Source organism: Tympanuchus pallidicinctus, unplaced genomic scaffold (genome assembly GCF_026119805.1).
Source record: "Tympanuchus pallidicinctus isolate F22 unplaced genomic scaffold, pur_lepc_1.0 scaffold3, whole genome shotgun sequence".
Taxonomy (NCBI): Eukaryota; Metazoa; Chordata; class Aves; order Galliformes; family Phasianidae; genus Tympanuchus; species Tympanuchus pallidicinctus.
The window spans coordinates 49,867,450-50,155,807 of record NW_026294747.1 but is presented as its reverse complement, the minus strand read 5'-3'; the positions used below and the strand labels follow the sequence as shown (position 1 = coordinate 50,155,807).

At 40.1% G+C, this 288,358-nt stretch overlaps 1 protein-coding gene and 1 long non-coding RNA gene across 4 annotated transcripts; both read right to left on the bottom strand.

Moving 5' to 3' along the window:
• Positions 1 to 148,737: 148,737 nt before the first annotated feature.
• Positions 148,738 to 166,036, bottom strand: LOC128085883 (uncharacterized). 3 transcript variants are annotated; one of them, XR_008209139.1, is made up of 5 exons: positions 165,741 to 166,036; positions 165,535 to 165,648; positions 163,792 to 163,884; positions 155,036 to 155,210; positions 148,738 to 151,072 (listed from the first exon to the last, which is right to left on the bottom strand). It is a non-coding gene; the product is annotated as an uncharacterized LOC128085883 (long non-coding RNA). The 3 variants fall into 3 exon arrangements; XR_008209140.1 differs by having other exon boundaries at positions 155,036 to 155,175; XR_008209138.1 differs by lacking the exon at positions 155,036 to 155,210.
• Positions 166,037 to 174,926: 8,890 nt separating this feature from the next.
• On the bottom strand, positions 174,927 to 271,396 carry KIF26A (kinesin family member 26A). The gene is made up of 15 exons (XM_052693820.1): positions 271,119 to 271,396; positions 270,668 to 270,931; positions 240,096 to 240,596; positions 223,321 to 223,487; positions 203,535 to 203,718; positions 190,684 to 190,893; positions 188,764 to 188,857; positions 188,019 to 188,281; positions 187,587 to 187,770; positions 187,162 to 187,321; positions 185,451 to 185,613; positions 181,530 to 184,902; positions 177,934 to 178,124; positions 176,887 to 177,037; positions 174,927 to 176,393 (listed from the first exon to the last, which is right to left on the bottom strand). Exons 1-15 carry the CDS (start codon positions 271,170 to 271,172, stop codon positions 176,218 to 176,220), a joined length of 6,135 nt encoding a protein of 2,044 aa, XP_052549780.1. The 5' UTR covers positions 271,173 to 271,396; the 3' UTR covers positions 174,927 to 176,217.
• Positions 271,397 to 288,358: the final 16,962 nt, after the last annotated feature.

The window sequence follows — 288,358 nt, the reverse complement described above, 5'->3', positions numbered from 1 at the left end:
GAAATAACAATATACATGGGAAACTGAGAAGTATATGAAATGTAGTCAGTATTGCAAGATGAAAAGCAGGAAGGTGTTGTGAGTTCTACTTTGGCATAACATTGAAAATATCTTGTCAAAGTTCAGACTTAGATGCTAAAGGATGAGCTATGGGCAAAAGAGAATAAAGACAGGATGCATTCATTAATAATCAGTGTGAATGGGTTATCTGGCCATTTTTCAGATGATTTAGAGAGAATGACGACCAATACCTGCAGAGACCAAAAAACAAGCTTTCAGTGTGGCAAAGGCCAGTGCAGGAAGATTCATCTGCCAGTATGAGCTAGGCTAAAAATTAAAAGTAAACCTGTCACTGATGAAGTGCTAACGATGACCAAGGTGCAAAAATAAACATTGAATGCCTATGGAAGGCTTTGAAAGTGAGAAGAAATGTAGATTATCTTCTTAAATGTTCAGAACATGCAACAACGTTTAAGCAGTTTGTTACCCGAGGGCAGAATAAATCTCTCCAGGATGCCATTAATTGTTACTGTTATCCTGGAGCAAGTGCTTCCACATATTCACTTGATCTCAATCTCTTCTCTCGCATTATGTTACTACACTGACACCCCAGCTGTATTTGGTGCTCATTGTCATTTTCTTGCAAGTGAGCTAATGACACTACTATAAAACACCCAGCAGCTGGTGGCATAGAACAAATAACCATTATTCATCATGAATTACGAATACCATGGAAGTAATAAAGAAAACTTTCTGAAATACATGTGACAATGTTTCCAAACTCTTTTCCCATTCCCAGCTGCTAAATCATCTCTTAATGCTGCTGTGGTTCATACGTCTCATCATTGTGTGCATGTGGCACTCTGTGGCACTCAATGTTCACTAAAGTACCAGCTTGACAATACACCACCCCAAAAAACTTAAGTCTGTGTGCCATTGGATCACCACTGTGTTTAGGGTTAAGTAGAATTGGTACTAGAGAAATGGACCTAAAACTGTAGAGGCCCTAGACTGTTCCAGAGAGGAAAGTAAGAGAGCCGTTTAAGAGTGCTCTACATAAACAGGCCTACTGGGGAAACACTGGCAGGATTGGAGGCATTAGTCTTTGAAAAGGAAGAATAGGGAAATCTACAAGTACATCCACAATTGCTATGGAAGACAACAGGTGTGTTACAGGACAGTCACGTTGCACACAGTTGCAACCAATCTCTGAGACTGGGGTATCAGTAGAACTTTGGTTTGCCTGTTGAGATTTACTGTAATGTATTAAGCCCACCATTCAAAGGTAGGAATGGGGGGTTTGAAGACTGGGACAGCTCCATCTGCTTTTGCACTACCAAGAGACACAGGAAGAAGAAAATTAATCCTTGTCTCTATAAACTACTGAAAACAATGATGTGCTTAATTTCATAGCTATTAATGATATTTACGGAAAATTAAATACACCCACTTGTTTGTAGCACGCCATTAGGCCTTTGTTCCTGGTAATTTCTTCAAAGGGCCTTACGTTTGCATGCCATAAAATAAATAAATAATGGTATGGTTTGTTTCTAGACAGTGGGCTTTTCAAGATGCCTAGAGGTTTTTGTTGTTGTTGTCTTTTAAATGAAATTCTGTTTTAGAAAGATGGACAGAATTTAGAAGAAAAAGCTGTATTGGTACAGTCAGAATATAGCCTCAGTTAAGTCTTCAAAATGGAGCCTGTATGTTAGACATTGAGGCCGTTAGCCTGCAATGATTTCATGTACGTACTTGGTCTTTATGCACTGCCATTAGCCCCACTGATGTCAATGCAATTACTTTCACAGATACAGTTGTTGATATTCTATCTATGAGAGATTTCTCTCTTTGGATCACAGCCTGCAAATGTGCACAAACACTGCATCATAACCTCATTTATATATATACAATGGTAAAATGATTCATGCACTTAGATAACTCTAATGACCAAATATTTGATTCAAGAAAGCTCAGAGTGAATGGGGTCTTTCATTACTGCACATCCTTCCCCCAAAAAATCAACTTATAATTGAAGTTGAAATGAAGACTGCTATTTGATTTGGTAGAAGAAAGGGAACTGTTGGTTTTTTTGGTGTTGCTTTTTGTTTTCTTCTAGATAACCAGGCACAAAATTACCTGCTCTGGCAGTCCTCTCCAGCAGATTCAGCAAGCATCTATAGAGAAGGGATGCTACCTTTATCTGTAGAAGCAGGAGTTTCCTGAAGACAGAATGAAGTATGGGTGCCCTCCATTCCACAAGACATCAGTATGAGCTCAGAAACCTTCATAAAACAAAGCAGAGCTTGATTACTTCACAGATAACACCAGCTCCCACTGACTCTAGCATAGTTTTTATTATTATTATTGGACCACTGGGGTACCCAGAAGTCAGGGAATTTCAATACCCACACATCCTCATTGAATATTAATGCTAGAACCATAACAATAGTGGCTAATAATGATGCTTTTCTCTGCCATGTGAATTACACATCAATATTAATGAAGCCTTTGTTAACATTCAGTGTTCTTCCTTTCTGTGTCTCTGCCAGGATTTTAGACTGGTTTACACCAACAACACAGACTTAGATGTCAACCCGGAGTGGGTCCTAGACACTTCAGAAAGGACTTGCTTTTGCAAACATACATTTAAATAAAGTAGTATGGCATAGAAAAAGTTGCTTTAAGTTGGTGATTGTTCAGGTCTTTTTTCCCCCATATACAGGACAGATGTGGCTTTGTATGTTAGCATATCCTAGAAGTAGGATTCAAAAGGCTGTCTTTTTATTTCAAAATGTTATTTCAACAGCCTCTGTACACAAAATGTGACACAATAATTTGCAGTCATTTTCAGATCTCATTTTTCCCATAATCATATGTACCAAGAAAAGGCAAGGGTTGAGTGTTAAGAAGTGAAGGCAAGTAGCTTCCAGTACTGTAACAAGCCTGTGATACAGATCACTAAGCAAGCTCACCCTGATTTCTGCTCTTCTACACAGGAAATTGTCCCAGTGCTTTGAATCTTCATATGAAATTTAAATGTAATTGCCAGAAGCATTACCTTATTAATAAAAGTAGAAAAGCATCATTACTAATTATCATGAGCTTAATTTGCATTTTCTAAACATTTACATTATCTAATCTAACTATGTAACAGATGCTTGCATGATTTCAAACTCAGCTCTTTTCCAAAATGAGTATCTGACACCAGTAAATAATAAATGTTGCTTCGGAATTCTCCTGTCAGATGCAGTGTCTTACTCAAAAGGAATTTCATCAGCCACAGAAGCAGTACATTTTTAATGAACACCAAACCACTAATTTCACTAATTTCCTTTTGGTACAATTGATCCACCTTGTTGAATGCTGTACCAACTGATCCCATTTCAGTAGTAGATCCTGCAAGTTATCTGCAAGAAATTACCTCTTTGAAGAAAGGATTCAATTGATTTGCACTAATCTAATTTAGAGGAGGCTGGAATAAAATCATACTGAGCCTTAATCGCATCTGAATACAAACAGTACAAAAATGCTGCTGATAAGTAGCTGATGTAATGCTCTGACACACCAGGGGGCTGATGTGCCAATCTCTCTCCCATTGAGGAGAGCACTTTGCAATTCCCAATGGTGCCACTTGGATTAAGACTTGAAATTGCATGTTTTGCATAGAATATCTGGAACTTAATATCACAGGATGAAGAAAGGGGGGGAGGGGGGAAAGTAAAAGCAGGCTATCCTTTGCAACAGTTGTCAAGATAGGGACCAGCCTAAAGAGGTAATTCTCCTGCCATGTTGGTGGTTGGTGACCAGTGCCTGCCAGTATTTAAGACAGATTTGGACAATGCCCTCAGTAATATGCTTTAACTTTTAGTTAGCCCCATACTGGCCAGGAAGTTGGACTTGAGGATCTATGAAGGTCCCTTTCAACTGAGCTATTCGATTCTATTCCATTCTATTCCATTTCAAATAACTAACTCCCAGCTAGATCCATAATATACAGCAGAAAGCCTTTGGTGATAATGACACCTGAGAAGGAATCAAAGTTATACATCTCACAGTTTACCAAAGGAACTTTAAGTAGTGCAAGGAACCAAACAAAGGCCCAAATATGATCAAATCACAGAGTGATTCTTCTCAGAAGAATTGTACAGTTGTAAGCTTACAGGGAGAGTGCCCTGATGACATTGCTAGTAATCATCAAAATCAGACAAAACCACTAGCATTGCTTTTCCTTCCTTTAAAACAAGCCCTCCAGATTTTAGCGGACAATCAGGTGGCTGAATTTCAGCAAAACCATCATTTTGCCCTGTGCCATTAAGTTCAATGGAGGAGAGAATGAAACTAAATTTGCAGCACAGAAAAAGGGTGTTCTAAAGGTCTACACAAGGAATAACCAGACTTTTAGTCAACGAATTCCATTTATGAACCTTTATTTGCTGTGTAGATTTAGAGTAATTCAGCCCACCATCTCACCATGTCTGTAAAATGGTGATAACAATCCCACCTCCCCGGGAAGCTTGAGGTTAAACTTACTAATATTTGCAAAGCACTCTGAGGTGCTGCAATTCAGGCAGTAATATGAATGTAAAATACCACATTACGGCAGGTGTTATGCTTAAATTCATCAGCTTCACCTGAAAATACATTTTTCAAAGGCAAAATACAAGAAAATGTTCTTATTCTACACTACAGAAATAAATGCATAAATATGTAAGGAGTCATTTAAAGGAATATAATTCTAGCAAACCTGGAGAATAAGAACATGCAATGATTTCTGATCATGTTGAAAAGGAAACAAAAATAAAAGGATGAAAAGACAAATAGATACAGAGACACACAGCTAATCAAATTAAGGAAGTAGAAAGGATCCTTGGATCTAATCTCTAAACATACTAAAATGCTTAATTTGTGTGTGACTTTTTAATTATTCACTGTTCTGTAGCCTTCATAGAACACAACAAGAAGACAAAATTAAGTAGATTGGTAATATCTGTTCACTTGAAGACAGAAAGTTTGAATCCAGTAGCCACCAAAATCCTGGTTCCATCTCTAAGCATCCTTCTTCCTTCACACCTTTGCAAATAAATGTGATAACTATCCTTCAAGTTCCTCTACACTTGGATTTGCTTGTTGGTAGATTAGTGTAAATTTTCCTGAAATTTTATACTATGTTTCACATCAAATCCCTGAAATTAAGCAAAATATTAGGTTGACTTTCCATACAGAAAACAAGAAGATTTGAAACAAAATCCCCGATCACTGTAGTTCATAAACGAAAAGCTGTATCATTCATCATTACTGTCGTTGCAATTCAGCTGGTTTTCCTGAGTGAGAAAAAAAAATGGGTTCTGACAATAATGGACCAGACACCATTTTGGCACCATCAGCTGTCCAAACCCACTTCAGTTATAAGATCTTCATTAATGTCTTCCAGGAGTACTCCTGTTTAAAACCCATATTTTTTTTCTTCAGCTTGGTTTCAGTAGCTATCTGTAAGTACACACTCAGCAGACCAATTTCCTGGTCTTATTCGATATTCATGTATTTCAAATATGCTACAGGAGAGAAAAGGATTCATGGATTAAGGTGTTTACCTTATTTTCATTTTCTATTTTTCATTGCATCAAGTAGAAAGCAGAATTTCATGATAAACAATCACAAACATGGGCTAAAACAATTCCCACTTATTATTCACAGCAGAGGTAAAACAGGATTTCAAAGGCTAGAAGATGCCCTCAATTTGCATTCTGCTTCATTTGTCAGTAAATCTGTTTGCTGTTGGGAAGGCATTTGCCATTCTGTTCTATTAGTCATTCAGTTAAAGCAAGGCTTGTAATTAACACTTGTGATAATTAGGCATTGGTTTGGTTTGGTTTGGAATCAACCTCTGTGTTTTAATTAAATCTCAGGAATTAACAAAAACGGATATGGGTTTTTGTTTAGCCAAATGATTAAGCAGTATTTTCTTTATCATCTTTTGTAGAAGCCGTGCTATTTTCTATCCTAAGCAAGCAGGAATGTTTTATGGTGGGTTTAAATGAGCAGTTTACAAATAATTACTATTTCTCTATTTAACGTTAATAGGAAGCTCGTTCTAAAAACAAATCACTAATCTCACACAGAATGCTTTCCCTCAAAGGCTGCATTATCTTTGTGACAATGCTAGGTCAGCCAATAGTACCATATATTACTCATGACTTATTCTTTATTGGAAAATAGGGAAAAATATCCTCGTATTGCGTTTAACCTATCCCAGTAACCCTGTTACAGGAACAGTTTGTCCACCAGCAAATAGACAATCCAACCTGCCGTGGCAGATTCCAATTACAAGAAAAAATATATCTTAAACAAATGAAACCCTTGTGTACCTAATGGCAGAATACAATAATTACAAAGACGATTGGACCATCTGTGCATCAAATTTATGGCCTTATCATGTACAGTCAGACCTTCCTGAAGTAGCCTGTCAAAGGAGTAGAACTTAAAAGGAAACAGTTGAATATGTGACTACATTTTTAAATAGCTTCCAAAGAAACAAAGACATTGTTTTGCTGATGATGAGTCTTCAGAAGGTGAAAACTTCAGGTCAAAATAAATATGAATCTAAGATTCTGCTATTTAAGTTATTTCTTGCCAGGTTAATTTCTGGTAAGTAAGAAATGAGTGACAGTGATGTGAGGATGCACCTAGGAGGATTTTTCTGTAGAAGAACCTTGCAGGATAGCACAGAGATCCAAGCGCTGCTTCTCCTGTAGGCGGGGATGTCCTGGAGAAGCTATCATCCATAGAAGAGGGGTTGAAGAGACAGAGAAACAGAGAAAATGGCAAATACAGAGTTGTTTACTGTGATTAGGAGGGTGGACAAGCTGGAGTTTAAGAAAAGCATGAACATCCCCAGTCACTGTGCCATAGAGAAGCAGGCTACATTTGATCTAAAATAAGGAGCAAAATGGAGAACAGGGTTTTGTTTTAACAAAATAGCATGTTGTAGTCTACTTCCCAGGATTTTGTATTCATGCCGAATGTTCTTGGAAGCAAGTGAAATTAAAAGTCTTAAAATGCATTTTGATGAAGTATTCAAGGTACATCTTGCTTCTAGAATCTGGCCAAGGCTGGCAGCATTTTATAACTTAAAAAAAAAAAAAAAAAAATTAACTCTTGACAGGGCAAAAAATTAAATGCTTTAGAACATGATGCAAGAAGTGGTATACAGCAAGATCCTTTCTCAAAGATGCTGATTTCCCAAGCAGCAACTAGCTCAGAAACCTTTAAATTATAAAACTCATCTCTTACCTCCACAGAGGAAACAGCACTTTCGTACTCCAGGATTCATTACAGCCTTTCTAAATGGTATTAGGGTGGAAATAAGGGAGACTTCTTCCCTTGCCTTCCCGCAACACCAAAATATAAATAACATCTTTCTCCAGCATGCAAATCCTGTGCTAGCAGACTAGAACATTACTGTTATCATTTTGCACAGATATACTGAGGCAGTATAGGTATACAGGCAGTGAGGAGGCTTGACTGTATCTTGCAGTTGTGCAAAAAAGAAGACTTTATGCTTGCAAGTCTTAGTTCAGCTGCTACTGGCCTGCATTTGGCTGGGGCTCACAAAGAGGATATCATTCTCAGACAAACTTATCTGAAAGGGAGAAGGACAACCACTAGCAAATATATGAAAATGAACCCACTAAGAAGGGTGGAAATGCCTTACAGTTTTCTAGCTTCAGGCTGGTTAGTCTCAGTCAAAAACAAAAACAAAACAAAAGAAATAATACTGTAGAATCAGTAGAACCCAAGTCACCTGCCCTCTCCAGTACAGAAATTGAGTTCTAGGCATTTAACTTTGTGCACAGCTATTTATTATTTGTCTTTGCTGTACTCAAGGGCTCAGTGCTGAGAACAGATAGTTTTTACCAACTGTTCCTTACTACCACTGAGTTGGTCTGGATTTCTGAGGTTTCCCCCTGAATCAGCCATAGTCCTCCTCATAGATGAGGTCATTTTTTAAATATTTTTTTTTCTCCCTAAAGGAGAAGCCTATTTTATTATGTATGAGAAAATGAAGAAGCACAAAGTGCAGAAGGCAGACAGTGGCTTTTATATTAGATCAAGTTCCATGTATGAAATAAACCTCCCAGTGACTGCATCAGGAGCAGAACTGCAGCTAAGGCTCATCTCTACTTCACCATTTCTATCTCCACCTTCCTTGTTCGTTGTGACTATATACTCAGATGCCCAATACAGCTAAATCTGAAATTAAATTATTGCTCTAAAGCTGCACTGAAACACATACAAGCAGAGAGAGACAAAAGAAAAAGAACTATACATATTAGTAGAACTTTATATATGTTGTATAAGAATTCATGCATAGTATTCTCAAGGTCCTGTGCAAAAAGGCAATGAATTCAATAAGACCTTTCTGTTTGTCTTCGAAGTGTTTTTGGATGAGGTTGTAGAAGACCTCTAATACTGCCAGCTCTGCAAGTTCAGTGTAGACACAGCAAGAGAAATGAGTTTGTCTTAGCTTTCACACAACATGGAAGAGAAAACAAATGTGATCATGAAATCAGAATACAGGATAATGTCATACGCACTGTTTTTCATGCCTGTGTCTCACTGATGCATGTGAAGATTGATATCACATTATTTTGGGGGCATTTTCTAAACAATTGCACTTCTGCCTGTTTTTAGATAAGAATCTAAAATGCCAAATATAATATTTTGCCTTCCCAATTGGAAAGACACCTTTAGAAATACAAGCTAATCATGGCATTTACATGTAGAAGGCAGAAAGACTTGATATGACTGATATTTCAGAGGTGTTGGTACAGGCTGCCCAGAGAACTATAGGTGCTCCATTGGTGGAGATGCCCAAGGCTGGGTTGGATGGGGCCCTGGGCAATCTGATCTGGTGGTGAGCAACCAGCTCACGGCAGAGGGTTGGGAGTAGATGAGCATTAAGGTCCCTCCCAACTCATTCTGCTATATTTTAACAGTTTCTTTTTCAAAGTCAGCTGCAAGAGCCTTACAAAGTACGGTGATAAACATTTTGTTTTTAAGAAGCATCACACCAGAGTTATTACAGAATTTGTAAAATTTTCCCAAAATACTTTTAAAAGTGGATGTTTTCTACAGTCACAGATTTCTGATAAGGAAAGAGTAGGCATTAAAGAAAAATCAAAAATTAAAACAAGAAAAAATAGAAAAGGGATTTTTTTTTTTTTTTTTTTTTACAGAATAAAGGAGGAAATGGAGGATGGCATCATATTGGAAAGTAACAAAAGGGAAGAAAGAGAGAGGAGAAATCTCCAAATTTTTCCCAAGTAATGAATTCCAAGGGAAGAGTACCGAAAATGTACACATTAATGAATAACCAGATGTTTCCCAAAGCCAGGAAATCTCCTCTTCCCCTTGATCACTTTCAAACTCATGTGAACTCTCATTTCTCATTTCATCACACTGGATGATTAGATGCTTCATTTGTGCCTCCTGCAGGCCTTACTAAAACCAAGGAAAATCTTTGCAGTTTGGTTTTGGAGCAGTCTCCAAGGATAGCAATGCTGCTGTTATTGAAACACTTCACTTTGCTATGAGACGTGACAGCAGATTTTCCATGACAATTACCTTTCTTGTGGTCATCTCAATTTTATACAGAATAAACTGTTCCTGAGTTACTGAGCCAAAGCTCCAGATTTAAAACAGTATCTAGTATTCAGTCTGACAGTTACTTTTCTCAGTTAATGCCAGATCCTGATCAAATGACTGCTCTACCATTTCCATTTCACTCACCTAAAGACTGGCAGCCCTGCCCGTGTAAGTTCAGCATATTCCTCAGCATTTTCAGATCAGAGCCTCCATTTATTATGAGATGGCAGACTGAGGAATTAGCATGTCCCCGTCTTCTTCATGGCATTCAGCAGACAAGATGGGTCTGTAGTGTAACTTGTCACAGAACTACAAAGTCCCTTTGCACAACCTTCTGGAAGAATTAGATCCTTAGGATCATTTGACAAGTTGTGTTGCTTTTTCTTTTGTTCCTCCTGTTGTCCTCTGTGGCAGGTAGAAAATGAGCAATTAAAAGGATCTTATGTCTTCCTGTATTCAATAAAAAGAGATGTGTAAAAGCCTGTCATTGTGTCAAGCCATTTCTTCATCATTGCCTTAAAGACATGCCTTCTCATCTCTCACCCCAGCCATTAAAGGGGCAGAAACTAATTTCCTGTACAATTTCTTTGGCCAGGCCTAAGAAGCTTAAAGAGCAGTCCTGTGAATGCACTCAGAAAGAAGTTTCATAGCTTCTGCCTAGAAAGTAGTTGAAATAAATTAGAGCTCACTGAGCATTATTACAGCTTGTTGCCTATGGTATTTCCTCCCCCCAGGGTAAAGGAAATAATCTTGATTAATGGCACCCCAAAAAAATCATTTTTCTCTTTAATTCACTAATTGGTTAATCTTTCGTGACATCAAAGAAGGCTGCAGAGTTTGCAAAAAAAAAAATGGTCAATGCAAAAGCCAGATTTCCTGCGCATTTTCCATGTGTGCTTTGTTTCCTGATGTAATTTCTAACTGAAAAGGAATGAAAAATTGAAATCTCCAGTTTACATGAGGAATGGCAGTTTTGAGCTCCCTATCAGACACCTCATTTTCTCTACATTAGTCACAATCAGACAGACAAGGCTCTGTCTTGTTGAGCTACATTTAGTAGTCTGTCTGAACTGCAAATTTAGATGACATCCAAATTACACAGATTCAGCCAGTAGGCTACACTAATGCAAACTAGGAGAAAAAGAATCAAGACTATTGATTTTTTTGGTCCTTTCTCTGTCATATTCCCTTAAAGGCATTTACCAAGGCTTTTAAGATCTTCAGCAGTTTCACAAAGGAACAAATTACGTGCAAATAAGACTGCCTTAATCTATTCTTCCCTGCTTGGATTGTTCTTTCTGTACAGTCATTATGTGCTTCTTTACGCTGCTGCTGCAGTTTCCTTGATACACTTTCATGCACCATGTGGTCAATATATATGTTGAAGAGTAGCTGAGGAAAAGCACATCTCTTGCACCTGCCTACAATAATCAAAATCTTGTTTGTTAATTCCCTTCAATCCAAATACATCACACATCTCTCTGCTCTTTCTTGCAGCTGTTTCAGCAATTTGATGTCATATTCTGCAGAAAGACCTTCTGATCACATTTCCATTTGCAGACAACTTGATTTTTTGCAATGAATATTTACAGGGGGTTTGTTACAGTCTCTCAAAAGCAAAAAGCAAAGACCTCAGATTCTACAGACAAATAGAGCTGATTTCCAACATACGGAACCTTCACAACTCTGTCAAAGCCAAACACCGTGTCCCTTCTGACTCACACTAACAAATGACACGAAGACACAAGTATTTCTGCTGAACATATATGGCAACATAGTTTTGAATTTCTGAACCCCACTGAAAGCAATTAACGTACATACTGCTTTTTGCCTACCAGTCTCTGCAGCAGAGCCACAGTCAATAATCAGCCCAACGGTGCTTTACTGAGAAAGAAACTCAGAAAACACACTGCTTGGAGTAATCAATGCTGTTCTATTCAGATACAACACCTAAACAATGACCAAAGACTGAAGTTTCTAGATGATACGGAAAGTAATAAAAGGAATAACAGCTTTAGAGAGTTTAAGTGCTTCATACTTTGAACCAGCAACCTACCAAGAGAATTAGAAAGAGCTTTTTCTAGTTGATCTCACTAAGCAGCTGTATAAGCTTTTTTAGGCATAGTTAGCAAACTACAAACTCATTAGGAACTACATATGGTACTGTCACTTTCCATGAAATCTGAAGCTCACATACTTTCCTTTTAGTCTGTGCACATGCTTTCTGTCAGAGCTGAACGTATGTGCCATCCGGCAGTAATATGCCCCTTATGCATTACCATTTGGGTTTGTTTGATTCTATTTTTTAGAGGCTCCTAGGCTTCTGACATTATTTCAGCCTTCAAACTCATATGACCTCTGCTTATTTTCCCGCATCTAGGAATAAGATTTGATATATTTCCCTCTCTCTTTTTTTAATTGTTTTTTAATATGCCCACTAGGATTCCATCTTCTGTTCCCTCTTGTATGTTCTTAACTCAGAGAGAAACTGAAGTTCATTCTGGTTTTAGTGGGTGTTTTTACTCTTGCAAATCACAGGACTCAAGGAGAGCGAGTTTCTTGCAGGCAGGTAAACTGTTCAAGCACTTTCCTAGTCCTTTTTTCCCTTCAGAAAAGCAAATCTCTCTGCAAAGTGCTAAGAAAGTCTGTTATAATTTCATAGAATCATAGAATGGCCTGGGTTGAAAAGTGTCATAATGATCATCTAGTTTCAACTTCCCTGCCATGGACAGGGTCACCCACCACTAGACCAGGCTGCTCAGAGCCATATCCAACCTGGCCTTGAATAGTTTAGCATATTTTTCTCCCCCTGTAAGCACGGAGTCATTTCTACTCTTCATACTCATATTTTCCATGTCAGATTTTTTTTTTTCTTCTGATCTTTCCATACTATAATTTTACTTCTGTCCTATCATCTCTTTGCTGACCCTTGCTGGAGCAGAAGTGAAACAAAGCCTCAAAATTCCTTGATGCTTATTTCTGTTTCTTCCTTCTTTTGCTTCCATCTCTGACAATCTGTCAGCAATTCTCCGTTTTCAATGATATTGCCTTCAATAGCTCTTTCAAATCACAGTAGTAGCCTATTTAAACTAACTGTCAATCTTGCTTTCTCCTTCTTTTTAAACAAAACTTCAGGTTTATACCATTGCAATGGGCTCATGTCATCTCAGAGCCAGATAATATAAAGGTTGAGTTGAATTTGAATAAGCCTTAAAATTAATTAGAGTTACTGAAGCATGCATAGTCATCCTCCAAATATTGTTTTTCTTTCCAAAAATGTTTAGTCAGTGTATTTCCAATAAAAATGAATGTGAACAGTTGGAGAAGGCAGGTGAAGAAAACAGAGATGTTTCAATATCTAGAATTGAAAAAGATGTGGCAGCTTCAGCAAGTTTGACTGGAAGAATGAAAAAAGTATTCAGAGTAGTACAGTGTAAGAGCAGTAGCTTAATATCCATTCCTGAGTTGAAGCATAATGTTCAGAGCTACCACTTACCACCTCCATCCTGAGAACTACTTAAGAGACTTGAAGCAATGCTGCTGTGTTGAAAAGCAAATCAGCAACAGGACTTCATGCAGCACAGCATTTAGGAGATGTGCACTGCCTACAGAGAGATTACAACTAAAACTTGCTTGTCTAAGTTGTAGATAGGGGATTCCCCACCACTTGCCATGGAGAAAACAAATGCCACAAATGGAAAAACAAGGCATTTAATGAGCTGCTGTTAAGGAATATAGGGTTTCCTAGTGCACCATTCTGGGAGAGAACGGTCAGCAAATCCATTTCACTTCCAGCTTAACACAACTGCTAGCCATAAAGGGCACAGATGGCTACTGTGTGGATTTTGATTCTACCCATATCTGCATAGTGCCAAAGTCAGAGATAAGCTTCCATTTTAGTACCAGAGGGCCACAGTTTAATCCCTGCTGAATCATGAAAATATGCCTCCATTTTTCAGTTTTTATAGTAGCTCTTCAACACTTACAGAATATCTCACTTTACACTTTCAAAGCTCTTTGGGAAAAAAATGTGTATATACAGATATGGATATTCCTTAGAGAAAACTGAATGTTATCATCTACTTTTTACCAGTGGACATATCAAGACACAGTGAGGCAAAGTAATTCTCTATATGCCAGAAGTTTCAAAGAGAATATCACAGCTGAAAATACCAAGAAAGTTACTGTAAAACAACTTCAACTGTGTGTAATGTGACTTCTACCAATAAAGGAAAAAAAGAAACAAAATCTAGTTCTGGAGAACACAGTACAAGTCTTAGTTACCATTCTCTGTATGTAAAGGGAATTACCATGCCATGCTAGACTGATGTGGACAGGGAGACCAACACAAACTTGTGAGGGCTACAAAGATGATGAAAGGTCTGCAGGGGAAGAGGTGAGGAGAGGATGAGGTGCCCAAAGCAGAGAGGGCTGAGGAGGGGTCTCATGGCAGCCTGCAGCTCCTCACAGAGAGCAGAGGGGAGTTGGGACACCAGTCTCAGGCAAAGGGTGTGGATTTTTGGGTGGTGCTGTGTGGAGTCAGGTGCTAATTCAATGGCCTTTATTGGTCTTATCCAACACAGGATATTCTATGATTGGAGTATTGCATTTTACTATAGTTTAGACATTCAGATATGATAACTAAGTCCTCTAATGACACTAATGATTTAGCCACAGATTTGTACAGGAGAACACTATTTTGTGTAGGACTACAAGTCTGTGAATGGAATAAATCAGTAAAAAAAAAAATATTAAATCTGACATACTGTGTATACTGTGTTATCTTCTATGACACTAAAATAATAGTTATTCATACTTTTAAAAAATTCTCTTCATTTTCTAAGGTAAAATAAATTCTGTTGCTAAGTAAACATTCACATTTACATTTGGTGGATGAACTTTAATATTAAGAAGAGGTCACCTGAAATGCATCATCCATATTTGAATGGTTTTATAGGGCTTACTTTACACAGAAGTCCCTGGAGTAATTATTTCATATCAGAACTAGGAAAGTTTAGTATCTGTATTCAGTATGTATTTACACTTCATGCCAGTGCATTAAATAAAATTCTATCACATTCTGTCTTTGTCTCTGTATTTCCTTCTTTTCAAAGACATGCAGTACGTGACCAGATTGCAAATTCCCTCACAGTCTGAAAGGCTGTCTTGCTATTGTTAAATGATCTACAAAAAACTTGGCAAAAGCTGTGATGAAGAAATCAATAAAAAAGTTGAAATTGTTGTAGAAGAGAGTACATCTTCAACTCATTCTGTCATAAGTAAAAAGACAAAAAAAAAAGTAAAGGAAATGCATTATTACACAGCTAATGGGCACACAAACTTACATGTACATTAAAAACAAGAGAAAATAAGATTTTAATGAAAGCTTTAAAGGAAAGATCTCATCTAACTTACACCACATTGAGATTTATTTAGCACAAAAGGAGAAGAATGTGCAAACTGAAAGGCCTGAAGCAGGATTTTAAAGACCTAATCAAGAAATTTAAAACCCACATCTAAAGCCAAACCCAAAAGTTTAAGACTGACTTTGAATGCAATATGTTTAAAATCTAGATTCAGACACATGCAGATTCTATGGTCAACTCACACTTGTTACCAGAAATAGGTGAAGCTTAATACTTACAGGGGTTAGCACAAGTCTTTTTTCAAATTTTGATGTCTGAAAAACTGAAACCACACAGCAAATAATTCAGAACAAATGCAGAATGGTTAAGATACAAGAATTCCCTATCAAAACTCTGAGAAAGCATCTCCGTTTGAAAGTTTATGGACAGGAAAAATTGTCTGCTGCGAGAAACGCTGAGGTAAATATAGCATTTTCACATTTTCCAAATAGTTTCCATAGTTCTTCCAGGCATGAAGTAGTATAACAGAAGTCAGGAGTTTCTTTCTCCCTTCTTTCTGCTTCAGTTTTCTTATCAGTTTTCAGAAGCATCCACAGAGAAATAAGTTTTTAAAAAACTCTGTGTTTTTTCAGAATTCCTACCTCCTTTTTTGAAGAAAGAGAGAAAAATAGAAAAGAAAAAGAAAGAAGGAAAAAAGAAGAAATGGGAAAAAAAGACCTACTCTGCTGAAAACAACATCCTTTTCCTGTTCACACAGAGTTGCTGAGGTTTTCATGGCAGCCACACATATGCACAAATCTGCTTCAATCCCCTCAAAGCTCAGCTATTGTTTAGAAATTTGGCCACAGCATTTAGCAAAGCTATGAAAGCTGCTCTGAAACTAATGCCTCCTATTATATCATGTGGGCCCACATGGTCAGAGGTGGATGTTAATCATATGGCAGCAGAGGTTGAACCTTCCCACCAATATTCCATTACACTTTGTTGCCATTTGACAGATTGCAGCAGAGGGGCAGTCTGACAGAACGGCATCCAATATTTAAGTGCATATGAAGAAAAGGTGTGTCACTAAATTCCCCCATGTGGAAAAAAATGGCACCCACTGACATTCATCAAATCTTTATAGAAACCAAATCATGGATGTGAGCACAGAGAGGCAGTGAATGGTGCATTTCAGCAGTGACATCATCATAGCAACAGTGAAATCTTCTCTGGTGCAGATTTTTACATTTACTAACACTGTATGTACACTCTTCCTCATCACTGGTGAGAATGCATTCCTAGTATTGATGACTATGCTGAGAAATTGTTCTATAGGTGAGAACTTGCTCTATCAAATAGCGCTATTGTGCTCGTTGTATCTGCTGTTGTTGTTTTCATGGAAACAAGCAGGAGGCATTACTTGAGGAGTGTCTGTGAGGAAGGGGGGGTCAGTCAGTCTAGAAGCCCTGCAGGACCTCTTGCAGCAAAGCCATTTAGACAGGTGGGAAACGGATTGGTCCTGGACTGCCATGTCTTCTATCTCCACATTGTATAACACAATACATGCTGTACCAATGGAGGTCTAGAAAAGGGAAATGCAAACACTCCTTGACCAAAATCCCCAGTATGTGACATTTTATATGACACCAGCAGTAGAATCTATATCTCATTCCTTCTTTCCATCGACTCAAAGAGTCTCTTCTAGGGGCAGGACTCTTCAGCTCCTAATTTGGATTCATACCACAGGAAAATCCAGGTGTCAACGCATAAAACATGGACAGTTCATGCAAAACAGAACTCACCTGGACAAAGGCATTACCCTGAATTCTAGTAGCATCCACAGTAGGAGAAACAAAACATCGCAGGCTTTGGAGACTAAATTTCCTTCCCAATTTCATTTCAGCTGTTAAGTGCTTTGGAAAACGGAGTCCGTTTGCACATGGCTGGCAGGATCTGTTCCAGAAAGATGGGAAACGGGGAATAGAAAAAGTGCTGAGGGTCAGGACAGAGGTATGCAGGCAATGTTGATTTCACACAGTTCTTGCCAGTAGTGTGCCTGTTCTAAGCCAATGCCATTAATCATTCACTAAACTCACTTGAAAAAATCACAAATAAAAGTAATTAAACTGATGTCAAAGCTTTGTGTTTTTGAATCACAGTCTACAAGCTTTGACCTTCGTGTGCATATTACATACAGACCATGCCTGTTTAAATAAAGTTTTGTAGCAGACAGAACATCTGTTAGGACTACTTTATATTCATGTTTAAGATAGGATTACTCTCTGGGCTTTGTCAAATAATGAAGAAAAACAAAAGGGAAGAAAGAAATTAAAATCTTAATTCCCCTTTGATTTTGTGAAATGGTTTGAATTTGAAATAATTAGTCCAAATTCTTATAGGAAGCTCTGCAAGATCGTTGCTTGAAACCTTCCAACCTTTCAGAGATTAACAACACATCCATAGCATAAGCCCTTTTAGAAATGCTGTACTTGTACAGCTCTATGAAATTACAAGAAAAGTTACTTTTAAGTCTGTGTGCTTATGTGGTGTTAACTGGCACTGGGGGGAATGTTGTTAGATGTGGTTTGCACCAGCCTAAGGAGCTAGCACCAGCTAAAATGTTCTCTGTATATTTTTCAGCCTGCAGAAAGGATTGCTTACCAGAAGTCACTGTGTTTAGCAGTAATTCTGAGTTAGAGCCCTCCTTGTTTTCAAGTAATAACCTTCTTCTCTATCATCACTTCAGCCAGAGCCAGAACATCCCCCTCTGAAAGCTGCGCATGGCTGAAAACCCTCAGCTGAGCAATGTCTGATCTCTCAGTGGGGGTTTCAGCTCAACAAGCACTTCAAAGCTGGTAGAAAGAAACTGAGCAACAGCTGAGTCCCTGACCCTCACTCACAGCCCACCCACAGGTGATCAAAGTATGGAGTTCAGGCACTAAGGTGAATTGGAGTAGCATGTCTGCATCAGGATTTGGAGCTTGTTTTGGTGAGGAGAAGTAGTGACATTTTTCCAGGAAAGGCACAGAATATCATAAGACTAGAAAAAAGGCCTCAAAGAGAAATATATATAAGGACTGTATTCAACTGAATGGAGAGATCATAAGGGGATAAGAACCCATGGACAAGCCAGAGAGTTGGAAGGAGTGAGCCATAAGCCATATGTGAATGAAAGAGTTGGAACAGTGGTCATCCATGATGGCCAGTATGATTCCATTTCCCACCATACAGGGAACCATCTCCAAGTTGGCTCCATAGGCTAGGCAGGGTTTCCATGCCATGCTCATAGCATAGTCGCTACTGAGAAAAGGACCTGAAGAAGAATATGAAGAAGAGAATGGGAAATGGGAAACACAGGGAAAATGGGAAAAAAAAAATTTTACACCACCTGTGCATGATCCAAGTGTCTTCTGTACTGTTGAGAGGCGAGGCCAACTCCTGGGCAAGCACAGATCTACAAATCAAACATATTTTCACTTGCTTTGTTACTTGTATAGGACTCAATGCTTCTGCTGCATCTGAGTCAAAATCTTTTTCCAAGATCTCCTCTTCCTACGTAAAACCACTCAGAACATTCCCCAGTAATGACTATTACTGTAAGCATATGACAGCCAATTTGGAGGGGTCACTTCTTCAGTGGGGAATAGATGGGAGTGGGCAATTATCAACAGAGAAATACTGCACATAGATAAATATCAGCTGATAGGATGATACCAGCAGAGCTCCCGTAAGAGTTAATCAAGCCCCTTTGTCTTTCACACTGTTGCAGAAGTTCATAAAATAGTGGACAAGGGGGATGTGGTGGGTGTCAATTATTTGCAATTTCAAAGGGCTTTTGGTAGGATACCTCACTGGAGACTATCAAAGGGAACAAATAAGTAAGGGATAAAGAGCAAGTCATGTTAAGGATTAAAGTCCAGTTAAATAATAGGAAACAAAGAGTTATAACTAATAGGTTTTTCTCAGAATAAAGAGAAGTTAATAAAAGGACACCCTACAGAGCATTGCAAAAAATACTTTGGTTCAATATAGTTATTAATAAAGAAGGAGCAGGGCTGTGGGGTCACAGCATATGCCTGGGACAAGAATAACCTCAGACCTTGTCTGCTTCAGTTTTTTTTATCCCCCCGAAGCACCCTGTGAAATCAATGGGAAAGAGTGATCATGGCTCATGAAAACCAGCTCCCATTCTCAGACCTCTGTAAATAGCTGGCTATACTGGGACAGGTTGTAAATCAGTCAAAGGAGATCCTGAAAACTGCTGTTCTAATAGCAAAAAGCTTATCTTTACTTCAAAATATCTCTGGCTAGATAGTGATAAACAGAGTGTCTTGGCTGCTTGAGAAAGCATAGCTGTGATGCTATCAACCACAGCATGAACTTTACATCAACAAACATGATGCAATAATTAAGCACAATTAACGTTGATTCATCATTAAATTTAACATAAGGAAAGTTAGAGTTTGGGGAGGTTGCGCTATAATGCACAAGGAATTATTCATTTTAATCACAAAGAGTTGTTTGTTTCTCTTTTCTGATCCCAGGCAGAAATCTGGAGGGTTTTTGTAACCAGAGCCTTTGCAGTGATCCCTGTCTGGCACTTTAGGCAACTGACTTTAAAAAAAAAAAAATTTCCTTTCTTCCACATACCTAAAGCTACTTTGAAGACAGCAACCTCCCTCCTTCTACTGTTCCAAACTTCTGCCCTGGAGGGATGAGAAAACTGCAACAGCTGCTTGCCACAAATAAGTCTTCACATACACTAATTTTAGTGCAGAAAGAGCAAAGTAGCTGGGCAAGACAAGCTAGGCATGACCTCAGATGTGACGGAATAACACCAAGGAAATGTGGTTGCTTTTGCACATCAACCCCCTACACACACAGTCACAGATGGAAGAACACCGAGAGGAAGAATTCAACATACAATCGGTCTGAAAACTAATCTAAATTGGAAGCAAGGAAATACAGCAGGCTATAACCAAGATTAAAAACAGAAGAAGTGGAAAGCATTCTGATTTCATCAGCAGAAGGAAACGAAAGAATTTTAACAGGAGGATTCCCAGGAGCACTTACTGGAGCCTAAATCCTGTTTACATCAGTGATAAAAACATCAGCTCCCACCAACCATTTCTAATATCTTGCCCTTGGGATATCATTTGTAATGTGTCCTTGTTGTTTAGAAACAACACTTCCTAGAAAATACTGCCCACTTAAACCCACAAGTCTGGGTCAACAGGCAATGTAAATCATCAGTGTTTCACTACAGTTCTAATGCACAGAATCCAAAAATGGTGAAAATAAGTCACATTTTGAAAGCATTTTCTCCACCATTCTTTAATACCAGGGATAACTTTAATTAAATCAAGAGAATTATGCTTTTAAAATTTAACTGCATGATTCAGAATCATATGGATAGTAACATATTCATATGCATGCCTCTCTTGATGTTAGCACATTTTTTAAATCAGATTGCAGTATTTTTGACAGTCATTAATTTTAAATGAAAGAGAGAGAGGCTTTAACCTGGAGTGCCTAGAAATGACTGTTTATAGTTTTCTGGTTTGGGGGATTTTTTTTTTTTTTTTTTTTTTTTAATTTGAGCAGCTACAGAAAAAAAGAAAAAACAGTGAGGAGAGCTTGAATTCTGAAATGTTAGACAGGGATTATATTTTTAACTGTGCAAATAGGCTTATGAAACTTGAATGTGTCAGGATAAAACCAGTGTTCTCTTCACATAATCTTTTAACATACAGGACCAAAGGTGAGGGGTTGGAACTTGATGATCCTGGAGGTCCCTTCTAACCCAAGCCATTCTATGATTCTATGATCAACCTTAATTCACTCTTATTATCTCGATTTCCAACTAACTGTTGGAAATAAATCGAAAAACAAAAGATATTCACCAAAAAAGACAGATTTTAGGAATCAAATCATAAGATTTTCTTTCATCTCTTAGCAGAAAGTTGTGACAGCAAAGCTTCCCTCTCCACGTCTCATGCAGTATGTTGGTGCTGCTAACCTCCGCCAGTCTAATTACTAATGTTGTGCTGTTGCATTAAATGAAAATCTGGCCTTCACATTAATAATTTATTCACATTGCTTCACTAACCAAGCGACCATTATACATACACAAATCAGCAGAAGAGTCACAAGGAATTAGGAAATGTTTTCTATTGATCAAACAAAGCATCCAAGGTAGTTCCAGAAGCAATCACCAAAAATGTGGCATATTTTCCATAAGCAGTGATCTTCGCCTGTATTTGGAAAAGTTGAAAGGTTCATTCCTTCCATTCACTTAAAATATTTTAAACATGAAAGAGACTGCAAGATGTTTGCAAAGGAAAGCTCCTTCCTATGGGGGTAGGCTTCAGTAATTCCTATTTCACAAGCACTTACACTGAAACCAGAAGTTGAAACAGTATGACAAAGTAGCTGCAATAGCCCAGAAATGCAAAACTGAAATAGCTACTTGTAACAATGGAAAAATTTAGGGACTGGAGTTGAAAGGATCAAAAATTCGTAGCATCCAATATCTTAACTCCAATGCATTTAAAGCACTGAATTGTTAAGGTATTACACCAAGACACAAAATAACCTCATTATCATTTCTAACACAGATCAATACTCAACGCTGCCCTTTGAAAAATACAGTGCTTGCCAGTCTGCACATTTATTGTGATCTCTGCATTAGCTGTCTAACATTAAAGCTTTCACATAAGTACTGTCTTACCTCCCCCCCCCCCCCCCCCCCCTTCCCCCTGCATTTGATCAGCATATATCGGTATCAGATTGTAAGGGGAAAAAAAATAATGCAAATCAATACCAAACGTATTGATTATTTCTTTTCCTTTCTTCCTTGTGACATTTTGTCAGGTGGCTTCCTCTGCTCCTTGGGGCTGCCTGGTGGCATTAGATGGCTGCTCCAGTGAAGACTAATGGCACAGATTCTGTCCCAGGTGGACGCAGGGGATTGTTTGAAGTCACTGATTGGTGTGAGAGCCCTCTAGCTCCCAATCCCCAGCATGTGGTCCAAAGCACAACATATGCTTCCTGCTTGCTAGATTTGTCTCCAATAATAAAAACAGGGTTTCTTTTCAATTTTAGTCTTGTGACCAATTTATCAAGCAAAATAACATCAAGGCTTCAAAAGGCTGGGTTGGTAATCTGGTTCTGCATTGGATTAGAGATAGCACTGTGAATAGAGAATCATCAAGATAATATCTTCTGCCATACCATGAAAAATATATAATACATATATATATATATATGAATAAATGTGGGGGTTGTGTGCATCTGTGTGAATTCTGACCCATTATTAGAACTTCTGCACAGAGCAGGGAATGGCAACCTGCAGCTCTTTAAAATGAGTTTAAAAAATATAATAATGCAGGGGGAGGAGAATTGAAGTCATGGTAATGCTGAGATTCTGATATTTTTTCTTTTCATTGTAAATGCTGATAAAATACATTAGCTCCCTGGGGGCTGGGGGGATGCAATTGTTTGGTGATGTTTCATTCATGCTGCTATAGGTCTTTAAACACAGAACAGGAAGGAAAAGGGGCCCAGCTTTCTTCTTGGTTTTGTTTGTTATGTTTCTTGTTGGTTTTGTTTGTTATGTTTCTTGTTGGTTTTATGTTGTGGGGTTTTTTTAGAAGCATGAACCATGAGAATAAAACTCTACCTTCTCAATTAACACAATAGTCCAATTTAAAGAATATCACCACTGTTGGCTAAAAAGGTAACAAATAGCGCTACAAATAAATTAAACATTACTCCTGACAGCATAAGAAATGAGAAAGTAATAATGGAAATATATAACTTAATCATATTAGAATATAGCATGCAAAATATTTAACTAGGGTTTTTTTTAAGAATAACAGATTAGACTTCTAACAAAAGCCATTATTTTGCATAAGCAGTAAAGATGTACATAACTACCACAAGATGTATTCTATTCCAAGAAAGACTTTAAGTTGTCTAGAAATCCCTCTAAATACTTTGTATTTAGATGAGAGCAAAAAAGAAAAAGAAAACAATTTGCCTTTATTGATAGAATAAATCTGATTTTTTTTTTTTTTTTTTCCAGAAGAGCATGCAATTAAATATATTGCTTGAGGGGAAGTTTTAATGTTGGTTGCACATTAGGTGAGGTAATGTCAAACCAAACACATTCCGAGCTGTTCCAGGAACTTGCTGACTTCATAGGTGCTCGACTGCACAAGTGTCTCAGTCTTCCAACATAGCCACACTTGGTCGGAGTGACTGAAAGCTGAAACTGGCCTAGACATTCACTAAGCTCAATTTTAGCAAGCAAAGATACCAGACATAGCATCCACAGAGCATCAAGCTATTCAGCAGTTTATGCTGTCTTTCACCATATGATCCATCTCTGGACATCTAATTTAGTCTGCATCAAACCACCTTGAGCAATAAAACTCTACAATCCGTGTTGCTCCTACATAGAGAATTGCCCCATTCATGCCCATAGGGAATGCGCTTTCAGGGTGGCCCCATTTAGATAGACTTTGTACAAAGGGACTGGCACAGTCTTTGCTAAGAAATATTAATACAGGATCATGTTATACTTCCTATTTTTTTTTCCTCTCTTAAAAAAAATTGGAGGTTTTCCATGTTTTTCTCCTGGAGAATTTCTCTGCTGTGCAGGCAGCAAAGGCCTGCATTGTCACTCACTCACTCTTTCCAGGTAGGATGGAAGAGAGAATTGGAAAGTTAAGAGTGCAAGAACTCATAGTTTGAGACAGTTTCCTAAGTAAAGCAAAAGTCACATGCACAAAAAGTCACATTTCCTTACATCTGGTCTAAATCTCCCCTCTTTTAGTTCAAAACTATTTCCCCTTGTCCTATCACAACAGACCCTGCTGAAGAATTTGTTCTAATTTATATTGTTGAGCATGACTCGATGTGGTATGGAACATCCCTTTGGCCAATTTGTGTCACTCTCCTGGCCATGTACCTGCCCAGCACCTCATGCACAACCAGTTCCTCACTGGCAAAGAAGAACAAGAAGTATGACAGTCCTTGGCCCTGTGTGAGCACTGCTCTGCAACATTTAAATGTTTCAGCATTTTATCACTGCTATTTTCATCACAAATCCAAAACACAGCATCACAGGAGCCTCGGCAAAGAAAAGTAACTCTAACTTGCATTTAGATAGGTAGAGCAGTAATAATTTTTACCAGCAAAAGGCCAAATATGTGCCAATGGATCCCAGATGATGTCAGGACCCACCAAAACTTGCCTCTAGATATTGCTCAGATTTTCTAAGAGAAAGAGGGAAAGAGAGAGGGAGTTCAGTGCATTCAAATAGACAGAATGGCTTTGTATCCAAAGAGGAGAGCAGAGCTGACAGGGCAAGATCCAGCTCATCACAACACTAAGTTGCTCAGTCTATGATGGGGTAATGCAGACATGCAGATGGGTATGAGTGAGATGGCAACTGCAAAACACTAGATGTTTCTGAATGTAGTCCTGTATGCATCTTGCAAAGAGAAACACCATGGTTGCATTTCTGTATCATATATAAATAACTGCAGTTCATCCCAAGATGTCTTACGTTAAGGCAGTCAAAAAGTACAAATTTGCAGATGCACAATCAGATGGGAATACTACAAACTGAATACAAATATTCTGCTTTGTCTGCTTTGCTTACATTTAAAAGTAATATAGAGAAAACACTACAGTGGCTGCGTTTTGAACACACCATGTGATCTACAGCCAAGCTATTCTTTGGGAAAGGATGTTTATTGCATTCATCTCAAATGCTGGAGAGCAATATTCAGAAACAACTCAGTCTAAGCAAAGCACAACAGAGAACAGTGATCTTGTCTTTTAAGTCTCCTCAATTTATACACACATCTCACAGAATTATGCATCAGAGATGGGGTCAGAGAGAAATTTTATGGGGGCAATGTGAATTATTTGTTCATTTTGCATGAAATCTAGAGTATTGTATTAAAACCTATGGGATATAGCAACTCCACTGGAAACAATTACCACTGCATGATATGTGAATATGCATTATATTTAGTTAATATGATTATTTGCTCCTGAGCATCAGGAAGAGGAAAGAGAATGACCCCTGCATGAAGGAATTTATGGTACAACAGCTAGTTTCCATGATTCTCAGAGACATAAAATTCCCACTGAGTCTGATAACGCTCTACATACTTAGGATGCACTTAGGGCTATACCATGGTTTTATTACATGCTGTAATTCTAAGAATAAGAGTTATTTTGTGAACTCAGGTTTATCTTACTGAATATGAATAATCTGGCAGGAGTCTCTTTACCCCATGGCCTGTAACACTGTAGACTGAAGGAGCTAAGGAAAGAATGGAGGGAGTTCCAAGTTCAATCTAGTCACTCTTACATACAATTGACATTGTGATGATTCACAATAATCAATTATCTTTTGTCATGGATAGCCACCTAGGATAAATGTAAAGATGGGTAGACACTGTTTGATAAGAGAAGAAGTCTTTTTGCTGTTCCTTTTTTTTTTTCTTTTTTCAGGAAGGTGCACTTTCTTGTACACAGGATGAATATTGCTTTTGAAGAGATAATCTGCCAGTAGATATCTTCATTATTATATAGATGAAAGATAATAGAGAAAATTCCACAAATCCTTGGGCATTGGACAATGTTTCCTTTAAAGAAAATGCAATTTATCTCCAAGATTGTCCTCCCAAATAGATTTTGAAAATGAGGAAAAATGTGGTTTCATTATGCACACAGAAGCATACACCACAGCATTCATTAAGTACTAAGAAGACAAAAAACATTTTTCCATAATTTCAAAGACTAATAACATTTCCTTAATTTCTCTGAGATAATATCAGTAAAAAAAAAAAAAAAAAAAAAAAGGAATAAAAATGTTAATAAGACAACTGATGTCTCCAAAGCTTTGTTAAACACAATAGCCTAGGAAATTATAATTTATTTTAGATTTGATGAATCTGGTGAACATAAGCACACTAGGGAGAAGTTTCAGTCTTTAACTTGCTAACCACATGGCAGTATTTTGAGTTTGCCTCATCCTTTAAAGGCACAGATGCATGCTCTTCTTTATATGCAGTGAAAATATTTCCCCAAAGCTTTGTTAATCACAAGAAACACTGAAATTACTGATCTAAATAGTCTAAAGAAAGGCTGTCATTTCATAAGGGAAACAGCTTAGCAAAAGTCTTCCTTTTGGTATATATGGTCTGTTTGTTACTCCTCCAGGTCCGGGCTGCATGCCTCCAGCCATGGATTGGAGTGAGCTGGCAGCACGTAGATTTTCAGCACAACTTGGCACTGCCATCAGGGAGCCAGAAAGGTGAAGAGGAGATGCCTTTGCTCCCAGAGCTATACTAGATCATGGCCTACCTACATCACCATGCCTCTGCTTCCCGCATTGCTCTTTTGATGCCATTATAGAGAAGAACAGGTGAGCTCTTCTTATTTCCAATGTGTGGCATAAGCCAAGGAAAACAAAGTGAAACAAGTGCAAGGAGTCCTCTTCACTTCTGACATCTAGTAGAAAAAAACACTGAATGAAGCAAAAAATTTTTTTTGTTTTTTTTTTTTTTTTACTCGTGGAATCATAGAATCACAAGGTTGGAAACAACCTATAAGATCATCTAGCCCAACTGTCTTCTCATTCCTACCACAAGCACTAAACCATATCTCACAGCTCCTCATCCAGACGTCTCTTGAACACTGCCAGGGATGGCAACTCCACCACCTCCCTGGGCAGCCATTCCAGTGCCTGACCACTCTCTGAGAGAAAAAGTTCTTCCTTATGTCCAACCTAAGCCTTCTCTGGTACAACTGGCGACCATTTCCCCAGGTCCTGTTTGTTGCCTGGGAGAAGAGGCCAAACCCCTCCTCACCACAACCTCCCTTCAGGAAGTTGTAGAGTGCAGTGAGTTCTCCCCTGAGCCTCCTCTTCTCCAGACTGAACAATCCCAGCTCCCTCAGCCGCTCCTCATAAGACTTGTGCTCCAGACCCCTCACCAGTTTCGTTGCCCTTCTCTGGACACGTTCCAGGGCCTCAATGTTTTTTCTGTAGTGAGGGGCCCAAAACTGAACACAATACTTGAGATGCAGCCTCACCAGGGCTGAGTAGAGGGGAGTGATCACCTCCCTGCTCCTGCTGGCCACACCATTTCTAATGCAAGCTAGGATGCCATTGGCCCTCTTGGCCATCTGAGCACACTGTCGGCTCATGTTCAGCCGAGCATCAACCAACACCCCCAGGTCCTTCTCTTCTTCACACTCATCCAGCCACTCATCCCCAAGCCAATAACGCTGCATGGGGTTGTTGTGCCCTAAGTGCAGGACTCGGCACTTGGCCTTGTAAACCTCATCCCATTCACCTCAGCCCATCAATCCAGCCTGTCTAAATCCCTCTGAATGGCCTCCCTATCCTCAGGCAGATCGACACCACCTCCCAGCTTGGTGTCATCTGCAAACTTACTGAGGGTACGCTCCATCCCTTCATCCAGGTCATCAATAAAGGTATTAAACAAGATGGGCCCCAGTACCAACCCCTGGGGGACACCACTTGAAACGGGTCGCTAGCTGGACTTAACTCCATTCAACACGACCTGCTGGGCATGGCCCTGTTCCTTACCCAGGCCATGAGCAACCAGTTTCCCTAAAAGAAGCCTGTGAGAGATCATGTCAAAGGCTTTGCTAAAGTCTAGGTAGACTACCTCAACAGCCCTTCCCTTCTCCACCAGCCTGGTCACCCAGTCATAGAAAGAGATGATGTTGGTCAGGCACAACCTGCCTTTCATGAACTTGCGCTGGCTGGGCCTGATCCCGTGGACACCACACATGTGCCATGTGATCTCACCCAAGATGATTTTCTCCATTACTTTCCCCAGTATTGAGGTCAGGCTAACAGGCCTACAGTTCTTCCTTACGGCCCTTCTTGAAAATAGCAGTTGCATCAGCAAGCCTCCAATCCGCTGGCACTTCTCCAGTTAACCAGGAGCACAGATAGATGGCCGAGAGAGGCTCGGCAATCACCATCGCCAGCTCCCCCAGCACCCCATCTGGACTTGTGACAGTCCAGATGGAGGAGGAGCTCTCTGACTGTCTCCACCTGAATGGATGGGGGTATATTCTGAGTAGCATCCCAGACTTCCAGATTGGGGCGTAAAATGCACAGAGGATAACGGGTTGGCTATTAAAGGCAGGTGTAAAGAAGGCATTGAGGACCTCAGCCTTTTCCTTGTCCTCAGTGGCCACATTTCCTGCTGCATCAAGTATAGGATGAAAAGTATCCTTGGTACTTTTTTTGCCGTTGATATATATATAGAAGGATTTTTAATTGTCTTTTACTGCTCATTTCTACATTTCATATTCATTACTACATTTCATTACATTACTGTGATAACATATCTTGTGGTCCATATGGGGGTAGAGATATGTAAGATAACACATACTGCGGTCCATGGGGGTTGAAGCTTCATGATCCTTGAGGTTCCTTCCAACCCAGACCATTCTGTGATCTCCAAGAAGTGGAAGACATGGTAGGGGCAGCATCCATGGGAACTGTAGTTGCCAAACTCCACAGGTCTCCTAAGTTACAGACATAAACTGAGACAGAAAGAGTTATCCTTGCCCACCAGAGCAGAATCTGAAATTACCAATTGAAAGCACCAGTTTTCTAGAGCCTCTCAGTTATGTTTTCAAGAAATGTTATTTTCATAAAGTTATCAATAAAAATATAAGATCTATGAAAGGAAACAAAACAAGAAGAAAAAGCCACCCAAACACCCAGGCTGCCTTAAAGAGTGGTTACACTTCCAGCCGTTTGCTATGTTTCTAGATTCTTCTCTTTCCTATGGTAAGCGAGCTGATTTGAGAAATGGGTAATGGGAATTACAAAAAAGTGCATATTTTTAATGGATGCCACCTGTTTCCAGCTATAAGGGAGTCATATGATCTGGTGTTGGGTCTGCATCTGCATTTAGTATTTGCTGTGGCTTGCACAAAAATATCATGCCAAAGGATCATGGCACTACTATCCTGTGTTCTTCAAAACACATGGACCTTAACAAACTGGTATGAAACTATGAAATAAGTAGAGAAATCTGTTACCCTGTTGTTTCTATGCACTGTCACACAGAGAAGTAAGGCGTTGGTGAAAATTTGGACCACAACAATTCCTGTAGATCTTGGATTTCAAAGTCAAATAGAAACTAGTGCCTCTGACACTGTGTGCTTACAGGGCCATCCAGCATACATAAGCATTTAAATTCTGGTCTATAGATTTCTCTGGGTATCAACACTGGTGTTGCACGCATTTGGGAAGCCACCAAGCAGGTGGCTGTTTAATTTAATAAATATCACAATTCAGAGATAAAGTAGAAAGGTGATCAAATGAACTCCTGGAATATGCTGATGCACTGGACAGATTTAAATCAAACTCAACAAACTTTGGCAGCACTGTGTTTCATCACAAAACACTGTATCTCAACACCAATTATATATTTTTTTCCTCTGGAGATTTTTCTTTCAAAATGCATGAGCAGGCTCAGATGTCATGGCTGGAAAACACAATTTCTTTTCCTGACCCCTCTCACTACACTGCCCTCAGAACAGTACCTACAAATTCAGACTCTCACTTCCATGCACCCTTGAATTCTTTTGCACTGTCTCAAAAGGATGAGCAGAGTTGGCTGCATCACAGGCAGGCCTTTAGAGTATGAAATGAAGTCCTCTCTTTGGAGGAGAGATCCTTTTCATGCTGGCAAATGAACTCTACTTCCTGAGTAATCTCATTAGGCACCAGACTGCCTGCAAGCTTATTTCCCTTTACCAACTGCACAAGGAGAACCAAATGCCTAAAACTGGTTCAAAATTTTTCTTTAGAAGGAGAGGGAGGGCACAGAGGAGTCTGTCTGTCTGGTAATTTTCCATTGAAACAGTCATGGTGACTGTCCACTGAACATCACAATCAGATTTCTGCAAGCAGGGATGACACAAAGCTACTGTAAAGTCCAAAGAAATGTGGCTGGCACCAATCACTTCACTATCTGCAAATCAAATCTAATTTGTTGCTCCAAAAAGGAACATTTGTTTTAAGTAATGATGCAAGGATGCATCTGCAGCCATGAAAGTGTGTAATCAAGGCAAAGCCAGAGTTAGCTAATCTACCTCAAAGGAGCTGCAGTGAACCTGTGAGTCACAGGATGCAGCAGCTGTAGCTACTAAGGGTAACAAATATGAATTAACAACCAAAGATTCCAGTGCACTCATATAGTGCTAGAGTATGATCTAGAGATAATTCCAGGGGATTTTCAAAGCTAATATATAGGGGATAATGGTATAGACTGGACATGGAAGGATTTGGAAGAGACTGGGAGTCCTAGATGAAATTTTGCTGAGTCCTGATAAGAGACACAGTGCCAACATTTTACGTCAAAATTATAGAGGACAAAATCGATTTGCTGCTATGCTGAAAGAATGTGATTGATGAACACAAGTATGAAAAGTTAGAATAACACAGTGAGACCAGTGTAAGTCTTTGCAATGACTCCAGTGATACCAGGATCAGTTATCAACCATAAAGTTGCGTCCATCACAGTTATATTTATCTACATCTACAGCCTTACCTTATATTAAAAAAAATACCTATCAAAAGTACTCCAAAAATGGAGTGAAGCCAAAAGTACTAAAAAAAAAATATGATTCAGACAAATATGCCAATTAATTCCGTGTGGAGGTGATGCATTCTTTGATACATGAGAAGAAAAGTAGTGATTATTAGGAAGAGGAAAAAAAAAAATAGAAAAAAAGACTCTGAAGACCTTGAGAGCTTCCCAAAGCAGAGAGAATGAGATACAATCAAAGTGAGGTACAGACAGGAGCAGAAATCAGAATAAAGCTGAGTGGAATTTTTAATAGGATAATCATAATTACATCATTATTTTCTGGAAACCCTAGCAAAGAAAAAAAGCTCTACTGTTTCAGAAGAATTGTACAAAGAGACAGTGATTCTATCCAGATAGTTTATCATTCAATTAGACAAAATGAAGGGAGAAAAGGAATAAAACGTTATCTTCACTTTGAAAATGGGAATAGTACAGAATTTTGTTTTGTCATTTATGCCACAGGAAGTTAGCAAAGAAGCAGGGATTTAGTCTGTTACATTTCTCACTTCCCCACAGAGCATTCTTCCTTCTCACATATGTGTTCAAAATCAAAGTTCTTAAGGAAACTAAGAATTATAGGAATGGAAGACATTACAGGATAAAAGACTTGTTAGGTGTACATACTCTACATAAGCCTAGTATGATACTGATAGTATTACCATTCAGAAAACGTTTCTAATAATGTGAAGCATGAAATTTCCTGAGACCTCAAGTGTAGGAGACATGAGGTAAAGCCCCAGGACTCTGGAAAACCAAGATATCAGATCCCCAGGACATAAAAAAAAACAGGATATTGACCTCGGGATGTTGGAGACCCACAGTGCTGAAACTCAGGTGTGGGGAGCAGGGACCTGGTCCTACGTGGAGCCAGAAGTTAGATTCCACGATCCTTACAGATCCATTCCATCTTGGGGTATTCTGATTCCTTACTTCTGTTCAAGTACATTAATTCTTGTCTATTGCTATCAGACAAGACGACATCATTTCCTTCCTCCCTCCAGCAGAATGGATTTTATGTATTTGAAGACTATTAGCCTATCCCCACTAGAATTTTCTTGTGTAGACTAAACAAACACCATTCATTCAATATTTCATCACGCTGTCTAGATTGCTAATTGCTATTTACTGGATTTCTTCCAGTTTTCCTCTTCTCACTTGTAATAGAAAGCACAGTCTTCTGAGTACATCTCCAGAGCAACAATAAAATCAGTCCATTCTCCATTACAGAGCAAGAAGCTGCACAATTGATCTCTCTCTTAAAGAAAGTTAGGAAAAAAGCAGATATTTTAAGGCTGATTTTCTTGTTCAGCTTGTCCACCACTAACAAGGTCAAAGAACAGCTTGCAACAAGCTGTATGCAAAGCCAGCATTGGCAGCTTTGCTAAGAGGTGAAGCTTTGTAAAGCAGAGAGTCATTGTACCCACACAGCTATATATTCCTCCTAACACAGCTAATGGGAAGAAGGGAAACGAACAAGACACTAAATTTAAAAGAGTTCTGGGAGAAGCTGCAACATTCAAGCACATGGCTTTAACATCATTGGTAAACTCCAGTGTTTTTCATATGCTACAACACTGTGTGTTAACTATGCGTTTTTTTCTAAGAAACAAAAATCACAGTAATGGACTTGCACAGCTTTAAAGCTCTTAGCACATGTTCACCTCCTCTTAATAATGCAAGCATGAAAATATGAATATGTATGCTTTCACTGAAATTTTATTACATTTTTAAATCAGCAACAGCAGTGAAATGCACAGAGTCTGTATAACCTACATGGAGTCTGAGTATTAAAAAAGTCTGTCCTAAGTTCTGCAGGGCACAGTTCTACTGCCGCTTATTCACTGTAGAATAACAGGCCATCTGAAAAGGGACTTCTAGAGGGTATGCAATCCAAATAGAGTGCGGCCAATTTTGTTCAAGATATCATTCAGTCAACATCTGAGTCTCTCCAAGAATTCAGATTCCACAATCTCCCTCATTTATTCAAAAGTATTCCTGCTCCCTTCAAAGTGTGTTGCTAGCTAAAATATTACACAATACCCACAGTAGAATCTGACGTAGCCCTTATATAAGTACTGTCCTAGTCAGCGGCTGCACTTCTCTTGAATTAAGTAAATCCACCTTCAGGGCCAGATGATGAACTCTGGGCTCCCACATTTCAATGCACTCAGTGAATCTCTTCTGGGGAACACCAGGCTGTCAGTAGCAGCATAGCAGGCACACAAATTAAAGGTTAAAGGAAAATATACAATGTGTGATGCAGCATATGGAAAAAAGAAACAACAAATTAGTGGAACAGTCACTTCCACTGTGAGTCTAGAGACAAAATGCATGAAGAAAAAGCCATACCTAGACATAGCTAACAGCAGTGATATTGGAGGAGTACATTAATTCAAGTGTCCACAGTTCAAGCAATTTCAGAAATCAGAAACTTCACTAGAAATTTTCCTTACTAATTTTCTCTATATTCAGTGGTAGTAATCTTCATTGTTATCCCACCCAGCAATTTTCATCAGCAGAACTCAAAATATATTATAGAAGTGCATATTAGTATGAGAGTTCTATTTCAAAAATCCAGCAAGACTAATGAAAACTACCCCTGCTGATGTCTCCCAGTTTTGTTTTTTTTTTCAGTTCTGTTAACAAGCAAGAGGTCTATTCTAACTCCCAAATGATGTAAAATAGCCAGGATAAGGCTGATTCCCTTATTTAAGACATCATCAATTTGAGGCAAGGGGTGCATGAATTTAAACCGGTATTTTTATTTTTTATTTTTGTTTTGTGATGTTTTATTCACATTTTCCCACTTCTAGATGAAAGCAGATCCCTAAGTATCCCAAATATTGTCAGCATTTTTAAATGTTGGGCAAGAATGTAAAGTTGGGCAAGTGAAACATTTCTAGAAGATAGGCCTACATGAATGTATTATTAGGCTCTTAGATGGGACACTGAGGGACATAGTGGGCATGGTGGTGATGGGCTGACAGTTTGAATAGATGAACTTAGTGGTCTTTTCTAACCTAATGATTCTATGATTCAAGAGTACCATGCTTACTAGCTGGCCTAAAACAAAAAGGTGATTAGAAAATGTGATTATTAAGGTGAGTTTTTAGTTGGAAAATAAAACTGAACACTTAAAAAAAAAAAAAAAAAAAAAGGAACAGCTAAAAAAAAATGAATCAATTTGAAAATTAATCTAGAGTTGAAAAGGTCTGTTTACCACAATACATAGAAAAAGCATTTCTATTTTCCTGGCTCCTTCATTCACAGAGTATTCCATTTCTAAAGCAATACTTAGTCCTTGTCTGCTGTAAATCTTTACATGCATTGAAGTAATGGCTCACAATATAAATATAGGGCCCAAAGCCAAAATAGCTCTTGTGGGCTTAAGCAGAACTCACAGATGGCTCAGACCTCTGAATGGAACAGTAGGTAACAAAGCCAATGATGGAATAAAATACCACAGTGAAAATACTATGTTTACCCAGCAGGCATCATGTCACCTGGATTTCTCCCTTTCTTGGTGCTTTCTGCACCAAGCCATCACAGAAGGCTGTATTCATGTTGTCAACCAGTAACCAGTCCTGTGCAGGAGAAAAAAACATCCTCTAGTTCAGAGATTTTCCCAATCTACTTGAATACTGATATAAGCACCTCCTGACAATGTTTCAGCCCATAGCCAGACTGGGTCTGACTGCTTGGATACTTTAGAAGCATTCTCCCTCCATGGAAATTTCATGATATTTCAATAATTTTAATAATATGCAGATGCAGTGAAAACTTTCTATATCTACTTCCTTGACATTGAATATGAATTTTCTCTGTCCGTTTGCTTTGTTAATTGTGTTTACCTCCACAAACACTACAACCTCTGCATTTTGCAATATCATGAAAAGTAGACTGACTGCATACCATTCATCAGCTCAGTTCTGACCCTGAATAAAAGATCACAACATGCAACACTATTTGTAAAGCCGTAACTTCAATTTATGCAAGCAGGTATCCACATGGCTTATAATAATGTCCAGCCAAAGGAAGCAACATTACTTGGCCTATGTGACAAATCACTACTAACTAATGAAACAGAAGTGCTAAATCTGTCCTACCAACAGAAACATATCTCTTGTGGATCTCCAGCACAACATGTGTATAATCATCTTCTATCATCAAGTATGTTCAAGTAATGAGCAGTGTTCAAGGAAATTGCCCTCTTTTAGCTACCGTTCAGGCAGGAAAGTAAGGATCAATTTATTGCATAGATTATTCCTGATATATTATTTTTACTACCTGAATGCCATCCATTCACCATTGAATCAGGTAAGATTTTGACGTGTATACAGTCTTCTTGAAGATAGCTGGCAACTGCAGTTTGATCCCTTTATAAACAATTGTTTGTTTTTATTTTTAACAATTGTATTATTTTCCTATGGCACATTTTAAAAATACTCATCTTCTCATTTCTTCAGAGATAGAGGAATAATTCAAAGTTTCCTTCAGGCAGAACTTGGGAAGCTCTTCCAGTGAGCTGTGTCAGGAGAGGGTCAAGTTGGGTGTGAGGAAAAGGTTCTTCTCCACGAGAGGGCAGTGGGCATGAAACAAGCTCCCCAGGGCATGGCACCAAGTAGCTGGAGCTGAAGGAAAGTTTGGACAGTACCCTCAGACACAGCTTTTGATTTTTGTGTGGTCCTATGTGGAGCCAGGGGTTGTGTCTCTTCCAACTCGGGATATTGTATGATTCAGCTGTTCTGTGCACTCACATTCATCACAGAGTTTTAAAGTCCCAATCAAGCAGAGTCAAACAATGGCCCAATCCTTGGAAGAAATCTGCCTTTGGTCTACTGCACTAATAATGCATCTACACAAGATGCACCAGCCAGGATTTTGTTCTCATCGGAGAGAATTTGGAGGAGTTGCTCCCAGTTTGCTCTCTAAGCAAGATCAGAACCAGGCTTTTTCTTCTGAGATCTTTTCTTATTTAACTAAAGCTTGAATCAGGAATAAAAGCAAAAGTATACATAAGCACATGGGAAAAGAAATCCCTCAACACATACCTGCTTTTGAAAAGCAGCACAGATTTCTTCAAAGGTAAGCTCTGTATGTATCTGTACCATCATGGGGATACTACATTTTGAAGCAACTCCCATTTTCCCCTTAATTGTTCTGTCAACCTGTTTGGGATCTCATCTACCTTCCTCATTACAGCCTTCAGAGGGAGGGCTCCTACCACACTAGGAGTCAAGAGCAGATCATGTCTCTCATTTAGACCCAACACATCTTTCCACAGCCCGCTAATTGCATGGCAGCTCAGGCTCATTTGTCTTCCTGGATCGTTAAAATTCATCACCATGCTCTGTGAGCTCTCACTCCTGCCCTTGGATGGGCAGCTGTAGATTATTCAGCCAGACCAATCCCTAATGTTTTTAACTGGGAACTGACCCCAGCACCTGAGCACCTGCTGGGCTCTTAGTCTCTGTCATGTTAAAAGAGTGCACAGAAGGACCCGAGCCATCAAAAGCATCCTGCTGCATTACATTAAATATTGATAAAAAAATATGCAAATTGTTTATTGATCTTCTCCAGGAAGGGCTGAGATAATGAGAGGGGGACTGTTCGAGATGATGCTTGGGATTTTTAACTTTTTTTCTTTTAAACACATTAGACAGTGTTGTTGATAGCTGAAGTTAATGAGGTCTTTTGGTTCACTCAGTATTTTAGACCTTACAACTGGTTTGAAGATAAAAGAGATCAATGCACCTTTATTGTGCATCACTGCCAGCAAGTGCCCTGAAAAGGGCAGGAGTATTTGTACAGGTGCAGTGCCAGCACTCCTTACTAACTTTACCTGTACCACCCTGGTTAATATTATACCACTCAAAATTGTCTTATCTTTCATTGTATTTGTCTTGCAAGGCTGACATGCATCAGAAGTGGATACTCACACCGTCTCCAACTTATTAGCAGCTCAGTATATAATTAACACCCAGACACTAGTTGATTTTAATTTCCCCTTTGCTCAGAGCATTAACTGCAGTGCATATGCTTTCTACCCTTTATGTGATTGACATGCAACAGCTTTTAGCTGTCTTTCCAGTGCTTTCATCCTCATGGTGATGGTGGAAATTTCTTCACACTCAACAACCTTGGCCTTTTTTTTTTTTCCCCTTTCTACCTCTTCCTTAGATTTTTAGGTGCTTTCATATGTCTCATGGGAGTAAGCATCAAGAAACAGCAGCTGGGCCAGAGCATGGTTGTCCTCACGCCGCCTATCTATTTAAAACCGTAAATCTGTGTCACATGGCTTACCTGGAGGATACTGATTCTGTGCCTCCATCAAACCAAATTCCAGACAGAAATGATGTGGATGTGGCTGCAAGCAGCTACCCTCAGCAATTTGGTCCCCATTAAATAAATTCCTAGAGCATCAGCAGCTTGTTCAGGAAACAGCAAGAGGCAGGTCATGAGGGCTTGCAAGGCAGAGCCCTAGCTGCAGTGACTGTCTTTCCAAACTGGTACTGGTTTGAAACAGAGCTTACTTTTCCAAAGCAGCCAAAGCATAAAGCTCACCATAATTATTTAAATTTCTGTAGGGTCTGAACGACAACTCTCTAGATGAATTTTGGTACTGTGGTAGAAGCTGCACAAAATCATACTGAGCTGCAGACTTTGCCTCTACAGATCTGATCTGAATATGAAAGAGTGATTGGAAGGAAATGAAGGCTCTATGGTTTCTCCTGTGCCCCATAACCCAAAAACATACCACCTCGATGGTTCTCAGAAGACAGAAAGGAATAGGGCTACACTTCCTTCCTCTTTTCTTTCCCTTTAATAACATGCACCTGACAACACAGAAGAAGAATAAGAAAGCAAAGAAGAGCACAGAGAAGTAGGATGATTTGCTGCAAATCAAAGCTGTTAAGTGGCAAGACTGCAAGCACAACCCAAATCTGATGGAACTATGTCTGCTGCTATGGCTCCAGTGCAGTGTCCCGGTGGGCTATTGTGCAGGCACACGCAATATGGGATGCAAACTTAATGTGCTCTACTAAAGGCAAGCCTATTTTTTCAACACTGCTAGTTTGTTTTGCTACATAAATGGTTTCCCTTAGGAATGCATTTTCAACACAAGCAAAGAACAGTAAATGAAGGTGGACAAACACTGTCAGAAAATAAGAGAGGATGACACCTGGGGACAGCACACCCAAGTGGCATGTCCAGATAAAACCCTGGATGTGTCATACTCAAGTTCAGGCATCCACTCTGTAAAATTCAGAGTAACTGGGAATTAACTTGTCTGCAGCTTGGTCCAGGGTCCTGATCCTGTATCTACAATGTACTCACCGCACCTGCCACATGCAAATGCCTCAAAACCAACTCTCCTGACCATCTCATACAATGTGAAAGCAAATACTTCAACACCATCATATTTATAATCTTCTATAATCAAATCTCTTCAGAGATTTGAATATAGAAAACCTTGACAATAAAATCTGAAGTATTCAATCTCTAATAACAATTACATCCCAGCATGGTTAGGAAAATGTGTAGGAGCAACTACTAAATATATCCTAATTCATACACTGAATATATTCTGAAATTTTGTATCATTCAATATCAGCTAAGAATATGTTGGAAAAGATTTTACTTGAGCTCTGTTTTCTCAAGGGTAGCTACTCCTGTGAAAGCTGGAAAAAGTTGATTTTCCAGAGCAAATTAAAAAAAAAATAGAAATAAACAATTATTCAAAATTGGATGGAAGAACAAAATAATTGATGGACTACCCTGTGCACAATTTCTAGATTGATGCCATACTATGGTGCACATCAGACCTGAATTATTAATTGCTCAAAGATTCCCATTCTCTGAATGATAGACTCCCTGAGTGCTTCACTGAATGTACACTCTGTACATGTAAAACGAGCAAAAGCATTACTGTATTCCCAGATAAACATAAGCATTTTTAGGTCTGACAGCATTTTTGTTGCCCCCACCAACAGAAAGAACCAGCTGATTTAGAATTGCTAATCAGCAAGAAAAACATTTTATCCCTTTCTCTTTCACACCAGAGTATTTAGTTATGAATTTATGCAAACAAAAATTTCAGAGCTCTCACTGCTCCAACAGTCTTTTGCCTGAGGTGCTTTCAAGCCCGTAACTGCAGAACAGAGGGAGTGGAGTAGAGCCCCAACATTTGAGACAATCAGCTCTGAATGCATGTTACAGCCTGTTCAGTTGTAGGGCCCTAATCATTTTCTGTGTTTCAAACAAGAGTCACTTGCTTGCACACTGCTTTTCTTAATAACTAACTAACTAAATAAATAAATATTGAAATAAATGAAAATATATGAAAAAATAACAAAAGGAAAATGCAAGTAAGAGACAATAGAAGGAAGCTGCTATATCTGACCAAGGAAATATTTTTTCTCTGTTGCCCCTATCAGAACTGAAACACAAGGAACCTCTTAGTCACACTTCTGTAGGCTGAGAATAAAACCACTGAAGTCCTGATATCTTCCTCTGTGAATGACAACAGAACAGGCCTAAGGCATCTTTGTGTTTCTTTACCATAGTAAATCTATTTGCAGTTCAAAACCTCAATTCACATTTAAACAAAGGCCACTGTAAAGATTTCTGTGATGCAAACAGACCTCAAGGTAGGAGCAAATTGTATTTACATCTACTGAATGACCCAGTTGAACAGTGAGATTGTCATAAAGTGGCCTTCACATCAATAGAAATCAGGTCTTAAGTTCTGAAAGAAGAAAGCAGTGACCACATGAATGCATAGCAATTATCAATTTTTAAAACAGACTTTTAAAAAAGAAAAGTCTTCCAGGTTACAGTGTAGCTTTACAGGAGGTTTAATTTATTTGCTAGTCATACACCATGCAACAGGATGCACAAGAGCATACCAACTACACTTGCACATCTTTCTGGACAGAAGTGACTCCATTTAAAAGACAATTTCATCCCAATTTGGAACAAAATCTCAAAAATAACCAAGATCCAAATGTACCATGCAGATGGGAATGTCTCCCCAGTTGCCCAGGTACCATTGACACTGGTAGTGGTGGGAGAACTTTGTTGGCTGTGTTACAACCACCAACTCAACAGGCTGTGGGTTGTTTGCATGGTTAGCAACCATTCTCTCTGGGAGCTCTGCGCCAGTGCAAGTGGTCTCAATCACTGTGAAACTCTTCTCTGAGACGGTCTCTCAGGGATGCCAGTTCAAAATGAGGGAACACAACTCATAGCAAGCTGCATATAAAGCTGCTGAGATCTATGAGCTTCAGAGATTCCCAGAGCTTTGATAGTATTTTAACTGGAAACAAGACAACCTGAAAAGATGCTGGAAGCTGCACAGGAACTACAAGATCAGTAGACAGCAGTCTAGGCTTCCAGGATCCCAAACCTTTTAGGTCTCAGAGACAGACATGAGCTGGACAGACTCCTCAGCACTCACTGGGCAGGTAAGCTCAAAGAAAAGATAAAAGTTACTGAAACTCTTCCTGTGCTCTTCCATCTCCATAGATTATTTTGGATTTAAGCAGCAGGAATTTTCTGGGGGGGAAGGATTTTCTTGGGAAACATCCAGCTGAGCCCAGTTTCCAATTCCCTCAAGAAACAGAATTATCTCCAGCAAACACAGAGCATTAGATACAACTAAAAGAGAAAGAGAAAGCTATTGGAATTCCTTTCACAGGATTCCCACACTGCTAAAGAATTAGTGAGAAAACAAACCATATCTGACAGATATTAATCACAGCACTTAATACACACACACCAGGTGTGCTGGAGATGAGACAGCAGAAGAATTGAGATAGAATAAAATTAATTGTTTTAAAGTGTTTTTCACACAAGAAAACCCTGTAGCATGTATGCCTCTTTTTTCTCCTTTTTTTTCCTTCTTTATTTTTTTTTTGGGGGGGGGAGGGAGCAGGGAGTTATAAGCTGTTTTTTCATCAATGCATTTAAAATTAATATTCTTAAGTCAGTCATTCAGAAAGAAAAATAATGGCACCTTCAGAAATGACAAAACGCTGCTCAAAGAAGAGCAGCAGCACCACACCTGCAATCCACTTTGAAAAATTACCTAAAGCCCTCAATTAAAGTTCCTGAGAGCAGAGCAGAACATAACCACTATCATCTTTAATAGCAGACAACATTTCCATATCCAGCATTTTCTCATCATCCCAGCAACCGAAAAGGAGTATTGCTTGTCAGGATGAACCCATGTCTGCACACTCCCCAACAGCACTTGGTTTTCCAGCACTCCAGTTTAAACAACTTAGCATAAATTAAAAAAAAAAGAAGTTACTGTGTAATCATTCTCCCCCCTGAACAGACCTTTCCTGACTCCTTGGCTGAGCACCAGTCCATCTGTTTGTTTTTGTATTTGCAGGTAAGCATGGCAACAGCCAGAGTGAGGTCACTGAAGAAATGTTCAGGTTAACACAATCATTTCATCCCTTTGAAACGCAGCATGTCTTGCCAGCAAGGCCTCACAATAGAGAGGCAAGATGTTTGCTTAAGAGCAAGAGACCTTGCTCTTCATTTCTGCTTGTTTTGTATTAACATATCTCCGCAAATTTCTCTGTTTGAATGAAATTTCTAAAGATAAATAGAGACCCAGCAATGCCAAGACCCAATAAAATCTATACCACCTTAGTGGTGACTGAAGAGGTACATCCAAGAGGAGGAGAGCTCTGCCACCTTCCCCAGCACCACTGCTCCAGATCAGCATCAGATCTCATCTACATCCCTGAATACATCATCCACAGTCATAAAGATGGAGTTGACCCCATAATGCCTTGGTCTCCAACAGGACTAGCAGCAAGGGAAATCAATGAGCTCTTTGCAGAACAGAGGAACTGATTCAGCTGTGATCTCCCAGAGCTCTTGGAACTAACATTTATAAGCAAATACAACTTTCATCAGAACTAATAGCAGAAGGACTTGGTGACTACGCAGTAAAATGATGGGTTCTACTGTTCCTACTTGGATTTCTGTTCTCAGAGATAAACACACACATACATACACATGTAGCACTGCACTGGCTGCTTCGGCACTCACAACACTGAAAGTCACATAGATAGCCTTCACTGTACTTTCCAGAAGAAACACGAGATTTATTGGCTAGAAAAGTGAAGCATACCCTCTTAATACTGCAAGGACCTAACTGGATATCCAGTGAACATTTTTTCATTATCTTTAATAAACTTTAATGACCCTGATCCATAGAATTACTACTTCATTAAATCAATAACAGAGTTACAAGTTATTTTGCAATAGGGCTGGTAATGTTGTTGACTCAAGATACAAATCTACTACTAACCACTTTCTTTTTTCTCTCGCCCACTTCTCGTGCTACTTTTGTGTTTGTTTTCAACAGATCATTTTTGAGCCTAAACTCTGGAATTCAACAAGTGAAAATGCTGACTAGAATCAAAAACAGATTTTAAAGATAAACATTTTTTCTGTTTAACACAAAGTAAGTGAGCTTTTGCTTGAAAGAAGAATCACATTAAAGGTCAAATCCTGACACAAACACCCCTTTCATTATAACCACTGATAAAGCCACCTGTGATTTACCTGTGCCATCTAGATTTAGATCTAATGATCAAGCTGATATCCATGCAAGAGAAGAATATCGGGATTTGTACTGGAAATTCAAGGTGACACTCTGACCTTAGCTCAAGCTGTGGTGCCTTTTGAAAGGGAGGAAAGGAGCAGCTTTCTTCTCAACAACATGAGTTCAGACAGAAGTGTCAACTCTTGTTTTTCCATCCTTCTTTTCAAGGTTTTAGTAAATACTGCTGAAACGTGGTCTGAGGTGGATAAATATTTTAAAAGGGGCAGTTCCTTGCTTTAGGCAGAGTGCAATCAAAATTGTTCAGTTTCAGAGGGACAGTACTTTTATGCATGCAAAGACTTGGTTTGTAAGAAGTCGTTGCTTTTCAAGGAAAGAAAAAGAAAAAAGCCAGCATGTATTTCCTGTTGGTTTATCTCCAGTGATCCTTAAAATAACAGAAAGTGTATTTTTCAAATGCTCAATTTCCACCAGAAACTAAGCTTGCCAGAATGGAAAACAAAGCATTAGTTCCTGATCTTGCAAAATCTGGAGATCTTGAATATATGTTTTATTCTGATATTGCCATAAGTTGCTTAAATGCATAATGCTCATGAGATTGTTTGTCTGATTTTAATGCAGGTAATGTACTCTGAGCTCAGTGATCCAAGAGAAAATTTCCCAGCAGGCCACACTTGACAAGCAGGTGTCACTCAATCATGCACGTTTTCACCTCCCTGAGAGGACAGATGGTCCCAGCCTACTTAGCAATTCCATCCTCTGTTGGCAGCCCCCTCTCCAATGCAGTGCCATAATAAAGATGCTCTGAGATTTGTGTTAATCTGTGGTCTTTGGGGTAAACTGTAAACAAAGTGTGTAGAGTTATCGTTTCTCATTATGAGCTGGACCTCTTACCTTCTCCTCTGCCTATAGCACATAGATGTCTTTAATAGCCTATACCCCTGGACTCAGCTTTCATGGAGATTAGTTCCTATCATTTTAAGCACCACAGAATTACTTTGTCTGCAGAGACTTGACCTAATCTGTTTGAGGCTTTTACTATAAAGGCAGTAAGACTGCCTTTTTTTCATCAAATTAGGAGAACAATAGCTTAAATTGGCAATAGCTCCTGTTGCTGAATTTTAGGCACATGCATATATTTTACTTGCTGATTTCCTGCTCTGAGATAGGAGAGGTAGTGTTATTTCTCTCGTCACCATTCAGCAACAAGAATAGCAATGACTGGGAGAGGAGGGAATAAAAAACCCATACATCTGAACACCATGTTGAGGGGGGTTATATGTAGATTATTTTTTCTACTGCTGTGAAACATTTCTACTGCATCCAATTCCCCCTGTGTAAAATGAAGATTATCTTTTTCTCACAGTCTGACAAATGCAGGAGGGAAAAAAAGCAGACGGAGGGAGTGTATACAAGAGTTCTCAGAGTCAAGACTGTGCCTCCTATAATTTGTGCCATTAGGGAATTTTCCAGGACTTTCTACATACAGAAAGGAGAAAAAAGGTCAAAGGTTCAGAGTCCTCATAACACTTCTAAAAACAAAGCCAGAGCTGCTTCCAGGACCACCATGTGCCACAGAATAAGGATGGAAGGATATTACATCATTAAAATGAATTATCCAAATGCATGTCTCTATCACAATTTTAAGCCCCTTAATCTCACCTTTTAGTTGTTATGGAAATTTTATGAAAAATAAGAAGCATTGTAACGTTGGCTTTAGAGTGTGCCAGACACCTAAAGGGTGGTCTAAAAACGGCTTACAGTGCCTTTAATGTGCCAAGAATTCAGTAAGAGTGGTTGAATGGAGAGAACTCAATTGATACAAGTGAGAATTTTGTCCACAGTTTAATTCTGATAAATAGCAGGAAGCCACTAATTTTTGAAGCCAGTAGTAAGAATTAAACAAGAGTTAAATCTGTGTCATTTCAGAAAATCTTATGCTTTCCATTCTTAATCACAAATCTCGCAGACTTGGAAATGATTTTGGTGAAGGCAACAATACACACCAAACGGGAGTTCGGAAGAGTTAGCTGACTCACAATGGTGCTGATTTGATAACAGGGTAGATGCATCATAGGTCTCCAGTAAATGTTTTCTTGCTTTCTTAGCGTCTACATAAGCAGAACATTATTCCTCAAGAAGTAATGAAGGCTTGCAGACCTCATGAAAGCTAATCCTCACTGATCAACCAGACAAGAGTGCTGGAAATGATCCCAAGCTATTAGAAGACTATCAAGCAAGAGAGAGGTGGAATTAAAAATAAAAATAAAAATCTGATTACAAATCCTGTATTAAAACCTAAATCAGCCCTGTGGACAGTAAGACATTGTACACTCCGGTGCCTATCTTCTGAATTGAAAATTGAAAATCAGTGGACAGCTTCTCCAACATAGTGTAATATTTTATTAGTACAGTGACTGAGCCAACGTATGCTTCTCCTTTATTGCCTAGTTGTTATCTGTATTACAGTGGTGCCCAGATGGTTCAGCCAATGTTGAAGATCCAAGAGGCTCAGTAACACCCCAAGCAGCACATGACGGTACATTGACACGAGCTCATCTGGCAGTCACAGTCCAGCTATGCCCAACAGGTAGGCCCCAATCCTGATCAGGTCCCCAAAATATCCTGCTTTCTCTGACTTGTTTATTATTGATAGCTCACTGATAGCTGAAGAACGGCACAATCAGAGCTGGATCAACCTCAGATGGTGAGAAGAGGAGGAGAAATGGCAACAGCCTTTCTTTTCATGACTGACTGTAGAGATAAGCCCTGAGATGGAAGATTCTTTTTCAGTTTTGCTGTTGGCATCCTACACAGCAGACTACTGACAAGTCCCTTCGCTTTCTCCCTCACAATTGGGAATGATGGAAACTCATTATGGACAGATTCCCTGGGATGCTCTGTGGAAGTAAAGGAAGAAGAAATAACACTGCAGAGCAGAGGGATGACTAGAGTGCTAGAGTAGTATCAAGTCTCTTGCCTCTCATCTCAGTGCCCTGTAGTCGTAAAACTGAATTCACAGAGCTGGTGCTGGGTTCCTTCCAGCACCCATCAAGCTCTACCCACACAGCTCAGCCATCTCTGGCTGTTAGGAGCTACAAGATTTTCATAAACAACTTGAGCACGTGTTCCTTTCTTATTTTCCCTTCCAAGATATAGAGACTTGCTCACTTACTGCCTTACAATTCCAAGTCCGCAGAACATCCCTGTACTTTACAAACTCAAGCCACATGAATAGCTTATGAGAAACCATGTGAATTTTCTCCTTCCATCATTAGGAGAGCTCACAGGAAATGAGACGCAAAGGACTCATAAGGTTATGCAACTTGAAATTGCAGCCAAATGTACATTTCATCAAAAAGAGGAAATAATTATATGATTATTTCCTGTAAACTCAAACCACTGTGAAGTGAAATGCAAACACAAGAGTAGCTACATAAGGCCGCACAAAACATATGCCTAGACATACCCTGTTTTCAGCAGTAGGCATGAGTAGATGCCCAGGTAAGAATAAAAGCAAAGGCCAGTAAATGTGACATTTCTTAAGATTTTCCTCCTTTCAACTGTTTTATTAAGGGATTCTGCAACTGGAAAAAGAGGACAGAGGATGAACAGAATGCAGCATTTAAATCTGAAAACCAAAGGGTTCATCCTTAGTGAAGGACGTAGCAAAAATTACGTTCAGATTAATTGAAAGGATAGTCAGAGTTTAAATTAGCAAAAGAACTATCAACTCACAGTCTGCTCTAAGAATTATTTTTTCTCTTTTTCTTAAGTTATTCAGCACTAACAACAAAATCTGGTGATAATTTTAAAACATTACAAGATATATTTGAGTGGAAGGATTATGTCTTTATGTCTAGCAATGCTCACAAATATGGAGCACTACAAGTGAGAAGGAATAATGCACTTCAGAAGAAAAATAAATGAACCATATTAGCAATAACAGGCAATACAGGCAATACAGGCAATACTACATCTTCAGTAATAAGTGTGCACCCTCTGCCTCTGAATTAGAAGCTCCGTGCATGGCTATTTGCTAACATGCTCACACAAACATATTCTACTTGTGCAAAACCACTTTCCATCATTACAAGAAGAAAAGCAAATATATCTATGATCCATTGCACAGAACAGTGCTTTCTGTCCTATCCATACACCTTAAAGTCTCAGGTACCTATCAGAGAACTTACGTCCTTTACCAGCTATCATTCCTTTTTCCATTCTGACCAGTGCCTGATTCACTAAAGCATCTATTGATAGCAAAAACCAACTGTCTCTGATCTTATTTTGGCACAAGCAGAAGGAAGAAGCAGCGCATACAGTAACATGTTACTCAGTTGCATATGCTGTCTCCAGCTTGCACATAACCTTCTTCCCCATCCCAAATCTCTCCTCAGATCACATAATGACAGAAAGGAGCCAGGTTGCTATCTAACACAGCTGGATTCAATGACCACCACAGAAGTGAGACTCAAACATATGACCTCTGCTCATTCACACAAAAAGAAACATTTGAATGCCTTAGCATGCTAGTGATGAAGTACCCCTTTATGCCTCTGAAAGCAGTCATCTGAGGATCATAATCTGGTCTGTGAAATGAAGCACAATGAAACTAATGAATTTAAGAGAAAGAATCCTAACAAGACTTTATTATCTTTAGGACTAGACTAGGAGAACACAAATAGGAAAGAGAACAGGTGTCCTGCTGCTTAAGGGCTGTAAGGGAAAAGACAACCAACATCAGAAAAGCAATAGACAAGCAGGATTTTTGTACACTGCTAAAGCTCCCAGGGACAAGCTGACCAGTTATTGCTAACAGATAGGATCAAGGTGAATAAGGGAAGCTTTGAGGCATGAACTGAATAGCTGATACAGAAATCTGCTATACTGGAGGGAGATACGAGACTTGGCTGTAGAATGGGTTTGTGAAGTTGTGGGCATCTGAGATGTTTTATCCAGGAAAGCACAAGGGAATGCACTTTGCATGAAAGTCTTTATAAATGGAGAGCCTCACAAAGACCAGTCTCTGGCTGTTACAGACACTAGTAGGGCCTCCAACCCCCAACAGTGCCGGAAAGGTGAATCTGTAATTACACAGACCGAAAAACAGCCCTACATCCAAAATATGCCCTTTCAAAGAAAAGAATGAAACAACTCTGGAACAGGTTTTTTTTGTGTTTGTTTGTTTTTCTGGAATTAATTACAATATAATGTATTAAATATCTGGTTTTTGTCAACAGCACAGTCAGCTGATCACAACGAGATGGTTTGGGGTAGAGCAGAACCAGGGCAGCACCCTCAACATGAACCATCTGGTAAGGCACCACAAACAGCAGGAACTGAGCCTGAGTATTGCTTTGCCTTTTGTCAGGTTGCAGATAAGTGAATTTCTAGGCAGCCCTGTAGTTCCCAGAAGCTGTGGGATCTTTCCCTCTGCACTACCCAGATCTTCATGCTATAAAACCACTAAGCACTCTCCCTCCAATATGAGAGAGCCCTGAGATAGACAAAGTATTTATTGAATCCAAGATAACCCTTGCAACATCCTTCAAAGATTTAAAACTGAAGGAGTGCTGGAAATTCACCTCTAAGGCAAAAAAAAAACATACCTAAAGTTGCAAGATATCATGTATTAGTTGCCCTTGGGCTGGAACTTTCCAAGTGATAGATCTATCTCCTGCTGTGAAGCACATGGAAAGGGCAGGATCCTTCACACAAGCAATTCCAGTGGCAGCTTCTTCCTCGGAGACCTCATCACACTCACCACCGTGACCCAGAATATCACAGCACTCTCAGCTAGCACTAAGCTTATTGATCAAATTCCTTATAAACCTGTGAACAAACATTCTGTACAACAGAACAGACTGATGGCTTTTTGTCCTTATTCTTACAACAAGAACTGACTTCTCACAAGTGATTTTTTTTCCAGTTAGAAGGTATGCTATTCAAGTTTTGTTGTTTTGTTTTTGTTTTTTTTTTTTGCAACTTTTTTCCACAAACTCTCATTTAGATGTTACTGAGAGAAATCATGTTATCTTTTTTTTTATTATTATTATTCCTATATTTGTTCTTCCCTCAGTACAGGTTTTCTGTGCAAGCGTATTATAATGGGAAAATCAAAAAAACACCACAACCTAACAGGAAGAAAAATAAGGCTGTCTTTTTTTTTTTTTCCTCCAAACTACAATGGAATATAACAGCCAAAATGAGCAAAATCGTTGAAAGTATTGATAAAACTAATTTAAAACATTTTCCTTCAGCTAACCCTGAGAACTTAGGAAGTTGTCTCAGATTTAAGATCATTTGGGATTCAGTTAAATACAGTAATTGGTTGTAAGCCCAGCCCATCTATGCTAAAAGCATTGCTGGAAATTCCTCATGTATTTGAAAGGAAAAGCTGAAAGTCAGAGAAAGAATAATTTAGTAGATAGCTCAAAGGTATCATTAGTAGCAACAGTATGATGTTAAGAAGAGGGAAATTTAGGTTAAGCAGCAGGAGGGGAGGCTGAGCTCAGCCATGGGTGTGATGAGCAGTGGGAGCTGTGCTGCCAAGGCATGACCCTGGGCATGGCACTGCCAGGGAGATCTCCCCATGCTCAGCACTTCCCTCCTCTTTCTCTACGGGTAATTTCCTGCCAGCATTAAATTACAGGATCGCCCACAATGGTTTTAAAACATTATCATGCAGAAGATGTGTTGTCCTGCTACACTGGAAATCCATAAATTTGGCAAGAGATTCTACAAAACAATTTCCCTCTTGCTGCTGCCCCTCCATCACAATCACACCCCCCACCCCACACTGACAGGGCCCTGTGAATTTCACAGACGTCTTCTACCTCCAGCCCATGGAGCTGAGGGGATTCATAGAATCACAGAATGGCCTCGGTAGAAAAGGACCACAATGATCATCTAGTTTCAACCCCCTGCTACATTTAGGGTTGCCAACCAGCAGACCAGGCTGCCCAGAGCCACATCCAGCCTGGCCTTGAATGCTTTCAGGGATGGGGCATCCACAACCTCCTTGGGCAACCTGTTTTAGTCTGTCATCAGTGGTTTTCAAGCTTACCTACCAGACTTTGCTCCTCCTCATCCAGAACAGGAGATTTTGAACTCTCCTAATTCTGTTAGCTTAATATATTTTAAGACTTAATCACTTCAACATCAGTGACAAAGGAGGGAAAAATAAAGGGAGAGGAGAAAAATCTTAATTATCTTTCCTGCTTTAAAATTTTTGTACTTTTTTTTTTTAACACATAAAAAAGTTTTTCCATGTTGGGTCGTTTTACTATTATTATTAATTTTTTTTGAAAAAAAAATTTAAACACATCAACCTGACATCCAAAGGACCTGCTACAAGCAGAGAAGGATTTAAGTACTGCATAATCTTTCCCAGAGACTTTTTCAAACAAAGATGCTGTGGTTTTATTTGGTTTCTATTTAAGTCTCTTGAGAGGGCTCTCTTGAAATCCAGGCATGAAAAATACATTCACAGTTCAGACACAAAGATTTTAGAAAAGAGAAATGCAGTAAGACAGCATTTCATTTGCAAGTCTTATAGAGTTTAGCAGTGTCTATCGCTTTTCACTCAGCAAATATTCTGAAACCAGTGCTCCATGAAAAAAAAAAAAAAAATAATAATTCCTTTAAATTGAAGTATTTTGTAATATTTCTGCAAATTATATATTTCTATAAAATATATAATATTTATGTAATATATATAATATTTATATATTGAAATATATAATTATTTAAAATCATACACGCATACAAACAGCTTTGGCACGTCTGCAAGTGTGGGGACATAGGATGCATGTACATGTATCTGTGCATGACAAATGCACAGACACAAACCATTTGACAACACATACTGTAATGTATGTCACTTATTCTAAATACAATGTATATAATTCCAGATATAACATTGAGAAAATGAGCAGCTGAAAATGACCTGAGAGCTATGAATACATACTGGGGAAAAGTAGGGGAAAAAAAAGAAAACAGTTAAAATTTATTAAAAAAAAGCTTAGAGCTGACTTGTTATACTTGAGGAAGAGACAGACTTTAGTCATAAAAAGTTTTTCTAGTATTTAGTCATATTGTTCAGGTTCTAAGAAATAAAGTAATATTGAATAGAAATGACTGGGCTTTGTTTGCATATTTTGGTGAGCTTTTCCATAATAATAAACGCAGCTCAGACTCTTTTAAGCCAAGTAATTGTGTCTGGGAGTTCTGTTTTAAACATGCTCTGGGGCATCTCATTGTTCCCACTGAGTGTAAAATAGATTGTTTCTATGCTTAAGGAACTACAGTGTGTGGGATTAAATAATGCACTTAATGAACAGGCTAAAATGACTGCATTCTTGCTATTTCAAAGGGATTCCAGGAAAGAAAACCACCCAGGCTCAGTGAAAACAGAATCTTACTGCCTCATATTTTATTAATATACATTCTGTAGTGCACCCTACTTAAAACTGCACTTAAGGAGTGTCTAGCTATGAGATTACACAGCACTGATTTCCTCAGAATAAATCTGAGTATCTCATCTTTCAATTTACTTCTCCTTCCAACATACCCAAGACCAGTCCTGGCCAAATGAGCACTTGAGGTATGAGAGTCATGTGCTAGCAAACTGTGAAAAAAAACAAAGAAAATTGAACCCTTTTCTCTAAATCCTAGACTATTAACCTAATCACCCAATTAAGGCTACCAAAATGACAGACTCGTATATCAAACTTGATCATGGCCTTTGGCATAACAAACAAAACTCAAATCTTTCCAAAGTCCCAGATACGTGGCACCTTCCACAGTCCCATGAACAAAGACTTATTGCCTTCCATAGCTCTGACTGGGGTCACAAGCCTAGTGTTTTGCATTTTATTGGTTGCCACCAATATTCTTTGCTGAAGAGATGCATGTCATCTGAAGGTGGGAGGCAATGTGACAGAGATGCACACAGCCTGTGCTTCCCCCAAGACCAAGCGAATCATAGTAAAAGCTCTTTGCCCAGCACTGAACTATCACACAACACCATCTAATGAACATATTGTTTTGTGAAGGTATTACACATTAGTTGATTCCCACAAGCCATTTATTTAGGATACCCTATTAAACTGCACTAATAGATGAACCAGTGCTAAGATATCAGTGAAGTGATGACCAAGCTTGTTCTATAAAACCCAAAACGATACACACACAGTTCCTGACAATCCCAATTCACAATCCCTTCTGAACTTTGCTTCCCCTTGGCATTTGATATATCACATATGAAAGCAGAATTAATTTCTATATCATGATTATTTCAAACACATTCCTACTTCCTCATACCATCATCTTCCAATGTTCCTTCAACAAATCTTTCCACACAGCAATAATTTAGGGGAACTCTTCTCTTCGCATTTGGTGAAGTAACAACTTTATTTTAAAACAAAGGAATCAAAGTTCTTTCCCTGCCTTGCTTGACTCAGGTGGAAAAGGACCTGAGTTAGCAGCTGTAGCACCACAAGGTTAAAGAAAGTATTTGCCCCAGCTCAGGCATGTTTCTCGATAGTTCTGTATGCTTCTTGTTATAGATAAAGAATAAGGTCAGCTCTTCTATCTCCTTTTGTCACTCTGTGGCATGAAGTACTGTTTTCTCAAGTTTTATTTTTTTTATGACTGGGTATGCATCACATGCTTTGCATAACCCCTCATGCATGTCCCACTGACATTTGCCACGTTTCACAGATGGATAGGAAGTGGCAAATACACACACGTGCACGCTTTAAATGCAGGTGCTTAATACTGTCTTTGCTGCCAAGCTAGCCAAAAGCCTACAAACCCTTAATATTTTTTGGAAAGAAAAGTGGTGTCTATGAAAAAAGAGAAGCTGCAAAAAATAAAATAAAATAAAATAAAAATCTACCACTGGCATTTCTCTTCCTTCTAAAGCATATGGAAGGCTCAAGCCAAAGACACTTAGGCTTTATGCCTTCCTCTGACTTTTACTCTCTACTGAGATACAGATAGTGTAATAGTGTAATCTAATGATCTCAATTCTAAAGATTAATGTGTTTCAGAATTTAATGAAAACTGTAGATATTTGATCTTTATGTTTTCTCAGTATGCACAGAGAAGCAAAAGTTTTATTTATGAAACTCAGAGTATTGCTGCATGAAAAATATTTGTGCACTTTATTCCATATTTGCAGATAGTCTCAGTAATTTGTCTTTGATGGCTCAAACTATTGTAATTAGCAAAATCAGACAGTGAGATGGAGCCAACAGGAATGAAACATTATCTACCGCTGCCAAAGCTTGCATCATCTTGCTGAACTGATTCTATAAAATACCTAAAAAGTTGACTGGAATCATAACCTGTGCACTTCCTTCCATTTCAGCTATCAAAGTTCATTGTGGATATTGTTCTGCTGCTCTAATTTTCTTTCACTCTCTTTCTTTATTTTTCTTTTTTTTTTTTTTCTTTTTTTCTCTCTATTTTCCCAAGAGTATCCTCTTGGAATTCTTATATACCCCTTGCTGCAATACATTCTGCATGGCCACTGACCAATAATACATGGCAATGATAGAATGAACAGTTGAAAAAAAGTCTTCTTCCACAATCCCAATACCAACATGTCTCCTGAACTGCTCGGTCCAGGAGAAAAAGTGAGTGTGAAGAGTCATACATTACTGTCCATACTTAAATCCAGCCCTGACCCTTTGTAATCCTACATGAAATTTAAGTTAACAGGGAAGATCTGACTTCATGAAAGTCTACCTAGAATTAAATAAATAAAGAGAACACTACTTAAAACTCAGCAGACTGGTAAGCACATGCTACACCTATTGCTCTCTTGCTTCCACATCATCCTTCCCCACGCAGCTTATGCCAACACATGACAGCTGGCCCAAGACCTGGCTTAAATGGCTCTATTACAACTGAGAGCCATCGACCCCAGAGAAATTCATTGATAGTTCCTCACAGCCAGGTGCCAAACTCTTTGTGCTTCCTGAGTCAAAGAATTAAAATCACATGTGCTCACACAAAGCCACTGAGAGTCACAACTCTATATCTGGGAACATCACTGTTTTTATTTTGGTTTTGTTTTGTGTTTGTTTCTTTCTTCCTACATTAACATATCAGAAATCAGGGCAGAAGAATATGATTCAGTAAACACCATTACAACCAAATATATTAATTTTCTAAAGATGTTGTGGATCCTGACACCTTTAGCTCTTGACTTCACATACCACTTCAACAATAAACGGTGACTTACAGTGAAAGAAAACACCAGCCTTAATGGCTTCAGAAAGTATATGTAGCTGCAACGCACTATCACACTGACTGAATCTTGTCTTCTTTGACCACCATGTTATCTGTCACTCTAAAGTTACTGTGGATGTATTGCACCAGCTTATCTGCTCCCCTTAAGCTCAGGGATTTATGGACTACAAAGTCTATTTGTAAAATCTACAGTAATGTGAGTGTGAATTCCTCACAATAAATTTTGCTTTCAAAACCTTGGATTTTCCTGGTACTGATTTGTCATATCCTGGACACCTTCTGTGAATCGGAGTCTCATAATACATGTCCAGAAATGGGAAGATGACAAATATGAAGTACCTGGCTAGTAAGATTCACAATGTCATACAATTGGCGCTCTGAAGATTTTCATTTGCTCTACGAAGATGCTGGATTATCACAGCCATGGATCTTTCCAGCAGAAAGACACAGTGCACATATTATTGCATCAGTTGGCATAGAAATAGGCAAATAACAGAAGAGACTCAGTGCTTGGTATCTGATTTTTGTGTTTGATCAAATGTCAACTTTCTTTAGAGATCTAACAGATTTTGTCTGGGTGGCAGAAATGGGTGTATCCATTGATCCTCCTAAACACCCCCAGTAAATATACGTTACTGTACTTACTTCAGGATTTCTCTAACCAATACGGCTGTTAGGTGTTCTGGCATCACAGAAGAAGAGCGTGTAGGTGCCCCCTGGTGAGAAGATAGAGCAGGAAGTAAATGCTGTTTAAGGGTGACAGAGAAGCACTAGAGAAACAGAAGACAATTACCTGTAGGAGCTGGTCTTACATAGTTATTACAACAGATAGATATTTGAACTCTTTCATGAATATTTGAACTGAAGCAGATGAAGGTGTCTGTGAAGTATTCTGCCTAGAAAATGGATGTAAACTTCAGTCCTTTCTGCAGAATGTTTAATCAACTTTTTGCACATGTGGCAGAGGCAGATTACCAAAGGAGTGCAGTCAATACCACACATCCTGTCCTTTGTCAGGGATACCTTCCACCTCTACTACTGTTTTGCCTGTGAAAAAAAGCCTCCCAATGTCTATCAGGAAAAAATACTGCCTTGTTTCTCAACTCCTGCCACTCCTCCAACACGTACTGCCAAAGCTGTACGCGCTATTTTTCAGTCAACCAAGTGAATGATAAGCCACAGGCAGGTGGTAGCAATGGAAAACAGTTCTCTCTTCCTGAAGCAATGAATGAAAAATGAATCAATCTGGTTGCAAGTTTGACTGAAAACTACACTGCTTCAGATCTGTTTCTTTCTTACTCTGCTAGCGACTGTCCTTTCCCCAACGGCACCTCATCAGCACCAGCTTATTGCTAGCACAGAGGGGTCTGAACTCTCTTTTTTTCCATGCCAGAGGCATTATAAAAGAACACAGCAAGAGAGAAGGATAGCATAATAAAACAAGTGAGAGAGAGTTCATTAGCTGGGGTGCCAGCTTTGAACTGCAGCCTTTTAACAAGGCAAACTCCAGGCTTGGTCATCTTCCGTCATTACCTCAGACCAGGAACCAAGCAAGCCTCTGCATGCGTTCGTATGCATATGGCAGAGCGGCATGGGAAACCTTTAATAATTAAGTTCAAGTTCATTCCTGTTTACTCCTGAATATACCCTTTAAGCACATTATTTTTGGCAAAGTTGCCAACCCCCAACGCCTGTTGTTGCCCTGGCAGTTGGGCAGACATTGGGCTCTTGGCTCTCCCAGGCTCCCTGCCAGCTGCTTCAGGTCTCCCACAGCTGCAGCCATTCTCTGCTCTTCCCACTTTCAGTCATCCCACCCGCAACTGCTGCCACCACAGATGAGTGCACATTATTATTAATGCATTATTAAATTTTCCTTCACATTTAGAGCCTTGTCGAAGGTACTCACACTGTGGTGATAAGCACTATAGGAATGGTTATAAATAATAAATACTATCCTTCTCATGTCTCTCCCAGTTTCCCAACCCAGTAGGTATTTGCTGCAAGGCAAATGCAGATCAACTCCACTTCTATTTTTTTTTTTTTTTTAACTGATTAAAAATACCAGGATGGGGAGTTGCCACAAGGTAAGCAAAAAGCCCCTTCTACTGTAAAATGCAGCCCAGGAGATTTGAGCAGCTTCTGTTCCCACCAGGGTACCTTTCTTTAAAAGAAAAGCCCTAACTCTAATTTGCCTGCCATATTTCTGCTCCTTGTGGGACTCCAGGAACTGGGTAAAAGAGTGGAAGGGGAGAGAAAAGGTCCAGATTCTCTTGGTATTTGCTCTTTGCAGTGCAACAGCACAATGTAATTTTTAATTGGGGAACACAATCTTCAGCATTTGCCTGTCACCCAGCAACGTTCAGACACCCATTAGTTCCAAATCAGAGCCCAAAGGAGCAGAAAGCCAGTGCAATTTCAAATGTAGCTTATCCTACCTCTTTAATGTTTGCTATACTTTTTTTGTTTTTTCCCCTTTTCTTTAGCTCCTGCAAATTAAGTCTTTGAATACTGTTAACATTCCTGTGCACCTACAGTTCTTGATTTCTAAGCCACTGAAAGATCTAGGGAACCTTCGTTATTACCTAAATATCTGTAGGAAACTCTGGAAAAGAAATGGCTTCAGAGGAATACTGAGAGGTTTTAAAAGTAGTAATGGAAATGCCTTGGTAGTTTTGGTCCCAAGGGTACCCAAACCAAAATCTATACTAATGTTCTGAACCAGGATACCTTCTTAATCTCATCATATCTGTATAATGAAAAAAGTTAATATTTTTACTTAATATTTTTGCATCAGCACCTTCAAAAATTGCTTAACATTCTGGTTCCCCGTTGTTATTATTTTCTGAAAAATGGGCTAAGTTTTATAACATTATCATAACAAATGAATCTATCTCAGCAGCAGTTGTTTGCACTACTCAGTTGTATCACAACACGTAAAGAAAATGTCCCACCCTGATAGGTTAATAATCAGTGTATATTAAATCACCACTCAGAGTTTATCCTCATGTGAAACTGGGTTTTGAACTCAGATGGCTACAAAACTTTTGGTCATTTTAAAGTAGAAGAAAAATTAGTTTCTGTCTGCCTGCAGAAAACTCCTTTGATGCACCCTGAAGAACATATAATGCAAAGCACACGGATTTCACACTGAACCAAAGCATCCAAAATATTTAGCACATATATTCACCTTGATGCCACTTACATCTTCAGTCACCCACAGCAGTACTGCGTACAGTTATTAGTAATCATTCTTATTTAAGGTTGTAGATCTCATACTCAAACCCTCATTACCAAGTTTAATTATCATGGGAACTCTTCAACCACATTCTTGACTATTTTTACTTCCCCAGTGTCTCCAACTAATAAATAGAGCTTTAAGAATAAAAAAAAATTCAAATGTGGAACAGTTGTCACTCAACACTTCCAAGACCTAATTCTTCTCTATACTACTTACTATCAGATAGCTACCTCCAAAAAGGTAACGTTCTAACTCATCAGAGGGAAAAAACACAATGTAGTAGCAGCTGAGCTCAATGAAATAACAATGGCAAGATCCCTTCCCTAAACTGGAGATGGCAATCAGTCTACTCCAATATTTACTTTGTTATCTACCAATCACAACAAACAATAATTAGATTATCATGAGGTCAGCTTTTTTCTGGAGAGGTCATGCAACAGTTTAAGATGTCTCGGGTGATGTGTTGATGAGACAGTCAACATCTCCCAGTATTTTCCTTCCAGACAAGAGGCATTTTCCACTGCAGCTTTTTTTGAAAGATTTTCACCTTCTCTAATTACAACACAGTCATTACACAACGTACAAACCTGTGCAACACAGAGCCAGGAGTTGTACAAAGCAATGGTAGAAAGGATCAAACATTTTGCATGCTCATCTGAGTGTGTGAAGGAGGAATTGCGAATGTATTCTTCAACCCAAAAGGGGAATGATAAAATTATCGGAGCTTTCCTTACACCTACACCTTCCTCAGGATTAAAGAGGATTAGGTAAGTCCTTCCATTAAGGTTTTCACCAGCTCACACATGTCAGAAAGCCTCAGAAATCATAAAAGCTGTAAATAGCGATGCTTCCAGTGATATACTTTTGGGAGGCAAGCTTGTCTGAGATAAATATTGCTTAGAATACAATTTATTTCTGCCCTTATCAAGGAAAAATTTTGTATCCTGAGGATTCCCCCATAAATTAGCCAAGCCCCACTGCTACACCCACTGCTTCCCTACAGCAACACAAAGAATATGGTAACACTCATTAGAGTGCACCACCAGGGAAAAGTCTAATTGCTGGATTTACATTTTGTAGGCAACGTGTATTTATACTAATAATTCTATTTTGTGCTGCTTTACTAGTCAGAGAAGAAAAGAGCATATTGTATTAAGATCCAGCCCCCAAGCACTGAAATAACACTAACAGATCTAGAGAGACAGGCTTTCATATAATTGGCATCTACCCACAGAATACAGTTGATGATGAAGCATATTTCCAGCAGTTCACAAGAAGGGCATGCGATTCCCTAAGGATTTTCAACCTTTAATATTCGCCTATCTTTGGGACCATCTACTCATCTCATCATTACAGCAGTGCTCGTTACTTCACTGATTGATGTAGGACTGGAAAAATAAGCACTTTAACCTTGCCCATTTGGATCTTGAGCATTATTACCCTCAGTGGTCAACTCTAGGTTCCCACAGATCCCACAGAATATACATCCTATGTGCCATTTATGGACAGTATCCAAGAAAATAATTTTTTAAAGGAATAAAAAAACTGCAAAACTGGTCATCCAATCAGAAACAATACCATAATCTGGCACATCCAAATATTATTTAAAAGCTATATATTTTTCTTTCATTTAACAAACCTTCCACTGTTGGTCACTTTCACATTTAGAAAAATAAAAACCTTTTTTCACAGTATTCCACTGCATCTTTTTCCAGCTCTAGTTGACATTAGGAAGAGCTAAGTTGCTGTCAAACCTTTTTTTCCACCCCTTGTAATGAGTTTGTCACAACATTTTGCACCTTGCAAAATGGCTTAGATCTCATTCAAGATTTCCAAAAGTTTTTATTTTATCTGAAGAAATTCATTCAACCAGTCTGATTTTTTTTTTCCCTCTAATACTATAAAAGTAGGAGTCCTAGAGCCATCGAACTGATGAAGGATAAGAGAGCTTAAAACCAGCATAAACTTTTCTAAAGATCAAAGTTGTCAGATGCAGGGGTTTGGCTTGGGACTCTCATGACAACAACTAATAGAAAAAAGTTAAAAGCAAACAAAGAAAGAAATACTTTTCTTACTCATAATAGCTTAAGTATACATAAAATGTAATTAAAGGCTTCTCCTGAAAGGAACCAGAAGCCATGGTTTTTATATCTCCCATTGTAGCTTCCTCATCTGATTGAGCAAGCTCAGGAAAGCTACTTTACATTGTAGTCTTTTTAAATTATGGTTGTTTCCCATTATTTCATGTAGTTACTTTACCAGAGTGCTGCACATCCTGCAGCACCTAGCATTACCTAGAAATTCCCACAAATTGATACTGTACTATCCTATTCCTCTTATTCAAATACTTTTCCTCACCTTCATTTTATGCAACGTGACAAACAGAAACCATCTCTTTGCATGGTTTTAATTTGTGAGTTAATCTGTTTCAGAAACAGTTTCTGCATGGGAGAACTTGAGCATGAAAACTGGTGAGCTTTCCACACACTGCAGTAGCAACACAGCACTGTAAGAAGAGCAGTTTGACCTGACAGACATTGATCAGATTTCTCAAAAGCAGGAAATCAAGTCTTAAGTATCCTCCCAACTCATGCTCACCCTTCTGCAAGCAAAGATGCACTCATATTAAACAAGAAACTGTGCTGTGCCAGGGTGAGACTACATCAGAGCCAGATCATGGCACAGTGACTACTGCAGACTGCCTGTGCAAGCCAAATTCCACTCTAACAGCTTGACAAATCTCTGGGATAAGTTAGGGGCAGATAATGCAGCCACACTGACCTCTGCACAAGCAAACTTTGGGTTCTTACAAGAGATGGAACTTTACCTCCTCCTGAAAGCTGCAGATACCATATTAAGCCATAGCCCACAGTGGCACAACTGCCTGTGAAACAGGTATGCACACCCAAGACAAGGATACACGAATTACAGACATCACTGGAGGAAAAGAGCCACTGCTGAGCAAATGCACTTTGCTGTCAGAGGTTGCATGACATTCCCATTAGGTATGAGATGGAAAGACTGTGGCATATGTACTAATTAGAAGTTTGACTACAAAAATATCATTTGGAAAAAGAAGATCCTTCATTAGATAGTGATCAGAAAAATGCTTTGACACAAGGAAATCAAAATTAATCCATTTGCTAGAAACCCCTATTTTTATTTATTTATTTTTTTTGACATTTAAATATTCTTTAAAACAGTCATTCTGGCACAGAAAAAAGAAGAAGCACAGAAGTGCAATGCTTTCTTTCTGGTTTATACTGGAGCAATGACTGCTAACTGCATCTACCCTAGTACTCTGCTCCTTATGTCACATAACATATAACTGTCATTGGACATAACATACTGTAAAATAATCCCAGCAGCCTGAGCAGACACCAGAAATATTTTTGGGGATGGGCTGGGGGAGGAGCAGAAGTTTTGTATCTTCATTTGATTTGAAGGCAGTCAGTTGTACATAGACTAATTTCTTTATCTGTAAAATAACTTATTTCATGGAGACTCTCTGATGTTAATTATCTCAGGCACCCTGCATCTATCAGAGATTACTATCTGGTGTTTTAAATGAGAAAGCTCAGTAGTTCATTGTAGGCTGCTGTACACAGCAAAATAAGTGTGGTAACAACTCTGCTTGACCTTCTGAAGAGAGGATAATGCCAACATGCCACCACATCCACCCTTAATTCTACCCTGGCTGTCCCAGACACCAAACCCAATGCAAGGGCTGTTTGCAGCGCAGTAGCATATTCTCACTACTAGGAAGTCTTGGGAAGGCAAAGAAGTTGCTACACTAAATTAAATCCTTCGTAATTTTGTGTATGACTCCTGATGATGCCCCATGTTCAAGGTCTTGTTCCACAGTCATGAGTTCACACCATGTCCTCTGCCCAGGACATAATCTCAGGTAAAGATGCATGGCTGTCATGTAATCTAGCCCAACGTGTTTTCATGGCAGGAAGAATGAAGGCCGTAGGGATTAAGAAAACAGTATATTGAGAAGTCTGTCCAAATCCTGGGCTTTCTGTTAACACCGGGCTCCAGGAAAGGGAAGACCTGATGCACTCAGTGGCTGACCTGCATCCTAAAGAAGTGCCGTCTCCCATCTACGCATGTGTAGTTGTAAATCCTTGGCTTCTTTCTCTGACTGGCCACTGACTTAACTTGGAAGGCAGTCTATTGCTCTCAACTCTCATTAGCTTATACCAGAGCATCCCTATTTGGGCTGCACACTTTTTTCATACATTAAAATTTAAATGAATTATGTTTCTTAACAAGAACAAATTTCACCCAACTAAAGGAAATAAAAACAACTCCTTTCCAAAAGTTTCCTGACCATCTCTCATTCCATTAAAAATAATTAAGAGCAGAAGCTCATCAGTGAAAATATCTCATTTGTGTTTGTCCATAAGGAGCCTTGAATAGCTAGTCAGTATAAATACTGCATATAAATAACAGTACAAAGAGAGGTTTTTTCTTTTTTTCTTTTTTTTTTTTTTTTATTTTTGGGGAGAAAAACCAACCATCTGTGTTCCAAATGTGTTGCTTTTCAATGATCCACAAGCTGCTTCTATGGTTTTAAATTATTTCAATTCCCTCTTCTTTTGAATTCTTGCCTTCACCATATTACAGTGCCTCATCCTGCTGAGTGCTGTGTTAAATAACTGGCTGCTCTGATAGATAAGCATTGTAGAGGTCTGGAAATGATAACCTACACAAGATGGCAGTTTAGTTTTCACCACCACAGTGCAAGACTGAAGGAAGAAAGCAAGGAAAAGTTCACATTGCCTCTGTGATTTTACCTGAATTGCAATTTTATGTATTTTTTGGTAATAGAAAAAATGCTTTAATTTCTGTCTGTAAACATCACAAATGCAGTTTCTCATCTCTCTTGAGTTAGTTCTAAAATACCTTGCATTTAGGTATTTCAGTGCTTTAAATGGAAAAAAAAACAACATGCATGTATATTAAAAAAATAATAATCATCTATATTGCTTATACAGAAAGCATTGTTTTGACTGAGAGCAGATTGTTCAGTCCTATCCTCACTTTGAGATTGGGCAGATATCACTCTGTGCCCATTTTCACAATTTAATGATCTTTATGTACACACAGATGCATATACACAGATAAACACATGGCATTTTTGTAAATTTAGCTCTTTTAATTGCTTTGATGTACAAATCTATACTTACTAGTTAGCCGAACACACATTTATGATTAAGAACATTGTGGATTCAGCAGCTATTTATTAAAGGTAGAAATGTAAACGAAAAAGGATTCACATAAATATCTGCAAATGCTATTCATCATTCTCTTTGTCTTCAGGAACACAGCCACATGCCAAGTCTTTTGTATATTAAATGACCAAACACACACAATAAAATCAAATAGCAGTTCCATTCAGCCTGTGCTTTCCACAAGCCATTAGACGTGCTATGTTGAAAGGAGTGACTTCGTGCACACTCAGCTTTTTCAAAGAAACATCTGTGATTTAATGACCAGATCTAAGCCATACAGAGTCTGAACTCCGGGAAACTTTGCAGTCTGACTGCCATACACCCAGGAAGCTCCTGCTATAAAGGAGTCTATAAAAGATGCCATTCACACCATCGGTCATCAGGGCCCTGGTGCATAACAAACCTAAAAGCTTTTTCTGAGATTTATTCTAGAGAATTTCAAGTAAACTCTTCCAAGTATGGGAGTAACTGAGACTGTTGAAAACACAAGGAAACACTTCGTCCAAGGCAACTCTTCTTGAGAGCAAATATTGCCCTTTTGAAGAAAGCAGCAGGAAACGGATGTGTGCAGGGACCAACTTCTCTGTCTATTGTACTTCCATAGTTCCCATTACAGCAGCACTTTAGAACCTCATTGTTTAAATGTATTTCTCCACAAGATGCCCTTAGGAGGGACAGAAACACTACCATCATTTAGGACAATAAATTCCTTCACAACAAGAAACACAGCATAAAATGATCTGAATTACATCAGAGTAGGAAAATACAGACAACCCTTCTGGCTTTAAAAGTTTTGCTTTTGTGTTTCTTACTAACATCTGAAATTTACGCTAAATATTTGCTGGTGTTTAAGAACATTCACATTTAATTCCAGAATGTAAGAACACAGAATCTCAAGTATTAGAAGACACGCCAAAAAGGTTTTGTTATTTTTTTTTTCTTCTCCCCACACCACATCTCCTTCCCAAAGCTCTTCTCTCCAAGTTATCTTCTCTTTCCCACACAGTGTACACAGATATCTTAGAACCCAAAACTTTTTGCCCCAATCACAGTGACAGCTGTTACTTTCTTGGTTGTACCCATTCAACTTCCTGCAAGGTAACATGCTGGGCAGACTGCTAAATCCACTGTCTGGTACTGCTGTCCAATATTGAACCATAAATGGCAGTATGCACTTCTTCTGAGAGATTTGATGTTGCTGCCAGCTTAGGCAACCAAAGGCAAAAATTTTGGTCTCATGGACACACTTAAGGTCATAAAACCTATTCCCACTTTCAGTTCATAGTTAATTCTTCAAGAAGTCCTTGGTACCAAGTCACAGTTGATCTCTTTTCCAACTAATCTGTATGTTGATTGAATGATCTCCGCAGATAATAAATCCTTTTCAGGAAATCAAAATGATTTTAATGGTGAATGATAGTTCAGGAACTATCCTGAAATATTCCCCTTCTGTGATGAGGAAAGAAACCTCCAGACTTCACTACATAAAAAAGTTACAGTACTAATTTTACAGCAACAGCTGTACCTAGTTTTTAAAGAGCAGGCAGATGTCTTTGTCTTTCAGTATCCTTCAGGGACATTGCTTGTGTTGCAACAATTTTTAAAAAATGTGGTTAATGGAGAGCATATAAGGATTATTCATTTTCACTATCATTTTCAAAAGGAAAATGATTTTTTCCTTCCCCTAACTGAATCACAAAGTTCAACTCTTGATTTCATTGCTGGTACTACTTGAACTGTGATTCAGCTGTCTTCAAAATGAGAAGTAGCTTCAGGGAGAAGGTCCCTGTTTCAACATAACATTCTCTCAAGAATTAGTAGAAATGACAGGCAGATGGTAGCAGAAATAAAAGTCTTGTATTTGTTTCCTTGCTGCGATCTGGGTATGCTCCTTTCATAGGATTTGTCTTGTTCATTATTCATTTTTTATTGAAACAAACATTTCAGAAATCAATTTGCTCTCCAGAAGGGACCCTCAATCACCATAAAATCAAATGCAAACCACAATATTTCCCTAAATGACAGAGGATTTAACTCTTTAATCTTCCAAGTTCAACAGGGAAGAATTTGACCATGACTGCAAGCCATTTCAATTCACTTGACATGTGCCAGAGCTACGTTGTTTCATCCAGAGTCAAACTGAAAATGCCAAGACAGGAAAGCCTATGATTTCATCATAAAACATACAAGTCAGACCAACCTTCAAAACACCAGACATGTTTCATACTACCTTCCTCCCTAGATCTCACCTCGTATCATTCCTCACTCTTTGTTTTACCTGACATCAGCAGAGAGGCATTTCTTTGAAAAGATGGGAAACAAGAAAGCTTTAACACTTCCGTCTGGCTCCATCCAGTACCTGTTAGCATGATGGCCAGGGATTTCTGTACATCTGATCACCCCTGCCTCCACCAGAACCTTCTTCATGCACCCACTCTTCCCCACATAAATCCCCTACTCATTCTCCTGGTTCAAGAGTGCAACACAAGACAAACAGGCACAGCTTGCATTCTAACAACACCTAACTCCGATAGGGCAATCAATTTTTATTTTATTTTTGTGTTAGCCTTCCCTCAAAAATCAGATGCAACAGGACTTCGAGTTTGTTGAAACAGCCCATCTTACAGACCAGCCTACACAGATAGCTATTGCATACCAGAGTCTCAGGCTGCAGAAAAAGCAATATATAGCAGAAACTTGTTAAGTCCTTACAGTAAAAAATACCGATGTATAAAGATGATCCAAAGAATATTTTACTGTTTAACTCATCTTGTCATAAAACCTCAGTAGGACCTGACTCATAAAACAGAAATTTCTCAGATTCGCCAGGCACTCAAGATCATTTTAAAAGCCCTGCTACACAGGATATCCATTTCAGCACAGGAGAGCTTTTTGTTTTTATCTTTTTTTATTAAAGAAGATAAGGCAGGGAGTAAAGACAGAGTAGTGGGACCTGTGTGAAAGAATGTCAGCTCTGCAAAGAGAAGGCTCTTAGTAGTCTTTCCTGCCTGGGATTGATGTTGACATAATAAAATAAATAACAGCTACTGCATGTTCATAGCTGTGTTAAAATTTTAGCTACCATAAATAATCTCAGCTCTGTGTCTGTCCCTCTGATTTTATGAGAGAAGCTCTTTTATTCCAGAATCTATGAACTGCAGTGATCACATCATCCCAGGCAGCTGGTCAGAGAATTGTGTTCCTCAGACTATGCACCAGCAAGAAAAAAAGTGAAATACTTTCAAATGAAAGATAGAAGAACCACTGTAACACTGAAAAGCTATGATGTTTCACAGAGACCATTTAAGGTTTCTATGACATATTTAGTATGAAAATGTTTTATATATTATTGTTTACATTTTAGAAGTTGTGCAACATTGTGTATAGAGAAATGAAGTGAAGCATTACCACTGGGAAGAAAAGCTTTCGAATTACTCAAAGTAACAAGAGATATTTTTTCTCCCGTCCCTTCCTGATCTCCTGTGAAAATGTTGATTGACTCTTTATCCTTTTCAGTTTTCACTCCTACTCATCATAAATCACCATTTCAAAGAGCATTTCAAACTGAAATCCCATTTCACAGTCATCTGTAGTAATGATCATTTCTCTGAATTGAAAAATGTAATTCAGAGTTTTGGAGTATAATCTCTAGTTGCAAGGTCCATCAACCAATAACAGCCTTCTTGGTTTTCCTGCTGGACACTCAACAGAGTCCTCAAACCAGAAGAAACCATATGAATCACTATGTAAATAAGCAAGACTAAATAATTTTAACAATCTTTGTTTTAAAACCATAGTTATATCTTGCTTCCCCTCTACTCCACCATCTATCCATTCACTTTTTTCTTCCCCCTTCAACACCTTTCTTGACTTTTTTTCCTCTCTCTGGCTCTTCTTTGCTAACACCATAAATCACACTAACCCCCACACAGCTTTGACTTTTGTGACCATGTATTTGTTGACTATACCTGCTTATATGGAGTATAATTTCATACTCCAAGAGATGAGTGTTTTCAGAAAGCCTGTTTCAACCCAAAAAGAAAAAGGTAGCTAGTGCTGGGAAGGATATTTCTGAAAAACAGTTAGTGCTTCTAAAAAGATAAAGGATAAAAGGATAGCTTGAAGGATAAGATGCATAGAGCTGCTTAAATCTGTTAAATGTTTAGTGTGAGACTCTGATGATTAATCTATACACAGATGGCAGAATCTGACCCAAAGGAAGAGCTTCCATGGACTAACTAATTTTCCATGATGATACCTCTAGATTCCACTGTGATTCACAGGATCTCTGAGAAACTTGTGTCCACATCTTTGTCCACCCAAAACATGAACTTCTCCATATTTCTGGATACCTACAACTCACTAGAGGTGAAGATATGTTCACAGAGTTGCTAGAGCTACCAACAGGTCTGAATGGGACCATTTATTACCATATCCAGTGTAAAGCAAAGGAGCCTTAATCAATTACAAATGTTATCAAATGATTATGTTTGTTATTGGCTCCAGCTCCTTCCTGGACCCCTATATAATGCTGTCCACACCACCACAGGACTCAGGTCCTGTTTGGAGGAGCTCACAGCCAGCAGAGTACAGGTGGTCTCTGCCATTCTGTTCAGAAAAATGATGGGTAGAGATATCAAATTTGGGATTTTCAAAGAAGTCCACGCAGACTTCTTTCACTGGCTGCCTTTGAAAATCAAAGATTAAATGTCTAGCTTGAAGACACATGTGAATTATACGGCAAAGCTGGATCTTAATTTCCAGATTTTGTGTATTCTTCCTCTCTAAGAAAAGGAGACGAGACTCATGCCTGCAGCATTTTCCTCAAGAGAAAAAATAAATAAAGAATGAAAATGCAGCCTTCATAGTCTGCTTGTTCTACTCTTACTGGATTTTCCCTTAAAGAAGCCAAAACTTAACATTTGTCCTTTTCTGGCCACACTACCAACTACTCACGCTGTAAGTTTCACAAGTTGTTTTCTTTACACAGTTTTTCAAGCTTCCTTTCTCTCTTTGTTTTCTATATCAACAACATATACTGAACAGAAAAAGAGTTTTAACCGCTTTACTTTCATGCATTGATCTCATGCTAATTTTCTGAATGCTTCTGGGATACGTCCACCCCATGCTGTCCACCCCAAGTCCCAGGAGTTGGAGCACAGCCTGTACCAGATCTTTCCCCTGCCATCCCCTATTCAAGTAACCTTGTATCCTGCCTGCTTCACCACCTTCTTTGAAGGCCAGTAACAAAAACATCCTAACAGTGTTATATCATCTACTTAACCTTTGGAGCTGTTTAAGCTTCTCTGAAAACAGGGACTCTCTGATTTATACTCTAATGCCTTCCAGTCTAAACTAATGTAATTCTTCCTAAAATGCCCAAGTTTAAATTATAGGTTTTGCAGAATGCTGCTGCAAAACCTCTCATTCAGCTTTCCTCAAATTCACAGATGTTTTTTCCCCATGTTGGACTCACTAAATTGTCTTTGCATTGAGTCTGTTTTAAAATTGCCTTTGTAACTTCAATTTTCCTGACAAATATGAACTTCAGGAAAAGAAATCTCCTGTTTTTGCTTCACGCTTTCAAATGTTTTGTCAAACAAGCCTGCTTATCCCAAGATAACACTGGGAAATAAATAAATGTATATATTTGTCTCACTTGAATCTTGCTTGACATTTTTTTTTAATCATATTCTGTATTCATGGAAGCAACTATTTGGGTACATGGGAAAGTTAGCAACCTGGCTTGGACATGCTATTGAAAACATCAGAGAAGAAAATGGACATTCCCAGATCAATATCTGTGATAAGATTGATCAGTGTGAGATGCATGGTTCTTGTTAAGGCTATGCTGGTAATCTTTTGGTTTCTTTACTACAGTTATGATTGCAAGCAATATTGAAATCCTTTGGCACTGGACATTTTCATGTGAACTGAGGCCAAGAGATCAATTTAGAGAAACCACAGAAGAGTCAGCAACCATTGGTAATAACTTTCAAACTCTCCCCACCCTGGATTCAAAGGCCTAGATGTAAAAGCTAAAAAGTCTCATTACACTCTGAATCTGTCACCAGGCACAATCCAGTTTCCTGTGATAGCTTGTACTCAACTCTCCATTTCACTGACATTTTAAAGCATTTTTCAATTCACCACAAAAAGTCTGTGAAGTACCTGCCGAAGGAGTTGCACCATCAGATGCCTTAGATTTCAGATTATGGAATTTCAGATATAGTCAGAAAAGTGATCTGGAGCTTTTCACAATTTAAAGAAATCCCTTTTGAAGGGTTCAGCTGTGTTGCATACTTAAAAATAGTGAAGGTATCCAATTCTGTGTCAAACTGAATGAGACACAGGAACATAACTGGAGAAGAGGTTGCAAAAAAAAAAAAATTCTGACTATAAACTGATGAGCTGATTACCGTGGCCCATTTCTGCAGCATGCTCCAGGTAAGTGGCCAACTAAACCTCTCTGACCTCAATAGGCACAGCAGGCTACATACAGAGTTGATTGCGGAGCCAGAGCCCACAGAATGACATCACATCAGTAAAAACGAAGCATCCTATCAAGCAGATTTTTAAAAAAAAATCCTATCAAAAGACAAGGAAAGAAAGAATTACCAGACAAAGTTATCATGCATTCTGTCCCCGCACACTTTGTGCTTTTAGCAGTAGCTTTACCTAACAAAAAACTTTGATAGAACAAAGAGTCAAAAGAGCATTAGATCCATCCCTGTAGAATTAATTAGTTGTAGAGAGTTTTGTCCCTATAAAAATTCAAATCAATTGGGTCTGTTAGTCCATACACAGACCCCGGATGTAATTAGTGTGATAATCAATATATCAGTAGGAAACAGCTACTTAAGTGCACCCAATGCAGTTGTAGATTTAGGACAAGTGAAAGGGGTGTACTCAACAACAGCAGGGAAGAGTATAAATGCAAATGAAGATCATAAAAAAGAATGAGTGGTTATTTCTGTGCAAGCTGCTCAAAATTCATCTAGGTTTTGTTGTTGTTAGAAATAGAGAAAAGAATAGGCTCCTGTGAATTATCCACATTTAGTTAACAAATGTCAATATGCAGCATAGATCTTCATTTGTTTTCTCACTTGAAGACTTTTTAAAACATGCTGCTAGTTTTCTTCTCTCCACTTACGCACAATAAAAAAGTTGTAATAAAACACACACCTGTCACACTCAGATTTTTCGTGTAAAAAAGTGCTCCCTAATGTGTACACAGTATACCAGCTGTGCTAGCAGCCTTGGCACATGGCTGAAATGCTCAGAGGCATGCATGGCTGAAGATAGCTTAAGTCAAATCATAGAATTTTTGAGTTGGAAGGCACCCTTTAAGGCCATCCAATCCAGCTCCCCTGCAATGAACACTAACACCCTCAGCTCCATCAGGTGCTCAGAGCCCCATCCAGCCTGACTTCAGCTGTCTGCAGGTACAAGGCCACCAGAGGTACCACTACTCTTGGGCAATCTGTGCCAGTGATTCTATCCTTATCCTGGTTTCAAAAAAAATCAAACTCGAAACCAACACGGCAGAAGATCTCTCCAGGATTTATGTTGCAGATCTGTTTTCTTTTTTCCTCTGCTTCAGCATTTAAAGACAAGGCAGATAGTTGGGATTTCTTTTATGCAACCAGAAACATGTTTCCAGGATCACTTTAGGTAGATACATTTCCTCAAGAAAGGTAAATAAATCAGCTAATGAATAAAATGTATGTGCACACTGTACAGAATTCAGGTCCTGTTTTCCTTCTGTGAATGAATTGTGGAACACATGTATTTGAGAAGTCACAATGAAATGCACTCCCCCCATCCTTTAAATATAGGAATCGCATGAAAATAATGAACTGAAAATCACATTATGTGCTGAGTATTATTCGTTAGGTCATGATACTCCCTTTAAGGACAAAGGCGTCTGATTCCGGAGGATTTCTCCACCACCAAAAACACAGTGGGAAGAAGGACTCAGGGCTCTTCCACTGAGAAAGATGTTGAGGTGGCAGAAATAAATATGGCTTTTATTAAAATTCAGACATTGTCCCATTTATGATTCATATTCCCCTGAGCCATGTATGAAGAAAAGAACCGGAAAGATATAACTGAAGCAGGAAATAACTGGTTGGGATCAGACTGTCTATTTCTCAGTGGAAAAGTGCAAAAGTACATTGTTCTTAACTCACTGGCCAGAAATTGTTTCCGTATACTTGGTCATTAGTCAGATGTTGAGGAATTTTTACACAAAATACCCATCCTAGTGCTCTGGATCAACCATAACCCATCAGACCTTGAGTTTCAATCTCACCCCAGCAGGAATTTCAACGTTATTTTTTTCACAATAGTCACCATCACTTTAAAGTGGTTTGGAGTAAACCGTTCATTGTTAGAACCTGCAGTGAAATTTCCAGGAACAGTTACACAAGTCAGAGTCTGCCTCAACAAAACCTTTAAGCACTTGATGAATTTTTGCTCTCTGGGCAAATTCTACTCTTAAAATTAAATTCGTGCAACTAAGTTACCCGATTCATCCACAGATTGTGGCATAATGAAGCTCAGACCAGAGGCTAGCTCAAGCAATCTGCAACCCAACAGCAAAATTTTCAAGGCCCTTGCAAAGCCCAAGTGCCTCAAACATCCACCTTTTAACAGTGTTGTTATCAGCACAAAAGGGAAGGCCAGAGACACAAAGCATACCTGCCATTGTTTAGTGCATTCTATGTGTTCATATCTGTATTTTCCAAAATTTAAGAAAGGTCTTCCCTAGCAATCCAAAGTTGTTACACACAGCCTCTTCAAAGAGAATGCATACATTCTTTCAAGGTATTCTTTATCCCGCAGTTACCGGTAAAGATTTATCACCTCATGTGGAGTTGAGTTATCCTTATTCCTGGAAATAGATACATCCACTAAAGAGAAACAGACGGTATGTATTCACGTATTTCAAAACCCAGGATTTAACCTCTGAAAAAAAGATATCAAAATGCCACCGAAGCATGGACTTGCATTCAGCACTTTCACATTTGGTTCACAAATACCCAATTAGGTTTATATCTGAACCCACAGTATCTCAAATTTATAATTAATCATGTGTCAAAGATACAAGGGCAATAGAGCACCACGTTATTTTGAGCAGTGATAAAAAAAAAAAAAAAAAGATGTTGAGGTCTGGAGAGACTTTTTTTAAGCTCTGAGCTGCAATACCAGGCTCTTCTATAGCGAAGAGTTATTGAAGAGCAAAACAACACCTCCATAGCTGGCTCAGCAGCCTGCTTAGCTCAGAATGAAAACAGAAAGGATACACAATATGTAGCGTAAACTGGATTTTTATTAATGATGACTATTCTTTAAAATGTAAGTGGTTAGGAATCAACTGACATTTCTTATCAAATTACGATTCTAAGATGGATTATTTAAAAGTTCAAATATCTTTTGAAAAATATTTTTTTTCCCCATTTGTTAATTGCAAGTGACTAATGACCTCTCTTTGTTTGCCTGGGAATGTGACAGCCTGGAGTAAATTTTAACAATGTTAATTAACACCTCCATATAAAGGAACAAATGTTTATAACCACTAAGGGTGCAGACGCCCTAACAAACCAAACTAAAACTCTTTTGTCCTAATTGGGGATATAATTGGAATGAATCCCCCAGGAATTTTGCTGTTCCTTCAAAATAAAACCCTATTACTGGTTGATCCACAAACAAAGATACTTTCCTAGAGCTCCCCATAACCCTAATCCATACAGTTTGGTCCCTGGCGGGTACACAGGTGCTCATAGAAAGAGAAGGTCCCCATCTTTTTAAAGCTTTAATTGATAAGACCCAGACAGACTGCAAACAAACACAGCAACATGGTAGGAAAATGACCTCTTCCTCACTTTTCCAGTGGGAGAAAAGATAAGGTTACAGCTACCCTTTGAGGCAAATAAGGTTAATTTCAGAAAATGGGATCTGTCTGAAGGTTGAAATGATACTCGGTATCAGCAGCCACATACTGCTATAATTTGGGACCACATTCTACTCACTATGTATTCTCATAAATAGATCCACTATACAAAGGACAGTTGCCAGGATTTATTCCCCGATGTTATCTCTACTATTTCCCATGTTTCCAGAAACGCAGTCACCTTTTCGCTTGCAGCATCAGGGAAGCCTAATACAGAACTCAGTTTTATACTGCTCAAACATGGGTGTAATCCTACTGAAAAAAAAAATAATTAGCAAGAGACACAGCAAGGAGAGGGAAAAGTATATCATAAGAAAGAATAGAATCTAGTGCTCAACATCCACAGCCATATTTGGCATAAAAATTGCACCAAAACCCAATTCTTTGCAAAACAAAACCTCTCAAAACCAGTCCTTACAAGGAACACACATCTAATGCTTTTGGTGCACAAAGCAATCACCTCTCAGCCCAGTTTGTCTTATATTGTGGCCACATGTAGTATGGCATAGGAAGAGGCTACAATCCATCTTGTTACCACCTGCAGCCCTCACTTTCATTTGCTTTCCATACATGGAGATAAAAAAAGACACAAAGCTTTGAGCCAAAAGTTCTGCCAGCAATTGGAAGTCTGCAGTCTAGCCACAGCCCAAATTAAAATAGTGTTGCAGTCTCATTCTGGAAACAGAAGAGCATCCCTCCAGAATCTGATGGGATGAGGCCTACCAAGTTGTTGAGGCAGCAGTGCAACTACGCTGTGGTTCAGATTAGGATTTTTCCATGAGATTGAAACCGATCCTTAAAACACTCTGGCAATGACAACAGTCACCACAAATAGGACATAAGCAAGCCTTGTTAAAACTCAAAAATAATTCCCTGACCACACACATTGGCAGACAGGAACAGACAGACAAAAGGTGTCTTAATTACTTCATTGTTTTATGGTGCTTTCAAGACACAAAACACAATTTGCTTTACAATGCACCATTAAATATGCACCCTCCGAGGACTTCAAATTGTTTGAATAATATAATCATCAGTGTTAACGTTTTCTTTTATTGTTTTGACAGTCTCAATTCTGCTACTGCCTTATTTGAGCACTTTCCCACTAAAAAATCAATGAGCATTTCTCATTCTTTCTCCTTCCCAAAATGAGATATATAATTTAGAGAGACAACAAAGTACTTTTAAATCCTGAATTTTTACTAATGATTTTTTTAAAATCTTAAATCAGAAGGACGAGAAAGGAAAAACAGCAAGAGAAATGGCTAGAGGGAGGCAGTTTCCGTTCAGGTATCTCATATAGCTTACATCATGCAGGCATATATTAGAATCCCACATTTGACACAGCGTTTTCAATGGAAATAACAGAAATCAGGGCAATCTTAAATTTCTCAGGCAGTTTGCTCTTAACTGCTAGAACAGCTGTATGAGCAAATCCTCCTGTGATTGAGCTCACTAGGATATACTTCATGTCATATCCTCGACTGGTGTAGCACAGATGCACCACTAGCATTTTTCTGCTGGTATCCATGAAATCACCCACGCAAACACCTACTGAGCAGCAAAATTTTCCTATCAATTTAGACTCTCCGTTCCTTAGCCACTCTTTACTTTCTCCTAGGTCAATTCATGTGAGGAATAACTTTGAAAGAGATACCAGCACTTGCAAATGCAACATTCCCCTCTTTTTTCCTTCTGTGCATTCAGTTACTACATACTCAGCATCAACGTTGTGTGCAACATAGAGTGAAAAATGAGGTCTTGCTTCAGGTTTCCCTCAGTCCTAAGCAATATCTGAAATCATTAAGAATAAGGGCTCTCATAGTATTTTTTTATAATGTGTATACAATTTTGCTGTACTAGCCCTGTCTAAGATAGGCTTCTTAAGCCAATGAGCCTTCAAAGCAGTGGGGGAAAAAGCACAACTGTATGGTATGCAAGAGAAATGGGAAGTTCAGACAAGTCATCCACATTTGACACAAAGAGTTCAGGCTTTCAGCTCTTCATTCTCAGACTCAAACACCAGCACAAAATCTATGCAATATTCTAGGGGAAGAGGAACATAAGGTAACATAAGGAACATAAGATAACCTCTGTAGTAAAAATAAATTTTAAAAATAATTAAAAAAAAAAAAAACAACAAGCAAAACAGCCAAATCATACCTAGAATTTATACTCATATGGGTCCTGCTCTGAAAGTGATGCCTCCTATTTTATTGTGTTGACCCATGATGTCAGCAGCAGGTGTTGGTATGGCAGTAGAGCCTGAACCTTCCAGGCCACATTTGCCGTGCAGACTTCTACGTGCACGGAATGCAGGCTCTTGTTCATCGCTGGCAAAAAAAGTATATCTAGAAGAGGGGACTAAGTTGAAAAGTAGTGTTTTGCAGCTCAAAATTTTCTCTATCAAACGATATTATTGTTGTATTTGAAACCGCCGTAGTTTCCATGAAAACAATTACTTTCAGAGTGATCCACTTATGAAAAGAGTGAAGGAAGAATCAGGCCCACAGTTCACAGCAGAGCTAAGCACAGGATCAAAGTCTCTTAATTCACAGCCATGTACCTGATCCATGAGCATGGCCTCCTCTCCACTGCACTCCTCTGCCACTCTTTCACATATGGGGCTCTGAACAGTTAAACCAGAGACTAGTAAAGTGGCACTAACTTGTAGTTGGATGACTTATTGAACGGAGGATATTAGCAATATCACATCAGTCACAGATGAAAAACTGCACGCGTGGATGAACACTGTATAATCCATCCACTGTTTTAGAGACCTAGCATTGCCCAGAGAATAACACAAAATCCATGTAACATCCCCATGTGGAATTTTACATTCAGATGTCTGAACCAACTAGATGTGGGAAATGATGGCCAGACAGCCAGCTCCCCAGGGAGCACACCTCTGGGGAGGATCCTCTGCCTTGTTGATTCGTACTAGAACCCCAAGTATCCTGCACTTGCAAAACAGGTTACAACAGCCCTCGTTTGCAGTGACACTTCTACACATTGCTGGCACACAAGACTAAGTTCTCACCTTGAGGGAAATCATGTCCTTTCAGGATATTCAAGCAACAGACACATTGGATTCAGCCATGGATTTCAGGGCTGACAAAGCTAAGCACAAGCTGCTCCCCTCCCTCCTCAAGGATTAACACATGCAGTCTAATTTTTCCTATATGATTACTTTCCTCAGCTCACACTGTTGCCTTTTTATTAAATTTTCTGTAGCCCAAAACTACACCTTGGTCTGAGGTACAGAATGCTCTCACAATGAGATCTACTCCAAAATACTACCTCCATACTCATGTTTGCTACCATGTAATTGCTCCTCATCAATACTGTCAGCCCACTTTTCACAAAGAGCAGAGACTGATCCCAACTCATGTTACTACTTCTGTTGTCATTTTTATTATTCAACAAAAATTTTCCATCTCATTCGTGCTGTCTAACGCCTTGGTTTCTGGAGCCACATAGGACTGCAGAAAAAGGAAAGTAAAATAATCTTTTAAAAAGACTTTCAGTCCTATCCTTTTTATCTTTCCTATAGTTAAGCTGTGTGTGTTCTGTTCACACATGAACAGAATTCCTAAATGCAAACATTGTCAATAAGATATGATTTGGACTTTTTTTTTAATGGTGCAAAGAGCTGACAATTCCCAACTTAGGTCGTGTCTGAAGGCCTGATTTGTCCTAACAGTTCACCATCTTTTAACACTAAAAACAGTCAAACAAGTTAACTTCCTTTAAAATTAATTTGTTTCTAATTATCAGAAAAATAAATCTCCTATACAACTCCCTAATAAATGTAAATAAATGCTGAAGCACTGCAGAGGATAAGGATAATGTGAAGGAGTTTGCTTTTTTTTTTTTTGTAGCAGCAATAGTTATACACTGTTCAATTCAAAGGCAAGTTTTACATATTTATCTTTAGCTTACAGGTATGTTTCAGATAGGATTAGAAATCCATTATGTGAAACATAAATGGAGAATATTTAACAGAATACAAAATAAGAGTTTGAGATAAAATTTTAGTTAATGAATTCTGGATGAGTTCTTTTTTGCATCTATTGCAAAGGCAAATAAAGATTCCACAGCACAGAAATTAATGCGCTCAAAAATTTCTCCATATGCTTTTTCAATTCTCTCATCAAGATAACTTCTGACTATTAAAAAATACTGAGATGAAAAGGATAGGTGAAACAGAGAAACAAAGAAAAGACGACCAAGACTGGTTACCTCAGCCCCGGTTATATTACAACACAATCATTGCTTTATTGACTTCCCAGTAAAATTCACTTAACTAGTTTTCTGGTTTTTATAGCTAAATAAATGGCTTAATCCATTGCAGAAGAAAAACCTTATGCTGATGAGTTTATGTTAAAGATGTCATAACCCCTTGGGTGTTGCTCACTAACCGCTCGTTCACGACTTCTCCCCCTTGAGACCACAGTACAGACATCAAAGACACAGCTGGATAGACTGTATAGATTGGATCCTACGCAAAAATTATCATAAACACTAAGAAGCCACAAAGAATGTGGAAAGAATGATCATTTCGATCCAACAAGTTATTAAAATTCTTTCAGTCCATCTGCTTATTGAGGTATGTGACATTAACCAGCAACTGCATTATCACTCTCAGTTCAAAAACTGCTTGTAAGGGAGTGATTTCACAACATCCATTCCATAACAAGAGGTCAGACTCAGAGCTGTCTTGGTTCCCATGAAACTTCTGTATCCTAAATGCGATTTCATGACATGTACGCTCACCACATTATCACAGCAACTGAGTAAATCTGGTCTTTCACAGATCTGGCAGATGCTGGAAAAAGGTCCGTTTATTATTCACCTCACCACATTAACCACTGATGGACTACTTACTGCTCACAGATTTCATTAGAGCCCCTAGGGAATTTCCCAAACCTAGGCAAAAAGAGAAAAACACTTTTTATAAATATTCTTGCAATAAGAAATATACCCATTTTTCCTGGTTTCCAGTCAGCTCTAACAGCAATTCTCTTGAATCAAAAGCAGAGCAATCTGCAGTGATAACAATACACTTAATGACTCTTTTAAATGTTAATAGCACGTATAATAAAACAACTTTTCAGTGAGTTTATCAGGAACTAGGCACTCCTTTTCTAGGAAAATTACTTTAAGTTCCTGGCATGTCTAGTACAGAATTCTCGTCTTTTTCAGAAAACAATTAATGGAAAGATAAAAGATCTGCTATTTTCTATCACTATTAGTGCTATCTCCTGGCAACCTGCAATAACAAGTTAAAAGTTATTTTTTCAAAACTACTTAGTGAAAAAGTGAAAATCCTTTTAGTTCCACATATAAGAACACTGATAACTTTGACTAGACTAAAACCAGATTTGCTTTTTCTTGAGTGGCATCCCCCTATTTTTATTTATCCTAAATAAATAAGGAATATGACCCAAATCATGTCTTTTCCAGTGTACAGAAACCAGAACATGGCAGTCATCTTGGACTCCACTGTATGTAAATGACAGCTCCTTCTCTGCACTCACACTGTGTTTCACATTAAATAAGGTACCATTAGCAAAGTGATTTTCAACTTTGGTTCTATGGGCCTTCAGGAACTAGGCTGTGGGATATTTCTAAGAGGTCTTGTGAAAGGTGCCCTGAGAAAGTTCTATCTTATGATAGTTATTAATCAATGGGAAAACACTACATCTTCCCTGGGAAAAAAAAAAAAAAAAAAAAAAAAGTTGGATAAGCACAAACAGCAGTACTTGCTTAAAAATCAACAAAAGGAAGCATAGCAAAACCCAGCAATTCACAGAGATGTTTGGATTATTTGCTACAGCCTACAGTTTTCCACATAGAGGAAAATAAGTGACAACGACCTGATGATATAAACTCAAGAAGCTATCCAAAGTAATAGATAATTAGGGGGAAAGGGCACTTTCACCTTTTATGGCACAAAGGTGAACAGTCAGGCTGGAATGGATCCCCTGTCTCTGCGTACATAACCAACAAAATAAAAGTCAATCAGGAACACTATGATAGCTATTACATAACATTGTGTTTTAAGTCCATGCAAATAAAATCTCTGCCATCAAAACAGAAGGGACTTTTGCACCTATTATACCATGCAGAATAAAAGGACTTGGAGAGCTGTATATTACTGTTTATTAAAAAAAATAAAATTAAAAATCTCCATCTCTCCACTCACCGAAAAAAAGAAAAAAAAAAGACCCACTGGAAGGCCACAAGTGCTACTGTGTCCAGTTGTTTCCAAGCAAAGAAGCTGATATACGCTGACTGGCTAAAGAATTACTTCATTTTTAAGTTCCAAAAGGTACATCAATATGCTTGTGAAACTGCTAAGAAAAAAAAATACACAAATGTTCCAAACAGATTAAATTGTTAATTTCAAGCTGGTACCTCCACCTTTCTTAAATAAAGACACCACCCTATTTTGCTGGTCTTTGCCTCTAACATCCAATATTACTTATCTCATCCAAGGAGGAAGGAACCGTGAGGAAAGGGTGTATCGCTGGATTGCTCAACAGGATCGCCACCTCTCCCATTTCCCCTTCAGTCAGTGCCTGCTCTTTTCCCTTCACATACTTGGAAAGAGGAATGCCCTGTTTTCAGACCACTGCCGCTTCCAAAGATCATTCAGAAAGAAGCATGGACCCAAAGTCCTTAAGAGACCTAATAAGGCAGCTGAGTTGTTTGTCATTCCTATCTTTTTCTTGAAAAGAAAGACCTATGAAACTTCTTTGATAAAAGCAAAGATATTTTCTAATTTGTGAACTTAAGTAATATTTAGATTATGGTTTGGGATCTCAAACAACATTTTCAAGTGAGTCTACCATTCACCAATAAAATTCTCTGCCCTGAAGCTTTTTTTTTTTCCCCTTGCAAGATTGAGGTAGGAGCCATCAGCCAAAATGGATCTGTGGGTTAGAAAACTATTTGTTGAAGGAGCCTGAGAAGAATTTTAAAGTTCTTCTTGACATATAGTAGTGAAAAAATGATAGGACATTATAGTGACAGAGATTACTTGGTAACATTTTCAAAAGCATCTGATTCTTACAAGTTTCCTATTTCACTTTGACACTAAGATTCCAGTTTCATTTTTGACTAAGACTTTTAAATAGCTTAGGGCTTTTAAATTCCCTTTCAGGTAGTAGTGCTGTAATTGACTATTTTTTCTCAATTCTGTTACTGTGGCTATACAGTGTCATAGTTGTATTGGTTTGGGGAATTTGGGCCAACTGTTTCAGAAACTGGAGCCAACAGTTATACTTCCTAAATCCATATGTGACTACCTGAGTAAGTGCTTTGCTTTTCAAAAGCCAGAAGCACCAGAACAGTGACCATTCATTTCCAAAGCAGCTGAGACATGCCCAGTGCTTTGGCATTTCAACCATTCCAAAGCTGTAAACAAAACCTGTAAAATTTGGCCTATGGGTGGCTATCTATCACACCAAGTTCAACTGATAGGTACATTAAATTCATTTTCTCCCTTGTTCTGTGATTGAATTGGGGGGTGGGGAAGAAGAGGACAGAGAGGGAGAGTTTAAGATTGTTGAAATGTATAAATTATAATTTTTTTAATGCCATTCACGATAAAGAACCTTATGTGCAAAAGATGTTGATGCTGCAGAGAGCAGAAGTGAGCTGTGCTGCCAGGAGACATCTGTTTATATCTGAGGGTCAGGACACCAGAGACTTCTTCACTGCAGAGAGAAGGAAGTTAATATCAGACAAGCATGCAAGCTGCCTGCCATGTGCCAAATACAAATCCACCTTCTCTTCTCCTCTACTCTCAATGCTTGTTTCCTATGTGACATTCTCCTTTACCCAGCCAGCAGCTACAGTAATGGTTTTCTCCAGTAATAGCCTTCCTTTATCTCCACACCTTCTTAGCAGATCCCAAGCAGGTGCAGAAGAAGAAGACTGGATTATCCAGGAAAATAGCTACTGAAACTGAAAACAGAGGAAGCACAGCATTTGCTGCAAGGCTAATAGAGGACAGAAAACATGTATACCTGCCCCACATCTCAGCACTTTGCCCAGGAGGTATTGCTGAAAACAGCCAAGTTCTACGTTGCTGGAAACTGCAGTTCATTAGTTGTATGATGCTTGGTGTGATATACACCAAGAACAAAGCAGACAGCTGAACCCAGCCTTCTAGACAGGACTCAAAGATGCTTCTCAATTTCTGTCCTAAGCCACGATATTTAGACTGCTGCAGCTACAATTTACCTGATACATAACCAGAAATTAACAATACTTTAATCAAGCCATAAGACCATGCTCCAAATACAAGACTTTGTACTCTGATACAATGATAAAGCAATATTTGAACCTTTCCCTCTGTATTAGAGGCTTCTGTTGTATTTCACATAGCTTTTCTCACTACTGAACATTATATTGGGCTGTCAGACGGTCTCAGATTTCTCTTCGTAACCGAGTGTCTTAGTAACCCTGATCCAACATGAATAGCCCCATTAATTCCAGTGGGAATATCTATAAGCTGTAAATGAAAAGTATTTTTCTGAGCTGGAGCTTAAACACCCAGCTTATAAAGCTGCTTAATGTATACTACTACTAGCTATCACTAGCATCATTAACTTCTCTCTTTCTCAAACCAGCTTTCTAACAGCGGAGGTACTTCTTTTTAAGACCTTGATTTCTACTTTTACCAAAAGTAATTGGAATGAAATTGCCCCACTATACAGTATTTCCACTTTACAGCTTACACAGTATATTTCAGTCAAGCTTCTTATTAGATTTTTACACTCAGACACTTCACATACCCCTGCAGGTGTACGTCAACCCATTCTCCGTCAACCTGTATAAAGCATCCAAATGATCTTTAGATTATTGATATCCTTCTTTAGATCATTGGAGTATTCAAAACAATCCATCTTACTTTCTGGCAAGCCAGGTGTTATTCTGGATCTTCATACTTTTACTGTTTGCCTCCAGGTATTATTATTATTTATTTTTTTTTTAAGTAATTCAAATACAGCTTTTCTAAGGGGAAATAATGACTAAGCCTAGTCTTCCTTGTCTGAAGAACTTCAACGACAATTTTTAGTCTACAAGACTGTTTCTGTATGAGACAGATTTTGGATGCCCTGAGTCTAAATTGAAAAGGCTAAATGATGTTGATTTAATACTTTTCTGCACAAATCATAGTACCCACATGTACTTACTTTGAGCTTTTTAGTAATAGCACTTGTTTCTTTCCTAAAGTCTATAATTTGGAAGCTCTCTCTGATTGGGGTTTCTGTCTGTGATAAATTTTATCAAGTTCACTGTTTGTTATCAGCTCTAGAATCTATAGAGGTTGTGACCCATTACAGTCTATGATTCCTATGCATACTTTTATGATGATCTCATGAGATTACAGCAATTTATTATTTATGAAACTCCCAGCCATTTCCCTTTAGCAACTGCAGACTCTACAATCTCATGCACCAGAAAGCTTGCTGGAGGTACAATCTCTCTACTCTTGCACTTACAATCCATTTTTGGGATTTTTTTGGCTCATTGTGAGAAAAAAAATAATTTCTCTGTATCCTTGAGGTCCTATATAGGCTTGCTACTTTAAGTCAAAGACAGCTTTTTAATTTATAATTCCTGAGATGAAGTACTAACATTTGAAAACAAAGGACTGCTAGCTGCCTCTCTAATTAAATCTATACATTTTTGTTTAAGACTTAAGATTTCTTCTGTTTATCTGTTATTTAGTTCTGATGAATTGCGTTGAATCTGCGTTGGCTGCACTGATGATGCAAATCAAGTACATAGACATCAAACTTCCCTTCTTTCCCAAATCCCACCTACTCAGTGAGGAAACGAGTTTTCCACACGTGGATGATTGCCAAGAAACAATAGCATGGAAACCTTACAGGACTGATATGCAATTTTTATGTATTGGGATTCTAAAATCTGGAAATAACCCTAACATATTAATCTAAGTCTCCATCAAAAAATATATTTTCTTATGCAATTAAAAAAAAAACAACCACTAACTGCCTTTTCATTTCAAACAAAAGCAATAGAAATTTCTGTATCACTCCCACCCATTCACAAACTCCTATCTTTTGCATTATTTCAGTTCAACATAAAATGCAAAGTAAAGGACCATTCCCAGTGCTGTGGTCACAAGGCACACACTCTATCAATCAAACAGGACAAAGATACAGACATGGTGGCATTATCTAGAGTCGCTTAGGTACAATAATGACTTGACTACCACATATGGAATTACAGCTTCTGCATCTAAAGACTGTAAACCACCACCAGACTACTTTGGTACCAGATGCAAGTGTTGCCCTGTTGGAGCTGATCCCTGAAGTAGCAGCTCCCCATCCCTGAGCTGAAAAAACATCACCCATTTCCAACCAGGATTTTTTCTCTCTCTACGCCTACTCACATAATGATTTCCATAACAGCCCTTATTAATCTCTGGCAAAAACACATTGTTTAAGGCACAAACCCATTTTGTCATTCTCATTATTCACAGTTCCTCAGCAGCCTATCAGAATTTTTTTTGAACGAGAAAGTTTTCAAAGTTCAGATTACTTTTGGATGACAATTCCTCCTTTGCCTTACATTCATACACATGACAAAATGTGGCTCAATCTGCAGGTGGGAAGCTGCTACACAACGCAACATTATAAATGACAGCAGCCAAGAACATCCCAAAAGCCACCAAAAAAAAAAAAAAAGAGACCAAGTGATAGGCCCCAATGCTCATTCCTCTCTGTACAATGCCTCATTTCCAAGTCATCTATCTTCATGCCAGCTCAAGCAAGAGGCATCATCTGCATCCAGGTGGATTTGCAGCCCTCAGTATGCTTGAGCAACCCTTTGAGTGCTGTGTAGACCTCAGTGGCTTGCAAAATCACAGGCAGGTGATAGGCAAACGCCACCCCAGAGCTGACACCTGTGTGGCGAAGGCTTGTGAAATGCCTGACACTTTGGGGGGCTATGACTTATTTTCCTTTCAACTCCTCAATCAACCTGACAGGAGCTTTCTTTGAGCTTGCAGTGTTGGCAGTGCCAATAAATTCCCCTCGCACTGGGAGGTTTCAGGCTCTGTTTCTGCTCTCTCAGCTGCTGCCTTTGTGGCATCACTCCACACCAGGGCAATTACTGAGGCTGTGTGGGACACATTAAGTTCCTCATCAAGGAGCATGTGGACATAGTGCTGCTGCAGCCACTTCTGCACATTCTCCATAAAAGAATATGCTCTGAGGCCTCAAGATCCTATCATTCCTACCCTGTTATTAGTTCAGACATTTTCCAGAGGTGAATTTCATGTTGTTTTAGGACACCTTTCTCACCAGTGTGCCTTATGTTCTGTTAGAGAAAAAGCAGACCTGAGAAATGTCAAAAGTAAATCTTTTCACCAGTACTTCTCCCTTTCCTTGCAGTATTTTCACTGGATATTAATGAGCCAGGGTATGAATCCACTTGAGCAAGTGGTATTATGCAGTAGACACAAAATGCACATCTTCAGCATACAGAAATTTTATCAGGCTGAGGTCAGGGAGACTTGAATTTTAGGGTTTCAAGGAAGCATCATGTTTTCCTGAATAAAAAGGATCAATTCACCTTATTCCAATCGGGAATGAGGAGAACAGCTCTTTGCTGAGTTCTCTAATGCTCATATTTACTCCTGCAGCTGGTCTGGGTTATACCTCTACCTGGAGTCTCCGTCATGATTATTTTGCATTAACACACCGGTCAGCAGTGACATGCTTCATGCAGAGGCTGCAGGCTGTTTGTTTTAAACAGTAAGAGCATGCTTTCTTCTATTTTCACTTCCCTATTTTCTTCTATTTTCTTCCCCGAGAATAACCAGATTTAGCTGTCACTGCCAGTTCCCACCAGCAGCTCAGGTGCTCTCATCAGCTCTGCCTGTCTGCTCTGAAACCACAGACTGCCACAGGCATCTTCCACAGACGCTGCTTTTCTCTACAGTCGATGCACACTGCCCCCAGGATTTGTTTTCTTCTAAACTCACTTCAGAAAAAGAGAAATATCTTTTGCTGTCATAACAAGACATGCTGGTACATCAGCATTTCTGGGTTAAAATAGAGAAGGGAAAAAAAGAAGAATGAACAGTGACATTTAAAACACTGGTAGGAAAAGCAAATATCTACTTCATCATTTACTTATTTGCTTGATGGGCCTGATTCCCCTACCAAAGGGAAAGTCTCATTTGATCATTATTATTTATTTTTTCTTTCTGACCCCTCGTTGAGATTTTCCTCGTATTTAGTTCCTAATGCGTCTAATTGGAAGTCACCGTCTCATAACATGCTGTCTGCCTGCCTATTAATAATAAAACTCACTTTCTAAAAATACAATAGGCAGCGTGGGAGAAAAAAATTCTGCATTTCAGCCCAGGGCAAGGAAGCAGTTTTATGCACTCAAAAAAAAAATTGAAAGCTTCATGGAGTTATAGATAGCTCTACTTCAAATTCATTACCTGTAACATAAGTGTCTGTACATCTATATGACATAAAAACAAGTGCAAGGCCTCACCCCTATTATCAGCCTAAACTCCACAAAGACCTGAAGAACTGTGCCCTCCCTGCAGCAGATGAAAGTCAGTCCCATATGTGATATATACATCCAGTCTTCTGTGAGACAACAGCATGCAACAATCATTCAGAAAGGAGCCTGACAATAATATCTAAGAGATGCAGCAGCAGTGAATCAATTGCTTTGTATTGGGTTTTAGAATCCTACAGCTTCTAATTGTTATGATAACCTCTTCCTCCATCCCAATTAGAAAACTTTAGGCTTCCAAGGACATGAGGCTTCCCCATGGCACTTGAATCTCTGTGGAAAGAACTACATGACTTCAAGTACAATACATCATCTGCAGAGAGGAGGATGCTCATTCATCCTTTCTCCCCTTCATCATGTGAAAAGACAGAAAAGACGGGGAGCATCAATTCAAGAAGTTCCAGGCTCACCAGGTTTGTGTGGATTTTTGAAACTTGTGCTGTCTCCAAAAAGATGTGCTTTCCCCTCACCACCTGTGCAGCTCTGACAGCAGGAACTTCTTAGCTCTTGGTAGGGCAGCTATCCCTTTGCAGACATTAATTTCACACTTGCATGAAGGGGAGGAGCATTGGTGTTTCTCTCACTGCTCATTCACGTCAGTCAGGTAAATCCCGCTCCAAGTCAAACATTCCTCTTCAAACATTAGCTAAGCACTCACTGACAGAGCCTCTCTCTGTTTAAAAGCAGAGCATTTTTCATTTGTTTAGATGTGATCAAACTGAGTCCTGAAATTACACACCAGAATTTGCTTGTTTGCTTAATTTGCTGAAACACCACTTGGTTATTTAAATTCTGCATGATAAACTTTCTCTCCATGTTGTAAACTCTTTGCTAACACAGACTGACAAGAACCACCAGAGGCAGCCAAATTCTGAGAAAGCAAGAAGAGCTTGTGGGTTGTTAAACATTCACCCACACATTTGCTGTCTTCCAGCTAAAAGAGTTCCAAGCTAGGATCCCCAGCCCATGGGCGGATCCACCTTCCCACGAGGAAGGAGAGCAGCTCCATGGCATGTGGCTCCAGGCACGTAGCTGGCACAACCATCAGGAAGAGCCAGGGACCTTTCAAAGTGCCCCTGCTCTTATTTTGGGGAAGTTAAAGTGAAACCTACAGATATTTACACTAACAGCACACAGTTGGTTTTCCAGGGTCAGCACCCATCTTCCTGATGACATCTAAACAGTACAATTCTAGTTTTGTTTGCTCAACACTTTTCAGTCATTTGACAGACTTTTTTGAGAAGTGCTGTGGGCAAAAATATTTTCATTCTAAAATAGATATATTTAGAGACACTGGGGAAGCATGAAAAGGGCATTGCAGGACCACTGAAGTCAGTAGGAGTTTCTGTTGACGTCAGTGAGGTTTTGGATCAGATTCTAATTTATTGGATAGATTATTTGTTGACAAGTCTTCATTCATCTTTAGCAGGAACAGACCATGACACAAATAATAATCTGGGCAGAGAAAATGTATTTGTATGAAAGCATTAAACCAAGTTCAGACTGAATAAATTGGATCAGCAGGGTGAAATGCAACACATCCGCAGACAGAGATACATATGGCTTTTCATATAGGATGGACTGAACAGAGGCCCACATGAAAAGATGTGATTTTAGCATTTCCTCTCAAGTAACGTTACAGACTGGGGGAAAAATGAGGGGAAAAAAAAAAAAAGTATGCTATCAACACTAACATGGAGTGATTCAGCTATAGTTTCCACTTGGGCCAGTGCTCTGATAGGACTTCTTTCACTGTGTCCCTGAACTCAAGGTGATCTGTGAGACATGCATAGCCACTTGAAGCACAACAGTCAGCAGGGTAACCTCCAGCAAGGTGGCTGCCAGAGACTAAAGACAACTGTCTGTCCATCTGGAAGGTTACAGCAATCCCTTTCTCTAGGAGTAATATTTTACTCCTGGCTCAGCTGTTTGATTTCCAGTGGAATGACACCTCCAGTCACCTGAAAACACTCAAACACAAACTAGCAGTAATGAACATCAGAATCTGACTCTTTGACAGCACGCCACATAATGTAACTTATCTTGGTGTACTCTGCACAAGCTTGTGGAATACTGTTACATCTCTATGGAAAGTGCACAGGTACCTGTACATGTTATATGCTGAGTTGTAAGGGTTGTAAATGGGAAACAGCAGCTTTGAAGAAAACTTTAAGTGAGACCTGTTTGTTGCTAGTAGCTGAAGTCAGAACTCCCTTTCCACTTTTAATATATAGTTAAGATATTATTGACTTAAAGACCATGTGCAGAAATGTGTTACATACACCAAGCACTTTGGTTTTCAATAATTTAGTGGGTGCCAACCTAATCTAAGCACAAGGCCCTTTGTCACTGTCCCCACCACACAAGGAACTTTTTTTTATTTCAATGTGTAGCTGCAGTTTGTTTCCTTCTTCCCATGGGACATAAAAGCAAGCTCAGCATTTGAATCCTTATAAAATCCTTCTCAGCCACGAAGGCACAGAAGAGGACTTTTTTTTTCTGGAAATAAGAAAGAAAGGGAGCATTGGTCAAATTCTGTCTTTCCCAACAATTCTTGTTACTTTTTATTTGTTGAGAATGACAATTTACTGCTTCTAGAATTGTTATGAACTCTGGAAATTCAGTGACACACCTTTGTTTCATTTGCATTTCCATGTCAGACACCATTCTGTCAGACTGCTTCTCTGCTGTCACACCTGTCAGAATACTACAACATGTAACAGAATATTGGTGGGAAAGTTCAGCCTCTACCACCAATGATGTCATGGGACAACATCATAAAATAGGAGGCATTATTTTCGGAGCATCCCTCATATTAAATCAGAAATAATTCTTGCCATTCTTAAAGAGAGATTTTAAAGTACACAATAAAATTAAAAATAATTCTAAGATGGGCACAACTTCTAAAACCAAAAGCCAATCAACCCTAGTAAACCCCAGCATACAATTCAGTAGGTAGAGCTTCTCACCTGCCAGCCAGACTCTCACTAAGCTCCTCTCATGTGAAAATCAAGACCATGAATTGTATCAGAGTTCATCTGCTCTTGGGAATATAGACTAATAACATATGAGGGTTATTGCCAATGAGTCTATGGATTTAGCTTTTATCCACACTACTTCAAACTAAAACAAGTGCCTGAAGACAGATCGCATTCAAACCACTATGCCATGTTATTTACAGAATTATCTGCTGTTCTCCCTGTAATAATCAACTGTGTCTCCAGCAGCTACAAGTTCACAGGGCTGTTTCTCATTTCCCAATCAATTCTAGCTTTTATGGTAACATTTCAGCTGACTCTAAACACTTGTGGATGAAATCAAAGCATGTGGCTTGCAGGATATCAGTCATACCTGTAGGTGATCTGTAAGAAGATAAAAATGATCCAGGAATGTAGGCTTTGTTATGTCAGTGCCTATGTAAATTCAAATCCATGCAGTTTGCACAGGTGAAGCCTTTCCACAGCACACCTGGGCAGCATCTCTTCCCAGGCCAGTTTTTAAGTATGACCACAATACAACTGGAAACAGAACAACACTGACAGTGTGTGAATTGACTCGCCATGGCCATACAGTGTTCCCCCAGTGAGAGAAAAGATCTCTTCCTGCACTTCCCCATGCCTAGACAGAGAAGGGGCAGAGGTGTATTTATCCTGCTCACTTCATGCAGTGAAATGCTCACTTCATACCCTCTTCAGCCACTGCTCAGCACAAAACAAGATTTACCTGGAAGGGAAGAGCTCATGGGTTCTAATCTAGACATCTGAAAGGCAATTGTCTCTTTAAGAGATGTGAGTCAATTCCTATAGCAATCCACGTCAGTCTGAAATTAAGCTCAAGGCCTTGACTTCTTGCCCACTTATTCCTCATTCATCCGGCAACTTGGTCCAGAATCTGCTTGGAGTACAGATTCACAAACGTATGTCATGTTCATATGCTCACCATCCCTCAGGTGGAACAGGGAAGGTGCTGGTGCTTGCCCCCATCCTACCCAGACTGAGTCAAAATGTGGTTGAGGTAGTTCAGGATTTAGACTCAGCCTGTGCTGCTTTGTGCAGAAGCTACTCCAATGATTCCCCAGAAAAACTGGAAAAAGAAAATAGAGTTGAGATATACATATATATATATATACTGACACTGGAACAGGTTGCCCAGTGAGGCTGTGGATATCCCCACCCTGCAAGCATTCAAGGCCAGTCTGGCTTTGAGCAGCCAGATCTTGCCTATAGCAAGGGATTGGAACTAGATGGTCTTAAAGGTCCCTTCCAAATCAAACAGTTCTATTATTCAATGATTTTTGTCCTTCTTCCCCTCTAGGAATTTCTTTATCAGGAATCAGGAGCAGTGGGAGTCAATCCAGTGGTTGTTTTCCTTATAATTAAAATTTCACAATACATCCTAGCATTAATTCATCTAATTCAGTGTTAAGTACAGCACTTTTGGTATTAGCTGGAATACAGACAGCAATGACATCACTTTCCCTTGCTGATAAATTTTTTCAAACACAAGAGTATGTTTGTCTAGATAATATTTCATTGCCACACTGACAGCACTAACATTATATATTTTATAGATAATGAATCTATGAAGAAAAACTTAGTGTGACTGAATTGCTTTCTCTTCATGTAGCATGTGTGCATGCAAGTCAGGCATATACACTTTCTCTGGCTCAAACAAGAAAAACTTTCATTAAGTGACATGTGTCAGGGCCTCACAAGGTATTCAAGTAATAGACAAAATCTGTTCAGATGTGCTGAACTCAATTATTATTTTCTACAGCAAGCGTTACCCCACCTCACAGTGATTTATTCAAAATACCCATTAATTCACAGGTAAGAGCTGCAAGTGCAATGAAAACTGAAAACCCAAAGTCTCACCAATGCTAATAAAGCCAAAGTGAAAGGAGGCAAACCCTGCATTACCAGTATGGCCAGCCACCACTGAGGAGCTAAAATGGTTGAAGTAACAACAGTTTGATTCACATGCTATACCTCCCTGCTGATGAGCGTGTGACACGAAAGCATTTGCCCCAACAGATGCTCAAGGAAATGCAGCTAAAACGTGGTACAGAGGTTTGGCTAATGGATGGGTACATTGTGATTCACCAGTATGAAGGAGGTTTTCCACAGACACAGTTCCAATCACAATGCTGGACCTCAGGCCATGGCTCTTTTCAGCAATGTGGATGACTCCCACTCATAACACAGGGATTCCTTTCTGACATAACCACGTTAGCATTGCTCCTCTCCATTACAAAGCTCGGACACAAATTCCATTAGCATACTCAAGTTGTCCCCTTGTTGTTGTTACCTCAATATTCAGTGACAAAACCAGGAGCCCTCAACTCATTCAGACAGAATTGGGTTGCAGTTTTTCTACCATAACATCACTACAACCAAGGCAAATGTAGCTGTGTTATACACACATAATGGATTACAGAACCCATTCCTATAAAGATATGAGAGAAGTCTTGGGAAAGGTTTGCTAATACACCAGCAACTTTGCTGATCTGAAGTTCCTTTAGAGCCTCCAACTTTGGATCATTCATTGTCACTCCTCCTTTTCCCACTGCTGCTTATTGCTATTTCTGTTTTTCCCTTTTCTTTAGTACCAACTATCACCTCTAGCAAAGGACATATGCTACCACCTAATTGAGCATGAAAAGGATAGAAGTGGAAATGTTTCAAGTTTTGCTCAGCTTCACAGCTAAACACGGACAGGACACCAGCAGAATCTCAGATCCTCACTTCACGTATCAGTCAGGTTCTTGTCTCTCTCAGATAAGAATGAGAGGTGGGAGACAGGAGAGAAAATCTGTCCTGCACTTTGTTTCTCTTCACCCATAGTGTGTTATTGTTTGACAATCACAAGACAGAGTAACACTGGACACCGAAAGTAAAATTCTTGTCAGGCAGTCTCAAGCCAGGAGAACAGTCAGGGTCTGATTTCATGAATGATGCTCACCAGCAAAAAGCAGCAGGAAGAGCATAAATTTGCAAGTAGTCAGGGCGGCAGATTTGGATGCATTATGTTCCTAGTATAAGAAGTAACAGAGCATAAAGACAGCAGCACAGATAGGTATGTGTAGGCACAGCAACAGGGAGCTTCATTTTCTTCTGGGGCTAACTCTGAGCTCCATGCAAGGAAAAGTGATATTTTGTGTTTGGGCTACATGTTTTAATGCATGGGTATTGAACCACAAAATGACCTGATTTAATGGGGAATTAAATCAATACAAGCTTTTGCATTTAAACTTAAGTTTGCTATTACCTGCAGATCCATTATTTACTCAGACAGGGAGAACAGCAGTGGCAACCCTTCAAAGCCACGACATCAAGGCATTTAGTTTTAAGAGGCTGAGAAGCAATGAAAAAAACAGGGAATCTCTTCTCAGGTGAAATTAAATGCTCAGCTCCCTTCTCCATCATATAAAAAGCGCTGTATTAAAAGAAGGAAGAAGAGTTACCCTTCTTTTGTTGGCAATGGGATAACTGTAAAAATTACACATACACAGCTGCTCACTCCCAGCTCTGCAGTCTGATTTACCTTTTGGAATCAGTGATCTTCCCGAAAAAAAATAAATATCAAGATAGTAAGCTCTGAGTTTAGAATTCAGTGTCTTTTTTTCTTCATTTTTGCATAGAAGATACGGTTCAGGGTTTTTGTAGCTTTTGAGCCATACAGTTACCATACTTTGAACTTTCCTCATTTTAGCAAAATATACTGATTAGAACTTCACTTCTGAGAATAAATATCACAATTCGCAAAGGAAACAAAGGTTCAGAGCTCACAGCCCATGCAAAAGGCAACAAGATAAAACATATTCCAAACATTCCCTAGGCCACGGTGTCTGCACTACTCCTTTGAGAGATTCACAGTCTTCACTGAAGATACAGATCTACATACTCCACAGTGCCTAAGTGTGTTCTATTCTGTTTTCAGTAGACAATCAGCCCGTATCCAATGTTGTGCTGAGCACAACACAGCAGGCATCCCTTCTATACATCCAACAGAGACTTTCCATATGTGATTAATATGACCCAACTATGTCTTCACAGCTATGACAAGGTTCTCCTAAGCAATTTTTCTTGCTTGAATGAGTTCAGAGTTACAAACTGTCCTTTCCACTTGAAAATCTCTATCTACAGGAGCTGAGTGATTTTTCAAATGTGAAACAAAACTAATTTAGGAAATGACCAGATTTCTAGAGGAACTGTCAGAAGGTGACAAGAACATGCGATGCAGACAGAAGCGCAATCATCACACTGCAGAGAGGAAAACTCTCTGGATCCCATCAAGCAACTACTATATCCATCAGATCTTACCAGTCAACTGTAAAACAGGCTGACTGCTACCAATTTAATTACAACCCTCGTTGCTAATAGCATCATTTTCAGCTGAAAATTATTTCGCAATCATTTTATCACCAGAAAGCATAGCACGCGAGCCCCCCTCGTCTTGCTAATGAGAAGGCACTGAGTCACTACGTGTATGACAACACCAGAATTTGTTTCTTTTGTAAATGAGATGGTTTCTACCTCCCAGGTGATTCGTCTTCCCAAACAAAGAATCTGACACACATTCAGTTGCAGGGGGGTTGTATATATTACTATTAATGTTATGAAAATAACCGTGCATCGGAGCCTGATAAGTTTAGCTGAAAATAGTCAATAAATTATTTAGTTCACAAAATGTCATTATGTGTGGGGTTTACTTAATTGAATAGAATAATTTATGGTAAAACCTAGAAAAAAGATCAATGCAGATGGCTTGCAAGAATGATTGAGTTTCAGTGAAGGCAATTTGATTTTTATCCCTCATTATAATAATGTTAAAGGGAAAGCATCAACTTTGGTAAAAATCAATATTTGATGAGTGCCTAGGCCATGAATTTTAACTAGAGGTAGAACTGAGGTAGGAATAGGTGTAAATAATTAATAACATCCATATCCTGAGCAAATAACTGTTTTGTTTTGGAACAAATGCCCATTATCCAGAGATCCTTCTGTTCTCAGAAAAGATAATTTAGTAATGAGTGTTTGGTACTTAAAATTCTATTTTAAAAATTGCCTGGCACAAGCCTTAAAAGACTCTTACAATATATTTAATAAAAGGTTTCTACAGGCAACAGAAGGCCAAAAAATATAAACATATCAATTTACTTAGTGAAGTAACACATTTCTCATTTTTCTGTTTCTCTTCACACTACAAGAATATTGCCAACTTCTTCTTGAAGAGCTCTGATGGTTAAAGATGCATAAGATGTTCAATAAGTCCATATTTCTTAAGAAAATAAAATCATACACAGTCTTCCACATGGACCTACAGCTGTCAGAGCTGTGCTTCAAAAACAGCCTGCAAAATCTGTCTGAAGAGCTACCTAGCCATGAAACAGTAGATGCACAATGAGACCTACGGTTTTCAAATGAAAAGTATTATTGAGTTGGCAGTAATATAGTGTATACCTGATTTTTGCTGGGTAAACTGTTTTCCCCTTCACAGTGAAACCAGTACATAACTTTAAGCACTGACTTTTCTAATAAACACCTTCTGCATTGCTCACAGTGTGCCTGCAGTAGTCAGAGCCACTCAAGTGATACCAAAAGCAACCTACAACTCTACACTGATGAAATAAGGAAGAAAACCATGTCACAAACCAGTAGCTATTAGAATAGAGACCTCTTTTGCATGGAGGCAGAAACACCTGGTTCAAACCAACCTGAATTCCCCTGTGAGTCATTTTACTGAGTTACACAGAAGTTCTTTTACAAAGAAAAAAGAAACCACTACAGTAGGGAACCCTGCTTGACAGATCTCTACATGCATTCAGGTGTAATTTCATGGGTCACACGCCACTGGTATTCAATTAGAGCGACTGTACCAGCATTGGATCCAGGGCTAGAAGCTGTCACAAAGAAAACTGATGGCCTTCAATAGCTTTCCTGAAATGTAACAAAATTTGCTTAACCTAAGATTCAACTGATTTTTTTTCATTAAGTCTTTGATTCAAGCTGAAAAGAGGATGCAGTTTTCAGGATGTCCTATTAACATCAATTTGCGTAACTGATTACAGAACAAAAAGACACAGAAGCATAATAAAACATGGAAACCTCTACAGAAATGAGGTCAGGAGGCACAGTGCTGCCTTCACTCCCGACATTGCACTGCTATGCAATGTACTTTGGAAATGTTTACTGTACACTTGTTAAAGTTTCCTCTTATCACAGAGAAACATCCCATATGTGGGCTTGAAGGGAAGCATTCCTCACAGCAGGGATTATAGGTTAGAATAATAAAGTAACTTCCTGCAAGGCTTCTGAATCTTCTGTTCCACCGTCTGAGGCTTGTAGTTATCATTTACTTTTAACATGCGATCCCTTTTAACGTTCATTTCTCATCTCAAACTTCCTTTCCATTTTTAGCAAGGTCCAATATGGGATTAACACAGGTATCCAACATTTAGAAGCACGTTAAGCACAGTTCTTGCTATGCAGACAATATGACAGACAATAACTATAATTCCTATATTATCCCTTCCACTGATTTTCTTTGTTTATTGTCAGCATCCTCCTGGCTATGAGTCTTGCCACTCCATTTGAAGCAGCTCTTTCTTGTGCTGTAAGCAAAGCTGGTTGAGGAAAGGTGCAAACTCCAGGGAATGCAATTCTATCAGCCAGAGCATACAGAGATTACACTCAGAGGCACACCATGGAAATCAACTCACACCTCTGTTATTCATCATACAGTTACATGAAAAAGTGACAAAATTAAAAGTGATGACAAAACAGAAGATAAAATTCATCCCTGAATTTAAACTTCTACTGCCTGGATCAAAACCAAGTTCCATAAAGATATATTCATTTATTCTTAGAGGGACTGAACAGGACAGTTTTAGAAAGGATACAGTACAAATACAGTTAATCTTCAGCCAGATTTAGCTCAAGAACTCAGTTATAGAAAAATCACTTTGGACACCACTAACTTTACCTAATCTAAAGCTGGTAACACCGTCTTAACAGAACAGAGTAATCCTGAGTATGTGAAGGGAAAGATTACATTTTGGAACTTCAATCATCCTTGTTTTTAATGCTTATTTCAGAAAGAGCAAATAAGCACAGCAAGCTCAGAAGTCTCATGCCTCCCTTCTTTCTGCAGCCTGCCCCAAGGTGCATCCTCTGCAGAGTCCTGTCAAGCTTCTGCACTGGATCTTTTCTTCCACAGCTCTGAGTCTGTGGGGAAGCATGAATACAGACGTGCCATGACTCACACAGCACTTCTACTTTGTTTTCTTGCCAACAGCATTCAGGAAATCAGTTGCACAGAATGACCTGCAGAAGCCTATCTTGGAAGCTTCTTTGCTCCTTCATGATATTACACTCTTTTGCTCTCAAGGGCAGTAACACCAATTGCTATCCTATGGAGACAAGCAGAAAATAAGTGTCTCATGAGTAGTTTTCCTCCTATTCCCAAACTTGTTCAGGCTTTCAACAGCAAAAATGACAGAAAGAAGCCCTGCACAAGAGGAACCCCACAGCAGATCAACCCCACAGTCACATACCACTTCATTTCTGAGCAGCACAAGTGGAAAGAACACCCGAGTTCAAAAAATCCAATTCAGTCTTAATATTTAGATTGTCTGGAATAGCCAATGATTTTGTCTCTTGCTGGAAATGTCTCCAGTACATGCTTTTGACTTCTTTTTTCCCCTGTATTGACTACAGAGGGAAGTTTAACATATAAATTTCTCCTGGACAACATCTGTCTTTTACAAATACATCACAAATCCCAGTCATAGCACTTCTGCTTGTATAGTTTTAAAAATAGGTCTAAAAAACCCCTTTTTCTCAGCCTGTTCTCCTACACATTTTTAAAGTGCTTTGAATCAGTGTGCCATAACTAATCAAGTTAGCATGACATTTGGAGGCCAGTCTGAAATGGGGTTATGAATTCTGGTCAGCCTAAGTCTGCAAACTTCACTCTCAGAAGGATTTAACTGCCATGATTCTAATAATCTTATTAACAACTCATGATGAATTCATGCATGTTAATCCAGAAGTATGTTGCAGTAAGTCCAAGTAAAAAATTCTGAGCATATGATACAAACTGAGGATGTTATTCTAGTGCTTATTATCATTGCTGGCCATGGTTTATGTCATATGACATGAAAAATACATAATGAACAGCTTAAAAAAATTCAAATACCTAAAAAATTCAAACCCCTCAGGCTGAGGAATCAGTTTATTGCACAAATAAAACTTAAGTCACTACTGTTTCTCTAGTAAGCATCAAATTTTAATCAGTACACTATTTTTCAGATTTTCGTATCTAAGTTTTCATACATTTCTTGGTAAGAAATATTCTGAAGAAATGGCCTAACCTCACTTTTTTTTTAATTATTTTTTTAAATTGCTTTGTTCTTCTTATTGCTGATACAAGGGCACAATATTTTTTTTTTCCCTTCTCCCTTTTATCAAATATATATACTGTCCCTTAGAAGTAACCTGGAAAACAGCAAGGGCATACCCTGAGAAATAATCTAAAATAAATCACAAACCTTCATCAGCCTCGTAAGAGTAATGCCACGCTTTACCTCAAGCAATGCCACATGCAAAAGTGGACATCTGACTGACAACCATATTAATTTTTAATGCCAGTATTTGCAGTTTTAGCCCTCACACAAGACATTTTGATTATAATATATTGTCCAGTAAAGGCACTTGTCACTCAAAAGGACAGAAAAACATACACGAAGAAAAGATGGAGTAGGTGTACAGAAAATGCAGAGAAGTGAAAGGCATGTCGCCACAATTCACCTCCCAGAATGGATCACCACAGAAGCCAAGCTGTGGAGCACAGTTGGCCAGGCACATGCAGCACCATTCACAGCTACCATACAACAATGCCTACTTGTTCAAATAAAAAGCAAAGACACAAGAGCAGAATTATGCAGTATTTCAGTGGTGAAAAGAGTACCCAGCCCTTCCTTTTTTTTTTTTTTTTTTTTTTTTTTTAAAGCCCTGTGTTTCATTTTCATTTAATGACAATTTAAACAAGCAACAGTGTCCTATGAAGTACACTGAATGCAGTGTAGGCTTCATTTCATATTGCATAGTCCTCATGGACGAAATGCGCACATACACTCTATTCATGTGTTTGTCAATTTTATGCTTGAAGATAACTTTATAGAATCCCAGATCTTAATATGCTACTGTGATTTAGCTTCTGGTTTTCTCAGGATAGAAAACCTTACCAGGCCATGTGTTGCAAGGTCAAGAAACACTTAAGTATGCTAGCGTGGGAAGCAATAATGCTCTCAGCTCATTTCCTCCAAGTATTAATTAATAGAGGGATTCTTGCTGTTGTTTCTGCCAGAGTAGTTGCATTACGTTGTACCATAGACTAAAGAACTGCAGCTCTACTCACTACACTCAGATTGCTTTCAATGATCCACTTAATGCATTTTTATACTTGCTTTTAGAATAATTCTCCCTAATCTGACCTGTTTTGCTGCAGCAGTGCTTTTGTGTTGAAAGGCATTTTCCAAAATAGTATTTATCAAAACCCAAACAAATGATAGAACAATCTAATCAAAACACTGAAATGACTGCCTGATTGTATTTTAAAAATCATAACCTAATTAGAACTGAATTGATTTTTCCGTTAGCATGAAATTAAAACTAATTTCCCCGCACAATATTTACTCTAATATTCCCCAGATGCAAATATAGCCTCATAAAGCATTTCATAAAATAGGTTTTCTAATCGTTTCCTGATTTTTTTCATTACATCATCAATTGTACTTATCCTTCTAAACCATCATTCATCTTGTCTATCCAGTAAATATATAATGAAGGGAGAGCTGATGAAACATCACTGAAACTCTTTAACTGTTTGGATACTCTGGGTAGATAAAGAGGTATTTCTTAGAGGATCTAGTCTTTAATTTCCTTTCCTTCCCAAACCTGCCTCTGAGATGACTTCTCCTAAATTAATGTTACACTCGGGCTGACAGATTGCAAAAGGTGGCAGACGCTCCCTGTTCAATTTCTCCTAAAGAAATGGGTTAGAAAAGTATATTTGTCACCAAAATAAATTCTTCTGCCATCTTTCAACATATTCACAGTTTTCTCATTCAGTGTCATGTCTACTGCCCTAGGCTCTTCCTTCTTCTTTTCTACAGAAAAAGCTCCTGAATTCCTGCACTGTATGTCAATTTGTACGTTGGGAAATTGAATGGTGAGACACTACCTCACTCAAGCAGAGACACAATCAGATTTATAGGACCATAATCTCATTTGCTACGATCACTGCCATAATGAGGAATGCATGTTTCTATCCAACAAGGCCTATTCTTAATGTAATATACTCTTGACCTTGAACATCCAATAGGGCTACTTAACCAATGGCCAGTTCTCAGGAGTCTTCCATCTTTAACATCAAAATAATGAACAAAACATGCCATATAAATATAAAAGAAAAAATAGAGTAGTCACCTCAGAACTTTTTTTTTTTTTTTTTTTTTTTTTTTTAAGTTTGCATATTTATGTACAGAATCACATTTCGCAAATAGAAAGTTGATTCACAAGCAACTCCAATTCAATACCATCACTGGGGAAAAAAAATAAGAATAATCATGGAATGGCATGGGTTAGAAAGGGATCCTAAAAGATCATCTAGTTCCATCCCCCATCAGCAGCAAGTCCTGGGCCCCTGAGAAAGGCATGTCTATTTGGCACAATACAAGTAATAAATGGCAACAGGGGCTTGGAAAGTTTGATTTCAGTTCACACCTCTGCCACAGACCTCAGGGAAATCATTTCTTTTCTCTTTGATTCAGCTCCCTGAATGTAAAATGAGGTTAATGATATTTTTATCATATCCTTTGTCTCATTCATCTACTCAGAATTCAAGCTTTCTGGAGTGCATTATTCTACAGTAGCCGCTGTAACAAGGACAAATCTCTATTATGGTGTCTGCTCTCTTTCGTCACCCTTATAAATATGATAAATCATCTACAATTAATCATCAAGGCTAAAAAAATTATCCCCTCCTGAAATTGTGATAACAAAATGTTTCCAGCAATATCCCTGTAATTTATCAAAAAAAAAAAAAAAAAAAAAAAAACCACACAAGTCAGGACTTTGCTGGTAGAAGCAAGCATAAGTGAACTGATCCAAGATAAAACCTCCCTCTGCAAAATATGGATCATTGCAAGTTCTCATTCTGACTCTGCAATTGTTCTCTACACTTTCTTGAAGGAATTGATAAGAGATTATGACTTGCTATGAAATTAATCTCCCAGAAGTATATTATTTTCTCCTTTGAAGAGGGCTTTGTGGGCTATAAATTCAAGGAGTTTTAAAGAGGGAAAAAAAAAAATTTGAATGCCTTAACACAATTGTAAGCATAGAACAGACAAATTTATTTTAAAATTATGACCGTACAATGAACAATTTAGAATACATGGGATATCTTCCATTTAAGTGACTGCTGTATTGAGGAAATCTCCCTATTGAGCCAACCTATGGGGTGCAAACAAATTCACTGAGCAAGGCTCTTGTCCTGTCTTTCTTTAAATGGGAGTATCTTGGTGCCTACGTTTCTTTTACCACAATAGTAGATGCTATTACCTAACCTCAGTCTGTTTTAAAAGAGAAGTCTGCAAAACTAACAAGTGTGCAATTCTGGTCACCTGCTTTGAGAACATATTTCACTGCAAAGCATTCAGCTAGCAAACAGCTACACTTTTTGTTTTGCACACATTTTGTCATGTTGATGGCCCTGCTTGGCAGGCCATTAACCAAAGCCTTACTTACAATTTTCGCATTTATAGAACTGAGCACATAAGCTTATGTATATTTTCCAGGTTTTGCCTTTAATAGCAACTTACAACCCAGCACTGCACCAAATTCTCTTTGAGAATTGGCTGAGTCTCTTACAAGTCCATGCACAAAGCACTTCCAGTAAAAGTGGTCGAGGGAAAGAGATCAGTTCTAAATATATGCTGTAATCAACACAAATAACATTGCCATCTTGGATAACTGCACCACAATTTGAACACACTTTGTCTATATTACCAGCTTAACACACTCTGTCTAACATGTTTAATCCATTATACTGTGTTTACTCATAGTGATTATCATAAAGATATTATTTCACAAAAAATACCTTTAGAAGGAACACTGAAAAACAAGCATTTGAAATTCACCTGCGATTAGAAATCATAGGCTAAAAACAACACAGAAGTTACAACCAAAGCTTGCATTCAACAGATGAACATATGTAAAAAGGAGCAAGGCCAGTTCTGGCACAAAGTCTATGGAGTGCTAGGGCTGTTCCAAAAGAAGGAAAAGTCTGCAATTCCCCAAAGGCAAGAAGTAGAGTGTGCAATTCATGGAAACTGTTCAGATGTAGACTTGTGTGTGTGTGGGCATGCATATATACATGTATGTATATATCTTCTCTCCAAAGAGAAAACAGGCTCTTTGTTAATGCTGACCCACAATACAAAGCTGGATATGAACTCGCATCCATGAGCCTTTTTAAAAAAAAAAAAAAAAAAAAGAAAAATACACTTTGCATGAAAACTTTGTTAGACAGCAAGCTTTGCTCTCTTCAGTAAAACTATGAAAATGATGATAAACATGCTGTAGTCGTACAGAAATGGCAGCGATTTTGAAATGTTTATTATATACCAGATGTCATGTGAAGGATTTGGGTTTCCAAGTGACATGAGAGGCTTAGGAACAGCGTGAATTCGAGGACAGCATATTGTGTGTCTGTCTCTCTCTCTGTCATGGTAATGATAAGAAAGGGCAGGAATGCAGTGGCACTTGCTCCTCTCCAAATAGAATCACCGCACTCAAATTCCTAAATAACAGCCTCAAATCACTTGTTGGGGTGAACAGAAATGGTAATCCTTGGCTGGCCTAAATTAGCTCCAGACCACCCCACACAGGAAACCTGTCAACGAGAAAGCTGACGGCTCCAGACGGCGGCAAGGCTGTATCATCTTACATATTCATTGGTCGAGGTAGCACTCAATAAACCAAGCAACAAGCAGGCAGGCCAGCAGCATGCTAGAGACCATCATTTGGAAGTGGTGAAGAACACAGAGCAGAGGTTGCATGAGGTGAAGGACTTTCAGAGCAGGACAAGCAGTACAAAATTAGGAAATTAAGGAGCCCGGTAAGCAGGAGAAGACTTAAATCTAGAGCTTCATTTCCCCTCTCCCCCCCACCAAGCAATCCAGATGAATTGTTTAGTTTGCACAAGCTAAGGATGATATAAAATAAGTGAGCACCCACTGCTTAAGGTCTCCCTCTTGGAAAATGACTAAGATTGAAGACTCCCTACCTATTTTCTCTCAGAAAAATTGAAAATTAATTGCTTGAATTCATGTACCAGTTTATTCAAGTCCTCTCTTCTCCAGTCATACAATTTGCATTGACTGACAGATACTTTTAGGATGCTAACATAAAGAGCTGGACTAATACTCTATGTCAGGGTATATTTTAATTGGTAAAAAGCAATCATCTTCATTGCAGCAGGGTCATTTCCTGAATGTCAGAAATCAAATTAACACAAAAGGATTATGTCCCTATCAAAAAAGTTGTGTATCCACAACCCATGAGACATCAGGCAGAGAATAAAATCTATCAAGATTGAAGGGCAAATTCAAAGTGCTCCTGCTCAGTCTTAAATTAGGGAAATTGGGGAAAAAAAGGCTGGAATTAAAAGCTGTATGACTGAAGCTGTAACATTATACACGATGTTCACAGCTCCTTCTGCACTACATGACCTAAGCATTTGACAGTAATCTTAATTAGCCATAGCTAAGGCTGTTGACAGTAGAGGCAAAGTCAAGCAACTCAGGGCGGTCTCCAGGTGAGCTGCCTGCCCCTCAATATCAATTAGTCATCCATTTATATTAAAACATGCACAATTTTATTATGTTGTAAAAAGGCAAATGAAATATGAAGCCTTGGGGTGTTGCTGCTCATTGCCTTCAAAAGCAGAAAGGCCTCTACAAAAGCCATGTGTACCTGTTCTCTAGGTGCCCTGTGACTAGTTAATTAAGTGTAATGAATATTTACATTCTAAGCATTGCAAAGTGTATTCTATGACTTTCCATTCAACAGTGCACTAATAGACCTGAGTCTGCATAAGCAAAAAGCATAACGCCTCTGTTTCTGGATGATGAATAATGATTGCATGGCACAGACCTGTCTGCAAAGTGGTGCAGTTTGTGCCTGTCAGCATCCTGCCTTCATCACCATCCTTCACAGCTTACCCGCAACAAAGTCACATCTAACACTCTGCTCTAGAGCACAACATTTCAATAAAAAACAAAGTTGTGCAACTAAGCTTTATCAAAATCTACTCCCTAGCTCTCAGTAAAGAGGTGTGCAGAACTTTGGAGTCAGAAATCAAGTACTCCATTCCCAGCAGTTACTCTCTTTAAAACGTCCACAGCTAAACATTACAGAAAGTGTCCTGGATCTTGAGGGTTAAAACACTAGATGTTCTGTTACCCATAAATATCCAATCAGTTGAGAGCCTGGTTATCACTTTATGAATAATGGATTGTTGTTCAGCACAAGAACTTAAAGGAGAAGAAAAAACGGAAAAACAAATGGAACGTTTCAAGGTGATTTTAAACCATCTGTTTTCTTCCCTGTTTGTCCCCAAGATTTTATATAGCATGAACTTGACTTATTAGTCCTGAAGAAACATTCATAAAGACAAAACAAAGTTATTCCTTTTAAAAATATTGGATCTGTGCATATTTATTCTTCATTCTTCTTGCAGCTGAAGCAACTTAGATAAGTTTGTCCTAAGTTTGAGCTACAGAACTACCCAGTTTTCTGAATTTAAAAAATAATTTAGTCTTCTTAAAAGCTGTTTCTGCTTACCTCTAAAGTACTGTTGATTCCATGATATTTAATCTTGTATCAACTATTAAGTATATACACTCTTTGTTTCAGTGCTCAGTCAGCTCCTTTTTAAAGTTCTCTCTACCCATCAAACATTTTTCTGACCATCTACCAGATTAACTTCATATTATGCCATGCTACTGAAGATAGTCAGCACTGCCAGGAGACAGGATTGTTGAACAAATTACAGGAGATGATTATGGATTACACCCAGGTATGGCATTGTTTAAAAAAATAACAGTAATAAATAATCCTAAAGCAACACAGTGTAATTTCTGACCACTTTCAAAACATCATCTTTATCAAAATTCTGCCCACAAAGTGTGAAATCAATATATGGATGTTGCTGTAAAATTAATGAGCTACTCAATAGGCTGTTTGGAGATTTTCATTTTGAATCATTTCTGATTTTTCCTTTCTTAAATTGCACACATACATTGGTTGACAAATGTATCACAACACAAGAAAATGTCCACAGGAGGATTTGTCCCCTGTAATTATCTCCATCAGGCATATATTCTTTCTCTGAACAGATAGACATCAAAATTAAGTACTTTAGCTTAATTTGGTTGCCATTGTAAGCTCAAATGGGATACAAAGTGAAATCAATATTAGTGAAATAGATCAGACTAGAATTAGAAGGTAATATAATTAGGTTCACTTTGCTATACCTTGTAATTCTTATCTGCAGTACCCTACCAAATAGAATATGAATATCTATTTTCTGAAACACTAAGAGGTTTTTATGCTGTATTGTCCTTATTTATTCTGGTTTGAGAGAATACTTCAGAAAGACCCATCTACCCAGTTCCTTGTGTCTTAGGTTTGGCACATCTCATGGAGAGATCTGTATTTCATACATACAAGCAAAATTTGCTTCTTAAGAAACAGCATTAAAAATTGTTTCAACAGTGCAACGCAGAGAAAACAGTGCTCTATCCTTAGGAAGCATGCTTTTCATCTCTGAGCACAAAGTGCTTGACTGCGACAACCCCAGAGCCCAGTAACAAAGGACATGGGAAGCCTCTGCTTCTCAAACTTCAACGCAGCCCAAAACTTGCTGCATCAGCCAAAATACTTTGCCATGCCTCACTGAGATGGGGGCTGCCATGCAGATTGGTATATTTATAGAACTCCCAGGAGGCTGAACCAAAAGTTGTCTCCAATTAAGAAAGGTTCTTCTGAGCAATCAAATGCAAACCATGGGCTCCTTCCAATGTCTATAATGCAAATATCTTCCCAAAAGAATGGGGAATTTGTTCTGCAAAGGTGAAGGCATATTACATCTCTACAGGAATCTCAGTAGAAAAGCCTATCACCCTTACAGAACATCAGACAATGAATCCACATCATTCTCACAGTCATAAAAGTCACAGAATCAATAAAGTTGGAAAAAACCTTTAAGATCACCCAGCCCAACACCAACCCACCCTAACCATGTCCAAAGACGTTCTTCAGTTTCACATCTCCACATTTCTTGAACACCTCCTGGGATGGTAAATCCAATGCGTTTTCTGTCTGAAAAATTTTTCCTTATAGCCATCCTGAAAACAAGTTTTGCCACAGGTTCCACCAGTACCAACGACAGAGTTGGAAGTGGCTCTGTCAAGAGTGCATTTTATCTTTGAGGAGCCTTGTTCTGGCAACAAGCAGGTTAAGGAAGGAAGTATTCCTGCTTCTCAGCAAACACTTTCCCACTTCTGAAATTAATGATTAAGCCACGAAGTTTTAAGTTAGAATTCCCCTTCCTGGATTCACAATCACTTTTCTCAAATCCTGGGATTTTATTCTGCCATTGCTATGATAGGTTGAGAGGGCTGAAGGTCTGGAGAAGAGAAGGCTCCAGGGAGATAGCAGCCTTTCAGTATCTAAAGGGGGACTGTAAGAAAGTAGAGGACAGACTCTTTAGCAGGGTCTATTGTAACAGAACAAGTGAAAACGGTTTCAAACTAGAAGAGGGACAAATACAGACTGGATATAAGAAAATAGTTGTTTACAGTGAGGCCCTGGCACAGGTTACCCAGAGAGGTGGTGGATGCTCCATTCCTGGAGACACACAAGGTCAAGCTAGACAGGGCTCTGCACACCTGATGGAACTGTAGACTAAATGACCTTTTTAAGGGTCCCTTCCAACAAAAGCAATTCTATTATTCTAGTGGCAGAACACCTCATACTTCAGATTTTTTTTTATCCTTATCACTAAGAGAAGGAGAAAGGGAATAAGTTATCTTCTGTCTTTTTCACTTCAAGGCTACCTTTAATGATTTTATCCCTTTGGACTAAAACTTGTGAGCTGAGAACTTGATTTAACATCAAAGCATAGGGCAAGTTGTATAAGAACCAGGAAAAATTATACATATCCAGCGTGCAGCTCTGGAGGAACTTCCTCCTGAAGCTATTTCAGTCCAACTGCTCTCCCAGTGCCTGTCTTGTGGGGGGGGAGCACAACAAAGCATGGTTTTACTGAGGGAAACATGTCACATGCCACAGCTTACATGCTCCCAACATTCCCATCTGCCCCACTGCCTATAGCAAGGATCAGCAAACACACAACCAAAACAACATTGGGATGTCTATGCTATATGCACTACTCATGGGATTCCCCAGGGCCTCAGAAATAAAGAGGAATGCAATAAAGCACTCTCAAAGAAAGGGGAAAGGAAGCACGGTTGACAGAAGGCACAAAGCCACTGTGAAACAACTTAGAAGCAGCTCTTGAAAAGCCAGCATTTGCAGTTAATAACGCAGAAAAACTTAAACCCATAAAGATCTGGTAGCAAATGACAAAACTTGTTTTCCCTAACTCAGTCCTTGAGGAGCATGAAAGAATGACCTTTTTCAATGAAGTAGTGCAATGCCAGAGCAATAACCAGAAATGCAATACAGGGACATTGGTGCTACCACACTGACACCGAAGGACAAATGAACTGGGAGGACAGGGCAAATTAGTATCTGAAAATAAGAAAAGAGAAATCACTTGTAATCCTATTTTAATCTCATTAAGGATTGCTTGCTCATTCTTTTCATTCTACTACCCGCTTTCAAAGGTAACATAAGCCAGAAATCAAAATTATAATTGTGATAAATCAATGAGATATTCTGACATTCCCATCTGATTAAAAGGATGCCACAGATTTCAATGTATGTCAAAAATCTCATTTATGAAGAGATATATCAAGCTATAAGGAAAAATTATATAATTTACTTAAAAAGTAGTAGATCTTAAGTAAATCATACAAAATATAGTGCATGTTATTGATGCTATCTCATATTTTAATTACTGGTAAACATGCTTTGATGCAGGAAATGACAGGTGTGACATACATCCTATCTGACCTAGACAGATGTATATCACATATCAACTCCTTAATTTTGATCTAGTGCAGGTTTATTCCTTGAAATGCAGCAAGATGTTACAGTAAGAAGCTCACAAACACAGAAAAATGCTGAATGGTGACAGATGTGAGAGGGAACTTTAACATGAAATAAAGTTAAAAATGGAAGTTCCTACAATCATCCAAACCTATTCAACCTGTAGTCTATTCACATGCAATCAAAAATCATTGTCTAGACCTTTTGCAAGTCTTGGGATACTGTACAAATCCCATACTATTCTGCTAAATATTGTTTTTTCTTTTTCTTCTTTTCTAGATAGCTGCTGGGGTTTTTTTCTTATCAACACAACTGTACATTGTGCAGGCTGCACTGCCTGGCCATCCCTACAGTACTGCATCTAGCAAACATCTTCCACATGAACAGACTCTGGTAGAAATTATTAGACTTCAGTAAAATTCATTAAATGAATTGAGAGTTTTTAACATTTTAACATTTTTTAACATTTTCAGCTGGAAGACAGACATTAGAAATGTAGTATTTTCAGTTGCACATTGGTACCCACAGAAGTCCCATCCTACTCAAAAAACAGTCATTAAAGGTGCCAAACTACCAACAAAAGAATAAGCTTACTAATGAAAGTACCAAGTTAAACATACCATCTAATATTTATATATTTATGTTAACAAGAAAAGGATGAAATATAAACACAAAAAGCTAGCATTTGCAAGAGCAGCCTCATGCAGTGAGGAACAATAACTAAACCACTGTTGCCTTTTTTTTATTCTTATAAATTAAAAATATTTCATGTCATGAGATAAGAAGAAAGGCAGATCTAAAGGCTCAGAAGAAATGATCATGTTTTTTATTCCTTCGCTTTTTTCCATTTCTGTTTGATGGGAGTGACAAATCTGGACACTCAAGAAGCTATCCCAAGTAAAGTTTTTCACAAAAAAACCAAAACATTTTATATTGCTTTCAAAAGAAAATAAAGACCATCAAGCATGTATACCTCAGGTTGTTCCCGCAGACCCATCCTCAACTTTTTCCTATCTGTAGTCAGAAGACTACTCCACTGAGGAAAAGCACAATTGTTTCCATACTATAATCTTTCTTCTTCATTTCACATTTATAAAAGGTCTTATCTCCCTTTGCTAAACTAGCTAATGGTCTTCATGGCATTGTAATGAACGTTGCAGTGAACTCAACCATAATTCCTTTATCTAGCAATTGACTGTCTAATCAAGAAATGCCATTAGGTTAGTTTGGTAAAAGCTATATTTGATAAACCAATTTTACATTTTTATCCCATTTCTTATTTATCTTAATGTACTTAAATATTGATTCTCAGCATATAGCATTACCTGCCAGCATTTCTTCAATATACATATCAGATTTGGCTTCGATAGAAATCCTTCCTGCCAAAATTCCAATTTATAATCTTTCTCTGAGGAAGGAGGCTGAGGTGGAACATGAGTCCCCACACTTAATGAACTCTGCAACTGCGTTCAATACAGATGCAGCTTTCTCTTTATTGGGCACTTGTCTTCATGCCCATGGCCAGTATTGTCATGTTTTATGAAATAAAGACGTCAAGTATACTTCTAATTCTAGGGGCCTCTTCAAAACTTTTTTTCCTACCATTCCCATAGCATCGATGTGTTTTGCCTTTTCTAATTGTTTCACTTTTTTAGATGATTCCTAGATTTATCTTCACAGAATCACAGAACAGCCAGGGTTGGAAGGGACCTCAAGGATCATGAATCTCTAACCCCCCTGCTACATGCCGGGCCACCAATATCCATATTCAGTACAAGAATATCCATATTCAGTACAAGACCAGGCTGCCCAGTGCCCCATCCAATGGCCTTGAACACCTCCATGGATGGACGGGGCATCCACAACCTCTCTGGGCAGCCTGTTCCAGCACCTCACCACTCTCTCTGTAAAGAATTTCCCTGACATCCAACCTAATTCTTCCCTCCCTCAACACCATTTTCCCTTGTCCTGTTGTTATCTACAATGTTAAGCTTTTCATCCATCTTGTTGAAATAACTCTCTACCTCAACATACGAGCATCTGATTCGCAGAGGACATGAGCTTTTCCAGAAACATAGATAGCTTCCTTTTTCATTACCCAGCTTTCTTGAAGACTAGATTTTGTGCTTCTCTAATGTTAAGGAACCCAAGTGTAAAGTTGTGAGATGTCTATATAGCAGATGACTTCTAAACTCCTTTCAGAACCATTTGACTTATCACAGGATTTTTGTTGTTGCTTTCTTTAAGAGCACAATGCCTTAGCATCCTTTTTTTTTTTTCCCACATATTTTCATCTAAAAAAAAAAAGCAAATTAATCAATTTATATCTCTTGCTAGTTATTTTTAAATAAGATTGCCTTACACAGAAGTTTGTTGTGCAGTCCTTCTACATTTCAGGCCCAAAGAACTACTCTGGTTTCATAGCCCTGATGTTACATAGGAGAATACTGAGCACCTCAAAAGTAAAGCTGCTTTTTTATAATTGTCCGTTTAGACAGATGTAACTAACTTTAAATCCTTCTCCTTGTTTTTTTTTTTTTTTTTTCTTATGACAGTAGTGAAGATAAGTATTAATCATGTATGCAGAAGCCTCAGTTAAAAATCAGAGCCCCATTGAGTGAAGTCTTGTGCAAACACGAAGACAGACAAATGAAGGAATTGTGGTACTTCAGAAGTCTGTGTGGGGTCCTCATTTCATTTCACCTGGATCAGGCTTTTTATGATTACACCCATTCCTAACTTTGATGCAAGAAACCATTGCATGATAAAAACCAGAATGTGCAAAATGCAAAAAGAGTGCCCATTGTAGTTTCATGAGCCCCAAAATGAATTATGCCTTATTTTTTATTCATATCTTCCTCATGGTTGACTGATTTTTTTTAAAGCTGAATTTAAGGTAACAATCCAAGACCCCTATCACTTCCATTTTTACCAATAGAAGCTTACTTTTATCTAACTTTCCCCTCCAATGAGTTGGTTCAAGCTGCTATCTGCCCCACATTGCACATACATGACCCGGTCAAGAGGCAAACACTGTGCACTTCCCAAATGGTCAGCTGGATACAAGCAGTCAGTGAATGGATAGAGTAAAGTACTTACCATCTCAGTCTGTGGCAGGGCACACTGATGTTTCTGTTTGAAGCTAACTATTGCACCTGATTTTCATAAAAATTCAGTATCCTGCAAGTTCCTATTTCCCTCTTGAAATTACCCAAAAGGTTCAAACGCATATGGGAGAATGGAGGAAATATGTACCAAAATTTGGAGTTTCAGGCATTTTATCTCTGTGTTTAAAATAGGTAAAATTTGGTTTACTTGTGTTCAGCAGCCAAAAGGAAATAGTTTGAGCAATACTGAGTCATTGGAGCTGTGCAGACTTACTGTAGCTCACGTTCTGGTCTGCTTTGTATATAAACTCTCTAGTACTTTTGAGAAAATAATAGCAAAAACAATTAACAGTATTTGTAATATTTATACATCACAACATTGCCATCTCACATTAACAGCTTGCATTAAAGTCACTAAAAAGCACCCTTGCAGGAAGCTTAAAAAAATCAAAATTAAATTTTAAGCTAAACTAAGATTCCAGTACCCAAAGAGAGGATTGACTTTTTTTTTTTTAATTCTCATGCATAGCACATAAGGTGAGAGTCAGCACCATTTTTCATACAAGTCTCACAAAAATTAAGTGTAAATAAGACATATTTCTGAGTGTATAATGTGCACATTAAAAATACTGTCTAAAGATATCAGCTGTACAGAGCATGAATAATACACTGACAAGCTCGTGAAAGACTGATGTTCTTTGAGCTCATCACTGCATACTTGAACAAGGTATGAATATTTTATATTCATGCTAACTGTCATACTGCAAGTTGAGCTGCTTGTACTAGAAAGGCGTACATGTAGCACTACTATTCATGTTTACATTTATACTGCAAACGTCAGCAAAACGTTTCTTTCTTGTAAGCACCTCTTCCCACTCCCTCAGTCTTGAATTCAGAAAAAATTATTCTGAAGGACTGCACAGTAGCAAGTTAAAAAACGTGGCTTTTCAGTTTTTAATTTACACAGAAGGCAAAGAGGAACTTATAATTCTGTACTCATGGTATGCAGCAAATATAGTATGGCAGGCCACTACTGACTGCTACAGAAAGCTCCATTGGGTACAGTTCTGGGGGGTGGGGAGGATGGAAACTGGAGGTTAAATAACATACCCATCCATACCCTGAGGAGCCCATCAGAATCTGCAGAAACTAATATGCAACATGGAAACAACCTCCATCCAGTGCAGTTCTCTTGCCTTCTATCTCAAATGATCACAGCATTATTTGATACAAACATCTACTAGAGCTGACCCACCAGGATTGCTGATGTTCTTTACTTAGCAACTCTATCACCTGCATTCACAAAGAAGAAAAGAGCAGTAGTACCTCCTCCTGACAAAAGTCATTATGCATTTACTTGGACAATCAGACCATTTTTACATGAACCTACACTAAATCACTGCAGCTATCTTTTTGGCTTTGTCAGTGTCAGTGATACACCCATCGCCAGTTCTTCACCACCATTCTGTGCTTTGCAGGACTCTGTGTGGCCACACATTTTGAGCATTTGTTTTTCAAGTGGCATTCTTGTGCGCTGTGACTTCATTATGAACAATCTCAAGCTGCAATTCTTTCAGTCCTGAGCAATTGTACAGTTTGTATTACATTTTTATACCAGGTTTTCAACTCCTACTTTCAGGCTATAATTTGCTTTCTGTTGACACGTACATAGAAATCACCTCCCAGACTTTTGACATAATCATCCCTTAGAGTTTCAGAGACCACACTGAAGATCCAGGAATCTTATTTGAATCTCTTTCATAAGGACTGGCTTTTTAAAGCCAGACTACTACAGGGAAAAGATATCTTTTTAAATGGTTCAGAAGAGGTCATGTCATCAGATAAAGGAGGAACTACCAAAGCCTGGTAACAGTAAGGCTTACAGAGAAATACAAAAAGCTAAATTTAGTCCCTGCATTGATGGCAGATTAAGAACTTTCTTATCTGTACATTCATATACATTCTTATACACACTGGCATCTACTACTTAACATCAGAGCTTGGATTTATCATACTCCACTTATTGCAGAAAAAAAGAGCTGTTCTTTTATGCTTCAAATATATTTCTATACATCCTGTACAGAACTCAAACTATTTCAAACATATAGAGAGGCTCAAACTACATCAGACTCTGCTGTGCGTAATCATGTTTCAAAGGCTTTACAAATTGAAAACAGTAAAAGTTATTTGATTTTTGTATAAAAATGTTTTCTAAATAATTGACCTCTTTTTCTTTTCCTAATCACACTACACAACATCTTCACAAGACATTCTCACCATATCGCTTATATGCTAAAATCAGCAAAGTTAAACTTGAAGAAATTGCATAGCAGTCCATTTTCTCCTCTCTCCCTCTTTTTCCCTCTTTTGATTGTGTTAATTTGTAAAGCACCAGGAGATGATAAATTCATATCAAGATTACTAAACCAATCACAATATCTAGGAAGCCCAGTGATTTCTGCTGCCTCCTGTGGCCTCTGCAGTCATTAAAAGGGTGGACAGTCTAACCTAATCATGCTGCAAGTTGTTACATCTTTATTTATGCAAGAAGCACCTCCAGTTTCTGGAAGTTATTGCCATGCAGCTGAATGTAATCTAGTCTCCTCAAGATAAGATTAACACTGGCACTACTTCTGTGGGATCAATCATAACTGCCCAATTTGGAATATTTGGAATATCACAGTCTGCCAAAAGTCACAAGATCTTCAAGTTCCACCAAAAGAGCTGGGCATACATTCAAAAGAATCTCTCTAGATTAAAAGATTCCAATGCACTTTTTGAATGTCAATGTATCTAAGCTATCTTTAAAAACAGTAATCAGAAGATGTCACACACACACTGGCCTGCAGATCTGGATTGCTCCCCAGAGTCTATAAGAATAAGCATTTAGTACAAATGCAAAGAGAAAACTATGAGCCTAGTACAATGCACTGTCTGCACATTAAGAGGACAAGCCTAGCACCAAGCAGCCCACTGACTTCCACAACAAGTGGGTCAGATCACTTCCTATCCATTCTTTTCTGCATAGTCCCTTAGGAGTCAATAAGCTGCTCTATTTTCTGGGTAACAGAATAAATACTGTCTGCACACACAAGCCAACTCATAACAAGCCATGAGTCTATAAGCCTTTTCTAGAAAGCCACTAAAAAAGGGAGAGTGGGAAGAAAGGGGGGGAGAGCCTTTGCCTGGTACCAATTACTTCTCAAAATCACAATAATATACCACAAACATTATATGGAGCTCCTTTGGCTCCATTCTTTGCTGGTGCTTTTCAATCTCCTCTACAGAAAGATATTCAACAAGTGAGGTATTTCTGTGACCTACAGCAAGCCTGCACACAACTGTTTTTACTATATACTGCTCTGCTTTGCTCCCTGGCACTGCTCTTCGGTGGCTGTTACAGCCCATAAAGCCATCTGGTAGGAAAGCTCAGTCATAAAATTATTAATGCCTGTAGCCTAAAACCAACCTTAAGTAAATAAACAGTACCAGAAGGCCCAGCACAGAATTCTGGGATGTTAAACACACAGGAAATGCACAGAACTATAAATCTTAATAATAGTTTTCCGTGCAATTATATATTTGCTGCGTGAAACATGCAGAAAGTCTAGACAGAAGTTGCTTCTAAAATAACAGCACTGCAGATTTGCCTTAAAGTTGAACCCCACATGAAAAGATTTGCAATATTGTAGTAAATCTTTTCGACATTTAAAGCTTCTGCAATTTTGCAATTATATAAGAAAGTTCCTAACTAAGAAGCTCACAACACACAAAATTCTCAAAGCTTAAAGCACAGAACAAAGGAAGAATTGCCCAAGTCAGAAATATTCAAGTTCTTTAGAGGAGAGGGTAAATATGCGTTTTGGATATGTCGTATTCCAATCATAAAGAAAACAATAAGAAATTCAATATAACTACATAATTACCACTGTAATGGCTTGAGTAAAAATCACGCAGGACTCCCCACCTTGATGTAAAAATGGAGCTTCTTCCCCTTCCTGGTGAGCTCTTCTAGCACAGGGGGTGTCCAGAAGGACTGGCACCCGGCTGAGTAGCTCTCACACATGCTAGGGGCTCACCCTGCTCAGCTCCCCCAGCCCTCCAAAAGCCAAGGCCTTATTTCTGCATGGCACAGAAGAACTGCTTGTCACTTCTAGTCTGATAGCCACAGATATCAACATTTGCTGGAGATGTTAGCTTCTAAACGTCTGCCAGAAGGAGAGAAGCTGTTGTGCTTCTCTCAGCATTAAACATCTCTTTTAAAAAAGGCCTGATGTGAAACTCATTAACTGGCCTTCTTCAAGGTCTTTGACATGGTCTCACAACACACACTTAATTCCAAATTGGAAAGACATGGATTTGAAGGCTGGACTGTTCAGCAAAGAGCTGCCTGAATAGTCATAGTCGAAAGTTTGAGGTCAATGGCTGTGTGTGTAAAGGAAGCCAGTGATGAGTGGCATTCCTCAGGCTATTCTAGGGATCAGTGCTCCTCAATATCTTTATTAATGACCTGGATAATGAGATTGAGTGCACCCTCAGCAAATTTGCAGATGACACTAAGCTGAGCGGTACAGTTGAAACAACAGAAGAATGCCATCCAAAGGGACCTGGACAAACTTGAGAAGTGGGCCTCAGTGAGATTCAGCAAAGCCAAACATAATGTGTTGCACTTGGGTCAGGGCAATCCCAGATACACGTAGAGATTGGGAGAACAGCTCATTGAAAGCAGCCTTGCAAAGAATTACTTGAGGGTTCTGGCAGACGAAAAACTCAACATGAGCCAGCAGCATATACTCTATAGCATATAGCATCCCAGAAGGCCAATAGTATCCTGGGCTGCATAAAAAAAAAAAAAAAGAGTGGACAACATTTTGAGGGAGGGGACGGACAGACGGACCGTCTCCCACTCAGCCTTTCACAAGGCCTTATCTGAAGTACTGTGTCTCATTCTGCAGCCCCCAGCACAAGAAAGACAGAGCTGTTGGATCAGGACCAGAGGAGGGCCAAATGTCTGCTGGCCAGGCACATGAAGGAGTATCTGATTTACAAATGACAGCCTGGCAAAGGAGACCAAAATCTGGCTAGAGACAGACCGCACCAGAGTATCAGAACCAGTGCATACCACTCAGTCATACAGAAAGTGAAGCTTCTCTAAAAAAGTGTACCCACTTTAAGCCTTAGTCCCACGGCATCCCCCCCTTCAGGAGTTCTCTGCAACATACAGTAGTGTTGTTCAGTTTAACTGGCATGATACCAACTTTGAAGACACTTTAAAAGAAATCTTTGGACATGTCTCTTATTATGCAAAAAAAAAAAAAGTATTGAACAAATGTATTACTTAAGCAGAGAATAATTCCTAACTTCCGGAAGCTCCTGCTAAGCTTTAAAGCCACAGTAATCCATCAGGAACAAGGCAAGAAGTTGCTTTGTTTTACTATCTTCAAAAAAGGTTTTTTTTAAAAAACTTCCACTGTGATTTTAGCACAGCAATGAAAACAGGAAGCTTCCCCCCCAAAGATTTTTGGCTTTTTTTTCCTGCAGTTTAAAATTATAGTGTCATCTCCATTTCACATCAATCAGTTTGTACCCACAACCTGTGGAGCTTTCACTTTTTAAATCAAAGCTTTCTTAACCATAGAGCAAGGGTCTTTAGAACACAGGGTTGGAGACACAGGGGTCTTTATTTACAATATGATGCATGTCTGGGTTTTCTCTTAAACTAACAAACTGGGTTGTGACTTTTACTGTGAACCACATTTTGATATATCGCATAAGGAAACAAGCATCTTTGATTTGTCTTTCAGAATCAAGATTTTGAATATCCTGGAAACATACCTCTCTCCTCTTCCTAGTTCTCATTTCCTTTTTCCAAATGAAAATATATCAAGAAATAACAGGCGAAAAAGAAAACACATCAGCGCCATAATTCAGTATCACTTACTCAGAAACTGGGGAAATTTCAATAACTAAAATGTGACTCTGTAGAATAACGCAACCATTCAGCAGCACAGAGGACACCAAACACAAGCTGGGCAGAACAGACCAAGAACTGAGGGCAGGAGTGGAGTTAGATTGATAGGAGCTTGCTGGGGATCAGAAAATGGGATGCAAAAAGCAAGGACTTATGACAAACTGCCACATCTATCCTGAAGAGTAGCAATTCATCCCCTCCCAGATCTTCAAAGCAAAGTCTGAGATTCAAGGAGTGCATCTACAGGATTACTAAAGAGAGCTGCAAGACTGACAGAGGGGAAGACAAAAGTCAAGTGTTCCAAACAAAGGTGTGCACGCAGGTTAGGAATAAAGGTACCAAACAGAGCTTCAAAGATGAGAAAATTAAGGGAAAAATCCAGACTGGACCAAGTTATATGGGAAGTTTCATCTGAAAAATGAAATTTGAAATGAACATAATAAGCAACACACCCACAAAGAATGGGGCTGCAGCTCAATTTTCAGACTAAGACTTCCACAGTCTGAGTATTGTTTCTAGCTCAAATGAAAGTTTACATTGCAACTTTTGATAATGGTTTTCATTTCACCATCCCCAAGTAAATTGTGGCTATTTAGAAATATAGATTTTGGGGAAAGGAGAAGAGTGGCAGTACTGGTGGAAATGGTTTATTTGCTGGGTTCTTACAGGCAAACTGATCAGCTTTGCATGGATCACAAAGTAATTTTGCTGTCATAGTATATTGCTAATAGAAGAAAAACTAAGAAAACCACATACATCATTCAGTGATATCCTTTGATACCTCACCTCACATCGTAGTTGTAAACAGGATATCTTAATATAATTTTCTACTTTAATGGCTAGGGAATTATCATAACAATCTTTTTTGAAACAGACATGCACCAATCATTCTCATCTACCACGTCATCTACTGTTTTTATCTCCAATCAGTGTTGCAGACAGAGCTGTATTTTTACGTATCAACAACTAATTTCAGCAGTTTTGAGCTCCTCTACACCCAACCCAGCTGACCACCAAGGTTTTTTCCTATTAATTCATATCAAAACCGTGCATCCTCCCAGGAAAACATTTCCTAGTCTTCTGCTGTGCAACAGGTTTCCTTCAAGAGTAGGGGGACTCAATAGATCTGTATTTTCTAAATTACATATGTCGAAAGATATTCTAGGCACTCTATAATTAGCCAGCAAGGAAAAGCATTTCTGATTCATTAGGTCAACTTTAATGGTTTCCTCATTAAAAGTTTTTGCTGTTAAGCTGACAGAAGCTAGAATTTAATAGTAGCTTCCAGCATCTTCTTTATTAGCCGATCTCTATTGAATCAGTCTTTATCACCTGAAGAGATATTTTAAATGGAAATTCCTCGGCCCAGAGCAACCTAGATTGACCAAAGGCCTAGAGATTGCTCTGTCCCTGCTTTAATAAACTGACTGTGTATATTGCTGCAAAGGTCAGTCCTCATTAGTCAGCAGTGGCCATGCAAGATTTAACACATTATATTCCAGTACTAATTTGTCACTTGTTGATACCATCATATCCTTGTTGATATTAGAGCTATTATATAACATGGAATTTATAAATACACATCTCTGAAGAGCTTTCACAAGAAAAACAGTTCATCTTGTAAGTCATATAATCCTCTGGTCTTCTGACAAACAAACTGCCCTAATTTAGCAAAATATAAAATTAACTTCCTTTACTGCCTCCCTCTGTATACAAATCAGGTCAACAAAAGCAACAGCTCATCTTCTACACCCAGTGTTAGAGTGCTTTCATAGGCAACACATTGAAGCTTAGATTCCCTGCTGTGGAATTTCAGACAAACCAAACCACATTACATACCATTATCATTGGGTGTGCAGGGGGGAAAAGGTGCTTTCTTTAAGATCAAAAGTATCTATCTTCTATTTCTCATTAATGTCCCAACTAACATACAATGAATTTAAAGGGACAAGCTCAACCAGCTATAGACAGGATTAAGCTTGTGCAATTTGGTTGTTTCAAAACATACAAATTGCAAATGCAGTAAGAATTGGCTCACCAAATCCAATCAAGACTACTCTATTTAACAACTAACCTCCTCAGCAAAGTTACTTGATTTTTGAATGGCTCCTTAACAGGTGCCTTGCTTTGAGCTTGCAAGTCACTTCACACTAAATCCTGTTCAAACTTATACTTACCCTAGGGAAATTAATTTGAGGAGCTTACAATGGTATTTTTGGAGAAATATTTGTGTAAGGTATTGCTCCAAGACTCAGGAGGTAGGGATTCAATCCATGCATCTCTCACTGCACATGACCTTGAAGAAACTCTCCAGGCCTCATTTAGCTCAGACACAAAATGAAGATGACATTTGCCTTGTCTCACATTTGATCTGTCTGGATCATAAATTCTAGATTGGCAGGGACTCCTTCTCACAATTTGTTTGTAAAATGCCTAGTGTCACTTTACAAGCTGCAGCACTAATCTAAGATAAATTAAAAATAGTAATTCATATGTTAACATAGAAGTGAATTTTCCCATCATAAACTTACGTAATTGCCTTAAGTAGGGTTATTTCTTTCCAATAGCATCAGAAAAGAGGATGGAGGAAGAGAGGTCACATTGGACACAGTGCCAGAGGCAGTTCAGCTCCTGCTTCTTTCTTCTCATCGAGCTACCTCAAATGCTAATTGCATTATTTGGAATTTAGCAGATAATTAACTAGGAAATCTTTGGTTAGACAAAAAATGGCAAGGAAGAAGACTTCAGCCTCGGTCAGAGTGCTTGACTTGGCAGGATTCCCTCATTTCAGTAGGAAATTGCTGCTCAGTGAGCAGAAACATCTTGCCTCATAATCTCCTGTTGAGGAAAAATAAAACAAAACTGGCATGCACGGTGTTTAGATGTGACTGTCCATAGCTGCAAAAGCTTGCTGGCCCAGGAATGACCTTGGCATCCGGTAACACCACCATATGAGGCAATGTTAATGGAGGATTAACGTAGGGAGGAGGGAACAGCAGCAGAACAGGCATAGGTGGGGAAATGGGCAGGCAATAAAGTAGCAATGAACTGTCAAACACCCCCATACTCACAGACCATAAAAAGCAGCAGAGTATTTACAGAGCCATACTCTGGAACCAGAATAATTCAGTATGACAGCAGTTTAGAGACTGAGGGTTAAAAAAAAAAAAATCATTTTAATTTCAGATAAGAAAACAATAAGTTCCAGGTTGCAAGCACTACAGTAGTACCAGCAAGTAGACACCTTGAGTTTCTCAAGCTGTATTTTTATTACTGTGAATAATTCTGGCTGTCAAAACATTCCGACCAACTTCCTTTAAATAACATAGATGTTCTGAACAGATTATGTGTGCTGCCATCAGCAGCATCAGAACAGAGGTTGAGGCTAGCTGTGAAGAACTGTTAAAGTGGCATCCAAGGCCTAGGCCCTCTTCCAATTTTATTTTTATTTTTTAATAAAACCTATACAAGCTGTAGAGTGGCAGACTTCTTGCTGAATAGAGCAATCCTTAAAGTAAAAAATAGCAAGAAGGCTTCCAAGCATATGGAACCCATTAGAAATGGCATGCTTGCAGGGGACAAATTATAAATTGGATCTACTAGAAAAGCATCTGAAAAAAGCCTGTCTACAATTCCATCTCATGTGAACTGTCTGAATCCAGCTGAAGTGTGTTTTTAACCATAGGCTTCTCCATCATTTCTCCATCTTACCACATTTGGAAAACACCCATAAGCAATCATAGCGAAAGACCTACATATTCTACAATCCACCCTGAAGAGAAAGGGGAGAAGAATAAATTACATGCTTACCTAGACACAATAATATATAACCACTGCATCTTAAAAGCTTGCTGTAACCTCAGAGAAGCTGTTTCAAAGGTTTAATGGAGAAACTACCTACATTTGTGCATAGAATCACAGGATCATTTGAGTTAGAAGGCACTCTTAAAGGCTGTCTTGTCCAAACCCTCTACAGTGAGCAGGGACACCTACAGTCAGGTACTCAGAATCTCATCTAGCCTGACCTTGAATGTCTCCAGGGACAGAGTATCCAGAACCTCTCTCGTGACCCTGTGCCAGCACCTCACAACCCTTTCCCTTATATCCAAGTTTAAATCTCCCCTCTTTCAGTTTGAAACCATTTTCCCTTGTCCCATCAACAATGTGCCACTATGTTTGGGATGCAAACCCCCAAAGGTGCCCATACCTGGATGGGATAGAAGTGGCTGCTACATCAGCCACAACTGATGTGCTGTGGGGTGCTTTCCTCCAGCCCCACAGTTGCTATGAGTGTAGATTTCACCCCCACTGGCTTCCTCCCCCTTGCTACTTCTGGAGTCTAACTACTAACTTTGCTGTTTCATGCAAATACAGCAAATATCACCCTAAAAGAATAGCAACCAGCCTTCATTGACATCAGACACACAGAACAAACTTAGCTAAGCTGATTACCATGATGTGGTAGCCAAGAGCACTGTTTAAATTTACATGGGAGAAAAAAATGCCTTTGATACTCTCAGTACAATGAGGTGTCTATTTTTGTGAAGTCTCGTGTTTCCTAATTACCTTAATACTCTAAGAATTAGGTAATATCTATGTACAATCACAATGGCTTACAGCCTCCCACTCCACAGTGCTTGCAGGGAATGCTAATCTGATGCAAGAAGTCTGACTGCACTATCAGACAGCTTCTTTGAAATCAGCCATCACATTTCAGGTAAGGAGAGCCCTAAAACACTACAGGGCAGAGAAAAATATGATGAGCATGAAGGCAGCTACAAAAAACCTTTTTTTGCTGACACTGTGCTAAGGAAGGACTATCCCATCTCAGCCAAAATTGAGGATGAAGCAAAATCTGCCATCAAGCACAACAAAAGCAATTCTGCCTTCCCAAATCTGTGTGTTCCAGGAGACACCTAACACAGCATCACCCCCACACCAATCACACAGACTGTGCAAGCCTAGCACAGCTCAACAGCGCAGCTATGGATGTGCCCTGAGAGGATGGAAACAGTTCCTGGAGAGCTGTATTTCCATTCATCCAGCTCTTTTCAGTAACCCTAAAATTTAAGCCTGGTGAAGTTGTATAGGTGATGCTGGATGATAGATGCTGCAGTAGCTGAGCATGTCTGTGGGAGCAGTGAAGCAGGGCCTTTTGTGCTAACCCCATGGTGTGAGCTTAACACTCCACTATATTTCTTCGTATGTTTATTTATGGGCAGATTTTGAAAAAGAAAGCAAAGCATCCTAAAATGGGAACAGATGGGATCTGCCTATTATCCCAAATCATTCTGTGACAGAGAATGAAAACAAGGAAGGCTCATGTGTGGCAACCTGCAGTGCAAGACACTGAACAGACCCCACTGACAAGCAGTATCTTATTGCTGCAGAGACCCAAGCTGGCTCCCTGCTCATGTGCTTCCAAAGAGTTAGCTCTAGCTTGCAATAATAGAAGTACAGAAAGGAGTCAACCTTTGGTGCAACAAATGAACACAGCCAGGACACATATATAGGCTCTCAGGCATTAGAAAAAACTAACAAAACCACGTAGCTATCAGCAGCATTAAGCTACCCACAGCTACAAATTGCTCTTTCATGCATGATACATACAATTACAGCATGCTTAAATCCTGGATTATTGAGACAATAGGTTGTACCAGCTTTAATCCAAGTGAGTCATTAAGCTGTGCCACTTCAGTAGGAATCTGCATACTTAAAGTGTCTGTGTATCGTACAGTCCATCTGTGTAACACAGTCCATACAGCCCAGCTCCAGTAATTAACTACACTTCCTCATGAACATATTGCTACCATGTGTATCCATTAGCATCTTGGCAATATTTTCTTTTTGCAAAAAGATTGAAAGTATTAGTGCCAATGTGGTAAATCTGTCTACGTCTGCATGTCTAAGCCTTACGGCTGTTCACAGGGATTGTCTCTCTCTCCTTGTGTTAGACTACCAACTGCTTTGGAAACTCTCTTTCCATTTCAAATGCACTGTGCTTCCATATTGAAATAAAATCCCCAGGAGATGACTAGCATCTGATGCAAGGCTAACAAAAGAGGGCTGTTAGCTGCTGATGGTGAGTTGAGTTGGAAAGTTTACAGGGAAAGAGGAGGTCACCATCCAGCGCAAGCCAGGTTGTCAGACTGCCCTCTCCAGAGATGCAACCACACATCTGCTGGGAATCTTCAATGGTTTATCAGCCTTATCATAGAGCCCAAGGAAGGAAAAGGAAAGCGCAGTGCACAAGCATGCTGGTAGTTTTATATTCACAGTTCAGGAATAAAATATGAAACTGAATATAAACCTTGTTAAAAACAGGCTCTTCCAGAGTCTCTGGCATGAACCCCAAAGCACTGAAAAGTAACAAAAAAAGCTGAGGCAGAACAATGCACTCAGTTTGCTTCTCTGATCTCCAAAAACCAACCTGAACCAGTAAGCCCACACCACAGCACACTGCAGTTTGCCAACTCAGACCAGTCCTGTCTTGCAGGACAGACAGCTCAACTCTCCAGCTCATTTCTCATCTGTTTTTGGCAGTAAATACAGTGAGAGCCGACATGGGTATTCAGAACATGGACAAGTTGTTTCTAACTGTGCAAAAGGACTGTGTCAGGAGCTTTACCAAGGCCCCTTTATCAACACCCCTATCCTACACCCCAATTAAAAAAAAATAGTACTAATGGTTTTGTCATAGAACTGCCAGAGAACTTACAAAACCACAGGGGCAAGGAGCACTGCTGTTCGGCCATGTAACTGTAAAACCTCACAAAGAAATCTAAACAGTATTTAGTAAATCATTACTCCCAAGATACAACTACAAATGCCAAGCTTTACCATCAGTAAATGGGGGAAAATGCATAGGGAAAATCCAAACAGATCTCTGACTCTCAAGTTGAAGTGAGTTGTGCCAGAACTATGATTCGACATTACCTGCTAATCAGTGCCATGAGAATTACCTCCCCCTTCACTTCCAATATCTCTAAATGGAATTTAGAAACATATTTTAATAAATGGAATGCTAATTAAAATCAGGCTTGTGGCCAGAAGTGACCTCAAATTTTTACACACTAATTAAGATTACTGTTATGTTGCGCAGACTAAAATATGATTTTTTTTTAAATATTATTCTGTGGACTCCCCAAAATAGGACAAAACCTCAAAATATAGAATGTTACAGAATAAGAATACCACACAAAGAAATAAACTAAAGGCATCTACAATTTTTTTTTTTTTTTTTAGAGTATCTTTATGTTGAACCATATCCACTAAAATGCCTTCTGGGAATATCTGTGTTAGTGCTCCAGGCTTAAATCCTTCTGACAAGACAGCACCCAGACCACCTCCACCTCCAACCATGTATTGCAATCATTGTATTCCTATGAAGTCCCAGTGGGCAGAAGCAGAGTTTCTTCGTGCTGCACAGCAGAAGATATAATCCACCTAAGAAAACAACCCCAGGAAATAACAGCAAAACAAGATGAAAAACAGCACCTCTTCAGGGCCATGGAAACTGAGCAGATGCATAGTGAACTGACATAACAAACTCTGATTCAACTAACTGCAGCAACACATTTTAACTCTATTTGAACTAATGTTAAATAGATTTTTTTTTTCCAAGTCTACCTGGAAAAACTCAAATCTTTTCTGATTTCTACCTTCCAGATGTTTCTGCTGAGAAGTATTTTGATTTTGCTTTGATTTGGTATTCATCAGAAAAGGAAAAACACTACCACCACCTAAAGCAAGTTTTAAAGCAGAAGAAGAATTCAAAAGAAGGAATGATCTACAGGAGATAGAATTGGCAACAATGAGTAATATTAGCACTAAGGATTGAACACTACTCCTGTCCCAGACTTGGGACTCATCTGTACCATGCAAAGGGTTGAACCAAAAGAGAACAGAGTACAGCACTGTACTCTTAACACCCATTTTAACAAAGGAAGCAGATTCTGTCATTAATAAAATGCCATGGAGCTCTGGAGGGGCCAGCCAGCTCTGCACTATGCATCAGGCCAGGTTATGGACAATCCACAATTGGCTCACACATTTTAGAAAGTAGTACCACAAATACAACTTCAATATTCCTGTGCTGCCAAGGGTCTTCATTAGGTCTTTAAGGAAGTAAGATGTGGAGAGATGGAACAGCAGTTGATTCCTAAAACCAAACATCACATATAGCAAATAACAGCTGAAGCTATAACTATGCTAAAGCTACAATAGCAATTTTTGTATTTCAGGGTTGGATGACTTAAGGCATCTCACTGAAAAGCCAAAAGGTACACATTTATACTTCATACTGGGTTCATGCCAGAGGAAACATCCCATGGCAGCTGCTACAAAGGAGCACCTGCATTTTGGGCCAGAGAACAGAAGCCAGATATGGGCCAGTAAGTGCCCTGTGGCTGAACACAGTCTCAGTGGGGTAGGCATAAGATTTCTATTGCCCATAATTGAACTCAAAGCCACTTGCTTCATTCAGCTTTGGATAATTCCATACTCTTGAACTTTGTCATTTTAGCAAGTTTGCTGGAGTGGATTTGGGTTTTTCTTGCATGAAAAAACATATCTGAATTTCCTGCAGAAACCAGCCCATTTTTTATTCTGTAGATGATGTTTGCCTTATAAAATAGACTTAAAAACAAAAGCTCTTATTTGAGCTCGGAGGCCCACCGTTTACAGTTTTATACTTTTTTTTTTTAATCACAAATTCTCCCTTGAACTCTGACTCTTCCTGCTGTACGTAACAAAGATGCACACTTTTCAAATCCTCATTCCCTGTAATAAGCCCCTCTGACCATAGTCACTAGGGACAGAATGTATATTTGTCATGTTTGTATTGATATAAGAAACCTGTGATTGAGCTACAGATAACCTATTTAAAAACCTTAAGCAGTCTTCATTCTTTAAACCACAACAAAACACTGATTGTACTGAACTATGCCTGCATTCACAGAAAGCAGCAGCTGGCATACTTCAGTCACTGCTGCAAACCAGGGCTGAAGGTGATGATGAGCCAACAACAGTTGGGACCTCAACCTGAATACATCCTTAAATCAAGTAGTGAACTTCTCTACAGTCATTGTTCAAACGCCTCTTAAGATTAACTCCAGTTAGCATTTAATATTCACAATAATTTATAATAATTCAATTTGACATAAAATGAATTTAAGGGGATTTGTTAGCTTTCCAGACAATCATAGTCAACATAAAACTACAGTATGTAAAAAGATCTGTGGTGCCTTCAAAGACCAACACAGTTCTGCTATTTCCACAGATTTAACAAACTCAAGGCAGATGGAATTAGAAACAACACGGATCTGCTTCAAAGCCAGCTTCAGCAAGAATCTGTTCGCAGACCATAAATTAAAGATCAGAATAACCTTCTTTCTCCAGACTAGCCAAGGTCAACACCACAAACATCTGAACAACAAAGACTGAAAGAAAGCAAAATCACTGTTGACCTTGCCAGAGGCTCACTGCCAACTTACAACCGTAAGATCTATTCTTTGTAGCTTTCAGGTACCACACAAATATCACTCATCATCCTATAGTTACGTTTCTGTTGGTAACATTTTAATGACTTTAGAGGCACCAGCATTTAACACTAAAAAATAAAACACTGCAGCAAAGGAGAGGCCAGTTGAATATTTGCACCAGGACTCTCCAGTGAACTAATATCTGGGAGCAATCTCTGTTTTCATGTTTGAAGGTACTGCAAGATTTCTGCACAGTCTACTGCTTTTGGCAATAAACATGTAGCCTAGAAGACAGAAATAGGAAACTTAGCTAAAAAAAAGTGACAAAGGAAGCATATTGCAAAACCTGTAAACAAACCTCAGGAATCCTGTCAGGAAAAAGAAAAGAGTGAAGAATGAAACGGACGTGGTTAGACAAAGTCAACATCTTGGGAAGCAGTTGGTAAAGCAAGAGACAGATTTCATCATAGTAAACAAGCTATAAAGTTCTCCCCAGGAAAACCAGGTTGCATTGCTCAAATGTCTAAAACACTTCTCTTTTGTTATGACTTAAAAAAAATTCTTGATTTTCTGCCTATTTGTTTACAGGGAAACATGTATGTGGCTGTCTGTTTTGGAATGATGCTTTCAAGTTGAATGCTGGAACTTGGCCTAGACACATTCTCTGTGATGAACATACTTCCCATGTGAGAAAGGAAAACAAGGGTTTTCTAACAAACCAAAAAAGTCTTTGTTCTGTTTGGTGTTTTTTGTTTTTTTTCTGAAGACAATTTTCTGTTTTGAAAGATCTATCGTTCTCTATTAAACATGCAAAATTGTACAAGAACTTGATAGCAGATAACTGTTAGAACTGCAGGAATAGGATACGCTCACAGAAACACAGCTTTGTCAGCATCTTGCAAAAATTGAGGCATAATGACAGGCATGTGATCTCACAAGGCTGTTCTTTTATGCTCCACATCAAGGATGTTCCATCAAGCACTAGGTTTGTTGTCTGAGGAATTCAGAGCAGAAGGTAACAGTGTTGAGTTCTCCATCACCTCAGCTCTCATATAAGTAGCATAACTGCAAAGACGTTAAACATGTAATAGGCCAAACAAGCCTGTATGGAAACTACAGTGAAGAAAACCATCTGTCTGCTACCCTAGGAGCTATAAGAGGTCTATGACAGCATTATCAAAGTTGGCCCACTGTACAAACAACAAGATTATCATTCACAGGCTTGAACAGAAATAAGATGTTTCTCGATACTGTTACTGTTGATCTAATCCCTCACAGATCTTCTCTGCAACCTTCTGAGCAGCAGCAAATACATCAGGTACACAACCAGCAGGCACCTACCCAAAGAATACAGTGGGGAGAAACTACCATGGAGTCCTAGAATAGCCCCAAGTTGGAAGGCACTCATAAGGATCAAGTGCAACTCCTGTGTAAGCAACTTCAAGAGAAATATACCTCCTCAAGAAATCTCCCTGGCAGAAAGAACAAAGTGCCAACCCATTGCTCAGCTCAGACTCCAATTCTTAGTTTTGGAGTTCCAGATGGAAACCTTACGCCTACATTTCATCTTACTTCAATTCTGAAATAGTCCTCACAGACCCAGAGCAGTTGGGGCAGATAGCAACATCATCTTCCATATTTTGCTGACAGCCCTCTTTCATTTCAAAATCAACAGTTTTGGAATCATATATCCCACCTATGTCTGAACTTATTCAAACCTCACACAGAGAAGAGAGCTTTTACTGCTGAGATAATTACAGTTCCTACGTGAATGGAATTCTGCAAATTCAACATCCACATAAAGTATCTGCAGGCTGTGTGGGTATGCCAAAACCCTCATTTGTCTTCCCAGAAATCAAAGGGCTTGCTTAACAAAAAAATAATTTTATCCTCAGAAGTTTAGTTTTACAGAAGTTACATTATCTGCAGAAGCATCGCAGTAGTAAGGAAATCAGCAAGAGGGGGGAAATGCCCCTTCTCCCTCTCTCAGGATAGTTGTTCAAGGCCATGCTGAATTGGGGCCCTGGGCAATATGATCAGGTGGGTGGTAACCAGCTCACTGCAGAGAGGTTGGAATTGGATGATCTTTAAAGGTCACTTCTAACCCAAACCATCGTCATCCACATAGGGAGACAAACCTACTCACATGTACTGGCTCAAACAGAAAACTTCCAATTGACATGGGGGGGGAAACGGGGGGGGACAAGTCTTTAAATGTAAATCCCACTAAAAAGCTCTTACCAAGTAGCATGAATGTTTGCTGATTATAAATATTTACTGAATGGAGTAGGAATAATAATTTTATATGCCTACCAAGGGCAGTATATTTTCAGCTGATTTTATTCTTTCTGGAAGGCTTTATGATGCATTTATGAAGACATGCTTACAGGCAGGATTAAATCTCTCCTGTTTGCAAAGCTGTAACACAAAATATGCAAATATTGTGTGTGGTAAATTAAAGCAGTTTTTGTTGGCTTTTCTCTTACAAGGAAACTTGATTGCAAAACAGTTTTCCCTTCTCCTGTTTAGCATATTCAACTCAAAGAAAATCCTTATCCCATAATTCCTACAACCTAAGCACCCTTTATTTTTCCTCATGCCTCTCCTTCCAGAGAAATTGTTTACTTTGTCCAGGAAAAGAGTGCAGGACTTTACTCGACTTTGGAGTGACAAGCCTGCAGCATGAGCAAGACAGGACTTGTACTTAGACAAGAAGAAATAACTTACACATTTCACACAGACACTGATCACCAGGAAGAACATTTACCGTATTAAATTGAAATCCATGAATAATTCACCAGCTTCAGCTGATGACAAACCCAGAAGTGGCAGAGTACTTGATGATCAATAATTATTCCTGAGATTTTTAGGAAGCTTGGCATCTTATAACTGAACAATTTAATTAATCACTGGATTTGATTGTTTAATTGCACACACTATATCAATCTCTTCTTTCCTTTTGAATTTTGTGCAGGTGCTAAAAATAGTTCCTTGCTTCTTGAACAAACGCATTTCTCATGAATTATAAAACCTGTTCTCTAATAAGGTTTTCAAATAGTGCATTCTGCGTTACACTTCCGCACTCGAACTGCAAATAGCCTTCACATAATAAGTTTACTGGAAATTGTAGCTCTAAGTTTACTGAAATTACATTTGAATCACATCTGTTGCTGAGGTTTATAATAAGTGACAGTACTAAGACTGAATCTGATTTTGTTCTGACCTCATGTCCAGCACCACAGTACTCCAGCAGTAGATAATATTTCCAGCAGTCAGAGCCAGAACACATCCAGGGTGTCAGCCCATTCTTCAGAACTGAAGGAGGCTTACGTTTTTAACCAAAGAGACTTCTTTCTTTGCAAATCTCAGGCAGATTTATTCATCAGTAGGGTTTTCCTGGGTCTGCTAACTTTGTGGCATCAGCTTGGGATACTGAAAGCCAGCTTGCTTTTTCCCCATACAGAGTAAATTCCCATTGTGGATACCACCAACTGTGGGGCTTAAACGTCTTATTGGAAAAGGTTATTGTTTTTTCTTTCTGAAGCACAGGTCCTTCCATTACTCCTTTTTACAATAAACTTCTGTGCTGAAGTAAACCATCTTTCTTCCTCCTGCAAACAGCTCAGGTCTCCCTACACAGTTACATGCTTCACCACATCATCCTCACATCTTTTTAAAATAACCTCCTGATCAGACATCAATGTATTAGATCTTTAAATCTTAGTCCACTCTGCTTTGGGCTCACAAACCCAGAAATCCTTCAGAAATCATGGATACCCTTTAACATAGATTTTTCCACACTAAAACATTCTGGACTGGTTTCAGCTTCCATGAATACAGCAGCACCCATGGTTCATTTTCTATCTGCCATGAGAGCTCAAATTATGCCTCATGTAATCCTGAAACTAAGTTGATGTACTGTAAACCATTATTTCTGTCCTGGAAGAAATAATTCCCTATAGTTTCAGTGACAAATTCTATTCCCACTAGAAAAAAGCTGTGATGATTGAGAGAAAAACAGTTCACATCACTTGATATCTTCAAGCTGAAATAGAAGACTGAGGAATACAAAAAAAAAAAAAAAAGTCAGAATGTTTCTTGTTATGTAAATTTTGCACTGCTTTTTAAATGCCAAATACTTCTAACAAGTGTTTTTTTCCATTTAGTTTTCTTTGATCATTTTTCTGGCCATTCTTTATTCACTTTCTTAAAGCATTTTGCCTCTACAACTTTTACTGTCAACAGCATTCACCAGAGCACAAGGTATGACAGAACAGTCATTAGAAAAGAACTAGTAATGCATACAGTTGCCTCAAGAGGCTCCTGTAAACAAGGCTAGGAATAGGCCTGGTCTGAAGGGCAAGAACTACATCACCAAATGGTGAATTATCACATCATATAGCTTAGACTGAGTAGCCTATGCCAATTAGTAGTCTGGGTAATTTCATTCTCTTAGCTTCAAAGGAAAATCCAGCCTGCAGTCAGTATAATATTCATACGGCAGACATTTGGTCTGTCTAATCAAAAGAATCCAATTTTGGCAACTCAGTGAAGAAATAATGCAGTACACTCCAGAAAAAAAAACGTAATAGTTCTACATAATGTCAAATCATAATCGTGATTTTGGCTCACATGGCACTTGCTCACAAATGGAAAATAATTCATTCAATTCACATGCAACTCCTTGCAAATAGAAATAAAAAGGAGCTGGCAACCCTGAAATGTGAATACTTTTATTACATTCATTGTTCAGTGCATTTTTACAAAATATAACACCATAGTTGGGAATATCTTTTCGTAAGTTTCAATGAGTACCTTTCATTTATAACTGATGGTATCTGGACACTGATCCATTGACTGCTACTCTTTAGGGGCAATCTTGCAACTAGCTCTTCCATTAAACAGTCCACCAATCAAATCCATATTTTCTCTTCTGAATGCCAGAGTCATTAACATTTCTCAAACAAAGACGGAACAGAAGTCTTTCCTGATGACAAGCCTTAGGAAAACTTAAATATGGTGATCATTATCTTTGATTGTAAGACTCTCCAGCTTTTTGTCATTGATTTGCAGTTGCTTGTAGTTTGGTCTCTTCAGAAGAATCATGTTGTAAGCATATTCTGGATGATCTGGGAGATCAACACTGTTATTCAGTTGCACCTCATCTTAACAAGTGCTAACTCCTGAACATGTACTTTTAATCCCACCAAAAAAAAAATTCATTATTTTAATTCGATCTAACCAACTTGGCTTTGGTTTCAGTTATTTAGGTGAAAAGTTTTTTGTTTTTAATATTTTATATACTTTTCAGCTTCTCCATTGTCTTTGTCAGCATTTTGGAATTTAACTCACTAATTATTTCTCCTTTGTAACTAGCTTACAGGTACTGTATTCTATTCTGGATTATATGCATTACTACACTTTAGAATTGCAGCCACTTAATTTTGCACCTCTGTATGAGCCAGCTCCTGGTATGTCTACTCTCGTAAAATTCTCATAACTAATGCTACTGAAAAAGCATAGGTGGGCTTTCTTCCACAGCATAGCAAACAAACAAGAAGTACATGGCTCTTTACTACAGTTTGTGCAGACCACTGAAAACAGTGCATTCCTCCCAGCAGTACCCAGGAAGAGTGAAGAATTTTCACCTGTGGAGGCTGACCGAGGTAAACCCTAAGTCAAACTCTACTAAAGAAAGATCGGGGAGGTGTGAATTGCCTTAGAAACCAGTGGAGCAGCAATTCCTGCCTGTCCGCTTCTGTTCTGTTATAATTTCTGGTCAGTCTGGCCCCAAAGACACTAAATCTGATATTACATCTGCTCTAGGGATGTTAATAATTTGAAATATAAATATTATTACCATAAAAATCTAGTGTATTATGTTACATGGATAAGTAAATTAAGCATTAATTTACTTTTTATTTCAATGCCTTAAGTTAGATTTTTTTTTTCCCCACAGCTGCTGTAGAAAAAGAAACTACTGGGGATTTTGGCTTTGCTTTTTGACTCCATTTATCTCAAGTATCCCTTAAAAGTTAACCACAGTGGTAACAGCCTTTAAGACTGCAGTACTGATGTAAAGCAAATATGGAAATAAACAGGACACCAAGGATGAATACAATGGGTGACTAATGCATCCAGTTTAACTATAGAAGGCAACAATAAAAGTTCAGCATTGGACATGGTACAGAAGACGACATAAACTGCCCATCCAGCATTCTCCAGTCCTGAACATTTTTGCTGATTTTGAGTACTTCATGCCATGCAAGATAGAGACTCAGCAGTCTTCTTCCATTCTGTACATAGTTAGATGTGTCACAAACATTTTAGGAGTCCTATTTCACATTTTAACCAGAAGCTCCCATACTGGTAAATAAATTTCAAATAAATTACTAAAAACTCCAGGTTTTTACCAATGTCCAGATATTATGAATACATTGTCTTCTGTCTACGTTTTTACATGCTACTCACTGCAGGACTTCATCAAAACCCTGACTGCATGACTGGCGCTATCAGCAGCAGCTCTGTACACTGTGATGAAGCACAGAGAACAGGAGGGCTCTGCATCCCACAGGGGAGCCAGGAGCCACTGTGTCTCAGTAAAACAGCCAACTGGTGTGAAGGGAATAAATCTATTACTGCAGTCTGCAGCTTTCTTTGAGAAGAAAGTCTGAAGAAAAATGTTCATTATTTAAAAAAAGATTGATAATAAATAAAGCTTGACATTCCAAAGCTTAGCCTACTAACTTGCAGAAGCTAAGTATGTCACATGGTGACATTTTGCACGTATTTTCAATCCATATAGTACTGTCCAATATTGAAAACAGGATATTGGCCTAAGTGGGCTATCAATCTAATCTCCAACAGCAATTCCTATATATTTCTTTTTCTCTAAACATGTGCCAATACAAAATTATAAACAGTGTTGGAAACATCTGAATTTGATGTACTGGAGGTCACCAAAAAGCACACAACTCTTCCTTCCTCTCTATTCCACACAACATAGAATGTATACAGCTTTCCCAGAATTAATTTCTTTCATAAATAGCTCCATTTTTAGATACCTTTTACTTGCTTAGAAAATAATCAAATACTCACTTCTAGGCTGTGAGATTAAATTGGCCTTTTCAATAGTTAAAATCAGCATGGTGAATAATCTTAATCTCACAAGCAAGACATATAACTGAGTAGAAACAGTAAAACAATTTCTCTTCAACAGAGCAGCATACAGTAGCTCTGAAAACAGAGCTCTAAATTACAACAATCATCCTAAAATATTTAACACCATTTCTTTGGAGACTTCTGTAGAAATCCAATAGAAGAGATCTTCTGTTCACAAAATAAATGCAAATTCTTACAGGACTGGATAACCATATTATGCCTCCAGACGTATCTTTGGCTCTTTCTTGCTATGCACTCCTGTGAGACCACCATATTCCCTGATGCTCAGAGAAAGTTTTTTAAAATGATTGCTTGGTTGCTTTTTCCAGTCTTTTGATACTCATTTTTCAGGCAATATCTCTTTTCCCTTTTAAATCTAACAATTGCATTTGTGGTTAAGAACTGTATAGTTGGCTTTTTTAATACCAAGTATTTATGTTTTGGTGTATTAAAAAAAAAAAAAAAAAAAATCAACTCACAGCTTACAACTTTCATGTTGCTCTGTGGTTTGAAAATCCTAAACAAGCTGAAAAAATAAATTACCCCATGCACTGTCCAGTTAAACTCAGAAGCTATTAACAGTCCCTTCTTCAAAAGGAAGAAGTTCACTTATTGTTGACACACTCCACATTTTGGTATGCTCTTCACATTGAACGCACACCCATGGCAGCAGTACTCTTGATCCCCAGACAATCAATATATGTTTGTGTGCCAAACTAACCTTTGGTTTGAAATTTGCCTTCTTGCCTTCAAAAGGCAACATGACACAATGAGAAAAAACCAAGTTTAGGTACTCTCTCGTTGATCTTCACTAGCTCGAGTTACTTATTTAATATCTTTGAGATCACCTTAGAACAACTGTTTCACTATATGGGTGCAATGATCAATACAATCACTTTATTCCAGCTATGACTTCCAACTAGTAACATAAAATGTATTTTCAGAACGAAAAACTGAAGGGGTAAAAGGGCTGTTTCTTATTCCAAATTCAGAAACCATTTTGAGTCCAAAGTCATAATCAGATTACTTTGGTGAACCTTGCTAATTTTTTTTGGCAGCTGGAACTAAGACATTAGTTCTTATCTGTGGATAGGTCAAATGTTTTTAAGAGAAAGGAAAAATAGATATTTTGAATGTGAAATACTGCATATATATATATATATATTTTTTTACATTATTTCACTTCGCTCAAACTAGAGAGTCTAACGAAGTACAACCCAGCATATTAAAATTCATCTCAGTTTCGTTCTGAAATGAGAAAAAAATCCTACAACCTTCCTTCATCATTCATGCTTTCTAGCTTCCCACCATTGTGTTTATTTCCATCAACTCTTACTGCTCGTCTTCTCAAACTTATTACATCACATCTTAATGCAATACATGCTTCTTCAGTGGGTAACTTTGAAACCATCTCTGTTGTGCCCAGCCAAAAAAATATGCATGAGGCACAGATTTCTTAGTTACAGTTCTTGACAATAATGTGTGCAAATCCTGTTTTTATTGTAATTAAACTGATAATAAATACTGATCAATAAGACACTATCAGAGGAATTAAAGACTCATCAGGTTTTTAGATCATCTGTATTTACATAAATGTTTTTTCTTATTCTTGCAAGAATATTCTTGTACAGGTTTGTGAGAAGGCCAGTCATCTTTACAGTAATAAACCATCAGGTTCAGTTAATCTACTACTAGTACTGTAGCAAAAATTCAAATAGAAGAGGCATCTTGCTGATCACAGGAAAATACATCAAGAGCAAAGGTCAGAACCTAACAGAAGAGGGAAAGAACTGAGAGCTTGAAGAACAATTCAGAAAGGAGTATATGCAGTTATAAAACAGCTACTGCGCTTCTGCATCATGGGGTCATTTGCAAGGGCTCAAGTGGCCAATTGCTATTAAAAACAGTCTTCAAACTCTGAATAGCTGATTAATTTTAGTAAGCTAGACTATCTCTGAGAACTCCAGACATGCAATTTTGATTATACACTATCCATCATGAGTTCGGGTTATCATTTCTCAGTCACTCAATTATAAGAAAATTATGTGGTTCTTGTGAAAGCAATTCCCATTCAAGTGAATGTCTGACAGTTAGGAAAGCTTGGGCATAATTAATTAGTTAATATTAAGAAGAGTAAAGCATCTTCGATAGTGGCAGTGATGGGACAGGCTAAATACAACGTATGTGCTATTTTCCCTGCAGCTATTTAGAAAAACCATAAATAGTGTAACACACCTACAGATGGTGCTTGTTGGGGAATGTTGATCCCAGCACCTGAGAACAAGTGCTTTAGAAATTAATACTCATTAGACCTCTACAAAAGAATTGTACTGTCAAAAGTTTTTGAGAAGAGCTGCACTGGAAGAAGCTCAAGTTGGAAATATTATCAGATAATCTTTTGTTGAGACAAGGATCTCTTTTTTTTTTTTTTTGTCTTTCAATTATTTCTTATCACCACTTCTGAAGATGACCTCTGGAATAAAACTCTACCTCAACCTCTACCTCTACCTTTCATTAATCGTCTCCAGACAAATCAATTTATGATATGAGAGATGTGGACAGTATGTTTCAAGAGAAAGTAATTGTCATTGTAACTTAGAAAATGCAATTAGTCACGTAAAAATTAAGCGCTGTGAAAATATTTTCCTAAGTGTTTCACTATGAAGAATAGGTGGTACTTCAAAATGCTAGTGGAGCAATAAGCTCTTGTTTGTCAACATCCTATTTTCTTATGTAATTACAGAACTGTGTGCATGCTGACAACTTTTCTTTGCTCCATTAGGGAAACTAACTGCCAGCATTAAGAATAGCATTACAAAAGATCCATTTTCAAGTATGAAACAAAGAAGAACTCCAGTCACTGAGCTTCTTACACTGCTTTTATTTCTGACATATTTCATCTATGCCCTTTAACCAAACCCAGGTCTTTTCCTAAGACTTCCAGGAAAAAAAAAAAAAAGCATTAAGAAAAAAGAGTCAATTACTCAATTATCCTTATGTGTTTCCTGATGCTAAAAAAAAAAAAAAAAAAAAAAATAGCTTAATTACATCTAAAATATTCAATCTAGGGTCTAGGAAAAAACTTTCAACTACTAAAGCATTTAGCAGTTGACTCTACTAAACATTAGAATACGACCACCCAGAGATGTCATACAGTCTCCTACCCTGTCCCTGACGGTTTTTAACAGCTATGGAGGAGATCCATCCCGTGTCAGCACAGAGCATTGGACTCTGCTTTCTCTTTAAGCCCTTTCTAGCCTGACATATCCACATGCACCCTGACTCTATGAGCACACTGTGCACTGCTGCGCTCTGATACAGCTGAAGCTGACAGGGCTTGTCCTAAGCATAAGGCACTGCTAAAATACTAATAGCTGCAGAATGAGAGCTTTTCTTAAGCAGTCCATGTCTGCTTGCTATTAAGACTTGAGGCCTCTCCATGCTTCAGTTTTCTTGAAGATATTGCAGCATCTTTTAAGTTAACTCAATTCAGCTTGCTTTGTCTTAAGCACAAATAAAGATCCAACTAATGCCAAATTCATTTCTCATCTATTGCGAATACTTTTGCCAGTAAGAATTACTATTAGTTTCACATGTGTTATCTGTCTTTTCAACAAGAAATAAAACTATGCAATAAGAAATCATTAAGAACAAGTCCTTGCTATAGTTAATAAAAATAAAACAAATTCTTAGCATAATCTACTCTCAAAAGAGAGTCAGTACTAGATAAAACGCTGATTATTTTTTCATCCTTTCAAAAATCATTGTATGTTCCACAGCAAGATGAGACCCAGTTTGAAGATAAAACAAAAACAGATAAATTGTACTTGCTAGAGAAGTAATCACTTTCTTAGCTATTTTCAGGGACTCCACAGTTTGATTCCAGTATCCATTTGCCTGTTATTTTATTTTTAACTACAGTCATAAACCTAGCTGATGGCCTCAGGGAGGTTTCTATAGCTGCCCCACAAATACTATTTCTGGTCAGTATAGCATGACTACTCCCTGCAATACATACTCCCTAGTTTGCTCCATTACCCAAGAAACCACATTTTTCCACTAGCCTAAGATAAAAATCAGGTAGCGGTCATGAGATGTGATGGGAAAAATACAGTTTATGTAACCAGCCTTTTATGTTCAACAATTAAATATACCATTTCTCTGTGTACATTAAGTTTAAATGGTCAGTGCAAGCAAATAAGAGAGGTTCCAAGGGACAATGAACTGGAAAAACTCAAGAGTTTCAGGGAAGATACAGAGAGTATTATCTTCCCATCTGAAACAAAAGAATTTAAACTCAGAAACTGCAAGTGCTCTTTATTTTATTTATTTTTTTTTTTTTAAGTCCCCTTTCTGTAGATATGTTTGTTGAGTACAGAAGTGTGTATATAATGGGTGCCAGAGAGATTGGTAACACCATTCTGCTATCTCTCATTACTCATTACCAAAACACTGTTCTGAATTGAGCTCTTAAAACAACCATTCTGAAGTTGTTTTAGTTTACCCCATTGACAGCTAACATAAGCAGGATTTTACCTATCATCCTTGCTTGTCTTAATTGTGCTGAAGGAACGAGGCAAGATTTCACAGATGGTTTTAGTTTTCATAGACTAAGCCAAACATCCTTGGAACCACCTTGGTTTATTGAAGTGCATTACTAGGTGGTCTGCCTTCCTTCTCACTGCAGCTCATGGTATTTCTTATACTTATAGCATGTGTTAAACAGTGATCTCTGGTGTTTACCATGTGCTATACATTCACACAGAAGATCACAGATCCTGTTACACCAGCATAGGGCTGCTCAGGCTGTGCATCTGCACTCAGAGGAATACACAGAATCACATGCTTTATTTTTTCACTGAATCATGCAAGAGGAAAACAAAGTCTTGTCAAAGCTTTATCCCTACGTATAGAGGTCCACACAGACTCATTAGCTTATATGGAGAACAGTTCAGGAACTCCCCTAGGGTGTCATTCTTTAGAAAAGAGAAAAATATTTCTTTCCTCTAAAGTGGTGCAAAATGCCCTAATCCTCATTCACTCAAGGAACAAAACTCAGTTTCTGCATGATATTTAAATGTAATACATTATTTCTCAAGCCCTAGATTAGGCAAATGAACTACTTGCTCAGCTAAAGGGCTTCATCTGTTGCCTTGTCTTTCTTTAATGCTTTAAAGTATTTTTCCTCATCTCTCCCCAGCTCTGAAGAATATGTAACTTTTGTCCAGTATATCCCCCACGGGGTGATTCACATGCTGTTCTTAATTTGTCCCTTCACATTTGAACAAACAAATTCACCCCTGTCCAAGACAGATCCACATTTCCTCTTCTTTCTCTCCAAAGGAAAAAAACACCAAATAAACAATTTTCATTCAGCTTTTTCAACTAAAAACAAACATCAGCTGTTCCTTCATTCTCCATCCTCAGTTCTGTCCCCAGCTCCCCAGGGAACCAGTTCTCTGCATACCTATACACCACTGTCAGCATATTTAGAAAACCCTTGATCCCAGCTTAGAATGTACTGTATATGGCTGTTCATGTTCAGTATTTCTATTTACACTTAATTGTCTCTAAAAGGGATATATTTATACAGTCAGCTGTACACCAAAAGTTGCTCACTTATTACTTATATCCTGCATTGAGCTGTTCCACAACAGTATCTGGTGCCCTTTTGCCCACACACTCCCTCACAGCAGTTGGGATGAATGTCAGCTCCAATCCCTCCAGTTTTCCCACCCCTTGCTGTAAAACCACGGAGTTCTAATCAAAATACCTCAAGGCATCATACAGTCTCTCAAAGTCACTTTTGTGTTGCTTCATCTAGCTCTCTCTTAACAAGTATTTCAAATTGGATGATAGCACTAGAAGGTTTTGCTCAAATATAAGCAGTGCCCATTTTCCAGCCTTATTAAATCATAAAGCACTCGATTCACTTCCAAGGATTAGTTCCAAAATATCCTCTGGCTATACTGACCATTCAACAAATCGCATTATAAAAGTAGTGCTACACTAAAGTACCTCTAAAAGCCTTCCTTTCCTTGGATTTTGCATGGTTATTATTCCAATCAATACTGGAATGATTCAGATCTCTCATGAACAATCTCCAAGTGGCCTCCTAGGTGCTCCTCTTGTCTGTACAAACATTTCACAGAATTTTTGAACTGCTGTAGGGGTCTATAACAGCAACTGGCCTTTTCATCATTACCTTCTTGCCACATCACCTCTTGTTTATTGGATGCAGTACAAGTTCCTTGGGGAATCCATTCCCATTCTTAAGTGTTGATGCTAGAGTCAGTTTTGTATTCCAAATCTCAAAATTCTAGACCTTTCCAAGTCAGCTGGCTACACACCACACTCCTTAAAACATTTATTCATTAAAAAATAAACTGTTGAAAACTAGCAAGCGTCCTTAACTTTCCCTGTCAGGCACAAAAGGGGTCATAATGGGGAACAGAATTCTTTTTTTTTAAAAACAAAAAGCAAAAAACTCACAACCAATATTACATTTAATATTTCAGTTGGAACATTTTAGTTCTGAAAATAAGATGCTTTTCCCCTCCCTCCACAAAAAGGATACTAAAAGTGTGTAGTCCAAGTATTTTTTCTAGTTCCCTTATGTTGGTAATTCAAACTTCTAATGGGAAGAAAAATCATGGTGTTTACACCCCACAGTCAAAGAAAGAAAATGCCTGCTTTCTCCTTCACTTGTAGTAATATTTCTTTTAATGCGAGTTTCCAGAATCCAATGCCATGAATTGTATATTGTCATTTCAATTTGTACATTGGAGACCTACAATACCACCTCCACCGTACCACCTGAATTAAGTTTCATTATAATCCATCTACTGCAAGGGTTAAACCAGTTAAATTCCAACGGAATTTCTACTCCATGCTCTCAACAGTGTGACAAATTGAGAGAAAAGGCAGGGGCACATGAAGGGTGCGCTAATTTCAATCAACTCTGTTCCAAGCGTGTGAATGCCAGAGAATGATTGGATCTCAGATTTCATCCTGTGTGCAAGTATACTTTATTGTGAACATTTACATTAGCAGTTTAATCCCTTTAGGAAAAGAACACTAAAAATTGCTTTCAAAATGTTCCCTTCATTAGATCTGTTGCAATTTCTCTTGAAATAAAAGGCACAGTTTGAGTGAGTGAGAACCTAGCAGATGAACTGTTAGAAACATTAGATAAGGACCTCTCAACCCTTAAAAGGAAAGAAATTGTACTGTACATTTCCCTACTGAATTGTTGCAACATTTTAACATCATTTGAGGGAATAGAATTTTAAATAAATGCTAGCAAATGCGTATCACATGTTTAAAGAAAATCGACCGCAAAATAGAATTTAAAATGTGCAGGGAAGCCACATTCATATACAGCCACAAGTTTTTTTCTAATCTTGCTTTTCTGCCCTTTATGGTAGCTTATTTATAGTACTTTGCTGTGTTGGAGATGGAATGATGCAATGCCACCATGGGAAATCTGTTTTGTGCTTCAGCAGGTTCCCATTTCAGAGGATATTTTGTAAGATTGTCTTAAGTCACAATTTCTAGCAGCTCATCAGTGCATCCTGCATTGGAAAGAGACATACAGCACTTTTAACTGCTATGCAAATAAACACTCAGGCAAGCAGTACATGCACTGGTACTGCATACAGAACCAGATATCATGTATGGGTGCTTTAGAGGAATTTCTTGTAGAAAGTAAAAGCTGGTCCAGTAGTATTTGCTTTAGCTACTTCAGTCTTGGGAAGCGTACAAGCAGTTTGTGTGGCCTGTCACATGCTTGTTTATATCCTGTCTTCCCCAAATCACAAACAAAACTGCTAGCTTGTAGAGTTGTATATGATTTTAGTCTCAGACACGCACAAAGAGATATATATATATACAGAGACCATTATAAATTAGCCCTTGTTGTCCTCTAGTATCTTGTGAAAATGAACAGTTTCCAGCCCATTCCCTGAAATCACTGAATATCTAACCTTGATTCTCCCTGGCAGCAGAAAGTTTTGGTATGATTTACACTCTCTCCAGTTCTCACTAAAACTAAACCAAGTGTCACTGTGATGAAGTTACTATTTGATGAATTTACACTTTTTCAGTGATAGAATACTTCATTTAAATATTTCAAACACACAAAAAGAAAAGCATTTAAACTTTTTAGAAAAGAGTTTTTTCCATAAGCACAATTTACAGATATTTACTAATGACATTTGCTCACATCACTTACATCACTCAAATTTCCAATAATTTGTTTTCCCACTATTTAGAAAATTAGATTTTTTTTTAACATATGTAATAAAAAAAATACTTTTCTGACCCACACAGAAGAGTTAAAGAAAATAATGAATAAGACTACACTGGGTGACAGAAGATTAATCTACAGAAGATCTACAAAGGAGTATTTGATAGTTGTGTCTTCAAGAATATGTATATCTTATAGAAGCAACAATAAAAGTAACTGCGGACCACAGTGCTCACACTCCTCCAGGTTCACTGCTGTGATAATGTTTTGGAGCTAGGAGTAGGAGTGTACTTACATTTGTAACTGCTGCCTAATAGTGGCTTGAATAATCCCACACAAGTTGGAATAAATAGCCTGCTGGAAACGCCTCACATTCTCCATCTCTGTTGTCTCTTGTCTGATAGCAAAAAGGGCAATGTTATCTTTGCTCAGAACAGCCAACCATGACTTTAAATCTGAAAAGGTTAAAAACTTCTGCTGACCTGTTTTATTGTTTGACATGCATAATGATACTGACAACAAAAACAAGTAAGCAAACCCTTGAGACTGAAAGCTTCCCATAAAGCTCACTCTTCATCTTCCCTCTGACATCAATTGCTCAAAAAGACAGCCAAGGAGAGAAAGTCCGTTTGTTTGGGAAACTAACATGGAAAACTGAGACGTATGACATAACTTTTTCCTTGGCAGTTGATTTTTCTTGTTTTACATTCAGAAAAATGAACCTTCTAGACTCAGTCATAACCTGCAAAGATGCAACGGATGCGAGAATGACTAGAAAATATTCTTCAGGACCAAACCCTTATTAAGGTGGGACTGCACAAAATAATACACAGAAACCAAATTTGGCTTGAAAGAGCACAAAAGCTTCAAAAGGACCTAATTCTGGAAAATACATAGCAAAGCATTTGAACATTTTCTTATGTTCTAGTGAAGCATGTGGTTAAAGTTAAGCATTTGGGTTTGTTCTTTTCTGAAGTACAAAGCAATGAACAAAACAGAAATACTTATTTCCCTTAGCCTTCATATGCTTTGTCTCAGCAAAGGACACCAAACCACACCCTCTGCACTACCAAGTCTGCAGATATCACATACCTCTAGAAGATACTCCGAAGTAGGACTGCAACACTTTAAAATGCAATGGTAGGCTCTGCAGAGTAGCATTTGCATAAAGAGCTACATTAGGTTTCTTGCTGGTTGGAACAACTTTGCAAAAAAACTTACACAACACTTCACAGCAAAGGAGGCATTATTGATAAATCACTTCATATAAGTTGATTGTATCGTATCTATTCACTATCACTTCTTAGTGCCAGAAGTTCAGCATTAGCTCCAAACTGCCTGGGTCTGGGCTTACACAGACACCCAGTCAAACAATTAGGAACCTAATCATTAAAGAGCTTAAGACAGAAAACAGATGTTCCAGCCAATTTTGTTAGAGCTGGGAGCCTCTGAAAAAAGACGTCTGGATTGTTCAGCTTGCTGATTTCTGCAGTGCCAGAGATCACTTTTCCTTACTGTGTTTTGAAGCAGTAATTTCTGAATGATGATGCTGGCAGAACTACAAACAAAGAATTACACTAATCCAATCTGGCTGTTACTAACACATCTAAGACTGCCTTCAGATTTTCACAGGTCAAGCAGGATTTAAACCCTAATCCATTAATAAAGCAGAAATACACCATTCTATGACTTTTTCAGGTGTCTTTACCTAAAAAGGTACGAGAGTCCACAATGGGTTCTAGCATTCTGTCCTGAAACAGGAGCTCAATAAAGTTGTTTATGTAGATTGGATTGCCAGTCAAATTGCTTTAAGCAGATAAAGCTCTTATTCTAAGCATTTGCCAAGGAAATATCCTGGTTAACTCAGAACTGCCTCTCCAGGGCCTTTCCACATATTTATATGTTCATTGTGACAGATAACCAACTGTTGAGGAACAAGAGGCATTCCATTAGCTATGAATTACAGCTTCACAGAAGAATCAACCTTCTCCTCCCAAGTTTGGGAGTAAAGACCAAGTGCTGATTCAAATCTTTGGATCCAAATCAGTTCCAGTGTTGTTATAATCAGTGGCATCTACAGGAACTACTCAAGATTTCCTCAGCTTACTGTTTTTTGGATTTTGTTTGTTTTTGTTTTAAGAACTATCAAAATTTCTTTTGCAATTTAGAACACTTCACAAAATGTAGCCAGAGTTTAAGCCCAATGAAAAGGCCAGAATTCATTTAAACGTCTTACTCAAATTCTGGTAGGACCTAAATCCAAAAGGCATTGACTGACCAGAAAGGAAGAGCCCTTGTCCTAATACCTGCTTGAATAACTTTGTACTGTCCACACAACCAAATAAAAATAAATAGTTTTGAATACTGGTATCCTGTTTTCTAACTGAACAGATGAGAGACAGTGACTGAGATTCCACAAAGAACCGTGGCTGCCACTGTTCTCAGCATCAGCCTAAGTAGTGAGAAAGGGAGCAGCCTTAACATAGAAAAAGCAAGGTTTGCAATTGTTTATTTATGCCAAAGTTGAGAAATCCCATGCAGGTTGAACTATTTTATTCTCTTCGAACAAATACAAGGATTAGAATTCATGAAAATCGTTCCCTTGACAGAAGCAAGATACTCATTTAGATCTCTTAAATTTCCTCATCTTTTTAGCGAGCACAGGAAATAAACATCTACAATTCTTGCCTGTGCTTTCGTTTATTAGATGAAAACCTAATCAGCCACCAATGGTGCAGCTTCAGATAAAACTAAGCTCCAAGTCACAAAGAAATGAGCGAGGTTTGCCCTTTCTATGCCTGCATATGCTTCTTGCTCATTAAAACAATCACTCTGCTTGTGCAACTGAGAACCAACATGGTAAATTAACAATGATATTAGCAGGCAGACAAATACCTCATTTCCAAGTACAGGTCTGAATTCTGTGAGTGAAATTTTATTTTCAGTAATTTTCACTAATTGCCCAAAGCAAGAACTAAGCTGGCTTTTGAGGCTGCATTTCTCAGTCTTTGAAATATGCGGGATTTTCAATGTAGTATCATGCTGTACACTGAAAAGATGCAATTTATTGTAGAAGCCTTAAACATTATCAAGTGAAATAGTAATAAATGGAAAGCAACAGGAAGAGCAAAGTAGGAAGTTGTCCCATTTATATTAACACCTTGATGCTTTTGTCCGGTGAATAGCAATGGGTGAGAACTTCTAAGTCAGAGAGAGGAAATATCCAAAGAAGGAAGGAAAATAAAAGAGCTCTCCTAGAGCCTTTGATGAAGTCCTCAGATCTAATAATCCAGTGGAAAGAGCAATTACTGCTAAGATCATGTGTAAAAAACAAGCAAAATAATGATTAAGATGGAAAGCCATGGGAAAGGCCCTCACAGACATTCTGATTGTAGTCACAGCGTGCTGCATTTTACATATCCTTTAACAAAGTTAACTTTATGTCTATCTGTACAGCTGCAGCTAGATAAACCTGCATGCTTTCTGATCCCTTAGCCTCCAGTCTGAGTCTAGCCAAAGTAAGCTGGTAGTAGTCAAGTGAAAAGACTTAATAGCACAGCATCTTCGTAGAGACAGCCATACTCATTCACATCTGGCTCTCATCTGCAAGAATAAGCACATTGTCATCTGTTCTGCTGCATAGGTATACAGGCAGACCTTGCCAAGGGCAGCTCCATCTCTGCCTACTAATTAGGTCATTAGCCATTTTAAATCCTGGGATGCAATGAATTAAACAGGAAATCAGTGGCTTTAGCCATTCGTAGTTTTGTACCCATATAGTAGCAAGGAAAACCATAAATCTTCAATAGTACTTTAAGGAAACCTTTAAAAGTTTCTGATTCACAATAACTAGATTTCCTTGCACACACACAAGCCAGCGCAACTATAAACCGTGTAATTAGGAGTTTATTAAAGACCTGGAAAGAGACAAAAAAAGCAGGAAGCTAACTTCAGGATTCCCATTAGTCACAACCACCTCAAACAAACTGGAAATAAGTACTTCTATAACAGTACAGCACTGAACTAGAATTCAGCAGGCAACTAAGTAAACCACCAAAAAACCCCTCTCCAGTAAAAGAGGCACAGTTCCCCCTTATCAACAGGAAACTCTCCTTCAAGCTGAGCAGCAGCTGGATCAAATCCTATCAGAGAAAGGAAATATACATGATGTGTCTAGGACATGTGCAGTTACAATAAGCAGAAAGATTGATATTGCTTTTTACTAGACCAGAAAAGGTTGCTATCAGATCCTGAAGAAGCACAGTGGTGCCTGACTTCAGCCAAGTCCCGCAAAACAAAGTTGATTTGTCCAGCAAAACTCACAAAAGATGATTTCCACCAAGCACTCCATGCAGCCAGGCCCCCAGATTCTGAATTAGCATCCAAACAAAATCCATTAAATACAAGGCATATATAGATGTTTCAACTAATACTACCATAGGATCCACAAGGAAAAAATAAAACAACCAAGAAACTCTAGAAGCTTCAAATGCTTGTAACATCTTAACTAATACTAAGAAGGGGAAAAGGTGAAAATTGTTCCCAATTTGGTGAGGAACCCATTTTGAGTGAGGCTTATAACAAAATATTTAAAGAAAGCAGTGTAAAAAAAGCATTCAAGATATGTTTCTGTAATAAGCATTAGACTGTATGTACTGGCCAGGAAGCACCTAATGTCCATGCTGAAGACAAGCAGCTTCCATTATTTTCACCTTAGTCCTCCATCACGAAAAGTAAAAGCTCATATGTACTCCAGCCTTACTGGAAAAGGCTAGGAAAAAGAAAATGCAGAGAAGAAAAATGTAAAGCAGAAACAAGACATCAAAGCCCTCCATTGCTCATGCCAGAGAAGCGGTGGCCCATGGAACACATCATATGTCTATCTGAGAATGGAATTCACATGCTCATGTTCAAAATGCTTTCAGCCAGACTACCCAGATGTTTGTGCACAGTTGCATATTAATAATGTTCTGTGGGCAGAACGCAATGGACCCAGCAATCCTGGCTTGATATGCAGAACATCTGCAGGAAAATGAAAGGCACAATCCTAATTCACAGAAGCTAAAATTATCTTCTTGTGCAGTCTGTTTAACTAAAACTCAAATCATATACACAAAAGCAAGGAGAAAGTTAACCCACATGAAGATAACCAAAGAAAATACACCCTTGCAGTTCCAATTTGGGCTGTGATTGCAATTCTTTTCCAATGTTCTCATCAATAAATTCTCACATTCTTTCCTTCTTGTTCTGTATGTTACCAGCTTATACTCTTCCAAGGGGGAAGGAATTTATTATTTGGAGAACTTTAAACCACAGAAAACTCTCAAAATAAAAAAGAATAAGATGAAGTACACAGACTGGAATGAGAACAAAGAAGTTCTGACTGAACAATTTGTCAGAAAAACACTATTCCATATAAAGTTTTTTATTTTTAATTGTACATTTGACACAGCCCACAATACCCTTCTCACTCATTTTCAGTCTTAGTGTGAAAGTAGGGCTTTTCCAGGACACTGAAGTTCTAATTTAGCTTCAGCTCACTCAAGAAAAGATATAAACAAATATTTAAGTTTGAAAAAAGGACAAATTCAGATCTCCATTATGTAATCCAGAAATCTTTAGTACAAGTACTTGCTCAGGCAGATACTCAAGTTGTAGGCATTTAAATGTGTTATAAGACCACCAGAAATCACATATTTCACTATTTGAAGTAGTTAAATGAACAGAGTTGAATCCTTGCCTGATAATACATGCTCTTAAACAATTGTGCAGTGCTGCACTTTGAAGATCTGTTGAAAAGGCCACATTTTACCTTCCCTTCAGATCTTCCTTATAGTCAGAATCTGTAAGGATTCTGAGCGCATGCAAGATGAGTACATACTTGGCCAGGCATTCTAAGCATATTTTGCATAGAAATCAGCTCCATACACAGAGGTAACAAAGCAATTTACTGTAGGAGAAAACAACCTACAAACTTATTCCAACATACTCAGAGCAAACACGAGCAAAGATCAGAGTTGTCTCTATAACTGTCTTTGGGAAAAAAGAATGCTCTACAGAGCATTCACTTGCCATTAGCATTAAAACAAACTTTTCAACACAGGAGTTGTTTTTTAAACAATTTAGGAAAAAACCTCTTCCCTGTAGGGAATTTTGAAAATAAGTATACTTAAGAGATCAGGTTGAACTGCATTATCATTTCACTTCCTCTTATGTGTAAATCTGTACAGAAAAGAAAGCCTCAATTTCACTTGAACCCATAATCTACGCATTGCAGGCAACTTTGGTTACTTAGAAAGGCCAAGTTTACTCATAAGCCTGACACTACAGCAAGGGCATATGGTCCAATAAATGCAACAAAAAAAGCAATAACATCAGCAAAACAGCAGCAAAAACATTAACAAAATTGACTATTGGTAGTTCCATTGACCCTTACAGAAAAAGCATTCTGCATTAAATGATGTCCCAGAAGCATAGGAGTCCGAGACTAAGCTTGTCAGAAAAACACCCTACAATGGCCTTGGAACTGCCAGACATTCAGGCCACACTACCGTCTTCTGCTGGTATCTGTAGAATCCAGAACACAAGCATCCTCTTCTCCTGCCATCACCATCATAAGATCTTGTTCAAATCTGTTCTGCTTGTACTCACGGCCTGCAACTCATTTTCAATTCCCTCATTACACAGATATTTCTCAAATTCCTGATGTTCAGCTCATTGCTTCCTCTTCAGTCAAATCCTATCTTCCCCACACTAATTTTTGTCACATTTCTTTACATCTCTGCCTCTGATAGTCTTCCCCCTCAGTTATAACTATTTTAAGTCCCTCTATTTCAGTTCACTATTCAGATACCAACTTTTTTAAATTTTGATTCTTAATATCTCCAAATATTAACTGTCTAGACTGTATGAAGCAGAACTGGATAAGAATCAGTCCTCCTATACAATGAAGTTTCCTGAGCTTTAATTGCTTTTTTATTTATTTTCCTGCTGAGACAGTTCAGCTGCATCAGCCTACACTTCTCTATAGCTTCTCTCCACCCAAAGAAGCTGAATACTTCCCAGGTGAAGTTTTCTGAAAGACAGCTATTAGGTCTAACACCTCCACATTGACTCTAGTCCTCCCATGGCACCTTTTACTCAGTCAGTGAGCAGTGTTGTACAGACCTAAGAACTCTTCAGTTTTTCAGCTTCTCATACTGTCCTGCCAGTGAGGAGGCACAGAATCAGGACAGCTGATCTAAACTGACTAAAGACATATTCCATACTTCGCGACATTACATGAATGGTTGTGTGATGCTTAGCTACATGCTGTGTTAAAGCACAGCATGAAGTTGGAGCCTAGGTAAGGTTTGAGTGGAGAGAGGCTGAGGGGAATGCAGGGAAAAACTGTAAATTGAGTATATCAACACCATAAGTAGATGGAATTATCCTAAAGGATGCTGCATTCTCACAGTTCCTGTCTCATCTCTAGCCTCTTTCTTCTCCAAGAAACCAGTTTTCAACTGGTTTAATTACTTTCCTAACTGGATTAGTTTCTCCATACACAGAGGACATACACAAAACTTTATCACCCATGACTAGTTTTATTTATCTCCTATTGTACTGCTCCAGCTCCCTAACATCCCTCCTTGTCTTGAATTGACTGTTAACATTAAGTGCTTCCCTTTAAGATGCAGGCAGCAAGGTCTCTTCAGCAGTATTTTACTCTCAGAATAAGGACTACTGGCATAACATTTCTAATTCTAATTATTTTAGATTTTGTATCAATCATCAAGAACAGAGGGATTTCACTCAATATTCGGTTAAGAAACCCACCAGCAGCATAAGAAAGCCTTTGTAAATACACCAAAGGTATTCTCAAATATTAAAAAATGCAGCTGCCAAAGGAAATAAGTATGATTTCTAAAGCTGCTTTCTAAAACTGCTGTTAGAGATAGCAGGATAAGCTGTTGTAATCCTAGGTCTGGAAGCAGGGATACCAGAGCTTTCAAACTTCTGTAGGCAATAACCAGGAGACCTTCCCCCCCCTTCCCTCTTTTCCTCAGGATTAAACCTGTTTCCAGTCCACTGAAGTGGGAAATGCAAGTGTGATATCGTGGCCAGTTTCTGCCACCAAACAGATGGTGACTGCTGGAAGCCAGCAGCACAGCTCCCAGTCACTGAAACTTTATTGGGAGCACCCACCAGTGTGAATAAATGTCTTTAGACGGACTAATTAAAAGGACTCTCTTCATTAGTTAGGACCATCTGTTAGGCCACAGACCTAGTGGAATTGCATACAGGTGGACATTCCTAGGTGGAATCGGCAGAAGAGCATTTCATGGCTTGTAAAGCTACTGTGATCCAGTAACAGACTGATGAGGTTTCATGCAGCACGTTCCTTCAGTTTGTGTCCACAAAGATTTTTACTCCTCTCCCTCAGCCAGTACCAAGTAGCTCACCAGGCTCAAAAGCAACTCAGCCCTCCTGGTCAAATGTGCCAAGTATCTCTGGATGCAGCACAAAGGCCTGTATCCTCTCAATTCTCTTCGTGTTTCCGTACATAAGCAAGAAGAAAAAAAATTGTCAAAGATGACAAAATATCAGCTAGTAAAAGCTTAAATTTTCACTAACAAGCCCAATGTACTAAACGTGCCACCAGACTAAAAGCCCAAATAGATAACCAGAGAAATCCTTGGCTTTTTTCCTTAAAAAAAATAAAATAAAATAAAAATCCTGCTCCTCTAAACACCAGGTTTTGATCTCTGCATCTAGACTTTAAGTCTTCACACATGGTCTGACAATCATATCCATTAGTAACAGAACTCCTGAAGCCCACAAGGTCTTCTGACTGCTCATAACTTAGACAAAAACGAGAACAAAGCACCACACTTTTTTTTTTTTTTAAAACTACATTTACTCCCACGGGTTAAAAATCCCAATCCAAACACATGAATACAGGTACTAGTCATTACAATTCTTCACCACAGTCCTAAATGCTACCAACTTCTCCATGAGTGACAGCAAGAAAAAGGAGACTTCACTGCTAGAAAAAGATAAAGGTCAGGGAGGAAACATTTTCAAGAAAAAGTTGTTTCAGGCCTTAGTATACATAAAAGGTCATTTATTTTTTTCTGTTATACATCACCTTTAGACAGTCACACGGTTAAGGCAACACAGACATCCAGGAAGCTGGCTAGCCAACATACAAAGAGCTTTAAAAAGAGCATAAAGGCCAATATGTTCCTATTTACAATATTTCGTGACCCTAACCTAATCATCATGTTTTATTATTTTCTAATTTTATAGCTCTGCTCTTTTAAGAGAGCCAGCAGCCAACATTTCATCTCCACTGGCCAAAGGAGCAGCCAAGTGCCGGCTTCACAGCCAACGTCAGTCACTGAGCCACAAGCAGCAAATGTGAGATTGTGAATGCACAAAGTAGCAGCTGATACCCTTCTACTGGAAAATTAGACTTGAATTTTAGGTACCTATGGGTTCTCTTTTGACTTCAATTTTCGCTGGGACCCAATTTAATATTTGATTAAATTTGGATTTAAATTAGAGCAGCCAGTGGAACTACAGATTTATGCCAGCTGAGTAAAGAACATTTTAACTATTACATTCTTGTGTTTTTGTAAAGGAATAAACAGGCAGGAATTCAAGCCAAAGAAAGCAAGGTGTCATTGTACAATTTCAAAGCCATACAGAAGCATGTATGTATGCTGAAATCAGAAAACAACTCAAGAAATAGAACTTGACAGAAAAAAAAACATTTTCCCTGTGCTTGAGACTACATGTTTCAGAATCACTGCTTATATCTAAAGCTGATCAAAAGCCATAAGATGATGTGCTCACATCCCCCACTGTGTAAATAGCAGTCATGACCCTCAGATTTCCTTCACCTGATATCTCAACATGCAGCCAAACCATTCATAGCCAAACTGTAGAAAACAGTAATAGCACATTCCCATTACTTGAGAATTGCATATTGTTCCATAGAAACAGTTTCTTTACAACATTTTCAATTCTAAGAATGACTGGACAGCCCTTTTAACACTATTCCTGCGAGCAGAGCTGATGTGCAGAGAGGACACCAACACATTAATCTTGCTTAAGTCCACCTGAACTGAATTCATAGAAGACTAACACCTAGAAACCCATATTAATGCCCCCTAGAACACTTGAGCCTGAGCACACTCTGAACAGACATGCATTTGGATGGAGATTCCTCTCAAAGAGATACACTGAGTTGAATTCTTGTCAAAAGGTGTCTGGTTATGACCCATCTACAGCCAGTAATTTTTCCAGGAGAAGCAGAAGCTGCAAGATCTTGTTAAAGGTCATTGATTGTCTTCTAAGGCTGGATAGTACTCAGATTCACCAAACTCACTCAGACCTTCATCTAAGGATTTGTACTGAACTTCATTTGGCCTTTACTGACATTTTGTAGAAGACCAAGCAATACTCCCTCAAAGTTAAAATCATTCCAAACTATTATTTTTTTTTTTTTATACACAAATCAAATGAGCATTTAAACAAAAAAAAAAAAAAAAGCAGGCATCCTGAATTCAGACAGCTTTTGTAGCACCTGTCTCCTCTACAGATATAACTGAAACAGAGCCTGATACATAAGCAATACGTACTTCTTAAGTGGCAGCATTAGTGAACATGATTTCAAGCTTTTGCTAGACCATGAAGTAGACTTTAGAGAGTTAAAAAGGCATGTAAAGCATGAAGGTGTTTCAGCTAGCAAAGCTATATTCAATTGTTTTAATAACATTCCTACAGCATGCAAACAGACACAACCATATTACACCTCAAATTCTATGTAAGCATATTTATGGGGAAGGAATAACTAGGTATGATCAATACTGCAGTTTCCCCTTAAAGAGATTTTTTCCAATACACATCTGAAATGCCAGTCAGTACACTCAATTTGCAAGTTCATATTCAAGTGCATTCCTTACAAATTGTTTTCTCACAAATACAAAAGAATTTCTGCTTAAGCTGATTACACATGGTGCTATAAAATATTTTAAACTCCCCAGTTGTACCTCAGTAAGTAAATACTCATGATTTGAACTTTAACCAGCGCAGTGCCTGTTGATGATACTGCCTTAGGTATATAGCATGGCGTTCTTCCTAGGTAGCAGCTCCACACTGGAAATCTAGGAATATTAAGAGAATCCTTCTTCAAGTAGCACTGTGCCTCAAGCATTTTCAGGAAAGATACAGTTGAGCATTTGCAAAGATGCATACCAAACAGATTAAGTTGTATAGCACTGATACAGTAAAAAAAGAGGGAAAACAAGCTCAGAAGTTGAATAGGAATATTTAAAGCAACCAGTCTTACATAGAATATCACAACTTGTCATTCCAAGCACTGGTAGTGGAGATGGGGGCCTAGGAGAAGGAATGATTCATGCATGGGCTATTGTTTACTGTAATAGATCCCAAAACCACTGGCAATAGCAGAAGCACAAGGAAGCAAGCAAGATCATTCAGTTAAATATGTCATTACAATGCGAGCACAGTTGTTTTAATACACAGGCCAGTAGAAGATTGGTGCTCATCACCTAATGGCATATGATTATGTTTGCCACAGGAGCAGATACGAACAGGCAATGCAGATGTCCACAGATGCCACACAAGCAATGAAAAGCTATATTCATGGGAAAACTGGAAAAACTTTGCCCTCTTGCAGATGATGTGTCTAGATAAAGGCAGACTGGTATTTTCCCTTGTCACATATCAGGGGATAAAGAGATGGTATAAAATCTTTCATTTCTTGATTACATGCAGCCATAAATGCCAGCTTGTTTTAATTAAAAGGCTGAAGCATCAAGCATTTAATAGGGATTAGAGATGTTGCTCAGAGAACTTCTTTTTCCCTCCTGTGATATGCCACTTGGTATTACATTTCCCCACACCACATTTGAAAACTCATTTCTCAGCAGTGCTGCTTGGCATTCCCAGCATATTTCATAAATTCCACATGAAACACTGTGGAGATGATACAGTGCTCATCTCAGCTACCTAGATACGGGTTTGAACACACCATTTACTTCTGTGCTACAGTCAGTATGAAAAACTTTGTCTAAAATGATTCTTCTAAAGCAGAATAAAAGATAATTCCCTAATGTCTTAAGAAGGCTGTTGCTAGCCTCCAAACTGGCTGTATTTGCTGTGCATTATATAAAAAATATCACTGATCATTTCATACCGTAATATTTTCCATTACTTTAGCCTGTTTTCAAGACTTAGTCCACCATTAACATTTACCTCTACCTTACATTTGATGTACTTTTCCCTTCTTTAACCTCCCCTCTTCAAATCATTGTTTTAGAGGTTGATAGTAATAACAAACTTAGAGATTTCTACTTTATGACATAATTCTGTGCTCACAGTGTTCTAAAGTAACTTGGATGTGTATAACTGAAGCAGGCGAAGACAACAAGGAATACCTAATTATTTTAGTTTTTTTTTTTTTTTAATTAAAGACAGGTCTCCTGCAGTTGATAAACCCACCTTTACACACAAAACCCCTCAGTCAGGTTTCCATCAAAATGCAGTTTGTGGGATCATCGTTTAGATTAATTTGGAGATTCACAAGAATCACACAAGAATCACAAGAATCGCAAGGTTGGAAACGACTTATAAGATCATCCAGTCCAACCGTCTCCTCGTCACCATTGCCACCACTAGTACTAGTGATTCGAGTGATTGGGCTAAACCACCACCTTACCAGGGGCTAATTTGAAATAAGTAGAACTTTAAAATTAGCAACCAATATTAAGATTGAAGCTCAAGTAGCCCATATTACCATTTATGTTGTAACATGCTTTCATTCACCTAATACCCTGAAGATGCAATTAGAAGTCAAATCCTGAAGTTTAACTCTGCTTATTTAAAGCAACTTACCTACCTGAAATTATACAGCCAGTATAAAACAGTGACAAAAATAACCAAGCTTGATGACCAACAATTAAATGAGTGAACAGCCTCGCTTTCTTTCATGACCACAATGTGCACACAAGAGACTTAATGAGGAACCTCTAAAGCCTATCAGTGCTGGTGGCAATTAGTTCCAAAAATTAACAAGAGCAAGGTAAGTAAGTTAACTATCTCATGTAGTCAGTCTTGCTTACATGCATCTGAATGTGCATGTATATACAGAAATACACAGGCACAGTACCAGTATCTACAAATTAGTGATCTGGCTGGCAGAGAAATGAGAGTAACCATAATGCTGTAGTATACGAGAACATACACAAGGTTCCTATAGCATATCAGGTGTTGTGGCACTTTGAATATCATACTTTATGCTAAGTGCATTGGTAAAGAGCTAACACTTTCTTCCTCTGGCTCATGAGACATGATCACTTCCCTGCAGAGGCTGGGGAGCAGTTGCAGTTATGCTCACTGACACCTGCTGCATTTTTCCCTTTGTGTGGCAGAAGTCATCAGCTGCTGCTTAGAATAGCTCAGAAGTCCTTTTGCACAAATCCAGTAGGATAAGCTGACCCCAATACATGGCAGGATATAGCCTTACATTGTAAGATGCTTATCTTCCAACTTTTTTTTTTTACTGCATTCTTTCCCACTCCATAGCAGAGAGCAAGGATTTGTTACATATTTCTATCACTGTACTAAATTGAAATGCTTTATGTTTCACTACAGTTTTTCAAGTAGAAAGATGGGAACAAAAATTTAAAGTTGTTTTAACATTATTCAAATACATAAAACTTAAATGCCAGCAAGACCTGCAGCAAATGGTGACGTAAAAATTGTTTCTTTGTTCTTTCTACAGCTCACACCAGCACCCTTTCCCATTCTTCCCTCTAAATTAAAGGCATGGTTATTTAAATGCATTTACTTAATTTCATGTAGTTATGCACTGGCTCCTTCCTCTGCAAAGCAGATAAAAATCAAGCAGATAGCAATCAAAGACTTTAATAGATCACCACTCACTAGGACATGGCTATTTTACTTTCCCTTCTCTTCCCTCCTTCTAAAATAACTTGAAGAAGCTTACTGGGCTCCAAAGGGAGCTGTGACTCTCCATTTGCTTCTGATCCCTTAATTAGGGCAGCAAAGTAGAAAGAAACCCTGACTTCTACCTTCATGACTTTTGATTTCTGACAGAGTTAGCCAGTCTGAAGACTATTTCAATAAAATTCCTTAGAAGGAGGGGAAAAGTCTGATCCGCCCTTTCTGGTACAGTAGATTGGAGAGAAGACATTTTTATTCAACAACAACAACAACAAAAAAAATGTTCTTTATACTTGAAATTGATAGCATACTTTACACTTTTTAGTTAAAAGAAATTATCTCCACATTCATGAGCTCCTCCCGAATGGTGAACTCACTGAACATGACCCAAATTTACAACAGTTTTTATTAAGTTTGTTAGTTTAGATTTGATGTTAAAAAAAAAAATCCCTCTTAACATAGCCCTTAAAGACTGACTTACGGATTCTGCTACAACCTCCAACCAATTTTAATAATCTCTGTTCTGATCACTTGAAAATCTCTAACACAATAATTAGAATTTTGGGACAAATCCTCAAGCTGGTGCAAACCAAAGCAGTTCTTCTGGCAGATCTGCAAAGTTGAGGTTCTAGAGACTCAGCAGAAAATATTGCTGATTATGAACAATTAGAATACATATCTGTAGAATAGTATACAATACTTGTTTACGTAATATGGATAAAATTATATGGTGTCATTTTTCCAGGTGTACTGAGCCAATCAGTTTACATCAGCAAGCATGTGGCTTATGTTATAGACAAGCACTAGATGTTATGTTATATTCAAGCACTAGAAATGGCATGTGGGTGGGCCAAGCCTATAACTAGAAGAACCACCAGCTATTTCAGGGCACCCCCTATCACTTTAGATCAGATGATCTTCAGTTCAAGAACGTGACATTTTCTCTTACCCTCCATGCAAACTTTCATCCTAAGACACACTTTCAGAATTTAAGAAAATTATTTAGGTACCTTTGTTGGCAGTACATGAATGATGCTAAAGCTTTACTTCTCACAGGGCCATCACACAAGAAGTCTTTCTTTGCCTATTTTCCCCCCCTCAACTTTTCCTATTTACATTTCCTTGGGCAAAGTTTTCTTACTTGCTAAAATGGAAACCTATTTGTCTCATGAGAAGATTTTTCAGAGGTGGAAATAAATTCAGAAATGACCAAGTTTCATGTATGTTATTTCAGCTTAAAGAAGTGAACTCACCATATCCTCATGTCTGCACCTTCATCTTACAAGAGACTCAAGGCATGAGAGTAAGGTTGCATGCAATTCATTTTCTAGCTACTAGCTTCCTCCATATGAAGCCCTGATAATTATTTGGCCTGTTTCATAGATGCCATATCCTGCAGAGGTGACAGAAACCTTGTGAACACCCACTCTGAAACAGCAAAATGGACAATGACTAACAGAAGGTAGAACCCCACTAGTCCTAGCTCTCACTGGTTAAAACCAAGGCTCGTACCATCATTAAAATTTGTTAGACACAACTTAATTATTCCCATTATAAAATAATACCTCGATGTTACTTTCATATGAAGTGCTAAAATGAAATGGAAGTCAAATCCTTTAATCTGCTTACAAATCATATTCAAATCCAGTTATGATGGGATTTAATGCAGATTTAATCTCACTGCCTTACTTCAACATGACCAAACTCAGCTGAGTTAGTCTGCTGCAAAGTAGCTGTGTACTCTAAAAAGGTAGAAGTTATCTAAGGACCGGTATGTACCAAACTGCAGTTCAGGAAAGAAATAGTTACAGCCTGGATGATCAATATCTCTGCAAGTCCAAAGCAAAAACAGTGTAGGTACTTCACAGCTAGCATTCTCACCTTGGTAACAAGATCAAAAAGAATATATCCAAGGGGTGTAATTTTCTCCTGCTATGTCACTTCCCAAAATGTTAAATACAGGTTCTTCTTCAGCAATCCCCATACAAAAGGATAAAATGAAGAGCAGTGTTCTTGAGTCTATTAAATGTCACCCCAAAAATCTGTAATTACCATATGCACATTAACCTGATACACGCCATTATTTTTTTTTTTTTTTTTACTAGGTTCTCTTTTACTATTACCAGGAATTACCATCTTAATTGATGTGCCAACGAAATCTTTTGGAGTCGCAATTAAGGCATGCCAAACTTCACCTAGCAGCTAATTCTTAACAATGCTGACAAAAAACACAAATATACTTTTAAAAAAATCAGTAAGTACGTTAGCATGGCACATGTGATAGAACTGGAACTGTACATAGAATTTCTCCTGAAATCTCCAGGCTCTGAGGGAGGAGAGATGACCCTAGGTCATCTAACTTCTCAGTATTCATTTGCATTCATACTTCTCCAGCTCCCTGAGCTGGAGAATACAATTTCTATGTTTCAGCTGACAATTCATAGGTCTGAACAGTTTTTCACTAGCAGATTGACATGCCATCCTCAAGAAAGCATTTCGGTTCCTATCTTCAGTTCCTACTTAAGCTCCAGAGCTCTCCAGAAATACAGAGTAAAGTACAGTAAAGGTACGACACCATAACTCAACTATCATCCTTCAGGTAAATGTATAAAGTCCATATGAACAGCAGCCTTTCTTCTTGAGGAGAGCGAGCTCAGAGCCTAGAGCACTCAGCTGCAGATACAGTGTGGGCCCTGGGCTCATTGTCCACATTGCAGAGCTTGTTCTTTATCATGTGGCAGAACCTCCAGGGTTACTTCATCTCTAGGGATTCTTAGAGCCTTCTTGAATTTCTATGGCCCCAAAACTTTAAAATCTTCCTACTTTATTCCAAGAGAAAGAAATAGTTAAAGATCTTTAAAGCCAAGAGACTGACTTTTTTTTTTTTTTTTTTAAAGCTGTGTGAAATGAATTCAACTGAACACAGCAGCTCAGTGGAATCCCTAGATCTCTTTAAATGAGCCCCTACAGCAGATAATCTCCTCTTAATCAGTTTGACGCTCTAATAAATCAGCTCCTATTTCCTAGCATGGGGAGAAAAAGAGCAACTGAGTCAGTGCTCATTTGAAACAGAATATGTTGATAGAAGCTACTTGCACATGTAAATGTCAGAAAGCCTCTAATTTACAAACACAGGAAATTCATTCTATTTTAAGTCCATGTTCATCTAATCCTAGGATATTTTTGAGGGATTTTTGTGTTAGCCCACATGCATATCATTCCACTTGTCTGCACTACAGAATTTGCTGAAGTGTACAAAACAAACTTGTTGGGCTAAGTAATAGTAGTAATCCATCTAATCAGTCAATTCAGCTGCTGGTTGCTTATGGGCATCTTTTACACATTAATTTCAAGACTGAATAAGCAACATCAGAACAGCTATTAAACAAAAGCTTGTTCATAAAGCTATCAGCACTGAGCCTGATATTCAGAGGCTTGTGATATGGGAGAATGCTCTTCAAGTTTACCAGCTTTAACCTTTCCACCTGTCACTAGACAAGCTACACGACAGTCAAGTCAGAGTATTAATTTATTCCTAAGTATCACTTCTGATCAGCAGTTTGGTTGCTGAGAAAGGGGATGCTTTTATAAAAAAAAAAAAAAAATACATCAAACACTCTGCTTGTTCCCAGTCTCAATTTGCCTCTCAGCAAGTCAAAGTTATTCCACTGAAGTGTTAGGCATGACAGGATGCTCAAGTGGCACACACAATATTTATGAAATATTTCTTAAATATGTTTGAGAAGGGATACCACACATTGTGTGATGTTGAAAATAATCATGTCCTCCCCCGTCAATGGGAGGAGAAGATGCACTCATTGCCTAAACTCAGCACTAAATGTATTGGAAGTCCAGAAGAATGAAAACCCCTCTGCCTGTCTAGTAGTACACTACACAGAGGGAACATGAACAATAAATCAGAAGGGCATTCTGTGAAGCTATATTTGAGCATATGAAGAGACAAGAAGCAGTATTATTCATTGAGAATGAAAACTCATACATGAGAATTAAGAACGGTTCTTCCTGAGAAATTTTTCATGGCTTTTTGCTTTTAAGTCTGAGATACAGAATGCATAGGAAAACCCCAAGGATGAAAAAAATGGATACATAGATAAAAAGTAAGCAGTAGTGGCTACGGATATCCTTACCTCTGCATAGCAATAGTTTTTCTAATGAGTACCCTCAGCAAATGTCATTCAAGAATCTAAACTTTTTATAACTGAACTGTACAGATAAGTTATATATTTCCCTGGAGGCCCCAGTACAATCACAGCAGGCAGATCAGGGAACACATGGATCAGTGGAAGTCCACTGGTGATAAAAATCATGCAAGGAGCAGATTTTTGTTTCTGAAGTTGAGCATTTGACATTAAAGGCAGATATGCACAGTGAAGTCACCAGGTCCAGTATCATTCACAGAACTTAAGCTTACATCTAAAATTTGGAAACTAATTGTATGCTTTACTTTTACTCCTTCTAATCCTTCTATTAAGATCCACAGCTTGATTTACAAGAACACCCTTCTTTAAAAGCACTTGTTTATATACAACTAGATGCGTTTGAAGTCTCTCTTTATCCAGTTAATAGAAATTCAACTTAATTGTTAATACAGCTTTTGACTTGTTGATTTATGAAACAGAAAGGACTTCAACAATAAACTTTGCGGTCCAATCAATTTTAAGACGTCCCACATACAATAAGACACCTATAAAAGTATTCTTGATCATTAAGAATACCATTGTTACATCATTATTTGGGATATAGCATCCAGATTTCCCAATTAGGTTTACTAATCACCATAGATCTTTTAATATTCTAGTTAGATGTTTTTGCTTCTACAATACATGGCACAGTAAACAGACTGATCTTACCCTCAGATCCCTTCAATAGCCTGAGGCACATTCAGAGCACTCTATATTAATGAAAAGGAAGTCTGCTTTATAGTTAAGTCACCAGATCAGTACTTGAGAGATCTGAATTCACTCCTTTCCCATACATGTTTTGTGTTGTGGCTGGCATGCTTCCAAATAGCTCCAGGTTCATCCCTTAGTAGGTGAAACTAATGACAGGAGCAAGACTGGGGAGTTCCTAGATAAGGACAGAAAGTGTCAAAATAACCAAGCCACAAAAAGCACAAGCAACCTCACACAGTAACATCTTCTGTATCAGGGAAGATGAAAAGTAACTCTTCTCTAAATGAACATCTTATCTAGTCTTAGACAAGAGGACCTAAATGTTAACCCAAGGAGGCTAAGCTCCTTGGCTACACTCTACTACCCTCACTGAAGATGCATTTTAAACTAGGCAGCTAATTCCACATTTCCTCCCAACTATATCACTATATCACATCAAAGCAGTCATGAAGCCGTAAGAACATGGGCAAGTTAATGCTAGTGCACTGTATTTCACATCACACCTTACTCTTTAGGTCTATCCATGCTATACAGGCTACTCTGTGATAACTGCAATCTGCACAGCTTATTTTATGGAAGCTGAGGTCTCTGGACACAAGCTGAAGATTTTGGGTAAAAACTCAACAGATAAGGTTTTAACAACAGCAGTTCTTTCTCTGAAAAACACTGCTCTGTGTCAGTGATCTAACGTGTGCAACTGAGACTCAGTCCATTGCTGATGAGGACGGGAGACTGGATAAAACTAACAGATTTGAACTTGTTGAAACATTTCAAAGCATTTTTGAATGCCTGTAATATGACAGTTGAAGGTGATGTAATAGCATTGGAAAGTTCTGAAGCATCTTTATAGCTTGCAACCCTCTCACTATGCCAGGTGTGTAGGAATAGAATACTCTATGAAAAGTCTTCAAAAATGCCATTTTCTACAAATTTTTATGTCCATATAAAAACACTTGTACACTTTTTTAAACAGTCTGGAAGATGAAAGCCTTTAAAATCTTAGCAGATGTGTTCTTGAAACAAGATGGTATTTTCGAGTCAGGAAATTCTAGTCCCTTGTTCATGCTAAATGATATGGCACCTAAAAGCTCCCAGTATCAGGCCTGCTCAAAACAGCCAGATGAGGACTTAGCATAGAAGCTCTGCATGCAAAGCCTTATGAAAATTTGAAGCAAACTCTTGAGTTTGCACAGATCCTTTGTATTTCACTGAAGCTAGTGATTACATAACCAGTTTATCTCTAGTAAAAGTTTGGTCCAAAGAACCACGTTTTAGTCTCAGAATGAGAAATTAATCTGAACTTAGTAGGCCTAGTCCAGGCCATTCTAGAACTATTCTCCAAGAACAATCATGTACATAAACCATGATTTGACACTTTCAAGTTCCTCCTGATAAATATAAGCACAAAAGCATCACAACGTGTGACCCAGTTACCAAATAGTAACTCCATATTTCTCTTATTCCAAGTTTTCACAATCAAACACGCTTAGACAATCCCATATTTATTTTCTGCATGCTTAATGCAATAAGCTTCAATAAGCTTTGATAAATACGTCAGGAGATTATTATTCAACTGTGGCAAGAGCCACAGAACATGTGAAAATGCACATAACATGAACTAAACTACATTGTACAGAGCCACTACACCACTGTACAAGAAATAAAAAAAATAAAAATAAAATTTCTTATACACCACTGTATAAGAAATGCTGTGCTTAAAGTTACCCCATGCATAGAGAACACATCTACATATTGCAAATGCTCTGTTGCTTCATAGAATAAACCAAGTCAGAAGGAACTCACAAGTGCTGACTCTGTCCTAGTATGACAACAGCAGGCTTCAACCATAGGTTGATAGGTAATCGAAGCAATGAATTTGCTTCTCTGGACTAGTTAGAGTGGTTCATATACCTTTCTGGAAGCTTCTAAAAATTGAAACCACTAGCTTCTGGACTCTGGCTGCTGGCATAGTCATTGTAGATGGAGAATGGTGTGATACCAACTTTGACTGAATTCCTTCAGTCTTGTGCTTCAGACTTGCTCAACAAGACATCTTGTATGTATATGCCCCTAATACTCAGTGTTTATTTCAGGCTTTCTTTGATATGTTCCTAGGGCCACTTGCCATGTAATTAATATCACATATTAGCTGCAATCATTTCATTCAATCAGTTGTCAAATGCTTACAACACATGAGATCTCTTCCTTTCTCTACAAGGAAGAAAAAATTAACAAAAAAGACTCCCTGGGTCAGACTTCGAAAAAAGATACAAAGAAGATTTGGCTTCTCAAGCTTTCCTCTATGGCCAATATGTTCTTCAATAGCTCTCCCAGTATCAGCAAGCCTGCTAATCTCAGGGGAATTAATTTGATAGCATATTTAGTTCACAGGACCAGCACAGCTACATTAAACAGAGCCTGCTAATAAAACATTATATCTCTCTCCCCCCCAGCACTCCATTTGCCATGATGTAAAAGGCAGACACCCCATAGAGAAATTAATCAGAAAGAAGGAGAGTGAGTCTGAGGAGTGAAAATTAAAAGACCCCATGACATCTACATCCTTATACTACATCCAGATGAAATGGGGTCCCAAAACTCAAGGATGTATTAGAATCCTTCTGAGAGATGGAAGTGGTTATAGCATTCAGCATATTAACATCATCAATATAAATTACAATTGTAAATTGAAAGATTTCTTTGCTCATCACTGAAGCTCCAGAGAATGCAATGTTTTGGGGGGGGGGGGGTTGTTTTTGTTTTTGTTTTTTTTAAAGAAAGCACATCTATTTTTCTCTGCAAAGGGATGAAATAGACAAAACTTGAAGAGATCTAGAAAAGTTCATGTCAATCTTACATCAGTGAAGCCAAGCTGTTTTTCCTCCACTGAAGATACACACTAAGTATCTGCATTTCTCCCACAAACTGAAATCTGGAAGAGGTATCCATGTTCAAATGAAGTGACATAGTTGAGTTTCCCCAAATCCCAATAATTTCTGTGTTGATCTAAGTATTCGCTAAGTTTTTCATAGCACCAGAATTGTGCTTACACTTTCCCTTTAAGCATTTCCTTTTAGCTCAAATATCTTTCCCCTAGCCATCCATTTTCTATGGGGGTAAAACCAGCATGTCATACAGAAGCCTCCATTGAGAACATCTAAGCATAAAATGCATAATATCAGTCTTCCCTGTCAGGGCAAAGGCTAGAATCATAGAACTGAATTGGAAGGGTTTAAAGGCCAGATGGTCTCAGGTCTCTAAGACTAGCTGGAGCACTTCACAGAATCGCATGGCTTGGAAGGGACCTCTAGAGCTCAAGTCCAACCTTTCTGCTAAAGCAGGTTACCTTGCATAGGTAGGCATCCAGACAAGTCTTGAATATTTCCAAAAAAGGATACTCCATGGCCTCCCTGGAGAGCCTGTTCTAGTGCTCCAACATCCCCACTGTAGAGCTATTGCACATATTTGTGTGGAGCTTCTTATATTCCAGTTTTTAGCCATTGCTGACCTATCATTACACACCACTGAGGATTCTGGACTCACTCAGTTGTTGCCCACATTTTCAATATTTATAAACATCTATTAGATCCCCCATTTTCTCTTCTCTAGGCTGAAAAGACTCAGGTCTCTCAGCCATTCCTCATATAGGAGATGCACCAAGCCCTTTATCATCTTCATGGTCCTATTCTAGATGTCTAGGAGATCCCAGAACTCAACACAGTATTCCAGATACAGCCTCATCAAGGCAGAGTAAAGGGAGAGGACCACTTCCCTCAACCTGCTGGGCACACTCCTTTTAATATAGCTCAGGATACCATTGGCCTTCTTGACCACAAGGGAACACTAATAGCTCACAGCTGCAGAGGTCAGCCCCTAACCTGAACTGATGCATGCATTTTTTTCTCCCCAGGTGCAGGACTCTACATTTGCTTTTGATTAACACAAATTGAGAAATTCTAAAAGGACTGAACAGGTTTAAAGTATAAGAAAGCTATTTTCCACCTATTTTTATCCTTGTATTTTGTTTGGCTAACAGTACAGCAGTTAAGTTCAGTAAGATGAAATCATACTCAGCATTAGTTAAAAAAAAAAAAAATCCTAAATTGTTCCCCAGGTCAGGAAAGTAAGAAAAGCTGAAGATCAAAAAATATCAGCTCCTCCACCTGTAGGACCTGCTTCTCAGAAACTTCCCCATGTTTAAGAACTAGTACAGTTACACAGCGCTATTTTCCATTTATGACCTGCTAGAAGAATGGTTCCCAAGGCTTTTGGGCCAACACACCTGAAGTCCTCAAAACTTCAAGTGGCTTACTCCACATATTTTTCACTTTCCTTTCTACTGAAAGCACTCAGAAGCAAAATCTATTTTTTATGCATACAGCAGTCTAAACCTCTAAACTAAGAGAAGCCTGCAGCTACTCATCATGGGTTTCTGCCATAGTAACCCTTCACACATACAAAATCTGATGCAGCAAAGCAAGAACCAATGAGCAACAAGTAAATAAGGGCTGTTTATCAGGTAAAAGACTGGGGCATAGAAAGGGAGGATTAAGAAAAAAGGAAGAGCAAACCACATCACAACACTATTGCCATGCCTGACTCTTTCCTGGTACATGGTTATTATAAGTGATTAAATTTATCTTGAGCTTTGGCTCTCAGTGCCTCCCTGTGGTAACATCTTTGATAATTAGATACCTTGTTCCAGCACTGCAACAACAGCAAGGTTCTATCCTGGTTATGTGGTAGGAAAGAACAAGCAAAGGGAGAGATCAAGTCAAGTCACTTAAAATTACTTAAAGTACACCTTTCTCAGATTAAGAAACATCCCAAATACATCCTATAAACCTTACTGCACTGTGTTCACAGGTAACAGAGTGGAAAAGGTAAAAACATTTGTTACAACTGCTCCTTATAGATGAAGTCAAGATAGCTATCTATCTCTAAGCATTCTTTAGAGGTGTTTTATTAGGCTGGTACAACAATCAGGTGGAATAAATCTTAATACTGATCAGCACTACACATGCAAATACTCTGCAAAACTTTAACCAAGTGAAATATAGTCCACTTGCTGGAAATCAAGCACAGTTTTAACTTACCATGTGTTTCTGACTGGGTAACACCAGATTTTCTTAAGTTAGCAGTCACTGGCTCATTTTTGCCATTTCCCTTGGTTGTTTTCTACTCCAGCCCTATGGAACAAGGATTATTTCATCAGTATGTTCAGTTTTGTACGTTCCCTTCTTGTGATACAAGTACAGAAACAGTAAAAGGACAGCTCTATCTCTTAACTTTTAAGAAATAGGTTTAGCCCTGTAGGCACTTACTGCATAGAAATACAGAGAATTTTCTGCTTTTGGCACATAAGCTGCTCTCTAATACAGCATAGAAATGATAATTAAGATAACAACTTAGTTATAAAAATGACTTTCATTAGACGTGTTAGACTGAATTCAAAGGTAACCTCACATACACAGTGGTTAACAAGCTGCCCAGGGTTGAAGCTTGTGCAGAGCACTGGGTTTTCAATGGAGTTGTGAGGAAGGACTGTTTCAGCTTTCAACATAAGTAAAACCGCATATTTGAACAAATTCACAAAGCAAAGCAACTTGGTTTTGACCATACTTCTCTGCATGAATACATAATAAAATTATTTAATTAGTACACATCAGTTTTCCCCAGGAACAGAATATCACCCAGTTGTAAAGGTACCATAAACCTCTACCCAAGGTAAGTTCAGCAGAACTCAAATCTGAGGTTTTACAGCAACAGAATGAGTATCTTTTCCTCAGAAGCACATGTTGGTCCTCAAAATAGCATTTTCACATTTGATTCAAGACATTTGTGCAGGTCCAGGCAATGTTACATTGGTAGGCCTGGGATTCTGATTGCTCTGCAGTAGCCAGAGCAAAGAACAAGGAGCCAAGCCCACTACCTATTAGTCTCACTCCTTTTCATGCTTTAAATTTCCCACTGTTTATCCTCCTACATTATTCTGATATTAATAGCTTGCTTTACTGTTTGCAAAATACACTTAGCATAAGGCACTAGGTTCAGATACTAATGATTTCTTTTCACAGCAGGATGAGCATCTCCAAAACCCAAATATTTTTGTATGCCATACAGACATGAGAAAATGCTTTTTGCACTATGATGAGGAGAACTCCAGTAGGAATACACACATCAGCACTTTCTGCTCCCTTTAGCACAATGCAGGCTTTGAAGTACAGATAGATGAGAACAGGTGTATTTTGTAAACATGTTTCTACATCCTCATCCAAGATTACCATGTAAAGTGATTAAAGTCTCATCAACATCCTAACAAAGAGTAACAAACTTTTTTTTTCCCCCCCCTTTTCTCACAGAAATTAGGTTGATCAACAAACCTATTACAGAAAATCTTGAATTAGTCCGATTGGTCTCAGACATAAAAATTCAGAAAAAGACACCTCACTTTGCAAGACTATGATTAAAGGCTGCATTCATAAGAAATCCTAAGCAGGATTAGGCACACTTCTGGCAATATCTGCTGTTTGCCAGCCCTTCCCCCAGAGAGGATGGCTAGAGCAATTTATGACTTTAAAAAATAATCACTACAAGGCCTCCAAACCTGAAACACAGCTTCCTGGCTTCTAGAGACAAAGCTATATACAAGCTAAGGCCACTTCGGATATTCTCATCTGACCATCCAGGCAAAGGAAAACATCCAATCCACTTACAGAAGGAAGCAGGTAAAAATATTGCACTTATGCATTCTCCAGAGTCACCCCTACAGCACCAGAAGGGTCAGACAGGCAGAAAAAAAGAGCAGGAAAGGGAGCAAACAAAACTCATTATCTTACCTCATAATACTGCAGCCAGCACAAGCAATGAGAAATCAGCAACTCAGAGCCACAAAATGGCTCATATTCCATCCCAGGAGGCACTGTAGGGCCAACACTGCCTTTTATCAAGTCCTTAACAGGTGTAAAATTAGCAATCGTTATTAAATACAATGGAGTTACATGGATTGCCAGCAGCTGAAGAAATGTGTTGGGATTGTTCTCACCTCTAGTTAATTTGCCACTATTCAATACTGTGCATGAAGCCAGTAAATTAGGAAGGTGCTCTCTGAAGCACAGCAGTAAGTTAAACCCTTTCCAAACACAGGTGCCCTCAATTGAGGATCTAAGGACCAAATCCTGCTCTCATCAATGCTGGTTTAATTTCAGGCAAACTAAATTTACTCATGTGTACTCCCTCTCAGTCTGCTCTAGTGTAATTTGTAAGAGATTCTCGTGTGCAAATTCCAGGACAGAGCAATTTTCAGCCTGTCTAACCCCACTGAGCACAGAGCATCCTCCCTTCTTGGCTGCTTACAATTCATTCCTGGAAGCAGAGAAAGGAGTTATTCACTGAGAAAGGCAGAACCAATATCAGCTGTGTCTCATTACAGGAGATGACTTCAGGTTTAGGATGAGAAGTCCCTGAACCACTCAGGAAAGTGCAGCTTCATTGCACATTTTTCTGTTTTAATAGCAAGCTCAGTTTTGAAAGCAAGTTATTTGGATTCGTGCTGCATGCAGGAACTCCTCTGGCTGCCAACCTGCTTTTATTCAATTGTGCTGTACATCACATCACTCCCCCTTCTTGTAACTTGGAGAAGCTTTGGCCATCATCAAACCCATCTGACAAAAGGCAGAAATATCAGCAATAATTGCATTCCCACGGGGTTTCATGTGAACTGGCTGCACAACTGAGGAGGAGATTAACTGTTTCACCAAGGGAAGGACAGACATGAGGCGGGCATCACGCAGTCCCCAAGCAGCCAGATTGCTCTGCACTAGCTGCAGCACTCACTGCTTTTTGTTTACTGGGGCTGTCACAGGAGCCTGACTTCAGTGGGAGGGACAGAGGGAAGTGCTCACGAGTCCAATAAAACCACACTTTGTTTCTGCTGCCAGATCCTGAGCACATGTTGAAGCCCAGACTGTGGGGCAGTACTCCCTTTTATTAATACATTCTATTACTGATGTGTGTGGGAAAGGTCTGAGGGAGTGCGGTAAGCTCAGAGATAGTCACTCATAGCCGCGGGTTCTCTGCTGTTAGAGCTGCTCTGCAATTTTCCTATCGTCGTTTTATGATGTAGTCAGAACATGTCTGAAACACCCAATATAAAAGCAAACTATTGCTGTGCTTCTATTGAAAGGCCCCTGGACAAGTTCAAGTTTGGACAACCCTTTTGCTTAGGCATGAAAACGTGTTAGCGCTGTCCTTGGTTCATTGCATATCTTAGAAAAGGCAAAAACAAGCATAAAGCAAATAAAGAGAGTAATTTGTCTTTGTGCAGAGCTCTGGTTGGGCCGTTAGGTGAGGTGAGTCACTAGCACTGCTGGAGTTGTCACTGTAATGGCTGTAGCCCAAAGGCATAGCCCTTCCCCTGTGCTCCTGAGCCTTGTCACTCCTTGTGCCATATGTAAGCTGCTTTTATTTCGTGGCTCTTGCATCCCTCTGGGCAATGGGAGTGACTGCAGTCTGACTTAGGTTAATGCCAACAAAACACCCATCTTGACATTGTCAGGGAAAGGCTCTGCCCCAGAGGGCAGTGGGCATGGAACAGGCTACAGAGGGCAGCAGGCATAGCCCCGAGTGCCGGAGCTCAGGGAGCATCGGGACATCGCTCTCATACATAGGGTTTGGATTTTGGGTGGTGCTGTATTGAGCCAGGAGACGGACTAAGTGTTCCTTGCAGGTCCTTTCTAGCTGGGGATATTCTGTGATTCTAGATATGTGCCAGTGTTCTGCAAGCTGGCAAAAGACATTAGTAATTCATTCTGATGTAACGATAGCACAACAAAGGGAAGCCTTACGCAATACATTTGTAAACACACAGCCACGCTTTGCTGAAGTATTGCCACATCTTAAATACAAATAGCAGAACAACTGTCTGTACAGCTTGCTGCTGTGGGAGATGATGGCAAGATCAGCCCATGTGAAGTGTGGGGAGCTCTGTGAAAACAGCAGCACAGATGGAGCCACTTGCTGTGCATGCAGCAACTTGCGTGGGCCCCGGAGCACCAGCAGAACTCGACTTGTTCTCAGCTACCATCATCTGGAAAATCATGATCAGTCTGTACGAGGGTCAGAGAGAGGCCTTTCCCAGAGAAGGGCAGGCATTTGCGTTTCCAGAGGCTCCCAGTTAGTTTGCACATGGTGCTGTCAGGCTGCGATTCTCGCTTCCAACCTTATTATTAACACTGCTAATGGGGAAAGGCCTCAGAGGGCAAGGGCTGCACAGCTGCATGCCTGGTGCACTCAGAGCGGAAATTCCTGGCCACATTCCCAACATATATAGACCCATCTATTATATTAACTGATCTTATAGCGTCACTGCCTCAATGTCACACCCATTCTATGAGACCTATGGATGAGAGGGGGGAGATTTTATGAAGTTTTCAGACCTGCATTTACACACCTACAATTTACACACCTGAAAGCAGATGTTTTAGTCCCTCTGAGAAACCAGTCAGTGCATCACCAGTGTATCTGAAAGTCTTTCCCAACAGGGTATGTAGATGAGGCCTTTGGCTGTCTGGTCTGGTGGGTAGCAGCCAGCCCACTGCTGGAGGTTGAGACTGGATGATATTTAGGGTCCCTGGCAACCCAAACCATTCCATGATTCTTTGATTCTGTGGTTCTATAAATAGCTCTCCCAGCTTCTGATTTGAAAGAAAATTTCTGTAAGTTGTGTGATTGAAATTCAGTGCTTCCATGCTGCTTGGTTTGTGTTGGATTGGCTGTCCGTCAAGGACAACCTCAACAAGGAACTTTGACCTTCAGTCTGGAGAAGGGAGTTTTCCAAGGACATACAAAGGTCTGAAGAGGGTTCCAGGGCATCCTGAGAATATCACAGACCTCTCATTTTCAGTCGTTGCCTAAAAAATAATCTTGATAACAGTGCAGAGTTCTATCTTTTCAACTTGGATTTAGCGATGATTATGGCTCAATGACTACACACAGCAGTGGAATTTGAGCATGATACAAAACTGTGCAGTTCTCACATGCTGTTCAAATGCCAGTACAGCTCAGTGGGCTTCAAGCAGAAGAAGCCCTGAACTGAAAGATAAGAATATGACAGATAAATGTGATTGCTGTGCTGTCAGCACCACTGGTCCAAGCCCAAACGTAACCTCACAGTAGAGCACTTGGGTCCTAGAGGAGAACATCATCCCTGGCTTTTCTATTGAGCATTTCTCCTATCCCAGTGCCTGCCCAGCACACACAGCTTTGGAAAAGAAATGCACAGTGTAGGCTCTGGCACTTCCTTTATTTATAGATGTGTTTTATATATTATTATATTTTCCTCCTTCTCTTTATCTCCCCAAAAGATGAAGAGAAAAGCTGAAGGGAAAGCTTTGCTTTCTCTCCTTTCCTGTCGTAAAAGCAAATAACACTCCTTCACTGTGAAAACTGAGCAGCAGCCTGGAAATGGGATCCCATTGGAGCTTGTCTGCAAGGCTTCAACTTCCATGTCTGAATGCTTTGCTCAGGACCCAGCAAAGGACAAAGTAGGAGACAAATGTTAAGAACTATTACATTGCCCTTTCAGAGGGGAACACGACAGTCCACACCATCCTTCCCCTTCATACCCTTTTGAGGCTAAAAAATGGTGTTTGTATAGCACTTAGCCCCATGAGATAGAAGCCTTTAGGTACAAATATAACTCATTTAAATGGTAATGTGCAATGAAATGAGCGGCACCCTTCAAAATCAGGGGCATCTGTAGGTATAACGGTGCTGGATGTTGACAAATGGAGCATCATTGTGACAGGCTCACGGTGACCCTATATTTAAAATCAGGTTTTCCAGTCACGGGCCAAACCCATTGCACTGCGCCCTGGAGCACCACATGCACCTCCCAGAGAGCAGCATTAGGGCTCTGCAGGTTTTTCCTACACAAGGTCAGATTAATTGAAACATGCTTTAAATACAGTCGCATGAGCTGTGTCAAGTGCTCTGCAGCCCTGATTATGTCCCTGGTACTCTGAAGGGCAGCACGGAAAGCAATCTGGTAACCTCAGGCAGCAAGCCTGATAAGGAGACCGAGACTACCTTGTCACTACCCTGAGGGCTTTGCCTCTGCCCATGCAATGCACTGGCTGTGCTGCCAGGTGTTAGCTAATGACCTGGTACTTCCCTGTTGAAGTCAGCAGCAAAGCTTCATTTAGTTTCAGTAACAGGCAGGCTCATGCTTCCAAAAGTCAGGACATGCTTCTTCAGCCATCCCAGGGTGACCAGGAGCACCACATGAGCTGCTGCATTCCTTTGCCACACCTGAAAGGAAGCTCTGATGGAAATGTTTACATGAAAGGAAAAAAAAAAGAAGCAACAAAATCTGCAGAATTAGGCTGGGACCATGACTCCACCACCTCCCTGGGCAGCTGTGCCAATGCGTTGCCACTCTTTCTGAGAAGATATTTTTCCTAATATCCAACCTGAACTTCATCCAGTGCAATTTGAGGCCATTCCTTCTTGGTTCTATTATGTTACTGAATGTGTGCTGATGCACTGGAGAGAAACAGAAATGTAGCATGGATTTGCTGCATGAACATCACTTTATAATCCAACCTCTGGTGAGAGCCAAAGGATTGTTGCCCTTTCCTCCCACTCAGGAGCCATGGGGAAATGGCCAGGAATAACCTTTCTCAAGCTGAACTCAATAGTCAGAAGCAAAAGGCATAAAAGTGGCAAAACCAAGCTACTGAAGTTGTCTATCACCTTCTATCACATCTAATCACTGTGTGAATTGCTCTGAAGAACTCCTATCCTTCTGCCACCACACTCCTGCAGCCCCCTCAGTTTTTGGGAAGAGTCTTAGGAAGGGAAACAGCAAATTAAATAATGATCTCCTAAGTATGCTGCTGTAAGACTACTGTGGTGCTAAATACACCCAATCCTCAGGCAGTTCCCCTGCAGCTCTGGTAATAAATCTCTCTGAACACCTAAACTGTCAAGAGTTATGTCTTACTCTCTGCATTTCACAAATAGATTTCTGCAAGTCAAACTCTGCATGAAGGCATGAGACGCACAGGAGCAGCCTGGAAGGCAATTTTTGCTTTCTAATTTGCACTTGTGATACCATTGCACATCAACAGAATTATTCTTTCCATTCTCCCAAATACCACTGATAAGTAAAAAACACTTTAAGCAGGACCTACATAGCTCCACTGAACTACTGCTAAGGCAATTAACACTGTCTGAAGCCCTGGAGCAAAAAATCCAAGTCAGTGGGACATAAGCCAAAACTGGAGTGTTTTGCTGGATACAAACCAGATTTACTTGTTTGCTTAAGCAGGTGCCTAAGTGCTCTAGTGAACCAGGGCCCAAATACACCACCATTTTTTATTTGTGTCCATTTTTGTCAGCCTGGACAGCTGATACAGAGGTCATCTTAGAGCCAACATTTTTGCCTTAAACCCTGCTCACAGCCTCAATATACAACAGCTGCCGGTGGAGTTATGTTCCACACGTAACTTTAAAAATAAAATGCAAGTGACTGGAAAACATGGATTTATGACCAGGAACAAAATACATGAGCATCTTGAAATAGAAATAAATGAAACACTTACTGCATGCTGAGAAAAGAACAAATAATCTCATATTTCTGTTGCATTGTCTACTACTACTGATGTTTCAATACTGCAATTAGGGTGTCCTAGAAAAGCCTTAGCTTAGACAGAAACACTATTTGGAAAAAATAAGATTTAACATATCCAATGAATAAGGTTTTGCTTACACAGAGTTTGATCTGTCTGTAGGGAATCTGTGTTTGCAATAATTGCATTTACAAAGATGTAAACGGCCCCTGAGATGTACACTTCTTGGTCAACAACAGCAGAGCTTACAGAGGTGACCACCACCTCATCCATCTTGCTTGTAAACTCTCACAAGCAAGTTGAAATCCCACTTCTTAGAAGTAGTTTTAATTTACTGGTCCACGTCCATGGGAAAATACAAAAGTAAGCTTGGAGACCATCTCCAGAATCCAAAGTTCTCCTCAGCTTCCTGAGACCTCAGTAGCCAGACAAGAGCCTGGCTTTCTCACTTCATTTCTGAGGTTTTATTGAGTTACCATTACACTGATTTAAAAATACAGCAGCTATCACTACATCTCAGCGGGCTGGGAGCAATCCTGTTGCCTGGAAATAATCATAACGTGAGCTGCTTGGTAGATTGGGCCATGAGGGGACCAGGAAGGGTTCCCCATGGAAGAAGGAGCACAGGAATTTCATGGGAAGATCCATAACCAAAAGAGAAAGCACTGTTCTGTGGCTGAGGCTTGCCAAGAGTTTCTCCAGCACCACTGGGATTCTGTGGTTTTATTTGATACTGTGACAAATTCAACAAGCACATTCTTTTCCTTGCTGATGATACGAAGTTGAGAGGATTGGCTGACACGCCTGAAGGCTGTGTTGCCATTCAGCAAGACCTGGACAGGCTGGAGAGCTGGGCAGAAAAAAACCGGATGAGGTTTAACAAAAGCAAGTGTAGAGTCTTGCATCTGGGGAGGAATAATTCCATGCACCGGTACAGGTTGGGGGATGAGCTGCTGGAGGGGAGCTCTGTGGAAAGGGACCTGGGTGTCCTGGTGGATGACAGGTTGGCCATGAGCCAGCAGTGTGCCCTTGTGGCCAAAAAGGCCAATGGCTTACTGGGGTGCATTAAAAAGAGCGTGGCCAGCAGGTCGAAGGAGGTGATCCTCCCCCTCTACTCTGCCCTGGTAAGACCTCATCTGGAGTACTGCATCCACTTCTGGGCTCCCCAGTACAAAAAAGACAAGGATCTCTTGGAAAGAGTCCAGCGGAGGACCACGAAGATGGTGAAGGGCCTGGAGCATCTCTCCTATGAGGAAAGGCTGAGTGAACTGGGTCTGTTCAGCCTTGAGAAAAGGAGACTGAGAGGGGACCTGATCCAGGTCTATAAATATCTAAGGTGTGGGGGGCAGAATGGTGAGGCCGGACTGTTTTCAGTGGTGAATGGAGACAGGACAAGGGGGAACGGCTGGAAATTGCAGCATAGGAAGTTCTGCACAAATGTGCGCAAGAACTTCTTTACAGTGAGGTGACGGAGCACTGGAACAGGCTGCCCAGGGAGGTGGTGGAGTCTCCTTCTCTGGAGATGTTCAAGACCTGCCTGGATGCCGACCTGTGCGACCTGCTGTAGGGAACCTGCTTTGGCAGGGGGTTGGACTCGATGATCTCTGGAGGTCCCTTCCAACCCCTACAATTCTGTGATTCTGTGATTAAGAGTGCAGTTTAATGGCTGTCTTAGATCATTAAATCTCAAAAGAAAATTGATGAAATAAAGCGCCCAACTTCTGTTTGCAACTCTTCTTTGAAACCTTTTGCAATTAGGCCACTTACAATTTATTATAAACTGAACATTTGTTAGCGTGATTCTTAACTGGACAGGATTGCAAAAGTAGCCAAAAAGAAAGGAATATTACAGGATGCGAGGACTTGAGATACAAAACATACCTCACTATCCACAAACACCAGTAAGGAACACTATTTGCATAAGTAAAATGTCTGCTATTTCACCCATCAGTGCCTCACCTTATTTTACATCTCAGTTTTGTTTCGTGCCACCAAGCCAGAGGCTAAATGCATCTAATACATATGCAATTTCCACGTTGACATGGAACTAAGCAGCCCTGAAACGTCTCTTTTGCTATTTTGAGGAAAACATAAGCATAGTTAGAAATTAAGCAAAAAAAAAGTGTAAACAGTTGCAAGACTGACAGTTAACACTGCATGGCAGAATATTAAAACAAATAATGTTTATATAATTTGGGGTAGATGATGAGTGGCTTGGTTTTCATCTCAGAGCATTACAACATTGCTGGAGTTGGGGAGAAGCAACAGAGAACTCCCAGAGAATGAAGTGGCTGGCAAATAAAAGAACTCCTGTAGCCATTCATTGGTGACTTACAGGCCACTCTGAAAAGATGTGAACCCAGCTGCACAGCTGTGCCCACTGCTCAGAGGTGATCACTGGTCAACTCTTGCTGCAGCAGCACCATTAAGATGCAAATCTCCACACAACAGTGAAATGGAAGCACTAACAAATCTAGCTTTGCATTCCAGAGTTCTAACGGACGCATTCTCCTTCAGCACTATATTTTGGAGGCCTTCCACTTTGCTAAGAAATACTCATTCCTCAGCGCTCCTCTACCTTCTTCATTTTGCTTTGGAAAAGCCACAGTGCAGTGATCCACATCTTGATTTCAATGCTGTGTTTGGAAGAACTGTGTAATTCTGCACACATGCACAAAAAAAGTACAGCTAAATAAATATATCTGATAGTCAAGGATATCAGCAAGGGGATCTTCCAGAAATTCTAGATGTCACATTCCCCTGCATACAACCCAAAGCAGTGCCAAATTCCAGTATGCAAACACGGTACAGCTTTTTCCAGGAATAAACCATAAGGGACTTTGATAAGGGAAGAGCATCCTTTGCAATTTATCAAAAATCATAAAGGTATTTAAGCATCAGACTCACGCTCTCACTGTCCACATCCTCCAGCTATTTAATGAGGAGAAAAGCATTATCACCCCAACGAACAGACCCCTTCTGAGAGCCAGAGAGTGTGGTGCTTGGATGCTGTGCTGTGAGGGCTTTGAAAAGAAAGAGGGAGGGAGGGACAGATGGGAAAATGCTACACATTACAGGTTGTTTGGACAAATAGCTTGAAAATACTTGAGATGGTGTCATTAGAAACATTAGCTTTACATTAAATCTGCCTGGAGCTACTACAGCTGGCATCAGTGGAAGATAAGGACCAGGCATAGCTACTGTCCAACAAGAGAGCAAATGCAGCAGTGTCAGAAATAGGTGTAGTGATTTGCCATGATTGTCCAACGGAGCACAGGGCTCAATTCCAGTTCCTGAAGCTTTCATGTGTTTGCAGACCCACTCATAATTGCTTTGTCTCATCATGAGAAACAAGTTATCTGAGCCACAGGCCTTTGTTCTGTAAACTGTGAAGTACTAACAGTATTATCATTGCTCTTTATTTTACCCTTTGGCGTTTTGCCTCTTTTCTGATTGGTTTATGATGACTAATGTCAAGACTCTCTTATAAGTTCTCTCTTGGGAGAGGAAATAATATAACATGACATTTAGTGCTGCGTACCACAGGCCATCCTCTCTCTTCCTAACATCAATATCACGTACATAGCAAGGAGAAATCATAACAATAGATGTATCTTTTATTCACAGATAAAAACCGAAGCAAGCTGTTATAATACATATTTGTACAAAGGATTTGAAAAAACCATAAAAAGGAAGATGATCAGAAAATATGATTCATTATGAAATGTGGTATTACATACACTATTAAACCTTTTCAAAAGTATTTGTTTGGCAACAATTTTTCAATAGTTTCCACACCTATGTGGCCTCCTTCAAAAAAGCACAAATCTCATGCAGCATGTATAAACTTGATCCTGAGGGTTTGCCTTCCTTAGAAAAACTGTAAAAAGATATACTATCTGTCTTAAAAGTTCAAAATGCAAATGCTATATTTATAGTCAAAACTATATAAAAATATGGACCTAACTTAACATTTACAAAAAAGTTTTTGCTTTTTTTTTTTTTTTGTTTTAGGGTTTTGGTAATAAACATAATTCTCAATTCCTGCAGCCACAGAGGAAAAAAGAAAACCAAAAACAAACCACAGTGCCCTTTGTAGACTTCCTCACATTAAAAAAGACCAGGTCTGTGAGAAGTGAGGTTAACCAAGGAAGTAGTAAGCAGTTAATATATATCTATATATGAATATATAAAATGGAAAACAAACATTTATTTTGATCTGAAAAAGTAATAATACAAAACCTGAAGGTAAAACAATCATCTCAAAATGCCATAATACACCTTTTCAATAGATAAATGTTCATAAAAATATCTTGAACCCTAACCAAGAAAACAATTATAATACAGTTTTAATTCTGCTACATAAAACAGCTTTTCTATGAAACAAGAAGGCAAGTTCAGGTATGAAAACATAATTTACTTATTGCTTTTGCTACAATGTTGTTTGTTTTTACATATAGTCATAAATACACTATACAGTATAAAATACTTCGTAGGAATACATTTTGTAGTCTGCTTAGGTTTGCTGGCTTTAATTCTAGCACCAAATACAAAAATGAAAATCAAATGAACTTTAAAGGCACTTCCATTGTATGCTTGTTTGATATTTTTTTTTTTTTTAAATGTCTTGGTTTGTACTAAATTTCTTCACTTCCCTCTGGTAGAAGCAATACTTGTTCCTACTTTCCTCTTTGTACAGTTCAGGTCACGTTGAGGCACCAAATGATTTATGAACATTCCCATCCCTCAGCCGTTTCTTTCTCCTACAACATTCATTGCTGCTTTTTAGCCTTCGCTTTTTCTCCTCCACTTCCCAACTGCTTAATCTCTTTACTTCTTCATGTCGGACAATCCAGCTTCACTTCCTTCAGTCCCTTGAAAAACCTCTCTTCAAACCTCCACTTCCCTTACTCCATCTTGTGCATCTGTTATTCCAATATCAAAACACGTCACTATCATGATATGTGACTTGCACAGATTAACACACTGCTCTAGTTCCTCTGTCACTTGCTCCAGTGCCTCCAGGTACTCCTGTGACTCCTTATCGAGATCAGGATCCACTTCAACTATCAAACAAACAAACAAAAAAAAAACCATGTTAAGATAAGAAGCTCACAAATAAAACATTATTCTATCATGAGGTTAAAAAAAAAAAAAAATGGATCATTTTACTTCAACTAAGAAATAATTCCATTTTTCCACAGTTAACCTTGAAACTCAAATCACTGAGTCTGCGAACAAATCTCATGCCTCAGTTTCCCATCTATAACATGGATTTGAAAATACATTTCCTTCTTTGGAAAGAAGGACAATAAAAGATTATATGAATAGTTAATATTAAGAATCACAGCAAGTCTCTGTTGTTAGTTTCTTCCATTTCTGGTACTACTCATCACTGAACAAAATCCTGTATCACAAAAATGCTAATGGTGTCACAGAGCACTTGGGTCTCCTTTCAGCGAAGTATCTTAGCAAATGCTTAACTTTGTCAGAGGGACTGCTCACATGCTGAGAATTTGCTACATGTCTGTCACACTACTATTTTGCAAAAATACTTACAGTCTTCCTTCCATTTATTTGGGTCCATCATCAACCTGCATTTTGTCTCTTCCAATTCTTCCTTCAAAAACTCGTGCTTTGCCTTTACTTCTCTGATCCGCTGCTGGCGCCTCTCTAGTATCTTCAGCTTGGTATGGAAATACATCAGACCCTTTAAAGACAAAGAAAAAAACATCTCATTAATTTCCCTGTTATGAGTTGACCTCTGACATTTGGACGCAAATTGCTCCCGGTTCACTACCTATTAAAGCTGGCAGATGAGTTTTTTGTTTGGTCGCTTTTTTTGTTTTGTTTTTACTATTATTATTGTTACTATTTGAAGTTCACATTAATGGATTCCAGTCTAGAGGAACAGCATGCTACGTCACTCAAGCATTTATTGCACTTCTCAGTATGAGCAAACACCTCCAATACATTCTGAAATTACCACTGTTTGTAGAGGACTTCTTTTTCCAGTAGTGCAAAAAAAAAAAAAAGAAAAAAGAAAAATCAAAACAGCCTAATAATAATGAAGGAGTTATACTTAATCCTAGGAAAAAAGAATTCTTATTTTCTTAAAAGTATTCCTACCTTCTCAACATCCTGGAAAGGCTATTATGAAAGAAATGGGAAAAAGGCATCAGAAGAATATAGAATTTTGGTCTCTAGAATAGAATTAGGTGAAGTGTTTTCCAATTACAAGTAAATTAAACTCAGTGTATCCCTGATTTAATAGAACCCTGTCATTTACATAAAAAGTTAATGACCCTACAGTTGAGAGAAGCTGTAAGGTTTCATCAGCTAGACTAAGATTATGAAGTTTTCTCATAATGTATTCATGGGTAACTTTCATTTTCATCATCAGTCACGTTAAACACAATTAATTTTAGATAGTAATCACTTTCGTTTTCTGTGTTAAGGGTACCTCAACATATGAATTGTAAAATTAATAATTATAGTGCATTAATTGCAATCTATTTCTCAAACACTGTTCCAGCATTCAAACAAGGATTCTGCCTGTGTACTGTAATTTATGTTGTCTACAGTTGTTATAAAATATGTGCTGACCTCGGTTTCCTCTTGTCTGTGTCGATGTAATCGTTCCACATCATCAATCTCATAAACTTTAATTTCAAATGGCTCCTTTAAAGTGCCTGGCAAAGGTGGTAGATCAACCCATTGGCCAGTGACACTGGGTTTTCTTCCTAGGGAGGCAGCATCTGGCAATGGAGCAGGAATCAGTCTACGACGCTGGAGACCTATAACAACAAAGACAAGTGATCCTCAGATTCCAAGGAGACTAACAGACTGCAGAACATTATTGCAGCAAACTGAAGATCTAGGTTATCTGGAAACTTAGGAAGAAATGCTTTTCTCGATCTTTTCCTTTTAGTAATTCCCCTCAGGCTGCTGACTAAGTTACTGCCTTGACAAAATACGTTCCTGTTGGTTTGTCAATGGGAGTAACAGCAGTTCCATTCCCAAAGCAGATGTCTGAGCACTGGTTGTTTATTCTCTCCTTGGAAAAACATTTTTCCTGGATTAACTTCTCTTTGGTGGATTTTAATGGTATTCATTATCTTGCAATGGAAATGAGATAGAGAGTAATTTCCCACCAATACTGATAATGGCCGACAAGTATCTCCTCCTCCAGTTAAAGCCAAGCAAAGCTAACATCCCTTCAATTCTATTATTTCTTTGCCAGGAGCACACAGTCCCCTCCACACAGCCACACTACCAGTACTTAAAGGAGGTAAATGTCAGCGTTTTCAGTGACACTGTAGGATTAAAAGATGTTTGGCACTTCAGAAGGCAGCAATCAATCAAGTTGCAGCTTGTCACTGCTATGCCTATCACTGCTCATTTACACACCGGTCAGAGTATGACAAACCTCATGAATTCCTCAACAGCAGGGATTTGTTTTTTCCACAACTAAAGAGCAAACCACCACACTAACACAATTCCCAGGAGAAGAAGTTTCCTAGAGGAGAAACCAACTGGTGTACTTGAAAAATGCTAGTACTTTTGTATACAAAAGCTGACACTTTGGTGTCCAGCAGTTTTCACAGTCACAAGTCTCTCTCTTTGTTCTCTCAAAGGCAGAACTTTATATATGACATGAGTGAACACCTACATAAGGCTGGTTAAAACAAGGCTGCAGTGCAGTCCCTGGGTAAATAGAAGGGCTGAAGGCCACCAGAAAAAAGCTGAAACATCGCGTTAGCAGTAAGTACAAGCAGCTTTGGCTGAATGGTGGCAATAAATAAATTCATTGCTGACAAATCTCCCTCCTTTTATTGAAAACCTACTCTCAGAGTTGAGTTTCATTACTTTTAGTCTTCTTGCTAAAGGGAGCGTATCAAACAGACAAGGCAGTGCTGTTCAGAGGAAAGTGCACCCAAGGTAATCTACTAGGCTCAAGACCTCTACAGGAAAAATTCAAGTTAAGGCTGTCAGGTGAGCCCTGTCACAAAACTCCAGATGAAATGGAGACAAAACCCCAGCAGACACCTTGTGAGACCAATACACCTCCACAGATACCTGATGAGTTTACATGCTCTTAAGAAAAGCATCCCTTACTCTTAATTGCATCCTTGCTAATTTCTATTATAAATATAAGGGAATGAATAAATTCCCTTAGAATAAATATTCTAAGGGAATATTTCTGGAAAGGGTAAGACTTGATTCTACTTCTCCAACACTACTTATTATTCTCACATTCTCAGTTTATTTAGTCTGAATCAATGCTATTTGCCCACTGAAACCACCTACAGTAACTCTGATCTTGTAAGTACATTGGTGAGAGCTGGATCCCCCTCTGAAGAGAACACTGAATAGTAGTAGTAAAATACAAGAAGAGAATCTTCGTATCCTTCCACTGAACCAGCCAACATCAACATCATTTCTCTATGGATAAAGTTAAAGGATGAGGGTACAAAGTTTCCAGTGATATCTAAGGGAGAAGGTTTGTCTACAGGAATAGGTTTCTCTTCCACAGGTTCTGTAAATTCAGAGACCTGTCGCTTGACTACGACATAGTTGGGAGCAATGTAAACATCAAGAATCTCTAACACTTTGCAAAGATCGCAATATATTTTATGGCAATAATGGGAGTGCAAACATTTTATCTAAGAAATATTTCATGAAGTTCCCAGGAAACCTCATATCATGGACAAAATACATTATGGTCTCTAAGTCTAAAGTATTCCAAAAATAATTTACTGATATAGAGCAATTTCAAATGGAAAAATAACTAGTTTGTCATTTTTAAAGACATTATAAGCATTTTCTGTGGCAAAAACAAATAGAAATCCATCATTGGGTAGTGCTTTCTCAATATGTGCACAACTTATACAGCTGCTAATATTGATTTGCAGGAAAAGGTTTAAGAGGTTTGTATGCTATGGAAAGAGAACTGCAGCAAATGCTGCACTAAGTTTCCAAACTGATTTAAACCCCACTGAATCAACTCAGTTTCTTTGACAATAGAACCATATCACTTTAACTCATTTGATTTTACTGTCAGAATTGTGCATCATAACTGTCTCTACAGATTGCAAAAATTACCCCTTGCCAACCAAAAACTCAAGATTCAGTGCACCACTGATATCCGTTCCTGCTCTACTGCAGTACACTTAGATTACTGAATAAGAATTTGGTCTTTAGCTGACACTGACTGTCAATGATTCTTTATTGTACATGTCTTCAAGCTAGATAGTTAAAAATGACTACTGTACCAGCAGTCACACCAGCCTGATTTTGAAGCTGGCTACAACCAGGGACACTTAGATGAGCACCACCTGCAAGAGCAACAAGGAAAGGCACTGGAGAGCAGAAAAGGGAAGCTGGCATTCATATGCCACCTCTGCATGGTACAGTCAAGTGCGTCTGCCTTGGCATAGCATGCAAGTGACTGAGCAACTTCTGAGCAACTTCCACAATGGCTTGCTGTTCTTTTTACACAAGTACCTTCCAAACATTTTTCATGAAACCTTCGCTACAGTGCAACGCAGTAATTTTGCAGTTAGCTGGCAGTATTAATGCACTCTCCTGCTCCGCCTGCAGGCCCTACTTTTAGATAATCTAATACAATTTTCATTAATACACAAATGCTGTTCTCCACTCCAGACCTATTCCCTTGTTCCCAAACAGAAGTCTCAGCCTACTCCACAGAAATTTCCCATCAGCAGACCATCTCCTCTCCTCACTGCCCCCCTCTTGCCCTTCTTCCCCAGCCTGCACAAAAACACTCTCCATCCTCATGAAAATACTTTCAATATCTTCACTCTTCCCAATCCATCTGTAACACTCTCTTCATCTGGGCTGCGCTCGCTGCTGACCCTGCTGAGGAAGGAAGGTCCCCGTCTGCTGGCAGCCACCTGCTGCCTCCACCCTCACAAGGAGGCTGCCAGAGCCCCAGGGCACTCAGCACCTTCTCCTGCCCTCTCTGCCGCAGCACCTGTGTCACACCTGCAGCTTTGAAGTGAAATAAATGACAAGTAGCTGCTGTCACAGCAATACACATGCACACACAAGTGCAATGCAGGCAGTCCCCACTTCAAGCTTGCCCCAGCCCACTTCTGTTGGAAGCGCTGTGAGAATTTCACAACCTCCAGGACGCAGCAGTGCGCACGTGGCCCGGCCACCTTCCCTTTACTCCTCACCTGTAGATCGTTTCTTGGGGGACTTGAGGCTCCTCATCCGTCCTGGAGAGGACATCCCGCTTTCACTCATGGAGTCGTGTGCAGAAGAGGCACTGCCAGTGGCCTCACTGTCCCGAATCATACTCTCATAGCCGCTGCTACCACCGCTGTGGTAGAACAGGGCCGTCCTCCCCATGGCCGGTGGCAGCTCCCCACTGAGGACACTGCTGTTGTCACTACCATGCCCGCTGCTGTATCGCTGAGGCCGCCTGGGTGCTGTTATCTTGCTGTATGGAGATGGCAGCACTGGGATTGGAGACTTCTCATCACTGAGATTAATTCCACTGTCATTGCCACTGTCAGAGTCGGTAGAGCCTCGGAAGTGGCCCACCTTGGCAGAGCCACCAGACACCAGCTCGTTCACGCGGCTGTTGGCAGCCCTCATGGCCTGCTTGGTCCCCATGATGGTCCCTCGGCCGGGTTTGCCACCAGCAGGCTGCATGGATCGGGGTGCAGCCTTTCCTCCAGGAGCCACGCTGGAGCTCTTCCCCACCGGCTGTGCCAGGGACTTCACGGAGGAACTGAGAGACTTTGATCCGCTGGCGGAGAGGCCCCGGTTTTTATTCCCGCTGGCTTGGACCTTCTGGTTAGCTGTGGGTTTTGCCTGGCTGCTTTTACCAGGTGCAGGGTTGTTGAAGGTCAATGGTAAAGCTCCACCAGAGGCAACAGGGGGAACACCCAGCCTAGGGACAGAGCGTCCTGCCCGGACATTACCAGTGCTCCCATTTTCCCTCACCAAGTTTGCTTTGGATCCAACTGACGTCAGGCTGTCACACCTCTCCAGAGACATGTGGCTCCCATAGCGGTGCACAGCTTCATTCTTTGATGCCTTTGCCTTCAAGCTTGATGTCATCTTAGGCAAAGAGTGATCACCTTTCAGGTTCATTCTACTGCTGGCACATTCACTGAAGTAAGATCCAGCTTTCAAACGCAAATCCAGTTCATCTTCAGCCTTTGGTGTGGAAGCCCTGGCAAACTCTAGGCTGGAGGCTTTTCCCCCACCATTTCCCAGACCAACAGGTTTTTGTTCCAGGCTTGATTTGCGCACAGGAGGTGTTGGAGGCATTGGCCCGCCTGGCCTGGGCAACATGCTTGACTTCTGCGGCATGCTCTTCTTTCCCAGTGAAGATTTCAAGCTGCCAGTGGCCATAGGAGCATCTGAATTCCCTCTGGTGATGGCCTCTGACAAAGTGCTGTTATTAGCATGCGATACTGGCATCACTCCCAATGTGGTAGCCCCTCTCTTCAGCTGTGGCATCTTCATCACAGCTTCTGACTTCTTCGCAGCTCCACTGGAGGATTTGCAGGCCATTTCGCAACCATCCACAACCCTTTGCGAACAGGCAAGCATAGTTTGTGACTTCGTTGGCCCAGATGATGTGCCAAAATACTGGGCAGCTTTTCCTGGCTGCTTGTCAGTACCAAATGTGTGTGATTTTGGAGACAACAATGCATCTGTGGGTTTTGTTTCCAGCTGATTATCTGTGCGCAGCAGCCAGGGATCTTCAAATACACCACATGGATTCTGCAGGTCTTTATAGCTGATGACAGTATTATTGTGGATTGGAGACGAGGTAGTTTTTGTTTTCCTAGGAAGACTAGAATGTATTGTTTCTATTACAGGCGTATCACGAGAATTACATTTTATTTTTACAGGCTGATCAGAGATACAAAAAGCACTTTTAATCTGAGATGCTTTGGTAGTTTCAGAGGTTTGAGGGCTTTTGCCAAATCCTGAGGACAGCTTGCTAGAACTCATGCTCTCACTGTCCAGTTCAGAGAAGCAAAATCCACTGTCATTCAGAGCGCTTTTCAAAGGGACAGATAAATTGTGTGAATCCAAGTTGAAGGGATCTTCAGACTTATTACAGCTGTAAGATGTCTGAGCTACAAAACTGTCACTTGACTGAGCTCCATCACTCTCAATTGTACAAATGCTGACTTCACTGAGCCATGAACTGATGGAGGAACGTCTGCTGCTGGTAAAGGGATCCTTAGCAAAGGGCACAACAATATCAATATTTACACCAGTAGAAGTTTCCTGTGAGGTATAAGCATCAAACTCGTCGTTTATGCTGCTAATAATACTAACTGGCCTTGAACCCGATGCAAGGGCTTGAAGGGAGCAGTCGCTGTTAAAGCTAATGATACTGGAAGGTCTTCCATTATCCATAATCCCACTGATGGACAGTTCTTCCACCACAGTGAAAACAAGCTCATCCTCCCCATTCAGCTCAACGGGCTGCTGTAAAGTCACCGTAGTGGTTAGTATATCTCGATCAAAACATTTACCTCTGAATGCTGATCGGAAGCTGTGTACCTCTATAGCACCTGACTGACTCTGGCCATTGCTACTAACCAGAAACGTGCTTCCTACAGAGTTTTGTTCAGGTTTGTTTGCTATCTGCTTGCTCATTCCCACAGGAGGAGTCCGAACTGCATTGCTATTGTCCAGCTCCAAACTCTGAGCTTTGGAACTTGGCACCTGTTCTTTCTGCTGTGGAGGTGGGGGTGCTGGGCTTGGCAAGGGCCTCTTCACATACGAAGACTTTTCTTTAACGACACATTCAGCTGTGACTTTATTCTGCTCTGGGTTCTTTGAAGGGCTACACCTTGACAACTGCAGGGAATCAGTGATTGTCTCTCTATCTCCCTCCAGTACTTTGCTGTCAGCTCTGCTCTGTGGCACAGAGAGCTCTGTTTTCAAGTGAGGTGTGCTCTTTTCATGACAATTACCATTTACACTCCTTGGTGCAATACTCTGGAAAGGAATATTATGCCCTTTTTTTGGAGATGCAGTTTCTTGAGAAACCGGTTTCTTAAATCCTCCAGAAGGAGAAGACAGTTTTTCCTTTATCAGTTTAGATTGTGTGTTTTCTGTACCTCCGGCCACTGGACTACAACTGGATGTAACAGAAGTCTCTCCACAAGCATATTTGATAGGTTCCTCGCTTCCATCAATGCACTCTAACCTTTCTTGCAGTTCAGCGAAAGTGTTGCATTTAAAATGGTCCTTGTCAGAACTCCTACCGCTGGCAGAATTGTCTTTACTTCTCTTCTTGTTCAGGGATGGGATTATGGGAACAAACTCTGGAGGACCTTCATTATCTGTCAATTCCCTGTCAGACAAAGCTGCACCATTAGGACCAACATAGATGACAGTATCACAGGACTGTTCACTGCTAGAGGAATAATCAGGATCACTAGATATACTCAGGACAGGAAGGTCAGGGTCAAGGGCAACAGTTCGTGGGTGGAATGGTCGAAGATGGGGCGGTCTTCGGACATGTCCTTCTTCACATGAACTCTCTCCTCCAGATGAGCTGGATGCATACTGCAAATGATCAGCAGGGGAAGAGTTATTAAAATGAATTGATATATGTGTATATATGTGTGCATGTAATTGATAAAAAGAGCAGGTTTGCAATATACTTTGCACTCTGTGTGTACTATCACATCTACATCTAGTGCAAAAATATTACTGTGTGAATTAAAGTAACAAGGTCATGCAACACAAATTTTACTGGAGTCATAAATCGCACCTTTTCAGGCAGTTTACATTAAATACTATACATTCTCTTTGTCCTCAACAGTTTTCTGTTCCTTTCTTATTGGTTTTTAATTAACACAAATTGAGGCTTGAGATCGTTCCACATACAAGCAAATAAAGGATTCGTGTCTGGAACAGACAGAAAGTGAATTTCAGGATTAAGGATTGGGGGTGGGATGATGGCTTTATGCCAAGTCATTTGTCAGTTCTCCTCTTGAGCTTTTATGCATTTTGTATTACTTCTTAAGGCTGAGAAATCCCATATTCCCCCACCAAGAGGCTAGAAAAACTCATTTTCAAATGAATTAATTGTGGTATGCTTGTGTACCAACCTTGGATTTTTTCTTTCTCATTCGGTGGATTCGTGATGAAAGCTGAATGGTGGTGAGGGTTTCTGCATAATTCGCTGGGGAGTCTGAAATATGCGCAATCATAGTAGTTCTGCAGTTGATGTTCCCAAGTGATTCCCTCAACAACATTGTCAACTTGTTGTCTCTGTGTAAAAAATGGGAATGTTAATATAGTTTAAAGAAATCGCAGTCTTTTTGCAGATTTTTACACCACAGGTTTACTTTTTTTCTCAGAAGGATATACACATTTATGGTACATATCAATCAGAAATTATTCCTATTATTTGCCTGTACTAAAAATGTATCAAATTTTACACAAATATACCAAAATTTGGACAATTTATCAGTCTTTTTTGCATTATAATTCATTTTGTTTGTTACATAACACAGCTGTAAAATGGTTGATAATAGTTTAGTTACCTCACAGTTAGCTCATACTGCTCAAGCAGCTCATGATCGCATTATGTTTATCCATGCAGACTCTGCATCTCTATCTAACCTTTGTGAGCTATGGGCATATAATTTTGATGAGAAAAAGTCAACAGAAATGGTAAGAAAATCCTAGAAAAATAACAACATTAGGTATCAGAAATATATTATTAGTGTCACCCTAGCTAATCTAGTTCCCATTCTGCTTTGCTTTGCTATGACATGGCAAATGGGAAGCTATAATTCACTCTGAAAGTATTCCTTCAGAAGGTGATGCAATTGTTAGCAATGGAGAGCAAAGCTGACAAGATAGCTAACATTCTGTCATCCACAGGTCTCCAACATATCTACCCAAGGCTCTTTGGAGGCTGTTTCCTATCACCACCCTAAGCTGGCCTGAAGTGTAGGAATTACTATCATGTCTGTGCTCACGAAATCATAGCAGGCACCCTTCCTTATTCTAGCCTATTCATTCTGTACTCCATCCACAATCCTAGCAACTAGCCTGAGGAAATTATCTACTTTCAGCCTAATACAGAAAAAAGGAACACCTGTTTGAGATGCAACACTAGATAAGTGGAATGACATGATTGATAATGAAGACACGAAATTAAAAAGACAAGCAGAAATTAAACTTAAGGGCAGAAGGCCAACTTCTGGCAGGAGTGTTTACATTGTGAATGTTGTCTTTAGGCTGGGCTCCCCACAGATGTGTTTGGCATAACATTATTGTCAAGCATACTCTACAAAGCAATACACCTGAATATTCCCTTCTGCTAAACAAATGTGCAACATGGTCACTTTTTCTCTCTCTCTTTTTTTTTTTTTAATTGAAAAAATTAGAATGTACCACTAAAAATAGCATAGTGAAATAAAACCCCTTGATGACCATACTTCACAAATATTCTAATATCTTCTGAAATTTCAAAAGTTTCTAAATTTTGAAAAAGAAACAGAAGAGAAAAAAAAATCTCTGTCATTCCTCCTGCATTCTTCAACAATCAAACTCTCTTCAACATATGCATTTTGCCCAAATCAAGCATATACCAATATCCATACAATTTCTGATCACTTTAAGAACATCATGTTGGTAGATAAACATATGTATGTATCTAACACATAAGTAATATTAAGACACATCCCTCTCTGACAGAACTTCCTTTAATTTCATCTTAGGCAGAGTAAATTGCGTATGCTTATGCAATTCATTGCTCAGGTAACACCAGCCACAAATTTAAGCTAATGCATGCAATAATTGACTTACTTATACGGCACGTGTTTAGCACCATTAATTAAGGCCAAAATTACATTGCCCAAGGCAGAGAGAGACAAACACAGAGAGCCTCCTCCATCTCGGCTCTTGCTCAGCACTTTTTCACAGCTTCCTAGATCAATGAGATGCAAACGGCTGCGTCCTCCAGACACTAAAACAAAAAGGGAAAAACAGTTGTACGTTATGTGCCTGTATGGGCTCCAGCCAGACTGGGTATTCAAAACTTATTCAAATGAAGAAAATAATTAGCATAGGCTAATGACCAAATTAAATATTAATAGCAAGAAAAAAGCTACTGAAGTTGTAGGTGGACTGACTTGAGGGTTCACTTCACTTTTTCAAGTTTATTGCCAATTACTGTTAAGCTAACCCAAACCCAAGTCATTTAAAAATTAAGAATATGTGAAGATTCATACTTCCTCCTTTGCCACTTTTCTCCATGCGATATTGATATATATGAAGAGTAAAGAGCATGTGTGAATTCCTCCTATCTTCTTCCTCACATTCAGGTCTGCTGGTACTTCTGGCAGCAATTGCAGCGTCAAGGAAAAAGGCAGCCTTCTCTGCTGTCGGAGCTCTTAGCTCACTTTGGTTTTGAAGCTGGAATACAGACAGTAAAATGTCTAATTAGCAGAGGAGCTTTTATTTTTTTGCTTTCTGAATTAGCTAAATCTCTTGAGAACTAAAAGAAACAAATCTGTACATCCTGGGAGCATGACTTAACAGATTAAAAGCAATTTATTTTTTTTAACCATCTTAAAAGTTGTCATAATTGCCGTCAAATGAAAGAAAATAAAAAGTAGAAGAAATTCAGACTCAGAAAGTCTATGTTGGGATATCCACTATACCTGGGTTCCACATATTGGATCTTCTCTTAGATAAACTCCAGGAGACTGGCCATCCTGAAGGCTGCCAGTGGCCACTTCAGCTAACAAATCCTTAAGGTTTTCATCTTTGCCACTGATCTCCACAGCAGATACTCTAATAGAGAAACGAGTCCCAGTTTTTTCTTTACGTTCATTGATTAATTTGAAGAGCCAAGAAATTGCACAGGGGATGATACCAAGGCTTTGTGTGGAACTATCTTTCCCAATCATCGTAAAAGATTTTCCTAGAATGAAAGGACAAACGTGAACTTAATCCACCTTTCTTGTAAAAGACAGTTTCTCTACATATCACCGTTGCACATTATATGCAATGCCACGTGCTGCACAGATAACAGAGAATAACAAATGCAAAAAATGCCAAGTACTTAATTATTAATCCATTACTATTTATTCAATTAGTTTTGCCTTTTTTGTAACTCTGACCTACAGCAAATTAGATCTTAAAAACATCTCTGATCTTTTGATTTTCATCACAATGCACCTATATAAAAACTTGCTCTTGAATAAGCTAATCTGATGTTACATTTTACCTTTTCAAATTAAAACTTACAATCCCAGTGTAGAAATAAACCACGATAAGTTTGCAAAGCTAATTAAAAAGAAATTCTAATCTATTCATATACTCCAGGTTTATTGTTCCAGGAGCTGACAGCATGTAATTACCAGACTGACATAGTAATTAACTGTAACGAATTTGGGAGCTCACCAAGCTTGACGTGACCAAAGCAAAATATGCAACCATCTGCACCATTCACAACAGACTGTATTACTTCTGCTACCGTTCCAGAGCATACCTCCGCCTGAAAGAAAGATTGGAGACAAATAAGTAGAAGAGAATATACCGCTATGTTTTTCACAACTCTTCCGTATGAAATGACTCAATATTTTTATATTCTTCCCGTTTTTATGGCATCCGTCCTATTATTTCAGTAACTATGCTATCTTAAAAAAAGCAACAACAAAAAACCTGCTACTACAGCCTAAAATAGTTTTCAATTCTATTAAACCAATTTTCTTGGAATATTGATTCTATGACTAATGTACCAAACTGAATGCTATCCAACCAGGCTTCCTGCTGGTATAATAGCTTCACCAAGGCTATTCAGCAATAGTAGCAACTCCACTAAAATTAAGCTACTCAGGAGTGCTCACAGGAATTAAAAAGACATTCATACTGGAGAAAATGCATTAAGATCCCTGAATAAGATTTCATAGTATCACATTTTCCTTTTCCAAGGAAAACAGTATCATCAATAACTTGCTAAAATACCTGAGTGTACTAAAACCTGCATATCCACATCAATGAAGGTTTCAAATATATGGCATGATGATGTATTATGTACAGCAACTGTGCGGGGTGGTGGAGGCAGGGAAAGGTTTAAATACGTAACTACAGTGAATGATAAAGCTGTTCGTAGCTTCTTGGCAGTGAGCTTGCCTTGAGGAATGATGTCTGCACAGAAGTTGGGTGGGCTGGCCAACATCACCAAGAAACACAAGTGGTGCACTACAAGCACCTGAAAGTGCCTAGACCAAACCAGGGGGCAGGATCCACAGGATTGTGTCAAAACCAGCACAGCAGCTGGCTGTGATCAGCCACCTTGCAGGAGAGGCTGACCACAGGCGTTTCAGTATCTGTAGACAAAGCCATTTCCAGTTCTAGACCAATGTTGACATTACAGTTGCAAATCTCTGCAGAAAGACACAGTTTGGGTTTATGCAGGATCTCAACACCAGACTGGTGTACTGGTGTAGTTACCATTGCAGTAGGAGTGGAGCTGTGTAGGACATATTCTCCATCTTCAGTGCTGGCTAGAACTTAGATTTCACGGATACTTTTGTATCTCTACTTTGGAACCCAAAAAGTCAATAACATCCTAGGAGAAGATATGAGTGTGGAATTCTGAGCTATATCTCAATATCTTTTGTCAGCATTAGTATATCTTTATCACCTTTAATATTTTGTGTTTTATTTTCTTTCAATAAAATCTAACTTTAATAATCACTCTCTGACAACAAAAGTCCTGTCAGATACTCACCATGCCATCTACATATCAGATTTAATGTCGGGGGCTACTACTGTAGAAATAGAGCCTTTTGCAGGGCATGAGAGGCACACACTATTAGCACCACCATCAAGATAAAATATTCGGTCAAGAACGTAGGATAAGCAAACTAGAAAAGGTGATGAAAACATAAAAGCTCCCTTACTACTTCTTCAGTATAGCAGTACCATGAAGTTAGCTGTATCTCTTCTCCTAACAGCAGCATTTAGCACTTAACATTAAGTACATGGTCATTACCCACTGAAAGCAGTGGGGAAGGAGATTCTTTGTGACATCAAATGGGTTAAAACTTAACTGGATGGAAAAGTGAGTGAAAGACGCAGCCAATTTGAAGCTAACAAGAGAAAATGCACAAAGATAATTCAGTCAGCAAATCCATTTCCCTTTATTTTACGTCTTGGCTAAACTGGAAGTGTCTGTCTATTAATTACTGTTGTATGTGGCTTTTTTTTCCAAGCGTTAGGCAACTCATTCAAATAAAATTCCATAGAAACAGCAAGTACTCTAAAGGCAAATGAAATGCAAAAGACTCAGGAAATTTACACAAGTGACTTCATTACCTGTGAAGCATCCTGTGGGAAAACTGCATCAAAGGCAAACATCTTTGGGACAGCAACAATACCTCTTCTGTGACCTCCATTGGAAGGCCCACTTGCCGCTGGATCATAAAGCGTGATTTGCTTTTTTCGAGGATCTACCTTTAGGAAGGACATGGATTCGGATGTTTCATGTGCTCCTTGAGAGGGACAAATTCTTACCATCACTTTCACCTGCAAATATTCAGAAGAAAGTGACAACTTTATTTCCAAGCTAGAGATAAACACATGCATAGCATTCCTCCCTGATGCGCTCCCCCCTCCCAAGACATGATCATTTGTATTACTTAGGTGTGTCAGGACAACCGTGGGACAAAACCAGAGCCAGATTTTTCAGGCTGGTTTCCACCTGGGGGGTTTTCATTAAATTAGCTTTCAAAGGTGCACTTTGTCCCTTCTGATGACACTTCCAGTTTCAAAGTTTCAATTTCCAAATATCTGATCTGCAGGTATAATCCACTGTAGGTGTAATACCATGCCTAAAGAAAACAAAACCTTGCTCTCCTACCTTTTATGTGCTTAATGTGACCAAAAGTACAGCCTGAACCATTCCAAAAATCCATCTGAATAATTCAAAGCTGAGAGAGCTAGCACATTCAAGCTGAGCTGAATCTGGAAAGTCTCAATTTCTTTTTCACATTACTGTAATAAACAGGTGTCTCTCTTATAGCTTTCCCAGGCAGACACCTTTATGCTGTTATTGCTAGGCAGTGTGGTGGTTAGATGAAGATTTAACGGCAGTCTCAAAGAAGGGAAGAAAAAAAAATACAAACATTAAAAGCTTGAAAAGAAACTACTCACAAAGTACATTTTTACTCCTACATACTGCATTTTAAGGCAGCACTTTCAGACTTGGCTGTGATTTTCCCAGCAGTTCATGGAAGCCAAGTGACCTAGTCTCACTGAAGTTCAGCAAAGGCTGCACACCTGCTTCTCCTGGGCTTCCTGGAAGTCATACTCTTATTTTGAAAAGCCATGAAATACTGCCTCACACCTATATACAACCATTTATTCTTACAAAACGCTCCCAGGTCAGAACCAATGTATTTTACACACCTGGCACTGTAGTAAATGACTATTACAGGAGCAATGTCACTCAGCTGATCATCAATTCTGCTCTGACCAGAAGATCAAACTTAAAGGAAAGCTATTCTTGGCCAGAGTAACTCTCCCTGGCCAATATAAAGAGCTTCAAGAACAAGCTGAACAACAGTATTACACACTCTTCTAGCTAACAAATGACTTTCCCAGCAGCAGTGGGACACCTGGTTTTGCTGGGTGAAGAGTCTCCACAGCTGTAATGCACCAGCCAGCTGAGCTAGAACACACACCTATGCTCTCCAAAGCACCCATAGGGACCTGTACATTCCATAATACAACTACTGATCCAAACAAAATACTCACTCCTCCTTCTATAGCACTTGCATTCAATTTGGATGGAGAGTGAAAAAGATAGCAACTTCTCTGCTGCAAATCCAGCACATGATCCCTCCAAACAGAGAGCGCAGAAGTCATTTGCTGATTTAATGCTCAGCTCTAGGCCTGTGCTGGATGTTGCATTGGAAGATGGGTTGGAAAGTATGCATATCTAATAAAGAAAGAGCCTCCTTTCCAGTAACTTGCTTTTGCTAAATTTAATCTTAAAACTGTCAAAGCAATTTGGGTTTAAGAGCCTGAGAATATTCTAAGTCATGAGATTACTATTTCATTAAAATGGTGTGCTTTTATGTTACTGCCACATTCTCTTTGTCTTTGCAAAAAAAAAAAAAAAAAAGCAGTTTGAAGTCACCACCTCCCCATCAGTCCTGCATCCTGAAAAATAATGGCAAAGGAGGACCTGAAGTTGAAAACAAACTTCAGCATAGCATGGTCGGGAAATGTTGCCTTCCTCAGCACTACAAGGAACAGACCCCCAGGGCAGGCTGAGCCATCCTCTAGGACTGCCATTCATACCTGACAAGGTGAGAAGGTAACAGCATATACCCCTGGCACCTGGCACACACAAATGAAATGTAGTGCCCAGACCAGGAAGAATCATAACGGACAAGTGAGCACAGCACTAAGCACCACACAAACCATCCCTGCCTTCATTAAGAACAGCTAATTTGATGACTTTCATCTCAGTCCTTAACTGTTCCATTTCTCCATCTCCTCCATTCTGTGGCAGCTGAGGTGCACGCAGGCACCACCTGCACAGCCATGCAGGTGACTGAGTGTCATCACAAAGTATTCTCAGAAAGCAGCTATAAAAGCTTTTTCCCCCAACATTTTTTTCTAACAAAGAGTTTAAGAAACAATTAACCCCTCCATAAGCACTGCAGGAGGCAAAGACAGCAGCAAACTCTTCCACCTATTCACTCAAGCAATCCCCTCTTCTTTTCCTTTCACTTACACTGCTGTGAATATGAAAATATTGTCCCTTTTATACAGATATAAATATAAAAATGCAGTGCCGGAACATAATTGAACCTCAGAACAAATGAAACAGCTGTTTCAAAAGCAAAGTGCATCAGAGGTGACAGACTCAAGGCTGCTTCCCTATAAAAGCTCCATGGAGGCAGTTTTGTGTATTAGCCTCTTAGCCCAACCTTGACATGCAACTGAAACACCCAGAAAATAACCACCCTACGGAAAAAGAGAAAAACATATATATGTATGTATTTACAGAAGACACAAATGCCCACCTCAGGGTCATTAGATTAAAAAAAATCTTAAAATATACATTATTTTCAAAGAATTTTCCTAAACAGTACTTTCTTTTTTTTCTTATACTTACTACTAGATTATACCAGCCAGAGCTTGGATACAAGGAAAATTGTATTCCTCCTGACCCAAACAGCAAGTTTCCTCCATCAGTGTTCCTCCCTCTAACAAAAAGATGGCTAAGTCCCAGAAAAACAGTGCGTGTCAAATCAGCTTTTTGAGACCAGCAGAAAGACACCAAAATCTCTTCCATAATGGATCAGATTCCAACTCCTAACAACCTTCAATGGTCATATTCATCTTTACAGCAAAAGTTTCCAAGAGAAATGTAACTAGACAGCACAGGGCAATATCTGCACGGCACTCAAATGTGGGCTTTTTTTTTTTTGCTTATGAAATGAATGACAAGAATTAAATGCAATAACATTAATTTCAGGCCCACTCAGGATTACATCCTCTGTTGGCAGATGTTCAGCAGTATGGCCTCTTCTGATGCACAGATCCAACTGCAGCAGTACCAGCTGCTGGTAATACTTGCATGAAGCAAAGAAACAACAAGAGGAGGAACTTAAAGAACAAACGAAGAAACAGAAAATTAAGATAAGTTGGAAAGAAAAAAAAAATAAATAGGAGAGTTAAAAGTAATGCCAACAGAGGGAGAGCACCAAAAGAAAAGAAAAAAGGAAAAGCAATAAGCAATACAAATAAGGTGATCCCAGAAGAGTCAACTCAGAATGAGACCATCTCTGCCTCAGCTGCTTGTAGACTCCATAAAGAGAGCTAAAATGGCAAATGCTTCCTGTGACAAGGATGAATCTCCTTGCTATAAATGGGAATTCTTAGTAACTTGTTGCACTGTTCTTTTCTTTCTTCTCCAGTGTCACACAAAGATGTAGAATAAGGAAATGAATTACAGGCGAAAGCTTATAACCATGAAGGATGCAAGAATTTTTACATACACATTCACAGAGATACCAAATATTGCTGAGACTCAGTAATTAACTGACTCTAATCCTGGGGGTTTTGTATGCCGGGGTTAACACCCAATTAGACTTTCCAGACTTATGTTTCCACAGGAACTAGGAGGTCAGCAGAACTGCTGAAGGAAATCCTATTAAAATCAAAAGTGTTTGGGAAAAGAAGATGGCAAACATCCTGAATATGCAGCTAATAAATAAATGAGCACAGAATTTGGAAAAGCCCTGGGAGCAAGTGGCATAGGGTCACAAGTCCACCCACTCAACACAACAATGGGTATAATGTAAACTGTCACTGGCAAGAAAGATTCATAACAATCAAGGTCCTTTTTTTATGTTTTTGGTGTTTTTTTTTTTTAATTAAATTTATTTTCTTACAGTGGAAGTTAGTGCTCTGAAAGCACACACCTGCAAACCAGAACTCCTTTTCTCCAGCCATGGGGCATACCCAGTAGGTGGATACTGAAGCATAAAAGCAAACATCACAATACTGTTTTATGCATATATAAAGAATTTTAAGTGAGACAAGCTGGCAAAAGGCAGATTTATGAAGAAGAAAAACATCTTGTTCACATGTCAGAGGAAGGAAAAAAAAACCCTTATGTGAGGTACAATGGCTATGACTAAGACCCATACAGGTTTTTTTTAGAAATATCTGATGAGACCACTACAGAACTACAGAACCTGTTAAACACTCAAATATCAGTAGTCTGTGGGAACCCTAACCCAAAGCTCTAGACTTTGACATTTTTGACCATTTTGAAAGTTAAATATAATGCATATTTAACAATTCTGACCTAAACACTGAATCTCCTCAGAAGTTGAGAACAATGCAACCTGGCTAGCACCACTCTTTCTCCTCTTGCAGGCCATCACTACTGTCTACCCCATTTCACACCTAACAGTCACCAGAGACCTTTTGCCCTCTTCCCACGTTGTTCCCATGCTGAGACCTCCAGGAGCAACAGCCCCACACATCCTCTTCACATGAGCTGGTGACCTCCAGACTTCACATAAGGTACCAGATGGAATTAAGAGAGCAGGATGAGGGAGTGACAGCAACCTAAGTAGCAGTCTGGCTGCAGGACAGGTCAAGATAGCGCAAGACATCAAGGATACATCAGTGTCAAAGAACAGGTTTGGGAAAAGCAAAAGACAGATCAAGAAACCGTGAAAACCAAATTTCAAGGCAACTCTCTGACAGCAAGACATGAATGTGAGACTGATGGCCAGAGGCAAGCTAGCAGTCTTTTCTAATACATCCCATATATTTTGGATATGCTGAACTGAATGGAGATGCAGCAAAGCCATGCACCAGTGAACATGCAACTCCTTGAAGACCAGTGAGGCAAGCGTCATCTCAGGAGAAATCACATCCAAGGCTGAAGAGCCAGTGATAGCAGAGAGAATGACACAAACCTACACAATTTTAGACAGAAACAGCCAAGAGACTCAGACAGTCAGGTTCACACTGATTATTACCCTGTAATCAAGAAAGGTGGAAGGGCTATCAACATTGATACCAGAGGAAGGGGAAGGACTATCACACCTGAAACAAAGAAATAGGAGTATTTGGATTCCATCCCTAATACTACCGTAGTCTCCTACAATATTGTTTCAGATAATGTTTACAAAAATTGCAGCATATATCATCAAGTTGATCCTTCATCTTTCAGTGAAGCAAAGGATGCCAAATAATCTACAGAGTTTAATTTGGGGCAGGCATGTAGACAGAAAAAATCTCTACTAATTCACCAAGTAATTATCATACTCCATGGCATTTTGAATGCTGAGGAAATTAAGACCCTGACCCAGCCAAGTATGTTAACAGAGGCATAACTGTAACATATGGTGCTTCCTTTGAAATCAATGGATGTACAGTGTTCATGTGTTCATGGTGATGCTTTGTTATCATTTGATGCATATACAGTTAAGTTTCAAATCAAACAGAACAAGAAGGAAAAAAAGCAGAAGGAATGTATTAAAAGGATGTAAGATTTTAAAATACATGGGCTCAAGCCTTTTTTATTTTTCATTTTGTTAAAATAAGCTCCCTGACTTTATCTCTCTGTGATCTGGGAAAGTGCTGGCACTGTACTGGAATCCAAAAATGCTGATTGTATTCTAGATTGCAAGACTATCATAATCCCTAAATGAACAAGCAATTTGGTCTTTAGCAATAAATGCCATTATATCAAATTTGAATGGTCACTAAATATTCCCTGGAAACACACATCTTTGACAGGCATCACACAGCCAGGAAGTTAATCTTGTCCGATGTTCACAAAATGGCGTATAACAGCAGGTTAATTAAATAACTGTGTTTAGACATCATCCACCATTCTGAATTAAGATTTCTCAGCAAGAAATTACAAAGAATTCACATTCAGTTGAATAAAGGCCATTTGCCAATGAAATCACTTGTTTCTCCACTACAGTCTAAATCGAATTAGAAAAGTCTTAGTTCAGAGCCAATATTTTTCATGGATTTAATTGTACCTGACAGATATATAACCCTTGCTAAATTGGTAGTTCTTACAAGCCTTTCACTTGCTGCCACTACCGATGGATGGCAAATTTATATGCAAAATTGCTATGCTAGCATAGACCATTTAGCTCCCCTGGGAGAACCTTAAAAAAAAAAAAATCACTTCTGTATTGTAGTCTATTAAAGAAGAATTGATTCTCCACTCCCAGGAGACAGGAAGAAAATTATTTTATTTTTAAAAGGTAAAAGCAAAATAGAAGAAACTGTGTATTTTAATCTAATTTTTCACGTTTTTGTTTAAGTAGTTCAGTGCATTTCAGCAGGGAGGTACATACTTTTTACTGTATAGGGCTACACATGTGGATTGAAAAGTACTTAGTACGATATGTGATTTATATCAGAAATAACACTCTAGTCATTAGGAAGCAAGCAGCAATAAAGATGACAAAATTAAGTACCTATTTGTTATCTGTCATCAAACCATCGTAAGAACCAGTGAATGGGACTTGCAGCACACTTAAGAAAACCCTGCATGATCAGTAAATCATATTAGCAGTACATAAGCTTTGGCTTGGTAAAGCATAAAAGAAAGTAGATGTCTAAAACACATAAATGGAGACCAATATGTCAGATATTTCTGTTGGACAGGTATATACAATTCAGGTTCTCTGTAAAAGCTCCCCTTCTATTGTCTCACATAGGAGGCTTCAGTCATTCTAACATAAAAAAAAAAGAAAGGATCCTTGAAAGAGACAAGCACTTAAAGTTGCTGTTGTAAGTGATGCGGTATTATAAAGAATGGGCTGAATAGAACTCCAGAAAAAACATTATGCATGAAAAAGGCTTCCTACCATGCTGAAGAAAAATAGCAAATTAGAATGCTACACAGCAGCCACTGTAAAAAGGATGTCTTTTTTAATATCACAATATGATAAATTACCTTAAGTAGCACATTAATGTCAGAAATCGAGCACAATCTAACTTCTTTCCAGTGACAGTATTAAATGGCTTTCAGACGTCTTTCCTACTATTCTGACATTAAATTTAATAACACCCAGAGAGACCACAAAAATGATTCAGTTACAAGAATCATAGTGTATTGGATCATTGCCTTTTAAGTAGGATTCAGATAAATGATTCGGACTCTGATGTTTTTTGCACGTTCAAGTGAAAGGTATGAAATTTGTATTGTAACATCTATTGGTAGTGAACAAAATTCCTTTTATATTTAGCTTATATTGACAATGGGAGTTTGATCATTGTTGATCATATAAAACACGTCTCAGACAGACTTACAACTCCAGATTAATTTTATTTTTAAACTTTTTACTGCTTGGTGTTTGTTCCTAAATACTGAAAACCCTCCAAGCAGCCATAAGAGTGCATAACCTTTTGCACTCTTAGCAAGGAAAAGCAAACGTAAGGTATAATTAAAGATTTGTATCGAAGGATAAATCCACACACCACTGCTGAATTTATGATAATAGATAATCTGGTATTCATGAAATGTAAAAGAAGTTAATACGATATTTACAACCAACCTTCCAAGACATTACTTGAAACAATGAGAAATTATAAATAGAAATTGCAAAAGATATGTACATACAGAACCTCTGCTGTAGTAAGTCACTACAATATTCAATCTCTGTGAAAGCCACAAAGTTCCATTTCACCACAGCAGAACTACATGATATGCATGGAGATGATGATGTTAGATAAGAACAAATTTAAACCTTGGGTTCACACGATCAGTAATTGAGTTCAAGTGCAAGAATGGGCCATACAGTCTTTTCACATTCCTGCCCCCTCCAGCAGTTCTGGCAATACACAGCCTTTGCTGAGCTGATGCTCAGTTCAGTGAGTTCCTTAGATTCAACTGCCCTCTACCCCAGTTCAGAATAACTCTTACTCGTTTGTTTAACTTTGAAACCAATTGAAAAGGACTTAATGCATAGGGAATCCCTCCACTGAACCTGTGCTTTGGCTATAGCAAAGTTTATTTGATACGATAAGCAAATATTCACCACAGTGCAGCTCTGAAAGTGAAAATCAAATAAGGAACTTAAAACTCCAGGTACAGATGTTAACGTTTGGTGAGGCCTTTTATGCTCTCCAGAGGTTTAGGTCCAGGTCTAGGTCTGCTGGCAGCAGAGCACAATGTTAGTGTTTCTGCATGTAGTGGTATCAGATCCAGCAACAGAAACAGCTCACCTCTGAGGGTCCTTTGGAGACATAAAGAGGGGGAGTACGGAAAACCATTATGCTTCCTTAGTTCTTACCATCCTTTGTTAAATTTCTTATAAGTTAATATATCAGGGAAGAAAGTCAGTAAAGAGAACAGTGAGTGGCTGTTCAAATACATGATCATGTCTTCATATTAAACTTTCAGAGACCCCGTTACAACTAAAGATGCTTATTCTTGCCTCCTGAACAGTGAAATACGGCATTTCTTCAGAAGCTCAGATTCACAATAACAAAAATAATGCTGCAGTTTCCATGACGGCTGGTCATGACTGATTTATTTACAATTTAGCATTTGTGCATCCAGAGTTAGAGCTGCTTTTCCAATATACGTTTCCTTGTGTTAGTTACTATTTAAAGTTCATCTGCCTCCTTATCCTCCCAGTAATCTCAGCACAATGAGATCTTTTCACAAGTTCTCACTGTCAGTTGTAGCTTTGGCTAGCTTGAATAGGTAGCTTCACCACCTTACACAAACCATTTAGGAAGACAACAAACAGCATGGGCGTCCATTTGACACTGTGGTCAGCTCTGCTCCAGCGCTGAATCTAACCCCGTTTCCTATCAGCTATTAAGCCACTAGAGAATACATGACAGTTTAGGGTTTTCTGAGAAATCTAGGTCAGGGCACTTGTCGAAAGCTTTTTCAAAACCCAAATACACTCATTCAACCAGATCACTCCATTCAAATGCTAGCTGACTCTTCTGTAGAGGTCTAACGTCTGTGTTCCACCCATAAAAGCCCCATCAACTGATCTCTATTATATTGTATTAATCCCTCCTTGCTAATTTTGATCTTTATTATTGTTTCAATAACCAGGCAACTTTGCCTGGCCTGAGAATCAGCCTTGCTATGTTTCCAAAGAAACATAGAAACATGTCTGGAGAGCATTTTTCTCTTCTACCTTCAAAGTGATGTCATATTTTCTACGCTCTCTTCCTATGTATCTTCCAAATGCATTGCACTGAATATCAGATTAGAGATAATACTGAACAATGATGGAGGGACTAATTAAAAATGACTACAGATAGGGAAATATATAGGAGCCCAAAACGGACATTGTTAAATGTTTCAACATTGACTTAAACAGATACTTTGCTCTAAGCTTTCAAGAGAATTACAACAGAAATTAGACTACCTAGCATGTGTCAGAACAGATTAACAGTTACTCTGTGCAGGATCCTGGCCTTGTTCACTAGCTCCCTCTTAATATAAAGGGTATTTCCCCATAGTGACGTATCATTCACCACTTCAACTTTTTATGAAGGGAGCTGTGCTGTTCCCAGTGATCTATCACTGACGCTTGATGGGTTTGTTCCTACATTTTTCATTCTCACGTAACATATGCATTACCCCTTAAATGTTATCTCTTCAGCCCCCTTCACAATACAAAAAGTTGTATTGCTGCACGGTATTCTGTCATATTCTGAAAGAAGCCATGTGACAAAAGGGACATTAGAACTTGTCAAGACACTTGTGCTCAGAGGAATCAGCCCCTTGAAAAGAGTAAGGACTGGTCCTTAAGGGGTCATTCTCAGGTTAGTAAAGTTAAGTAAGGCAGCCATCAATACTGCTGCATTCTCACCTACCAGCACGAAAGCTGTCCTCCACATCAAAAATAACCATGAAAGACAAAACAGCAGCAAGGGGGCGGTGAAAAAGGAAAACATTGCCTCAACAGCTGCCTAACCCACTGTAATTACACAGTAATAACAGGGCCAGGCACATTGCTGACCTGGAAACAATCACACAAACCAAAGAAAAAGCCAGCCACAGCCACAGCTGTTGCAGTAGGAAAAACTGACTCCAGAATCCAGCACTGCTTCTATCCACGTGTACTTACTATTGGACAGGCTGCAAGAAAAGTGTGAGGAAAGAGACAATCGGGAGGAGTGTAAAGTGAAAAGCTGTTAGAAGAGGAGGGACCAGGAGGTAACAGGATCACAGCACATCTGCCAGCATTTGCAGATTTGTGCAAATCGCTCTCTCAGTTGCAATGATACTCAAAGTGAGAAAGAATGGTAGTTACTTTATTCTTATCATCACCGTAAGGAGATACTAGGCTGGATAAATCTTGATTAACAGAAACTGGTTAAGAGGAAAATACAACAGAGAAGGTAACCACTACAACAATGAACTAAATGTTACCAAAAGTGACTTGGCATTGTTCTAAAAAGGTGAAACTCAGTATTCAGTGCTAAAGAACTGAATGTTCTACATAGTACTGAAATTTTCCTTAGACCATAACATCTAGGAATTAGAATAAATGACATTTCATTTCTGCTGTTTTTGTTTTGGTTTGTTTTAAAAAAAAAAAAAAAAGAACCTACATTGTTGAGTTACAATTTATAGATTTGCAAAAAAATGAATAGGTTAAGTGGGTTTAAGATGTATTGCACATTTTAAACTATGAGTTAGAGAAGATGTCTTATTACCTTAATTTTTGAGGAGCATTAAAACTAGGAAATAGCACATCCCATCACCATTTTCATACTCTTCAGTCTTAACTCACATATAAAAGATGCTATTAGCAGAGTTCTTATTTCCAGCACTGCACAAGGGCTTTCCAAATGTTGGTCAAGTACATGATGAAAAGTCCACAGCTGGAATCTTGGGCCCAAACACTACTTTCAATAATATTTTCACCCAACCGCTACACAACAGAGGGTCAAACACCAGCTTGTTGATCCAATAAAATCTGAGAATTCTTTGGTGCAATCTGCCAGACAAGACAGAAATACAAGCCACACTGCCAGCATGTGCTCTCTCTCCCTCTCTCTCTCTCTCTATATATATATATACACACCCTGGAACATGTGGTCTATCTACATTTTCCATCAGTGAAATATATATTCCATGCTCATGCATGAAGAGAAGCTCATGCAGTTTAGCAGGTGAGCACAGCTCTGGTCTGTGGGTCGGTGCAAGGTCCTGCCTTGAGCTGCTGCATAGTGGTAGCCCTTTGAAAGACATTTCCTCTGCTCCCGATTAAAAAGATTGGTAGACCACATGACCTAAGGCATGATTTCCTACCATCTGGGATCGTTCACTTGATGTTTAGACTGCTGATCTGTTTGAAGACGTCAGCTAAACCAGAGTTTTCTGCAAGGCACAAGTCATGCTGATAAGCTCCACTGACCACCCTCAAAGCGTAAGAGAAAAGCTGCACACAGCTGTAGGTGTGCGAGTGTGGTGAGGTACAGAGACAGTTCTTTGAGCTATCAGCACAGGGAGGTGTAAGCACACTTTAAAGGTCTTCCTAAGCCCAAAGAGCCTCAGAAATGCAATGCTCCACATCGCTTCTCATGCCACAGCTAAGTGCTAAGCCTCAGGGAAAACAGCCAGGCTCTAATGGGCTCTGCTAAAACATAAGCATAGAATGGACAAACTCCTGACAAACTCTTCTTCCACCTCAGAATCTCTACTGAGTCACATTTCCTGCATTCCACCATTTAATACTGTATCATTTTTCTAACACATTTTTAAAACAGGAGCAGAAACCACACTCTCATGTATACGTTTGCACATGCTTAAAGATAACCCCAATTACTGCTTTGTTTTCTATTTATCACAAGCTCACCAGCTTAAGAGAATACAGAGTATGCTCTGAGAGTAACAGCATATCAAATACAAGAACTTAGGCTGATAATCTCTCTACATTAATGCTGATTCTTACAGTTAGTCAAGGTGCTATTTGAGCTTTCTTATACACATTAAATATTTCAATTCTATCTTCAAACACCAATCGCTTGTAACTTATTTACATAAGTATTTGGACTGTGATTAAACTGCTATAAATATAAATAAAGCTCTAAGTAATTAGGTTGTATTTTAATTAATTTTAAATAAAATTAGCACAAATATTACAGTTTGAAAGGTGCTAGATTTCCCAAGCTGGAGATACATCTATTTCTCTCTAGCCACTTGACCTCCACAGTTACTCCTAGCTTACACTGATATGCGAAGCAGAGGAAAACCAAGCACTTGTGGCTATCTCCTTTACTCGCTGCAAACAGACAGCATCAGCAGCTAAGCCTTGCTGGTAACAAAGAGACTGCTTCTGCCAAAGGTGACACCTGCACGTGTACTGGTGCACACCAAAAATGTAAAAAAAAAAATTATTTTCTTGCTTTAAGAGAGGAAAGGACAAAATAACCTTTGTCAGTATTGTTGTCAGTGATGTTAGCTAGTTTCAGCAAAGCCAAAATTTTGCTCTGAGGCTGCAAACATTCTCTAAAGACAACAAATGATAACAGCTCTCAGGCATATTCAGACTGATGGTGTGTACCTCTCTCACTCAAGACCATTCCCTTGAGCCTATCCAACCCTGTCCAAGGCTGTAAACTTCCAGCCCCATTAAAATTGATCTGGACGTCTATTTTAAAAAATTGAAATCCAAAGTTACCTTTCCAATGCCAGGGTTGTCCTTGATTTTGGACACAGCTCTCAGAAGGCATGGTGGTGCTGGGGGAGGACAGAGCTGCAGGATGCCACTAAAGTTAGTGGCATAAATAGAGAAGTCGTGTGTGTGTGGCAGGGGTGGATGGTATTTCTTTCTCTTCGAAGACAGGTTAAGCTTCTGTGCTGCTCTGTATAAAATAGCGAGAAAGGACATGTTACTAGGTGTTAATGGCAATCTTGACCAGACAAACAGATGTTCATTGTCATCATTGCCTGTTTTAACAAATCAAGTCATTGCATTCTAATCTGATTCAATAAGGACAAAACATCAGGGGACTAATAAAAGTAAACGTGGGTAGAAAAATTATGACTGAACTATTCAGTTATTTTCTCCCTCAGTAGAGTTTCAACTATAACCTAACCTTCCTCTCCTCCCCCGACAGCTTGACAGCTGAACCCTAAAATGCTAAAATCTCATTAATGTAATAAAAAGTTGAAATAATCCCCTTGTCACTGTAAAGACCAGATGGATTTTGCTAGTGATAACATTATAGAAGCAGTGCTTTGTACACCAGAAATTACTCAAGACACAGAATGACACTTCAAGTCAGCTAAGCCTAGATCCTATCTTGTTGGCTGCACTGAAAATCCTCAGATAACAGAAAATTTCCTTCAAGAAAGATTGGCTTCTTCCTCCTCAATTCCATTTTTCCCCACATTAAAAGGGAAAGCTATTAGAGAGACAAGCTTTAATGCTTAAAATGATAATGATCCTGCTTTTGAAATGCAGAATTTGAAAACATAAAAGATGAAGGAAAAATTAAAACATACAATTAAAATTGTAACATTCTTCCTTGTAATTAAGAATAGCAACAGAACCAGTTTTTATGCTATTCCCCACCAGCAAAACCAAACAGTAAAGCAAAAAAAAAACAAAAACAAAACAAAACCAGAAACTCAACTCTGCATCAAAATCCGCATGGGAAAAAACACCCCACAGAGCTATGTAGAACACATATCTGCATAAGTGAGTACACAGCAGGTAACCAGCTGTGGCTGTGAGGGTGAAACCTCAGCTCCGCCAAAGCCAAGAAGCATTTTGCCACTCGAACATGAGTGATGAACCTTAAGACTGTCTGTAGATAGACAGCCTTCAGGAACGTGTCATAGAAGAATCCAACACGCTATCTTCTATTATAACTTCGAATGACTGTTAAGTCTGTAAAGGCACAAAGTGTTACACTACCAGTATCTGTGGGTGATCTGAGACCAAGCTACTTCAGTACAACTGTTCATAGCAGTTTGTACTGATACCAACAGTTTTTCCAGGGGTAGCAAAGCACTGTTCTGGTGCATGTTTGTGATATAAAGGCCTGTCACTTTGGGTAAATTAGTTTACAAGTATAAGGAGACTTCTTGTGGTCATATACAACAGCTACTTTATATTTTCATCATGACTTTCAGGCCAGGATCTCAAAGTACTTTTCAGCAAGAATGAGCTGGCATCAATCTCTGAAGTATTATAAGCAACAGACACATGGAAAAACTAAGGGAGTGCTATGCTGTCATCCTCAACTCAGGGTAAAACTAGACTTCTAACTTTTCCATGAATCTAGTGATGATTCAGCCTCAGGTTCCACCATCTTAATAAGCTGATCTCTGAAGGAAATTCTTCCTTTGCTTCTATTTATAGTGGGTCAGGAGCAAAACAGAACACTCAGAGCAGGAGGGCTGCACAGTCTCTTTCAGCAACTGTTGATGCTAACTACTGTTAGCATCAAGTGAGTAGCAGTTCAAAGACCTGGCCCAAGGATCAAAATTACTCACTTGGGTCAGGGTCACAGCTAAGAACAAGAATTACAGACCTCCAGACTTCCTAGCTCAATGTTCTACATTGCCTAACATGTAAGTTAAACTCCTGGACCCTTTTCTTCATCAGCATCAAGAGAGAAGCACACAGGGTGTCTACATTTCTCCCTCTAAAAATATGGCAATATTTAGAAGAAAACAGAGTCATGTGATGAAAAGATAAGACTCTAGTTCCAAACTCTGAGCCAGAACCCAGTGTCTTGTGAGAAACAAGCTGGATTCTTGCCTCTGAGCAAAGAAACAGTTTTTGAGTCCTGCTGCACCCGGAGACCAGCAGGAACTGTGTCCCATGGTGAAGGAAAACACTGCAAGCATGAATTTACACAGAACTTCAGGTTTTCAGTGGAAATGAGAACTGATTTAACTGCCTAAATCCCAAAAGTTGTGATAATATCTTTTTCAGTATGAAAACATACGCCTGAAACAAGATGCCAGGAAAATAGTTGCACAACTTCACTGGGGTTGCAGCTGCACACTAAAACTATAATGCCTCCTAAATACGCAGCTTTATTGCACAGAAAAGTCTATCTAGCCATTTGTGCTCTCATTTTGGAACTCAAGATAATAATTATCCTCCCTCTCCAAGTAACAGTTAACAGTTCTGGTTATTATTTAATCATCGTGTTGATTAATATGAAAGGTAGCATTTATTTCCTTGTTTACATGCTATGATCCCTTGTTGAAATGATAAAACCTCCTCAAGAGAATGTCTTCAAAGTAGAATCAAGATATGCATTACATCCTGATGAAATAATTATTCCTTCAGTATATCTGGCTGAAGGAGCTCCTCTGGGAAAAGTACGTGAAAGAGAATGGGATACAAAGAACAAATTTGCTCAGTAGTTATTTATTCAAGCACCTAACAAAGTGCTAACCACCAGTAAATGCACCCACAAAGGCCAAGCTAAGCAGCACTTAACATATAAACAAAAAAATAAAAAAATCAGCTTTAATGAAGTATAACATCTCTCAACATTTTTCAGTAACACAGTTTTGGACCATTATAAAAAGCAGGTAGAAGATACCAAACCCACTAACAGCTGTCTTAACTTCCCCAGGACAGACCACCTTTCAAACTGATTTACTCCTAGCAATATCCACACTTTATAGACTTTCACAGTACAAAGTACGGTGCCATATGCTAGCTAAAGCAATTAACTGCTAGAGTGCTGATAACTCCTTTTCCTATGAGTTTGAAGTATCCCAACGTGCTGAGAAATTTGGCAAAGGGACTGCAGATGTCCATGTAGGATAGCAGGAAACTGAGAAAGCAGAGGAACTGGAGTAGTTGTTGTAGAAAATAATCGGTGCTTTGACAGGCAACAGGCCAACTGCACCAATAATTATATATTTAAAAAGTATCTCATCTCAGGTAGCCGAGCACAAAGCTTAATTGTAACCTCAATGTGTTTACTTGACATCAAAATGAGATTTTATTTCTGGAACAGGAACATCACAGACATCTTGCACAAGCAGTATCAATCAGCTTGTTGGGTTGGTTTGTTTTCTTTTCTCTCTGAAGGGGAAAACGTATGGAGTTAAGAATTGAGCAATTGAGGAAAACAAAATATAACTAATTCTAGACTTTGAATACAGATGTAAGCAGCTGTCATCCTCAGCTCTTCCATAAAGCATAGCTCTTTAACTGCTACAAAATCCAGCTGGGCAGCAGCGTTCATATGATGTGCTTGGGCCGCTGGACTGGTCCAGGCAAGGAGAACCACAGAAGGGCTCATCAATCTTTCTGCACTTCTTACAACACCAGAATATACTTGGTGGTATCCCAGCCAAGTACTCATTAGACCAAAATATAGGCTGCATTGGTTTGGATGCAGGCCCAACCAAATGAAACAAAATCCAACTACACAAAACTCCTCACTTCAGTAAAATTCACAAGAATATGTACTCCTGGACCACTTCTGAGATGCCATGAAGATACTGGATTTCCTGCAGTCCTCATTCAACAACCCATTAGTGAATTTACACCTGAGTTTCTAGTCCTTTTTTTCCAACATACCATTTCTCCAGCAGAATCTGCTCCATGACAACAGGGAAGGCCAACCTCTAATAAACTGTGCCCTTTTCCTCCACCACCAGAAAGGCTGAAACTGGGATCATACCAAACCACTTTCTGCAGGTGCTGTGCCTATCTCCTCTCAATTTGTATCTTTCCCTGAATTTTAATCTCTCAGACAAGGTTCTTAAATTCATCTTCACCACCACAGTGGACTGCCTGGACTTCTACAGTATCAGATACTTTTTCCTCAAAGGGAAAACTATAACTTCTAAAGAATACAGTGCAAAACTTAAGTGTTAGACTAATTTGTTTTCCTGGGTAATTTCCAAGTATTTCTTCAGAACTTTGACACTTGCATACTTTCCACCTACCTTTGGTTTTACCCATTCAACTTCAAACACTCATCTATGGAGCACTCTTGCAAGGGAAGCTAAGCTCCACTGTTATGCCTCTCTTCCAATTAAAGCTCCAGAGACACGTGCATATATTATTTTTATCTCTAGCTGTGAGATCTACTGCCTGCATTTTGCTTAACTCTTTCCATCTCTAATAGAAGATGTCTTTTAAGATGCTCTGGAGAGTTCTTTTCTCATAGCTAGGTGTCATGGTAGAAAATAAAACTAATATATGGCACATGCAGGAGCATTCAAATATCAAATGACAAGGGACAGTCTCTAACCTGTTCTTTCCCCTCCAACACAATTTACAGATTACTAGATTTTTCTGCCATGCATGGATGAGACCAGAGAGAAAAAGCACAGCCAGATCAATTACAAAATTCTCAGCATCTAGGGAACGTGTGTATGCAGCAATGGCAGCTACAAAGCCTGACCAGTAAAATAAAATAATACAATTTTTTATTTTATATTCTTTTTATGTAGTTAGCATGACATTTCAGATACTCTTTTGTACTGCAAGCTACTTCTACATTACATTCACTACACACGTTCTGCACATTATAGCTGTGAAAGTAAACAGCGCAATTTAAATCCCTAAAGAACAGTGTTCCATCTAGGTATAATTTCTCTATGAAACAGAAAACTAGAATTTAAGCTTTTATAATGATGCAAAATTGCAAAGTTCCACAAAATGCTATCCTAACATTTACTAAGCTTCACAAGGAAAAGTGATGCAAAATATAGTCTGGGACACATACTAGAAACGAGTCAAGTGAGACAGATGCAGAGGACGTAATGAGACAAGGTGGGTTTGCAGACAAACCCACACAAGTCAGATTAAGCTCCACTGAAAAAATAATAAAAGAAAACTTCTTCACATTCATTTGCAGCATGAGCCATTATGTATTAACATAGTTGTAGCATCCTTAGCCAGCCTTATCACTGTCATTCAGATTATGACATTTTTTTTAGGGTTTTACCAAGCAAATCATGGCCAAAGTAGTGCACGGTCTATGTCTCAAATATCCTGAGCTTTGGAGTTTACTTAAAAGTCCACAGCAAACCTTGACAGATATCTCAAGACTCAGCTTTATCCCGATACGGAACCTTCTGCACAGCTTGCAGAATTCTGAATGCAGGTTTACCCTGGGTCTCAGTCTTTACCCTTAAGAAGGATCCTTCTGAACTTTCCCAGCTCCCAGCCCAACACAGTCATTGCCCCTCATCACATAACCAAAGCCTTTCCCACTGCAAACCAACTCCAAAGGAAGCAGTGGGAAAGTCCCAGTCTGTCATTGTATCTGCAGTTCCAGTTATTGTTTCCTTAATTACTTGTCAATACAGACAACAAATAGACGGATGTCCTACAATACACCCTCCAGCATTCCGTCCCGAGCCTTCCGCAATTAACAGAATAAACTTGGTTGGCATTATCACTTTTATTATTACTATTACTGTTTGATTTGTGATTCTAAAATTAGACAGACAGCACAATGAAACAATACAGTCACTGCCCAAAACACCATACAAACTCAGAAATAAGCAATGTATCAGGTTCTACTACCACCATTTAATGTGGAAAATAAAACTGGTTTGGAAAGAGACATTTTAAAACAGGAAGTGGGAAATGTCTAAATCTGCCAACTAAGGATTTGGAGAAAAAAAAAAAAAGTCACCATCTGTATTTCTGCAATAAATTTTGCCCAAGGCATCTCTTATGAAGTATGAATTACAATCTGAGATTATGTCCTGTTCTTCCCCCTGGAACAACATTACTGGCTTTCCGTGATGCATACTTAGTTTCAGGAGCATGTGCTGACTTTCCTCCCTTCAACATCATTATACGTTAAAAGCACCAAACCTTTGTTTGCTTAGCCATCCCAGCACTGCTGTTCAGAAACACTGCCAGGAGGAACAATAATTGTTCTTTATTTCACTAGTTTACCTTCCTCAACAAATAAATAATTTGGATTACAATGCACAGCCTCAAACAATGGCATGTTTATAATGGGTGACAGAAATAAATTTCAATAGAAAAACATCATTCTAAAACATTCCAAAATGTCAAACTCCATCTAATACTGTGGCAATATTACCAAGCCAACATTACGAAAGAAAGTATCTTCAACATGGGATTAAGTTCAAGCCTTGCACCTTGCACATAGCATAAATTCAGGCTTGAATTTCAGCTTCTCGCTTTGAGTGACCTCAGTGTTCTCTTACTATCTCTTATTAAAATCTGAAAGGCAGAAATAACATACATCAGCTACACTGACATATTAGGAACATTACCTTCTACATTTTCCAATGGATGAATTCTACCTAATGTATTTCCATTATACATTTGCCCAAGTTGTTCTTAGAAACTTCAGGGAAAGCAAGTCACAGCCTCCAGAGGCAGTCAGTTCTAGCTTTTAGCTATTCTTGCTGTTAGAAAATTCACACCTCGTGTCTCTCTCATAAATCTGCCCTGTAATTTACGTTCTTTATCCCTCCCCATCTCCCCAGAAGACATGCAGAGGAGCTTATTTCATTCTGCTGCAGCAGCTGTTACCTGTATGAAGACTGCAAGCATCCCTCAGCCTTCTCCTTTCCAGACAAAAACAGTCCCAGTTCTTCCAACCTCTTACAGACCAAGTTCCTTTGATTTCTGAACACCCTCGTTGCTCTCCCCCTACTCTGTTCACATTTTCATTACCTACAGAATCAAGGCCTGATGAACAGGTGTGCAATAGCCAAGATACCCCTGAAATCAGGCACCTCACTCGAGGACCAGACAGAGCCACTCTCTGCCAGATTCAGAAAGACCTCTGGGAGAATGACAGGTTAAAATAAACCTGCAGACTACAGCTGACACCCAAAGAGCTTTCCCATGGTGTACAGACCCAAGAGATGATACATTTTCTCAGCTGCACATTACTACTTAAAGAGAAGCAGCCAACCAAGCGATTTCCAAACAAGAATCCAAGAAGGAATTCTCATAGCTCTTCTCTGTAATTTTTTCCAAAATTTAAGTAACACAAAAGGGCAGCATTTGCTGACTTTTACACTCCAATTGTTTTTTTCCACTCTCCCAAAACAGTTGTTTCTGAGCTGACTGTCACAAAATTGTTAAGAGTGATGTCAGATCTGTATTCTTCTCAGTATGCAGATTTAAGACACTTCTTTGGCCAAGGAATGTTGCTTCAACAGCCAGGACCAAGGATCAAGAATGGACTGATTTATACACAGCAGGGTAGCAGCTAGGCACTGCAGCCTGCCACGTACCATTTCCAGCTCTGCTCTCTAATGATGTTAAACAAAGCAGGAGCAGTTGCACACAGTGCTGTACTTCTATGCTCACTGTTTACAGTTGTGCCATATGACAAACTGCTGAAAACCCATGTAGGTTAATCTTTATGTAAGCAAGACTGTCAACACCTAATATAGAAATACACCAGCTTCTGGGTCGCAGACAACATAGATGCTCCGTATTGAAAACACAGCTACCTGACTGCCAGCAGTGTTGTCTCGCTCTATTTCAGGAACTGAGCTAAAGGAGGCAGAACCACATCAATCTAAGCACACACCTTAGGCAAAAACAGTTGGATTTATTTGCCAGCAGGACACAAACTCTTGAAACAGGTTGAGAAAAACTAAATTTTAGTCTCATTTGTATTCTATCAAGAAAAAGTAATAAAACCACTTTTAAAACTAAAAAGTAATGGAACAGAAACAATGGTGCTAACTAGCCATTCATTATTAAAGTAATTACTTTAATAGATCATTTAACATTTTGCTCTGCAATACCAGCTCCCGATATACAGAAGGAAGCCAGCATTAAAATGACTTATCAGGCAATTCATTATTTTTGTTACAAAGGATATTGCACTCCACACTATTCATCAAAAACAATCTGGTATGAAAAGCAAAAACATTCTGCTCATTCATGCTGCTCCCAGGAAAGAACAGGCACGTCTGTGATTGAAAAGGATGAGAGATAAAATGCAGGACATGGCTAACATGGGGGACATCTGAAGAACAGGCGGGGCTGAACAAGGGCCCCCCAATGCAAGATTTTCTCATTTCTGGTCACTTCCAACTGTAAAGACTCCATTAACTCTGGGGGTGGTTATATTTTTAGGTTACCTTCCTCCATCCCAGCACACTGACCCCACAGACATACCTTTCTCATCACCTTCAGCTCCCTCTGTTCCACATATCAGTGCACATTTAAAAAATCCACGGAGGGTCAGTCCTTTCTTCACCCAGGTTTTATTTCAGATACTTAGTCAAAGGCTTGACATCTACACTGACAAGCAAATAACTTTTTTTTTCTTTTTTTTTTCTTTTTTTTTTGGGGGGGGCGGGGGAGGAAGGAGAAGGGGTATTTACTTATACCTAGTGCTACAGAGTTAAATGCACTGTATTAAATGATACAGTGGAAATCACCAAAGTCTTATGCCCACACAATGAGCATTTTTAAACAAAGGAGAGACATACAAGCTTAAAGTCCAGCATTTCTGTGATTTGTTTAACTGACATCAGTCCTGAAGCAATATGTCTCAGAGACACAGTGGGCTGAAACTGCAGCACCATTTAAAATAGCACTTAGCAGGAAAATATAAGACATGTCTTTTCATATAGTTGCAGATAGAGAAATTTGTCTTTTTCTGACCAGAAAATACTAACTTCAAAGTTCAGGAGAAACAAGGAACTACTGAAGTCCAGCTTGAGATTCATTATCAAGGAATATTTTAAACCTCATTCTGGACTTCAACTAACTTCCCTAATAACTTCTAGATTAGATTCATTTTATGCTGATTAACTTCCACTGAGTCATTTCCTTATATTCAAAACTCCATAGGGCACTGCTTCTTGATAAGTGAAGCAAATCTAAGAGCAATGGGCAGAAAAGCACTAATGCTGAGCAACGTACTGGCTGAGCTTGGAAGCATCATGCCAAAAGAATCATCATACAATCATCATGGAATTGTTTGAGTTGGAAGGAACATTTAAAGGCCATTTACTCCAACCCCCCTGCACTGAACAGGGACACCCACAGGCTCCATCAGAGCCCTGTCCAGCCTGACCTTGGCTGTCCCCAGGGATGGGACCCCCACCAGCTCCCTGAGCAACCTGTGACAATGGATCACCACCCTTATTATAAAAATACTTTCCTTATATCCAGTTTAAATCACTCCTCTTTTAATTTGAAACCATTTCCCCTTGTCCTATCAGAACAGACCCTGCTAAAGAGTCTGTCCCCTTTTTTCTTACAGCCCCTCTTCAGATACCAAAATGCTCTCAGCTCTCCCCAGAGCCTTCTCTTCTCCAAGGTGAAAAGCCCCAACTTTTCCAGCCTGTTCTCACAGGGGAGGTGTTCCATCCCCAGGATCATTTTTGCAGTCCTCCTCCAGACAGGCTCCAGCAGGTCCATATCCCTCCTGTACTGAGGACTCCACAACTGTACACAGTATTCCAGATGAGGTCTCACAGTGCAGAGCAGAGGGGCAGGATCCCCTCCCACACCCTGTTGGCCATGCTTCTTTTCATGCAGCCCAGGATACATTCAGCTTTCCAGGCTGCAAGGGCACACTGCTGACTCACGTCCACCTTGCCATCCACTATTATCCCCAGGTCCTTTTCAGCAGGGCTGTGCTTTAATCTTTCATTTCCCAGGCTGCACTGATAGTGGAAGTTACCACAACCCAGGTGCAAAACCTTGCACTTGGAAACACCCTCCAGCATTCAACAGGAAGGATGAGGAAGGATTTGAAATCTTGCAGTCGGTCAAGCTCCGCAATTGTAGTGCTGGTGCTTTATTTTGCCTTGACATTTCATTTTTGTTACAAACGGTAATGCAAAGCATTTCATTTTGCCACTAGCACAAGCAAGCAAAGCAGTTGAGCTCAGAACACAGCCAGCGTCAGCTGAAAATGCACACACCCTACAAACTGCATACAACACTCAGTAAACTGAGTGTCAGAGTGACTGCAAATCACCCACGAGAGCTAAATGCTCTATTACCAGCCCAATTTTACTATTTCAATTGCTAAGTCTGTCATGCCTTAATATAAAGCATTAAAATAGTTAAGTATGTTATTGAAAGAACCTGAAAGACACCAATAAAGCTGTGAGACAGGTGCAAACTGTCAAATTACAGCCCTGCAGGAAAGTCACCATTATCATTTTACCAATGGAATCCCCCATTCCTGCTGCAAAAAAACTATCAGTGCAGCTGCCACAGCCACCAAGCTGAGAAGCCCCAGATAATGGGGCCAGAACAGGCACTGATGTTCAGGAGCCAAGGAGGCAAAAAAGCAGACAGAGGGAAAGGGCTGGGATGGGTGAAATGGGAGAACTGTTCCTCTTGACAAGGGGCATGTTCAGATGGACTGCATAAGGAGTTACATGCAGCTATGAATGAATAAGGAAGTACAGACAAGATCACATGAAAAAATCCTAAATTATAGGATAAAATATTAAGCTCATGAAAGCAGAGGATCAGAGAGAGAAGAAAATAAGCATCTGCATGACTCCAGTCAGATCATCTATAAATGCTTCAGGCTTTTCACTAGTTTATAACTCCATTCACCGTTCACCATTTACCCAACACACATGCACGTCCCATTAATCACTTGTGTCTCTATAAATTCAAACTTTGGCAGCTCTGAAGGCACCAATTCTGTCCTACCATGTATTTGTGAACACATCTGTTTGAAGTTATCCTGCCTTGTTCTTCCTCCTGGGCATTGTGAACATCTCAGAACACAGAGCAAATCTAATACTGCAATACTGTCTGCACAGAATCACCTAAAGCAGCTCAGGAAGTCATTTCATCTCCTAAGGAGGCTGCCTCTGGTGCTCCAAAACCTCCTGTATTATCCATCAAGGCACTTGGGCTTACAAAAATCAGCCTTTCCCAAGGACAGCATCACATGAAAAAGAACTTTAACTTAAGGCAAATGGTCAGCAGGAAGCACTGTGAGTGTTCTTTTGTGCCTTAATTTAGCTTCTGCTATGAAAGAGTAAAGACCTAGAACATCCTTCTCCATTACAATGTATTCACCTCACTGAATTCATTTTTCCCCTTCTTTCACTCTGTCCCTTCCTTCTTATATTTCCTGCCATCCTGGCTGTCACCAGCCTCCCTCCTTGCATTATTCTGCCACCTCTAGCAAAGTTTATCCTGCTCCCACACCTCCCCTATGGCCCAGCCTCCCAAACATCTCCCTGACACTGATGCCTTGCACAATCCCTCCTTGGTCTGAATCATGAACACTTGTCTTCTGAATTGGGGAGCTTCATTTGCCAAGGCAATGATTCTTAGGTGCCCAGTGCTACTTGTTCATCTAGTGAACACAAACCCAGTTTCTCAGCCAATTCCCTTCATGGCTCTCTCAAATCCTCACCACTGGCTTTCCACCACAGATGATCATTCAAAGCTTCCCACATTTAATTAAACATATTAATCAGCCATATTGCCATCTCAAATCTGCTGACTTCTGAGACTCTTCACACTTCACCTCTTCACACTTTCAATACTGCTCAACTCAGAAGTGCCAAAATCCAAAACTCCACTGTTCCCTTTCTTCTCAACTACTTTGGCTTCTTTACTTTCCCTTTTTGCTGAACCACAGCTCTGTGTCCCCAGCTGTCTTCCCCATCAGTCTCACAGTCTTCACAGATGAGCTCTTCATAGCAGGGAACTTGGCTTAATTTACATAGTGCTTTATCAGCATATGGTATGATGCACTATTAGTAATGATACCAGTAACGATATCTTGCTCTTAAAACACACTGATCTGAGAGCCATTTCTGTCTGCACAAACAAAGCCTACTAAATTCAGTCTTATCTTCTCGTTTATCCTCCTTATGTGCAAAAGCTAAACAGGATATACCTAAGCCATACACTATTTAGTTTGTCCTTAATTATAGGCATTATTATGCTGCCACAGCAACTAGGAAAGCTTAAGCTGCCTAAAGATGATACAAGATACTACACAATGCTACACACTCTGATTCATCCCCTGTCCCTGCATAGCACTGGGCTATATGCAGGTCACATTTACACACCAGGGACTGCTAGCAACAGCATTCCAGAAGTCGCAGCACGGCACCAGCAGGACGAGGCAAGCCCTCCAGTGTCACTCACTCCATCTCCATCTGCACGAGGGTTTCCTAGAATCATACAATCATTAAAGATGGAAAAGATCTCTAAGATCATCCAGTCCAACTAGATCTATCTACCACCAGTATTTCCTACTAAACATCCACTCATTTCTTGAACACCTCCAGGGGCAGTGACACCACCACCTCCCTGCACAGCCTGTGCCAGTGCCTGACCACTCTCCTGGAGAGTATGTTTTTCCTAATATCCAACTCGAAACCATACAGCACGGAAAAGGCATCTGTGAAGGTTTTACACTTCCAGTACCATGTGGTGGGGCAACGCTCTGCAGTGACCAGGCTGTTCCAGCTCACCAGATTCTGAGGAGAGATTCATTGATGGGAAAAATGGGATTACATATTTGGCACCCCCTGAAACATCTGGACACTCTGCCCATCACATTGGTCAGCCACCGTTCCTGACTGGCTTTCAACAATGACTGGATGGTAGCGAGAGGAAGTAGGACACTGTGGGGATTTAATGAAGAAGGGCTGATGCTCCGAGCGGCTGCTGAGCTGCATTAATGTCAGTTGCTTTGCCCCTGGAAGAGCCTCAGAGCTCCCATGATACTGCCACAAGCCCACAAAGAGGAGACAAACCATGCACAGCTCTTTGGCTACCTCTGTCAACAAGGCCAGGAAAAGCCAGGATCCCACCTTCCCAGGTAATTAATTCAAATTTAATTTTCTGACACTTCAACATAGAATTTCTTAGATGTGGATTATCCTTAATGAGGATACAACTGACTCTGCTTCTTCCTCTGACTTGTGATTCACCAAAAATTTACTATAGTTACCCGTAATCATCACAAGCACTTCTGTTGCAACATCACAAACTGGCCTGGCTACTACATTTCAGCACTAAAATGTCTGGCTCAGGATCCAATGTGTCACACGTTTTCTTCACCTTCTGGTGAACTACCACTTACTCAAACCCAGTTATCTACTTAAATTGTCAAAGAGATTTAAATTATGCCAGCTCTGCACAAAGCCAGGATACCAGCACATCCCAGCGTGGTACAGGGCAAAAGTTTACAGCTATTAAATACAGAGAATTGGTGAACTACATTATGTGCTTAGCAGAAATATAATTCTTGCTTTTAGAAGGACAGAAAATGGCAGGATGAAGTGATTTAGCTGGAAACATCTTAAACATAGCAAGTTAAAAAAATAAAATTATGGGGGTTTTTTTGTTCTTTTTTTTTCCCCCCTGTATTAGATTCTGAAAGTACTGACTGACATGGAATAATCAGGTTTAACAGGTTAGCAGTAATATATGCCTCAAGTGTTCCTAATACATCATAATCTTCTTTCACAGAATTTGCATCACTGTCAAACCCAACTACTGATTTTCGGTTGATGCTTTTAACGTGTTTCTATGGTTACTTTCCAAGGTCGCATCACAGACGCCTGAACAGCAGTTCAGACAGACAAAAGGCATTTTGCATCCTTCACTGTATTAAATAATTTATGAAAGTTAAGGCATCCTCACGGAAAAAAAGAAAAAAAAAGAGGAATCATAAAAGAATGCTTCTGAGGTTATTTTCTCAGCAACAGTTTGAAGCACAGTAAAATCAATATCTCTTCAAAAGCCTTCAAGAGGAGGACTATTTGACTAATGTTCCACATGGTACAAAACGCTAAGGAACACATTCTAAGTTTAGATCTATATGCACAAGCCTACATAAACTGCATGAGTGAATCTTAAAGCAGAAGATGTAGACATCTAATTTGCTACTGTCAGCTTCATCTTTTAAACCAGGCAGCAGCTATTGTCTCTGTAAGAAATCTGATTTTTAAAAATGCAAAAATAAAACTGAAAAAGTGAAGTAAAAACGGTAATGACAGCCTTTATTATTTCCATCATTTTTCATTCAAAGCCACGTAGATTTCATCTGTCCCCGAAACATTACAAATTTTGACTAGCGTAATGAAAGCATGTACACAAAATATCTGAATCCTCTGCCTACCGCTACACTAGATCAGAGTTTATTGGAACTAATTGAAGTGTCTGAAGCTTGGAACAAAAACGCATTAGTCATTTAGTGGTTGTGCTAATACTGCTGTGCCTTTCCTGCAGTTTCATTAGATACAGACTGCTTCAATACCCTAATCATATGCTCAGTCACAGCACAATCAGTACACAGAGTACTGGCAAGCTGTCCCACCATGCCTAGTGCTGATAAGGTGTCTGCTCTATGACTAACCTCAATTATTGACTATATTTTATGGTCAATCTAATGACCAAATGCTTATCAGTGAACCATCAGGTGCCTGTAATAGGATAGTGACCCTTAGTTTATATGTACCATTACTGCTCATTAGTGAATAATTAGATTCTGTAATCCACAACTCACAGGCATTACAATATGATGGAATATCCCAAATCTAGGAAAAGACTATGCTTATTTTAACTCATAAGATGTTCAATTGCATTACTCAGAGATTGTATGTTACCTTTTGCTAAAAAAGCTGCTTGTAAAAAGCATATCATGTAATGTTTTATGTCATGCCTAAATTGACACAGCTTTCCTAAACATGCAGAAATACGATGAATGGAAAGATAAAGGGTGCGATTCACCACTGTGATTCTCCAGATTTATTAACTTAACTGATTTTAATCTAGTGAAGCCCAGCAACACAGCAAATAATTTAGAGACCTAGAAACCAGGGAGTGCACAGTGAGTGCTGTGTTTGGAAGAGTAATTCATCACTGCTTCGAAGGCAATGGTCTCACAGCAGCAAGTGCAACGCTGTGCCCAAACTAGCCTGAAAAGACACAAAAACAATCCAATATCAAAGAATATTAAAATGTAAGATGCAATACAGCTTGTTTTCTGTTCAATCTTGCTCAGGGTCAATTGGCTTTATGCACAGTTTCCTCCAAACGGCTTTGATTTTTCTTAGCTATCCCCATCACTGAATACCTAGGCCAGAAACTTCAGGTGATGGCACAGGCAGTACTGCCATGACTGTCACCAGCCACCAACAGGCAAAAAAAAAAAAAAAAAAAGTAAAATTAAAAAAAAAAAAAAAATCACAAATTAATAGCAACTGTTTCATTTTCAGGGGGCCCTGATTTCTCTCTCATGGGAGTGGCATTTTCTTTTTAAACAATTAACCTCTTCCAAGTTCATTCTCCCCCTTCTCACTGTCTTTCTGCCTACTCTCCGATACAACACCTCCACCCTTTCCCAGGTGTCTGGCTAACAAAATCTAACAGCTTATTACAGCTTTCCACCAAAACCAGTCAATATTTACTTAGTCGAAAGCATAAGAGAACTCAGCTCACAGAAGGGTCCTACAGCTTTCTCACATATTTTCCCTTGGTAATTTCAAGTTTGTTCAGGTTGCTTACACAGAAAAAGAAAAAAAAAAAGAAAAAAAAAGACGACAAAGAACAGTAAAAGACTTTAGAAGCACATACAAAGTATGCAGTACTACAGCAAGGCATGGCTCAGTCCACACCAATAGGCAAAGCCCACTTGCATTTTTCCTTAAATCTGAGGAATGCCCACTTAAAACTTCACCTGCACTGTAAGGGTCAACTGGGAGCCTCTTCACAGCCAACAGTGCTGATGAGCTGCACTTTTTACTCCAGCATTCTCATTCTGACAGTGACCTACTGAGAAACTGCATTTTTCGGCTAAATCCTCCACAGCCCTTCAGTAACAAGACCATTGAGTAATGTCTGGCAATTTGCTTGTGTGGCACAGTTAATCAAAGCTTCTTCTCCTCTATGACAGATCAGAGTGAGGGAAAAAGGCTTAAAACTATTTAATTTCTTAATACACTTCTGTCTGCTGCTTCTAATATTTGGCTTTGATTTTGAATACTTAGCACTTCCACACTGGAGTCTGCATTTCGAGGTAATGAATGTTTTTCTTTTTTCTTTATTTTGAAAAGCAGAGCATAATTAAGCTTAAAGAAATTAAATATGACACTCAAATGAAAAAGAGCTTTGGCTGAATACATGAACTTGGGCTGCACACACACTTAACAGAATCAATGCACTCACTACAAAGATCTTAAAGATATTCATTTTAACCCCATGTACTTCTTACCACCAGGTAAAGACTCTGGCTGCAGCTATTAGGTTTTTTTCCCACATAAGGATATGAATATTGTTTTACTGTGTTCTGAATTTGTGACCTTACAAACTATGACTGTCATTGAGGAATAAACTGGAGTGAAAAACAAACAAGTAAACCAAAAAAGTTGCACAGACTTGACTTCACAGGTACCAGCCAGCCCACAAGCAAGAGTCAAAGGGTGCCATTTCACTGAATAGAGATTCCAGTTTTAATTTGAAAGACATTTATGTGCTGCCAGTAAACCACGCCACAACCCAAAAGCTAATTGTGCTCAGACCTGTACAAACACAGTTAACACTGCTTCATGAAGAACAAGACTGGAAGCCTTTATTCATGATCTACTGTTGCCACTGCTAAGTAAATCACAGACGCAGTTTCCACAAGCAAGCTACAAAGGCTTTGTCTTCTGAAGTAACTAACCCTGCACCCTCATACACTGAAAGTTAATATACATGCATATTTTTGCCTAGCTACTTTATTTCTACGACAGAACAGCCCTCTTCCAAAGGAAAAGGCCCATCCACAGCCACTATTTAAAAAGGACTCCTGTAAAGATGGAAGTACTCAATAGAAAGACAAGAGGGGAATGTTTTGGGGGGGGGGGAAAAAAAAAAGAAAAAAAAAAGATTGCTTGTAAAATCTTCAATATATTAACTGTGTTTACTTTGGAAGCAAATAAGGCAAAATGTGTTCCAGGCTTACATAACTCAAATAACAGACTGGCCCTGCTATTAAGTTTACAGTTTAAGTGGCTACCGAGAGAAAGATCACAAGGGAATAATCAGAAAATATGATGAATAGGGACTGCAGCATTTGCCAGTGGTGCTTGCTGAGAGAGGCTTAGCTGAATGAGAGGTGAAGGACAGAGAAGATACTGCTACTAAGGATTCAAGGCAGAGATGACCTTCTACCAATTGCTCAAAGTTGGATTGTGCAAAGGGACAAAAACATAGGCATGCAAAGCTTAGATCAATCAATCCTGATCACCATGACCGAAGAAAAACTGTTAGAACTGTTGATTCTAATACTTAACACTTCCAGAATAAGTTACCTATACCCCAGCTTCTGCCAGCACCTGTCTCCCTCTCATCTCTGAAGACTTCCTCCTCTTCCTCCCAAGGGCTATACTTCAGCAACAAGAGGAGGGGACAGCATTGAAAGTTTGATCCATAGGCCCTCACAGCAGGACACATTAGAAGCAAAGGGGGAGCTGTGGGAGACGGAGATTAATGCTGATGGGGATGGATCTGCCTGGCCAGGATTAGGCAACAGTATCCACCTGAGGACTTGTTCAATGAATATATGACTGCCAGGGATCAAATTGGAACTCTCTCTCCTCCTATCTTCATAAGACTGCCCATGAATGCTTGCTTTTAGGGATTTAAAAAAAAAAAAAAAAAAAAACACCTCTTAAGAGGGGCTCTGAGAAGACTGAGAAATGAAGCTGAAATGCATTTATCAGCAATATAGTTAAAAATAATGAAAATACTAACTTGGGTAACTGCTAAAAGAAACGAGTGCTTTGTAAAAAATAATAAATTAAAAAAAAATTAAAAAAAAATCAACCAGCCCTATTATTTGGTTAAAATAATGACGAGAACTTTGGACAGAGAAAATGCATAGGGAATAAGCAAGGAACTAATGGATTTTGAAACATTTTAGCTAGCTAAAAGCTGTAAAACTGATTCAGTCAGGGCAAAAGACAGACTCATGTGAAGCAATTAGGGCCTGATCCAAACACAGTGATGTCATTTTCAGTCTTGTTTCAAGACTGAGGACTTGAAGAATCTTTCAATTAAGCCAGTGACAATCATTAGCAAGGACCTGTCTCTACAATAAAATCAGAACTGTGTTTTGCTGACCAGTGACAGACGCATCACTGGGAGGAAAAGATTTGGGATCTTTTTTTCAGATTATTAGGCACTGATTTCTTTCTCTCAGTTTTAAATGTGTTATTTTCTGGATTCTCCAGTGAAATCATAGAGCTTAATCTACTCCAGTAGGTTAAATCAGGTTGTTCATGCCCCCAATATTACAATAAAAGTTGTTCAACTGGCCACTGTAGATATTACGGAAAGGATTCACCTGTCTTTAGTTAACTAAAAGAAAAAAGTTTGAGCTTTTCCTCTCACTTTCCTCTCCACTCACACCAACTTCAAATAACTATCTTAAAACAAAACACGTTATCCTCTGTCAGCAACATTTCTCTATGTCGACTTTAAACCTGCAGCACAGACCCAAAACATGAGCTTCCACACACGACACTTGGCACAGACCTTTCCCTACCTCTTGCATAGAAGCATAGTGGTACACAGATACCTAATGCTTCAGACTCATCATACGACATTCATCTGCCCAAGTGCTATTTTCTGAAGAGCTCTCGTTGACTTCAGATTACAATTTAAAATTCGTTTTTTCAAATGTTGCAAAAAAAAAAAAAAAAAAAATAATTAAGGAAAAAGAAACAATACAATTTTACAAGAATAAAAAGGATCCTCAGTGCATAAATTTTACTTTAATGTCACTCACAGACATATGTTTTTTTCAGTATTGTCTCAAAACATGTTCAGTTTTGTATTTAAAAAGGAGTTTGGAATGCAAGTACAAAGCCCTGAATTTTGTTGCTTGGAATACCATCTGCTTGACAGCGTATTGCATTTAGACAACAGTGCTAATTACAACAAAAGTTTCACAAACAAAACTAACAGTTTATTTTCATTATAAGACCCAAGAACAGGGAAAAAAAGAAGATTGCTCTAGCACTATCCTAGTGCTATAAAAGTCTTAAACCGTTTTAACTGTTGCTACCAACAAGGGGAAAAAAACAAAAAGAAAAAAAAACAACTTATATATGCACACATGGCCATGCTGCTGAAAAAAAAAAAATCTAAATAAAAGCCTCTTTTAGTTTTGATCCAAGTGTAAAAACTTTGTTATTTTAGCTTTTGCTCCAAGGAAAAACTATTGAAAACCAGATTTGCTACAGGTAGAAATGTCCATTAAGGACTAGATAAAGACTAACAGGTATGTGATTGGGTTTTGGTCAACTAAGGTTCCTGCTCAAGTCTGCCGAGAGAGAAATGGGATGTCAGTGTCACATCCCTGCTCCCCACTGGCAGCTTAAAGCCACAGATGACCATCTCTATCTCTCAGCAACCAGCACCAAACACTTCACCTTCTACCCATCAAAAAAGTCTCAAGAACATTTCACAACCATTTGGAAATCCACAAGCAGTTACAAAAAACAGAAAGGTGACAAACCTGATGAAGAAAGAAGCTGCAGCCGAGGCACCTGCCGAGACCCCAGCTGGAGCCACCAAGCTCTGGGAAGCTGCTGAGCCGCCGGGTCCTGTGGGGTCGGAATTGTTCTGTCCTGAGCTAACCTGAACACTGGGACCATCCCAGACACTTTCTGGTGCTGTTTCTGCCTGAAAAAGAAATAAAAGGAAATATAAGTTAATACTCCTGCTGAATTTCAGGCCATGACAGGGAACAGTTACATGCAGTATCTCCAAAGAGCGTGAGCATGAACACGAAGATGAGCTGAGGAGCAATACAGCTGGACAAGCGTACTACAGAAGGTCCTCCAGAGAAGGTAAAAGCCATGTCTGCAGCAGACAAGCAGAAAAACAGAGACCTTTTGTGATGGGTAATGCACAGCTAAATAGTTTGACAGGCAGGAAGAAATGGAAAACGATAAGCAGAACCCTTTTGTTTTGAAGTGTTATTTGGAAGCTGGCAGAGCTGTTTATCTGGTTCAGTTGTAACTGTCAGAAATTATTTCTCAGTGGCACATCATCTACAAGACCTATCTGTATGAGAGGAAAAAACCAAAGAGTCACATTTGTAAAAAGTTTCCAGAAGAATAACTCCAGGTACTAAATAAAACAAGCAAAAAGTTTGATTTTTTTAAAATGTTTATACAGGCCTGCAATTCTGCATTGTGCAGCTAAGATGGATAAGCATGTGGCATTTTTGTCTCCTATAAGCAGTTCCAGTGGAAGAAGAACAAAAGGAGCTGCATCTTCTTCAGCGTAACAGATCTGCGACATCTGAGACTGAGTTTGGAGGGAGGTGGCTGTTTTACAATTTTGCCAAAATGACAGACACTAGCATTGTGAAACTGTGCCATGTTGATATATCCTCCCTAGCAACTAACTCTTTCAGAACCAAGTTCAATTAAGTCCCACAGTCAAACACCCATTGTCAGTGCTGGAAGGACTCCTTTTAGGAAGAACCTGCTCTCTCTGTCTAGGAGTACTGAAGATTTAATTAAAGACGACACTACAATAAATATTTGTCAAAAGAGGTAATTGCTTCACATATGATAATATATGACATTTCTGACATCTGAAATGCTACTTTGACATTTCCAACTAATTAGCTAAAATAAATTCCAGAAAAGGAGACAGTCTTGTAATGAAGCACAAATGCAATTAAGTATTTCCTGGGATGCCACCAAATTTTAAATTTTGTGTTGCTGTAGATCACGTTTTACATCTACAGATACATAAACATGGTAATAGAGCTCTCCCAGCTACTTCCAGACAGTAAACTTTCCCAGACTCTGAAAAAAGAGTTGCTCTCATAAGAACTGAAGCAACCCTGCTATTAGGTATCAAACACAGGAAAACTCTGCCAACCACGCAGTGCTTGGCTGAGTGTCTAGAGGTTCATTTGGACTCATTCCCATAGGTTCTGACTGCTGAATTCCTAGTTCCCAGAGAAGTCAACAAGGAGGAAGTGCATTCAGCTCTTCAGAATGTCTGCACTTCAAAGGCTGACGCTGTTATCGTAACAGGGGAGGTGACGAATGCTTCATCATACAATGCTGCAACAAAAAATGCTTTTATAGACCACACTTCAGAGATCTGATGCTGAGACAGATGAATATATGAACAAATTAACTTAATCCTAGTTACTTGTGCTGAAAGCCTAACTTGAAGATTTAAATAACCTTTTACAAAAATCCTTCACTTCGTAATACACATGTCCCAGAAGATTAGATTTCTTAGCAGTGCTATAGATCAAGAATGACAAAAAATGGTACATCAGTAACACACACACACAGAAAATGAAGTCTGTCTACACCAGCCATGAGCTACTGACACTGAACCATCACACATGGACAGCCAAGAAATGAGAACTGGAGAAGGATGAAATCTGCTCACATGGTTAGCTGCTTGAAACTAAACAATGAAGTAAAGAGGACTATGAAGCAGTGGATAAAGCAGGTACCTGAGTATGAACAAATTCACAGGGAAAGCATATGGTCTTGACCTATGCCAACCATGGAAAGTATGTGGCACCCAGGGAAAAATATGCAGACTGGGAAAGATCCAAATGTGCTATCTTCTGAGTTACCTGAACTGATGTAAAATGCTACTAATGAGAAGAGCTTACTGAGTGCTCAGAAGTGTATGGATTAGGAAATATACACCAGATGCATAAGAGAATAACCAAAAGAAGAATGCATGACACATCACAGAAACAAATGCCAATGTGGAAAAGGTGGACTTCAGATCTTTGACCTAAGCTGCTGCATCAGCTGTAACACCCAAGCTGCCCTGAGTGATTACTTGCACACAGCACCACACTTCACCCTAGGCTTCACCTAATTAAGCAATTTGAGTGATGAAAGTAGAGTAACACAGCAAAGTGATGAAGCGAGGTGGAGCAAGACTGGTTCCTGGAGAGAAGGGATGAGAAACTCCAGAGCTGGTATACTGAGGGACTGGCATGCTCAGAGGCCAGCACAAGAGGGAAAGGAAACCCCACCAGCAGCCACTCCTAGCATTAGTTTTTGAATATTCCCTTATGTTCTGCCAGGAAGACAACCACAACACGCCTTATCACGTGCACTGTCTCAGATTAAAAATTGCAGAGTAAAGCTGAATTCCCAAAATGTATGCATATTTCTTCATTTGCTTCTAACAGGACAACATTAGATAGCAGGATTTTGAAAGAAAGAAGTCACATTTAAGTAAAATATTGAAAAAAGAATACTGAAGAAGCAGCATGTTTCTAACCTGTAATACTTCAACATATGCATACATTGAAGATAAAAAACTGTTTTTATCAGAAAACTTTGGAGAATTTTACAAGACAGCATGTCAGATTTACAAGAACTGACCGGAATCTGTTAACCAGATCAGGTTTTGCTTTTTTGTAAGCATTCATCTTCTGACAGGTCAATTCCCATAAAAGCAATTCACGTTTAACAAAAACATGAACAACAGATAACACACATGCTTCCTTCACCACTTTTTCATTTATATGAGAACTTAAAAGCCTACATTTCTAAAAGAGACCAATGACTGTGGACATATCAGGCACCTAACTCAAAACATCCAAATCTAAACTCATTTTTCAGATAGCAGATGGTTTATACTTCTCAAACACCCGTTTCCTAGCCAACATATTTAAATTAAAGATCATAGAATCATAGAACAGCCCAGGACACCGATAAATTGCCATTCCCACACTCTTAAAAACTCAAACTACAATTTCTGGGTAAATTTGACAGTGTTTTTTCTCAGCTCTTTGCATGAAATTTACACTGAATGAGGACAATGGGAAACCATTAACTCTTGTAGAGGGGGAAAAAGTGAAATAAGACAAACAAGATGCATTCATCAGAAGCCTAGCACTGTGGACAATCCATACCTTTTTCATGAAGTCTTCATTTACTCAATTAGCATTCTTAAACGCTGCAGGAAGACTGATGTTAATTCTTACCAAGAAACTGTGAAAAAAGCCATACAAGCTCTTCCAAGTTTAGGATTAATTTCAAGGATTGTTTGCACTATGTAAAGTGAAAGCATTTTCCAGCACAATCATTTTCAGCTCTCCAGGATACAGCTACATCTCCGCTGTTGAGGAGAACAAGGTCAACCTTCCTACAGGCACATCCAGTATCCCTAGCTAAAGCAACATTTCAGCACAGATAAATAAATTGAGAAAACAAATTAGCTTTCCAAAAGGAAGATGGCTACAGAGTCAAACATTGATGGCCATGTTCTCATTTTGCAACCCCCCCCCCCTTTTTTTTTTTTTTTTTTTTTTTTTTTAAACCTCTGTGCACCACATGCGCACTGTCTGCATGTTTGGTGGAAATCAGGTAAGGAGCCCATTTGGACCAAACAGGCACACACCTGCCCAAAGGGACATGCCCTGAGGCATTTCCAGGCTGCAATCCCACAAACGCCCTCTTCCATTTAGGTTCCTGAATCGTGCCAGTACTTCTGCAAAATGGAATATTCGAGGCTGGCCCGCTTCAGCACAGGGAGACCAGCCAAGAAAAGAGAAGATGGATCATGAGAAAGAAATGAAAACAGAATACCTGAGGACAACAGCTAACCAAGGATGACTTCAAAGTTTTAGGAGAAACAGCTTCATGGGTACATCCCTCCTTACAGTCACACACTAACACTGTTACCGGTTCAAGAAAATCCAGTTCAGGTATGAGGAAATTTTTCAGTCATTTGCCCTGAGGCAGGAAAACTAAACAGAGATTATGGGACTCTCTTGCGCACTCCTGCTTCAGATTGTGTCTCCTATGGATGCTGAATGGTACAACTAAGCGGGCTTTGTTTTTAACTTAAGCATGACAATTATCTCATGCCTCATCCTCACCTCAGACCCTTCTCTTCTGGGGACTACATATGGAAAATATTTCTCTAAAACAACAGGAGTAACTCTACAAAGTTCTTTTTTTAAGCACAGAATTCTGCACAGGGAAAAGACTCCAGCATGTGGCTGAAAGGGAACTGTGCTTCTGTTTACTACATTCTCATAAATCACTCAAATCCAAGCGCAGAAATCACAAACTTGTCACTATAAAGAGTTGCTGAATATTTTAGATATCATAGGCCTCCATCCAGAAATTAATGTGTTGAGTTGTTTTCGGTTTTCTTTTCTCTCTCTTTTTTTTTTTTTAATTTTCTAAGAAAAACGTGGAGGTGATAAAAACCATTAACTCTCTGGAAAACAGCCAATCCTCAAAGGAAGGATTTCCAAAAATGCTCTATAGTGCTGTCTCCCTTTACTTTTTCTCTGAACTCATACAGGGACTGGTGCCAATAAGAGCATAGCAAAGGCAAGAGCTGAGGATGTCACACCAGGTGTTTTGCAGGTTTGAGTGCATCCGTGATTAAAGGGTTTTGATTTGGGGTCCCAGTGCCCATCCTGAGGATGTGGGAGCAGTGCTGGATGTGCTGCATTTTGGCTGGCAGCATCTACACGTACAACCAAGGTTGACAGGGCCATAGCAAACAACTGCGGCACAGGTTGCTCCCAGTCCAAGTTCCTGAAAGCTCAGGGCGAGGACAGAGAAACACAGAGGTGACCTGACATCCTCAGGCTGCAGAGATGCGCTGGGTATGGCAAGGGCATCCCCTGTCCCATCCCCAGTTCCCAGCACACAGGTTCCCTGCTGTGACCAGATGGCAGGAAACATCTGTCCATGTTTAAACAAGTCAGACTTGTCTAAAATCACACTATAGAGAAGCTGGACATAGATTAAATTTCCAGGTACATAGTATGCTGTCAAGTCATTACCATCTAAAGGACAATTACAACCCTAGCAAGCTCTTAACAAGTTTGAAGTACATAGCCAAAAGTTAAGCTGAAATGTTTTCAATTTTCTGAGCATTTCCATTCTCTGGACATTGACCTTTATCCACAGATCCAAAAAAGCCAAGCTAGGTGCTGCCACTTCACCTCTGCAACTCGTGCAAAACGTAAGCCTGTTGACAGGCAAGAAGCAAACAAAGGAATATAAAAATCTACATAGAGAAAAATAGATCAATTGTTGGACAGCACTATGATGGTAAAAGAAAACCAGAAGGCTAAAGAGAACTGCAGAAGAAAGTAATCTGATTCAACATCTAAATGCGAGTATTAAGGACAAACTCACAGAAGTGGGAAGGAAGAAAAATTACAGAAACATCACCCCATATCTAAACACCTGTACAATCAAAAGTCAACATTATTATCTTTCCAAAAACTAGTCCCATAGCAAATGCATTCAGCAGGACTTCACTAATAAACTGCAGTTGAAGCTCTAGCAACATCAATCCTGATACTCTTCCAGGACCGTTCTTTTTCCCAAGCTATTTTTACCCCTTTCTGACTTGTGGGCCAGAAGGCAGAATTTAAGTAGTTGCTTTAACTTGCTATTTCCCACTTTTGGCTTACAACATCACAGCAAATTCAACTGTAAGAACTGTATGATCTAATGATTTTGCAGTCTATTAAGGCTCTTGCTCGTATACGACAAAACAGTATTTCCTCATAAATGTTTTATACCAAAGTTCTATGACCTACTAACTAGAGGAAACATGGCATAAATCTCCACTTGGGTAACGTTTACACTATATATAATGCCTCCTATCCCCCAAGTATATGCCTCCTATGTGAAATGTCTCCCTCTCAGGTTGACTAGTATGACGTAAAGTTAACCATGTATACATCATCAAATGAAACATGTTCTGGACAAACTTTATACTACCTTTTGATAATGTTTCTGTTGGGGCTCATTATAAAATAACTAAGGTAGTTTTAAAACCACAGTACACTACTGTAGTTGTTTCATAACCCACAGTTACAAAGTGGTAACAAGAATGCCTAAACCTGTACATTCAGACTTTTATGAGCATTGTGTGTTCAATGTGAATCAAACACAGAGCATAATGTCCCTTCTCTGAAATAGGTTTACAGCTACAAGAGTTGCTAATGCCTGGCTTATTGTTTTATCTTTAAAGATGAGACAGAAGGGAGGAAAAAAAAAAAAAAAAAATCACAGAAAAGTAGAATTAAATAGAAATAGGAAGGCCTGTCAGACAGGAAAACATTGTAGGAGATCCGAAAGCAGAGAAAGGAGAGCCCAATGGGGCTCTTACTTTTTGGTCTACTATCTGAATTACTATCACACACTGAGTGTGTGTACTATCTTCACCACCAAAAATCATGCAGAGTATGTTTCGTGGACTGTCCTCACTCTACAAATGAATGGACAGGGATACCCAACATGCTTCCAGTGCTGATGTCTTGTGCGGTACAAGGATGGAGAAGAAAGTTCCTCTATGGTCAGGGGCACCTGATCTCACCCTGGCCCATATCTCACATAAACCATGCTCCTCAGTCCCCAGAGATTTATTAAACTTGTGGGCAGATCTTGGGCTGTCCTCCTCAGTCTCTGAAGCGTCCATTCTTTCCTTCAGTTTGCCTGTGTTCCCAGGCTAGAAAGAGTGCAGCCCAAGGATCTGAAAGCACAAAGGTGCTAGGGGGCACAGATGAACCTGCTGCTCCCCTGCTCCCATTCACACCTTTGCAATGATAGCATTCTCTCATTCTTACTCAGCCTTCCACAGCCAAAGCTTCAGTACCCACACAGGTGACCTCACACTTCAGCCATGTGGAACAGCAGTGCAGAAAGCAGCAGCAAGCAATACTTTTTTTTTTTTTTTTTTTCCTCCTTCACAGCTCTCTGACCAAACACACAAACGTTACTCTCCTGTTTGTACACATAAAGCCATCACTTGGAAAGCTTGGGGGGACATGAAAGGGTCAGGAAGGGCACAGACTCTGCTACACATACACACTCTCAAAGTCAGGACCTCCCATGTACAATCAATTTAAAACAGCCAGACTAGAGGAACGGTTTCTTCTAATGCCTCCAGGCAAGCATCAGAAAATGTTGCTTGGAACCATCCCTGCTGACACTGCAATAGTTACAGCTTCCAAAACCAAAAAAAAAATATTGCTGTTTACTGCTTGGGGTGTTTTAATTTACCATTGTGGTCAAAATTAAAAATGAACTGTTTGTTCGAATGGACAAATATATAGTTGAATCCCTGCTTTTTGTCAGAGGCTGATATGAGCAAGCAAAGGAATTCATTAACAAGCTCATAATAATGCAAATTTCCATTAGCTTAGGATTTGTTTTCCTACCAGAAGACAAATGCTTTTCCATTAGGACTGAGTTCCACAGGCCAGATGAGTCTCTAGCAACAAAACACAGGACACACACAAATCTCTGAAGCAGAACTTGCAGTGCCTTTCTAAGGCTGCAACAAAATCTCTCATGACTTCAGGCAACTCCATCCAAGTTTCACTGCATCTTGCTTTCTCTATTTTGTAAAACAGAATCATCGTGCTTCCAAGAATTGTATCTCCTTTTTATTACATTATTTTGCAATTATGTTGTGACACTAATTGACATTCAATGTCAGCAAATAAAAGACAAAAGTGGCCAGAGAATGTCATACCTAATTTCTTTTTCAATCATGCTTGAACTGCTTATATATTACACATAACTACTTTAAAGAGAACATCTCTCAGGACTAATTTGCCTGACAGCTACCATGCGCAAGGCACCTATTGACTAGTGAGTCTCACTTGAAGAGATACAAGCCCTATTTATATGAAGTGAAAGCTGGTTCTTCAGTACAACAAAATCTAAAGCATATGGCCTCATCGCCAGCAAGCTTATTAAGCAGCATTAAGTTTCTAAGGGACAGGGACAAACGGGCTGCCCAGGGAGGTTGTGGATGCCCCGTCCTTGGACGTGTTGAAGGCCAGGTTGGACGGGGTCCTGGGCAACCTGATCTGAATGTGTACGTTTGGTGGCCCTGCTAGGCAGGGGGGTTGGAACTACATGATCCTTGAGGTCCCTTCCAACCCGGGTGATTCTGTGACTCTGTGACAGTTCAGACTATGTGATAATTGGTGAAGGACGCCAACCTTTCAAATCAGGGAAGGAGATGTGCAGGTGCTGCTGGTTCTTCCTCATGGCTGTTCACTGCTTACTCTCCCATGCTGAAACTCTGCAACTCAGATGCAGAAACAGCCATGATTCCCTGTAGATGTCCCAAAGGTCTTTCAGGTAGCTAAGCTAAACGCTGTGCCAATGATGAGGAACTCCAGATCTTCCCAAACACGAGTGGGCAAAGAAGGGCAAAGTGAGGTTTGACACACATAATAGTAACCTAAGACACACCTAAACAACGCATACAAAGTAAATTTGCAGATGATACTAAATTAGGAGGAACTGCTGACTCCCTCAAGGGTGGAGGGGCCTTGCAGAGAGATCTTGACAAATTAGAGGGTTAGGCAGTTAGCAATTACAGAAAAACATTCTTACAACTTACATCTACCTTTTCACTGGTCTTTCTTAACTAGTCACTAACTCCCATAGGTCACTAACTCCCCCTTAGAATTTCAGAGTCATCTGAAGAGGCTGCTGAGAACAGAAGCAATATCTGCACAGCTATTCTGCAGAGACCAACTAAACTCAGACCATGCTCAAAGCCAGTCATCCTAAGGTGACCCTCTCCCCTTCATTTTCCACTAGCTTCCTACAGCAGCTGTAACCACCTTGACCAACATTACCACCCTTTTGAGGAGTGCGAGGTTCTGAATAGCAGATCCATTATCTTTGCCCAACAGTATCAAAAATACAGCAGCAGGCTCCTTTCAGATGCTTCCTCCAAATTAGATACCAATAAAGAACAAACTTGCTCAATTTTGAGAGATTGCCAGCTGTGCAAACCCAGAGGAATTAACTCATAAGCACTTGAGCACCAAACTAAAATAATAACAGGCCAACTTCGCACAGTGTCAAACCACAACATCAATTTGTATAATGATTTATATGGACTCACTTCCCTAAAAGTGGTTCATGCCAGACTCTCACAAATACTGCTTTAAGATTCAAAGCAAGCCTCTAATTATTGATCCTTCGTTACACTGGGAAATTACCTCATAGCAGTTTTAAAGTTCTATTTATAAGACTAATAATCTCATCATTGATTATGGTGACTGTATTCTAATTATAAATACATTATCTCCCCAGCAATGAAATAAAATCAATAATGCACATAAATGGAAAAGAAGGAATTTAAATGCATACGTTAATGCCATTCCAAGTAGCACTATTTTATGCACCATCTCTAACAAAACTGTGTCACATCATTAGCAATAATGTGAAAAATCTTTTTCAATTAACAAAGCCGATTTGATACTATGTTCAGCAAAGTGGCAATCCATTCCATTAAACACACACATATGAAACGCTTGAAACATCTACAAACTCTATCACAAATTTTTTCCCAAATGCTCAAACAGAAACGTAGACGTATTTTATACAGGTGCTTTTTAAAACTCCTTTCAGAAGTGCCTCTTAGGGTCTTTCAGTGATTCCAGCTGCAAGTAACAATAAACATCAACATCTGCCACATGCTCAGCTGTTCATATCACAAAACAGGAGATGCTCTCACTGTGCAGTGTGATATGGAATCCCACAACCTTGACATGTCATCATTGCAGTATTCAGCCTATAAAGCAAACATTAAAGTGCGTTCCAAAACATTGTACTGTATTCAGTCTTATTTTATGCAAGTAGGGAGACTGGGTAATTCATGCTGGTATCCAGCCATGTAGCCCAGTTCCTTTGTTCCTTTCATGGGGTATAGAGTCCTCTATAAAATATTTTTCCTCCACCTGTCTTCAGCTGACTAAGGTCTGAGCTCATCTGGAATTTATCTGGTTCCTCAGCTTTTCAACTCTGAAACCGAGAGGCATCATTCAGTAGGAGCCCACCCTTAACCAACATAATGCAGAACAATGGCAGCTTCATTAAAGCCCTTCTAGATTAGGTATAGTCTTACTCTACTGGATGACATTTCTGAGCTCCAGCCAAAACCTAAGAGCCCTTCTTGTAAGGTGATTTCTAATGTTGGGAGGAATGGGATAAATGAATCAGATAAAATCAGATAATACACATGGCTTAAATGTACTATGCAAAAGACACTGAAGTGAAATGGACAGAGTAGTCCAAAGAAACTAATTCAGAGGGGGGAATAGAAAATTTAAACACCTGGGGTAAAAAAGAGACATTTTTCACTTAAAGTGTAGTTTATGATACATTTTCCAGATCAGAGTCCTATGAACCCCTATTACTTTGAAAAAGACATTGCATAAACTCAAGATGTTTTCAGAGAGTTACTCAGAAGTTACAAAGAATTTCTGGGAGTTTGAAGGCAATTAACCTCAGCAACAGGCCTTGAGATAACCTGAAACCCAACAAAGGTAAAATCTGTAGATTATCAACTGCAAATAATCTCTGAAGTCTGCTTGTTTTAAATCTACTTCTGATTAGTATAGGTGAAGTCTGGGACAATATTTTTTATTATTGCTTGTTGACTGCAATTGTTAACAAAGGCCAGTATGGATTTGTTTCCATCTGAGAGCTGTAATAATAACTGCTTAGCCTGGAGGGGTGAAGGATCAAAAGAACTGTGCTTTCAGGTGGTAATCTGAGCACCAAGAGGGTCTGAGTCCTGAGGATAGTTGCCCTGTCCCACAACTGTAAAACCAACACCATGGCAGAAGTTTCAAATACACAGTATAAGGGGATACAAACCACACCTTCACCTATAAAAATGCTTATTTTCACCTTGCAGCCAATACCCCTTCCACCAACTCTGCCTATTTTTCATGCATCACTCTGATACCTGGAGCTACACTTTAAAATGTCAGCTTATTTTCACCTTCAGCATCCCATACTGGGAGCAATCTAAAAAAAAAAAAAAAAAAAAAAAAAAAAAAAATTAAAATGACCACGGAGTCCTTAGCAATCACACAGAACAGTGTGCTAATTAACACATTTCTGTGTGTTTTGTGTGTGTACAGCGCTAAATTTCTAACACGCAGTTTCTTGGCTGCTGAGATAAGGTCAACCTTGCAACTCTAAATGTAAGTGAATGTAAGATACTGCTGATGGTGTCGTCCTCTCACATCTCCCTCCACACAGGAACTGTAAATTTAGGTCAGTATGAGAGAGCTTTTAGTAACTTGGATCAAAAGGTTTCCGTTTCTTGTTTGGACTTGGTAAAAAAAGTGACCAACTCTAGCTTTCTTTGCTCGTCTCGTTCCTTGACATACCTCCTCTAGTTAAAGAGAATACATTAAAGTCTCTATGCAGTCTCAGCCCCACTACTAGTCTGAGGTTTGCTGTTGCTTTCTGCAGATTCAAGTTGTTATCCATCTTGTCTGAGAAACATCCCAAAGCTCAAAGTCATCCAAGTGTCTTATAGACAAGATTTATGGTCAAAGTACTGTATTTTAATTGTTTCGTTACAAAATATATTTCACACGCAGTATTAATAAAGGTCACCAAGAAAGCTATCAAGAAAGATTTTAAAAATCCATTTGGTATGGCATTTATCAATGTAAAAAAGTAACTGCTGAAAAGTTAATCTTCTCATCGTACTGTTTCCTTAGTCAGTTTCTATTACATCTTCTAAGCATCTTTGCTTTAAACAAAGGAAAAGGATTTCAGAAAAGTCAAGGGCTGAGCAACCCTCAAACGAATCCATCTGGTTCACATTAGAAATATGTCGTCTTCTTACCCGAAGGACTCCAGGAAAGTTTGAAGTCTGACTAAAATAGCTTTCAGAATCTTTTCAAATAATAAAAATTAACAGAACTCTTCAACTTATGAAGACATGCACCCATTCACACCCATGCCCACTTTTTAACCCCCCAGTTAAAGAACCTCACTCTATCTAGACATAAATATAGCTTTGAACTTGTGAATACTTTCAAGAACACACACTGGACTACTGATAAATTCACAATTTTATACACCTATGCCTTAAAGTCTTTTTAAATCATTCACTTCTCCAGATTTCCTAGTTTCCTAATGGAGTAGGTTTCTTCTTAAATACATTTCTAAAGCAAGTTAGATACAAGTAAACATGCAATGAAGTCGCAGTACTTTGCCTTATAACCAGCTCCATTCATGAATATTCAAATTAGAAATGAAGTGTGGCAAAGATTTCATTTTGCATAAGATGAAAGAAAAAGCAATTTGCAAAACAAGCTCTATTTCACCGTGATGTTTTTACACTGCATGGCTAACATTACCACTTTTATTCAGCACATAATGCTGCATACTAATAACAGTCAATTCAAAGCATGCAGTTGAACCTCTTTTTCCCACAGCAAGTAATATATGCAGGCATTTCTAATAGGGGTACAATGTATTTTTAGTAGTTATTATTTTCTCCATCTCAGGCAGGATCTCAGTTCTAGGAAGACTAAATCCCCCCTTCCTTCTCTATGTTAAGCAGTGTGGTACCAATGCTAAGCACTGCTTACATGCTTTTTCATTTGAGTAGTAACCTTGCATTCATTTGTCAGGTTTAGAATTAAAAACATCAATATAAAACTATGTACTAATTACAATTGTCAGTCGTCCACTGCAAATCAGCTGTCTTACATGGAGTTATGTCAGCTCCCTCCCCTCCACAGTGTTCACTGCCTGGTCAAACTACTTATCACTGCTACTGGTGATTATTTTGTGTAATTTTTCACAACAGGCCACTTGGGTAAAGCCACTGATTACATCTTCACCTCTTGCACTCTTATTGCAATCCTCATCCTCCCCTCCCTGGACCCTCCTCCAGATCCTTAATTACTGTTCCTTTTCACAGCTCCTGAAGACCACTGTTATTATTTCAGTTTGAGCAGCACTTGCACTATGCTTTGAAGATACATTCATGTTCAAAAAAATTTATAATCTATATAATGGATTTTCACACTTGAACTCCAAACATTTATTAAAAATTTACGATGTACTGCACTTCTGACCCCAAACATTCAGCTCAGAAGTGTTTTCATAAATGTAAGTGACATTACAAGGTAATACATGCAAGTTTGGGGAATGAGGAGAGCAGAAATCAAATAATCTTTTTATCTCTGCAGACAATTGCAGTACTACCACTGTTAAAACTAACAATAATAAAAGAATATATATGTATGGAACCTGGAGAACAGTTTGTAGATACAAGGTCTCCTAAAGTTTGGCAGCCATGTGTAGTTAAACATTTTCAAGGCACCCACTTGGGTTCTGGCTCCAGCAGAAAGCAACAGACATCTTCAACAGCTGAGGTGAGCAAAGATAGATGTCTAAGATGAGCCATGACAGACAACCAACATGAGAGGAACAAAGCACTTCTTAGAGGTGCCTGGTACTCTCCCACTGCTATAAAGGAAGGCTCTGTAATTAGCTTAGAATAAACACCTGTCTTTCTGGCAGTTGAAAACAGTTGAGATGAATCCCAGCCTTCATCTGCATCTGTCATCCAGTCTTTAGAAAATGAATTAAGCTCACTTCAAGTGTGGCACTGAGTTATATCACTGAGATGTAAAGCACTTAGAAAACAGTTTCCTAGCAAGGAGTGCAGCACTGTTCAAGAAAAACCCTCCATGGAGGGGGGCTGGAGGGAAAAGGGAAAACTGCAGGTTGCAAGTGAATCAGGGGCATTTGCAGAGTAGTCAAAATAACATCACAAGTAAGAGCGTGAAGTCCTCAGGGCAGGAGCTGTCTTTTCTTCTTCATTTATGCAGTATCATGAGGGCTCCAAGACGCAGTCATGTTACAAGTAATAAATAATTCAGTGCTATCCTTTTCACTGCATTTGTTTTCCTTGCTCTAGAATTCCTCTAACCAGACCAGCTCACATCTTAACATGGGCTCCATATTTGAAGGTTTGCTCCACAGCTGCAACACTGGCTTTCATTCTGGTGAAACTGAGGAGGTAACCTAAACTTGAACTATCCACTCAACTCTTCATTTCAATGACGCCTCAACTAGAAGACAATATCCTGCTAAAGCACTTGTATTTAGACTGACATGGGACAAAAAGATGTCAGTTAGAGAGAGATACAAGAGTCATCAAAAGTCTAGAAATCATTACTACATTATTACATTACAAGAAAAGGCTCAATGCTTGATTTATTTTCTGGTAAAGATTGGAAACATGACAACAAACTTCAAATAGAAAAGAAAAACCTATGAAAAAAAAACAATAAATTCTTCTCCAGCTACACTAACAGGCAACTGGAATAATGGGTTTAATATGCAGCAGTGGAGATTGATTTTTGCTTATTTATTTCAAAAGACAAGAAAACCTTCCTAATGGGAAAGGAGGTTGACAACTGACAGTCAGTAGAACTTGTGACATCTCAAACATGACAAATTCATAGGATGAAGTAAGACAAGCACTGGACAAGAATGCTATGCAGTGAATGCTGCTCCAGATCAGCCAGTTCCTGAAATCCCCCCAATCTTATATCCAACCTATGGGGAAAAGCAATGGCAGGCACTTTCCCACCTTTCCCACCCAAACAGCTTCATCAGACACAAGGCTCTTAATAACACAAAAGGCAATAGGAGAATTCAGACACAGAAAGGATATTGTGGACAGAGAAGAACAGAGTTGGGCTTAAATCAAAAATAAAAGAAAAAAAGATAGCTTTTTTCCAAAAGCTGCTTCTAGAACTAAACTGTTCTTGCAGATGACTGGATCGCGTCCAAGCAACCTCCAGCACTCAGTCTAACACTGTCTATCCTTTCATTTAAAGGTCACTTTTCCAGGCTATTGAGCTTTTTTGCACATTCCTAGATTGCACTTCAGATCTGTTGCATTACACACAGTTTTACTTCACAGAGGTTAAATGAGGTAGCTCATTTTTATCGTAGGGGAATGCAGTGGTTAGGGGAAACCACATCTATCAGTGAGCATGGTTAAACAGAAAGAAATTTGGAGCTGGCAGTTAGTAAATTATTTAAAACATGAAAAGAGCAGGAAAGAAATGAGTAGAGAAACTGAAATACTTGTGCTTCCACAGACTGTAAGCCTCTTAAGCCAAAAGCTTTCTCATTTTCCTACATTTCTGTGATATACACAGAATTAAAAGGATACTACAATGCCACATGCCTTAACATTGGCCATAGCGATCCCGAACAGAGTAACATTTTAGAGAACAGGACTCACAGAAGCAGTTCCTCATAACAGTTGAACAGAATGTTTTTTGTCCCTTTTTCTAAAGGCAATATCATAGAGATCAATACATCAATAAAGATACACCAGATACAAATGGGGGCCTCTCAAAACATTGGTACATGCAAGCATTCACAGATTTCCACATGAGAGAAAAGTATGGGAAGGAGGAATCATGTCTCTGAAGACTCTTCTGGAAGGAAATACAGCAGCCTTCCTGTAAAAGTAACATTATACAATGGCATTCTTAAAATGTTTATCACTGATATCTCGGAGCTGAACCATCTGATGCTACCAAGTAATATTTGGTAATGTTCATATATAACAGCACGTAGAGCATTATGTTACATTCAAAGCTGTCTAGCACCAGCGTCCCTAGTCTTCAAAGATCTGTTGCAATACCTAAGTAAAAAGCATGACTTCTGTTCACTATCAAGGGAAAATGGCTTATATCTTAGTCAAAATCAGTCTGTGTATCATTTTGTACTCAGCGCATTCAATAGGTGATCACAAATGTTTAATGAACGTGGTTGTCAATGTGATGTGCACCTCTATTAAGATCTTTCCTTTCTCACAAGAGTTCTTATAATATATATCACATACAGGAATGGTTTAAAACCAACTTTAATGCTTAGAATCCAAGTGCATCAGTATTTACAGAAGTGTGGCACAGAGGCTACCTTCTGAACATCCTCCTGCACAGCAAGCTGTTTTGCAGCACACTTAACTTGAAGATTAATTCTCCCCATCGCAGTCTATCAACATCACCTGTTGAATTGAACAGCCTTAAAGTTCAGCACTAAACTTGAGGGTCAAGTTCATCTTTGATACAGGTCCCATGAAGCCCCCAAAATTTTTTATGTAACCAATCTGGCCTTTTATGTTTTTCTGAAGAGGTCACCAGGTATTTGACAGCCAAATAACACCACCTGCATCCACGAAGCTACAATAGTCACAAAAAACATCTGAGGAAAGGATGTCACCATCCGAGATAAGAAAGCAAATTCCTTGTGATATCTGACAGAACATCGTTCAAAGCTTGTTTTAAGCTATTCAGTTCCTGAAACATGGCTTAGAATACCATTAGCTGATCCTCTCTGACATAAATACGCATACATCTCACATTTTTTCCTTTATCCACACACACGTAAACAAAAGTTGTGCATCTGCGTTATCACGACTTACTAGACAAGCCTGAGGCAGGAAGCTGTTCACCCTGGAGATACTCCACATGCCCTCGAGGTACTGCTGAGCTTGGATGGTGACTGAACTCAGCGCACCGCTGAGACCACTGGGAGCTACTGTGACTTGAACGCTGGAGTTTGGAAAACTGCCTGTGCCTTGAGACCATCCAAGTCCCTTCTTCCTCTCTGTCCCAGAGAAGAGATTTGGTGACTTTCCAGGTTGCCTGCCCACCTGCCCAGTAATCAGCGGCAGGTCCCGCTGGGAAGAGACTGTGACCACCCTGGGTACCATGCTGGTCACTGCTGTGGCACCGGGTGGGAGGTCGGGCATTTCTGAGTAGCTGGCTTGGTTGAGGGTGTGCATCATCTGGATGGCTTCCTGTTTCAGCTGGTTCAAGTGAGTGGCACAAGTTTCGCATCTACTCTCTCCTTCATTCCTGTTTTTCTGTAAATAGTCAGGCACTTGAAGCTTGTCAAAAATTAAAGCTGATAATCGTGGGTCCTAGAGAAGGAGGGAGGAAGCAGAAAAAGAAAAAAAAAAAAAACACATTGAGTCAAAACACAGAAAGAGAAAAAGACAAAGTTCCACCCATGGAAACACTTTAAATCTCTACTGGTATTTACCAGGGTTTTGTTTGTTTGTTTGTTTTTGGTTTTGTTTTTTTTTTTTTTTCCTGAATACCCCAAAAGACTTTCAGGTCATAGCTGACTAATAAACCGTGACTTCATTTGTATGAGACCCAGCATGAGAATTTTCATCAAATTAAACAGTAGAGCTATGGTGCACTTGATCTACTCATTTTTCTAATTAATTCTCCTTTGGAGACATCCAACGTGCTTGTGTTTTTCATGCTCAGAAGCAACGTTACTTGAGATGCTGACCCTACAGGTATTGCAATGCATTTCAAAGGCATACCACCGCCACCTTTAAACCAGGAAAATAAAATTTCAGATTATTAAAAAAATTAGTGCATTACTTGGTAAACATTTTGCTGTCCTCAGCCTCAGAAATAACTAATTAAGTAGCATAAAAACAGCTTACATGGTAGTGCTCAAAAACTGGCTCCTCTGCTAGCTAGGCCTGTTATTTCTCATCTTCGCAACCCAGATGGTAGCAATATTCCCTTACACTACCCTTGCTTTGATGAGAAATAGATTTGAAACTACAGCCATGTGTAAAGGTGCGACAATGTGCACACTAAGAAGCTGATTTAAAAGCAACACCTACTTTGCTCCCCTCCTCCACCTTGCTAGCTCATTTTAATGCTGCCCAGAAATCTTAAAATCCTGTTCTGTGTTTCCAGTTCAGAGACAGAGTTACCTATCTCCTGAAACACACCAATGCCTTCCCATCCCCAGCACGCTACTGTAAAGATCAGCCAGGAGATTAAATCCAGCCCTGCTATAAATCTGCTATCAAGATGAATGCTGTGCAGTAAAACTGACCCAACTTCACACACTCTCCTTCAGCTCTCTAAACAATTAAAATTTTAATGAAATCACAGCCAAAGGTTTATTTGTATAATTATTTTAAGTGAAAATATTTAATTTGCTTGTTCATAATGAGGGCGTGCAAAGCTAGTACATCAGCTACCCTGCATACGCTGGGGTATCCCTAAATCAGTACTCCTTTTAAAATCGTATTACTTGATGCCAAATTGCAATTGCTCTCTAGGAAATGAATGCCGTATTAGAAAACTAACTCATTCTGGTTTTAATTACAACACACATCAATAAAACTCTTGAGAAGTCTAGGGACTGGTACTTTGGCTTTGCTCATTATTCTCTTTCAACTGTGACATTTCCCTTTGCTCTGAATTTATAAAATCCTCAAACACTGCCCAACTTCTCCACCAGCAGCAGGGAACCTAGCTTGTTTTTAGCTGCTGGATTGCTCCTGCAGTAGTTTTTGATCTATCTCATAAAATGCAGCATTGTGTTAATATAAACCATTGTGTATAGCATCACATCGCTCCACAGCCAAAAACCATTAACAAAAGTTACTTTTTCCACAGTAATTTAAATTATTGTTTATTTACTGGAAAAAATACCTCTCAGGCTAAGGGAAGCCGCTCCTGCTGTTGACTGAACAATACATTGTATTCACACTAGCGAGTGAATTTACAAACTCAAGTCAAAGACAGTATTTCATCTTTGCCTCTTTTCTCTTTATTGAGGCTTAAAACGCTTTTGAAGTTGCTCCATTCGTCTACCCTCCTGAGCAAGAAAATTCTTTCCCTTCAAGTCTCCTAGAAGTCAAAACCGCTAAATTAACAAATATTAGGAAAAAATATATACATATTTCAGAAACTTTTTTTCTAAGCCAGTGGCACTTTGGCAGAAAGGTGCAGTTGGTTAGACTGGAAGTTATCACAACACAGCCCTGCAGGCACCGTTATGCTTCAGGCAAGCCAAAGACCATGCCTTACACCTCACAAGAAAAACAAACAGCCCACACTTTGCAGAAGCCCCTCCAAATGAGAGCCCTCTGAACACACTCACGCAGTCAACAACCCCGCACTGATTGCACAACCCACAGTTCCATGCCACCAGGTCGTGGCCTGGCACTCAAGGAAGCTCTAACTAGCGATAGAACTAGAAGGAATGGCCCCAAGTAGGGGAGGTTCAGGTTGGATATTAGGAAAAGTTTCTCCCCCAAAAGAGGGATCGGATGCAGGAATTGGATGCCCAGGGAGGTGGTTGAGTCACGAAACATTTAGATGTTGTACTAAGGGACATGGTTTAGTGGGGAAATTGGTGGTAGGTTGGTCTAGATGATCTTGGAGGCCTTTTCCAATCTTGAGGACCCTGTGAAGCACCTGTGTCTCCTGCTGACCTGGGCCTCATCTGGCAATGCTTACATTGCTATCAAATGTCAAAAGTTTCAAATAAGCAATTAAAGCAAATCACTCAGTGAAGCAGGCTTCTCATTTGAAAGAAACAACTTTCTTTTGATGTAAAGAAAATTAATGAGCCCCCAGTTCCAGCTCCATAAACAGAGTTCACAGCGCAAGGCAGAGCAGAGTCAGGCAGTACTGCAGTTACAAGGAAACTAAGTGGATGGCATATTAAAAAGGGGAGGAAATAGATCTATTTAGATTATACAAAACACAGAATCATAGAATCATTAAGGCTGGAAAACACCCTCTAAAATCATCTAGTCCAACTGTCCGTCTAACACTAATATTGCACACTGACCATGTCAGTCAGTGCCACATCTCCCCATTTCTTGAACACCTCCAGGGATGCTGACTCCACCTTGGGCAGCCTGTGCCAATGCCTCTTCCTCAGAAGAAATTTTTCCTAATGTTCAACCTGAAAACAAACTATATATGCACACTTTATGGCAGAAAAAAAAAAGACCCCTTCCAATTTCTATAAAAGGCCATCTCATTTCCAACTGCCAGGCCCTTACAGCATTGTAGCCCTTTCCCTACTGATGTTGGTAGTCATCCCTCCCTCCTCCAGCTCCCTCTCAGAGGGCCCAGCTGTGAGCTTAGATTACTTTTATTTTTCCACTCCCTGTGACAAAAACACCTGGCTAATGATTGGGCGTGAAGGGCAGAGGAAATGCAAGTTACTGTTAAAAACATTAAGCGGAACTTAAAAGTTAAGTCAGTCCCAATAAAGAGGTTTTACTACCTGGTGACAACGCCTGGACCTGGGGAGCCCCTGTTTCATGCAACCTAACGAGTCTGGGTGGAAGTTGCCTTCTCATGTTTTACGGAGGAAGAAAATAAAGCAGAGTGACCAAATGTGTTACAGGCACAGATGGGGAGCAGTTAAAGTCATCCTCATCACAGCTCTGCCGGCAGGGAGGGGAACAGACAAAGCAGGCGTGCAAGCTGGGGGTATTGACACAATACTCAAGCACACAATCTACAAACCCATCCAAACAGTGCTCCAAATCCACTTCTGTCTGCTGTGCTACAAAACTGACTCACCCTATTAACTTCTGCTTCCAAATTTTAGAGTTCCAAATGCTCCAGACTGCTAGATGAACAAAATAAACGGTTCTGCTACAGACCACTGCACTCGGGAGCCCAGCAAGCCCCCAGTGTGATAATTAGACATAACTGTGTGAGCAAAAGTTTTCTGAAACACCTGAATTTGTCAGTGTTTTCCAGCAAGTGGCTGTTACAGACACAAGTGACCTTACAAGCTCCTGGGAGTCTTAATCATACATGTGCAACTTGCCCCAAGGATGAGCATGCACACCTGGTTTGAAAGTGCTTCCTAGCTGAACCAAGGAAGACAATAAACATAGAAAATCAGGACTGTGTTCAAGCTAGAAATAATAGAAAATACCCACATAGTTCAATACTGTTGCATTTAGCCTGGAGTTTGCCTTCAGGCTTTGTCTCTGAATGTAGAGAGCGAGTACAGAAAACACACTCAGATCTGAAAGCACATGCAGTAATTTGTAACAGAAGGAAAAATAAAAACAGTAATTTTAATTCACACAACCCTCTCTGATGTGAAACTTAACTGCTGCAGTTCCTCCCTGTGAAATCCATCACACACTAAGCAGGCTTCCAGCAACGCAACTAACACCAAAGCATGTGGGGCACAAAGAAAGGTCAGCATCTCACAACTGTAAATTACTACAGCCTGAGACCACAATCCTTGAAACTACAAACATACTCAAAGCAACTGTGATGTGTCCAAAGACATGGAAAAAGACTGATAATCCACTACAGCTTAGGCACAAAAATAACATGCAGATTTTCAAAAGCATGCAACATCAAATGACCTTGCTGGAGCTCAGATCTTTGAAGCCTAAGTGACATGCACTTAAAAACAAAAACTCAAATTCTCTTGAAATTTTACTGTAATCTGCAATTTATCAGTAAATTCCAAAGTATTTAAAGACTGCATTTAAATTTTGCCAACAAAGAGTGATAGAAAGCTTTGCAAAAGGGAAACAAGTATACAGACTTTAAATCTTACCTGCAGCCACTGACTTCTAACTCCCAAACTAAGCAATAGGAGAGGATGTAGGAAAGCATCTGGATTCTCACTTAAGAAGTCACTGAAGTAATACCCACCCATCTGTAACCTAATCCTTGCAGTGAGGAACTATCCAGAGAGTGCGAACAAACGATGACGAACAAATGATGAAAAGTCAAATTGCCAACAACCACTCTCTGTAATTACCTGTAATTCTGCCTGCTGCTAGTTTCTGCAATGCAAGTTTACCTGCAGCAGTATTCAGAATTAAATGAAATCCTGATATAAAGATAATCAAGAAAAGAAAGAAGCATTGAATGGTACACTGAAAAACATCCTTAAACACAGACAAGGCAAACCACATTTTTAAAAGATGCTTTGGGAGAATGAAATGTGCTTTCCCAGTGCAAATGGATCAATGATAATGATTTTTTGTCTTAATTGTCTTTGCCAATTTCTGCTATGCTGCTTACAAATTAGTTTTTATCTTACATGACATTGCGGAATATCCACTAACATGCTCTATATTGACAAATATGTTGAAGGTTGAGGCTTGCTATCCACTGTATAATCATTGATAGAAAGAAAAAAAAAAAAGGAAGGAAAAAAGAACATGCACAGATACCATTCAATGTAATCAAACTAAAAAACATGCTAATAGCTTTTTTAAAAAAAAAAAAAAGTTTCCACATGGCTAATTATCTCAAGGGACTGAAAATACAAGTTCTAATTCTTCAAGTAAGCCACGCTGCAAGATCATTTGGTTACTGACCTATGTTTTATCAGAGTGTAAACAATCAAGGAAAAATAAACACACAAAGCTTTTGCAAGATGGGAATTCACAGCAAATCCCTTCTTCCAGGGGAATGTGGAACTTGCAGTGTAACTTAGCTGTCTGTGGAAGCAGCTAGCCCTCTGAACTAAGCAGGACAGCAATCAATGTTTCCAAAGCAAAACACACATGAATTAAGAAACAGATGTATTTTAAGGCCAAATTCCATTTCATCTCCCTACCTGAATGCTTCATTACCTTTAAGCAGATTAATTTAAGCGAATGGATTGTGGTCCCTGCCCTATGCTGTCCGTCACCAAGACTTCTTCCAATCTCCAGTCCCATTATTTTGCTTCTAACTCCAACCTGAGGCAGAGCACGCAGACATATCCACTATTGACTCTGGCCAGCTGAGTCTCAATCCAATTTATTTTCATCTTTGGCAACCCAAAGAGTTTGGGGGAAAATACATATATCAGAGCACTTTTTATTTCTTACTTTATAAGTATACTGCATCTCTTTCAAACATCTTCATAACAAAGGTCAGGCAATATGCTACAAAGTGCTAAAAAACACATGACCCCACACTAAAAATGGCTGCAGCGTGTTTAGTTGTTCTGAAGCCTCCACTGAACTCTATTTATTTCCATTTCCTGCCCACTTTAATGTACTTCAGTGGCCCGCAGTAAAGTTAAAGCAATAGGTGTCTGTCATAAAGATGAATAGTGCTATTGGAATGCATAATACAGTGGAAAGAGGAAATGAGAGCAATCTGGTTTATTTACATCTCAGACTCCCATCAGCACCTCAACCCAGCTCCCAATGGTTTCAGGGGCCTTTCCTGTTATCTTCTGTGCAGTTCCCTGCAATGATTTGGCTTTTAACCTCCCAGAACCAGAGTGTGAGCTGATCTCTGAGATTTGTGTGTTTGTGAGCCAGTACAGTATGGGAGCAAACAGCCATGCATTGCGTTCAGTGCAAAGGAAACAAAATAAAGGTAGCACTCATGATTTAAAACAATTAGAGACACACACAAAACAAAAGATCCCAAAGAGATCTGCTATCATACTTAAATTTAGATCAACGCACAGAAACCTGACTACTTCTGAAAAATAGTAATTACCGTATTACAAAATATTACTTTTAATCTCCTTTCTTTACAATCTAATTAAACAGATATTTTATTTGCCTTTGGAAAATGTTTTTCTTAATTTGATTCAATTTTAACATTCCACACGTTCTATAAACTACACATTCAAACCAGTATGTAATTTTGTGCTTATTTTTAACAGTCTATGACTTCATTTAAAAATGATGTGTTTTAATTTGCATGTTTATTGTTGGTTTTAAGTAATCCTTTAATTTTCCCTCTCGGGTCTGTGGCTTACTGTAACTTCACAATGCAAATTCAGAACTGATTTTGTTCACATGATAACACTGTATTCTAACATCCATTGTGTTCTTCTTTCCCCTTTACTTTTTTTTTTTTTTAACCTTCATTATTGTCATTTTGCACAGCACCAAGTGTTTGAGGAAATAGTTGCACATCCCATCACCACGCTGCACTTTGGTGTCCTTAAAACATCTCTGTTTTCACTATTACTTTCACAGAAACACATTTAGAGAATATTTAAGAGCTTAAAAAAATAATCATAGTTTTTCCATCATATTTCATTTTTTGAAACTGAAGGGTAAGCTGCTTATATAAAAAGTCAAAACTTCTTTTCTCTTTAAAAGGAAAAACGAAGAGCAAAACTACATGTTTATGAAAAATGTCAGAATGACCATTCTGGAAACTGATGTCCTTTGCCACTATCTACCCTACATGTGGTTTGAGTTCAATCAGGCCACTCCAATCATACAGTACCTTTGAATTCCAGGACCTCTGAAAATCCGAGCAGCACTCACCACAAAGGAAACATGCCCTGTTCTCAGAATGCCTCAGAAACGTGATCCTTTGGTATCATTTTACTCAAAACAAAAGGCACTGTTTGCACTATCTCATTTATTCAGGCAACAGCTCATATTTTCAGAATCAGATCACAAGGGCAAGCCTTGTGAGACAGACTTCTCCAGTGAGTTGGCCAGAGACCAGCAACCCAGCCCACACAGCCCAATGGACTGGGAGAGGAGAACGCTCTAGATGGGAACTTCAGCACATTTAAATGACTGTAACGACATTTATCTCAGGAGAAGCGTGCCCATTTGCATCAGGCAAACCTTCAGGGGGGGTTTTAGGAACGCCTGGACTCCAGCCTCAGTGGCCACAACCCTGGCTTTGAAAAACTGAAGAGAGAAAAAAAATGCTTGGAGCACTCAGGACATCTGCGTACGAACCCTACAACTGTTGCAGTCCAACCATCTGAACCCAATTAAAAGCACGCTCAGCAGCAGAAGTTAGGGAGTGGACACATCTTCCAAATGAACACCATTAGCATAATGTAGATTTAAAATCAACTATGAAAACCAGTGCTTGGCATTGGATCACACCCTCTTAGCATCTCTTTCACTTGCTCATTTTATCAATTATTTGTTTGGTAAATGAATACTTGAGGACCATAAAGAAACGATTTAGCTTACAGAATGGAAGGGCTGCCCACTGTGTATTCCTCCTGAAAGCTACAAATTACTGCACACAGTGCACAGTTAGCACATCATGCAGTCTGTCTCCGGAAATAAAGTGGATTACACTTATTCTTTATCTTCATTAAAGTGCTTCAGTTAAATTGTTTTGCCAAAAACTGACTTGTTGGCTGAAAAAAATTGACTTTACATCTGAGTTTAAGCAACTTTGTAGTGTGTTAGAATTTTCCATTTTTCCTCTGGTTCAGACTTAAGAAAAACAAAAGAAAAGGAGCTTCCAAGCAGAGAAAATTAGCAACTAAGTGTACCTCCAATTCCTCAGCTTCAACCAGGCCACAAACTGCTCTGATGAGTCTGCTCTTGCTCCTTTACTTATTTGGTGGCACGTGTAGAAGAGCTGCTGTGGGGTGAATAGATTGGGGAGGTAGCTGGTGCTTCACATTTATTTCATACACCTTTCAGCAAAGAACTTCAGCAACTAATTTCACAAACTTGCCATCAGGTCTGCTGGAAAGCAGTGGTGCCTCTCACATCTCTGGACTTGGAGAGAACCACGATTCGTGGTTCTTGTTTGGTTTCAGTTAAGAGGCTAATGCACAGAAGTAACCGATTCCATTCTGCTTAACTAGTGTGTTCCACAGCTATGCTGTATTTATATGGTTCTCCCATTTCAATAGTTTATTTAGATGACAAGTTCAGCACTTAACACAACATTTTGGAACATGAGCCTGTAGCAGTGTCACACCAAGACACTATGTAAAATAAATGCAGTAAAATGGATAGTAGTAAGACACTGTTGTTGCTCATTTTGTTGATCCTACTGTTCTCCAGCACCTCTTACCAGAACATTATCAGATAATTTTTGTCCACAGAACAACTTATTTTCTAATGTAAGACTTACAGTGGCTATACTGTAACTGTGAACAAGCACATATCCAGCCTTGTACCTTAAAACACCTAACAGGACCACTGAAAGGCACTGTACATTTTCTTGGCAACCTAAATGACAAGTGAGAAATTGACTTTTTTAAACTGCTCTCCCCTGTCAGCCAGCAAATGATGTGAGCAGGAAAACAGTGCTGTGATTAATGTCCACCTGTAATCCTTATGGCAGTAAGGCTGGGAAGTCCTGCAAAACCTGCACATTGTACAACCTCTTTCCATCCATATAACATGAAATCAAAGAGGACTAACTCCCTTTGTCCAAGGTCTCTTTACTGCAAACACAGATCAACAACAGCCATGTCCACAGGCAGACCAAAAAAAAAAAACAAAAAAAACCACTCTGCCTGTGCTCAGGCCATCTTGAAAACCACGTTGGTATGGTTTATAAGCTCTGTTCCAGCACAGGATATGAACATAGTAAATACGTGGGCAGAGTGAGCTATAACACACATAGATGTAGACCTCTACAAACTCTTTCAAGCTCCTCACAAAAAAAAAAAAAAAAAAAAAAAGTCTTATCTCCTGAGACACAGAAGCAATCAGACAGACACCTGGCAACAACTTTCAACACCCTTCAAGCCAGATCCTATTAAAACCAGCAAGAAAGAGATGAAAGGCTGTAGCTCACCCTACCCGTCACACTTACAGAGCTCTTAAACATTTATGGTATCTAATGTCACTTCTACAGAAATTCCACAAGCCTAGACAATGCATAACATCACAGGATACATTTATACTTCCATTCACTTGTTAGTACTACATAAGAGGATGTTTTTAGTTTAATTTCTGTTCTCAGACCTTGAAAGACAAGCTTTCTCATCACCTGTTGGAAAAGGCCAAGTACAGAGAAGAACTATAGAAGAGAAATTACAGCCCCAAAGCAAGACCTAAGCCCTATGAATAGCCACAGTAACATTCATACTGAATACAAAGTCAGTATTTCCCTCTAAGTTCATGCATCCCCATTCCTGACTTCCAATCAACAGTGAAGACTTTCATCAACCCACTTCTCCATTTATCATAAAGCATCTGTGAAATGCATGGAGTTGCTGGGAGAAGAGTTAAATTAATGTGCAAACATCCCCCCTTCGTTTGAAAATGAAGCTTTGTGGCAACAGATAGCGTTGTATCAAACTTGAAGCAAATCACTGGAAAAACACCATACATGTTACCCAAGGTGATTTATTATTATTATTACAGATGTAAATACACATTTAAAACCAGAAAATTGTGTGTAATCATGCCTTGCCAACATCCTTATAAAGTCTGACAGCTAGTCAAACAACTCTAATTGTGGACAGTGCCAAAACAGTACTACAGATCCTTAGAGCTTGAGGCCATTGAAGATAACCATCTCTTCTGGCCTCCTACACATCAGAGCCTTGCTAATTTCAGCCACGAGATGCAATGACCCCAACAGGCCTATTTAATGAAAATTGGGACTTCAGGCATTTAAGAAACATCCACTTTTACTTCGATCCACAGGTCTTTCAAAGCCACAGTGCTTCTGAACAAATCATATTTTTGAAGTGCTATGAATAAAATATACAATCAAGCAGACAGCAACAGCACTTGAGGTGATGTAAATCCCAAGCTGACACACGCTGTTCTTTGCTGTTGTGCTAGCTTGTATCAGTGAGGCCAGGATCTTTATTCCATATGATCAACTTGAGAAATCCTCGTGGTTGACTCCAGGACTCCCAGTTTGTGAGACAGCACCATCCCAAACAGTGGCTGTGTACTGGTAACCTTTGATTTACCCCTGCAGCTCTAGTCTCAGAGCAATCCATTATGCAGGATATGCTTAAAAATGTGTGTTGTACTTCACAAGGCTGATGCTATGATTCACAGGGAAAACCAGCTCAGAAGGCACAGATTGGGATGTTACTGCTCCAGTTTCAATCAGCGAAACACTCAGTGAAATAAATTTACATCAGCTTCTCATGGAAGTCCCTGCACGAAGATGTTAGGCAAGATTTGTTCAAGAACGCAGTCTCAGGAGCAATTCAGCAGGAATCAGAGGTAAGCCAAAAAATAAATAAAATGAAAATGGGACCAGCTAGAATAACAAAGCAGCACAGCCAAGGCACCATCCACATGACAAGCAGAGGCTTCTCCACAGCAATCAGAACAACTGTCCACAGATCTTGCCAATGAGCCAGATGCTGCTGCTGGAAGAAGGCTTGTGTTGACATAAACTCAGAGATGTGAGATGCTTAACACTGAGAGCAATCAATCTCCACAATTACTGTCTGGCTGCCAAGATTCACCATTATGCCACAGATAGATGAAAACAAACTTCATAAAACACATGCAGATTCTACATGACGTCAAAGTTCCCCCTCCTCCTTACTCCTCTGAAACAAACCGGCAGTCTGGGTGTAGCCACAAATGACCTGATGCTTTTCCTGAGTTAACAACAGAACCAGGAAAGAATATCGTTGGCTAACAGCTCGCTGTGCACACCCTGCCAAAAAGCCAATGAACTTATCATACTATATAGGAAATTCCTATCTTCCACACCAATTAGTGACCCAACAGTGATTGATTTTATAATCCCAAACTTTATTTACAAAGTAACTTCCTCTGGGACCAACTTTCCATTACCCAATATGTGGAAAACTGCATACAGTCAGTGCATGAAGAATCAAGGAAAAATAAGTGCTATTTAAACCCCAACTGTACCATACCTCCACATTCTTGCTTTCCTAAGGGAGATGCACTTTTGACAGTTACTTCCTTTCCCTGCCCTAACATCCTATCTCCACCATACACAGGCTGGGCTCTCAATCAAAACAGAAACAACAACAGGAACCAGCAGTTATTCATTACAATAGGATCAAAACATCTCTAGGCACTAGAGCTGTGCCAAGTCACTGTCCTTGAAGACCCTGCTGCAATCCACTTCTTCCCCCCCATATTGGACACTGAAGTGGCTCCACTTCAATGTGAGGCACTGCGTATTAAAAATCCCAGCTTTTTAATCTGAATCCACTCAGGAGCAGGCAGCCACATCTCAGAACTGCAGGAGGCAATGAAACTGCCCACAGAAAGGTGAGAAGATTAGCTGGTCAACAACATAGGCTGATATTTACCCTTAATTTTAATCAAGCTAACATTAGCTTTAGCTCCAGTCTATAAAACCGGAATTGCACTGCACACTAACTACCAGCGTAATCACAGCAACAGCACCACAGTATGATTACTGGGCACTAATTATATTTTATAAAGAGTTAAAGACAATCAACTACATGTAATTGAGATTTATATGCAGTTTTCCACTGACCTGCAAACAGCTTCATACATTAATAAGTTAACACTATTGCTAGAAACAAAGCAAACAGTTACATCCACATGACAAAATACATGAAGCATGAGAGCCAGATGTTGGGTCCTTTCATCGAGGAAGTAATTATTTAATTCCTGGAAAAAGAATTTCTCTCTCTTTATTCCATCGACATATAATAGTGCTCATAAAAGATCCAGTCCTGGCTCCAGAGCCTGGCCTGGGTCCAAATCTGCAATGCTGCACAGGCATAAGAAACAAGGGTCTCCTCTTCCTGCCATCCAGACACTTGTGGGCAGTAAGAGGCATTCTCAGGACACATCCACACCTCCTTGTTCCATGCACTGCATTGCAGCCCCCACAGTGGCTGCTAACAGAGACCGTGCTGCCTGCTGTCTCTCTCCAGGAAGGCTAATCCTCCACAGAAGAGCATTACAGGGATCACTGGGAAGCTGCCACCCCTCTCCATAACAGCTGCTGACCTTCAGCTCCACGAGGTCCCCTTGGTCATCAAACTAACAGCTCCTCACTACAAGCACTGCTGGGAGCTGCTTGTCTTCCTTCCCTGAGTCTTTTTTGCCAAACCTTTCTTGCCCATTGTCGTCTTCCTTCCCTGAGTCTTTTTTGCCAAACCCTTCTTGCCCATTGTCCTCCCAGCTAATAGCAGCCATCGTCTCTAACAGTCAGACACCTAACAGCCACCATCAGCAGACATCCAAAAATGTTCTGCTCTGACTCTGGAGCTGAAGGCAGAGCTATCTTGTCTGTCACCAGCCTCTGTCCTTGGCTTTACACCAGAATGCTTACAGAGGCAACAGAGATAAATATTTACACACTGTTCACATTTGGAGGCCCAGCTGGATCTAACTCCCTTGTGTCAAACTTGCAATTCTAAAATGTTTAATGAGTTTACCAAAATCACAAGTTACACAGAGCTCTGCATGACAAACCAGTCAACAGTCAGCAGTTTTGCAGACTGCACTTCAGATGGTGAAGAAGCATGTCCCTCTACAAGGTTATTTTAATTTAAAAAAAAAAAAAAAAAAAAAAAAAAGCCAGATTCAGTGCAAAAATACTAAACGCAAGGTAAGGCACAACAGATAGAACCAGTTAATAAACAGATCCATTAACTAGGAAACTTGACTAGGAAACATTCCTGCAGCATTTAAAACTTTGCAAAATATTCCAACACACACCTGGTAATTGCTGCTACATCTGCTTCAGTTTTATGTAAGTTGGACCAAAGAGAAAGATAACCAAGTTTGCAGATATAATAAGACAAAAAATGACAACATGTTACTGTTAACTGCTCATGAAAAATGGCATAAAGAACTCAAATAAAGCAAGTGCACTGCTTGCAATGTTTAAAAGTTATCACATTTTGTAATGAACCATATATAACCAAATGGTGCTTTTCCTAGTGCTGAAGAAGAGTAATTTTATTCTGAACTAAGGATTCCATCATAAAATGAAAGGAAATTCACAGTCTGAACAATCACAGTTGTGCTGAGAACATTTTTAGGCATATGGCAAATTTATAATGGTCATTGGGGATGAAGAGCTAAAATTCTGTTGCAGGCTCTGAATTCAAGGCATTTCACATAAAACTGTATCTCAGGAAACAATAAATTGCTAACTGTGTAGCATCATAACATTATGGGCAACATTCAGCATATGTAAATCTGACTGCATCAAATATGAATCCTATTTTCATTCCAAAGACCAGTTATTTCATAAAGGGTTCAAATAAGACAAAGCAATTGTCCGTAGGTATCAAGAGAAAAGAAGAAAGATGAGATCCTTCTGAACTTTATACAATCTGAGTTCCCTCAGCATCACGCAGCCACAACATGCAATGCAACGTTCCCAAGTTAATGCCCTGATTACTATTGTAAGTCTGTCGTTTAAATAGTTCCTTCCTGTTTAAAATGCAGAAAGCCAAATGTGTTTTCCCACCACTAAGCATTGTGTAAGACTCCTTTCTGTTCCAGCAAGCTGGCTGAAGATGGATGAGCTTCCAAACTGATATCATTTTTAATTACACGTTTTTTCTCTCATTACTAATTTCCTAAACATGTCTCTAATCTTGCAATGAAATCTGAGTGCAGTAGGTGTATCCACATACATCATGCTCTAGAAAATTAATATGAGATAATGATCAAGACTGCCACCATAACATAACCTGAAACAAGCAAGATACACGAGAGGTGATACACGCTCAGACTCTGATCTCAAGTGTTTCTGGAAAGCAGTGTTGGTGGATAGCTTCTCTCCCTCCCATGTCTTCAAGCCAGAAATGCATTTATTTGGGTATGGGGGAGGGAGATGCTTCCAGCACACATTACAGAGCAGCCTCTCCTACACGCTTTCTACCAGGTACTTACAAGCTTGCAATGCCCAATGCATATTTGCTCTTCCACTTTCTTACTGTAAATACTCTACCCAGAACCACCATTCCCATAAAGGATCAATAATTGCTTGCTCCTCTACAGGTGATAAATGCAGGTGGCCTAGCTCCCTCTCATCATCAGGGAGAAGCTCTCTCCACCTGGGACAAAGTTTCCTGGTAAGATACCCTTTCCAAAACCATAGGACAGCAGAAAGCACTGAAGGTAGCCCATGCCCCAAAAGGATCTCACACACAGCTGCATCAGATGCACTTTCAAGAAGGCAGTCGGGACTGTGTCCAGCACTATCAGCCTAAGTCAGCCAAGTGCAGTTCACACACAGACTTTCTTCATTCCTCAATTATCTCTCACTGCCTGGAAGGCACTGCACAGGTTAACACACTGCAGCGTTATCACCATTATACCAACGAGCAAGATGGCAACTTTAGGAGAGAAAACAAACAAAGCAGATGCCAAGGGTAACTACCACTGAGTTTTTTCTCAGATTAAAAAAAAAAAAAAAAAAAAACGCACACCAAATTCTTACAGGAGCATTACTTTCAGCACACCAGCTGCCTTCTCTTCAGCTGATGGATCCCAAATAAAAGGGGCAAATCCTAAAGACTGTTCACAGTGGCTAACATTTAAGAAATCAAATAAAGCAAAGAGTGATGAATCACAAGCGCTTAAATAAGCTTACATCTTCCAAGTGGTCTTAAAATATGCCACAAGTACGACTCTGCCTACTTACTCAAAGAAAAGGCAATCACTGCAGTCTCATTCAAAAAATATAAAGGTGCAGAGAGATCAGTGCTATAGCTGAAGTGTATGCACCAGAGTAATGCACATAAAAAATGATGCATGTATAAGGAGCACCAGCTGCAGAGACCTGGTATACGTGCAGCAAGTCACCAGCCCATAATCGCATGCTGAGAAAAATGCATATGCTAAATGGGTAAGTGCATCTAGGACTGTAACGCTAGTTGACTTGCCCTAGCCCCTCGGGAAGTCCATAGCACACACAGTGCTGACAGGCTGGAGGCAGGATGTTTCACTGTATTCATGCTGCTACAGAATCTGACTCAAGGAAAAAAAAAAAAAACAACACAATTTTATGTTTTAAGAATAAAAAATTTTAAAAGATGTTTCCCAAAATTGCTACCGAATCTCTTTTTTTCTACATACTGACCAAGATCAAAAGCTTTAAATGCAGCTTCGACTTCCTTGAAAATCTGCTGAAGAAATTCGCCCTCCTATGAAAAAGCTTCATGAAAACAAATACATTTCTCCTACTAAACCTCATTCGGCAAAAGGAAGGAAAAGCTGAGGGATGCCCTCATTTTCCCTTTCCCATAGCTTCTTGAAAGGAACACAAAAAGCTACAAACCGGAGCATCACCAGAGCCTAGTTGTGTATCACCCACCCATCACTGGAACTGACGGCCTGCACTGGACTCACGAGAACACACGGTGCTGAGCAGCACCATGTAGCCCTCCACCTCCCACAGAAATCAACTGACCGCTGAAAGCAAGCCTCTAAAGCGCCTTCCCTGGGGTATGACTGGTCTCCCACTTGTTTTTAATTCTCATTTGCTGACACCTCCTTTACAACCAGAGGGACGGGTTCTTCAAAAGAAGCTGTTTCAGTGGCTGCAGCTCGCATCTTAATCCACAGACTGCAGCAGGTCAGATTATCTACATGTATCAAAGACAACATTATGCTTTATAAGCTATTTTTCTGCCTCAGCAAGGAGTAAGCACGTTTTTATTTCTTACTATGTTTACCCATTACCTCACCACGCAGCATTATTGTTAGCCTTTCTGAGGCTCTCCTAGAATAGGAACATATAAAACAGGATTTCCTCCAGCTCTGCATACCTACTTATTCCAGAGTCATTAATGACATAGAACTCATTTGAACAAAGACTTAACATGAAATGAACATTCAAAACAGCTGGGAACAAAAATATATCTGCCTAGAACACTGCATCTCTGCTTTGTCTTCAAAATAAAGCCAAGGAGGCATAAATTTGCTTTAAAGACCAGTTTTACAGTAAAGTTCTCATGAGAAAAATGGAGGAGCTAAACATTTACATGTGGGACATGTTTACATATCCCAGTGGGTTCCAAATCAAATTTAATGCAGTCTTTTCTTTTGTACTGGAGATTAGAAGTAACTTCACTGCCATCAGAAAGAACTCCAAAGATGTAAAGACAGAAAAGATCCAAGTCCTGCACAAATGGCCTCCAGAAACCTAAAACAACCATGTATTGTCTTCCATACCATTACTAGTGACAGCTGGAATATCCAAAGCTCTAAGATTTTAAAATATTTCTGACCAATATTTTAAAGAAAACTTCTGGATGTACATTTATAAGAAAAATACAAGTAATATCGCCCAAATATTTGCAGAAATTGTTTCCTGAGCTCATTACCACATCAGGGTTTTGGAAAGAGATGTTTATCACCATGACTCCTTCATGTAGTTCCTGGCAGAGCCAGTGACACACTGTAACATATCTCACATCCATCACACCATGGGACGTGCCACTGAGAGCCCCATGCTGAGAAGCAGCACACCCAACTCCCTTCTGCCCTGTCATTCCTCAGACAGATGTCCTGTGGCTACTCAGGGATGTGCTTTCAGAAGGCACCCTGCAAGCACAAGTATCCTAAAAATTAACAGAAATTTGGAAGAATGTTACAGGCAAACAAACAAAAACCAACAAGCCAGGCTAAAGACTAATCAATTATATGTGGCCCTGTAAAGGGCCAGAGATGCTAGGATGCAGAAAGAAGTAATCCAGAAGCTGCAAAGATATTGCTTGGGTTCAGTGCTGAACATCCAAAACTATTGTCAATCTCTTGAAGACCTCCATACCAACAGTGCACACGAGAGCACAGGCAGGCAGCCAAGCAGGCTGGGAGAAGCAGGCATGAGGCAAGGATGCAGGAAAAACACTACTGCTCACTTTAATGCTATCAGCTCCTCTCTGCCTGAGGATATTTCCTACCTCTACCTACAAACAGAGCTTCCAAGCCCTTAAGTAAACATTCTTTGAAGATAATGAAGCTTATTCTAATCTCACATTGGTGACACTCCTGCATTGTATTCAGCTGAGCTACAAGACTCCTGGGTAACTCCTTTGTAAAAATCAGGATTACCTTAACTCTTTGCTCTTACACAGACTTAAAAGGATCTTGTCAAAGCATAGAAAGAGACAGCTTTTTCACTCAGCACATCTACTTTTGTTGTTGTTGAGTAATCAGAGACATTTTCAGCTCAATCCTTTAGATGTGGATAAGCTGCTTCTGTACCCTAATGCTTAATGAGACAACCCTCCATACCAGACCTCTCACTGCTTCCACAGGAAGCAGGACCACAGCCATTAGAAAAGAATCGTAGAATGCCTTGAGTTAGGAGGGACCCCAAGGATCATCAAGTTCCAATCCCCCTGCCACAAGCAGGGCCACCAACCTCTCCTTTTAAATACTGGAAGGCAAATGGCTGTTGTTCAAGTGGCAAGAAGAAATAAAATTGGATCAAACTTGGACTAACAAGAGGAACTGAAGCAAAAACTACAAAAATAAAACACAGAAAAGTAACAACCTTCCAAAGCGTCACTTAGACAACAATGCTTTTGTATTCTCTCTTGTGTTCTCTTCCCAGGGTCAAGTGTTTACCGCTATTCGGCATCTCAGTTCTTTGTCTGTCTACGTTTCGTTGCACCCAATCATACAAGTGTCAAGTCCTATCACAGTAATGAAAAGTTCAGTGAAGAAGCTGGGGTGGGTCAGAAAAGCCAGCCCCGCATCTAACACATCTTCCACATAATCAAGAGACTTGGCAGTAGGAAGCTGCAATCCAGCTAAAATCTTACAGTACATTTTGCTCTTGGGCTACATGCACTTAAGAAAGGTCATGACCAGAATAATAAGGACATACAGTACAAACTTGAGAAAAGGAGCTCAGATACCATAGTGCTGGTGCAGCATAAACTCTGTTCTTCAGATGTCCTTACTTTCCCAAAGGCAAGACCACTACCCTCTTATTTCAACTGCTTTCAAATGCCACAGGTTGGGCTGAATATTCATGTTCAGAATCAGTCCAAAGGCAAATAACTTTTGGAAAGTCTGCATATTATCAGTCTGAGTTGTTTGCCCCTTAGATATACTGCTGTTAGATTTGGATAAGCTATGTCTGAGCTGTACCAAACAGATCCTGGCAGTGTTCCACCCCACTTTTCAACACAGGTAATCATATTCCCACTGAACGGAAAAATGAATAGGATGTGCTGTTTAAAAAGGACGTAGAGAAATGAATTTGAAATACGCACACTGATCCAACATTGTTTCGCTGGTGTAAATCAACAGAAAACACACAGAGCCAATAGGTTTCATTTTCCACCTGTTAACAGAGGCTTCCAATTCCATTTCCAATAAATGAACCATGCTGCAAACTGCTGTGAAATGAGAATCCACTGCTGTATTTATCCAAAGACAGAAGAGATCTACTGCCAGATGCAGGACTACAAATTGTTGAAGATGCTCTTCCTTAAACCCAACCATGACTCCTCAAAGGGTTGTTAGCAAAGACATGACTACTTTTCACTGCCAAACAGCCTTGGCAAATGAGCAAATAAGCACAAAGCCCATTCTTCCATACAGAAAAAGAGAGAAACCCATTCACTGTCTGAGATTCACAAATACAACATATTAGCTTGAGAAGCTCTAAATCATGCAAACTTTTTTTTTTTTTTTTTTTCACTCTTTGTATGGATCTGAAAATTGAAACTGGAATAAAAAGCAACTTCACCAGAGGTCAGTCAAGCAGCAGTAAGAATGCACAAGGTGGCAGGTTAAAGCATCTCACAGTTACAAGAGTGTAAGCATAAAATTCAGAGAGGGCCCTCAGGGATCCCAATGTAAGACGTGAAGATGTAATTAAAAACCGTAAATCCATCACAAGAAAAATATGTAAACTTTAATGTATTAACTTGTATTTTTCTTCCCCAAACACATTTGGGTTACTCTACGCTCCTCTGGAGCCTACAAATAAAAAATTTACAGTACCAGAAGAAATATTTCTTAATACGCAATTATCAATAATAAATTATTTTTATTTTATTCTTACAGGTAATTGCTTAAAGAAGTTCTCTTAGCAGACTGCTAAGACTCTGTGTATTATAAATTACTTCAACTGTATCTCCTCTCCACAAAACCCACAAAAGGACAATATCTTACAGTGCTTCCACGCCTCTCAATCATCCACACAAAATTACCCCTGTGAGAGCTGGCTGGAGGAACATCAAACATACGCTCTTTTCTTTGCAACAAAATCTGCAGCAGAAGACAGCAGAATGCCTCACTTCTGCATTCAGTTACGCAAGCTACATTAACACATGAACACTTTAATAGGGGATTCTGAGTTTAGCTTTATATTTAATTACAAGCTACAGGCAGAATAGTTACAGGCCAAATCCTGGCCCACGTTTCACCCACAGCATAGTTTTTAAGACAGCTTACAAAAGCTCTGCAATGCCCTTAGTTCATGTTAAAGCTAAGAAACTTCCAAAGGTGGTACTTGAGACAAGCCAGCCCTCCCATCTGCACATCTACTGGAGAAAGGAGCACTGATGTCGCCCTGAAGTGACTGTCAAACACACCTGTGCCTCACCTCATCCTTCAAAGGCCATTATGGATCCCTACTACAGTTCTTAGATATTTTGTAGCTTTTCATCACTAGTGACTGCTTCATAAGGACTAGATGGTCCAGGCCAGACAGGCACGGGAACATCTTTCTTCCTCACAGTGCCCCCAGCAATAGGACATACACCTGGAGATTACAGGATCACACAGGGATCTACATCACACTCAGCTTTGTTTCTTCTCTGATTCACAAAGCTAGGTCCCTGCAACACACATATATATGTGCTCAGCACAAAACGGATCCATTATCATAACACAGCCAACACTTCTCAAATAACACCTCAGTGCGCTAAACATCCCTTTTTCTAATATTTAATACTCTTACTAAATCCAGGCCAAAACACCAACACAACTCTGCTGCTCTTACAGCACAACAAGAGCACAGCATTGAAAGAGATTGGCATTCTCTTCACATTTGTTCTAAGAATACTCTGCATACAGAAATCAACATCCCCCTCACCCTGGCTGCCAGGAATTAGCTTACTCAACTATCTACCTACCGTTGTTTTGGTCATTTGGATGCCAAGAGCTCTGGCATCACTGGTAAAGCTTTATCTGCTGAACACAGGCCAAATCTATCCAACTTTTGCTGACTATTTATTGCAGCTGAAAATCATTTACTTTCACAAAACAGGCCATGAGGGGATGCGCCCAGTCTGGGCCAGTGCCGGACTGTCCAGTCCTCTCAGCAGTCTTAGCTTCTGGAGCTACTTCCACACTAGCACCTACCAAGGACTCCACAGACAAAGCACATTTATAAGGTTTGGCTCTTAGCCACTCTTCCTCCTGGGAAGCGTGCCATTGTTTGCTGTAGCCTGGCTGCAGCTGGGCAGTGGATACAAGCAGTTGCTTTTACACCACACACTCCACACTGTTTGGTATTAAAGAGAGGGTCTGTTGTAACACCAACATGTTCCATCCAGAGGCATTCAAAGAGAACCCAAATGCTACTGAGGGAAGACCTGAATGCTTTGAGCAGAAGAGCCCAGTCCTTCTACAGCTGACCAAAAAGCAGTAAAGGAATTGAAACAAGGATGGTCAAATTTCCCGATCATATGAGCAACTCATATGTTTTCATATTCCAGACAGCTGTTAAGACAGTTAAGACTTGTGGCCTTTCAGTATTTAAAGGGAGCTTGTAAACAAGACAGAAACCAACTTCTCACATGGTTTGATAGTGATAGGACAAGGTGTAAGGGCTTTAAACTAAAGGAGAGAGATTACATTTTAGGATTAAACTCTTTAGTCAGAGGGCAGTGAGGCCCTGGCACTGCTATCCAGGGAGCTGTCGGTGCCCCATCCCCAGAGCTGCCCAAAGCCAGGTTGCATGGGGCCCAGGGCAGCCTGAGCTGGTGGGGGGCAACCAGCCCATAGCAGGGGGCTGGAAATGGGCAGACTTTAAGGTCCCTTCCAACCCAACTATTCCATGATTCTACAATCCCAGAGTTCCAGGAGCCAGTGTGCAGCCTGTGAGCGATAACAGCTGCCAGTGACTGCTATAGGATGAGAACAGGATACATACCACTAGTCCAGCATGGTGCCACTGACCTGAGCCACCCCTGCAGGCTGACCTCCTCCAAACACCAAGCAGCACTGCATGATGGACTATAGGCACAGCCATCACCTCTCAGCTGCTCAGCAGTCAAGATAGGAAAAGCAGCAGGCATGAAAAAAAAACTTTTACCAAATAAAACTGCATACAAGCTGTAAGAAACTGCTGTACTCTGAAAATGACAGCAATGCTAAAAGGAATAAATACATGCTACCACAAACAATAAGGTAGGAACAACACAAGGCAATAAAGAGAGTACAGTGCAGACTGAGTACATCTAACTTCCCAAATGACTTAAAGTACAAAGCCAAATGCTGGCCATTTGCAGTGTAATCAGCACTGATCAACCCAGACACACTGACAGCAACACAAACCACACTGTAACAAGTTGTGTGTTGTGGTAAAGCAGAAAATGCATTTAAACATAATCTTTTGAAAGCTGTGAGAAGTTGGACTAATACTTCACCGTGGCTGTTAGTGCTGAAAGCCAGTCAATGCCAAGCCTAGCTAGAAGTATCACATTTCGGAGCTGTACAGAATACTTCCCATCCTATTCACCCAGCAGTGCAAAACCCCTCAGCAATAGCCAGGGAAGATTTGCTAAGAGCTAAATGAAAATTGATCATTTTCCCACAGGTGCCCAGCATTTCAATCAATGCTGCGCAGGTATTGACATATGGTAATGCTGGCCCAACCCCAGCAGAAGCTGAGAGCAGTCTGCCAAATTCCAGGAATGCTGATCAAAGACTGATTTTAAGGCCTGACTCAGAAAGAAGGTTAATTGTGTGCACCTAAGCCTTTTTTTTTTTTTTTTTTTTTTTTTTTTTTTTGTGATCAAGTGCTGAGATTCTGCTGATTCACCCTACATTTAAGTGATGCATACAACAGTCAGACTGGTAGTGATGAAACAAACTTGCAACAATAGCATTACACTGCCTAAAATAGGTGGGTTTATTTATACCAGCTAAACATTCTTTCTCCAGCATGAAAATGAACATCTGCCAGTTACGCCCTCAAAGTTCACTCAGCTTCAAAGCAAAGCGGTCAGTGCAAAGAACTATACAGCAGAAGCTTGCATTCACTTAAACTTATCCTACAAGAATACACTGCTTCTGCAAAGAAAAATTAGCCCCACCCTTGGCTTGGGATAATCATTTGAAGCCTTGCTCTTGGATTTCTGTACAAACTTATCTTTTTTTTTTCCATTTCAAACCAAAACATTTCAAATGAAAGCTAATAAGTAACACACTTTAGCATGAAACTTCAACAGCGGAAGAGGGACTGAAGCCACTGAAGAGCTCCTGACTTACTGCAGGGGCACACCCCATTTCCTCAAGGCAGCATTCTGGCATCATCGCAGGGATCACAGCCTGCAGATAAGCCCCTTTTAGATGCCATTGGTACTGCTTTAATCCACACTCTTGGAGCTGATCTGATACCTGCTACTTAAGCAGGCTCCACTTTGCCTGGACTTCCTCTGCAGCACTTTCCACAGCCTCACCACTCCTCTCCAGGAGAGCTAGCAATTTTCTTCACAGATTATCTGACGTCTCTGGCTTTGTTTGCTGCTTTTGCTGTCGCACAGACCCCTCCCTCAAATCCCCCTGGGAAAGACAACCAATCTGAAAGTTGGTTGTCAAATTTGGTTCACAGTTGTGTCACAGAATGCACTGGTTTCTGTGTTCCTATGTTATTATATATTTCTCCTTGTTAGGTTATTGGGGGAGCAGCCAGCCCGACTAAGAACAGTAGGCAATGATGCTCAGTGCCATACGAGCCAACAGACAGGGTCCTCACTACAATTACCAGAAATGGACAAAAAAATGGAAGAAATTTAGCTCTGCTGGGCAAAGGAGAGGTTAAGCACATGAATATCAGGCAGCTTATCCAAATTCACACAAAGGCAGCAACAGGTTTAGGGGTTAAACTCATAACTTGCATCTCTACCCAGTGTCTGAACAATTCCTCCAATGGCAAAGGCAGCAGCAGGAGACTCAATTCCCATAAAAGTAAGGTCCAGGTTATCTCCCATCAGGTACCCATTAGAAATACTACACAGAACTAGTAAACACTTGTAAAAGAAGCCAACCTATTCCTGATCAAGTGCATGGCCAATAACACAGACAGAACTCTCGCCTTCCTGAAGGTGCTTTCCATTAGTGATATACTAGAAATGTAAATACAAAACAGTTATTCCAGTGCTGCAGGTCTGAGGTCAGAGGTGAATTCAGACAAATCAAGTTTCATAGATTTCCAGTAAGTAAATACATAAATACATACATAAAAAGAAGATATGATACTCTCGATTTTACAGCAGCTGCCATATTCACTGTGAATAATATCCAAACAGATGTAGTTTGTGAAAGTAATCCAACTTTGACAAAGGTAACAATATCATCATAGAAAAGTCTTCCAGAGGACAAACATGCAATTTCATATAGATTTTCCTCCTCTACACAGAGTAGAGCAAAGCCTCCACTCATCATAATGAGATGTTCCTCAGCCAGATGAAAGCCCCGCTGGTTCTTCCCTACATCAGCATCTTCACGGAGGAAATAGGATTTGGACCCACAAAGTGAAAGCCAACAGATTGGTTGAGCTTGGAAGGAAACTCTAGATCCAACCAGTCCAACCTCTGTTCAGGGAGGAACACCTAGAGGAGGTTGCCCTGGACCACATCCAGACAGTTCTTCATCACCTCTAGGGAGAGAGACTCAGCTGTGAGGTACCCAGGCAGCAGGAAACCTAAGCAGCAGCATATACTTAGTAGACAATTCTGCTGTTGAGAAAGCCAAATACCCTGTTGGCTCCAGCCGTTCCCTGGCACTGTCAGGCCCAGAGGAGCAGCCGCTATCAGCTGCTGTTGGCCATGGGAGAAGAGGATGACTGCTGCCTCCTGTAACCTCCCTGCAAACAAGCCAGAGGCTGGGATCACTGTAGGTGGAAACTCTTGGCAAAAACAATAAAGCAGCAACTACATATTTCAACAGGTTCAAAGTAACCTCAGATGTTAGCAGCAGATGCTCTTTTCCACCCCCTGGGATTTTGAAATGGTTTATGCGTTTCCTCCCTTTCCCCTAATAGGGCACGGTGCTGAAGGCATTAGCCGCAGCAATACTAATTACCCCCAGCTAGCTGGAGACCGCAGCACCTCCAGCTAATTGCGCAACCCCTGCTCCCCCTCTGCAGATCCCCCAGCGAGAAGGTCTGTGGCCTCAGGCATCCCGACTGTAGCATAATCCTACTCACCTGTATTTTAAAAGGGCTTGAAAATCCTAAATGTCTAGAATAAACCCATTACAGTTAGTTTCCGCAGCCTATCGTACAGCATGGAGATTGCTGCACAGACTGAAACAAGTGAATGGCTCGTGTCAACATATCTGACACTGTGTTGTCACTAAGCCTGTTATTAGACTGCACAGTTCCTGCAATCGGCATCTGAGCTCATAGCCCCAAGCACTCTGCAGCCGAGTCCCTGCAAGAGCCTCTCTTGCAAAATTTAATATTAAAAGTGCATCTCAAAAAATGCCCTGTAGTTTCATATTTATTAACTGAGACTTTTCCACTTACGTATTTTTGAAATGTTAAATACAGAACATTTTAAGGTGCACTCAGTGCTTGTAAATACCCCTGAAAACTCAATTACTCTGCAGAGGTATAAGACACAGTTCTGCTGTTCAGCATCCCTTATCCACGTCAACCTGTGTCCTATGGAAAGAAAAACAGCCCTTTGGTTAGGGAGGACACTGAGATTGGCCAAGACTCAGGTCTTTCAGCCTTCCCCTACAGCTTTGGAACCTGTCAAATGATCTGAAGTTGAGGTGAGAGACTCACAGCAAGTGCCCACAACTCCCAGGCAACACAAAGAAGCACCTGGGATCAGTACAGAAGCACAAGGAAGAGCCAAGGAGATGACCGATGCACTCATCCAACCAAACCATCCTTCCTGAGCTCTGCTGCTGGTGGAAATACATGGGGTTATTTAGCATGAATGAGAAACCCACAGGGAAGTACATGCTGTTCCCAAAACTTTGTTCTTTGTTTCCTGTTTGAGTGATGCCATCAGCATCACACAGGTGTACCCATGGATGTGGGAAGCAGCAGGTGTGGTGGGAGGCAGCCCAGCAGCACGGCCGCATGCCTGAAGCCTCCTGGGACTCCCCTTCAAGACAGCAGGTTCCTCCAGCTCAACCCAAGTAATACAAACATCAAGGAATGGAACACCTCTCCTCTAAGAGCAGGCTAAGAGAGCTGGGGCTGTTTACCCTGGAGAAGAGAAGTCTCCAGGGAGAGCTGAGAGTGTTTCAGTATCTAAAGAGGGGCTGTAAAAAGGAAGGAGACAGACTCTTTAGCAGGGTCTGTTGTGACAGAACCAGGAGAAACGGTTTAAAACCAGAAAAGGAGGGGAGTTAGACTGGATGTAACGAAGAAATTTTTTGCAATAAGTGTGGTGAGGCATTGGCACAGGTTACCCAGAGAGGTGGTGGATGCCCTGTCCCAGGAGACAGCCAAGGTTAGTCTGAATGGGACTCTGAGCATCTGATAGAGATGTGAGTGTCCCTGCTCACTGCAGGAAGTTGGACTGGATGGTCTTTAAGAGTCTCCTCCAACTCAAATCATTCTATGTATTATTCTATGAACACAGAAAATACTGAGGGCATGGTGAGCCAGAATCAAATGATTCATGGCTCATTAGCAGCCAAGGGCATGAGCTGTCCTGGTCACCAGCACAACAGAGCAGGACTGGTAAAACACCTCTTTGTATCATACCAGCCATGGCATACCGGGATGGCTAGGTATACAGGGAACACAGGGCTCTATGTATTAGGAAAAGTACTTTCCATCCCAAGGGCACACACTGCTCCTTCACCTCTCAAACACTACTGGAGCACTTCAGTGGTGTGCTCCATATAGCACGCAGTGAAAGTAATGCAACAGGGATCTCAACAGGGAAAAACAGCAGCTCCCAGAAAGTAGAACAGTGAGAACTCAGCTGAACTCGTGATAATGCAGAGCTCATGCCTTCCCATCCCATACTGCCTGCACTGCACAGCACAAAATGCATGGGCTGGGGGCAGATGAAACAGGGTCATCCTTGGGCTGGGAGGGACACAGTCCTCTGCTAACTGCCTCCAAGGAAAACTTCCTCTCGTCTTGGCCTTCTCTTAGCCCCGATGACAAACTCCTATTTCGGTAGAACTGGGTACGGTTGTTACTCAGCTCATTGCACACCTCACACCATCCCTGCCTGTCCCTTCCCTGGGGGGCACACCTGGTTCCCACACACACCTCTCTGGACGGGCAGCTCGTTCTAGTTTACCGAGCAGGGATGTCACACGACTTAATTAATTAGCACTTGGTGAAGTACTGAGAAGATGATTTTAGGTGCTAAGTATTATTATTACTAATTTAATCCACAGCTCCATTCAGTCCTCAGCCTCTCTTGTGAAACTGCCAACAATGATGCCAATTAGCGGTAATTGTCGGGGTGGCTTTCGAGGCTCCTTGCCAGCCAGGCAGCGACCACCAACCCACCTCCCCAGGCTGCCAACAGCAGCAGCTTCCAGGCACATCCGGACCTCGGGAGACCATTACAGCTCCCCAGGGACACGGCCTGCAAGGCACATGCAAAACTTTTAATTAAGGATAACATGAGGCACCTATTTCATTCTTTTCTTTTTTTTCTCCTCCACTTGTTCAGTGCATGACCCAGCAGCTGATGCTGCAACACCCAAATGCCAATCTGTGATACTTTCTGCAATTGAACTTTGCTTTTTTTTTTTTTTTCTCCCCCATTCTCCTCATCCTTGCTGATTCTGATTCATTCACAGCCTCACTGTGGCAGCAAACCGTAAAGACAGCAGCAGCAAAAAGAGGGGAATTGGCAGCGTGGGGTGCAATAAATCTAGTATTCAGAAGAACTGCAAAGGAGTTGTAATATAAGCAAAGAGGTCTATCTCTATATCGTTTGTCAACAGAGATTTAGAGAACTTGAAAAAGCCCCAAACAACGAACAGCATTCTGTAATCAATGCACATCATCTGAGCACCGAAACTTTACATTATTTATATATTTTAAATAAGTCTAATTGAAAGGACAGCAACACACAAACGATGAATCATCACCCTCCTGAGCAATTAGATCTGTTATCCCCACAGACTGCAAACAGAACCTTGGTTTTTTATTCTAATGTGAATTCAATCCCCTGTCAGCTGCCCCACGCAGAAGAATACAACTGCTCCCTTTCATCAGCATAGATATCAACAGCAGGAAACTGGCCCTTCTTTCATCTCCCAGGCTCCCACCCACCTTTCCAAAGGGCTTTAAACCAGGTGTGGAAATCTTTCTCAACCTGTGCTGAAAGATCCCTTCACTGCGACAGCAAGGGACAGGGCTGTGAGAGCAGCGTGCTCCCAGCAGCAGCCTCCTGCATTCGCTCTCCTGGGAGCTGCTTCTTCCTCTGACAGTGCATTAGGAGAAACTCTTTGGACCTTTAATGTACAGGCAAGAAACTCAGGAAGAGGAGCTGCATTTTCAGATGTCTTGTTATATAATTAAACAAGAAAGAAAGAAGGGGGGGGGGGGAAATGCAAGCTGCCTTTCTGGCACAAACATTACAGTGTGCTCAGCCTGCCAGCTTATTGCATCAGATTCTCACTGCATGGCCAACAAGCTGCAGCTGAGCACCCAACCTCTGCTGGGTATCTCCTGCTATCTGCTGGGCAGAAGGTAGTGAGTGGGGTTGCTTGCTGCATCTTCCTACCTAAGGAGCAGCTCACTGCCTGACTGAGGGGCCTGTGAGCTGTCAGTTAAGGCTGGAGGTCTCATGCACACTGGAAAACTTAGTTTTAAAAGACCCCAAGTATCAGTATGCTGCTCATCCAGTACCCCCCAGGTACCCGTGACTCCGTGACTAAGCCTGTCAAGGTTCCAGCACTGTGATGATGACTCTGTTATTACTTTCCTAGACACGCTGCAGAAAAGCAGGATTCACTCATTCATTCACCCGTCATCGAGTGCTTATAAAGGACCGGAGGGAAAGGACCACACAGACACAGCCCTTTGCTCCCCACACACCTGGCCAGCTCCTTCCCCACACCGCTCATCCCATCAGGGATGGGTCCCACCACAGCAATGGGAATTAGATTGCGTGCACACTTCTCCAGCCCTATCACATGGATCTCACAATGGGAATTAAACCATCCATAAAACAAAAGGTCTGACAATCCTGACCTGAGACCTTTACGCTGCAGAAGAGGAGCTCGTATTGACCCAATGGGTCAGCACAGGGACTCCTATTGATTTCAAAGTGTTTTGGGCCAGGCCTGAGAATGCAAACCTCACTGACACTGCTCCACAATGCACTTCCAAACAAAACTATATTTAGATTCAATGGGAATGCTGTAGATCATACAGGAAATCTTTGAATGAAAATGAAGGTCAATAGGGTTTGGCTTCCTCTTCAGACTCTCCCCTCTCTCCCCCCTCAAAGCCCCCCTATTCTTACAGCCATCCAGATAAGCATTGTTTAGAAAACAATACCTCTCTGCCAAACGTTATCAAAAAACCATGACGGGTTTTTGGTGCCCTGAAACAGAACCTCGGGGTCTTCTACTGCATTTTGCACTATCACTGAACTCCAAAGGTCTCCCCAGGTCCCAAGGCTCAGTGCAAAGGTTTTTCCATCTGTATCACCTTATGAAAGCTTTGTTTCACACAGTTACTTAAGGAAGAGACACACCAGAAGCAGTGGTAAAGATTTCTTATAGACAGAAACACAGAAGGAGGAACAGTGCACATCTGGCCATCTCTGGAGCGTTTATGCACTTTATCCACTCACTGCCAGAGTCACCACAAGCAGCAGACTCGAGAGAAACCACCCTGAATGACTCCAGGACCTCAGGAACCCGAGGGAAACCTGAGGAACACCGGGCAGCGAGAGCCCCGCAAAGCTCCGCTCCGGCTTCCTCCCGACCACCACCACGGGGGGAACGCGTGTGGGGACATACGGGGATGTCAGCGGTGTTTCACGTCCTCCTAGGAGGAGGAGCCGAGCTGAACCCCCTGCAGTCTCAGTGCGCTTCCACAAACGGGACAGTACAGGGGAAGCCTGGATCCGCCGCTCCCTGTGCCCGGACGGCGTTCGCCGTGCCGCCCCGCTGCCTCCGTCAAAGTCACTTCTTATTTCAGTTTCTTTATCCCGGCAGCCGACGGCGTTACCCGCGCAGAGAACACGCAGCGGCACTTCCCGATAAACCAACGCCTGCAAACCCTGAAACTTTTGCAGCACCCTCCCGCAAAACGCCGGGGGTGCCATATCCGCGGGGCACACACCTGCGCGCCCCGGGACCGAGTTTGCCCCCTCCCGGAGCCGGCAGCCCTCACTTACCGGCGGGGCGTTGGGCGGGCAGCCGCCTGCAGCCAACCTGGCCGCCTGTTTCCTCAGCTCGGCCAGCTGCGCCTGGCAGCTCCGGCACCAGCCCCCGGCCGCCGCCCGCTCCAGCGGCCGCGCTTCGCTCCCGACGGCGGCGGACCCCGCTCCTTCGGGCGGCGGGCGGCGGGCGCAGCGCTCCTCCTCGGGGACGGCGGAGGAGGCGGCGGACGGAGATTTTTTCCGAGGGGAGAGCTCCCGCCCCGCGCTCCCCTCCGCCACCTGCGGAGAGAGCAAAGAGAGCTTCAGCGCCGAGCATCGCGGAAAGCTCGGCACCACTCCCACCCACCTCAGCCACCCGCCCCGCGGGGGGGAAAATAAATAAATAAATACGCGGCAAAATGAAATAAATAAATAAAGTTATCAAACAAAAAACCTACGAGCGGGTAGCAGCGCTCCCGCAACTCACCCCCTCAGCCCGGGGTTCCAGCCCCAGCCCCTTCCTCCCGGTCACCGCGCTCATGTTGGAGGATGGGGACGCGGCCCCGCTCCGCTACTGCGGGCGGCGAGGTGCCCGGCGGTGCGAGGAGCCCATGGTGGGCAGAGGGAGAGGCGGGGGTCGGTGCTAAGTGATGCTGCCTCCCATGCTGCGGACGGAGCGAAGTTTGGGTCGAGAGAGGGAGGCGGAGTGAACTCCCCACGGCGGCAAGGAGAAGGAGCCGGAGCACGGGAGCACGTCGGAAAAAAGCTGCAGAAGTGCTCCCCGGGCAGGGGAGGAGGGGCCGGGCGGGGTGGGGTAAGCGGGGCGGGCTGGGGTTGGGTTTGGAAGGTGAGGGGGTGCTGTTTTCATAGCGGCCCTACGGGACCGTCCCAAACCGCTGTGATCGGCGTTTTGTGCAGACAGCCCCGAGTTCCGCAGGAGCGGGGCGAAAGGGAAGGGGTGCCGCGTGGCTGCTGCATCGGGGAACCCCGCGGGCATCGGGGGTTTGGGAAGGTCCCAGCGCAACTCTGCAGGTGCCGGGGTTGCCCCCGCTTCTACCGCATCCGCCCTCCCCGGGCCGGCTCCGCAGCCGCTCGCGACTGTTGACCCGACAGATGGGGAAATTAACGCTCGCAGTTAATTGTCTACTTGGCTGCCGCTCCGGCTCGTGTATTTAGCACTTTTTTTTTTTTTTTTTTAAGTTTTTCTCCCCCAGAGAGGGCCGCAGGCGCCGCTGTCTTCCACTCCTCCCGCTCTCCCTTAGCACGGTGCGATGCTGCCCGCGGAGCGCGGGGGGAAAGCCGGGACGGGCGGGCGCTGTGCGTGGCTCAGTCCCTCCCCGGCTCTGCCGTCGCTGTGGCTATAGCGCCACCTTCCGGCCGCGATGCGGTACCGCACTGCCGAGTTCGGCTCCCTGTTCGACCCCCGGCTACGCGCAGTGGGACCGGAGCACAGCATTGCGCTGCGGAGAGCAGCACCCAGCACGGGGAGTTGGGAGGAAAATGCACAGGGCTACGCGTTAATTCCCCCCTCCCCGAGAGACATCCTCTACTCCTTTCCATCAGACGCCTTCTTCACCGCTTAAACTTTCCTGACCACGTGTTTGAAGAGCCCCCTTCTAAAAAATACAAATGGGAGCCTGTCCCCTGGGGGCTGGGGCGGTCGTGTTCGCCCCTTACACAGCTTTACGATACCCGCGCACCGTTGCCCGGAGCCGTAACAAAGTTTCGGGTATTTCGCGTGCCCGAGTAGCTCCCGCACAACGCTCCATCGGAGACGTTCTCGGGTTGGACGGGGGCGGTGCCCCCGCGCTTCTCCGCGCCGCTCCGCGGAGCAGCCCGCACTGTTCGTGGTGCTGAAAGCCCGCAGAGCCGCCAACTTCGCTCCGCTGGAAGTTTGCCGTCGACCCAACTCCCCCCTTCCACCCCCCGTTCCGTCCCGGGCCGGGCGAGGTGCCCTTACCTTGGCTTTGCGCCTCAGGAGGTGGCTGGTGAAGCCGAAGATGATGTCCGAGTCCAAGCACAGAGCGCCGATCTCCAGCAGCCCGGGGCTTCTCCTCGGGGCGGTTGACGCGTCGGGAGGTTTGGGAAAAGCCATAGTTTGAGGGTGGGAGATATCCGGCTCCTGGGGAGGAGGCGATGTGTTTGGATGCAGAAAGAGAGTGGGGGGGTTGGGAGGGGGAAGGAGAAAAAATAGCAAAAAAGAAAGAAAAAAAAAAAAAAGGAAAAAAAAAAAGGAAAAGAAAAGAAGAAAGAAAGAAAGAAAAGAAAAAATAGCCAACACCCCTCACCCTTTAAAAAAAGAGAAAGAAAAAAAAAAAGAAAATAAACACGCGGCTGCGTTACTCCTTCATCCGAGAGGATGCGCGCCGCCGGGCTGAGAGAGCGCAGCCGGGCACCTCCCTGCCTCTCCCCGCCGCTCTTCCTCCGCTGTACAACCCTCCTCCCCCCCGGCGCACCTTTGCCTGACGAGCGCGGAGCTGCGCCCCGCTCAGCGGCCCGCCGGCACCGCGCTGGGTGCGCGGGGCGGGCAGCGAGCTGCTCCGTCGCCGGCCGCCATCAGCTCCCCGCGCCCGCTGGCCCCGAGCCCGCGCCGAGAGCCGCCTGCCGGCCCCGTCCGTGCTGGGGGGGGGAAGCGGGGGGTTTCAGGGTGGCGGGTCTGTGTGCTTTTTTTCCCTCCTCCTTCTCCTCCTCTTCCTCCTCCTCCGGGATAAGGGCAAGGAGGGAAGAGCTGCCGGTGAGGGCAGCTTAGGAAGGGAAAAGATGCACACGCACAGAGAAAAAAGAAAGAAAGAAAAAAAAAAAAAAAGGGGGGGGGGGGGGGAAGAGAGAGAAATAAGAAAGGGGGGAAAAAGGGGGGAGGGTGGAAGAAGACGAAAAGACGATGGAAAACAAAAAGAAGGGGAAAAGAGAAAAGGGAAGAAAGGGGGAGAAAAAGAAGAAAATCTTGAAGAAAAAAGAATGAAGAAAAAGAAAAGAAAGAAGGAAAAAGGGGGGGGGGGGGGGCAGGGGAGGGGGGGAGGGAGAAGGAAAGCCTGGGGGAGCTCTGGGCTCTAGAAAGCTATAAATATAAGAGAGCTCCTCACCTGGGGGAGGGCGAGGCCCTACGGCTGCCACTGGGGCATCGCAGCCCCGGTCGCACCCCCTCCCTCCCCCTCGACTGCTTTACACACAGGTCCCAGCCCGGGGCCGAGCGTTTGCCCCGGGGGTAGTTCAGGACCAAGGGGGGACCCGTCCCCCCCCCCGGAGGGGCACGCTCCGCTCAGCACGTTAATCCCTTTCTGTGTATTTTGCCGCTGAACAAATAACTCACGTCCTGACAAAGGCATTATCCCGTTTCGTAGCGCCGGCAGTGAAAGTCAGATCAATGGTCTGTTTAGCCGGGTCTCCGGGGGGCGGGTGCCGGCCCGTGCCCGTTTCCCGCTGTCACTGCCTCCGGGCGAGCCCAGGGCTGGGGCCGGCACGTCGGGGTGGAGACGGAGGAACACGGAGAGGATCGTAGATTCGCAGATGGGCTTCGTTTGGAAGGGAACCTTAAGGATGTTTGAATTTCACCCCCTTGCCGTGGGCTGGCTGCCCCCCACCAGCTCAGGCCCCATCCAACCTGGTCTTGGGCACCTCCAGGGATGGGGCACCCACAGCTCTCTGGGCAGCAGTGCCGGGGTCCCAGAGCCCTCTGAGTGTCTAGTCTCTTCTCTTTTAGTTTAAAGCCATTTCCCCCTGTCCCATAAGAAGAAAAGAACTGAACTCTCTACGGCTACAAAAGGACACCCTGTCTTCTTTTCAATCCAGATTTACAACATTCTCACACACATCTTTGTTTGGGGGTTCCAGCCCCCCTGTTAGACAAAGAAGAGGCGGCTCTGCACAGTGGAGGTGGAACCCAGGTGTCCCAGGTAGGCACAGAAGGTCCTGGGGCAGAGTCCTCTCTCCTGGGAGGAGAGAGGCAGTGAAGTGAGATGCTTATGGCAAAGGGGTACAGACTTTTCCAGCTTCCTTACTGCCTCCTTTCCTGATATAGACACCTCAGATTAGTGCCAGCATGTCACCTGGGCCCTGAACCCACCAGGGATGAGGTATGAATGGACACAACCACTGTCCCACCTTGAGCAGTCCCCTCCCCTCCCATAGACCAGCTGTATCCCTGCCTCCTGCCTTGCTGTGCAGTCTCCTCCCACCCCTCAGCTCTGCCATTCTGCCCTACACAAGTGGGATATGTCCCTGTCCCTGCAACGTACCATACCTGAAAGGTGCCACATCATCAAGGTGCTGGGAAGAGGAAGGTAAAAGGAAAAACAATTCAAGCACAATGGTGAGATGGACATCAACTGTCCAGATGAAGCACTGTACACAAGGTATAAATGGACCCATCACCAGAACCCTAGCAACACATTTACTGTGCACTGTGGAAAGAACTTCCAAGAACAGATAAAACTATGTCTCACTGCTTGCTTTGGAGGCATCTGCCCCCATTCCCCATATCTGTAGCCCACATGAGTTTAAATATTCACCCCATGCTAAACAGGCCCAAGGAGGACCTGGGATCTTCTATGCCCTTTGCCCTCCTGCCCATGAGCACTGCCTTTTCCACCCTGCCCTGATCCTACTCCCCAGTTCTGTGCAATGACCCCAGGAAGGTTTTAGGTCTAGATGGGCACTGAGCATCAGGCACCAACAGTCCACGTGCAGCTCAACCTCACCCTAATTGGGGATGTCTCTCTTCAGTTACCCCTCAAAGGGGGAAAATTATCTCAGCCTGCTGCCTTCAGGTGTCTCGCCAGCTGAAGCAGAAGTTATTAGCTTTTATTCAAGGCAGCTAAAGTAAAACATCAGCAGGGTGACAGTACATAATAACGGACTAGATAAAGTCCATTTTTCCTGGGCCCTCTGAAAGTGATCCTCAAGCATTAAAACAGGTCTCTTAATAAATACCTTATCTCCCTGACACAGAGCCCTGGCTGACGATAACCAGACACCCATTACCCTACCTCTAAAATGACCTATTTCCATCAGGGCCACTTCAAAACAGGCTCCTCTTTAGAGACCCCTTCCCAAGGTAGGCAGGGAAGGCATGAAGCCCCTGAACTGGGGAAGCCAAGCAGGGCAGGGGACCCCATTCCCATCTCCAGACAGGGTGGGGGACACTGCATTGCAATGCATCCCCATCCCCCCAGATAAATCACCATGGGGCAAGGCATTCTCTTCATGAGCCAAAATCCCCAAGTCCTCCCACTATGCTTGCACTGGGACAGGGAGTGCTGGGGTCCCACAGCTGCACTGCCCTGGGCCAACCACGGAGATGCTGAATAGAAGAGCAGGGCTAGAGCAGGCAGTTGAATCCCAGTGGTGGAAAAGCCTTGCTCATCCCAATGTGAGCATCCCAGGCTGCAAGATGCTGCTGCACAGGTTGCATGGGACTCATTCATTAAGGTACCATACAGGTGATAGTGGATTTATTAAGTATATTGCTGTGATTTCACATTTAATTTACTAAGAATACAATGGTTTGGGCTAGAGGACCCAAGGGAAATCTAGGCAACAGTGAGCAAAAATCCATGAAATTCAATGTAGCACACTAATCATGGAGGCATTATAGTATTAATTGCTATAATGATACATTTCTAATCCTATCTTACACCATGCCACATAATTTCATTGGGTAAGAGAGGAAAGGAATTAAATTTAGTTCAATACAGGCAAGCGTGTAACTTAATAGAGTAGTTTGACTCCTGCACACTCATGGGTTTAGGGCTAATGTCACGCAATGCGTGCCACGGCAGGGAAGGACAGCATGAGACTTCTGATGCCCTCCCGGAAACCTGGAAGCAATGAGGAAAAGTGCTAGAATTCTGCTTTTCAAGAGGCAATCCGGCCATATAGAGGATAATTAGAATTCGTTGTAAAGATGATTTATCATGTCTATCATTGTGCTTGAAAAGGCGAGGTCACCCATGAATGCTGATGAAATTTCAAAGATCTGCTCCCCAAGGACTTTCTGCATCTGCTGCCCTCTGAGATGGGGAAATAGCCCAGGGCAAGCTTCTCATTAATACCACAGGAAAATATAAGCATTTTGTCAGACCCAACATTTTTCTTCGGTATGATACCTGACACGATTAGACCTTTAAATAACGTGGTAATAGGGCTCACTTTCAGGTTCACGGACTTGGCCTCCCCCCAGGTTTCGCTGGGTAGCAGCACCCGGCCCAGCCCCACTCAGCCCCAAACAAATGCAGCATGGGGTGGGCGGAGGTGGGAAAGCCGCTTTTGATCTTGTTTGTGTAATATGCAAACGAACATCAATGCGAGGGAAAGGGGGGGTGGCAGAGAAAGGAAAGCAGAGCAGGAATAGCCCTATGCACTGCAACACCCCAGAGCTCATGAACAGCCAAAGAAAACATCGTTGGGAAAAGATTAGTGGGACTTAAAAGACAACAATAGCAGAAACGGCCCGACTTAGAGCCTGCACCGAGGAAACCCTACAGAGCCCACCCCGCTGCCCTGGGACCGGCCCCGCTGCCCCGGGCAGGCTCCCGCAGGGCACTGCAGGTTTCGAGGCGTTCACCAGGCACTGCCCACCCAGGGCTGCGTGGAGGGCTTTTGTTTGTTTGCTGTTTGCTTGGCCTCACCTTTATTTTCATCGGGTCTGCTAGGTGGGATTGATTTGTGGGGCAGGCTGTTAAGACCACAAAGGGAAACTTCAGCCCTCACAGCCTGAGGAGAAAATAATGATCGTATCTGTGAAACCAACATGAAAAGCCAACACATCCCACTCAACCCTTGCACGTGTTCAGATGCTGATGTGGCTGCCGCCACCTTGGGGACAAGGGGGTGGACACCTCTGGTGGCCAGGGGGGCTCCCAGAGAATCCTCCCCAGCTGCCCCCAACCACTCCCTGAGGGCTCCACAGGACAGAGTAGGACATACGGGCACCAGATGGGCCAGGAAAGGACAGGAAATGGGAGAAGAGAGGCTAAATGCACTCTTGAGGCAGATTTCCACTCTGTCTCCAGGAGGAGAGGGGCTTGCCAACTCAGTCCTGCTTTCCTCCCCCTCTGCACTCAGGTCTTTCCCTGCAATGCTGCGGCTCCTCCACCTGCTCACTGCACTGCCACTTTCCTTCCACACCCATGGTCCCAGAGGGGCCCAGCCTCTTTTTATCAGACGCATCCCTACCCCTGCAAGGCTGCCTCCCTCATGCACTTGAGGCAATTCAGGCACAGAGCAGATTCCATGAGCCTACAGCCAAGCAGGGGCTTCAGCAAGCCCTGAGTCACAACTTGCCTGTTGGGCAGGGCTGGGTAAAACAACCTGATGCAGGGGCGCCTGCCTGGGCCTGCAGGCATGGAACAGATCTCAGACCCAGCTCTGGCTCAGCCCCTTGCCTCCCTGTGACCTTGCTCTCCAAGAGCAGATCAAACCTCCTTCTGTAAACAACTTGTGAAGGTCGGCGGAAGGAAAGCCTGACACCATTTAATGAGAGACAGTTGCAGACAATCTTATGCTCAGTTGTCCGTGTCTGCGAGGCGTGGGGATTTCTGTCTTCCAGCTTTTTAATTTCCATTCTAATTTGCAAGTCATAAAGAAAGACGGTATGCAATCCATGGTCTCCTGCTTAATTCCTTGTCACCCTAATCATACCAGTTTAACCCTCACTCACTTGCCTGGGTGTTTCTCATGCAAAGCCCCAGCCACCTTCACATCTGTGAAACATGCCCACCCAGTCACATACAGTCCTGCTTGTGCTACACATCTGCACTTCTAATACTATTTCAGTGGCCGCTATCTAGATCCATTTAAGCCGCAGAACGTAAAGTAATAATAATTCTGCCTCCTTTTAATGTGGGTTGGTCTTGAAGAGACTGCGGGTGAGGAGCCAGTCGAAGGCTCGCAGCGCTTCAGCACCACGGACAGCGTCCCCCCCCCCCACCCCTCCCACCGCCTGGCTGCCGGGCGGCTCCCGCGGGCACAGCGGACGGAGGAGTCCGGCCTTGGGCGTACAGCGTGAGCCGAGGGATGTCCCGAGCGCGGACAGCCTTGTCCAAACACTCCTTGATCTCCGACAGCCTGGGACCCTGAACACTGCACGGGGGAGCCTACTCCGGTGCCCGACCACCCTCTGGTCAAGAATCTTAACGCCCAGCCCAATCTTCATGCTGCTTTCTCACGTCGGTAGAGTGAAACAGGATGATAAAGACTTGTAGGGTAGAAATTGGGACCTAGGGGAGGATTAATGTCTGGACATGGTCAAAGAGGGAGGGAAAAGCCCAGTTCTGGCTTCTAGCTCCCATCCACCCAAAGCAATGCACACGCAGGCGTTCCCAGGGTATCTTTCTACTTTGTGACAACCAACTCATTTAAAAAGCAAACATCAAGTTCTCTGCATTCATTTTTTTTCATCAAAGATAAAGGAGCATCATATTATAAAGGGAAAGGTTAGCTCTGCTGGCCATACAGAAACACTTAGAGCTTTTGTGACTTGAGAATGCAACACGTAAATTATATTGTAGAGAACAAAATCACCCAACGTGCTCCAGAGATTTTGGAGTGCCCCAATTTTCATATCACCTCACAGCTCATCCGATGCCTTGCCTTACCAGAAATTTGCTGCTTTATTTCCTTCTCCTCAGTGAATCCTGAGAGTATTTTTCTCACCACTTCATTCAGAGCTCAGCACGTTATTAATCCTTTAACAAAGCAGAAAGACTCCATCTTCTGAACTCAGTATTTAAGCACACTTGATTGGAATGAGCAAATTGTACATCTCCACTAAAACAAGGCTGCTTTGTCAGTACAAGACAAAGAACAGAGCAGGTGACCATTTCCCAACAGCCTAGAGACTCTTCAGAGCAGACTTCACTACCAGCAACAGGCAGAAACTTTTTTTGTCTTGGCAATACTGCTGATCTTCGGGACTACACCAGTGGAAATCGAATCCCAAGCCTCAAGTAAACTTAGCACAAAGAGCATTTAGCAGCGCTGAAGGAGCAGCGCTTCCAGACCCGCAGCTCCCGGGCTGTGCTTTCCACTCTCGGCAGATGGCACTGCGAGGCCGGGAACTGCCCTGGGAAACCTCTTCCCAGAGGAGGGAACTCTGCTGCAAGACTCTTTCAGAACGCATACTGGAGAACTGGGAGAGGCACGGAAGCCAGTTGCTAAGAAGGCTTAAATGCCAGTGCATCAGGCAACGCATGGCAACTATCGGAGTTTCACCATGCATGCTGCCGTTTCACTGTGCATCTCGCACATTAGAAAAAGTCACAATAAGATACGTATCAGAACAAACTACTGAACTGATCATTAATGGCTTTCCTTTCATTTCCCCCTGTATGAGGGTGTTTAACAAAAGAAAACAAAACAGTTTCAAAATCAAGTGGCTAGACCAACCAGTTCATTAAGGTTTTATTTTTCAGAAAGCTCCTTTTTTTTTTCCAGTTTTTCAATGCTTGCACTGAAGTTGGCCACATACTGTTTATTCTCTGTCCCAGGATATGAAAGATGAAGAGCTGAATCAGTGTCAGGGCGTTGACAGCCCAAGAAGGCAAAGCAGAATGAATGCAGTTTTCTGTGAAACAAGGGGGGAAAGGCGTGTGGGAGCATCAGTATTGCACATGGAAAACATTGCTGGAGAGCCTATGACACAAAAAGTGATGACAGGTTCTTGCATAATATGACACTTAAAACTATAAATGGTTCACAAAACTGGAAAAGCACTCCCTCTGTACCCACTCATACCCAGACATTTTCAGGCTACAAATACTTCACTCAAGCTCACGCACGCTTACCACCAAATACAACACATACCCTTGCATTTGTATCTCTGGGCCATCCTGGACCAGTAGGCAATAAAAAGAGGAAAGGGACACACTGACCAGCTTCAATACTGGGAAAGCAAATATTGTCTACATAGAGCTGCAGGCAAAAAGTCATGGCAAAAAGATCATGAGCTTCAGGGCCTCTATTGCCTTTGCCAGAGCAAAACCAAGCTGGAGGCTGCTGACCCTGCTGAAAGGTTGCTCCCTCATACAGGCACATCTCCCCCATAATGTAGGGACAGCAAACCAGAGTCCCCCGCACCCTTCCTTCTAATGGCAAAAGGCACCTGGCCCATGTCATTATCTGTAGGACAATAAGTCACACTGAATAGCTGAGAAGATCCAAGCCAGCGCTGCTGAACACATCAGGCCAAAACATTCCATCACATACCAGATGTGAATTGATTGTTCAAACAAAGGAAAAGCTTGTTTCCAGTGGGGGAGGGAAGAATTCAGAAACATCAGAAGAAGGAACAATAACTGGGAGGGACAATCTCCCTGATCCACTGATCCTGCTAACTAAACCTTTACTGGGACATACCTGGAAAAACAAGCAACAGCTTTAAGTACCAAAGGTTATTTACCTCTCTGTTGATCTTCTGGCAGGTGGGACAGAAGGAAGAGGTCAGAGCAGAACAGAATTTTGTAAATGTAGGTGAGAAGATGGCACAATGCATTGGCTGCCTGCTCTCCTATGCCAGCTCTTCACTACACAGGTCATGCAGCAGGATACTCTAATTGCCAAGCCCCCATTTCTCCACATCATAAACAGCAAGAGCCCCCAGCTCCTCTGGAGACAGAGCAGCTCTCCCTACCCCAGAAAAGCCTATTCTTCTCAGTTTCCTAACGGGCCTTGTTCAGTTTCCAGTATGTAGTCAGGAATAACCCCAGCTTATATAAGTTTGCATATGCTCACTCCAGACTCTGAAGTCAAGTAACTACATGGCTACACAGATGGTGATGGCATTAGAAAAGTCCTCAACTATACCATCTAAACTTATTTTTGCAAAGATGTAAGTTTCCATGTTATTTAAAACCAGAGACTCAATTGGGAAACACAATTAATTGAATACACTTGATCGAAAGAGACAAGCTGTCAGGTTTAGAGTCTAATTCACAACCGCATGGTTATGAAGCTGGTCAAACTTACACCAGATCAAATTTATGATCACTACTAGACTGCAAGTGGCAACACATCCACATTCCTGGATGCCAACTGCCTGACAGATGCAGCATCTTGCATGTTGACTATTTAGACCACTTACAGTTCAGTTTAGATACTGATTGTGTACCTAAGTTTACTGGCATGACTTCACAAGATGGTGGCCTCTTCTGGAATATTAGGTGTTTAATACACAGTTTGCACATACATAAAATTCCAGTGGCTGTTTATAAAGCAGTATGGTCACTCTTTTTTCTTTAAAACCTTATTACAAAATAGAATGCGTAAGTCGGGAAAAATATGTTTGTATTTACTAGGAAAATAAAAATAGGGAGAGGAGATGCAAACAACATTATTATATGTGATGAATCTCCTGTTTATTTTAGAGAGTCTGGAAATTGCCTTATTATTTTCAATTGAACCACATGTCTTTGTAAAAGATGTGTTCCGCTCCAAACCATAAATATTCCAGGGACATCCTATTAGACATGTTATGCAAGAGGGGGAACTAGCTTATCCAAAGGCATTCATGGTGCCTACAGACTTGCACTTACAGTAAGCCTGTCCTCTACGCTCCCTCTAGAACAAAGGAGATACTGCCTTCACTACAGTTCTGTCCTCCCTCTGGAGATGCCTGGAAGATAAGCCTTTCACAAATGCTGCCTAAAATTAGTGTCATGTGAATATCCTCTTCTGTTCTCAAACTTTGAGACTGTGAAAACAATAAAGCACTATTCTTTAGTTTGACATGAGCACAAAACTGCCTTTTACAATTTTACATCTGAATCTGGTTAGATGGAGCCTGCAGTGCCACCACCTCAACCTTCAGTATTTGTGGGTGCACTGTAGAGGTATGAAGACAACAGCAGCCCCCAAAGAAACGTGCATGGTCACCGAATCCATATCAGCCTGTGAAAATGTTCAGGGTAAACACAACCTGATGAGGTGAGTTCACATACACACTGCAGTGAGTGGAAGGAACATACTGGAATATGTTTGACATTCTCTTTCTATTCCTAAATCATCATTTAGATCCCTGTCCATCAACAGGGAAATGGGAGACACCACATAGGAAAAGAGCACATACAAAGATCCTCTTCTTATTATTCTAGATTTGCCCTTGCATCCATGTGTTTGAGAATTCCCCCCCACCCCCCCCCCCCCCCAAGAAACAGAAGCATCTTTTAGATCAGGGAGCCACTTTTCAGACTTCCTCCTTCCATAATTTAAACTGCCAAAAGTTGACTACTTTACCAAAAGTAGTTATTCCATATACCAATGCAGCTTCACAAGCCTTCTGACCTGGATTAACAAAGGTTAATCCTTCTGACCTGGATTAACAAAGGTTAGGCCAGACAGCATTTGGGATTGAGAATCTCTGGTTTCACCTGAAGTGGCAAAGGCACAGATCATTGTAGCAGTATCAATAGCTTCTATTTGCTTATTCTATTCCATCCACATACACAAATAAATAGGAGTTTCTCTGGTCTTATGCCCACGTGAAAGAGAAAAGATTTGGCTTTCTATTTGGATGTCATAATATTAATGGAGAACATCTTTACTGATTTATTACAATGTAATACTGCTGATTCCAAGCATTAAGAAAATAAGAAAAAGGCATAATGAATTACTCATCCCCACCCTACAACAAAAATCACGAGAGGAAAAAAAAAGGGGCTTTGATTCCATTTGTTTACCAGTTTCTGAGCACTGCTGGTGCCATCAGATTACTATTACAAACCCTCCTACCACAGTAAGAGCTAGTAACTGTCTAAAGATTTACAGTCATGTTTAAGAAAGTCACACAAATCTTGAAGCTGAAGATTTAAGAGGAAAAAAAAAATAATCTAGCAAAACAGGCTAACAAGGAATCAAAAAAGAAGGGATTCAGGATAGAGCTTCCAGAGCCATCAAGAGCCACTGATATTGAAGAGATTCAGAAGGGTCGCTAGGCTGTATGACCCAGGAAAACTGATACATTCACTAGACCAGATTAAAACTGCCTGACATAAATGAGTATGTCAGTGTACTACATGTCATGTGTTAATCAAGATCAACTATATGCACAGTGTTCCTAACAAAACCTGCTCTGAATGGCTCTGCTTGAGCAGGGGTTGGACAAGACCCCACGAGGTCACTTTTTTTTTTTTCTTCATTTCAATCACCATTCTCTGAAAAACCCAAAGGAAAGAAAAAGCAAACAGTACAGACTTTTGGTTTGAGTCAGTTTTCTTGGTTCTGATTTCTTATGAAGTCGGGCAAAAAAAAAAAAAAACACCAAACAACCAAAAGCCCTGTTGGCAAAAACTGCTGTGTAAAACTCATAAGATACGGTAACTAAACATTATTATAAATTTATTTCATCCTGACACCAAAACTGGCTCTACAGCTGTTTTATGATAGTGTGAAGGTTAAACTACTACAGAAAAAGCACTCCTGCATGCGGCTACTATAAAAGTGTCACTGAATTATTTCTAATTTTAGTGCCCGTTGATCTAAAAATGCCTCCCGCTGCACTCCAGGAAGCAAAAAAAAAGATAAATCAAATAAAACTGGCAGTGGAGGAGCATGTATCTAACTCAAGAAGCTGAGCAGCTCTTTACAGAACTAGGACTGCAGGGAGACTCAGGATGGCTTTGAGTCACTATAGCCCACTAAGGAGATGTCTGTGGCCAATTTAGTGTTGCACCGCTTCACAGCAAACTCTGTATTCTAGGGTGGAATTCAGCCATCCAATTCAAGATGGTAAGATAACTGAGAGTGCCCATTCGCCTTCACTAACCACAAAGTTAGTACAGAAAACTAGGTATTTCATTTACATTTGGTCAGGAGAATCTTATCCAAGTGCCCAATAAAAGGTAAATCAAAGGATCACTACCCCAACTTCAAATGCCATTACACTCCCACCCTGAGACCCAAATTCAACATACACCAAAGTGAGGAAAGAAACATGATCCAACAACAGAAGTAACAAGCTTTCTGGATATGCTTGAAGAAAATCGTGTTCTCAAAAGACCTTTACCTGCACCTTTACCAGTACTCTCAGATACCAGTAAAAATACTATCCGAGCACTAGGTCTAAGAACACCAAAAAGATTATACGAAACCATGTAAGCTAAGGGGAGATGTAAATAACTGGTCTGTCAGACAGAAAGAGAATAAATACCAGTTGGTGAAATGATCATCAGCACTCATCAGCTACCAGTATAAACTGCTGAAAATCATGAAGTTTTACAATGAAAGTCAGGCACATTCTGAATTTATGGGTTCTCATAAACTTGTGCCAAGGAAAGGAAATCAAAAACAAACCAGCTAGCAAAAAATCAGTTCTTCATAGTCTAAAGCAGAGACTGTCACCTCATTTATCTCATGGGGATGTCATTACTGCTAATATGGACAATTAACTGTATTTGGAAAAAAACATTTTCAAAAATTATCTGCAATTCTCCATCATCAGTTCTGAGTAGAAAAACACTAGTGAGGAGAAATGATTTCCTCATTGGGGTAAGCTGGTATAGTTGTACAGAGGTGAATGACCATACACCAAGGCTGAAAGCATGGCCACTGATTCACAACTATGGGATGGGTTAATCTCTTCCTCCTCAGTCACTAAAGTTTCGTCAGATCAGGTCTACATGTTTCTTCTGCTGGCAACAAATCATGGAAGAATTAAGGTTGGAAAAACTCCTGAGATCATCCAACTATGCACTCATGCCTGTGACTGCTCTAGACCATGTCACTCAGTGCTACATCTACTCTTTTCTTTAACACCTCCAGGATGATGACTCTACCACCTTCCTGGGCAGCCTGTACCTCACCACTCCTTCTGAGAATAAATGTTTCCTAATAATCAACCTGAACCTCCTCTGCTGCAACTTAAGGCCATTACCTTTCACCCTATTACTGTTACCTAGGAGAAGCCAACCTCCACCTCACCACAACCTCCTTTTAGCGAGCTGTAGACCACAGGAACATCTTCCTTCAGCCTCCTCCAGACTAAACAAGAGGGGCTCCTAAGCCCCTCTTCATAAGATTTGTGTTCCAAATCCTTCACCAGCATTGTTACCCTCCTTTGGGCATGCTCCAATATCTGGTTTCCCAGCATGGAAATTGTGCAAACACCATTGCAAGCACCATCCCAGAAGCTGAACAAGAACCTGAAAATGCTGAAGATCGGCACCTAGAATTTTTTCCTTTTTGTTACTAGCTTTTCACAAAACAGCTCTTAGGCTAATACTGTTAAGAGTTTCTAGAGAAACACCTATTGATCAAGAACAAGAACTTCAGCCTGACACCTAGAGTGCCCCAATTCCATTGTTACTCAGCAGCACCAAAACCTGTATTACTCCTACACAGAAAGGTGTTCTCCCGTAGATGACACAGAAAGAGCAAAGCTGAACACACCTTTACTCATTTCAAATGTGAATGTGATTTGAATGCCTCTCTCACGAGGTGTTGCCACCCAGCTCTCTGACCAATCAGAAGCATATCCAACACATGGTGTGTGTGTGTGTGTGTGTGCTGAAACTGCAAGGTGCTGTCAGAGCATGAAGCAGCCTACAGAAAAGGGTGGGGAGGGAGGAATGCACTGCTGCTTCCTGATCTTTGGGCACAGCTCACAGGAGACTGGCTCCTTTGACCAGGGGACCAAAAGGTTTAACTCACTCTTGCGTCCAGTCTGACCATAAAATACCTTTGCTATTCATTTTTAAAGGGAGCAGAAAAATTAAGTGTTATTATACGAAGGCCAAGATTCTAGTGATAAGAAACTTAAATGCTGTCTGCAATGTTAATAGTAAGAGCTAAAGACATGCTCTGCAACTGCGGGGCAACGTTTGACTAAGTTTGGCAGAAGTCTCCTCCCTTCACACCCTCAGGCTTTTGCTTAGCTTAGACAATATCACAAGGAAAGGCTGTTTGCCCAGAGGTTTTCAGTGCATATTTGTTGGGGATTTTTGTTTGTTTGTTCATGGACATGGCTTACCGCCAGCTTATGAAAACTACAAGCTTTGTCATCAGGAGTTCACCCAGTCTGAGAGAGGAAAAACAACGGTTAGAAGTCAACCTTATTCTATACCTTTAAAGCACCACAGAAAAAAAAAAAAAAAAGCACACATCAAAGAGGTGTTTCAGAAATGTTGTGATGCTCTCTGATTTCATAGAAGCATCAGTTTCTATACAAGCATAACATAGCTTCATCACAACACAGACAAACCCGATGCAGGAAGATTCAGCTCTTTTCTCCACCTAAGTAGAGCCTTCCCACCAGGTTTGTTCTTCCAGAATTACTGAGGCCATTCTTGAATAAAAAAAGAATCATTCTCTGACCCATATCAGAGAGAGCTTAAGCTTTTTAGGGGCACACTGGACTCAGAGGAAAAAAGCCACTACTTACATCACCTTGAACCCCCCTAAACAGAGCAATGATAATACCTTGGAATCAGGAAACCCTTGCTTAAACAGCTCACACTGCCACTGAAATCAGCAACAAGTTTGGATAGAGCCAGATGTGAGGATCAGGCTTATCAGCTGGAGGTGGCACTGGGCAGAAAAGCACTGGGTCAAACCCCAGCTGATGTAAATGAGTGCAACTCCCCTCCAGTTAACAGAGCTGGGACGATTCAAGCCAGCTGTGGATCAAACCCACAGTGTATTTTGCAAGTCTATTTCCAACTCTTCAGGGCTCTACTTTGCTGTGTTTAAACATTCACAACACCCACTGAATTTAATGAGAACTGTGTGTACAGAACACTAGTGTTATTTCTTTTTAAATATTTGGGAGGTGCTCAGAGACTGTGATAATGAGTGCCATATATTAGAACTGAGACAGAATGGTATTGAATCATCCGACCCTTAAGTGGGACAGGTCATTAATCTTTTCCTTGGGAGAACATTTCAATTTTCGCCTTGGCAAATGAGGAATCATCATTAATAGATGTGGGGGTTCTACCTTTGCCAAGTCCCAGACAAAAATGTGTTTTTCCATTTGCCTTGGGCTTGTTTAAGCTTGCCTAAGGAGGCCAGCCTCACAGTTTGAGAAACACTGCTAGCAGCCACCATACCCTCATTCCCAGCTAAATTAAACCCTATTACACTGTAATTAACCTTGCCTAACTTGTTCTGAGTTACAGCAGTAGGTTAAAAAAAAACAAAAAAAAACCATCATGCTTTGCCTAAACTGTCCCTGAGAAGCACTTCTACATACCAGGCTTGCCTACTATTCAAATATTTCATCTTCTCCTGGAAGCTCCTCCTCTGAAGATTACAACTCGACTGCAGGCAACACCAGAACTCTTCTTGACTTCAGTGTGACCAGAATCATCTGCTGTTATCCTCCTGTGCCCCGATTTCATGCCAAATAGTGTATTTTGGAAGAAAACAGAAGTGATGGCAAGACCACATACATTTAAGGCTTAGGTACACTAAGGCTTAAGAGATACACATAGGCAGGCTCACTACATTTCTTAAGTTACATTTAAAGCAGTAAAATTCTACTTTATGAATCAGTCCACTGACCATTTTATTTAGATGTAAGATTAAAAAGAAAACAAAAAAAACAAACGTTTCTAATTCTATTTGGCTCGTGGAGCAAGCGTGAGAAGAATAAGAAAATAGGGAAAAACTTTTCAAAGTCATCCTTTTAAAAGGAAAACAAACTGTTGGTAAAACCATTGTTTCCAGATTCCATTTTAAAAACTCAAAGTTCTTCAACTGTATTTTGAAAGACCCACTTTTATCAGAGGTCCATCAGGC

Coding starts and splice junctions, on each gene's coding strand:
- KIF26A (XM_052693820.1), bottom strand. CDS start 271,172: ATGAGCGCGGTGACCGGGAGGAAGGGGCTGGGGCTGGAACCCCGGGCT. Junction 270,932..271,118: donor TGGAACCCCGGGCTGAGGGG/GTGAGTTGCGGG, acceptor CTCTCTCCGCAG/GTGGCGGAGGGGAGCGCGGG. Junction 185,614..187,161: donor GCTAAACACGTGCCGTATAA/GTAAGTCAATTA, acceptor TTTTTTACACAG/AGACAACAAGTTGACAATGT.